The sequence below is a fragment of the Pelodiscus sinensis genome, unplaced genomic scaffold (assembly GCF_049634645.1).
Source record: "Pelodiscus sinensis isolate JC-2024 unplaced genomic scaffold, ASM4963464v1 ctg89, whole genome shotgun sequence".
Taxonomy (NCBI): domain Eukaryota; kingdom Metazoa; phylum Chordata; order Testudines; family Trionychidae; genus Pelodiscus; species Pelodiscus sinensis.
In genome coordinates, this window is record NW_027465862.1 from 223 (window position 1) to 278,607 (window position 278,385).

Consider the following 278,385-nt stretch of genomic DNA (forward strand, 5'->3'; position numbering starts at 1 on the left):
CTGCAGGGCTCTGTTCAATATCTGCATCAGTGATTTAGATGATGGCAGAGAGAGGACGATTATTAGGTTTGCAGATGATCCCAAGCTGGGAGGGGTTGCAAGTGCTTTGGAGGAGAGGGTCAGAATTCAAAATGATCTGGACAAAGTGGAGAAATGGGCTGAGTAAACAGGATGAAATTCAATAAGGACAAAAGCAAAGTGCTCCCCTTAGGGAGAAACAATCCATTACACACATAACATGGGAAGCGACTGCCTAGGAAGGAGGACTGCAGCAAGGGACCTGGGGGGGTCAGAGTGGACCACAAGCTAAATGTGAGTCAACAGTGTGACACTGCTGCAAAAAACCCAAAACCAAAGCCTGACTCTGGGCTGCATGAAGAGGAGCGCTGAGAGCCAGACACGAGGAGTCGTTCTCCCGCTCTACTCTGCGCTGGTCAGGCCTCAGCTGGAGTCTTGCATCCAGCTCTGGGCGCCACATTTCAGGACAGATGTGGAGAAATTGGAGAGGGGCCAGAGATGAGCAACACAAACGATGAAAGGTCGCGAGAACATGAGCCATGAGGAAGGCTGAAGGAACTGGGCTTGTTTAGTCTGGAAAGGAGAAGACTTGAGAGGGGACAAGAGAGCGGTTTCAAGTATCTAAAAGGGTGTCACAAGGAGGAGGGGAGAAAATTGTTCCCCATGGCCCCTGAGGACAGGACAAGCAGCAATGGGCTTAAATCGCAGCAAGGGAGGTTCAGGTTGGACGTTAGGAAAATTCCTACCTGTCAGGGCGGTGAAACACTGGGATAAGTTGCCTGGGGAGGTTGTGGAATCCCCATCCCTGGGGATATTTCAGAGCAGGTTGGACAGACCTGTCGGGTTAGACGGTGCTTGGTCCTGCCGTGAGGGCAGGGGACTGACTTGACCTCTCGAGGTTCTTTCCAGTTCTAGGGATCACAGAATCATAAGAACCCAGGGCTGGCAGAGCCTCAGGAGTTGAGTCCAGCCCCCTGCCCAAGGCAGGACCAATCCCAACTCAATCAACCCAGCCAGGGCTTGGTCAAGCTGGGACTTAAAACCCTCTAGGGATGGAGACTCCACCAGCTCCCCAGGGAACCCAGCCCAGCGCTTCCCCACCCTCCTAGGGAAATCGTCTTTCCTAATCTCCAACCTAGACCTCCGCACTGTAACTTGAGCCCATTGCTCCTTGTTCTGCCACCTGCCCCGCTGAGAACAGCCTCTCTGGACCCCCTGCCGGGAGCTGAAGTTCAGGGGGGTCTGGGAGTCTATTTGGCAATGCCGTTGTGCCAGGGCTGTGGAGAGCAGTGCGCTCCCACGTGCTGCCATGAGTCACTTCTGTGGAGATGCCTCCACTTACCTCTCTGCATTCTGAACATGGCCTGGTTCTTGCTGCCCTTTGGCTCCTGCTTCTCGTCAGCTCCTGACTCAGGATAGACCCTTCTCTCCTGGCCCTCTGGCGAGAGGCCTTTCCTAAGCACACCCTGCTGGCTGACCACCCAGCATTTCACAGCCTCCCCTTCCGGCCCCAGCGAGCACAGAGACCTCACAGCCTCCAGCTCTCTCCCCCGCTGCTGGGCACAGCTCTAGCCTCCAGGGCGTCCAGACCTAGCTGCTGTGTAAAGTTGTTTCCATGCGTCAGCAGTCCGTAGCCACCACAGGCGTCCTGCGCCCGCCCAGCTCTGTGCTGCGAGCATGCCTGAAAAGCAAAGGAGCGCCCCGAACTGGCAGGTGGGAGATGGGCTGCAACCAGCACTTCTGCTCCCGGCCCCTTTAGCTGGAGGCGGGGCAGGAAGTCAGGATGCACAGCCCTGGCAGGTGTCCCATGGCTCCTGACTCTCCATGTCCCCTACGTCCACCTTAGGGCCAGCCTGAATTCAGCTCGCTTCAGCTGCCCGCCCTGGGATCCCATCTGCCCTCTTGCTGCCAGCCTGAGGAGCCCAGGCTTGTTTCCCAGGGAGGTGCTCGCAGGCTGCCTGACCCGAGCTACCTGGCTGTGTGGACACGGGGAAGGCAGTGGATGTGATCTACCTTGACTTTAGCACAATATTCCTGCCAGCCAGTTAAGGGAGTGTGGATTGGATAAATGGACTGGAAGGTGGGCAGAAAGCTGGCTAGACAGTTGGTATTAAGTAGCGTGTCCCAAGGGTCGGTTCCAGGGCCGGTTTTGTTCAATATCTTTATTAATGACCTGGCTGAGGGGATGGATTGCACCTCAGCAAGTTTGCAGATGACACTAAGCTGGGGGGAGAGGTAGATACGCTGGAGGGCAGGGATGGTCCAGAGGGACCTAGACAGATTGGAGGATTGGGCCACAAGAAATCTGATGAGGTTTCACAAGCAGAGTCCTGCCCTTGGGACAGAAGAATCCCAAGCATTGCTACAGGCTGGGACCGACTGGCTAAGCAGCAGTCAAGGACCTGGGGTTCCAGTGGATGAGAAGTTGGAGATGAGTCACCAGGGCGCCCTTGTAGCCAAGAAGGCTAAGGGCATATTGGGGTGCATTAGGAGAAGCCCTGCCAGATCCGGAGAAGAACAAGTTACTCATCTTGTACAGTAAGGGTGGTTCTTTGAGATGTGTGTCCTTGTGGGTGCTTCACTCTAGGTGTTGGTGTGTCCTCCAGCAGGGCCTGACTGTGCCGCGCATGCCTCTTGCCACTGCGTCCTTTAGCTGCATGCATGGGGTGCCCTCAATTCCTCTCTACTGAAGAATTGTAGATGCAGACTCCAAAGCAGAGGGGAGGAGGGTGGATAGCGGAGCGCCCGCTGGGACTTGCATCTCACAGAACTGCCCGTACTGCACAAGGTAACTCAGTCTCCGAGTGGTGTCCCTGTGGGGGCTCCACCCCAGTGAAGGTAAAGCAGTGGCCGCTGCAGGCAGCATTAGGCTTTGGAGTCCAGTCTGAGATGTAGGGAGGACAGCTAGGCCCACTGGTCCATGTTGTAAGATGTATGCCGGGAGGGCCAAGCTGCTTCTAGACAAATGTCCATGAGGGGAATTATTAAGAAAGGCTGTTGAGGTGGCCATCACGAGTGGAGTGGGCTGTACTCCTTGTGGGAGGTGCTGGGAGTTGAGGTCATAGCAAGAACGGATGCGCTGAGAGGAGACTGCCACTCCCCTTGAGTGGTCGGCAATGGAGACAATGCCCATTGGTAGTACAGAAAGGCTTTGTCCGGTCCAGAGCGGTGCCCGCTGGACAGCTAACGTGTGACGTGATGCTTCTCTGAGCAAGATGTGCAGTTTAGAGAAAAAGGTAGGTAAAAGAACGGTTACTTACCTGGAACTGTTGTTCTTCGAGATGTGTTGCTCATGTCCATGCGAATTAGGTGTGTGCACCATGTGCACCGCGTCTTCCGGAGCGTTTTCCCTAGCGGTACCCGTAGTGCCGGCAGGGCGCCCCCTGGAGTGGTGCCGCCATGGCGGGGGCATAAGTACCCCTGCCGGCGCTGCCCCACCCTCAGTTCCTTCTTGCCGGATGCTCCGATGAAGGGGAGGTAGGGGTGGGAGTCGAAAGGACATGAGCAACACATCTCGAAAAACCAAAAGTTACAGGTAAGTAACCGTTCTTTTCTTCTTCGAGTGGTTGCTCATGTCCATTCGAAGTAGGTGACTTCCAAGCCAACCCCACGTACGAAGGAGGGGTCGGAGCAGTCAGACCACAAGAGTCATGGGAACGGTGAACAAACCCAACAACTTTATTCAAACAAGTAAACACAGAGAGGCAAGTGCCAAGAACAGTGATAACCCAACATAGTTACACTACAGTATTGAGGGCTGCAGAGCCCACCCCTGCGTCCTCCCTGGCCTCTTGTGCTAGCGCATAGTGCGCCATAAATGTATGGAGCGACGACCATGTGGCCTCCCTGCAAATCTCTGTAATAGGTATCTGAGCCCCGAATGCTACCGAGGACGCCTGCGCCCTGGTAGAGTGTGCTGTAACCCCAGGTGGAGTCTTACCAGCCAGTACATAACATTCCCTGATACATTCTGCGACCCAGTTTGACAAGCTCTGTGTCGAAATAGGTAACCCTTTCACCCTGTCCCCAAAAGCAATGAACAACTGCTGGATTTGCGAAAGGGTTTGGTCCTATCAATGTAGAACGCCAGTGCCCACTTAGCGTCCAGGGAATGGAGCACCCGCTCCTTGGAGGAGGCGTGGGGCTTCGGGAAGAAGACCGGGAGATAAATTTCCTGAGACAAATGGAACGGTGACACCACCTTAGGGAGCAAAGCTGGGTGAGGGCAGAGCCTCACATTACTATTTGAAAATACAAGGTAGGGCAGATCTATAGCCAACTGTTATGAGCCAACAGTTATGAGCCAACAGTGTGATGCAGTGTGATGCTGTTGCAAAAAAAGCAAATATTATTCTAGGTTGTATCAACAGGTGGTGTGTAAGCAAAACTCATGAAGTCATTCTGCCGCTCTACTCTGCACTAGTTAGGCCTCAGCTGGAGTACTGTGTCCAGTTCTGGGCGCCACATTTCAAGAAAGATGTGGAGAAATTGGAAAGGGTACAGAGAAGAGCGACAAGAATGATTAAAGGTTTAGAGAACAGGACCTATGAAGCCAGGCTTCATGAACTGGGCTTGTTTAGTTTGGAAAAAAGAAGATTAAGGGGGGACATGATAGCGGTTTTCAAATATCTAAAAGGGTGTCACAAGGAGGAAGGAGAAAATTTGTTCCTCTTGGTTTCTGAGGACAGGACAAGGAGTAATAGGGCTTAAAGTGCAGCAGGGGAGGTTTAGATTGGACATTAGGAAAAAATTCCTAACTGTCAGGGTGGTCAAATATTGGAATAAATTGCCAAGGGAGGTGGTGGAATCTCCCTCTCTGGAGATATTTAAGAACAGGTTAGATAGACATCTGTCAGGGATGGTGTAGACGGAGCTTGATCCTGCCTTGAGGGCGGGGGGCTGGACTCGATGACCCTCTCGAGGTCCTTCCAGTCCTATTATTCTATGATTCTATAGTCAACGCCCTCAGTTCGGAGACCCTGCGAGCCGACGGGATGGCCACGATGAAAGCAACCTTCCACGAGAGGTGCTTCAGGAACACGTAGCCAACGGCTCAAAAGGGGACGACATAAGCCTGCATTGAGGTCCCAGGCAGGAAGCGGGGCCCTCACTGAGGGGTAGAGTTTTTCCAAACCGGTCAGGAATCTTTTAACCACTGGGTCAGAGAAGAAAGAAACTCCTGCCGCACCACATGGAAGGCGGAGAGAGATGCCACATGGACTTTAATAGAAGAAAGAGAGAGACCACTAGACCAAAGATCAAAAAGATAGTCCAAAAATAGTCGGGACCGGGGCAGAGGACGGGTGCACTCCTCTTCGGGATGCCCAAGACGAGAAGTGCCGCAACTTGGCAGTGTACGACCGTCTGGTAGAGGGCTTCCTACTACTGAGGAGTACCATCTGAACCTCTTGGGAACATTCCACTTTCCGGTGGTTCAGCCATGGATAAACCAGGCCGTTAAGTGGAGAGACCTGAGATTTGGGTGAACCATGGTCCCCCCCCCGTCTCAGGGTTGAGTTAGAAGGTCCCGGACTGGAGGGAGTGCTATAGGGTCCTCGGTGAGCATGTCCACCATGATGGGAAACCAGAACTGTCTGGGCCACCTGAGGGCTATAAGGATGATTGTGGACCGAAAGGCCCTTGCCCTGGTCAACACCCTGGAAATTAGAGGGAATGGGGGAAAGGCATAAAGAATGCCCTCTGGCCACATGGCCCTTAGGGCATCCCCCGAGGAGTATTTCCCCAGGGCCAGCAGGGATCAGTAGTTCCGACACTTCGTATTGTGTGCCGAGGCAAACAGGTCTAGGAGGGGATAACCCACACCTGCGGAAAACCTGAGGCAGGACAGAGTCCTTGAGCGACCACTCGTGGGCTCCGAAGGATCTGCTCAGAGTGTCTGCTAGCAGATTCTTGGCACCCCGGAGGTACTGCACCTGCGGCGTAATGTTGTGTTTCAAACACAGGTGCCAAAGGAGCAGAGCCTCTCGGCAGAGGGGAGGTGACCGAGCTCCCCCCTGCTTGTTGAGGTAGAAAACAGCCGCTGTATTGTCTAAAAAGAACCAGGATCGAGCGGTGAGAAAGCCTTCGCAGAAAAGCTTCGCAGGCTCCTTCTCACCACTCGCAGTTCCGGACGTTTATGTGGAGGGTCCGTTCTGCAGAGGACCTGAGACCTGTGTTGCCCCAGGTGTGCTCCCCAACCCAGGTCGGAGGCATCTGTGACCAGTGTAAGGGAGGGGGGAGGGGCGTTGAAAGGAACCCCACTGCACACCACAGCTTCCTGGGTCCACCACTGCAGGGAGGTTAGGACCTCTGGGGGCACTGTCAGGATCGAGTCCCAAAGACCCCGGGACTGACTGAAGGCCTTCGCCAACCAAGCCTGCAGAGGTCTCATCCTCATTCTGGCATGGCGTACCGTGTATGTGCACGCAGCCATGTGACCCAGGAGCCTCGAGCAGACCCGAGGGGTCGTGACAGGGGACCGGGTTAACCCAGAAATCAGCTCCACTATGGAGAGGGACCTGCTCCTGAGGAGGAAAGCTTTTGCTACCCTTGCATGAAGGAGGGCACCCACGAATTCGAGATTCTGAGAGGGGGTCAGGGACGACTTTCCTCGTTCAGCATGAGCCCGAGCTTTAGGAAGAGGGCCTTTGTGAGTGACACATGAGCCTTCACCTGCTCGTAGGAGCGGTCTCAGATTAGCCAATCGGCGAGGTACGGGAAGACGTGCACCCCCTTGTTTGCGGAGAAATGCCGCAACGACTGCCATGCACTTGGTGAACACTCTGGGTGCCACTGACAGGCCAAAAGGGAGCACCGGAAACTGAAAATGGTGCTGGCCAACAGGAAACCTGAGAAACCTCCTGTGGCTAGTGCTGATCGCCACGTGGAAGTACGCGTCCTTGAGATCGAGAGTTGCGTACCAGTCTCCTAACTAGCACTGGAATGACCCATTCTGAATTTGTGTTTTATGACCGCCTTGTTCAGATCTCTGAGGTCCAAGATGGGACGGACTCCTCCTTTTGGTTTGGGGACAACAACCTATCGGAATAGAATCCGCGTCCCACAGGTGTGGGGGAACCTCCTCTATTGCTACCCTTTGCGAGGAGCACGTGTTCGAGAGGGGTGTCCCTGAAGTGGGATGGGGAAGGGGGTTGGAAGTGCGGCCGGCCCAAGAAAGGGGTGGTATAGCCCTCCATTTACTATTGTTAATACCCAGGCGTCTGTTGTGATTAGTGCCCAAGCACGGGTCAAAGTGGGATAGCCTGGCCCCAAACGGGGGCCAGGGTAGGAGACTGGTGCGCAACCCTCTAACAGCGCGTCAAAAATTGAGGCTTGGCCTGATGGGAAGGGCCGTGGGGGCCTCCCCGCTGGCTGTCCTGCCCTGGGGCGACGACGGCGACTCCTAGCGCCCTGAGGGTGCACAACCGCCCCCGGAACCTCCACCGGCGGCCCAGGAGCGGCGCCTCCAGTAATCCCCACGGGGGACCTGGGGCTGTGCCCTCCCGTTGCCTATAGCGCAGCTGGCGACGCTGAGGGGCAGGCCTGGTACCGGACACGGCGCCGGGGAAGCCGCTGCACAACTCAAGCTCGGTGCCTGCGTGGCCCGGTGTTGCATCTGTCGACTGAGGCACCGGCAAGGTCCACGTGGTCGGTGCCGGTGCTTGCGACAGTGCGGAGACGGACGCCGGTCCCAGGGGGCTAGGTGCCTGGGAAGACAGCAGTGCTGCCGTGGACACCACATGGCTGTAAGAATACGGTACCGGTGCCACCAAACGAGGAGGTGGGAGGGAACTCAGCGCCACCAAGGGTCGGGCATGGCCCGAAGTTGAGCGAGATTGGCGATCCGGCGCCTGAAAGTTGCGACACTGCCGAAGCAATCGGTACTGGACCCAACATGGGCCGGTCCCGACGCACAGAGTGCCCGAGCATGCTGACCATGGTCATGCGGAGACGAAGCCATAGCCAACTCGGCCTCTGGCGAGGGCGACCTCGACCCTTCCGGCTCAACTGACGACGGAGGGGAGGGTGGTGAGGCTAATAAGGTCCCTGTGCTGCCTCAAACGTGTTCCGGCGTGGACGGGCGGTGCGGGGGGCAGGTTCCCCGGGCTATCGAGATCTCCGTGCCGACTGTGGCTCGCCGCAGCCGATGTGCGCACCGGTGAACCGTCCCCGCGGTACCCCGACCAACGTGGTCTTTTTCGAGGGGGATCTTCCACGGACTTCTTCACCCTCTTGGACGCCGGGGAATGAGACCGGTGCCGGGATCTCGACGCGGACACCCGGTGCCGACGAGGAATATCGTGTGTAGATGCCGGCGCGCTGCGCACCGTAGGATGATCCGGTGGCACCGGCTGTAGCACCGTCTCCATGAGGGAAGATTTAGGCAGGAAACTCTCTCCCTTCCCGTGCACGGCTTAAAAGACTTGCAGCTCTTACAGGCAAACTGCGAGATGGCCCTCACCCAGACACTTCAGACAACTGTCGTGAGGGTCGCCTCTGGCATGAATTTCCCGCAGGCAGCGCACGCCTTAAAGCCTTGAGGCCCTGGCATTCCTCACCCCCGAGAGGGGAGAGAAAACAAAAAACCGAACTATCTAACTAAGAGAGACAGAGATGCTCAACGACCGTCACGGGCGGCAAGAAGGAACTGAGGTCGGGCAGCGCCGGCAGGGGTACTTATGCCCTGCCATGGCGGCACCACTCCAGGGGGCGCCCTGCCGGCGCTACGGGTACCGCTAGGGAAAACGCTCCGGAAGACGCGGTGCGCTCACCTACTTCGAATGGACATGAGCAACCACTCAGAGAAGAAAGGAGCCAACTGCACAGCAAAGGGAGAGTGGCAGCAGCCAACCTGCCTGCTCCAGCCTCTGAACACGCGGGTGAGGGACTGAGGGGGCAGCGCAGGCGGCATGGAAGCCCAGCAGGGCCGCTGAGCGACACCCTCTGTCTCCGGTGCCCTGGGCACGCTCCCTACGTGCAACTCCAGGCCAGCTCAAGTAACCTTTCGGAGGGCCCCTTCACCCAGCAGCCGTCCCACTACCGCACTCTGCTTCTTCATGGCCACCAGCTGGGGTCCCACCACTCTGGCCACCTCCACCACTCCGGGGCGGGGCCCAAGAACTTAATGGCCAGCTCAGCAGCCTGCAGGAGAAAAGGCAGCAGTGGTGGAAGTGGGGGGGGGGCTGTCTGGGAGCTCTGATATGGGAAGAAGGGCCCCTCTGAGATGGGGGGCAGGAGCCAGTCCCAAGACTGGGGGGAGGGACACGTCCAGGCCCAAGGCTGGGGTCCAGGCCCTGCCAGGGAGAGAGCTGGGCCCCCGGCCTTGGACTGGGGGGCCTGTCAGAGCCCAACCCAGGCCTGGCCCCAGAGGGTGGTGCCTGCAGCTCATCTCTCCGGGCTCGGTCACCCTGAGGCCCTAGAGACACTTGGGGCTTGGGCAGCGCCTCTCTGCGGTGGGGGAGCCCCTGGGGAGCAGAAGGGGGGGCCAGGCCTTACCTTCAGCCAGCTCTTCTCCACCAGCAGGCTGTTACTGGGATCCTGGACCTTCAGGTAAGCAGTCCACAGCCCTGGCGTATTCCCCAGCCTGCTCCCAGTGCCGGGCCTTGCTCCAGCACGCCCTCCACGCCCCTGCAGGCCCAAGGCAGCGCGAGTCAGTGCTGAGCCGGCCCGGCTGGGAGACAGACGCTTCCCTGCAACGGGCCCATCTGGTGGGTCGCCTGCCCCCAGCCCAGGGAAAGGGGGCAGGGGACTCGGCCAAGTGGCTCTGGATGTCCCTGCAACAGCTCAGCTGAACAGTCTGGGCCCACCTGGTCCCTTTCTTGGCAGCCTCCCTGTCGAACTCCTCCTGCAGGGCCTCCAGGCGGCCGGGGACGTACTCCTTGCAGGTCCGCAGGGCGTCGCTCCACATGCCAGCCTCCTGCACCGCACACAGAACACAGCAGGCAGGGCTTGGCGCCGCCCCCTGGACTTCCAGGCTCTGGCGGGCCGATCCAGGCACCCCCAAGAGCTCCCGATCCATCCCCCACAGCACACACCTGGGGGGGCACCCGCAGCCCCCCGTCCAACCCCCTCCCCCGGCAGCCACACCTGGGGGGGGCACCCGCAGCCCCCGTCCCACCCCCTCCACCGGCAGCCACACCTGGGGGGGCACCCGCAGCCCCCCGTCCTACCCCCCACCCCCGGCAGCCACACCTGGGGGGGCACCCGCAGCCCCCGTCCTACCCCCATCCCCGGCAGCCACACCTGGGGGGCACCCCGCAGCCCCCGTCCTACCCCCCCATCCCCGGCAGCCACACCTCGGGGGGCACCCGCAGCCCCCGTCCAACCCCCACCCTCTGCAGCCACACCTGGGGGGGCACCCGCAGCCCCCGTCCAACCCCCACCCCCGGCCAGCCACACCTGGGGGGGCACCCGCAGCCCCCGTCCTACCCCCTCCACCGGCAGCCACACCTGGGGGGGCACCCGCAGCCCCCGTCCAACCCCCTCCACCGGCAGCCACACCTGGGGGGGCACCCGCAGCCCCCGTCCTACCCCCACCCCCGGCAGCCACACCTGGGGGGGGCACCCGCAGCCCCCGTCCAACCCCCCATCCCCGGCAGCCACACCTGGGGGGGCACCCGCAGCCCCCGTCCAACCCCCATCCCCGGCAGCCACACCTGGGGGGGCACCCGCAGCCCCCGTCCAACCCCCTCCAACCGGCAGCCACACCTGGGGGGGCACCCGCAGCCCCCGTCCAACCCCCTCCACCGGCTAGCCCACACCTGGGGGGGCACCCGCAGCCCCCAGTCAACCCCCACCCCCGGCAGTCACACCTGGGGGGGGCACCCGCAGCCCCCGTCCAACCCCCTCCACCGGCAGCCACACCTGGGGGGGCACCCGCAGCCCCCGTCCAACCCCCTCCACCCGGCAGCCACACCTGGGGGGGCACCCGCAGCCCCCGTCCCTACCCCCACCCTCTGCAGCCACACCTGGGGGGGCACCCGCAGCCCCCGTCCTACCCCCACCCCCGGCAAGCCACACCTGCGGGGGCACCCGCAGCCCCCGTCCAACCCCCACCCCGGCAGCCACACCTGGGGGGGCACCCGCAGCCCCCGTCCTACCCCCACCCCCGGCAGTCACACCTGCGGGGGCACCCGCAGCCCCCGTCCTACCCCCACCCCAGGCAGCGCACACCTGGGGGGGCACCCGCAGCCCCCGTCCTACCCCCATACCCTGCAGCCACACCTGGTGGGGCACCCGCAGCCCCCGTCCTACCCCCACCCCCGGCAGCCACACCTGGGGGGGCACCCGCAGCCCCCGTCCTACCCCCACCCACCCGGCAGCCACACCTGGGGGGGCACCCGCAGCCCCCGTCCTACCCCCACCCCCGGCAGCCACACCTGGGGGGGCACCCGCAGCCCCCGTCCTACCCCCACCCTCTGCAGCCACACCTGGGGGGGCACCCGCAGCCCCCGTCCTACCCCCACCCCCGGCAGCCACACCTGGGGGGGCACCCGCAGCCCCCCGTCCTACCCCCTCCACCGGCAGCCACACCTGGGGGGGCACCCGCAGCCCCCCGTCCTACCCCCACCACCGGCAGCCACCCTGGGGGGGCACCCCGCAGCCCCCGTCCTACCCCCACCCCCCGGCAGCCAACACCTGGGGGGGGCACCCGCAGCCCCCGTCCAACCCCCTCCACCGGCAGCCACACCTGGGGGGGCACCCGCAGCCCCCGTCCTACCCCCACCCACGGCAGCCACACCTGGGGGGGGCACCCGCAGCCCCCCGTCCAACCCCCACCCCTCTGCAGCCACACCTGGGGGGGCACCCGCAGCCCCCGTCCAACCCCCACCCCCCTCGGCAGCTACACCTGGGGGGGCACCCGCAGCCCCCATCCTACCCCCACCCCCGGCAGCCACACCTGGGGGGGCACCCGCAGCCCCCCGTCCAACCCCCCGACCCCCGGCAGTCACACCTGGGGGGGCACCCGCAGCCCCCGTCCTACCCCCCTCCACCGGCAGCCAGACCTGGGGGGGTACCCGCAGCCCCCGTCCAACCCCCACCCTCTGCAGCCACACCTGGGGGGGCACCCGCAGCCCCCGTCCTACCCCCACCCCCGGCAGCCAGACCTGGGGGGTACCCCGCAGCCCCCGTCCAACCCCCACCCTCTGCAGCCACACCTGGGGGGGCACCCGCAGCCCCCGTCCTACCCCCACCCCCGCAGCCACACCTCGGGGGGCACCCGCAGCCCCCGTCCAACCCCCTCCACCGGCAGCCACACCTGGGGGGGCACCCGCAGCCCCCGTCCAACCCCCACCCCCGGCAGCCACACCTTGGGGGGGGCACCCGCAGCCCCCGTCCTACCCCCTTCCACCGGCAGCCACACCTGGGGGGGCACCCGCAGCCCCCGTCCTACCCCCCACCCCCGGCAGTCACACCTGGGGGGGCACCCGCAGCCCCCGTCCTACCCCCATCCCCGGCAGCCACACCTGGGGGGGCACCCCGCAGCCCCCGTCCTACCCCCATCCCCGGCAGTCACACCTGGGGGGGCACCCGCAGCCCCCGTCCTACCCCCATCCCCGGCAGCAACACCTGGGGGGGCACCCGCAGCCCCCGTCCTACCCCCATCCCCGGCAGCCACACCTGGGGGGGCACCCGCAGCCCCCGTCCAACCCCCTCCACCGGCAGCCACACCTGGGGGGGGCACCGCCAGCCCCCCGTCCTACCCCATCCCCGGCAGCCACACCTGGGGGGGCACCGCAGCCCCCGTCCTACCCCCCACCCTCTGCAGCCCACACCTGGGGGGGCACCCGCAGCCCCCGTCCTACCCTCTTCACCGGCAGCCACACCCGGGGGGGCACCCGCAGCCCCCGTCCTACCCCCACCCCCCGGCAGCCACACCTGGGGGGCACCCGCAGCCCCGTCCTACCCCCACCCCCAGCAGCCACACCTGGGGGGGCACCCGCAGCCCCCCGTCCTACCCCCCTCCACCGGCAGCCACACCTGGGGGGGCACCCAGCAGCTCCCATCCAACCCTCACCCCCGGCAGCTACACCTGGGGGGGCACCCGCAGCCCCCGTCCTACCCCCCACCCCCGGCAGTCACACCTGGGGGGGCACCCGCAGCCCCCGTCCTACCCCCACCCCCAGCAGCCACACCTGGGGGGGCACCCGCAGCCCCCGTCCTACCCCCTCCACCGGCAGCCACACCTGGGGGGGCACCCGCAGCTCCCATCCAACCCTCACCCCCGGCAGCTACACCTGGGGGGGCACCCGCAGCCCCCGTCCTACCCCCCATCCCCGGCAGTCATACCTGGGGGGGGCACCCGCAGCCCCCATCCTACCCCCACCCCCGGCAGTCACACCTGGGGGGGGACCCGCAGCCCCCGTCCTACCCCCACCCCCGGCAGCCACACCTGGGGGGGGCACCCGCAGCCCCCGTCCTACCCCCATCCCCGGCAGCCACACCTGGGGGGGCACCCGCAGCCCCCGTCCTACCCCCCACCCCCGGCAGTCACACCTGGGGGGGCACCGCAGTCCCCGTCCAACCCCCACCCCCGGCAGCCACACCTGGGGGGGGCACCCGCAGCCCCGTCCAACCCCCACCCTCTGCAGCCACACCTGGGGGGGCACCCGCAGCGCCCGTCCTACCCCCACCCCCGGCAGTCACACCTGGGGGGGCACCCGCAGCCCCCGTCCTACCCCCACCCCCGGCAGCCACACCTGGGGGGGCACCCGCAGCGCCCGTCCTACCCCCACCCCCGGCAGCCACACCTGGGGGGGCACCCGCAGCCCCCGTCCTACCCCCACCCCCCGGCAGCCACACCTGGGGGGGCACCCGCAGTCCCCGTCCAACCCCCCACCCCCGGCAGCCACACCTGGGGGGGCACCCGCAGCCCCCGTCCAACCCCCACCCCCGGCAGCCACACCTGGGGGGGCACCCGCAGCCCCCGTCCTACCCCCATCCCCGGCAGTCACACCTGGGGGGGGCACCCGCAGCCCCCGTCCTACCCCTCCACCGGCAGCCACACCTGGGGGGCACCCGCAGCCCCCGTCCTACCCCCACCCCCGGCAGCCACACCCGGGGGGGCACCCGCAGCCCCCGTCCAACCCCCACCCTCCGCAGCCACACCTGGGGGGGCACCCGCAGCCCCCGTCCTACCCCCTCCACCGGCAGCCACACCTGGGGGGGCACTCGCAGCCCCCGTCCTACCCCCACCCTCTGCAGCCACACCTGGGGGGGCACCCGCAGCCCCCGTCCTACCCCCCATCCCCGGCAGCCACACCTGGGGGAGCACCCGCAGCCCCCGTCCAACCCCCACCCCTGGCAGCCACACCTGGGGGGGCACCCGCAGCCCCCGTCCAACCCCCACCACCGGCAGCCACACCTGGGGGGGGCACCCGCAGCCCCCGTCCTACCCCCACCCCCGGCAGTCACACCTGGGGGGGCACCCGCAGCCCCCGTCCTACCCCCCACCCCCGGCAGCCACACCTGGGGGGGCACCCGCAGCCCCCGTCCTACCCCCACCCTCTGCAGCCACACCTGGGGGGGCACCCGCAGCCCCCGTCCTACCCCCACCCCCGGCAGTCACACCTGGGGGGGCACCCGCAGCCCCCGTCCTACCCCCACCCTCTGCAGCCACACCTGGGGGGGCACCCGCAGCCCCCGTCCTACCCCCATCCCCGGCAGCCACACCTGGGGGGGCACCCGCAGCCCCCGTCCTACCCCCTCCACCGGCAGCCCCACACCTGGGGGGGCACCCGCAGCCCCCGTCCAACCCCCACCCCCGGCAGCCACACCTGGGGGGGCACCCGCAGCCCCCGTCCTACCCCCCTCCACCGGCAGCCACACCTGGGGGGGCACCCGCAGCCCCCCGTCCTACCCCCATCCCCGGCAGCCACACCTGGGGGGGCACCCGCAGCCCCCGTCCAACCCCCCACCCCCGGCAGCCACACCTGGGGGGGCACCCGCAGCCCCCGTCCTACCCCCATCCCCGGCAGCCACACCTGGGGGGGCACCCGCAGCCCCCGTCCAACCCCCACCCCCGGCAGCCACACCTGGGGGGGCACCCGCAGCCCCCGTCCTACCCCCACCCCCGGCAGTCACACCTGGGGGGGCACCCGCAGCCCCCGTCCTACCCCCTCCACCGGCAGCCACACCTGGGGGGGCACCCGCAGCCCCCGTCCAACCCCCACCCCCGGCAGCCACACCTGGGGGGGCACCCGCAGCCCCCGTCCAACCCCCACCCCCGGCAGCCACACCTGGGGGGGCACCCGCAGCCCCCGTCCTACCCCCTCCACCGGCAGCCACACCTGGGGGGGCACCCGCAGCCCCCGTCCTACCCCCATCCCCGGCAGCCACACCTGGGGGGGCACCCGCAGTCCCCGTCCTACCCCCACCCCCGGCAGCCACACCTGGGGGGGGCACCCGCAGCCCCCGTCCTACCCCCACCCCCGGCAGCCACATCTGGCGGGGCACCCGCAGCCCCCGTCCTAACCCCCATCCCCGGCAGCCACACCTGGGGGGGCACCCGCAGCCCCCGTCCTACCCCCACCCCCGGCAGTCACACCTGGGGGGGCACCCGCAGTCCCCGTCCAACCCCCACCCCCGGCAGCCACACCTGGGGGGGGCACCCGCAGCCCCCGTCCAACCCCCTCCACCGGCAGTCACACCTGGGGGGGCACCCGCAGCCCCCGTCCTACCCCCATCCCCGGCAGCCACACCTGGGGGGGCACCCGCAGCTCCCATCCAACCCCCACCCCCGGCAGCCACACCTGGGGGGGCACCCGCAGCCCCCGTCCTACCCCCATCCCCGGCAGCCACACCTGGGGGGGCACCCGCAGCTCCCATCCAACCCCCACCCCCGGCAGCCACACCTGGGGGGGCACCCGCAGTCCCCGTCCTACCCCCACCCCCGGCAGCCACACCTGGGGGGGCACCCGCAGCCCCCGTCCTACCCCCACCCCCGGCAGCCACACCTGGGGGGGCACCCGCAGTCCCCGTCCAACCCCCACTCCCGGCAGCCACACCTGGGGGGGCACCCGCAGCCCCCGTCCAACCCCCACCCCCGGCAGTCACACCTGGGGGGGCACCCGCAGCCCCCGTCCAACCCCCACCCCCAGCAGCCACACCTGGGGGGGCACCCGCAGCCCCCGTCCTACCCCCACCCCCGGCAGTCACACCTGGGGGGGCACCCGCAGCCCCCGTCCAACCCCCACTCCCGGCAGCCACACCTGGGGGGGCACCCGCAGCCCCCGTCCAACCCCCACCCCCGGCAGCCACACCTGGGGGGGCACCCGCAGCCCCCGTCCTACCCCCACCCCCGGCAGTCACACCTGGGGGGGCACCCGCAGCCCCCGTCCAACCCCCACCCCCGGCAGCCACACCTGGGGGGGCACCCGCAGCCCCCGTCCTACCCCCACCCCCGGCAGCTACACCTGGGGGGGCACCCGCAGCCCCCGTCCAACCCCCACCCTCTGCAGCCACACCTGGGGGGGCACCCGCAGCCCCCGTCCTACCCCCACCCCCGGCAGCCACACCTGGGGGGGCACCCGCAGCCCCCGTCCAACCCCCACCCCCGGCAGTCACACCTGGGGGGGCACCCGCAGCCCCCGTCCTACCCCCACCCCCGGCAGTCACACCTGGGGGGGCACCCGCAGCCCCCGTCCTACCCCCTCCACCGGCAGCCACACCTGGGGGGGGCACCCGCAGCCCCCGTCCTACCCCCACCCCCCGGCAGTCACACCTGGGGGGGGCACCCGCAGCCCCCGTCCTACCCCCACCCCCGGCAGCCAGACCTGGGGGGGCACCCGCAGCCCCCGTCCTACCCCCACCCCCGGCAGCCACACCTGGGGGGGCACCCGCAGTCCCCGTCCAACCCTCCCCAGTACCCCACAGCCACGCCCGGGTTCTGGGTATCAGGCTCAGACACTGAGCTCTTGAGGGGACAAGGGGGTCTCAGCCCATGGAGGGGTCTCTCCCCAGACAACGAGCTCCGTGGGAGGGAACCGGACACTGAGCTATGGCGGGCGACGGCCACCGGCTGCACCCACCTTGTAATATTTCACGGCCAGCTCTGGCCGCTGGGCCCGCAGGAGAAAGGCCTCGGCTTTCTGGAATTCTTTCTGCTCGAAGGCAAAGCGAGCCTGCCCCACGAGCACGTCGGCCACGCTGTCCGGGTCGTGGGCCTCGGCCACGCGCTGGGCAGCATCCCAGTTCTGGTTGTGGACAAACCTGGGGAGCCAATGCCACATGCAAGCCTGGGCCAGCGGATGGGGGGCGGGGGAGAGGCGGGGGCCAGGCAGGGGAGCACGGCCCTGGGATTGCCCCTGCTGCGGGCACTCACATTAGCACTGCTTCCTTGGGCTTCCCAGCTTTAACGAACTCCGCTTCCGCCTCTTCAAACTTGCCCTAGGACAGAGAGCGGGCTGCTTAGGCACCGCTGTGGGCCCGGGCTTCCCCCGAGCTGCCCCAGGGGCTCCGGCTGCGGCCTGGCGCAGCCCCAGCGGCCACAGGGCCCCGGCCATACCTCGTCCTCCAGGAACATGGCGTACTTGAGGTGGATCTCGGGCGTCTTCTGCTTCAGCGACAGCCGGGCCAGTTCAAAGGCAAAGTCGAAGACGCTGTGACCAGAGGAAAGGGACAGGTCCTGGCCGTGTCCCCGCGTGGAGCAGAGCCCGGCCGTGTCCCCGCGTGGAGCAGAGCCCGGCCGTGTCCCCGCGTGGAGCGGAGCCCGGCCTTGTCCCCCGTGTGGAGCAAAGCCCGGCCGTGTCCCCGCGTGGAGCGGAGCCCGGCCACGTCCCCGCGTGGAGCAGAGCCCCGCCGTGTCCCCGCGTGGAGCGGAGCCCGGCCACGTCCCCGCGTGGAGCAAAGCCCGGCCGTGTCCCCGCGTGGAGCGGAGCCCGGCCACGTCCCCGCGTGGAGCAGAGCCCGGCCACGTCCCCGTGTGGAGCAGAGCCCGGCCACGTCCCCGCGTGGAGCAGAGCCCGGCCATGTCCCCGCGTGGAGCAGAGCCCGGCCGCGCGCCCCCCCCGCGTGGAGCAGAGCCCGGCCACGTCCCCGCGTGGAGCAGAGCCCGGCCACGTCCCCGCGTGGAGCAGAGCCCGGCCACGTCCCCGCGTGGAGCAGAGCCCGGCCCTGTCCCCGCGTGGAGCAGAGCCCGGCCCTGTCCCCGCGTGGAGCAGAGCCCGGCCACGTCCCCGCGTGGAGCAGAGCCCGGCCCTGTCCCCGCGTGGAGCAGAGCCCGGCCCTGTCCCCGCGTGGAGCAGAGCCCGGCCACGTCCCCGCGTGGAGCAGAGCCCGGCCATTTCCCCGCGTGGAGCAGAGCCCGGCCGCGCGCCCCCCCGCGTGGAGCAGAGCCCGGCCACGTCCCCGTGTGGAGCAGAGCCTGGCCACGTCCCCGCGTGGAGCAGAGCCCGGCCACGTCCCCGCGTGGAGCAGAGCCCGGCCCTGTCCCCGCGTGGAGCAGAGCCCGGCCGTGTCCCCGCGTGGAGCAGAGCCCGGCCGTGTCCCCGCGTGGAGCAGAGCCCGGCCACGTCCCCGCGTGGAGCAGAGCCCGGCCACGTCCCCGCGTGGAGCAGAGCCCGGCCGTGTCCCCGCGTGGAGCAGAGCCCGGCCCTGTCCCCGCGTGGAGCAGAGCCCGGCCCTGTCCCCGCGTGGAGCAGAGCCCGGCCGTGTCCCCGCGTGGAGCAGAGCCCGGCCCTGTCCCCGCGTGGAGCAGAGCCCGGCCCTGTCCCCGCGTGGAGCAGAGCCCCGCCGTGTCCCACGGGAGGAAAGGGGAGGGCAGGGCAGGGACTGGCCCGCAGAACCCGGCAGCGTATGGGGAGCACTCAGCAAGGGGGTGGCCATGGCGAGAGGGCAGGTGCTGCGGTTGCAACAGGAGATGGCCCCAGCGGGTGTCAGCCTGTGGTGCTGCAGGTGACTTGGCCCATGATCCCCCCCTTGGAGGGGGACGCTCTGCACAGCCGGACAGGCCAGGAAAAGCTCCTTGCCAGCCCCCCGGGCATGGGCAGCGCTGCACTTGATCGCCGTGGGACGCAGAGGGAGCCGCCGGCTGGGCACGAGGGGCGCTCCGCAGCCTGGCGTTGCTCCTCGCCCAGCTCACTCACCCGCTGTCTGCCGCTTGGTCAATGGCCATTTCCAGGAGCCCAAACTTGTTGAGGAGTTTCACGGCCGCTTCCCCTCCCAGGCTCTTTGCCCACAGATAGGCCACATGCTTGTAGGAATTGGCCCCCCCGTGGGCCTTGGCTACCTGTCCAAAGCAAACAGAGCTGAAGGAGCAGCCGAATCCTCCCGGGGCTCCTTGGCTCCGCAACGCAGCCTGCTGCGGAGTCCCCTCGCCACGTAGAGCCTCCTCGTGGGGGGAGGGCGGGGCCTCCTCAGCGCCGCTCAGCCCAGAGGGCGGAGACGTGAACCCCGTCGTGCAGTGCTGCACCCTGGCCCACGCGCCTCCTTCACCCCACACTGGGCGTACGCAGGCTCGGAGCAGTGCATGCTGGGACTAGCAGCGCCGTGAGTCCTGGGACCCACCGATCCATGGCCTGCGCTCACTGCCCCAGAGCTAGTTACCCTGTACGCTTCCTCCCACATGCCATTCACTCTGTACATGTTCACGGTGGCCTTCCAGTCCTTGGCCTCCAGGTAGTGGTACTCAGCCTCCTGCCAGCGGCGCTCTGTCTCCAGCTCCTGAAACGGGAGGTCGTGGTAAGAACGAGCCAGGAGCCCTGCCCCGGGCGGCCGAGCTGCGCCCATTGACAAAGCTTTTACCTTGCCCAGGTGCAGGTGTGTGTCACTCAGCAGGTCCCTGTGGTATTTTGCTACCAGGCGAATCATCTCATCGTACATCTTACACTTCTTGTACATGGTGATGGCCAGGTCAGGCTCCTCCACGGTGACATAGAGCCTGAGAACACAAGCATGGAAACGCTGCGACCATCCCTGGGCCAGGCCTAGACACGGGCGCAGCCTGTACCACGGGTGGGCCAGCCCTAGACACACGTGCAGCCTGTACCACCGGTGGGTCAGCCCTAGACACAGGCGCAGCCTGTACCACCGGTGGGCCAGTCCTAGACACGGGCACAGCCTGTACCACCGGTGGGCCAGTCCTAGACACGGGCACAGCCTGTACCACCGGTGGGCCAGCCCTAGACACGGGCACAGCCTGTACCACGGGTAGGCCAGCCCTAGACACAGGCGCAGCCTGCACCACCGGTGGGCCAGCCCTAGACACAGGCGCAGCCTGTACCACCGGTGGGCCAGCCCTAGACACGGGCACAGCCTGTACCACGGGTAGGCCAGTCCTAGACACGGGCGCAGCCTGTACCACCGGTGGGCCAGGCCTAGACACGGGCACAGCCTGTACCACCGGTGGGCCAGCCCTAGACACGGGCACAGCCTGTACCACCGGTGGGCCAGGCCTAGACACGGGCGCAGCCTGTACCACCGGTGGGCCAGGCCTAGACACGGGCACAGCCTGTACCACCGGCGGGCCAGTCCTAGACACGGGCGCAGCCTGTACCACCGGTGGGCCAGGCCTAGACACGGGCACAGCCTGTACCACCGGTGGGCCAGGCCTAGACACGGGGGCAGCCTCTACCACCGGTGGGCCAGGCCTAGACACGGGCGCAGCCTGTACCACCGGTGGGCCAGGCCCAGGACACGGGCGCAGCCTGTACCACCGGTGGGCCAGGCCTAGACACGGGCGCAGCCTGTACCACCGGTGGGCCAGGCCTAGACACGGGCGCAGCCTGTACCACCGGTGGGCCAGTCCTAGACACGGGCGCAGCCCTGTACCACCGGTGGGCCAGTCCTAGACACGGGCGCAGCCTGTACCACCGGTGGGCCAGGCCCAGGACACAGGCGCAGCATGTACCACCGCTAGGCCAGACCCAGGACACAGGCGCAGCCTGTACCACCCAGCGGGCCAGGCCCAGGACACAGTTGGCCAGGGCTAGAGAGATATGTGAGACGGCCCAAGGGCCCTCCATTCTGGATGCAGTGACATGTGACTTCCAGGTGTTTCTCAGGGGCGGCCCTAGACTAGCTGCCGGTAATTGGCGCCCCGGTGAAGCATGCAATCGGCGCCCCACCTCCAAACCCCTCAACGATATTGCGCCACCGTTCGGCGCCCCATTTAACGTGGCGCCCTGGGCGACCGCCTAGTTCGCCTGTATGGATGGGCCGCCCCGGTGTGTCTAGTCCCCTCCCTCAGTCCCAGAAAGAGCTTCTGTCCTCCTGCCCTCTCCCCATTCCCCAGCAAGACCCCTTGGCAGTTGTGCTGGGAACCGGGCTCTGGAGAGGCTGCGCTTTCTCCACACCCCCCGGGGCTGTAAGCGAGGCCTAGCCCCCAGCCCTGGCGTCCAGCAGACACTCACCTCTCTGCTTCTTTGTATTTGCCCTGCTTTTCCAGCTCCTGAGCCTGGCTGGTGTAGAGCACGGACACCTCTTCCTGCCTCATGCACTGGGTCGCCAGCTGCAGGGAGGCACAGGCGGAAGGGGGGTTGGGGAGATCCCAGCCCCCCCGCGCCGGGTGTGTGGCGGGTTCAGCTCTGAAGCCCTAGGCACCCACTTGGCAGTCTGACACGGCCAGTCTCCATTTGGACGGCTTGGGAGCAGAGCCCGGGGCCCACTGCATACCCTGGGTGCTTGGCTACCCAGCTCACAAGCGCCCTGCGGGGAAGGGCCGCTCTCCAGGCCAGAGGCGGACAGAGCAGTGACCTGGCCTGGTTTGGCCCCCTTCAATGACCCCTGGGAACGGCACCAGGGCCTCCTGGGATGGAGGCGAGGAGCAGGGCCCGGGAGACCCGGCTGCTGGGGTGCGCACGGTTAGCGAAGGGGTCTTGGCCCAGGCTGATGGACAGCCTTGCCGGGACTCCTAGCCCCTCCCCGCGTGCTATGGGGAAAGGCGCACGCGGCTGTACCCAAGCGGTAACTGTGTGGCAGCCAGGCCGGAGCCCTCGTGAGTGGCCGAGTCACGGAGCCGTCTAGGCCCACCAGCGAGTGCCTGGGCAAGTCACAATGCTCCCCGGCAGCGTTCTGTGCCATGCCGCCCATTAACCCTTCGTCTGCCACGGGAAACACGGTGCCGTACCCGGCACTCGCCAGCGGGTCTACGAGTGACAAGTCACAAAGCCATTTCGGGATCTCGCCTTCGCGTGCAACTCACAAAGGGCTGAGCCAAGACCTGACCTGGAGGCCGCTGCATCCCCCCGGCCGCTCGAGCAGCCTCCACTGGGACAAGATTCCCCTTTTTCTCTGCCCGTTAAGAGAGAAGGGAGCGAATCGGCCCTGGGTCGCCTGTCCCTCGCCAGCACCCACCTTGTGTGCCTGCTCCCAGAGCCCGGCCTGCGTGTACATGTCAATGGCGTCCTTGGCCCGCTCCCCTTTCAAGTACAGCCCCTCTGCAATCTGTGGGCGAGAGAGAGCTGTGAGGGGGCCGGGCCACGTGGGGCTGGGAGCGGGGGGACCTGGCGCCTCACCTGGTACTCCTGCAGGGCTGCGTAGTGCTGGGCGATCCTGGGGTAGAACTTAGCTGCTGTCCTTTGGTCTTGGGAATCCAGGATGTAAATGGCCTTCTTCCACTGCCGGGCCCCGAGCGCTGCCTCAACGGCCTTGACGGAGCACCTGGGGCAGAGGGGCAGCGCCTCAGCAGCCCGCCCTGGGGACACGCGGACGAGGCCCTGCAGAGCGCGCCGCCTCAGAGAGCACAGCTAGCAGGGGGGAGATGAGCAGAGAAACCCCTCCCGCCCACAAACGCTCAGCACCAAATAACCGTGTCAGGCTCAAAGGCGCCACAGGACGGCTCCTTGTTCTTGCTGAGACAGACTCACACGGCTCCCCAGCGCAGACACCGCTCGCTGCAGCACAAGAGGGCACAAAGCGCCCCAGGCAGGGACTGCCGAGGGCTCTGGGCACCGGTCAGCCGGGGGGAGGGAAGGGAGCCGGGATTCTCAAGGGCTCTGGGCACCCGCCGAGCCGGGGGGAGGGAAGGGAGCCGGGATTCCCAAGGGATCTGGGCACCCGCCGAGCCGGGGGGAGGGAAGGGAGCCGGGATTCCCAAGGGCTCTGGGCATCGGCCGAGCCGGGGGGAGGAAAGGGAGCCAGGATTCCCAAGGGCTCTGGGCATCGGCCGAGCTGGGAGGGAGGGAAGGGAGCCGGGATTCCCAAGGGCTCTGGGCATCGGCTGAGCTGGGAGGGAGGGAAGGGAGCCGGGATTCCCAAGGGCTCTGGGCACCGGCCGAGCCGGGGGGAGGAAAGGGAGCCGGAGTTCCCGAGGGCTCTGGGCACCGGCCGAGCCGGGGGGAGGGAAGGGAGCCGGAGTTCCCGAGGGCTCTGGGCACCGGCCGAGCCGGGGGGAGGGAAGGGAGCCGGGGTTCCCGAGGGCTCTGGGCACCGGCCGAGCCGGGGGGAGGGAAGGGAGCCGGGGTTCCCGAGGGCTCTGGGCACCGGCCGAGCCGGGGGGAGGGAAGGGAGCCGGGGCCGGAGTTCCCGAGGGCTCTGGGCACCGGCCGAGCCGGGAGGGAGGGAAGGGAGCTGGGGCCGGGGTTCCCGAGGGCTCTGGGCACCGGCCGAGCCGGGAGGGAGGGAAGGGAGCCGGGGCTGGAGTTCCCGAGGGCTCTGGGCATCGGCCGAGCCGGGGGGAGGGAAGGGAGCCGGAGTTCCCGAGGGCTCTGGGCACCGGCCGAGCCGGGGGGAGGGAAGGGAGCCGGGGTTCCCGAGGGCTCTGGGCACCGGCCGAGCCGGGGGGAGGGAAGGGAGCCGGGGTTCCCGAGGGCTCTGGGCACCGGCCGAGCCGGGGGGAGGGAAGGGAGCCGGGGCCGGAGTTCCCGAGGGCTCTGGGCACCGGCCGAGCCGGGAGGGAGGGAAGGGAGCTGGGGCCGGGGTTCCCGAGGGCTCTGGGCACCGGCCGAGCCGGGAGGGAGGAAAGGGAGCCGGGGCCGGGGTTCCCGAGGGCTCTGGGCATCGGCCGAGCCGGGGGGAAGGAAAGGGAGCCGGGATTCCCAAGGGCTCTGGGCACCGGCCGAGCCGGGGGGAGGAAAGGGAGCCGGGATTCCCAAGGGCTCTGGGCACCGGCCGAGCCGGGGGGAGGGAAGGGAGCCGGAGTTCCCGAGGGCTCTGGGCATCGGCCGAGCCGGGGGGAGGGAAGGGAGCCGGGATTCCCAAGGGCTCTGGGCACCGGCCGAGCCGGGGGGGAGGGAAGGGAGCCGGGGTTCCCGAGGGCTCTGGGCATCGGCCGAGCCGGGGGGAGGGAAGGGAGCCGGGATTCCCAAGGGCTCTGGGCACCGGCCGAGCCGGGGGGGAGGGAAGGGAGCCGGGGTTCCCGAGGGCTCTGGGCATCGGCCGAGCCGGGGGGAGGGAAGGGAGCCGGAGTTCCCGAGGGCTCTGGGCACCGGCCGAGCCGGGGGGAGGGAAGGGAGCCGGGGCCGGAGTTCCCGAGGGCTCTGGGCATCGGCCGAGCCGGGGGGAGGGAAGGGAGCCGGAGTTCCCGAGGGCTCTGGGCACCGGCCGAGCCGGGGGGAGGGAAGGGAGCCGGGGTTCCCGAGGGCTCTGGGCACCGGCCGAGCCGGGGGGAGGGAAGGGAGCCGGGGTTCCCGAGGGCTCTGGGCACCGGCCGAGCCGGGGGGAGGGAAGGGAGCCGGGGCCGGAGTTCCCGAGGGCTCTGGGCACCGGCCGAGCCGGGAGGGAGGGAAGGGAGCTGGGGCCGGGGTTCCCGAGGGCTCTGGGCACCGGCCGAGCCGGGAGGGAGGAAAGGGAGCCGGGGCCGGGGTTCCCGAGGGCTCTGGGCATCGGCCGAGCCGGGGGGAAGGAAAGGGAGCCGGGATTCCCAAGGGCTCTGGGCACCGGCCGAGCCGGGGGGAGGAAAGGGAGCCGGGATTCCCAAGGGCTCTGGGCACCGGCCGAGCCGGGGGGAGGGAAGGGAGCCGGAGTTCCCGAGGGCTCTGGGCATCGGCCGAGCCGGGGGGAGGGAAGGGAGCCGGGATTCCCAAGGGCTCTGGGCACCGGCCGAGCCGGGGGGGAGGGAAGGGAGCCGGGGTTCCCGAGGGCTCTGGGCATCGGCCGAGCCGGGGGGAGGGAAGGGAGCCGGGATTCCCAAGGGCTCTGGGCACCGGCCGAGCCGGGGGGGAGGGAAGGGAGCCGGGGTTCCCGAGGGCTCTGGGCATCGGCCGAGCCGGGGGGAGGGAAGGGAGCCGGGGCCGGAGTTCCCGAGGGCTCTGGGCACCGGCCGAGCCGGGGGGAGGGAAGGGAGCCGGGGCCGGAGTTCCCGAGAGCTCTGGGCATCGGCCGAGCCGGGAGGGAGGGAAGGGAGCCGGGGCCGGGGTTCCCGAGGGCTCTGGGCACCGGCCGAGCCGGGAGGGAGGGAAGGGAGCTGGGGCCGGAGTTCCCGAGGGCTCTGGGCACCGGCAGAGCCGGGAGGGAGGGAAGGGAGCCGGGGCCGGGGTTCCCGAGGGCTCTGGGCACCGGTCGAGCCGGAAGGGAGCCGGGGCCGGGGTTCCCGAGGGCTCTGGGCACCGGTCGAGCCGGGAGGGAGGGAAGGGAGCCGGAGTTCCCGAGGGCTCTGGGCATCGGCCGAGCCGGGGGGAGGGAAGGGAGCTGGGGCCGGAGTTCCCGAGGGCTCTGGGCACCGGCTGAGCCGGGGGGAGGGAAGGGAGCCGGGGCCGGGGTTCCCGAGGGCTCTGGGCACCGGCCGAGCCGGGGGGAGGGAAGGGAGCCGGGGCCGGAGTTCCCGAGGGCTCTGGGCATCGGCCGAGCCGGGAGGGAGGGAAGGGAGCCGGGGCCGGGGTTCCCGAGGGCTCTGCGCACCCGCCGAGCCGGGAGGGAGGGAAGGGAGCCGGGGCCGGGGTTCCCGAGGGCTCTGGGCATCGGCCGAGCCGGGAGGGAGGGAAGGGAGCCGGGGCCGGGGTTCCCGAGGGCTCTGCGCACCGGCCGAGCCGGGAGGGAGGGAAGGGAGCCGGGGCCGGGGTTCCCAAGGGCTCTGGGCACCGGCCGAGCCGGGAGGGAGGGAAGGGAGCCGGAGTTCCCGAGGGCTCTGGGCATCGGCCGAGCCGGGGGGAGGGAAGGGAGCCGGAGTTCCCGAGGGCTCTGGGCACCGGCCGAGCCGGGGGGAGGGAAGGGAGCCGGGGTTCCCGAGGGCTCTGGGCATCGGCCAAGCCGGGAGGGAGGGAAGGGAGCCGGGGCCGGGGTTCCCGAGGGCTCTGGGCACCGGCCGAGCCGGGGGGAGGGAAGGGAGCCGGGGCCGGGGTTCCCGAGGGCTCTGGGCACCGGCCGAGCCGGGGGGAGGGAAGGGAGCCGGGGCCGGGGTTCCCGAGGGCTCTGGGCACCGGCCGAGCCGGGAGGGAGGGAAGGGAGCCGGAGTTCCCGAGGGCTCTGGGCACCGGCCGAGCCGGGAGGGAGGGAAGGGAGCCGGGGTTCCCGAGGGCTCTGGGTATCGGCCGAGCCGGGAGGGAGGGAAGGGAGCCGGGGCCGGGGTTCCCGAGGGCTCTGGGCACCGGCCGAGCCGGGGGGAGGGAAGGGAGCCGGGGCCGGGGTTCCCGAGGGCTCTGGGCACCGGCCGAGCCGGGGGGAGGGAAGGGAGCCGGGGTTCCCGAGGGCTCTGGGCACCGGCCGAGCCGGGGGGAGGGAAGGGAGCCGGGGTTCCCGAGGGCTCTGGGCACCGGCCGAGCCGGGGGGAGGGAAGGGAGCCGGAGTTCCCGAGGGCTCTGGGCATCGGCCGAGCCGGGGGGAGGGAAGGGAGCTGGGGCCCCCGAGGGCTCTGGCCACCGGCTGAGCCGGGAGGGAGGGAAGGGAGCCGGGGCCGGGGTTCCCGAGGGCTCTGGGCACCGGCCGAGCCGGGAGGGAGGGAAGGGAGCCGGGGCCGGGGTTCCCGAGGGCTCTGGGCACCGGCCGAGCCGGGAGGGAGGGAAGGGAGCCGGGGCCGGAGTTCCCGAGGGGTTCCCGAGGGCTCTGGGCATCGGCCGAGCCGGGGGGAGGGAAGGGAGCCGGGGCCGGGGTTCCCGAGGGCTCTGGGCACCGGCCGAGCCGGGGGGAGGGAAGGGAGCCGGGGCCGGGGTTCCCGAGGGCTCTGGGCACCGGCCGAGCCGGGGGGAGGGAAGGGAGCCGGGGCCGGGGTTCCCGAGGGCTCTGGGCACCGGCCGAGCCGGGGGGAGGGAAGGGAGCCGGGGCCGGGGTTCCCGAGGGCTCTGGGCATCGGCCGAGCCGGGAGGGAGGGAAGGGAGCCGGGGCCGGGGTTCCCGAGGGCTCTGGGCACCGGCCGAGCCGGGAGGGAGGGAAGGGAGCCGGGGCCGGGGTTCCCGAGGGCTCTGGGCACCGGCCGAGCCGGGAGGGAGGGAAGGGAGCCGTGGCCGGGGTTCCCGAGGGCTCTGGGCACCGGCCGAGCCGGGAGGGAGGGAAGGGAGCCGGGGCCGGGGTTTCCCGAGGGCTCTGCGCACCGGCCGAGCCGGAGGGAGGGAAGGGAGCCGTGGCCGGGGTTCCCGAGGGGCTCTGGGCACCGGCCGAGCCGGGAGGGAGGGAAGGGAGCCGTGGCCGGGGTTCCCGAGGGCTCTGGGCACCGGCCGAGCCGGGAGGGAGGGAAGGGAGCCGGGGCGGGGTTCCCGAGGGCTCTGCGCACCGGCCGAGCCGGGAGGGAGGGAAGGGAGCCGGGGCCGGGGTTCCCGAGGGCTCTGCGCACCGGCCGAGCCGGGAGGGAGGGAAGGGAGCCGGGGCCGGGGTTCCCGAGGGCTCTGGGCACCGGCCGAGCCGGGAGGGAGGGAAGGGAGCCGGGGCTGGAGTTCCCGAGGGCTCTGGGCACCGGCCGAGCCGGGGGGAGGGAAGGGAGCCGGGGCCGGGGTTCCCGAGGGCTCTGGGCATCGGCCGAGCCGGGAGAGAGGAAAGGGAGCCGGGGCCGGGGTTCCCGAGGGCTCTGGGCACCGGCCGAGCCGGGAGGGAGGGAAGGGAGCCGGGACCGGGGTTCCCGAGGGCTCTGGGCATCGGCCGAGCCGGGAGGGAGGGAAGGGAGCCAGGGCCGGGGTTCCCGAGGGCTCTGGGCATCGGCCGAGCCGGGAGGGAGGGAAGGGAGCCGGGGCCGGGGTTCCCGAGGGCTCTGGGCACTGGCAGGGCAGGAGCCCAGGCTGGAACAGCGGGGGCCGGGACAGCGGGCCTGTGGGGTCCCAGCAAAGCTGGAGAGGGGAGGGCTCCTTGGCTCTAGGGCGGGCAGCCCCCCAGTGCAGCGCATGAACTCCCTGAGCTGTGCGAATTCTCCAGCCTGGCCTTACCGGGCTTCAATGTAGTGGTTAATGGCGGCATCCAGCTGCTTCTGCTGCACCAGGTGATCGCCCCAGGCCTCCTCCAGGTTGAGCACCTCCGCCGGGAAGGCCACGCGAGCCAGCTCCACCGCTGCGAAGGGACAGGCTCACATGGCACCCGGCCCGGCTGATCCAAGGCCTGGCTCACGAGACGGGAAGGGGTGGCCTGGGTCAGTGTCCAGCGCCCACTTTGCAAGCAGCCCCCCAGTAGCCCCGGTCTCCACGCCCCCGGGGCGCTGCGGAGGGCTGGAGGATGGGCGCAGACACGCAGCCAGAGGCCTGTCGGGCACCCTGGCGCCGGGGGCTCCCCCCCAGGACGGGCGCGGGGACCACCGTACCTTTCAGGAAGGCGCAGCCCTTGCGGTAACACTCCAGAGCCTTCTGGGGGTTCCGGATCGACTCAAACAGCTCTCCAGCCTACGGCAGGAGCACAGGCAGTCAGAGCACTGCAGCATCCCTGCCCCACAGCCCGGCCCACCAGCTGCCAGTCCCCCGCCACGCTCGGCACCCCCCAGGCTGGCTGATTACATCCTGGGCAGATGTCGGAAAGTACCATGCTCAGAAGAAAACCAGCAATTCCAGGGACAAGCCCCCCATCCCTAGTGCACGGAGAGCTCTGGGCAGCGGCCGAGCTGGGGGGGGGAGGGAAGCAGGGCTGGGGCTGCCGAGGGCTCCGGGCACTGGCCGAGCTGGGGGGGGGGGAAGCAGGGCTGGGGCTGCCGAGGGCTCTGGGCAGCGGCCGAGCTGGGGGGGGGGGGGGAAGCAGGGCTGGGGCTGCCGAGGGCTCTGGGCAGCGGCCGAGCTGGGGGGGGGAGGGAAGCAGGGCTGGGACTGCCGAGGGCTCCGGGCACTGGCCGAGCTGGGGGGGGGGGGGAGGAAGCAGGGCTGGGACTGCCGAGGGCTCCGGGCACTGGCCGAGCTGGGGGGGGGAAGCAGGGCTGGGGCTGCCGAGGGCTCCGGGCACTGGCCGAGCTGGGGGGGGGGGGGGGGGGGGAAGCAGGGCTGGGACTGCCGAGGGCTCCGGGCACTGGCCGAGCTGGGGGGGGGGCGGGAAGCAGGGCTGGGACTGCCGAGGGCTCCGGGCACTGGCCGAGCTGGGGGGGGGGGGGGGGGAAGCAGGGCTGGGGACTGCCGAGGGCTCCGGGCACTGGCCGAGCTGGGGGGGGGGAAGCAGGGCTGGGGCTGCCGAGGGGCTCCGGGCACTGGCCGAGCTGGGGGGGGGGGGGGGGGAAGCAGGGCTGGGGCTGCCGAGGGCTCCGGGCACTGGCCGAGCTGGGGGGGGGAAGCAGGGCTGGGGCTGCCGAGGGCTCCGGGCAGCGGCCGAGCTGGGGGGGGGGGGGGGGGGGGAAGCAGGGCTGGGGCTGCCGAGGGCTCCGGGCAGCGGCCCGAGCTGGGGGGGGGAAGCAGGGCTGGGGCTGCCGAGGGCTCCGGGCACTGGCCGAGCTGGGGGGGGGGGGGGGAAGCAGGGCTGGGGCTGCCGAGGGCTCTGGGCACTGGCCGAGCTGGGGGGGGGAAGCAGGGCTGGGGCTGCCGAGGGCTCCGGGCAGCGGCCGAGCTGGGGGGGGGAAGCAGGGCTGGGGCTCCCGAGGGCTCTGGGCAGCGGGCCGAGCTGGGGGGGGGGAAGCAGGGCTGGGGCTCCCGAGGGCTCTGGGCACTGGCCGAGCTGGGGGGGGGGGAAGCAGGGCTGGGGCTGCCGAGGGCTCTGGGCACTGGCCGAGCTGGGGGGGGGGGAAGCAGGGCTGGGGCTCCCGAGGGCTCTGGGCACTGGCCGAGCTGGGGGGGGGGGGGGGAAGCAGGGCTGGGGCTGCCGAGGGCTCCGGGCACTGGCCGAGCTGGGGGGGGGGAAGCAGGGCTGGGGCTGCCGAGGGCTCCGGGCAGCGGCCGAGCTGGGGGGGGAAGCAGGGCTGGGGCTCCCGAGGGCTCTGGGCAGCGGCCGAGCTGGGGGGGGGGAAGCAGGGCTGGGGCTCCCGAGGGCTCTGGGCACTGGCCGAGCTGGGGGGGGGGGAAGCAGGGCTGGGGCTGCCGAGGGCTCTGGGCACTGGCCGAGCTGGGGGGGGGGAAGCAGGGCTGGGGCTCCCGAGGGCTCTGGGCACTGGCCGAGCTGGGGGGGGGGAAGCAGGGCTGGGGCTGCCGAGGGCTCCGGGCACTGGCCGAGCTGGGGGGGGGGAAGCAGGGCTGGGGCTGCCGAGGGCTCTGGGCACTGGCCGAGCTGGGGGGGGAAGCAGGGCTGGGGCTCCCGAGGGCTCCGGGCACTGGCCGAGCTGGGGGGGGGAAGCAGGGCTGGGGCTCCCGAGGGCTCTGGGCACTGGCCGAGCTGGGGGGGGGAAAGCAGGGCTGGGGCTGCCGAGGGGCTCCGGGCACTGGCCGAGCTGGGGGGGGGGGGGAAGCAGGGCTGGGGCTGCCGAGGGCTCCGGGCACTGGCCGAGCTGGGGGGGGGGAAGCAGGGCTGGGGCTGCCGAGGGTTCCGGGCACTGGCCGAGCTGGGGGGGGGAAGCAGGGCTGGGGCTGCCGAGGGCTCCGGGCACTGGCCGAGCTGGGGGGGGGGGGGGGAAGCAGGGCTGGGGCTGCCGAGGGCTCCGGGCACTGGCCGAGCTGGGGGGGGGGGGAAGCAGGGCTGGGGCTGCCGAGGGCTCCGGGCAGCGGCCGAGCTGGGGGGGGGGGGGGAAGCAGGGCTGGGGCTGCCGAGGGCTCCGGGCACTGGCCGAGCTGGGGGGGGGAAGCAGGGCTGGGGCTGCCGAGGGCTCCGGGCACTGGCCGAGCTGGGGGGGGGAAGCAGGGCTGGGGCTGCCGAGGGCTCCGGGCACTGGCCGAGCTCGGGGGGGGAAGCAGGGCTGGGGCTGCCGAGCTGGGGGGGGCGGCGTATCTGCAGGTCTGTGCAGGTGAGGCTGGAAGCCGCTTGGGGGCATGCTGGCGCTGTGAGGGTAAGCTGCTGCGTGACAGTGGGGCCATGTGTTTGTGGTGATGGGGGCGGGGGCTCCGAGCCCTGGGGGCGGGGCTCCGAGCCCTGGGGGCGGGGTCTCACCTGCTCGTACAGCTCCCCTTTGATCAGTGCGGCTGTGATTCTGTTGGTGACGTCCCCGTTGGCCAGCAGCTGGTCCTGGGCCATGGCCAGCCGAGCGGCTCGGGCTGGCAGCCCGGCTCTCAGGTACAGGCCCACGGCAGCCAGGTGCTCCCCTTGGCCCTCCTGCACCTCCCCGGCCCTTCTCCTCCTGCTGCGTATCCAGCAGCCACTGGTAATAGCCCCGGCGGAGCCTCTCCAGCCCTGGGTGCCCCTGGGATGGACGGGGGGGGGGGGGGATGTCAGCACAGGCAGCCCCGGCGGAGCCTCTCCAGCCCTGGGTGCCCCTGGGATGGACGGGGGGGGGGGGGGGGATGTCAGCACAGGCAGCCCCGTCCCTCCCGCGGGCGTCGCCCTGCAGCACGCCCCAGCTCCCCACCCCTCTCCGCCCAGCATGGTCCCCGAGCTCCCTCCCCCTCCGCCCCGCCCCAGGGCGGACCCGAGCTCCCCTCCCCCTCTGCTCCGCCCCACTCAGTCCTCAAGCTCCCTCCCCCTCTGCCCAGCCCTCGAGCTTCCGTCCCGCTGTGCCCAGCATGGTCCCCGAGCTCCCCGCCCCCTCCCAGCACCCCACCCAGTCCCTAAGCTCCCCTCCCCCTCACCCCTTGCAGCACCCTACCCTGGCCCCGAGCTGCCAAGCTCCACTTCCCCACCCCATAGCATCCCTGAGCCTCCCCTCCCCCTCTACCCCACAGCGCCCCCAAGCTCCCCTCTCCTTCTGCAGCGCCCTGCGGTGACCTTGAGCCCCCCGCTGTGCCCCGAATTCCTCCCTCTCTGTGCCAAACCAACGCCCCTCCCCTCTCTTCCTGTCTCCCCAGGACCCACAGGAGCACTGCCTTCCCTCCCCTGCCAAAGACACAGCCCGAGGGCCCGCCCCTTCCCCAGAGCCCCCCCCCCGTACCTTGGCCTCCGCCACCACAAGGCACTCGTCCCACATGTGCAGCTCCTGGTACATGTCCATGGCCTCCTCCACCGCGTTCTGGGCACAGACAGCAGAGCGTTACCGTGGGGCCGGCTCCCGCTCTGCGGCCGTGGCACCGGAGCCAGGAGGCAGCCTGCGCACGCGAGCCATGCAGTCTGCAATACCGGGCAGCAAGGGGGGCCTCCCCGACCCCCCCGGGAGACGCAAGGGGAGCCTCCCCGACCCCCCCGGGAGACGCAAGGGGGCCTCCCCGACCCCCCCGGGAGACGCAAGGGGGGCCTCCCCGACCCCCCCAGGAGACGCAAGGGGAGCCTCCCCGACCCCCCTCCCCGAGAGACGCAAGGGGAGCCTCCCCGACCCCCCCGGGAGACGCAAGGGGAGCCTCCCCGACCCCCCTCCCCGAGAGACGCAAGAGGGGCCTCCCCGACCCCCCCGGGAGACGCAAGGGGAGCCTCCCCGACCCCCCTCCCCGAGAGACGCAAGGGGGCCTCCCCGACCCCCCCGGGAGACGCAAGGGGGGCCTCCCCGACCCCCCCGGGAGACGCAAGGGGGGCCTCCCCGACCCCCCCTCCCCGAGAGAGGCAAGGGGGCCTCCCCGACCCCCCCCTCCCCGAGAGACGCAAGGGGGGCCTCCCCGACCCCCCCAGGAGACGCAAGGGGGCCTTCCCGACCCCCCCTCCCCGAGAGACGCAAGGGGGCCTTCCCGACCCCCCTCCCCAAGAGACACAAGGGGGCCTCCCCGACCCCAACCCCGAGAGACGCAAGGGGGGCCTCCCCGACCCCCCCAGGAGACGCAAGGGGGCCTTCCCGACCCCCCCTCCCCGAGAGACGCAAGGGGGCCTTCCCGACCCCCCTCCCCGAGAGACACAAGGGGGCCTCCCCGACCCCAACCCCGAGAGACGCAAGGGGAGCCTCCCCGACCCCCCCGGGAGACGCAAGGGGGGCCTCCCCGACCCCCCCCTCCCCGAGAGAGGCAAGGGGGCCTCCCCGACCCCCCCGGGAGACGCAAGGGGGGCCTCCCCGACCCCCCCTCCCCGAGAGAGGCAAGGGGGCCTCCCCGACCCCCCCGGGAGACGTAAGGGGGGCCTTCCCGACCCCCCCTCCCCGAGAGACGCAAGGGGGCCTCCCCGACCCCCCCCTCCCCGAGAGAGGCAAGGGGGGCCTCCCCGACCCCCCCGGGAGACGCAAGGGGGGCCTCCCCGACCCACCCTCCCCGAGAGAGGCAAGGGGGCCTCCCCGACCCCCCCTACCCGAGAGAGGCAAGGGGGCATCCCCGACCCCCCCCGGGAGACGTAAGGGGGGCCTCCCCGACCCCCCCTCCCCGGGAGACGCAAGGGGGGCCTCCCCGACCCCCTCTCCCTGAGAGAGGCAAGGGGGGCCTCCCCGACCCCCCCCTCCCCGAGAGACGCAAGGGGGCCTCCCCGACCCCCCCTCCCCGAGAGACGCAAGGGGGGCCTCCCCGACCCCCCCTCCCCGAGAGTCGCAAGGGGGGGCCTGCCCGACCCCCCCTCCCCGAGAGAGGCAAGGGGGCCTCCCCGACCCTCCCTCCCCGAGAGACGCAAGGGGGGCCTCCCCGACTCCCCCTCCCCGAGAGACGCAAGGGGAGCCTCCCCGACCCCCCCCCGGGAGACGCAAGGGGGGGCCTCCCCGACCCCCCCCTCCCCGAGAGACGCAAGGGGAACCTCCCCGACCCCCCCTCCCCGAGAGACGCAAGGGGGCCTCCCCGACCCCCCCTCCCCGAGAGACGCAAGGGGGACCTCCCCGACCCCCCCTCCCCGAGAGACGCAAGGGGAACCTCCCCGACCCCCCCCCCCCGAGAGACGCAAGGGGAACCTCCCTGATCCCCCTCCCAAGAAATGCAGAGGGAACCTCCCTGACTCCATCCTAGAGATGCAAGGGGAACCTCCCCGACCCCCCCCCCCCGAGAGACGCAAGGGGAACCTCCCTGATCCCCCCCCGAGAGACGCAAAGGGAACCTCCCTGACCCCCCCCCCGAGAGACGCAAGGGGAACCTCCCTGATCCCCCTCCCAAGAAATGCAGAGGGAACCTCCCTGACTCCATCCTAGAGATGCAAGGGGAACCTCCCTGACCCCCCCCCCCCGAGAGACGCAAGGGGAACCTCCCTGATCCCCCCCCGAGAGACGCAAAGGGAACCTCCCTGACCCCCCCCCCGAGAGACGCAAGGGGAACCTCCCTGACCCCCCCCCCCGAGAGACGCAAGGGGAACCTCCCTGACCCCCCCCCCCCCGAGAGACGCAAGGGGAACCTCCCTGATCCCCCCCCGAGAGACGCAAGGGGAACCTCCCTGATCCCCCTCCCAAGAAATGCAGAGGGAACCTCCCTGACTCCATCCTAGATATGCAAGGGGAACCTCCCTGACCCCCCGCGCCCTCGAGATCACGAGAAGGTAGATTTCAGGATCCTGACCAAAGGAAGAAGGGAGAGTAGTAAAATACACACCCTGGACTTCAGAAAAGCAGATTTTGACTCCCTCAGAACTGATGGGCAGATCCCCTGGGATGTAACATGAAGGGGACAGGAGTCCAGGAGAGCTGGCAGGATTTTACAGAGCCCTTACTGAAGGCACAGAATGAAACCATCCCGACGCGCAGCAAGAGAGGCAAACGTGGGAGGAGACCGGACTGGCTCACCGGGGAAATCCTGGGTGAACTTAAGCACAAAAAGGAAGCTCACAGAGTGGGAACTTGGACAGGTGACCAGGGAGGGGTTTAAATGTCTAGCTGGAGAACGCCGGGGGATTGTCAGGAAGGCGAAAGCACAAATGGAATTGCGACTGGCTAAGGGTGTGAACGGTAACAAGAAAGGTTTCTACAGGCATGTTAACAAGAAGCTGGCTATGGGGGGGCCCCGCCCCCGGGCATGCGGCTGGGGGGGCTGCCCCCGGGCGGGCAAGTGTCCCCGCCCCCTGGCGCCCGACAACCTGAAAAGGCTGGGGACCACTGACTTAGGGTGTGTCTACACTCCAGTGCTATTTCAAACTGACTTAATTGGAAATAGTTCATTCAAATGAAGCTAATTCCAAATAACGCATCTAGACACAAAAACTATTTCGAAATAGCGAGTCCACACTGAGTGGACCCTGAACCGCGGTTAAGGCTGCCAGAACCAGTGCCGGCAGGGCATCAGGTTAGGACTTAGTGTGTGGGGCTGCTGCCTGAGGCTAACTGAGCTCCGTGCTTAAAGGAACCCTACGCCCTCCCCAGACAGACAGTTCTCCGGGTTTCCCGCTTGCTTGTCTACCTCGACGAGGGACAGCAAAGCAGTCCTGGCTTGGAGTGCCCTGAGTGCCCGCACCACAGCCCTCGGCCACATGGAGCCAGAGCTGCCCCTGGGCATGCCGGTGCGTCTCATGGGGTTGTTGCTATCAGCCCGGCTGCACTTGCTGCAGGCTGCCATCCGGGGGGGTCCATCGGGGGGCTATGAGGATCCAGGAGGCCCTGCGGGAGAGCGTCCACCCCAGGAGCCCTCAGAGCCTCCCTGGTCCTCCCCTCCAGGGGTTCATGCCTCATTCCTCCCTCACGTCCTTCCGCTTACCCCTCCCTAGCCCCCCTTCCTGATGTCAAACAAAAGACACGTATGTTCAAAAATAGAAACTGGGTTTCTTGAACAAAACTGGGGAGGGGGAATGAGCCTCTGGGGAGACTGGGAAAAGGAGGGGGGAGAGAGGAACAGAGACAGTGGGAGAGGGGAGGGGAAAACCTGGGAGGAGGGAGCTGGAAGGGGGAAGCAAGGGGAAGAAGGGGGAGGAGAAGCTCAGGGCTCAGGTTTGGGGGTCTCACCGGACCAACCTGCCTTTCATGCAAACCTGCTCCTGGATTCACGAGGCCTTTGGTGGCCAGGCTGGCAGCTATCCTGCCATAGACGGTCATGTTCCTCGGTCTCGGGCTGAGATCATGGAAGTTGGGGGCAAACCCCCCAAACCTGAATAAGGTCCATGATCTCTACCTTGGACCAGGGAGGCACCCATCTTCTCCAGCCCCTGGAAGGCTCCTGGGAGCTGGCAGACTGCTCCTGGAGAGTGGTGGAGGGCTGGCTGCCAGTGGCTTGCTGGCTCATGTTTTGGGGCCACTGGATAAGGGGCCCCAGTGGCCCCTGCTGGCTCTGGGCTGGCAGGCTTGGAGCTAGCACAAGCACTGTGGCCAGGGTCTACCCCTTTACTGGCTCCGGGTCTGGGGGAGAGGAGAGTAAGTTTTCCTGGTTGTGCCCAGAGTGTCTACACAGCACTTAATTCGAAATAGCTATTTCGAATTTGGTGTTACTTTTCGCAGAATGAGGTTTACCTAATTCGAAATAAGGGCTGAAAGAAATTCGAAATAGCGGTTTCTATGTGTAGACAGCTATTAAAGTTAATTTGAAATAACTGCTGTTATTTCGAATTAACTCTGTCGTGTAGACATACCCCTAGTGACAGATGACATGGGAAAGCTGAAGTACTCAATGATTTCTTTGCCTCTGTATTCACGGACAAGGTCGGCTCCCGGACTAATGCACTAAGCGACGCAAGATGGGATGAAGATGGACAGCCCTTGGTGGGTAAAGAACAGGTTAGGAACTATTTAGAAAAGCTAAACGTACACAAACCCATGGGTCCGGACTTAGTGCATCCGAGGGTACTGAGGGAGTTGGCAAATGTCATTGCGGAGCCTTTGGCCATTATCTTTGAAAAGTCGTGGAGATCGGGAGAGATCCCGGATGATTGGAAAAGGGCAAATGTAGTGCCCAGCTTCAAAAAGGGGAAGAAGGACGATCCAGAAGGAAAAATCCTGGAAGGGATCCTTAAGGAATCCATATTGAGGCACTTGGATGAGAGGAAAGTGATTAGGAATAGTCAGCATGGATTCACAAAGGGCAAGTCGTGCCTGACCAATCTGATTGCCTCCCACAACAGGGAGGCAAGATCAAGTCAGTATCTTAGATGCCTATATACAAATGCGAGAAGTATGGGTACTAAGCAGGAAGAACTGGAATTGCTAACCAATAAATACAACTTTGATATCATTGGTATTACAGAAACCTGGTGGGATGGGACGCATGATTGGAATGTTGGTATGGAAGGGTACGGCTTGCTCAGGAAGGACAGACAGGGAAAAAAGGGAAGAGGGGTTGCCTTGTATATTAAAAATGTACACACTTGGACTGAAGGGGAGATGAACGTAGGAGATAGCTGTGTAGAGAGTCTCTGGGTTGAGCAAAAAGGGGTAAAAAATGAGGGTGATATCATGCTAGGAGTCTACTACAGGCTACCTACCCAGGTGGAAGAGGTGGATGAGGCCTTTTTTAAACAATTAACAAAACTATCCAAAGCCCAAGATTTGGTGGTGATGGGGGACTTCAACTATCCAGACATATGTTGGGAAACTAACACAGCGAGGCACAGGCTATCCAATAAGTTTCTGGACTGCATTGGAGGCAACTTTCTGTTTCAGAAGGTTGAAAAAGCTACCAGAGGAGAAGCTGTTCTGGATTTGGTTTTAACAAATAGGGAGGAACTAGTTGAGAACTTGAAAGTGGAAGACAGTATAGGGGACAGTGATCATGAAATAATAGAGTTCATGATCTTAAGGAAAGGTAGAAGGGAGACCAGCACAATTGAGGTTATGGATTTCAGGAAGGCAGATTTTGATAAGCTCAGAGAACTTGTAGGTAAGGTCCCATGGGAAGCAAGATTGAAGGGAAAAACAACTGAGGAGAGTTGGAAGTATTTCAAAGGGACGTTGTTAAGGGCCCAAAAGCAAACAATTCCGCTGTGTAGGAAAGAGAGAAAATATGGCAAAGACCAGTTTGGCTTAACAAGGAGATCTTGTATGATCTCAAAATAAAAAAGGAGTCATATAAAAAATGGAAACTAGGACAACTAACAAAGGATGAATATAGGCAAGCAACACGGGAATGCAGGGGCAAGATTAGAAAGTGTTACCCACCACCTCTGTGATTCTTGGGGAACCAGAACATGGTCGCCTGTCAGCCTTGTGCTCTTGGGGAGTCAGGGAGTGACATTCATGGAAAACCATCCCCCTCCCTCAGGCCTCTGCTAGAATCAAAGACAAAGCAATGAAAAGGCCAGGGAAGACACACCTAAACTGCTTCAGACAAGGGTGATACAATTAAGGAAACACCCCAGCCTCATTTGCATTAAAGATGGAACAGAGGGACATCTCATTAGCATACAGAATGGAGAGCAGCTCTTCCAAGGCAGGAATCGCACTGAACTATGGGACACCGAAAGCAGAGAAGCACTGCCTGATGGGAAATCCCTGCTCCAGATGCTAATGAACCTAGGCCTGCTCACACCCAAATTAGTCATTATCAGACCAATTCTAGTAACGATCCTATTGACATCTAAAATACTGAAACTGCCTAGTTGCATTGTGAGCTCGTTCAAGGAACATCACCCATAACCAGGGGTGATCAGTCTCTATTGTCTCTCCTCTTTCTCTTTGAACTATCCCTATAAAAACTCCTGTCCTTGTCCCAAGAAAACTGTTCTGATACCTGGACTTAAACTGCATCAGTTCCATTGAGACTTCTTCATCTCCTGTCTGATCGTGCTGGGGGCTCTGTCCTGCTTTTCTCCTGCCCTCTGGACCCCCGGCTACCATCATCATCTGGGAACCCCGATCAGTGCAAGCTCCGTGGAGTGGTGAGGTCTCTCTCTCTCTCTCTCTCAACTATCTCTCTAAGCATGGCCTCCTGACCCTGCCCTGTGTAAACTGTTATATGGTTACCTAACATGTGTAATCAGCTTCAATTGTTAGATTTAATATTGTAATTGTTAGATTAACTGTTTGATATCTATTCACTACTCAGAAATAAATCACTTTCATTGTTAAACTGGTTGCTTCTCTCTCTTTCTTTCTCTTTTGCTCACTCTTCCTTAAGGGGTGTTGTTTTGGCTTCCCCATTCGCTCTGCAACAACGCTTCTTGTACCCAAGCAAAAGATCCCTGTAGTGCCCAAAATCCTGTGGGGTTTGCTCATCGTGTGGTTTACCTGTGAATGACTGTGGTGTGAAAGTGGGGATAAGGGGTGCTGAACCTGGGGGCTTATGAGGATGGCAGCTTAAAGTGCTGTTTAATCCAGCCCACGGAGTCCAAAGGCACATGAGGGTGCAGTGTGGCATTGCTGTGAAACCCAGCCAGCTGAGTCCAGGGACATATGAGGGGGTCAGCTTGTGAGTGCTGAGTACCCAGTCCTCTCAGACGTGCTCTGTTAGTGGGTGTGAGTGTCTGTGTGTGTTGCTAAGGTGGGAAGAACCCCATCCTGAGGAACCTAGTTCCTGCAGGAGAGCTCCAGTGGGAGGGGGAATTGGCAGCAGGGAGAATTCAGCTCCATATGAGAGCCCAAGTAAGCACCAACAGCACACTGATAGAACTGTTAACCTTCCCCCAGTCCCATAAGGGTAACCCTGATAAATGAGCATACCCCAGAGTTTTGGGCAAATCTGGTAACAAAAGGCAAAGGCACAAAATGAGATCAAACTAGCTACAGGCATAAAGGGAAACAAGAAGACCTTTTATAAATACATTAAAAGCAAGAGGAAGACCAAGGACAGGGTAGGCCCACTGCTTAGTGAGGAGGGAGAAGCAGTAACAGGAAACTTGGAAATGGCGGAGATGCTCAATGACTTCTTTGTTTCGGTCTTCACCGAGAAGTCTGGAGGTGTGCCTAACGTAGTGAATACAAGCAGAGAGAGGGTAAGTTTAGAAGATAGGATACACAAAGAACAAGTTAAAAATCACTTAGGAAAGTTAGATGTCAGCAAGTCACCAGGTCCTGATGAAATGCATCCCAGGATACTCAAGGAGCTGATAGAGGAGGTATCTGAGCCTTTAGCTATGATCTTTGAAAAATCATGGCAGACAGGGGAGATTCCAGAAGACTGGAAAAGGGCAAATATTGTGCCCATCTATAAAAAGGGGAATAAGAACAACCCAGGAAACTACAGACCGGTCAGTTTAACGTCTGTCCCAGGGAAGATAATGGAGCAGGTAATTAAGGAAATCATATGCAAACACTTGGAAGGTAATAAAGTGATAGGGAATAGCCAGCATGGGTTTGTGAAGAACAAGTCATGCCAAACTAATCTGATAGCTTTCTTTGATAGGATAACGAGCCTTGTGGATAAGGGAGAAGCGGTGGATATCATATACCTAGACTTGAGTAAGGCATTTGATACGGTCTCGCATGATATTCTTATTGATAAACTAGGCAAATATAACTTAGATAGGGCCACGATAAGGTGGGTGCATAATTGGCTGGATAACCGTAGTCAGAGAGTTGTTGTTAATGGTTCTAAATCCTGCTGGAAAGGGATAACAAGTGGAGTTCCTCAAGGGTCTGTTTTGGGACCCGTACTGTTCAATATCTTCATCAATGATGTAGATATTGGGATAGAGAGTACGCTTATTAAGTTTGCAGATGATACCAAACTGGGTGGGGTTGCAACTTCTTTGGAGGATAGGGACATAATTCAAAATGACCTTAGCAAGTTAGAGAAATGGTCAGAGGCAAACAGGATGAGGTTTAATAAAGAGAAATGCAAAGTGCTCCACTTAGGAAGGAACAATCAGTTCCATACATACAAGATGGGAAGCGACTGTCTAGGAAGGAGCATGGCGGAAAGGGATCTAGGGGTCATAGTGGACCACAAGTTGAATGTGAGCCAACAGTGTGATGCTGTTGCAAAAAAAGCAAATATGATTCTAGGTTGTATCAACAGGTGTGTTGTAAGCAAAACTCGTGAAGTCATTCTGCCGCTCTACTCTGCACTAGTTAGGCCTCAGCTGGAGTACTGTGTCCAGTTCTGGGCGCCACATTTCAAGAAAGATGTGGAGAAATTGGAAAGGGTCCAGAGAAGAGCGACAAGAATGATTAAAGGTTTAGAGAACATGACCTATGAAGCCAGGCTTCATGAACTGGGCTTGTTTAGTTTGGAAAAAAGAAGATTAAGGGGGGACATGATAGCGGTTTTCAAATATCTAAAAGGGTGTCACAAGGAGGAAGGCGAAAATTTGTTCCTCTTGGTTTCTGAGGACAGGACAAGGAGTAATGGGCTGAAAGTGCAGCAGGGGAGGTTTAGATTGGACATTAGGAAAAAATTCCTAACTGTCAGGGTGGTCAAATATTGGAATAAATTGCCAAGGGAGGTGGTGGAATCTCCCTCTCTGGAGATATTTAAGAACAGGTTAGATAGACATCTGTCAGGGATGGTGTAGACGGAGCTTGATCCTGCCTTGAGGGCGGGGGGCTGGACTCGATGACCTCTCGAGGTCCCTTCCAGTCCTATTATTCTATGATTCTATGATTAGCTTCTATGATGAGGTAACTGGCTCGGTGGACATGGGAAAGTCAGTGGATGTTATATACCTTGACTTTAAGCAAGGCTTTTGATATGGTCTCCCACAATATTCTTGCCAGAAAGTTAAGGGACTGTGGATTGGATAAATGGACGGTAATATGGATAGAAACCTGGCTAGAAGGCCGGGCCCAGCAGGTAGTTATCAATGGCTCGATGTCAGGATGGCGGTCGGTTTCTAGCGGAGTGCGCCAAGGGTCGGTTCTAGGACCGGTTTTGTTCAATATCTTTATGACTGACCTGGATGAGGGGATGGATTGCACCCTCAGCAAGTTTGCGGACGACACTAAGCTGGGGGGAGAAGTAGAAATGGTTGAGGGCAGGGATAGGGTACAGAGTGACTTAGACAAATGGGAGGATTGGGCCACAAGAAATCTGATGAGGTTCAACAAGTGCAGAGTCCTGCCCTTGGGACGGAAGAATCCCAAGCATTGGTACAGGCTCTTTGGAAGCTCCCTTCAGGAAGTTGAAGGCTGCTCTCAAATCCCCCCTCACTCTTCGCTTCTGCAGACTAAACAAACCCAAATCCCTCAGCCTCTCCTCGTAGGTCATGTGCTCCAGGCGCCTCATCATTTTAGTTGCCCTCCGCTGGACCCTCTCCAATGTGTCCACGTCCTTTTTGTAGTGGGGGGCCCAGAACTGGACACAGTACTCCAGATGCAGCCTCACCAAAGCTGAATAAAGGGGCATGATGACATCTCTGGATCTGCTGGCAATGCTCCTCCTAATGCAACCTAATATGCCATTAGCCTTCTTGGCTACAAGGGCGCCCTGGTGACTCTCATCCAGCTTCCCATCCACTGCAGTCCCCAGGTCCTTTTCTGCAGAACTGCTACTTAGCCAGTCGGTCCCCAGCCTGTACCAATGCTTGGGATTCTTCCGTCCCAAGGGCAGGACTCTGAACTTGTCCTTGTTGAAGGATGCAGAGCTCCTGGCCATGGGATCTTGGGAGGCCCAGGCTCGCAGCCAGGTGGGGTGGGTGCACAGCTCCTGGTCGCCAGGGGCACCAGACAGGAACAGGATGCGTTACAATGGGGGGCTTTGCAACTTCCTGCCCAAGGAGCGAGATGCTGCCTAAAGCCTGGGACTCTGTGTTTCCCTTTCCCACCCAGGGAGTCAGCAGCAGAAGCCCCTTGTCTGGGGGAAGAGGAGGGCCCACACGGCAGAGCGGGAGGGGGCGGGACCAGTGGCCAGGCAGGAAGCAGAGCTGCACTAGCGGCTGCGGGAAGGAGGCAGAGCCCAAGGCCCACATGGCCCATGATGCTGGAGGAGAGCCGGGGAGGTCTGGCTGGAGCTGTAGGCTGAGCCATCCCAGCTGGCTTGTGCCTGAGGATTTGCCACGCACGGTGCTGCCCGGGGGCCCTGCCCCTCCTGGCCGAAGAAAAGCAAGAACACGCCAGAGCCGGGCCCAGGTGGGACCGTCGGTAACATGAACGATGCACGTGGCAGCGGCTCAGGCCTAAGGACCGCTCCCTCTTGGGGATGAAGGGCAGAGCAGGGACATGAGAGCCTGTGTCAGGCATCCTGGCTCTGACAGGGGCTGGGGGTGCGGAAAGGGATGGTGGTTGACAACAGCCTGTATCAATGGAGGACCAAGAAAGAGACCCAAAGACCCAACAGCTGACACCTCTCCACGGGAAGCCTCCCGCCCTGCTCCTGCCAGGTGATCTGAACTTTGCTTTGGGAAGAATTAGAGGCCCCACTGGAGTCTGGCTACATGCTGGCTGTTGCATCCAGGGATGAAAGTGCCAGTGTTGGTCGTTGTTTCCATGGCCAGAGGAGCAATGGCACAGCCACATCTGGAATACTGTGCACAGATGTGGTCACCTCAGCTCAGAAAAGATCTCTTGGCATTGGAAAGGGCTCAGAAAAGGGCAAGAAAAATGATGAGGGGTTTGGAACAGGTCCCATGTGAAGAGAGGTTTAAAAGCCTGGGACCTTTCAGCTTAGAAAAGAGAAGACAAAGGGGGGATACGATCGAGGTCTATACAATCACGACTAGTGTGGAAACAGTGAATAAGGAAAAGTTATTTACTTGTTCCCACAATAGAAGAACTAGGGGTCACCAAATGAAATGAATAGGCAGCAGGTTTAGAACAAAAGGAAGTTTTTCTCCACTCAGTGCATAGTCAACCTGTGGAACTCCTTGCCAGAGGATGAGGTGAAGACCGGGACTGTAACAGGCTTCAAAAAAGAGCTAGATAGATTCACGGAGGTTAGGTCTGTCGGTGGCTATGAGCCAGGGTGGGTAGGAATGGTGTCCCTGGCCTCTGTTAGAGGCTGGGAATGGGTGATGGGAGGGATCACATGATTCCCTGCTGTGTTCACTCCCCCTGGGGCACCTGGCACTGGCCTCTTTTGGCAGACAGGATGGACCTTTGGTCTGACCCAGTATGGCCATTGTTATGTTCTTCTATAGGCTGCTCCTAAGCTTTCAACGCCTCTCCTTGGTGCTTGGGACTGGCCCAGGACGGGACATGGGAGGGGCAGCTGGGTGCAAGGACTCCCCCACCGAAAGGGGGCACTGAGTAGGCAGTAAGGAGAGTCTAGAGGCTGTGGGGGACCCCAGAGGTTCCAACATGACCACTGATACAGGCCTGGCCCCCCATGACCTCTGGGCCACATTTCCATGGAGAAGGCAGCTCTGCGAGGGGACCAGTGTCTGAGCCCAGCACTGAGGATTCCCCCTCCTCTGGTCTAGTGGTGCCATGGCTTCTGGCTCCCCGCAGATGACCCCAATGGGCTCACTGTCCAGAGGCCGTACCATATGCAGCACTGCTGGGCAGAGCCAGGGGGCTGAGGGATCTGAGTCCTTCGTAGCCAGTGTCTCACGGAGGTAGAGCAAATTCCTCGCTACTGTGTGCCCTCCAGCGGGTGTGCCACCACGGTGCTGCGGCTACAGTGCAGCTGACGCCGGGGGCGATGCTTCTGGCACCAGACTGAACTGGGCCCTCTCCGACATGGCCCTCTGACCAGCCAGGCCGGGCGGAGATCTGAACATTACAAAGGCCGTAGAGCAGTTTTTAATCTAAGAGATGGGGGAAGCCGACTGGTGCGGAGATGCACATAAATCGGAGGGAGACTTCTCTTAGAGGAGAATCCATTGATAGAGATTCTCTAGCCTGTAGTGAGAAAGAGAGGAGGGGAGAGGGCAAACAAGGGGCCAGAGCAGACAAACAATCACATAGAAAGGAATCCAATGCATCAGGGAAGGGCAGACAAAGCAGCAGTGGCAAATGTTTAAAGTGCTTGTACACAAATGCTGGGAGTCTGACTAATAAGATGGGTGAACTAGAGCAACTCGTATTAAATGAGGAGATTGACATAATAGGCATCACTGAAACCTGGTGGAATGAGGAAAATCTGTGGGACACAATCATACCGGGATATAAAATATATCGGAAGGATAGAGCAGGCCGGGTGGGTGGCGGAGTGGCACGGTATGTGAAAGATAGTGTAGAATCAAATGAAATAAAAATCTTAAATGAATCAACATGTTCCATAGAATCGCTATGGATAGTAATTCCATGCTCCAATAAGAAGAATATAGCAGTAGGGATATATTACCGACCACCTGACCAGGACAGCAATACTGACATTGAAATGCTGAGGGAGATTAGAGAGGCTACCAAAATAAAAAACTCTATAATAATAGGGGATTTCAATTATCCCCATATTGACTGGATACATGTCACCTCAGAAAGAGATGTAGAAATAAAATTTCTCAATGGCTTAAATGACTGCTTCTTGGAGCAGCTGGTACAGGAACCCACAAGGGGAGAGGCAATTCTCGATTTAGTCCTGAGTGAAGCACAGGATCAGGTCCAGAAAGTAACTATTACAGGACCGCTTGGGAATAGTGACCATAATGTAGTAACATTTAACATTCCTGTGGTGGGAAGAACACCTCAGCAGTCCAGCACCCTGGCATTTAATTTCAAAAAGGGGAATTACACAAAAATGAGGAGGTTTGTTAAACAGAAATTAAAAGGCACAGTGACGAGAGCCAAATCCCTGAAAGCTGCATGGAAACTTTTTAAAGACACCATAATAGAGGCCCAACTTAAATGTATACCCCAAATTAAAAAACATAGTAAGAGACCTAAAAAAGAGTCACCGTGACTTAACCACCGTGTAAAAGAAGCAGTGAGGGACAAAAAGGCATCTTTTAAGAAGTGGAAGTCCAATCCCAGTGAGATAAATAGAAAGGAACATAAACACTGTCAAATCAAGTGTAAAACTGTAATAAGCAAAAAAAGATTTTGAGGAACAGCTAGCCAAAAAACTCAAAAAACAATAGCAACATTTTTTTTTAAGTACATTAGGAGCAGGAAGCCTGCTAAAAAGCCAGTGGGTCCCCTAGACCATCGAGATACAAAAGGAGCAATCAAGGACGATAAAGCCATTGTGGAGAAGCTAAATGATTTCTTTGCATCAGTCTTCACAGCTGAGGACGTTGGGGAGATTCCCAAACCTGCACCGTCCTTTGTGGGAGATGAATCTGAGGAACTGTCCTGGATTGAAGTGTCATTAGAGCAGGTTTTGGAACAAATAGAAAAACTTAATGTTAACAAATCTCCGGGACCGGATGGCATTCATCCAAGGGTTCTAAAAGAACTCAAATGGGAAATTGCAGAACTGTTAACTGTGGTTTGTAACCTATCCTTTAAATCGGCTTCCACACCTACTGACTGGTGAAGGATAAAATTAATTTGTTGTCAGTATGACCTCTGTGTGACCTGGATGTTAAGTCTGGTCTTTGTAAAGAGGTACGTGTTTGGACACAGGTATACAACCAGGAAGGGACAGGTGAAACTGGTTTGAACCTGTAGTAAGGCCTGAAAAGGGACTGTGAGGAGGCAGGTAATGAGTGGAGGGAATTTGATGCAAAGGGGCATGACCTGTGTATGCATGCAACTGTAAGTGGTCAGTGGGAAAGGGTGATTATCATGTAAGATAGTACAAAAGACCTTGCCTTTTGTTTGGGCAATTGCGAAAACTTTTCCTGAGAGTATCCTGGAGATTTTTGCCCTGGAATGCAGTCCTGAATAAAGCTGGTTGCTTAAGAAGGGTGTCTGGAATTGATTTGGTAGGGGTTTTGGGCCCCCATCCGAACCCTCGGATTAAAATTCTCCGTCACTGGAAGATAGCTAATGTGACACCAACATAAAAAGAGCTCTAGAGGTGATCCTGGCAATTACAGACTGGTAAGTCTAACGTCGGTACCGGGGAAATTAGTTGAAACAATAGTTAAGAATATAATTATTAGGCACGTAGAAGAACATAATTTGTTGGGCAAAAGTCAACATGGTTTCTGTAAAGGGAAATCCTGTCTTACTAATCTGTTAGAGTTCTTTGAAGGGGTTAACAAACATGCAGACAAGGGGGATCCAGTAGACATAGTATACTTGGATTTTCAGAAAGCCTTTGACAAGGTCCCTCACCAAAGGCTCTTGTGTAAATTACATGGCCATGGGATAAGAGGGAAGGTCCTTTCATGGATTGAGAACTGGTTAAAAGACAGGAAACAAAGGGTAGGAATAAATGGTAAATTTTCAGATTGGAGAGGGGTAACTGGTGGTGTTCCCCAAGGATCGGTCCTAGGACCAATCCTTTTCAACTTATTCATAAACGATCTAGAGAAAGGGGCAATCAGTGAGGTAGTAAAGTTTGCAGATGATACTAAACTGTTTAAGATAGAAAAGACAGAAGAAGACTGTGAAGAACTTCAAAAAGATCTCACCAAACTAATAAAAGAAAGTTCTTCACACAGCGTGTAGTCAACCTGTGGAACTCCTTGCCAGAGGAGGCTGTGAAGGCTAGGACTATAATAGAGTTTAAAGAGAAGCTAGATAATTTCCTGGAGGTTAGGTCCATAAAAGGCTATTAGCCAGGGGATAAAATGGTGTCCCTGGCCTCTGTCTGTCAGAGGCTGGAGATGGATGGCACGAGACAAATGGCTTGATCATTGTCTTTGGTCCACCCCCTCCAGGGCACCTGGTGCTGGCCACTGTCGGTAGACAGGCTATTGGGCTAGAAGGACCTTTGGTCTGACCCAGTACGGCCGTTCTTATGTTCCCCCAGGGGCCTCTTGTATCTCTTCCCCCCACATCCCCTCAGCAGAAACAGCCTGGCCGGACGGTAGCAGCCCTTCCGAGACAGGAGCTGGAAAACACAGCTCAGGACTCCTGCCGAGCAACCGAAAGGGAGGTGGGCTGCGGGCAGGGATCACGGGACAGTTCCCTGTTCTGTCCATCCCCACTGGCCGCAGTCGGCTGACAGGACCCAGAGCCGCAGGGGCCTTTGGCCGGAGCCAGCAGGACTGCTATGTTTGTGTGAGACACAGGAGTGAACGTTCCGTGGGTGCTGAGCACGCGTGTGTAAATCCTTCAGCTCTCAATGCAAGATGTGATCGTACTGTACGCAAGGGGAGCTGTGCAGCGGTTACATGCTCCTGTCCTCCACAAGAACACGCAGGCACAGGCAGCGCAATGAAGGCAGGGAGGAAGACCCTGGTAGAGTTCTCTGGATGTCATGTAGGACTCTTCCTCCTACACCACTGAACCTCAGGGGAACCCTGACAGCCAAGGAATCAGATCCCCACCCCAGGGGAAACCCCACAGCCTGCGAAGGAGCCCTTGTCCCCCGGGGCAAGCCCCACGGCCCCCCTACGAGCCCTCGTCCCCCGGGGCAAGCCCCTCGGCCCCCCGACGAGCCCTCGTCCCCCGGGGCAAGCCCCACGGCCCCCCCGATGACCCCTCGTCCCCCGGGGCAAGCCCCACGGCCCCCCCGACGAGCCCTCGTCCCCCGGGGCAAACCCCACGGCCCCCCCGACGAGCCCTCGTCCCCCGGGGCAAGCCCCACGGCCCCCCCGATGACCCCTCGTCCCCCGGGGCAAGCCCCACGGCCCCCCCGACGAGCCCTCGTCCCCCGGGGCAAGCCCCACGGCCCCCCGACGAGCCCTCGTCCCCCGGGGCAAGCCCCACGGCCCCCCGACGAGCCCTCGTCCCCCGGGGCAAGCCCCACAGCCCCCCGACGAGCCCTCGTCCCCCGGGGCAAACCCCACGGCCCCCCGACGAGCCCTCGTCCCCCACAGCCCCCCGACGAGCCCTTGTCCCCCGGGGTGAACCCCATGGTCCCCCAACGAGCCCTCGTCGCCCCGGGCGAACCCCGCGGCCCCCCGATGAGCCCTCGTCGCCCCGGGCGAACCCCACGGCCCAGCAACAAGCCCTCATCCCCTGGGGCAAACCCCACGGCCCCCCGACGAGCCCTCATCCCCCAGGGTACACCCCCTATTCAACACCTGGGCCCGCCAGTGCCAGCAAAAGACACCCCCCACTCTCTTCCCTCACCTGCTCCAGGAAGATCATCTCTGCCAGCTTGTAATTCTTCTCCAGCATGGCCAGACGGGCCCGCACCTGGTAATACTCTGTGCCGTCCCCTCCCTGGAGACAAGCATCTCACATGAGCTGTGGGACGTGGCACTGGGCATGGGGCAAAGGAAGTGGCCAGGGGCTCACCTGGTACCCGTGTGGGGGGACACTGTGCGGCCCCCACGAGGCAGCCAGTGGGAGGCAGAGTTCTGGGCATCCTGGGAGGGAGGCAGTGGGGGGGGGGGCCTGGGCACACTGTGAGGGAGGGAGCAAGGGGAGCACTGTGGGTGCCCGGTGAGGGCGGTGGCAGGGCGGGGAGGCGACTGTCGGGGGAGGGGCGGGTGCCCGGTGAGGGCGGCGGCAGGGCGGGGAGGCGGCTGTCGGGGGAGGGGCGGGTGCCCGGTGAGGGCGGCGGCAGGGCGGGGAGGCGGCTGTCGGGGGAGGAGGTGGTGTCGGGTGAGGACGGCGGCAGGGCGGGGAGGCGGCTGTCGGGGGAGGAGGAGGTGTCGGGTGAGGACGGCGGCAGGGCGGGGAGGCGGCTGTCGGGGGAGGGGTAGGTGTTGGGTGAGGGGGCGGCAGGGCGGGGAGGCGGCTGTCAGGGGAGGGGTAGGTGTTGGGTGAGGGGGCGGCAGGGCGGGGAGGCGGCTGTCGGGGGAGGAGGTGGTGTCGGGTGACGGGGGCGGCAGGGTGGGGAGGCAGCTGTCGGGGGAGGAGGAGGTGTCGGGTGAGGACGGCGGCAGGGCGGGGAGGCGGCTGTCAGGGGAGGAGGAGGTGTCGGGTGAGGGCGGCGGCAGGGCGGGGAGGCGGCTGTCAGGGGAGGAGGAGGTGTCGGGTGAGGACGGCGGCAGGGCGGGGAGGCGGCTGTCAGGGGAGGAGGAGGTGTCGGGTGAGGACGGTGGCAGGGCGGGGAGGCGGCTGTCGGGGGAGGAGGAGGTGTCGGGTGAGGGCGGCGGCAGGGCGGGGAGGCGGCTGTCAGGGGAGGGGTAGGTGTCGGGTGAGGGGGGCGGCAGGGCGGGGAGGCGGCTGTCAGGGGAGGGGTAGGTGTCGGGTGAGGGGGGCGGCAGGGCGGGGAGGCGGCTGTCAGGGGAGGGGTAGGTGTCGGGTGAGGGGGGCGGCAGGGCGGGGAGGCGGCTGTCGGGGGAGGAGGAGGTGTCGGGTGAGGGGGGCGGCAGGGCGGGGAGGCGGCTGTCAGGGGAGGAGGAGGTGTCGGGTGAGGGGGGCGGCAGGGCGGGGAGGCGGCTGTCGGGGGAGGAGTAGGTGTCGGGTGAGGGGGGCGGCAGGGCGGGGAGGCGGCTGTCAGGGGAGGGGTAGGTGTCGGGTGAGGGGGGCGGCAGGGCGGGGAGGCGGCTGTCGGGGGAGGAGGAGGTGTCGGGTGAGGGCGGCGGCAGGGCGGGGAGGCGGCTGTCGGGGGAGGAGGAGGTGTCGGGTGAGGACGGCGGCAGGGCGGGGAGGCGGCTGTCGGGGGAGGGGTAGGTGTTGGGTGAGGGGGCGGCAGGGCGGGGAGGCGGCTGTCAGGGGAGGGGTAGGTGTTGGGTGAGGGGGCGGCAGGGCGGGGAGGCGGCTGTCGGGGGAGGAGGAGGTGTCGGGTGACGGGGGCGGCAGGGTGGGGAGGCGGCTGTCGGGGGAGGGGTAGGTGTCGGGTGAGGACGGCGGCAGGGTGGGGAGGCCGCTGTCGGGGGAGGAGGAGGTGTCGGGTGAGGACGGCGGCAGGGCGGGGAGGCGGCTGTCGGGGGAGGGGTAGGTGTTGGGTGAGGACGGCGGCAGGGCGGGGAGGCGGCTGTCGGGGGAGGGGTAGGTGTCGGGTGAGGACGGCGGCAGGGTGGGGAGGCGGCTGTCAGGGGAGGAGGAGGTGTCGGGTGAGGACGGTGGCAGGGCGGGGAGGCGGCTGTCGGGGGAGGAGGAGGTGTCGGGTGAGGGCGGCGGCAGGGCGGGGAGGCGGCTGTCGGGGGAGGAGTAGGTGTAGGGTGAGGGGGTGGCAGGGCGGGGAGGCGGCTGTCGGGGGAGGGGTAGGTGTCGGGTGAGGACGGCGGCAGGGCGGGGAGGCAGCTGTCGGGGGAGGAGGAGGTGTAGGGTGAGGGGGCGGCAGGGCGGGGAGGCGGCTGTCGGGGGAGGAGGAGGTGTCGGGTGAGGGCGGCGGCAGGGCGGGGAGGCGGCTGTCGGGGGAGGGGTAGGTGTCGGGTGAGGGCGGCGGCAGGGCGGGGAGGCGGCTGTCGGGGGAGGAGGAGGTGTCGGGTGAGGACGGCGGCAGGGCGGGGAGGCAGCTGTCGGGGGAGGGGTAGGTGTCGGGTGAGGACGGTGGCAGGGCGGGGAGGCGGCTGTCGGGGGAGGAGGAGGTGTAGGGTGAGGGGGCGGCAGGGCGGGGAGGCGGCTGTCGGGGGAGGAGGAGGTGTCGGGTGAGGGCGGCGGCAGGGCGGGGAGGCGGCTGTCGGGGGAGGAGGAGGTGTCGGGTGAGGGCGGCGGCAGGGCGGGGAGGCGGCTGTCGGGGGAGGAGGAGGTGTCGGGTGAGGGCGGCGGCAGGGCGGGGAGGCGGCTGTCGGGGGAGGAGTAGGTGTAGGGTGAGGGGGCGGCAGGGCGGGGAGGCGGCTGTCGGGGGAGGGGTAGGTGTCGGGTGAGGGCGGCGGCAGGGCGGGGAGGCGGCTGTCGGGGGAGGAGTAGGTGTAGGGTGAGGGGGCGGCAGGGCGGGGAGGCGGCTGTCAGGGGAGGAGGAGGTGTCGGGTGAGGACGGCGGCAGGGTGGGGAGGCGGCTGTCAGGGGAGGAGGAGGTGTCGGGTGAGGACGGCGGCAGGGCGGGGAGGCGGCTGTCGGGGGAGGAGGAGGTGTCGGGTGAGGGCGGCGGCAGGGCGGGGAGGCGGCTGTCGGGGGAGGAGGAGGTGTCGGGTGAGGGCGGCGGCAGGGCGGGGAGGCGGCTGTCGGGGGAGGAGGAGGTGTCGGGTGAGGGCGGCGGCAGGGCGGGGAGGCGGCTGTCGGGGGAGGAGTAGGTGTAGGGTGAGGGGGCGGCAGGGCGGGGAGGCGGCTGTCGGGGGAGGGGTAGGTGTCGGGTGAGGGCGGCGGCAGGGCGGGGAGGCGGCTGTCGGGGGAGGAGTAGGTGTAGGGTGAGGGGGCGGCAGGGCGGGGAGGCGGCTGTCAGGGGAGGAGGAGGTGTCGGGTGAGGACGGCGGCAGGGTGGGGAGGCGGCTGTCAGGGGAGGAGGAGGTGTCGGGTGAGGACGGCGGCAGGGCGGGGAGGCGGCTGTCGGGGGAGGAGGAGGTGTCGGGTGAGGGCGGCGGCAGGGCGGGGAGGCGGCTGTCGGGGGAGGAGGAGGTGTCGGGTGAGGGCGGCGGCAGGGCGGGGAGGCGGCTGTCGGGGGAGGAGTAGGTGTAGGGTGAGGGGGCGGCAGGGCGGGGAGGCGGCTGTCGGGGGAGGGGTAGGTGTCGGGTGAGGGCGGCGGCAGGGCGGGGAGGCGGCTGTCGGGGGAGGAGTAGGTGTAGGGTGAGGGGGCGGCAGGGCGGGGAGGCGGCTGTCGGGGGAGGAGGAGGTGTCGGGTTAGGGCGGCGGCAGGGCGGGGAGGCGGCTGTCGGGGGAGGAGTAGGTGTAGGGTGAGGGGGCGGCAGGGCGGGGAGGCGGCTGTCGGGGGAGGGGTAGGTGTTGGGTGAGGACGGCGGCAGGGCGGGGAGGCGGCTGTCGGGGGAGGGGTAGGTGTCGGGTGAGGACGGCGGCAGGGTGGGGAGGCGGCTGTCAGGGGAGGAGGAGGTGTCGGGTGAGGACGGCGGCAGGGCGGGGAGGCGGCTGTCGGGGGAGGAGGAGGTGTCGGGTGAGGACGGCGGCAGGGCGGGGAGGCGGCTGTCGGGGGAGGAGGAGGTGTCGGGTGGAGGCGGCGTGGAGCGGTAGGGGGCGGCGTGGAGCGGCACGGGGCAGGGGGCGGCGTGGAGCGGCACGGGGCAGCGTGGAGCGGCACGGGGCAGCGTGGAGCGGCAAGGGACAGGGGGCGGCGTGGAGCGGCAGGGGGCGGCGTGGGGCGGCAGGGGGCAGCGTGGGGCGGCAGGGGGCAGCATGGAGCGGCGTGGGGCGGCAGGGGGCAGCGTGGAGCAGCAGGGGGCAGCGTGGGGCGGCAAGGGACAGGGGGCGGCGTGGGGCGGCAGGGGTCAGCGTGGAGCGGCAGGGGGCGGCGTGGAGCAGCAGGGGGCAGCGTGGGGCGGCAGGGGGCAGCGTGGAGCGGCAGGGGGCAGCGTGGAGCAGCAGGGGGCAGCGTGGGGCGGCAAGGGACAGGGGGCGGCGTGGGGCGGCAGGGGTCAGCGTGGAGCGGCAGGGGGCGGCGTGGGGCGGCAAGGGGCAGGAGGCGGCGTGGGGCGGCGTGGGGCAGGGGGCAGCGTGGAGCGGCAGGGGGCAGCGTGGGGCGGCAAGAGACAGGGGGCGGCGTGGGGCGGCAGGGGGCGGCATGGGGCGACAGGGGGCAGCGTGGGGCGGCAGGGGGCAGCGTGGGGCGGCAAGGGACAGGGGGCGGCGTGGGGCGGCAGGGGGCGGCGCGGCACATCCCGGGCCGGCGCAGCTCGGCGTGGCGCACACGCACACACAGACGTTTGCAGGGAATCAGCGTCCGGCACAAGCGAAGCTCAACTCACGTATTCCTTGGCCACCTGCTCGGCGATCTCATTGGTTTCCCGGAGGAATCGCGCCTTCGAGACGTGGCCCAGTGCGGAGAAGCATCTGGGGAGAGTGCGGAGGGCAACGTCACCAGCAGCGGCTGCTCCGCGCTCAGAACCAGCAGGTACACCCATGGCTCAGCACATTGGGCCAAGTTGTCCCAGTGAAGCCTGCCCAAGCCATAGCAGAGCCTGACTCTGCAGGCGGCAGCTGGAGCCCCGCACTCTGCCTGTTTGCCACCCTCGCAGGGCCAGGAGCTCTGTCCACGTGAGCGACTGTAGCTGGGCTCTGCCCAAGGACAGGCGGTAGAGCATGGAGAACACCCCACGGCAGTGCTCTGGCTCAGCAGGAGCACAGAAACACACCCGTTCCTAGCCCGCTGGGCTGGGGCGCTGGGGAGCGAGGACCCCCGCAGGAAAGGTGCCGGGCGTGCTTTGCTCCTCTGTACCTCTCAGCGATGTGCAGCTGCTTGGCCTCCAAGGCCAGTCTGCTGAGGGTCTTCCACATGGCTTCGGTCTCTGGGGACATTTCCAGCGTCTCCAAGAAGGCAGCTGCCCTGGGGGGAGAAGAGGGCGAGTTACCATGTAACCCTGTAGCTGGGGTGGGGGCAGGTCACTGTGAGGCCCTGGGGATGAGCAGCCCTTCAGCGGGCGCTGCGCTAAGAGTGTGGGACCCTCTCTGGGAAGCCCTGATGGATTTTGGTACACATCCAGCTGCCCTCCCTCTGGCGGGCGCTCTAGTACCTGTTCAGTCCCTGCCCAGGCATGTCTCCCCAGAGGCCTGGGCGCCATGCAGCCCTGACGCGCTCTCTGGCTGGGTCTGAAACCAGCTGCCTCCTGCAGGAACAGGCTGTGGGAAGACCCGGGACCCCATCAGGTGGGCCTCTCGGCCGGGCTCCGTTCAACAGCACCGGCTCCGTGGGGAAGTGACGGAGAAGCAGGAGGCCAGCACGCCCGGCCTAGCCAGTTCTCATTGCCTGGAACAGTCCCAGGGCACTCTGCTGCAAGAGCAGGAACGCCCACTGACTTCGCTGGGGCCAGCGTCTCGCCCAGCGAGCCGAGGCCTAGGCTGGCTCTCTTCCAGTCACCTGGTCAGTTTCACCTCAGCAGCGGATGGGCTGAGGTGCAGTTCCAGCCCCACACGCCCGCTGAGCCCCAAGACAGCATCTGTATCCGCGCACGGGCTCGTGGGGGCTGCAGGAGCTCCGCATCTGAGGAGACCTGGCTTGCGCCCTCACTCACTGTTCAGAACCCGCATCCGTCCCTTTGCAGAGTAAGAACGCAAGAGCGGCCAGGCTGGGTCTGACCAGGGTCCCGTCTGCCCTCAGCAGCCCATGCCAGGTGCCCCAGAGCGAGGGAACAGATCAGGGAATCACCGTGTGATCCCTCCCTGTCACCCATTCCCTGCCCCTGGCAGAGCCTGGGGACACCAGCCCATCCCGTCCTGGGTAACACCCACTGATGGACTTAGTCTCCATGAACTTCTCCAGTTCTTTGTAACCCTGTTTTAGTCTTGGCCTTCACAACATCCCCTGGCAAGGAGTTCCACAGGGGGCTATGCCCTATGTGAAGAAACACTTCCTTTGGTTGGTTTGAAACTTGTTGCCTGTTAATTTCCTTGGGAGACCCTGGGTCCCGTGTTAGAAGAAGCAATAAAGAACACGTCCTTCGTCACTGACTCCACATCAGTGGTGATCTCCTAGCACACACGCACGCCCTGGCTCTGCTCCCACGCTGCACACGCACCCTGGGACACCACACCAGGCTACCGTCTCCCTTCTGCTACCTACCCTGGGCTCAGGGGAGTCTGGTCAGAGTCACGCTGTGAACTGCTGCCCCCCACAGCTCCTGGCTATGCCCCCCAGGGTGCTGAGGGTTTTCTCTCCCTGAGCCAGCCAAGTGGAAGGGCTGATAATCCCGCAGGAGGCTCTTCTCCCACTTAACCAAGCTTCCTCTGGCCTAGCCACTGTGTGCAGTGCCGAATGCCCCATCCCCCACAAACAGCACCATCCGGGCTGCACTGCTCCCCAGCCCTGCTCTTTGTCACAACACTTCCCGCACTTCCACCCCCGCCCCCATGCCCCGGCTGCTGGCTACCAGCACTCACCTGCCGTAGTCCCCGTCATCGATGGCTGTTCCAAACTCAATGAGTCCCTCGTCCAGGGTATAGGACACGGTGTTCACCCCCTCGGTCACTAGCACCTCAGTCTTCCCACTGCTCCGCTCCAGAGCCACCACATCCCCCTGAAAGAGCCGCCCAGAGCTCAGCACCTCCGCTCCGCCGGCGAGGCGCACGGGCACTGCTCTGCCTTGCCCTCCACAGGCACACGCAGAACGCAGGTAAGGTCATGTCGCCCAGAGAGCGCCCCACTTCGCCCGCCCACCCCTTTTCTGCCGCTCTGCCCAGCGCCCTCCCGGAGCATCCCGGGGAACGTTACCTTCAGCGGGAACATGGTCACTCGCTCTGGGGCATCGATGTTGTACCAAATGCAGAGGCTGTTTCTGTTCTGAGCCACCACCACGTCGCTGCCTGGGACCCACTGCACATAGGAGCAGTAGTTCAGGGTCGTGGTCTTGGTGCCGCTCTCGATGTCATAAAGCTGCAACTAGATGGGGAAAGACCGAATCAACAGGGCCTGTGGCTGGGCCACTACCCACGGCTGGCAAGGACACTGGCACCCTGCCCCAGGCCCTGCTATGATGCTGCCGGGGGTCAGGTCTGCTCAGCACCTCGGGGGAGACGTTCCAGGCCCCGACAGTGAGGGAGTAGCTCAGGGAGGTGGCAGGCCCCTGGTATATGGTGCTAGGGTACACTGTGGGGCCACTCCCAGACAGCCTACTGGGATGATCTGGGGAACCCGTCTGTGACGGCGCATCAGGCACTCCCGACCCTGCACCCCCGTCCTCAGCCAGATGTGACTCTGCCAGCCAGTAGACCAGGAGGGTTTATTGCTTCTCAGAGATACAGCCCAGCCCGGGTTCCATGTGGACATCGGAGTGAGGGGCAGGCAGCTTCAGACCCCTTGGGGTGGGGTCCACAGGCCTCCATTTAGTCTGTTCTCTTCGTCATTGCCCAGGCAAAAACTGCCCCTTCTCACCCCCCCCCGACACACCTCCCCCGAGGTAGCCACACCCCTTCGCTTAACCCTCTTCCCTGGCCAGGTGACAAACCGTGGCTGGTCATTGTCCAAGCCATGGAACCCTTCTCAGCTTTTCAGAACGTCAAGGAACCCTTGGGTTTGTCAAGCAAAAACAAACACAAAGAAAGGGGGGGTCCCACCAATGCATGAAAATCACATTCCTTCCCTAAGACCCAACCCCTTTGAGGCCCCATCCTCTCTGTTCCCCGCTTCTCCATCACTTGCTATCCCCAGCCTGGAGCCCCCTCCCCGAGCCAGCACCCCCTTCTCCTGCATCCAAATTCCCTTCCGGAGCTTGCACTTCTCACCCCTTCGCACCCCCAAATCCCTCATTCCCGCCCCAGAGCCCGCACCTCCTGTCTCAACCCAGTGAGGGTCTGTCTACACTACCCCGCTAGTTCCAACTAGGGTGGTAATGTAGGCAACCGGAGTTGCAAATGAAGCCCGGGATTTGAATTGCCCGGGCTTCATTTGCATAAAGCCGGGCGCCGCCATTTTTAAATGTCCGCTAGTGCGGACTCCGTGCCGCGCGGCTACACGCGGCACGAACTAGGTAGTTCGGACTAGGTAGTTACCGTTACTCGTGAAACGAGGAGTAACGGTAGTTCGGAATAGGAAGCCTAGTCCGAACTACCTAGTTCGTGCCGCGTGTAGCCGCGCGGCACGGAGTCCGCACTAGCGGACATTTAAAAATGGCGGCGCCCGGCTTTATGCACATGAAGCCCAGGCAATTCAAATCCCGGGCTTCATTTGCAACTCCGGTTGCCTACATTACCACCCTAGTTGGAACTAGCGGGGTAGTGTAGACAGACCCTCACTGGGTTGAGACAGGAGGTGCGGGCTCTGGGGTGGGAATTAGGGATTTGGGGGTGCGAAGGGGTGAGAAGTGCAAGCTCCGGGAGGGAATTTGGATGCAGGAGAAGGGGGTGCTGGCTCGGGGAGGGGGCTCCAGGCTGGGGAGTGTTGGGCTCAGGTGGAAGGTTGGGGTGCTGAGCAAGCCACAGGCGTGTGGATGTGAGGGTGCAGGAGTTTGGGTTGGCTATGTGAGGGGCTCAGGTCAAGGAGGCTGTGAGTATGATGGGCTCAGGACACAGTTTTGCCATGTGTGGATGGTGGAGGAATGTTATGGCAGAAGCCTGAGGATGTGGGGATGCAGGAGTTTGGGGATGTGAGAGGCTCAGGACGGGGTTCCAATGCATGACAGGCTCAGATTTGGGGTCAGGTGGTGCAGGAGTGTTATGATGCTGCAGTGAAATGGGGGTTTGGCCCCAATTGGGGGCATGTTGGCCAGGCTTCATTTTGAAATAAAATAGTATGTCAGACTCACTGTCTTTATTTAGGAGAGGGGCGGGGAACCTGTTTTGAGTCAAGGGTAACTGACCCACAGAAAAGTCAGTTGGGGCCACACAAGTGAGACGCAAAAAAACCCTCCAAGCTTCACTAATGTGGTCCCTACTGTGCTGGTGGGGGCAGGGGACAGAATGCTAGTGGGTGCTGAGGCCAGGGAGAGGGTGCTGCTGGGTGGCAGGATCTGGCACAGGTGGCAGGGTGCTGGGGTAGGATGCTGGGGCAGGTGGCAGGGTGCTGAGGTCAGGGACATGGTCCTGCTGGGCACTGGGGTGGATGGCAGGGTGCTGGGGCCAGGGCCAGGGTAGTGCTGATCCCCAAGAACCCCCAGACCTTTTCCAGCAGTTCCACCATATAGCCAGTTAGTCCCCATTTTGCAGATGTGCTTTTGATTTGTCCTTCCTAAGTGAAGTACTTTGTGCTTTTAAACATTTCATCTTGTTATTTCAGACCAATTCTCCAATTTGTCAAGGTCATTTTGAATTCTAATCCTGTCTACCAAAGAGCTTGCAATCCCTCCCAGGATGGTGTCATCTGCAAATTTTATAAGCACACTTTCCACTCCATTATCCAAGTTGTTAATGACAATATTGATAGTACCAGGCACAGGGCTGACCCCTGCCACAACACCACATGGGGAACAGTAATGGTTTGTCAATCTCACAAAGTACAACATGACCCAAGTGCTGGAAGTGGAAGCCAGACAAGTTCAGACTGTAAATAGGGCATGTTTCTAACAGTGGCAGTATTTCACCACTGGAGCAATCTACCCAGAGTCAAGATGCATGCTCCATCAGTGGATACTTTAAAATCCAGATTAACAGTCTTCCCAAAAGATCGCCTCCAGGAAAAATTCTGGAGAAGCGAGAGGCGAGGTGTGTGTGTGTCAGACTGGGTGATCATTCACCTGAAGAAGCGGGCTGTGATCCCAGCTACTTGTTTTGTTAGTCTCTAAGGTGCTGCAGGACTATTGGTTATTTTGGGGTGATTGGTATCCATGAATCTGTGGCACTCGGCTGTCTCTGCAGGGAAAGGGAAGCGGCAGTGTATAGCACTGTGTTCAGGATGTGTGTTCCCACAAGAGCTGTGTATTTCCTGTGTGATTAAACAGCAAGTGGTACAATCCTTGTGTTCCACGTGTAACAGCTCTCACCTGCCCCCGCCAAACTGTGGGCCCCGAATGCCGCAGGCTGGAGCTGGGGGACAGTCCAAGGGGTCAGTACTGATTCCAGGGGCTGGGCAGCATGGGAGCAGCTCTCAGGAGAGGGTGCTGGGCAGAGGGGCTGGGCCTTGAGAATGTGCCTAGCGGCACGAAGGTAGCAGCAAGCTTAGATGCTGGGCAGTGGCCAGAGGCTTCAACCCCCGGGATTGAGCGCTGGATCCCCTCATGGCCTGGGGGGGACACTGGATTAATGCTGAGGCACCCACTTTCCCTGCTCTTGGGATGCCCAGCTCACTCCCCCCTTCCCTTGGGCCTCACCTGCATCTTCTTGTCCCTGAAGAGAAGCTTGTGCCCCGTCTCATTCAGCTCCAGCCAGTCAATCTTGCTGTCGTGGCTGATGGTGCCAATGTTGTAGCCACCAACAAGATCCACTAGGAAAGACAAGGCAGGTGAATGGTGAAGGATAAAGTTAATTTGTTGTCAGTATGACCTCTGCTGTGACCTGGATGTTAAGTCTGGTCTTTGTAAAGAGGTACGTGCTTGAACACAGGTACACAAAAGGAGGGGACAGGTGAAACTGGTTTGAACCTGTTGTAAGGCCTGCAAAGGGACTGCGAGGGGACAAATGATGATTGGAGGGAATTTGGTGCGAAGGGGCATGACCTGTATATGCATGCAACTGTAAGTGGTCAGTGAAAGGGGGTAATTACCATGTAAGATAGTACAAAAGACCTTGCCTTTTGTTTGGGCAGTTGCAGAAACTTTTTCCTGAGTACCCTGGAGGATTTTGCCCTGGAATGCATTCCTGAATAAAGCTGGCTGCTTAAGAAGGGTGTCTGGAATTGATTTGGTCGGGTTTGGGCCCCCATCCGAACCCTCGGATTAAATTCTCCGTCAAAGGCAGAGCAGAGCGGCCAGAGGCCTTGCTGCTAAGGGAGATTCAGTCTGGGTGGGGAAGGCTGGGAAGGGGTTAGTTGTGGGGGGATACAAGGCAGACACAGCTCAGAGCAAGGCAAGGACAGTGACAAAAGGACACGTAAGCTGCGTAAGCCTCCTGGCAACGAGCTGTGTCAGGCAGGAACTCCGCTCCCAACGAGGGAAGCCCACCCATCTCCTGAGAGGGTTAAACTAGTACCAGGCAGAACACGAGTAGAGAGCATCGTTCACCAGGGAGAGCGGCTCCAAACTCTTCTCTGTGATCAGCGTGTGCTAGAAAATCCCCATTTCCTCCTCCCTGAGCCACACCCACATCCAGGTAAAATGGGAAGTCACTGACCTGAGAGTAACCGACGAGCTTTGAGGGGCTGTCCACTGACAGGTACCGAGCACCCTGAGATATATGACATTTTCCTCTCACCAGCAGTCTCCACATGCTCACACAACCCATCACGCCAGGCACAAAGGGCAGGTGGCTCAACTGCCACTCAGGTCCTTCACTGGCCAAAACCTTTCAAGGCCTTCAGACAGTGGGGCGGATGGTGGGTCATGGAAACATGCAGACACTGCAGGTTGTAGAACATCAGCTACTCAAAGTAACCCCCCTCACTTCCACAACCGAGTGGTTTGCTACAAGCCTTCCCACTCACGGAGACGGGGTAACAAAGATAGGACGAAGATTCCATCTTCTCTAGGTGACTGTCCGAGTGCCTGACATTTCATCAGCGCACCAACAGACACCAACGTGACTCCTGAGGCCAAGATGTTATTAAAAGAAGCTATGGAATCAGCTTAGGCTCTTGTAGAATGGACCCTAATTACTGTCCAAGCTGTTCTTGTTATCCCGTGTGACTGCCACGGCACCCTGAGCAGTTGTTTTCAAAGAACTATCCACTGAGGACTCTCAAATCTATTTTTTGAGCTCTTTTAGACCCCCTCATTTTGTGCGCCTGGTTGTGCAGCAGGTTCTAGTAGGGCCCCCTTGGATCCTGCCTCTGTTAGGTCCAAGAAGTCACTCCGAGACCCTGGTGCATGTTTTCCCAGGGTTAGCCCTACCCCCATTTCACCAGGTACAAGTAGCCCTTCACAATCAGACAAGCGCTACCCTCAATTCCACTGCCTTTTCCCTTGCTTCCTGCTACCTCTGGCTGCATTTCCCTATGGCAGAGGTGGGCAACCTTTTTTAGGTCAGGAGTCACAGAAAAATCAGTTGAGTGCTGCATACAAAACCCCTCACTGACGTGGCCCCCAACTGAGAAGGAGAAAAACACTCCCCACATTCCCCTCATATACCAGAGCCTTGGAGGGGGGCAGGAGGGAGGACAGCCTAGCAGACTTTGTGTGCCCCAGCATTGTGGGAGGTCATGGGGGGGTCTGGAGTACCAGCACAAGCTCCCAATGCGGCGGGGAGGGGGGAGAACCCCTGGAGCCTCGGGGGCCAGATCCAGGCAAGCTGGGGGCCGCATTTGGCCCCCAGGCCTGAGGTTCCACACCATGCCCACACCCAGCACTGTCCACGGGGCCATCAGGCGGGCATCATGAAAAATCCTATAGGGCAGTATTTCACGTTACCTCATTACCAGCCTATCAGGCCCGGCCAGGGAACTGACCCTAATAAGGTACCGGATATCAGGTTATCATAGAATCATAGAATAATAGGACTGGAAGGGACCTCGAGAGGTCATCGAGTCCAGCCCCCCGCCCTCAAGGCAGGACCAAGCTCCACCTACACCATCCCTGACAGATGTCTATCTAACCTGTTCTTAAATATCTCCAGAGAGGGAGATTCCACCACCTCCCTTGGCAATTTATTCCAATATTTGACCACCCTGACAGTTAGGAATTTTTTCCTAATGTCCAATCTAAACCTCCCTTGCTGCACTTTAAGCCCATTACTCCTTGTCCTGTCCTCAGAAACCAAGAGGAACAAATTTTCTCCTTCCTCCTTGTGACACCCTTTTAGATATTTGAAAACCGCTATCATGTCCCCCCTTAATTTTCTTTTTTCCAAACTAAACAAGCCCAGTTCATGAAGCCTGGCTTCATAGGTCATGTTCTCTAGACCTTTAATCATTCTTGTCGCTCTTCTCTGGACCCTTTCCAGTTTCTCCACATCTTTCTTGAAATGTGGCGCCCAGAACTGGACACAGTACTCCAGCTGAGGCCTAACTAGTGCAGAGTAGAGCGGCAGAATGACTTCACGAGTTTTGCTTACAACACACCTGTTGATACAACCTAGAATCATATTTGCTTTTTTTGCAACAGCATCACACCGTTGACTCATATTCAACTTGTGGTCCACTATGACCCCTAGATCCCTTTCTGCCACGCTCCTTCCTAGACAGTCGCTTCCCATCTTGTATGTATGGAACTGATTGTTCCTTCCTAAGTGGAGCACTTTGCATTTCTCTTTATTAAACCTCATCCTGTTTACCTCTGACCATTTCTCTAACTTGCTAAGGTCATTTTGAATTATGTCCCTATCCTCCAAAGAAGTTGCAACCCCACCCAGTTTGGTATCATCTGCAAACTTAATAAGCGTACTCTCTATCCCAATATCTACATCATTGATGAAGATATTGAATAGTACGGGTCCCAAAACAGACCCTTGAGGAACTCCACTTGTTATCCCTTTCCAGCAGGATTTAGCACCGTTAACAACAACTCTCTGACTACGGTTATCCAGCCAATTATGCACCCACCTTATCATGGCCCTATATAAGTTATATTTGCCTAGTTTATCAATAAGAATATCATGCGAGACCGTATCAAATGCCTTACTCAAGTCTAGGTATATGACATCCACCGCTTCTCCCTTATCCACAAGGCTCGTTATCCTATCAAAGAAAGCTATCAGATTAGTTTGGCATGACTTGTTCTTCACAAACCCATGCTGGCTATTCCCTATCACTTTATTACCTTCCAAGTGTTTGCATATGATTTCCTTAATTACCTGCTCCATTATCTTCCCTGGGACAGACGTTAAACTGACCGGTCTGTAGTTTCCTGGGTTGTTCTTATTCCCCTTTTTATAGATGGGCACAATATTTGCCCTTTTCCAGTCTTCTGGAATCTCCCCTGTCTGCCATGATTTTTCAAAGATCATAGCTAAAGGCTCAGATACCTCCTCTATCAGCTCCTTGAGTATCCTGGGATGCATTTCATCAGGACCTGGTGACTTGCTGACATCTAACTTTCCTAAGTGATTTTTAACTTGTTCTTTGTGTATCCTATCTTCTAAACTTACCCTCTCTCTGCTTGTATTCACTACGTTAGGCACACCTCCAGACTTCTCGGTGAAGACCGAAACAAAGAAGTCATTGAGCATCTCTGCCATTTCCAAGTTTCCTGTTACTGCTTCTCCCTCCTCACTAAGCAGTGGGCCTACCCTGTCCTTGGTCTTCCTCTTGCTTCTAATGTATTTATAAAAGGTCTTCTTGTTTTACTTTATGCCTGTAGCTATAAAAGACCCTCAACCCCTTTGTTCGATGGAGGTGTTCCGTGTATTGAGGGCACGTGGTTTTTTTGCCCAGCTGAAGGATTGATCACCCTGAGGCTGCCTTCCCCACCCTTCGAGTCAAAGATAGGGGTGCGCGAGTCCTGAGCTTGCTCCGAGTTTTTGTGTGTCTTCATGTTGTTATCATTGCTGGATTTGTAAGTATTACTTAAAGGTATCAATTGTTAGCTTAGTCAGTAGTTAAGTTGTATTAATCATATCTTGTAATCTTGTGAGGTATAAGCAAGTTGCATTGTATAGTTAGTGTAATTTTGTGTTGTGTGATAGTGTTATGTTTTAGTCTAGGTACAATTGTTAGAAGAAAAATCCAGGAGTTGTTAACCTGTAACAGCAAAAATCAATGACTAACTCCGCCTGCTGTCCTAAAGTAACATTGGAAGGATGAGCTGTAGGTAGCCTTTTTTATTGTTATTATTTTAGCTTTGTTTTTTGTATTTTTCGTTTGTATGCTGCGCTGCGTTAAGCGAATTAGGAATAGTGATTTAATATAAGTAAATTGTAATCTAGGAATTGTAATCAGTTAGGTATAGTCGTGTTCAAGTTTTCTACCCTGTAAAAGCATTGGGCAATTGTTAGTTAAAAAGACCATTTTCTAATTGTTAGTTTTGATAAAAGAATCATTCCACTTAATAAAGATCATTTGTTTTACACCATCATCCAGTAGTTTTCACTAGGTAACCGGCTTTAACCCTTGAGGCTTCCACCACATCACCGAACCAAGGTGTAACAGTAGGGATAACATTAATGTATTAAAAATGATTCCCCCAAGTGAAAGTGATTCCCCATAATTTGTTCCCCACAACTTAAAGTGTTTAGATTTATTATTATTATTATTACTTGTTAAGATTGTTAAATGTTTAGATTTATAATTATTGCCCCTCTAGAATATAATGTTAGGAATATAATATTAGGATTATGTAGCCAGAAACAGCTCCCCTCTCTGTGTCCCAGGGAGCCAAGCCCTGTAATTGATTAAGGGCATTGTTACATAATTGACGCCCATTCTCTTCAAAGCAACTGTAACTAACTCAGCACTCAGACAGAGACTGTTTCAAGAAATGCCACCCAGAAACTTGTGACTTTTTTGTAACTACAACTCTTGAATATGTAAAGTTGTTATTATACAAAATACTGTCTGGGAAACATTAATTAGGGAATGTACGTAAGAGAGAGAGTGCTTGGACGATGAATGAATGGTTCTGAGAGGTGCCAGCCTGAGAATGCAGCAACAAAGGGCTGAAGAAGGCGTCAGGTGCCAGTGCAACCAAAAGGTGTTAAGTGGAGAAAACCAAGTACTGGAGATCCACCCGATGAGATCACTGACGAGCACCTGGCAGCCACCCTGGACATCAGCATGATGCAGCAATTCCCATAGACTGGCATAGGAAGAAATTCCTATAAGAACTGGACTAAAAAACTATGGAATCAGAGTCCAAGGTTCTGCTGCCAGCCCACCAGGAGCTTCAGATGCGCATCTGATCAGGACTTCGCTCCCCACTCCCATCACTTGTGTACAGACTACCTGGCCAGTATTCTGTCACAAGCAACTTCCAGGCTGGTAACTATAACAAATACTAAGTAGTTAAACAACGTTGTTTGCTTCTATCTTTTCTTTATTATTATCTTTACAACAAATGTGGCTTTTTGCCTTATCCCCCTCATGAGATCCTGCTTGCTTTTATTGGTGTAACAACCAGGCGCAGAGGGTATGGAAATATCAAAGGGAAAAGCAGGAAGGCAGAGCTTGTGCAGAGATTTCATTCCCTGATACAGCTCCTGTACAGCCCTTGCAAGCTTTGCTCTGGGCTCCCGAGTGGGGATGGACACCTAAGTGGGGGGACTGAGCAGCCAGTGGGCACAGCTCATGACCACTGAGCCCAGTCACAGGGTGTCTCCCTGCCTTGGTTTTTGCCCCAGGACCTGGCCCCAATACACCCTCTATGGGGTGTGGGCCCCCAAACAGCTGATTTCCAAGAGAAGGACACAGAGGAAAAAAGGCTCAGGCCCAGACACGCTGGTACGCGACAGATGAACTGTAAAACTGGCGGGGGGGGGGGGGGGCACATGGTGAGAGGTGTACAGGCAGTCCCCAGGTTATGTCAATCTGACTTACGTCGGATCCCTAGTTACGAACGGGAGGGGGGGGGGCGCAGCTAGTGCGGGGTGCCTCCCCCACTGTCGCCGCCTACGGCGGCGCGTGGGGCACTTCCCCCCAGCAGACCAGGGAGACGCGGAGCTAGTGCCCCCCCCCAGTAGACCAGGGAGACGCGGAGCTAGCGCCCCCCCCCCCCCAGTAGACCAGGGAGACGCGGAGCGGCTTTTCTCACCGCCAAGACGCGCCGCGGTCCCGCCACCCGCGTCCTATGCAGCGAGAAAAGCCTGGTCTGCTGGGGGGGGGGGGCGCACTAGCTGTGCCCCCCCCCCCAGTAGACCAGGGAGACGCGGAGCTAGCGCCCCCCCCCCAGTAGACCAGGGAGATGTGGAGCTAGCGCCCCCCCCCCAGTAGACCAGGGAGACGCGGAGCGGCTTTTCTCACCGCCAAGACGCGCCGCGGTCCCGCCACCCGCGTCCTATGCAGCGAGAAAAGCCTGGTCTGCTGGGGGGGGGGGGGGCGCACTAGCTGTGCCCCCCCCCCAGTAGACCAGGGAGACACGGAGCTAGCGCCCCCCCCCCCAGCAGACCAGGGAGACGCGGAGCGGCTTTTCTCAGCAGACACCTCAGCTTGAGAAAAAAGGCCTGAGGGAAGTGAGGTGTGGGAGAATAAAACTGAGCTCTGGAGAAATGTTTGGCTAGAGTTTCCCCTACAATATGTACCAGTTCCGACTTACATACAAATTCAACTTAAGAACAAACCTACAGTCCCTATCTTGTACGTAACCCGGGGACTGCCTGTAATAGGGAATTCAGATCCCTGTGAGCTTTTGGAGTGTCATTTTGGGAAATGAAGCAAATGGTTTAAGGAAAAAGTGAGTGAGAGTTAACTCTGCAGAGTCTGGGGGGGCTGAGCAGTTGAGCTGTTGTGAAAATGCCATAGAGGGGCAATGTTATAGGAAGAGACTTCTTGGTTTCTCTGCAGCTACTCTGATGGAAAATGGGCCCTTTTCTGAAGAAATGGCTGTGAATAGTCTAGGCAAAGAGACGATGTGGTGTGTGTGCGTGTGCGCACGGGTGTGCGGTGTGTGTTTTTTCCTCGACAACTTTGTTCCCTGTTTTTTTTTTTTTGCTCAATCAATTTTTTCCTGCCGTGTTCGGTATTTTTTGTCAAACTATCTAGCAACCCTACTCTAGCCCTGATGTTGCTGCCTCTCTCCTGAGTAGGAGGCCTGCCCACTAGGACTATGAACTTTCAGCTGCACATGTTGCCTGCAGACTGGTGGTGGGCCACCCGGAAGGGCTGAGCCAAAGGGGTTATATGCTTGATCTGATGTTTTGGACTAAGGGTGATAGAGTTCTTGTACAAGGGATGTGGCTGCACTCCCTTTGTCATGGCCTGATCACTATCTGCTGACAGAGCTGGAGGGACCAATTAAGATGATCCACCCTCAGAGGCTGATGGATCCGGAGGGCTCCCTGAGGGATTGTTCAGCCGTTATGGTAAATGGTCCTGTCGATGCCCTAGTCGATATATGTCAAGTATCAGAGGGGTAGCCGTGTTAGTCTGTTTTTTTAAAATGGAGTTGTTAAAGGTCCAGTTTCTAAATAAATAGGGGATGGCAGGGGGAGAAGGAAAAAAAAGAAAAAACGGGGAAAGAAATAGTCAATTAGTGTCCATGATACATGAAGCTGATAGAGAAGGTGCTAATTGTTCTTAAGTACCCATTAGGGTTTTTTTAACAGTGCCACAGGACTCCTCGTCGCTTTAGTCGATATATGGAACACCAACATAGCCCAGGCAGCTGATGTGATTGCTCCTAAGCACCCTCTTTGTGCTAGTCTAGCCAAGTTTGCTCCCTGGTTTTCTGGGGAGCTGATGGTGGCAAAACGGTCTGTGCGCCAGCTAGAATGCCGCTGGAGGAGAACTAGAGCTGAATCCAATCCACTGCAGGTTTGAGCTGAATCGTGAGCTTACTCTGAGGCGGTGCTGACAGCCAAGAAAAGCTACTTTTCCACCAGTATCGCATCCGCACAATGCCGTCCAGCAGAACCGTTTCGAGTGGTGCGGGGCCTGTTACAGTCTGGCACTCATGACAAAGTGGAGGAGCTCTGGGATCCCTGCTGTGATCTGTTTGCGAAGCACTTTGTAAATAAGATGGCTTGCATCCGGTCTGATTTGGACTCTGGCTGCTATGTAAGTTGGGCACAGAATGTGTTGAACGGACCACCCAGTCATTTCTCTTAGGAACAGTCTCAGCTACTGCAGACTGAGGGTGTGGTGCTTGGAGGAGTGCGACTGACCATGTGCTCACTTGACCCCTGTCCTTCATGGCTTATTAAATCTAGCTGGAAGGGATCACTGTCTGAGTCCAGGGGATTATTAATGTGTTTTAGCTCTGGTATGGTTCCTGCCACCTTGGAAGAGGCAGTGATAAAACTCCAGAAGCCTTCCCTGAACCCACACGATTTGAATAACTATCACCCAGTTGCTAATATTCCCTTCTTGGGCAAGGTACTCAAGTGGCGGTGGTGTTGCAACTCCAAGCTTTTTTGGAAGAAACAGATTATTTAGATCCATTTCAGTCTGGCTTTAGGCCGGGTTTTGGAACTGAAACTGCCTTGGTCACCCTGGTAGACGGGGGGGGAGGGAGGGGTGCATCCCTGTTGATTCTCTTGGACCTCTCAGCAGCTTTTGAAACCATAGACCATGGTATCCTTCTGGAGCGCCTGGCGGAGTTGGGTATTGGAGGGACTGTTCTGCAGTGGTTCCGGTCTTACCTATTGGGACGCTTTCAGAAGGTGGAGCTAGAGGGCCGCTATTCGATCCCGTGGCGATTGTGCTATGGGGTCCCGCAAGGTTTCATCTTGTCCCCTATGCTGTTTAATATCTACATGAAGCCAATGGGAGAGGTCATAAGGAGTTTTGGAGGACGGTGCCTTCAATATGCAGATGACACCCAGCTCTATTTCCCTGTGACATCAGAACCAGGTGTGGTGGTGACTGATCTAAACTGGTGTCTGGAGGCAGTGATGGTTTGGATGAAATCAAACAAGCTGAAGTTGAATTCAGATAAGACTGAGGTCCTGTGGATCAGGAGGCCATCTGTTTGGGAATGTGCCATGGCACCTGTTCTCGACAGGGTTACTCTCCCCCTGAAAGAACAGATATGCAGCTTGGGAGTCCTCCTGGACCCTTTTTTAACATTTGAAAACCAGATTCCTTCAGTGGCCAGGAGTGCCTTTGGGCAACTTTGTCTGATCCACCAGCTGCGACTCTTCCTGAACAAGCATGACTTGGCCACAGTGACCCACGCTCTTGTTACATCCCGACTGGATTACTGTAATGCACTTTATGTGGGGCTGCCTCTAAAGAGCCTTCGGAAACTTCAGCTGGTCCAGAAAGCGGCTGATCAAGTTTTGACTAATACCTTGTTATACGGAGCACATTATGCCAGTGCTCCGGCAGCTGCACTGGCTTCCGGTATGTTTCCGGGCACAATTTGAGGTTTTGGTTAGGACCTTTAAAGCCCTAAACGGGCTGGGTCCGGGGTATCTGAAGGACCGTCTTCTCCCATATGAACCTGCCCGGGACTAAGGTCAGCTAGAGAGGCTCTGCTCAGTGTTCCCCCACTTGCAGAGATAAGATTAACATCACCGTGGAACAGGGCCTTCTCAGCCTTTGCTCCCAGGCTGTGGAATTCTCTTCCTCGGGATATTCACATGGCGCCAACACTAGCATTGTTTCGGCGTCAGGCTAAAGCCACCCTTTTTACTCGTGCTTTTATTGGTGTTTGAGTCTGTATGTGTGTGTTCCTCTTCTCGATATTTTTAGAGGGTTTTATGTCCCTCTGGGGTCTCATATTTTAAATTTTTATATATATTTGTATTATGTTTAAAAATTTTTGTAAACTGCCTCGAATATTTTAAATAGGGGAGCGGGATAAAAATATTTAAATAAAATAAACAAAAAAACTTGGGGTGCATTTTGCCTGTGACATATGCAATGTATATTGCAGCAGGAGTAAATGAAACAAATCTGTTGCTTAACAATTTTTTTGCTTGCATCTGACGAAGTGGGTCTTTGCCCACAAAAGCTTATGCTCCAATACATCTTTTAGTCTATAAGGTGCCACAGGACTCCTTGTGGCTTAATTATTTTAACTATATTTACAGGAACCAACATTGCAGAAGGGGCATCAGATGGGAATTCCCCCCCCCCCCCGTATGGATTCCCCTGAATTCTACAGACATGGTACCCCCCTTTTTATTGGGAATGTCATGCCACTCCCTTTTGGAATAAAGGGAAATGGGATTTTAATTAAACCTCTTCCTCTCCCTACCCCTCTACCTCAGGCCAAATTGTTAGTTATCTATCTCCCTGGTGGTCCACCCTCACTCAAAGGCCTGTGGTCCTTAATACATCCCAGTTTGCCACTTTATGGTATCTTAAAACCACCTTTGCTAATTGTTTCCCGTTCACCACAGCAGGGGAAAGATGCTGCTGAGGGCCATGAAGAATTCGGTGGACAGAAGTACCCGGAGGTGGTGAGATCTTGCCAACTCTGCTCATCCTCCACTGGGATCCAATGCCTGGCGCATGCTCTGGGCATACATACTGAATACGGGGACGGCTGCAGGGACCAGCCCTTAGCACCACTGATCATCTGTCAGACTGGCATTTTAACACTGGGACACCTCACCGAATCCCTATTGCTACCCCGTAACTAGCACCAAGGCTATTCCTCGGGGGTGTCAGGGGCACGACTCACCTCGTGGCCTCTCCTATCAGTTGTACTGGGAACTAGCTCATCAGCAGGTCTCCTCCCGCTGGCTGGTGTCTCCCCCATTACTCCGCTCTGCCCACAGATGGACTCTGAACTTGCGTCACTCCCGGACTGCGGTGTCCTCTTCAGGGCACTGTCCTCCAGTAATGGGGGAGGGAGGCCCAGGCAGTGCATCGCTCCTGCCTTCCCCTGGCCGGCCGGCCCATGCTTCCTTGGGGACCATGGCTGGGTACGTTAGTACCCTTGTGGTCCACGTTTACAAATTCCTGTGGGTGGCCCTGCCAGCGCTCCTGCTGCACAGTGGTCTGGCCAGAAGGTACACTTGGGTGGGCCCTGACCTCAGCTGGGTGGGCAATGATGAGAGGTGGTGGGGAGCAGGAGAGATTGGGCCATCTCCCACCAAGAAGCCTGGGAGAGCTGGGATGGGATAGGAGGGAGTCCTTGGAGCGGGGTTGGGGCGCTTGCCCTTCTGTGCCCACCCAGTGCTTCTGCCGTGGAGCAGGGTCTGGCAGCAGAGGCTCGGCCCGTGCCACATGCTCAGCGCTCTGGCTGGGGAGCAGGACTGGGGACTTCTAAGCCCCTTGCACCAAGGGCACTCTCCAGCAAGCACATCGGGTGGGAGGAGCAGGACGAGTCCCTGACTGGGCTCCATGGCTGGAGCACCGGGAGGGAAGAACAGGGCAGGCAGTACCAATCTGGATTGCACCCCAAAATATCACCAGCACTGCACAAAAGGGTCCCAAACATGACCTGGGGCCTGCAACGAATGCCTCACAGGAAGAGAATGGAGAAACAAACGGAGCTTTCGACTCACTGCACACATTGCAAACCATTCCTGCCCTACTCTGCCGTTTTCTGCACTCCGGTCAACCTGAAGATCCAGAACTCAAGCCCTGCAATCCCGGATGAGGGGGCCCGGTGGAAAATGCACCATGACATCACATGCCTAAGGCACTGGGGCAGAGCACACTGATACGTCCCAATCCTGGGAGCGTCACCCAGCAGCATTAATACCCCTCTCATCAGCGCGAGGAGCGTGCTCTGACGGCAGCTGTAGCAATACCATTACAATGACCGGCAGGCGCACCCACAGACAGGAGACGTGGCCCTGCCTCAGAGACCACCGTCCACAGCAGATGTGGAGCGCTCACGCAAGCAGCAGGCCACGTGACTAATGACTTGCCTCCTGGAAAAAAAGTGAATGCAGACAGTGGCAGGGAAGAAAGGGGAGGGGCTCCATTCACCTGCTGCGATAGTCTTGATGTCGATGAGATATGCTAGTCTCTTGTTCTCCTCCATCCCTCGTTGCCTTCTCTCATTGATGCGAACGCTGCAACGGAGGGTGAAGAATGACTAGCAATGCTGCGCACTTGCCAAACCACTTGGAGCATCTCCCACCCTCTCCCCAGAATCATCCATAGTGATCCCCTCCATTCATGGAACCGCCACTCCCCAGCTCCACAACCATCCGCTCTACCCATCAGATCCCATGGGGGACTGTACACCTCCGAGTCCCTGCAGGTTCGTGGCTCTCTGGCAGAGAACTCTGGTCCCTGAAATTCTGCCTCGGACACCCTGCGCATCAGCCCCCAGGAAAAGCTTACACACCCGTGTCAACGTTCTTTAGGAGGAACCCCAGTGTGCCAGTCTGCCGAGGCGCCTCGCTCCTCCTCTAGGACAGGCCACACCACCTCACGGCCTCCAAGGCTGAGCTCAGGGCTCCAGAATTCCTGCTTCCCACTGGGGGCTCGGCACAGGGACTCCCAGTGAGAGACCTGCTTGCTCTTCAGCAAGCCGTGCTCCCCAGCCAATGTCTGCAATGACACCAGGCCAGCCCTTCCAAACTATAGGCACCTAGAGCACAGCACTGGGAGTCCCGAGGTTATTAGCATTCGGAGATAACGGTTAAAGCATCGTCCATTCTGCTCAAGCCAGAGCAGCCCACCAGCCAAGCCACGGTGGACTCCATCTCAGGCTAGGTCCCTCTCTGACTCCTCAGGGCAGGGCAGGGCAGGGCAGGGCAGCCAGCCTGCTTCAGAAGCCCACTCTTTATCCTCTGCCCTCCTTGCTGTGTGTCAGTGTTCTGGTCACTGGCACTTTCTACGGTGCCTTTGGAGCCTCCACGCAGCAGATCCCAGCCTCATTCACTGTGGCCCAGACAGCAGGGCAAGACCCTCACAGAAGCCTTCACCCTTTTCTCTCCCTGGAGCAAGAATGCAAAGTACAAGGGGAACCAGAGGCCCACACAGACATTGAACTCAGCACAAATTCCATTTCATCACATTGTATGTGCAGGGTTCTCTGTCCTTTAGCACAGGCTCGGCAACCCGCGAGGGCAGTGGCAGCAAGCGGCGTGGACCCTGGGGACACCACTAGACCCTTCTCGCCATTTCTTACTGCCCTTCGTTCCCTCTCTTTGATCCAGTCACAACCACGAGAGGACTTCATGGCAGCTCACTTGGCATTCGAGGCATTGCTGAGGTAACCTGTCGAAGGCTTTCTGGAAATCTGAGTACGCTCTAGCCTCTGGCTCCCCCTTGTCCACATGCTTGCTGACCCCTCAAAGAGCTCTCAGACCAGTGAGGCAGGACTGCCCTTTGACTTCCCCCAACAAATGATGCCCATCTCTGTATCTGACAATTTTGTTCTTTACTCTTGTTTCGACCAGTTTGCCCCGTACTGAAGTCAGGCTCACTGGCCTGTAATTGCCAGAATCCCCTCTGGAGCCCTCGTCAAAAATTGGCATCACATTAGTCATTCTCCAGTCATTTGGTACAGAAGCTGATTTAAAGGATGGGTGACAAACATAAGAACGGCCGTACTGGGTCAGACCAAAGGTCCATCTAGCCCAGTATCCTGTCTGCCGACAGTGGCCAGCACCAGGTGCCCCAGAGAGGGTGGACCAAAGACAATGATCAAGCGATTTGTCTCCTGCCATCCCTCTCCAGCCTCTGACAAACAGAGGCCAAGGACACCATTTTATCCCCTGGCTAATAGCCTTTTATGGACCTAACCTCAGGAAATTATCTAGCTTCTCTTTAAACTCTATTATAGTCCTAGCCTTCACAACCTCCTCTGGCAAGGCGTTCCACAGGTTGACTACACGCTGTGTGAAGAAGAACTTTCTTTTATTAGTTTTAAACCTGCTACCCATTAATTTCATTTGGTGTCCTCTAGTTCTTCTATTTAGGGAACTAATAAATAACTTTTCTTTATCGGCCCTCTCCACACCACTCATGATTTTATATACCTCTATCATATCCCCCCTCAGTCTCCTCTTTTCTAAACTGAAAAGTCCCAGTTGCTTTAACCTCTCCTCATATGGGACCCATTTGATAGAGGTCTATAAAATCATGAGTGGTGTGGAGACGGTGAATAAAGAAAAGTTATTTACTTGTTCCCATAATATAAGAACTAGAGGACACAAAATGAAATTAACGGTTAGCAGGGTTAAAACTAATAAAAGAAAGTTCTTCTTCACACAGCGCACAGTCAACCTGTGGAACTCCTTGCCAGAGGAGGCTGTGAAGGCTAGAACTATAACAGAGTTTAAAAGAGCTAGATACATTCATGGAGGTTAGGTCCATAACAGGATATTAGCCAGGAGGTAAGGAATGGTGCCCCTGGCCTCTGTTTGTCAAAAGCTGGAGAAGGATGGCAGGAGACAAATCGCTTGATCATTGTCTTCAGTCCACCCCCTCTGGGGCACCTCGTGCTGGCCACAGTCGGCAGACAGGCTACTGGGCTAGATGGACCTTTGGTCTGACCCAGTACGGCCGTTCTTATATACCCTACACTGATGGAAGGGAGTTTTAGCTAGGTGTGGAAATATCACCTCCCCAAACAATGGTTGACAAGTCGACAGAAGCATTTTTCTTTGGACACAGGCACCTGCACTGCACATACCCGGGGGCTTAAGTCAGCACTAGGTCAGTCAGAGGTGTAAGATTTCTCACAGCTGACCAATGCAGCCATCTCAACCTAACTTCTAAGTGCAGGCTGAGTCTTGCACATCAGTCAGCAACAACATGGGTCTCACACTCAGGGCCAGGCCCCAGGCAACGGGGAGGAATCGGGACGCGACGGCCCCTGGCCAGTCCCAGAGCCAGGCAACGGGGAGGAATCGGGACGCGACGGCCCCTGGCCAGTCCCAGAGCCAGGCAACGGGGAGGAATCGGGACGCGACGGCCCCTGGCCAGTCCCAGAGCCAGGCAACGGGGAGGAATCGGGACGCGACGGCCCCTGAAGAGTCCCAGAGCCAGGCAACGGGGAGGAATCGGGACGCGACGGCCCCTGGCCAGTCCCAGAGCCAGGCAACGGGGAGGAATCGGGACGCGACGGCCCCTGGCCAGTCCCAGAGCCAGGCAACGGGGAGGAATCGGGACGCGACGGCCCCTGGCCAGTCCCAGAGCCAGGCAACGGGGAGGAATCGGGACGCGACGGCCCCTGGCCAGTCCCAGAGCCAGGCAACGGGGAGGAATCGGGACGCGACGGCCCCTGGCCAGTCCCAGAGCCAGGCAACGGGGAGGAATCGGGACGCGACGGCCCCTGGCCAGTCCCAGAGCCAGGCAACGGGGAGGAATCGGGACGCGACGGCCCCTGAAGAGTCCCAGGCCGTTTCACAGTAGTGCCTGTGGTGGGGATCAAGAGGGGGTGCCATTTACCTGATGAGATGAGGGTTCATAAACTCTGTGCGGACAGATCCCAGAATTTCATTGTTTCCATATTCCACTAACGTCAGTTCTCCGGCATTGAAGATCATGCAGACCTGTAGGGAGGCAGGACTCCTCCAGCAAGCAGTGTGAAGGGAAGGGCTGAGTGGATGGGCAGAGGGACTCACTGGGTTTGTGGAAGGGATGCCCTGCACCCCAATCTGAATTCACCCCATTGGACGGGAAGGAGAGCTTAGTCTCTGGAGCTCATTCCATCCTTGATCTCACTGGTGTGGCTGCCACCAATCTGTGCCAACGGGCCGAGGGTTTGTGTCCTGTGGGAGCCAGGCTACCACTCCATTGGCTGTGCGTTGGTGAGCCCCCTTTCCGAGCCTCTCAGCCCTCCCAGGTGGAGGATCCCCCCAGATGGGTCCCATCAGGCCTGTGGCACTTGAGAGTAGCACACATTTGTGTTAGTCTCTTGGGGTACGTCTAGGCTACCAGACATAGTAAAATGAAGCAGCGATTTAAATAATCGCCGCTTCATTTAAATTTACATGGCTGCCGCGCTGAGCCGACACACAGCTGATCAGTTGTTTGTCGGCTCAGCGCGATAGTCTGGACGCGCGGGTGTCGGCATCAAAGGTATTTGTCGACCACCCAGGTAAACCTCATCCCAGGAGGCATGTAGTCTAGACGTACCCTAAGGTGCCACAGGACTACTTATTTTTCAAGTTACAGACGAACACAGCTCCCCTCTGAGACTTAGGTCTGTTCTCTGTATTTCTAACTTCTTCCCAGGCTCTTCCTCCTCTGCCTTGCCCCTCCGCACTCTCCTTCTCCACCCTTCGCTGGGGAAACCCTGCCCATGCAGCTCCCACATTAAAGGGTTGTTCTGCTCCCTGAAACGTGGGCAGGGCAGGGAGCAGGCCACAGGAGCTGGGTGGAGAGCATGAGACATGGCAGGACGTGGGCAGACAGACTTCGTGGTTGCAGCACATGCATAGGCAAGAGTTTCATCCAGTCCAACTCACGTTCTCATTGTCGAAGAAAAACTTCTCGTTCCCTCCGGATCCTTGCCAGGCCACCTGCAACGTAAGGCATGGTGTGAACGATCCCTTTGCTGAAGGATGCAGGTACCATGGGATCTGGGGGCAGCTAGCGATCAAAGCAGCAAAGGCATTTCAGCTTGCGTTTCCTCAGACTGCTACGCTTTGCCTGGCTCTAAGCTCACTGCTATCTGGCTCTCCTCCCACACTCTGCAGCAGCACAGACTGGCCTGGTGCCTTCCAGGCAAATCTCCTGAATCAGCACAGCGAGACCCTCTGCTAGCTCGCACTTTGCACAGCCAGTCCTCCTACTTTCCCAGGGTGTAAGACCTGCCACTCCCCAATCACTGAATCCCTACTGAGCTGGCCTCACATTCGAGCGCCTTGCCTTTGCTCCCTGGGCTCCAGCCTGCACCTTGGACCTAGGCTCCTTTCACCAATGACATTGCCTGCATCCATTCATCTTTTCTCGGGCATCTCCCCCAGGCTCGGACACTCTCCCCAAGTTCCCTCCTGGCCTCAGTAAAGCTCCTCCGTAGGACTCGGGGGGCTGAAGTCCAGGAGACCGAAGGGGAAGGCGGAGAACCTCTGCTGCCCCAATAACCTGTGCTGTCTTGCCACTTCGCTGTGCGTCATGCTGGCTCCCGTCCGTGCCAGAAGGTGCCTGTCACCAGGCTCTCTGGCCATTTCCACACTACACGTCAGAGCTGTAATTCCCAACTCAGGCAGACGCATTCCTGAGCTAGCTGGGCGGCCACCCGAGCCCCTGTGGGCGTACCGCTGCCGTTAGCCTGCAGGGTGACACGAGCAGTGCAGAGATACCCTGGGAGGTGCCCGGCTCACCTTTGGCAATTACAAAAATTAACAGGATAGCTGTAGTAATGCCAAAGGCCAAGCAAAGCTCCCTGTTTTCACCCAACCAGCTGAGAAAGCAGCTGCAGGTGGCTCTACCTTCCTCAAGCAGGGGCTTTCAGTTATAGCTTCAAGGGGCACAGGCAAGATACATGGGGGAATAACTGACCATGCCAAGCTCGGATTCCTTGCTGGAACAAGTGGGGGGGGAGGGGGGGACACGAGAGAAAGATGGTGCAAGGGGCTGAGCAGAGGAGAGATAACCTGGGAGATTAGGGATGTCAATGTGTAGTCGACTGCATGATTAACCAACGAGCCTGGGCTTATCTTGTCGACTACACACCCTGCCCCCTCTTTGCTGCCTCTGTATCAGCAAGCAAGCTGGGGGAGAGAGTGGGAGCTGGTGCCGGTGAGGAGCTGGCTTTAAGCAGGCTCCCCATGAGCACTGGATCCACCTGTCCTCACAGCACCAGCTCCGCAGTGCCACCTACCCCTCCCCCCAGCACTGCTGCCTCTATGAGAGGGGAGTGGGGGGGAGGCTGCTACAAAACAGACTCTGTCTGTAGTGGCCCAGGCTTGCTGCAGACAGAGGCAGGTCTGCGACAGCAGCCCCTGTCCACGGGGAGCTCGGACTGCCCACAAATAGGGGCTGCTGTCACCCTGTGCTGCTGCTTCATCACAGGCAGCAGCACAGGAAAGCAGGCAGCCGGTCTGTGTGGGGAGCTGGTTTTTAAGCTGGCTCCCGCCTGGCACCCTGCGCAGCTGCCTCTAATACAGAGATAGCAGCAGGGGTGGCAGGTGGCTCCCCAGGAGTGGGGCTTGCCCCGGGGACTATCAAATAGTCATGTAACCACTAACATTCCCTGTGGTTACATGACTAGTCAATTACACGCTGTCTAACATCCCTGCTGGAGAGCGATCTCCAGTGATCAGGTAGCCATATACACAGGCTCACGTTGTCGAACACGTGCTATTATTCCCAGCCAGGTTAGCAGAGTAGCTGGGAACCATATATACAACATCCCCTCCCCTGAGGATGCTACTCAAGCTAAGAAACTGATGTCAGTAGGGCTGGGAGGGAAGAGGGGGGCGGCTCCATGTGACACCGCAGGCACGGGGACCTCGTAGGAGTTGGGGTTGGGTGGGTCCGGGGACCATGGGGGGTAGGAGACAAGAGGTTTAGACTTGGCTGCTGAGCACAAAACTCTAGAGTGGATAGCCCCTTGGGGCATTTCCCCAGGCCTCTGTAACGCACCGGCTTCTGATCTAATCCAAGACGTGGACTGAAGAGAGATGCCATAACTGTGAGCAAAGCATCTCTAGACCTTGCACTGCTGTGACACCCTTAGTCTGCCATCCCTGCCGGACTATGTCTCCTTCCAATTATCTACTATGGGCAAGGGGGCCTGCCAAGTCTGACCCCCACCAAGTGCAGACGAATCGCTGATCAGTGGGAACGGTGGCATTTGGAGAGCCTGCCCCTCCCGCCATGCACTCACACGAGCTGTGGGGCTCTCCCTGCCAGTCTGGCAGGGCCTGTACACGAAGAGACTGAACTAATGGCTGGAGCCCAGAGTAGTGTCAGGCCAGAGTCACAGCCGGAGTCAGTAACAGGAGTCCGGGCAAGGGAGCAGAACATGGCCTCAAGCGAGGTAACAAGAACAAGGAGCAGAAGCAGGCGAGAAGGCAAGTAGGGATGTGGGCAGCAGTGGGCTTAGACTATGGGTGTGGAAGGAACAAGACCAATCAGGACTCTGCTGAGTCAGTTGTGTGACCTCACCAGCGCGTGTGCCCAGATCAGACTAACATACAAACTGAGCACATTAACAGAGGGGTCATAAATCCTGCCCTTGGGGTCCGGCTTCTTACTAGATTGGAATCAAGGCCCCCAAAAAGGGAAAGGCCTGTAGGGCAAACTGGGCCTACACTGTCAGCTCAACTGGGAAAAATAAGACGTTACGATAACCTAGAACAAACATCAAGGGACAAGAGGAAAGGGAGACACATTACCCATCACTCCCTTTCTGGGTCCTTAAAAGAAAACAACGTATTGGGGAAAGCATGGAAAAAACAAAGAGTGACTTGCAAGAACGGACAGAGGCTACTGGAGTGAGTTTCACCATCATGGCTGTCACATCCACCATTTCCTGGGACCCCAGGCCTTCTTCCTCCCGATCCTGTGAGGTGTCCTGACCAGAACAAGCCAGAGAGGGGCACCAAGATGACCTCACCCCCAACTGGATCCCAGACAGCACCTGGGATGACCATTATTGCCATCATTCTTACCAGCTAAGACAGTATTTCCCAATTTTATTTGGCCACAGAACCCTTTAAAAAAAAAAAAAAAGACCGCCAGGGGAAACTGGTCAACCAAAAAAAAGACCGTGGTGGCTGGTGGCTCCTTGAAAATGGCAGTCCTGGGCAACCGCCTGGCTCGCCCGCCCCTAAAAACTGCCTCCAGCTACAGGACAAGTGACCAAGGGATGCTGTTAACAAGAAAGCCTTATTTCATACCTTACATTTCAAATGCTTTAACTGTTTTTCCTCCTTTTCTGGATCTTCAGTAAAAGCCTAAAAGGATGTTTGATGGTGTGTTTGCCATGGTGCTAGGCAGACAGAGGTCTCTGTGGACCAAAGCCTACACCCTCTTTAACACTGTTTAATGTTGGATGGGACTGAGTTATATTCAAACTTCCAGCCCATTTATTCCATCTAACCTAATACAAGGCCCAGATCCCACTACCAATTTTCTGAGCTATCCAGTCCTCTCCATCTTCTTTGTTTTTAACCAACACACTATTGAGACGCCAGGAGCCTGCCTGGGAATCCAGACACCAGGTCAACCAGTCCTGCAGGGATTTCCAGTACCTCACTGAGTTTGTTGGAGTTCAGATCCCCCAGCAGCAGTGTGTCCGAGGTATGGGCCACAAGGTACCTCTCTTTCCCCAAAATCTTCACTTCGTCAATCTCATAGCCATAGTGGGATTTCAGCACCACTCGTGTTCCTGTGGAGAGGTTCTTCACAATGACCTGGAGAGAGCAGGGCAAGAGGTATGGAAGCGGGCTGGCCCCTCCCGAAAGAAGGAGCACGGCAGAAGGGCCCTTGCCCAAAGGAAGGTATATGCATTAAAGCTTGTCTGCCTGTCCTGGTAGTTCTATCCCCCAGCGTCTCACAAACACGGCACCCCTGCAGGAAAGGGAGTACCCCACTGCACGCCATCGGACCGGACCCATGGGGAGCTATGGCAAAAGGAGACTGAAAACATCTTCGATGACACTCAATGAGTCTGTGACAGACAGGAACTGATGCCAGCTCTGTCATCCCAGCGGCCCTGCACTCTTCACCCACACTGAATCTCGTTCCTAAAACATGCAAAATCATACACACTTCCCAGCACGCTGGGCGAGCAATAGGAGTTTACTCTCGCCTGCACTGACTATGGTGTACTGTATATTTTCCAAATGTTAAGGGCCAAAGTTTGGCTTAGGGTAAGAGGGCCAGGGGAGAGGCCGGATTCCATTTCCAGGCGGTTTAATGCCGGAGTCTTTTAGAAGGCACAGGGCTTTGGGAATTGTTTGGGTACTTCCCTGCACACCATCAAAATGCACTGGAACGGAATTTTTGGAATCAACCCAATGTTTTCGTGGGGCGGGATCTAAGCAGACACTTCACTGTGAGTGCGTAGGAGTCCTGCCACGGCAGCTGTGGGGAGTTACAGGAGGTGCCTGGGACACAGAGGGAGCCTTGGGCGAGATACAAGGTGGCAGACAATCCAGGCGTGCCAGGGGTCACAGCTCCACCCACAGAGCCCCTCTTCACAGAGGAGTCATTCCTTACCTGGCTCGGCCCCACGTAGGTCATTTCAAACTTATTCTTGTAAATGCGCCTGCGAAGGCAGCAGTCAAACTGCTCCACGCCTCCACAAAGGGTGCCCTGGGGAGCAAGCACAAGGTAGGTAGGTACTACAATCAAGTCCCTCTTCAGTCTCCTTTTCAATATGCTAAAGAGATGAAGCTCTTTCATTGTAAGACATTTGCTCCAACCCTTGAACAATGTTTGTGGCTATTTTGTGCACCCTCTCCAGTATTTCAACCTTCTTCTAACTGGAGGAGTATTCCAGCCCTGGTCTCAACTTCTCAGTTCCTGCTCCCCTGTTCATCTATCCATGGACCACATTAGCTCTTTTCACTAGTGCACTGCTCTGAGTGCTCATGTTGAACTGTCTGTCCACTCTGATCCCTAGGTCCCTTCCAGAGTTGCTACTTTCCAGGATACAGGGCCTGCTTCCTCTACTTTCCTAGATGCAGGGCCTTCCATCTGGCTGCATGAAAACCATAGATTGTGTGCATTGGCCCAGATTGGCTCCTATCGGGATGACTCTGGAGGACTGCCATGGCCTCATAGTTATTCCACTCCTCTTTGTGTCCTTTATCACTGAAGAGATGCAGAATAGCATCAGGCCTGGTACGATCTCTTGGGAATCCCACCAGAGAGACTGCCATTTAATGATGGATCCCCCTTTGACAACTACTTTCTGAAGTCTGTCAGCCAGTTCTTAATCAGAATGCCACGTGTTACTAGGCCACTGTCTTTCCACAGTCTCGGCAGAGTATATCAATCCAGCTACCCGTAACAACCAAACTTGTAACCTTGCCACAGAATGGAAGTCAGATTTCTCTGGCATGTTAAGGAAGAGCAAGGAACAGCCTTGTGGGCCCATCTGTTGCCCACAGACTTTCAGCCTGAGCTAATGTTGAGCAGAATCCCCAAAGCAGAGAAAGGGGGACTCTCTGGTACCTAGAATTCATGGGTTAATGCCAGCTTAGCTGCTCTCCCCCAAACCGGTGCTATGAGGAGCAGAGGGCAGACTGCATTCGGGAAAGCCAGGCCAACCCCCAATGTTATTTTCCCTGGAAGAAGGGATCTTGCTTCCGCTGATCATACCTTGTGCCATTTCCCAGCCTCATACCACTCTCATAACATACCAAGCTGCATTAACTTCTTTCCCATCCTAAATTCCAGGCCACCACTCCTCCTGGTGTTTCTAAACCCCACCCCTCTCCCACTCGGTTCTCTGCTTGACCCTCCCAGAGCCAAGTCTCCCTGATTAGCAGGACACGGGTCAGGGCCTGCCATGCAGCAGGCAGGCCCGTGACTCTGGAGGACGGTGCGAAGCGACCATTCGAGGGTACAAACCGCACAGAGGCGCGAGCCATCCCTCTTCCACGCTAAGGCTGTGATAGTATAAAGGTGTGCGATTTCTTTGGGTCTGGCTTCCTCCCAGGCACTCCTGCGGGGACTCCAGTTCAGCACCCTCAGTCTGCGGGAGAGATGAGAAAGCAGTGACCTTGAAGGAGGAGGAGGTTTCAAAAGAAAGGGCCCAGTCTTTAGGCACCGTACCTGTCGTAGCTGCCTATGACGACAGACTGGCCCCCGGGGCTAGTGGCTGCTGTGGTGAATTCCTTCTCCGTGGGGTCCCGGCTATAATCAAAGGTTTGAATGATGTGGCCTTCTTTTCCATAAGCTACAATCTTCTTGTCGCAGCCTGCAGCTATGATGCTGTTGGAAGCCCAGGTGAGTGCATAGGGAGGGCAGGGATGTGTCACCAATTTACCCTACAATAAAAAGCCACAAAGTCCTGAAAAGAGCAGCAGGACTGGCAGCAGACTGGCCAGTGCAGAACAGGTACAAAGCTCCCAGCGAGCCATCAGCTGCTTGTTTCAAAAGTAGGTTTCTAGGGCATTTCTAGGGCTGACTGCCTGAACTGGCGCACACAACCTGAAACCAGAGCTCCGAGAAGGAGGAGCTGCCCCATCAGCTCCATGAGAGTTAACTCGGAAGTCTACAGTGGATGCTGTAAATGCTGACACTGCTAACCAGGAGGCCCGCACAAGTTGACTTCACTTTGCTCAGGTAAACATTTCACTGCTGATCACTGCAGCAAAAACATCCAGATTGCAGGACACAGGGCTGGGTGCTACGGGGCACAAAGGGGAGCCTGGTTGCTCTTCTCCTGTTGCTGGGATCAGGAATTATTACCACCAAAACCAAACGTCACAGGAGTTCAAGTGCCCTACAACTTCTGTCACATGGACTGGTGGCCTACACTGTAGCCTTCTTGCGGAAAAGCTTATGCAAATGAAGCTTGGCGTGGAATATTGCCATGCTTTATTTGCATAATTAATGAGCAGCCATTTTGTGCAAGATGCTTTTGCGCAAAAAAGAGCTGTGTAGATGGCTCCTTTTTGCGCAAAAACCTCCTCTTGCGCAAGAGCCGTTCTTCCTGAAAACATGAGGAAGAACAGCTCTTGCACAAGAGGGTTTTTTTGCGCAAAAGCGTCATGCACAAAAATGGCTGCTCATTAATTATGCAAATGAAGCATGGCAATATTCCACGCCAAGCTTCATTTGCATAAGCTTTTCCGCAAGAAGGCTACAGTGTAGACGTACCCCAGATGTCAAACCCCACCATTATTTATAACTGTATTTTTCTAGAAACACAGGAACTGCCCGTCTGGATCAGACCCAGGCCTCATCTAGCGCAGGACAGGAGTAAGCACCATGCAACAGCAGATGGGGGACAATCGACCTTCCACATTGGCTCTTTCTTGGTACATCTATACTGCAGTTGGGAGTGTAATTTTCAGCATTAGCTTTAACTGGTCACCAATGGCTACGAAGGTGGTGGCATGGGCTAGATCAGAGCTACTCAACTTTGGAAGTCCCGGGGGCCACAATGATACTCACAGCACATGCCGAGGGCCGCAACTTAAATGTGGTTGCAAATATATGCAACTAGCTTCTTTCACACTGACAGGCATGAATACAAAGATTAAGGCACGCCTACACAACATGCAGGCCCCATTTAAGTCAGTTCTGGTGATATTAATAAAATGCAATATTTACCCATTTCCACCCCTATGCCAGCACTTTTAATGAGCAATGGCAGTCCAGGAATGTAACTACTAAAACACATATCAACAGAAGACCATTCTATTAACTCGCCATTGTGGAGCATGTTCCCGTGGACGCCATATTCAGAGGATCCCACCTGTGGGCCGCGTGTTGAGCCCTGCGTAAACCCAAACCACACCACGGGCTGCAAACAAATGGGCTGCGTGTTGAGTAGCCCTGGGCTAGACACTCAGGTATATACCCAAGGATTTGGACAGAATTGTAGTCATGCAGGTAGCCTAACCCCTCACACATTTATCTGTGGCTACACTGCTTAGCTACCTACTTAGCATGCTAGCTTGATCAGCATGAGCAAGCATATGGCTACCAGAGCCAAAAATTAGACCACAGGCTGCAGTGTAGTGGAAGAAAATTGGCGTAAAGTGTCGAATTTAAGCATGAATGACAGTTGAGAGGGCTCACAAAACAGATATTCATGGAGGGAGTGAACACAACAAAATCATCATGTGATCCCTCCCCGGTCATCCATTTCCAGAAAGAGGCGAGGGACACCTACCCATCCTGGCTTGTAGACATAGATGGACCTAACCTCCATGAATCTGTCTAGCTCTTTTTTGAACTCTGTTAAGTCCTTGTCTTCACAACCTGCTCTGTCTTTGAAAAGTGTCCATGCAGCTTGCAGGGATTTTACTTTTGACCCTGGACCTTTTAATTTCCGTTTAACTAACCTCCTCATTTTTGTGTAGTTCCCCTTTGTGAAATTAAATGCCACTGTGTTGGGCTGCTGAGGTGTTTTTCCCACCACAGGGATGATACATTTTATTACTTTATGGTCACTATTTCAAGTGGTCCAGTTACATTTACCTCTTGGTCCAGACCCTGCGCTCCACTAAAGACTAAATCAAGAATTGCCTCTCCGCTTGTGGTTTCCAGAACCAGCTGCTCCAAGAAGCAGTCATTTAAGGTATCAAGAAATTTTCTCTCTGCATCCCGTCCTGAGATGACGTGGACCCAGTCAATATGGGGATAGCTGAAATCTCCCACTATTATCGAGTTTTTTAATTTGATAGCCTCTCTAATCCCCCATTAGCATTTCATTGTCACAATCACTGTTCTGGTCAGGTGGTTGATAAGAATATAGCTGTAGGGATATATTATTATTGGAGCATGGAATTACTATCCATAGAGATTATGTGGAACATTTGGGCTCATTTAAGAGTTTTACTTCATTTTAGTCTACATTTTCTTTCACGTATAGTGCCACTCCCCTACCAGTAGGACCTGTTCATAGAATCATAGAATCCTAGGACTGGAAGGGACCTCGAGAGGTCATCGAGTCCAGTCCCCTGCCCTCATGGCAGGACCCTGTACTGTCTAGACCATCCCTGATAGACATTTATCTAACCTACTCTTAAATATCCCCAGAGATGGGGATTCTACAACCTCCCTGGGCAATTTATTCCAGTGTTTGACCACCCTGCCAGTTAGGAACTTTTTCCTAATGTCCAACCTAAACCTCCCTTGCTGCAGTTTAAGCCCATTGCTTCTTGTTCTAGCCTGAGGGGCCAAGGTGAACAAGTTTAGGCCTCAAGCTTTCCCGGGGAAACCCCAGGTGATCATTCAAAAGGACACTCTCCAGTTCAAACTTCTTGGTGTAACTATGGGGCAATGGAAAGAAGGCAATACACAACCCCACTGCTCTGACAACTTGAGTGTTGCTCTCTTGGGCAGCACGATGTACTCTGAGTCCCACTGAGCCTTAGGTGTCAGAGACACTGGAGAAATGTAAACTGAGTTGGGGTTGGTCCTGCTTTAGGCAGCAGGCTGGACTGGAGGACTCCTGAGGCTCTGCCAGCCCTGGGAGTCTATGAATCCCCTCCCCCCACAGACTCTGAAACGGTTACATCTAGACCCTCTTCCACAGTTTACTCAGTGCTCCATTAGCCATGCATTTGTGACAGCCATTGCTCCTGTTCTCCTCCACAGTCCCAGTGACTGAGGCGGAAGGGAGTGTACAAGAGCCATTCATTACCTGTGATTCACCAGAGCCTTCATCGTCAAAGAAGTAGCGCACAATGGTTCCATCTGCATGGCCAGACAGGACCCCCTTCCCCGACACGCTGTCGAGAGACACCAGGACAGGTCGTCACAGAGGCACAGCAGCACTTACGGTTCCAGTTGCCTCTCCAGCCCCAGCTGTGCTGATTCTCATGGGGCAGCAGCAGCCAATGGTAGGCTCCGCTTTCCCCTTAGTGATTATTTCTTGAGAGTGCCCACAATGTGCCCAATGGCACACAAATACCGAGGAGGCCTGGAGCCTGTCCTAGAGAGCTCTCAGCAGACAGACGGATGGGGGGAGCGGGACCGGTATAGTGACTGCGCGGGATGCAATGTTCCAATGTTACTGGTAAAACACAGAAGCCAGGGAGCCCAAGGGAGGGGAGTGCTGTGCTTGTTTAGCTTTCCAGCGGAGCCTATGAAGCTCACCATCAGCACTAAGGCGGCCTTCAGGCCAAGTGCTGGGTCAGGACACTGAGCTCGGCAGGGGAGCCTGTGGCAGCACCATACTCACTTGGAGGTTAATGAGACCACAAAAGAATCTGTCCCGTAAATGGTGGAGGACTTGTTGGTCTTTGTATTTGCTAACCGAACCTGAGGAAGAGAAGGACATGGGTCAGTGCAGTGCAGAAACAGATCGTCACCCCAGTGCAGCTGAAGATGGCTTTTAAGCAGAATGAAGGAGAGGTTCTCATCTGTGCTGGGCTGGCGCCTTCAGGTCAAGCAGCAAGATGAGAACTCACATGCACCTCGGTGGGCTCCAGTGGGCTCTGGGGGAGCAGTGGAAACTGGCATGGATGACCACGTCATTCTCACGCCATGCCGCTCAGCCTCCCGAGAGACTCACAGGGAGCAGGTGCAGGAGAGCAAGTCACCAGTGCGGTCCCGTCCCTGCTGAGCAGTGCCCGGAGCCTGTAACTTGGGGACAGCACTAGGCTTCTCTACCTTCCCCTCAGCGAGTCCGAAGACGATGATGTTCTCTGCCGGCCACAGCAAACAGGTGACTGCACTCTGCCGGGAAAGGCACAAAGAGGTTAGGGCTCTCAGCCAGGCACTCCACTCACCACAGGGCAGCCAAAGCAGACAGTAATGGGACTGCACCCAGAATCCCCACTGAGGAGCCTAGACTGGCTCATTTGTGACACTGTCTGCAGCACTGGGCGACACCCAGGTTCTAGCTGTGGCCCACATGCAGGGTTGCCAGATTTTACTGGTTTTGTCTGCACGGCTATTAGTAAAGCAACACACAAGTAAAGCAAGGGCACGTGCAGTGAGGTGCGTCTGACAGCACACAACACTGCCTGGGAGAGCCTTGGGCTCCCTCTGCACCCAGTCACAGTGCTGCTACAGTTCAGCGGCCCAGCCCGCAAATTCTAGGAGCAGGAGCAGTTAGCAAAACCAGCCTAGCCTGGAGACAGTCTTGGTTACAAGAATCTTGCGGCCCAGTGGGGTAAAGGAGGGCCACTCTTTCAGCCCACTCACTAGCCTAGGCTGCCCCACTGCTGTATGGAATACAGGTGACTCTGTTCTGGAGCTCAAGATTGCAAAGTTCCAGAGAGTCATACAAATCACGGCAGGTAAGGGATCAGTGCGGAAACAGTGATTTGCCTAGGATGATAACCTTGTTGATATGTATGTATCATCTTTGTGCCATGAATTATAAATAGATCTTGAACTTGTCCTGTGCGTCTGGGTGACACCCGCAGACAGACTGGCATCAGTAATCTCTATGGCTCATCAAGGCGAACAGATATATAGTGAATCCACTGAGAGACGGCTGGGGCTAAGTCACCGCATCAGCAGGGCATGAAGGGACATGCCTGTGGCCAAAGGGCTCCAAGAAGCACTCCATACCCATGTTCAACATCTTCATTAATGGCCTGGAGGAGGGGATGGATTGCACCCTCAGCAAGTCTGCACATGACACTAAGCTAGGGGGAGAGGTAGATACGCTGGAGGGCAGGGATAGGGTCCAGAGTGACCTGGACAGATTAGAGGCTTGGGCCAAAAGAAATCTGATGAGGTTCAACAAGGACAAGTGCAGAGTCCTGCCCTTGGGACGGAAGAATCCCAAGAATTGGTACAGGCTGGGGACAGAATAGCTAAGTAGCAGTTCTGCAGAAAAGGACCTGGGGATTGCAGTGGATGAGAACCTGGATATGAGTCAAATGTGTGCCCCTGTAGCCAAGAAGGCTAATGGCATATTGGGGTGCATTAGGAGGAGCATTGCCAGCAGATCCAGAGAGGTCATCATTCCCCTTTATTCGGCTTTGGTGAGGCCACATCTAGAATACTGTGTCCAGTTCTGGGCCCCCCACTATAGAAAGGATGTGCACACATTGGAGAGGGTCCAGCGGAGGGCGACCCAAATGATTAGGGGGCTGGAGCACATGACTTTTGAGGAGAGGCTGAGGGATTTGGTTTGTTTAGTCTGCAGAAAAGAAGAGTGAGGGGGGATTTGAGAGCAGCCTTCATCTTCCTGAAGGGAGGCTCCAAAGAGGATGGTGAGAGGCTGTTCTCAGTGGTGATGGATGGCAGAACAAGGAGCAATGGGCTCACATTACAGTGGGAGAGGTTTATGTTGGACAGTAGGAAAAACTCTTTCCCTAGGAGGGTGGGGAAGCACTGGGCTGGGTTCCCTAGGGCGATGGTGGAGTCTCCATCCCTAGAGGTGTTTAAGTCTCGGCTTGACAAAGCCCTGGCCGGGTTGATTGAGTTGGGATTGCACTTGACCTCCTGAGGTGTCTTCCAGCTCTAGGATTCTGAGTGTGAGTTTGGAACAAAGGAGAAGCCACGTAGCAAAGGCTTTATTTTCCATTTTGTCTTCAACCTTGCTTCTCACCTCTGGATAGGGACGCCTACTTCCTAATATCAGAAAACTGAACATCCTTGCCCCGCCCCCTTCCCTAAGACCCTGCCCCCTGCTCACTACATGCCCCATCCCCTCCCACACTCACTCTTCCCCATATTTGCTTAGTTGCTCATTCTCACTGGGCTGAGGATGGAGCTTGGGAGCTGAGGGCTGTAGGCTCCGTGTGGGGCTGGCAACAAGGGGTTTGGGATACAGGAAGGGGCTCTGGCCTGGCGTGTGGGATCAAGGGGTTTGGAGTGTGGTAGGGGGCTCCAGGCTGAGGCAGGGGACAGGTATATGGAAGGGTTTATGGGCTCTGAGCTGGGGTGGGACTAGAAATGAAGGGTTAGAGTGCAAGAGGGGGCTCCTGGTTGGGGCAGTAGGTTACAGTGTGGGGGGGCCAAGGGCTCAGGAGGGGGCTCCTGGTTGGGGCAGTAGGTTGCAGTGTGGGGGGGGGGCATGGGCTCAGGGTGCAGGAGGGGGCTCCTGGTTGGGGCAGTAGGTTACAGTGTGGGGGGGCCAAGGGCTCAGGAGGGGGCTCCTGGTTGGGGCAGTAGGTTGCAGTGGGGGGGGGGGGGGCATGGGTTCAGGGTGCAGGAGGGGGCTCCTGGCTGGGGTAGTGGGTTGCAGTGGGGGGGGGGGCATGGGCTCAGGGTGCAGGAGGGGGCTCCTGGCTGGGGTAGTGGGTTGCAGTGGGAGGGGGCATGGGCTCAGGGTGCAGGAGGGGGCTCCTGGCTGGGGAAGTGGGTTGCAGTGGGGGGGGGGGGCATGGGCTCTGGGTGCAGGAGGGGGCTCCTGGCTGGGGTAGTGGGTTGCAGTGGGAGGGGGCATGGGCTCAGGGTGCAGGAGGGGGCTCCTGGCTGGGGTAGTGGGTTGCAGTGGGGGAGGGGGGGCATGGGCTCTGGGTGCAGGAGGGGGCTCCTGGCTGGGGTAGTGGGTTGCAGTGGGGGAGGGGGGGCATGGGCTCAGGGTGCAGGAGGGGGTTCCTGGCTGGGGTAGTGGGTTGCAGTGGGAGGGGGGCATGGGCTCAGGGTGCAGGAGGGGGCTCCTGGCTGGGGAAGTGGGTTGCAGTGGGGGAGGGGGGCATGGGCTCTGGGTGCAGGAGGGGGCTCCTGGCTGGGGAAGTGGGTTGCAGTGGGAGGGGGCATGGGCTCAGGGTGCAGGAGGGGGCTCCTGGCTGGGGAAGTGGGTTGCAGCGTGGGGGAGGGGGGCATAGGCTCTGGGCTTACGGTGCAGGAGGGGGCTGCTGGTTGGGGCAGTAGGTTGCAGTGTGGGGGGGGGGCATGGGCTCAGGGTGCAGGAGGGGGCTCCTGGTTGGGGCAGTAGGTTACAGTGTGGGGGGGCCAAGGGCTCAGGAGGGGGCTCCTGGTTGGGGCAGTAGGTTGCAGTGTGGGGGGGGGCATGGGCTCAGGGTGCAGGAGGGGGCTCCTGGTTGGGGCAGTAGGTTACAGTGTGGGGGGGCCAAGGGCTCAGGAGGGGGCTCCTGGTTGGGGCAGTAGGTTGCAGTGTGGGGGGGGGGCATGGGTTCAGGGTGCAGGAGGGGGCTCCTGGCTGGGGAAGTGGGTTGCAGTGGGGGGGGGGGGGCATGGGCTCTGGGTGCAGGAGGGGGCTCCTGGCTGGGGTAGTGGGTTGCAGTGGGAGGGGGCATGGGCTCAGGGTGCAGGAGGGGGCTCCTGGCTGGGGAAGTGGGTTGCAGTGGGGGGGGGGGGGCATGGGCTCTGGGTGCAGGAGGGGGCTCCTGGCTGGGGTAGTGGGTTGCAGTGGGAGGGGGCATGGGCTCTGGGTGCAGGAGGGGGCTCCTGGCTGGGGAAGTGGGTTGCAGTGGGGGGGGGGGCGTGGGCTCAGGGTGCAGGAGGGGGCTCCTGGCTGGGGAAGTGGGTTGCAGTGGGGGGGGGGGCATGGGCTCTGGGTGCAGGAGGGGGCTCCTGGCTGGGGTAGTGGGTTGCAGTGGGAGGGGGCATGGGCTCAGGGTGCAGGAGGGGGCTCCTGGCTGGGGTAGTGGGTTGCAGTGGGGGAGGGGGGGCATGGGCTCTGGGTGCAGGAGGGGGCTCCTGGCTGGGGTAGTGGGTTGCAGTGGGGGAGGGGGGGCATGGGCTCAGGGTGCAGGAGGGGGTTCCTGGCTGGGGTAGTGGGTTGCAGTGGGAGGGGGGCATGGGCTCAGGGTGCAGGAGGGGGCTCCTGGCTGGGGAAGTGGGTTGCAGTGGGGGAGGGGGGCATGGGCTCTGGGTGCAGGAGGGGGCTCCTGGCTGGGGAAGTGGGTTGCAGTGGGGGAGGGGGGGCATGGGCTCTGGGTGCAGGAGGGGGCTCCTGGCTGGGGAAGTGGGTTGCAGTGGGGGAGGGGGGGCATGGGCTCTGGGTGCAGGAGGGGGCTCCTGGCTGGGGAAGTGGGTTGCAGTGGGGGAGGGGGGGCATGGGCTCTGGGTGCAGGAGGGGGCTCCTGGCTGGGGTAGTGGGTTGCACTGGGGGGGGGGGGGCATGGGCTCTGGGTGCAGGAGGGGGCTCCTGGCTGGGGAAGTGGGTTGCAGTGGGGGGGGCATGGGCTCTGGGTGCAGGAAGGGGCTCCTGGCTGGGGAAGTGGGTTGCAGTGGGGGAGGGGGGGCATGGGCTCAGGGTGCAGGAGGGGGCTCCTGGCTGGGGAAGTGGGTTGCAGTGGGAGGGGGCATGGGCTCTGGGTGCAGGAGGGGGCTCCTGGCTGGGGTAGTGGGTTGCAGTGGGGGGGGGGGGGCGTGGGCTCAGGGTGCAGGAGGGGGCTCCTGGCTGGGGTAGTGGGTTGCAGTGGGAGGGGGCATGGGCTCTGGGTGCAGGAGGGGGCTCCTGGCTGGGGTAGTGGGTTGCAGTGGGGGGGGGGGGCGTGGGCTCAGGGTGCAGGAGGGGGCTCCTGGCTGGGGTAGTGGGTTGCAGTGGGAGGGGGCATGGGCTCTGGGTGCAGGAGGGGGCTCCTGGCTGGGGTAGTGGGTTGCAGTGGGAGGGGGCATGGGCTCTGGGTGCAGGAGGGGGCTCCTGGCTGGGGTAGTGGGTTGCAGTGGGGGGGGGGCATGGGCTCTGGGTGCAGGAGGGGGTTCCTGGCTGGGGTAGTGGGTTGCAGTGGGAGGGGGCATGGGCTCTGGGTGCAGGAGGGGGCTCCTGGCTGGGGTAGTGGGTTGCAGTGGGGGGGGGGGCGTGGGCTCTGGGTGCAGGAGGGGGTTCCTGGCTGGGGTAGTGGGTTGCAGTGGGGGGGGGCATGGGCTCTGGGTGCAGGAGGGGGCTCCTGGCTGGGGAAGTGGGTTGCAGTGGGGGAGGGGGGGCATGGGCTCTGGGTGCAGGAGGGGGCTCCTGGCTGGGGCAGGGGGTTGCAGTGGGAGGGGGCATGGGCTCAGGGTGCAGGAGGGGGCTCCTGGCTGGGGTAGTGGGTTGCAGTGGGAGGGGGCATGGGCTCAGGGTGCAGGGGGGGGCTCCTGGCTGGGGAAGTGGGTTGCAGTGGGAGGGGGCTCCTGGCTGGGGCAGTGGGGGGGCATGGGCTCTGGGCTTAGGTCAAGGAGTTTGGAGGGTGGGAGGGGGCTCAGGACTGGGGCAGGAGTTGGGGTATGGGAGAGGGGGGTCATAAATAGGTGTCACATGCAGAGGCCCAGTCATAGGACACCGTGCACTGCCAGGGTTCCCAGCCAACAGGTGCTGCCTGAAGGTGGGGGCAGAGTGCGGCACCCCCGTGGTTGACCGTATGCCTAGGAGCTGGAGGGACGTGCTGGCAGCTTTCCAGAAGCATCATGTAGCTGAGCAGGGAGCCTATTTGTGCCACTCACCAGACTTAACGGGCCAGTCAGTGATGCTGAGCAAAGCTGCCAGGGTCTCTTCAACTGCGTGTTCCAGTCGAAAAGCGACCATCTGGGAACCTGTCTCTGGAGTCACTTCTCTACAATGGCAGCTTCGACCAAAGGCCTGACAGATCCACCTCCTCTGGAAGCGTTCCAGAGGGACGTTACAAGCCAGCAGTCACCAGTGCTGCTCGGAACCTGATATTGGAGTCTGAACTCTTGTGTACGTATCCGACTGCTTTGTCCATTTAACACTTTTCCCTTTCCTTCCTTTTATCTTACTATATCTTTTAGAAACGTGCGTCTCTCTGTGAGTCTGTCTGTTCAACAACTCCTCCTAAATGGCAAGAATTAGGCCCAAATTTGGGATGCAGCCTCCTCTTATTGTAACAAAGCAAATCCAGGGTTTGGTTGTGCCAGGATAATAGGATGTGCCTGGAATGCGACTGTTTTGTAGCAAATGGAAAGGGAGGGATGTGAACCCAGGGACAGTTATACTTATGCATGACCACGGGGGGTCAGTTATACTCATGAATGATCACAAGGGGGCAGCAAGAGCCCCAGTGAGCAATCACTGGCCGGCAGCATGGCCTGGTCCTGGGAGCAGCTGCCCACCGCCCCAAGGTGTGGATGGGGTGTGGAACTCCTCCCCCATTCTGGCCCAGAGGAGGAGGAGCCAGCACGCCCTCCCTAGCCCCAGGGAGATAGCAGCAGATGAGGTGCACAAGGTCTTTGTGCATTCCTTCTCACACATTATTTCCGCCTGGGGGAAAGAACTTATTTCGGGTGCCAATATATTAAACTACTAGAACAGTGCAAAGAAGGAGGGAGTGTACCCACCGCCAACAGCCGCTCCCCCTGCTCGTGTGGCCACTTTTGCTGGCGGCAGTGCTGGAGTTGAGGTGGTGGTAGGAGGAGGCGGAGCAGGAGGCTCCTCCCTCTCTTCTGCCTCCTCGGTAATGGCGGTCGGCTGGGGCTCTGCATTCCCACCCCACCGATGGGGATGCCAGATGCGCTTGGAGAGGGAGAGGGCACAAAGGAGGAGGGCCACGCTCCTTAGAGGGGGCATCCTCACTCTGGGGAGTGCAGGGGTGGGGTGAGGGCAAAGAGCAAAGGGATGTGGGTGTGGTGGGGTCACAGGACAAGAAGGTGTTGGCATGGGCTGTAGGGATGAGAGTCCATGTGTGCTGGGCACTGGGGGAACAAGGAGCTGGGTTGGGGCTAGGCAGAGGGTAATATTTTATTTGCATAATGAATATGCAAATAAATGTTACTGGTCCATCAAAAGTTTGTGAATGAGTTTGCTAGTCTGCAGCATAAAAAGGCTTATGAACCACTGTACTAGAAGATATACCCAGTGTTACCCAGGTGCTTCAGGGCAAAGTCTTGAGGATGTGGGGGGGCAAAGCAGGAGGCTGCAGGTGTGGGAGGGTGCACGAGTGAGGGCTGGGGGCCCAGGAGGGCCTTAGGACAGGGGTCCAATCTGACAGGGCCTTCTCTATCCTCCTAGTCTGCCCACCCTGGCTGGAAGGAAAGGGTTTGGGCTAGAGGGGCTACTTACCCGGTCAGGTGGCAGGCATGATGGCAACCCCAGGCCCAGCTGGCCACTCTCCTGGTGGTGCAGCTTTCCCCCAATGGCGACTCTGCAGTACAGCTCTCCCTTGTGCTCACTGAGAGCAGTGGTCACTACAGTATCGTGTCCCGTCTCTGTGCCCCTCCCATTCCATGTCATGGAAATCCGGTCCATTCCAGGAACTTCCTGGAACAACCAAACCCTGACCTTGCTTTAAGGTACGACAAAAGGAAGCAGGAGGAGCCATGCCAAGGGACTGCGTGTAACCATAAAGGTTAACCAATGAGCCAAGACTAACCAGTTAACCATTCAGACGTTACATTAGCACATCCCTAATACAGATTACATTTGGAGGCCCTAGCTCTTACCATGAACAGGAAAAGTTCATGAACAGACGGACTCGCAGACACACAGACAGACACACTCTAATACAAGAACATATGAACAGCCATACTGGGTCAGACCAAAGGTCCATCTAGCCCAGTAGCCTGTCTGCCGACAGTGGCCAGCACCAGGTGTCCCAGAGGGGGTGGACCGAAGACAATGATAAAGCACTTTGTCTCGTGCCATCCCTCTCCAGCCTCTGACAAACAAACAGAGGCCAGGGGACACCATTTCTATCCCCTGGCTAATAGCTTTTTATGTACCTAACCTCCACGAAATTATCTAGCTTCTCTTTAAACTCTATTATAGTCCTAGCCTTCACAGCTTCCTCTGGCAAGGAGTTCCACAGGTTGGCTATGCGCTGTGTGAAGAAGAACTTTCGCTTAATAGTCTGAAACTTGCTACCCATTAATTTCATTTGGTGTCCTCTAGTTCTTATATTATGGGAACTAATAAATAACTTTTCTTTATCGGCCCTCTCCACACCTCTCATGATTTTATAGACCTCTATCATATCCCCCCCTCAGTCTCCTCTTTTCTAAACTGATAAGTCCCAGTCGCTTTAACCTCTCCTCATATGGGACCCGTTCCAAACCCCTAATCATTTTAGTTGCCCTTTTCTGAACCCTTTCCAAGGTCAAAATATCTTTTTTGAGGTGAGAAGACCACATCTGTACGCAGTATTCAAGATGTGGGCATACCATAGTTTTATACAGGGGCAGTAAGATATTCTGTTTTATTTTCTATCCTTTTCTTAATAATTCCTAACATCCTATTTGCCTTTTTGACCGCCGCTGCACACTGTGTGGAAGTTTTCAGAAAACTATCCACGATAACTCCAAGATCTCTTTCCTGATTTGTCATAGCCAAATTAGCCCCCATCATAGTGTACGTATAGTTGGGGTTATTTTTTCCAACGTGCATTACTTTACACTTATCCACATTAAACTTCTTTTGCCATTTTGTTGCCCAATCACTCAGTTTGGTGAGATCTTTTTGAAGTTCTTCACAGTCTGCTTCTGTCTTGACTATCCTAAACAGTTTAGTATTATCCACAAACTTTACCACCTCACTACTTACCCCTTTCTCTAGATCATTTATGAATAAGTTGAAAAGGATTGTTCCCAGGACTGACCCTTGGGGGACACCACTAGTTACCCCTCTCCATTCTGAAAATTTACCATTTATTCCTACCCTTTGTTTCCTGTCTTTTAACCAGTTCTCAATCCAAGAAAGGACCTTCCCTCTTATCCCATGACAATGTAATTTACACAAGAGCCTTTGGTGAGGGACCTTGTCAAAGGCTTTCTGAAAATCTAAGCATACTAGATCACCCTTGTCCGCATGTTTGTTAACCCTTTCAAAGAACTCTAAGGGTATGTCTACACTACAGTGTTAAGTGGAGTTAACAATTCGAAATAGTTAATTCAAATTAAGCTAATTCAAATTAACGCATCTACACACAAAACCTATTTTGAAATTGCTATTTCAAAATAGCGCGTCCACACTGAGTGGACCCTGAACCAAAGTTAAGGCTTGCCGGAACCAGTGCCGGCAGGGCATCAGGTTAGGACTTAGTGTGTGGGGCTACTGCCTGAGGCTAACTGAGCTCCGTGCTTAAAGGAACCCTACGCCCTCCCCAGACAGACAGTTCTCCGGGTTTCCCGCTTGCTTGTCTACCTTGATGAGGGACAGCAAAGCAATCTTGTTTTGGAGTGCCCTGAGTGCCCGCACTCGGGACACCACAGCACTTAGCCACATGGAGCCAGAGCTGCCCCTGGGCATGCCGGTGCATCTCATGGGGTCATTGCTATCAGCCCGGCTGCACTTGCTGCAGGCTGCCATCCGGGGGGGTCCATTGGGACGCTGTCAGGATCCAGGAGGCCCTGCGGGAGAGCGTCCACCCCAGGAGCCCTCAGAGGCACCTCTGTCCTCCCCTCCAGGGGTTCATGCCCCATTCCTCCCTCACGTCCTTCCACTTACCCCTCTCTAGCCCCACTTCCTGATATTAAACAAAAGACACGTATGTTCAAAAATAGAAACTGGGTTTATTGAACAAAACTGGGGGAGGAGATGAACCTCTGGGGAGACTGGGAAAAGGAAGTGGGAGAGGGGAAAAGAGAGGGGGGAGGGGGAAACCTGGGAGGAGGGAGCTGGAAGGGGGAAGCAAGGGGAAGAAGCGTGAGGGAAAGCTCAGGGCCCAGGGTTGGGGGTCTCGCCGGACCAACTTGATTTTCATGCAAACCTGCTCCTGGGTTCGCATGTGGTCTTTGGTGGCCAGGCTGGCAGCTATCCTGCCATAGACGGACGCATTCCTCCGTTTAGTGTGGAGATCATGGACATTGGGGGCATACGCCCCAAACTTGTATAAGGTCCATGATCTCCACCCTGGACCAGGAAGGCGCCTGCCTTCTCCAGCCCGTCAGGCTCCTGGGAGGGCTGGCTGCCAGTAGCTTGCTGGCTCATGTTTTGGGGGCACTGGATCAGGGGCCCCGGTGGCCACTGCTGGCTCTGGGCTGGCAGGCTTGGCGCTGGCACAGGCACTGTGGCCAGGGTCTACCCCTTTAATGGCTCCGGGGCTGGGGGAGAGGAGAGTAAGTTTTCCTGGTTGTGCCCAGAGTGGCCGCCAGGGCTCCCTGGGAAGGGCAGGGGGGCCCCCTATTCTGAATTAAGCATCTACACAGCACTTAATTCGAAATAGCTATTTTGAATTTGGCGTTACTTCTCGTAGAATGAGGTTTACCAAATTCGAATTAAGCGCTCCGCTATTTTGAATTAATGTCAAAATAGCAGTTTGCCTGTATAAACGCTATTAAAGTTAATTGGAAATAACAGTCGTTATTTCAAATTCACTTTACAGTGTAGACATACCCCAACAGATAAGACACGATTTCCCTTTACAGAAACCATGTTGACTTTTGTCCAACAAATTATGTCCAACAAATGACTCCAAGATCTTTCTCTTGAGTAGTTGTAGCTAAATTAGTCCCCATTATATTGTGTGTATAGTTCATCCATGTGTCTGACATTTTTATTCTTTATTATAGTTTCAACTAATTTGCTCGGTACTGACATTAGACTTACAGGTTTGGGAATCTGTCCAATATCCCCAGCTGAAGCAAATTATTACCTTTTAAGTTTCTGACTAGCTGCTCTTCAAACTCCTTTTTGGCTTTTATTATGCTAGCCAATTAGCCCATCATAAGACGGGATTTTCAGGTCTCTCTCCCCCTTCTTCACCCCCCCTCCTCTCTCGCTCAGCTCTCCTCCATCTCCTGCCTCTCTCTCTCTTTCTCTTCTCCTCCCCCTCCTGTCTCTCACTCGGGGGAGTGCAGAGCCCATTTGGGCCCCACCTTCCCTGTGCTGCATGGGGAGCGCGGAGCCCAAACAGTCGCTTGTGCCACTTGCTCCCACGTGGCAGCCCAGTTGAGCGGCGCAGAAGTCAGCCGAGCGCCACTGTGGGAAATGAAAGGGGGTGGGGCAGTGACATTCACGGCCAGGGGGCGGAGCCTAGAGCTGCTGTCATGCTGCACGTCACTTCCCCGCCCCCTCCTTCGCCTCCCGCTGTGGCGCTCAGCTGACTTCTGCACCACTCAGCCAGGCCGCCGCGGGGGAGCAAGTGGAGCAAACGGCCGTTTGGGCTCCCTCACAGTGGCCCAGCTGAGTGGCGCAAAAGTCAGCTGAGCGCCACAACGGGAGGCGAAGGGTGGTGCAAAGGGGGGTGGGGTGGTGACGTACATGGCCAGGCCACGCCCCCTGGCTGTGTACATCACCGCCCCGCCCCCCCCTTCCTCTCCCTCCATGGTGCTCAGCTAACTTCTGTGCCGCTCAGCCGGGCCGCCGCACAGGAGCAAGCGGCGCAAGCGGCCATTTGGGCCCCATGCACCCTGCGCAGCAGCCCAGCTGAGCGGCGCAAAAGTCAGCCGAGCGCCACAGCGGGAGGCAACAGCGCCACCGAGAGGGGACAGCCAGCATTTCACAGTTACAGAGTCACAGACACTGGGCTACTATAGATATGATTTTTACACTTAATTTGAAAAAGTTCATGCTCCTATTTTCCTCACAGGATTTGACTTCCACTTTTTAAAGCATCTCTTTTTATCTCTCGCTGCTTCTTTTACTTCGTTGTTAAGCAATGGTGGCACTTTTTTGGTTCTCTTATTGCATTTTTTTAAATTTGGGGTATACATTTAATTGAAGAGGACATCAGTACAAGAATACAAAAGGCGCAACAAGCCTTTGCCATACTATGACCAATCTGGGGTGCAAGAGCCATTTCAACAAGAACCAAACTATGTATTTTCACTTCCAATGTGAAATAAGTGCTGCTGTATGGCTCGGAGGCGTGGCGCGTTGTCCAGAGCAACACTCAGAGAATTCAGAGGTTTGTCAATAAATGCCTTAGACACATTCTCCAGCTAAAGTGGTACGACAGAATGCCAAATGAAACCTTGTGGACCAAAACAAATCAGAAACCAATGGAAGTTCAAATTAAGAAGAGAAAATGGCGAAGGGCAGGCCACATCCTGCGTAAGGACCGTGAGGAATGTATCATGAGACAAGTGTTAGAATGGAATCCAAAAGGAAAAAGGAAAAGGGGACGTCCCAAACAAACACGGTGACGAAGCTTCCTGGACAAAGTAAAAGCAGCTGGCTTAACGTGGGATCATGTCAAGACTATCGCTAAGGATCGCAAGAAATGCAGAATGACTATGGAGGCCTTATGCTCCATTAGGAGCCCAAAGGACTAATAGATTAATAGATTTAACTTGGGCCTCTATTATCGTGTTTTTGAAAAGTGTCCATGCAGCTTGCAGGGATTTTACTTTTGTCCCTGTACCTTTTAATTTCTATTTAATCTCATTTAAATAGAAATTAGACACTTTATGAAATTAAATGCCACAGTGTAGGGCTGTTGAGGTGTTTTTCCCACCACAAGGATTATATTTATGGTCACTATTTGCAAGTGGTCCAGTTATATTTATCTCTTGGACCAGATTCTGTGCCCCACTTATGACTAAATCAAGAATTGCCTCTCCGCTTGTGGTTTCCAGAACCAGCTGCTCCAAGAAGCAGTCATTAAAGGTATCAAGAAATTTTATCTCTGCATCCCGCCCTGAGGTGACGTATACCCAGTCAATATGGGGTAAATATTGAAATTCCCTACTACAGGGGTGGCCGAGTCATAACAGATGAAGAGCCAAAAAGGGAAAAAAGTTGTTGACCCTCCCCCCCAAAAAAAGGGGAGGAGGTGAGGGCCTAGCCAGTGCCCTTTAAAAAGTGGAGCAGGCATTGCCCTTTTAAGGCAGCCATTTTGAAATCTGCACAGGACGCCATGACTCGGGCTCTGTCAGACAGAAACATGCTGACCCTTTCAGAGCCTCGAGCTGCGGGTGCGGGAGCCGCAATTTTTTATTTGAAGAGCTGCATGCAGCTTGCAAGCCACAGGTTGACCGCCTATGCCCTACTATTATTGAGTTTTTTATTTTGATAGCCTCTCTAATCTCCCTCAGCATTTCATAGTCACTATCGCTGACCTGATCAGGTGGTCGATAATAGAGCCCTACAGCTATATTATATTTTAAGAGTTTGTTTGGGTAATTTGCTTGTGCAAAATAAAGTCATACTCTGCAATTACCTACAGACACTAAATTTTTCACAAACAATCTTGCCTCTTAAATTAGCTGAATGCACTATTTTACAGAGGAATATGCTGGGTGAAAGGTTTAAATCACTGTTTCTCAAATGACAAACCACAGCCAATGGGAGATGTGAGGCTCCATGGCTGCAGAGCCAGTAAAGAAACAAACCAGAGCAGCTCTGCCCTTCACTCTCAGCTCCCAACACAACACACACGGGGGGGGGGGGGGGGGGGGCAGTTGCTACTTCTTTTACTGCTTGCAAAGTGGGTTATTTTTGGTTTGTGACTGGTCTGTGCATTTTGAAATTTTCATTTCTCTCTTACTCATAAATTTAATTCTCTGCAGAGTGAGTTCTAAATGCCTAACCTGGCGTGGCTGGAGTCATTATCCCTGTGGTAATTGCTGCTCCTGGAAGTGGCTGGCATGTCCTTGCAGCCCCTGAGAAAGGCAGAGCAGGGAGTCTCCACATGCTGTTCTTGCCTGGAGACACCACTCCTGCGGTCAGCAGTGGGGAACAGTGAACCAGTAGAAGCTGTGGGCTCAGTGCCTGTAGTTGAAGGGCAGCACATGGCACCATGGAGCCATTGCTGCACATGCCAGCTGCTTTCAGGAGTGGTGCAGGGCCAGGGCTGGAGTAAGCCTGCCTTAACCCCACTGCTCCACCACCTGGAAGCCATCTCAGTTAAATGGCACCCAGCCAGAGCCTGCTTCCTGAACCCCTGTGCCAGCCCTCCGACATCCAACCTCCTGCCCCAGACATGAGTCCCCCTGCACCCAAACTCCTTCCCAGAGCTTGCACCCTGAAACACATACTAGACCCCAATCCCCCTCCCTGGGCTAAGCCCTGAGCCCCTCCCACACTCCAAAGCCCTTCGTCCAAGACCAGAGCCTCCACCCCAACTCCCTACCCCAGCCTGGTAAAAGTGAGTGAGGATGGGAGAGGAAGGGGAATGGGGTGAGCAGAGTGAGGCCTCAGAGAAGTAGTGGAGCAGGGGCAGGGTCTCAAAGAAGGGACGGGAAGGAAGAAGGACAAGGATATTTGGGATTGAGGTAGATCTTACATTAAAAAAGTGATCTTGTGGTTAAAAAGCTGGAGACCACTGGATTACAGGAACACAGCGGTCTCTTCAGGCCTTAAAATCTATGAATCAATAGTTTAGTCTCATAGGAAGTGAGCAGAGCCCCCAGAGCCAGGACCTTAAACACAAAGGTATTTATGTGCATATGGATGCAGATAGGTGCCTATGGTGGTTTTGGAAGTCCCTCTGGGTACTTATCTGCAGCCTTCGACAATCTGGCTCACAGTGCCTGAGAGCTAAAGGAAAGATCTTTAGTAGGCCTTGCCCTTATGTAGCAGCATTAAAGAAGCTGAAAGAGGGGCTGGGGCTTACCGTCTGAATGAACTTGTTGCAGATCACCTTCTTATCACCCCTGCAGCAAGAGAAATACAAAATATAATTACACCTGGGGTTGGTAATACTTCCTGTTAGTAATGTTGGCTGATACTTCCCACTTCCATTATAATACCCTTAAATGAGTTCGGCTGAAATTTTTCCCGTTGGGTGTCTGATTTCAGCCAGCACAGGTTAGCTGTTTCCAAGAGCGAGGCTAGGGAAAAGTATACTGCTTTGGTTCTATTAAATTCTGGCGACCTTTTCTCTGAACAGCTCCATATGGGATTTTGAACCCCATCTTCCCTCTGCTCCAGCCTTGCTCCCCACAGCCCCATGATGCCCCCAGCCTGATCCCCTGTATCACCCCACCCCCTAGTGCAACCCCTGCCCCCACATCCCTGTGCCCCCAGCATGCACACTGGAAGGGAAGCAGCACTGATACTCGCAGCCCACCATGAGCAGTGCTGGGGCAAGGAGAAGAATCACTTTGCTGCCTGGCCCAGCCCTTGCTGGGGCCCGCCCCTCACCTGCAGGCTGCTGTTCATGATTGGATCCAGCCTAGCCAGGCACAGCGGGGCACTAGGGAAGGGGCTCTTTGCCTCTACCCCCCCCCCCACACACACACACCCCGCAGGGAGCAGCGTGGCACAGCCTGGGCCCCAGCACCCCATGGAGGCAGCAGCAACTTGTGACTGGTCTCTGTGACGGGGCAGAACCGCCCCGCCACTCGCTAGCGGTAGCTGGGGCCGCCGGAGAGAGGGGCGCGGACGCCCCAGCGCCGGAGGACGGGAGGAACGGGGACGGGGAGGCCGTGACGCATCATCACGGCGTGCCCGAGAGCGCGGCGGGTGACATCGCGGGCGCGACAACGGAGGGGGAGGGGGGAACCCGGAAGTGCGGGGGAGCAGAAAGGGGCCGGGGCGAGAGTGACAAGGGGGGAAGCAAGGAGGAGGAGAGGCGGGCCACGGGCAGAGGAGCGGTCCCGGACGGGAAGGCGGAGGACGGAGCGACCGGGTAAGCGGAGCAGCGGCCGGCGGAGTGGAGTAGGACCCAGGGCGGGTCGTGTATCCCGGGAGCAGGTGCGTTTGGGGTGCTAGCCCCGCTGCTACCACCGAGAGGTACGCTCTCGGTGTTAGGGCCCTGGGTCGGGGTCCGGAGTGAGGGCGGGCCCGGACCCCCCACTCGGCCGAGGAGGTACAAAAGCGAGCGGTGCATTCTGCACAACTGGATTACTAATAGACCGGGGGTGGCGGACTGTGCTGCGCCCCGCGACAGTCTCCCAGCTCCGGATCTGCAGAGCACTACCAGCCGTGCCCCACCCTGGAGCAGGGTGCAGAGACTGTAGCGGGGTGGGGGAGATGTTAACACCTTAGCTGCTGGGAGCTGCATGCCCAGGCTGGGCAGCGTCAGCCCCAGGGACGAGGAGCCCAGTGCGGTGTCATGCTGCCTGCTCCACTTGTCGGGCCGCCCCAGTCCCTCTGCACCTGCGCGTCCCCTGCCCTCCTCCACCGCTTGCCCTTCCAGAAGGAAGCTGTAGCTGATTCTCCAGTCTGCAGCTGCGTGGCGACCTCAAGGCTGCTGGGGGCTGAACTCCCACCGCACGTGCGACTCAAAATCGGCTTGCGCACCACTTAAGGAACAAGAGCCGTAGTTTGCCGACATCTGAACTAGATCATCAGAATGGCCCCTTTCTGTTTGAAAATCTAATTCTATCTTTCTCTGCTATATAAAAAGCCATCTAGTATCAGAAATCTCTTCCCATGTGGGTACTCACAAACAGCTGTCCCCCGTGAGACATCTTAACTGTCTCTTGGATAAACAAACTATATTTAGCATCACTACAGGGAAGATTTTCCAGTCCTCAAATCCTTCCTAAAACTCTTTTTGAAGTCTTTCCAATTTGACAACAAACTTTTGGCAGTGTGGACAACAGACCCAGACCCAGAATCAGAATATAAGAATGGCCATACTGTGTCAGACCAAAGGTTCATCTAGCCCAGTGTCCTGTCTGCTGACAGTGGCCAATACGAGATGCCCCAGAGGGAGGGATCACAACAGGTAATCCTCAGGTGATCTCTCTCCTGTCATCCATTTCCAGACAAACAGAGGCCAGGGACACTGTTCCTACTCATCCTGGCCAATAGCCATTGATGGACTTAACCTCCATGAATCTATCTAGCTCTTTTTTGAACCCTTTAAAGTCCTGGTCTTCACCACCTCCTCTGGAAAGGAGTTCCACGGATTGACTATGCACTGCATAAAGAAAAACTTCCTTTGGTTTGTTTTAAACCTGTTACCTATTTTTATTTGAAGACCCCCAGTTCTTATATTGTGGGAATAAGTAAATAGCTGTTCCTTATTCTCTTTATCCACACCAGTCAGGATTTTAGCGACCTAAAATGAAAAGTCCAACTCTTTTTAATCTCTCTTCATATGGGATGCATTCCAATCCCCTAGTCATTTTTGTTGCCCTTTTCTGAATATTTTGCATTGCCAATCTATCTTTTTTGAGATGAGATGACCACATCTGTAGGCAGAATTCAAGATGTGGGCATGCCATGGTTTAATACTGAGGCAATAAGATATTCTCTGTCTTAATCTATTTCCCTTTTTAAATGATTCCTAACATTCTATTTGCTTTTTGACTGCCACTTCACACTGAGTGGATGTTTTCAGAGAACTGTACAAAATGACTCCAAGATCTCTCTCGAGTAGTTGTAGCTAAATTAGTCCCCATCATATCTTTTCCATGTCTATTACTTCACGTTTATCAACATTAAATTTCATTTGCCATTTGGTTGTCCAATCATGTAGTTTGGTGAGATCTTTTTGAAGCTCCTCACTGCTCCTTGAGCAGTTTAGTATCATCTACAAGTTTTGCGACCTCACTGTTTATCCGTTTTTTCCAGATCATTTATAAATAAGTTGAATAGGATTGACCCCAGGACAAGCCTTTGGGAGACCCCACTAGTTAACGCTTTTCACTTGGAAAACTTACCATTTATTCCTACTCTTTGTTTCCTGTCTTAACCAGTTATCAATCCATGAAAGGACCTTTCCTCTTATCCCAGGACAACTTACTTTACTTAAGAGCCTTTGATGAGGGACAAATTATGTTCTAGGGATGTTAAATTGCGAGCAACTGACTAAGTGAATAGTCGATGCATTTTGCATCAACTATGCCACTAACGGCTAGGACGTCTCTGCCTTTGAAGCGCAGAAACAGCTCTAGAGCTGCTACACTTTAAAGGACCCCACTAACCCCAGACTCCAGGTGGCAAAGCCGCTTTGAAACAAGTAGATTACACCCCGGAAGAGCTGGCGCAGAGTGATCTGCGTAGAGCGCAGAACCGCACGGCTGGCGAGCGGGATTCGCCGGCCGCTCGACAAGCCCTGCACATGACACTAAGGTAGGGTGAAGAGGTAGACATGTTGGAGGGCAGGGATAAGGTCCCGAGTGACCTAGACAAATTTAGAGGATTTGGCCAAAAGAAATCCAATGAGGTTCAACAAGGACAAGTGAAGAGTCCTGCACTTGGGATGGAAGAATCCCAAGCATTGTTACAGGCTGAGGACCGACTGGCTAAGTAGCAGTTTGGCAGAAAAGGACCTGGGGATTACAGTGTGAGGAAACCATTTCACAACCATTTAGCTAGAAGCCATTCTGTATAACAAAAGCCATTTCAGTTTCTTGTGTCTGCACGTATACTAGAGGGAGTGAACTGACCTTCAGCGATGTAAGAAAAGGCCAGAAGGATGGGCTGTTGGAATGTGTTAATGAACTATTTTAAGCTGAAGCCCTTATTCCCTAAAACCTGTTTCTTTCCTTGCTGATAATAATTCCTCTTTGAAGTTCGCTATGATTTCTTGCCCTGACGTCAGACTTGTTTGGTTAAGGATATAAAATACTAGGATTGATTGTGCTGAACAGCCTTACCGGACCCGGCTCTGCTGGGGTCACGTTTGGCTCACTTTGCCTTATTAGAACATAAGAACGGCCGTACTGGCTCAGACCAAAGGTCCATCTAGCCCAGTATCCTGTCTACCGACAGTGGCCAGCACCAGGTGCCCCAGAGAGGGTGGACCGAAGACAATTATCAAGCGATTGGTCTCCTGCCATCCCTCTCCAGCCTCTGACAAACAGAGGCCAAGGACACCATTTTATCCCCTGGCTAATAGCCTTTTATGGACCTAACCTCCATGAATTTATCTAGCTTCTCTTTAAACTCTATTATAGTCCTAGCCTTCACAGCCTCCTCTGGCAACGAGTTCCACAGGTTGACTAAACGCTGTGTGAAGAAGAACTTTCTTTTATTAGTTTTAAACCTGCTACCCATTAATTTCATTTGGTGACCTCTAGTTCTTCTATTTAGGGAACTAAAAAATAACTTTTCTTTATCGGCCCTCTCCACACCACTCATGATTTTATAGACCTCTATCATATCCCCCCTCAGTCTCCTCTTTTCTAAACTGAAAAGTCCCAGTCGCTTTAACCTCTCCTCATATGGGACCCTTTCCAAACCCCTAATCATTTTAGTTGCCCTTTTCTGAACCCTTTCCAAGGCCAAAATATCTTTTTTGAGGTGAGGAGACCACATCTGTACACAGTATTCAAGATGTGGGCGTACCATAGTTTTATACAGGAGCAGTAAGATATTCTGGGTCTTATTTTCTATCCCTTTCCTAATAATTCCTAGCATCCTATTTGCCTTTTTGACCGCCGCTACACACTGCGTGGAAGTTTTCAGAGAACTGTCCACGATAACTCCAAGATCCCTTTCCTGATTTGTCGTAGCCAAATTAGCCCCCATCACACTGTACGTATAGTTGGGGTTATTTTTCCCAATGTGCATTACTTTACACTTATCCACATTAAATTTCATTTGCCATTTTGCTGCCCAATCACTGAGTTTGGTGAGATCATCTTGGAATCCCTCACAGTCTGCTTCTGTCTTGACTATCCTAAACAGTTTTGTATCATCTGCAAACTTTACTACCTCACTGCTTACCCCTTTCTCCAGATCATTTATGAATAAGTTGAAAAGGATTGGTCCCAGGACTGACCCTTGAGGGACACCACTAGTTACCCCTCTCCAATCTGAAAATTTACCATTTATTCCTACCCTTTGTTTCCTGTCTTTTAACCAGTTCTCAATCCAAGAAAGGACCTTCCCTCTTATCCCATGGCTATGTAATTTACACAAGAGCCTTTGGTGCGGGACCTTGTCAAAGGCTTTCTGAAAATCCAAGTATACTATATCTACTGGATCCCTTATCCGCATGCTTGTTAACCCCTTCAAAGAACTCTAACAGATTAGTAAGACAGGATTCCCCTTTACAGAAACCATGTTGACTTTTGTCCAACAAATTATGTTCTTCTACATGCTTCACAATTTTATTCTTTTCTATTGTTTCGACTAATTTGCCCGGTACTGAAGTTACTTAACGGTCTGTAATTGCCAGGATCGCCTCTAGAGCCCTTTTTGAATATTGGTGTCACGTTGGCTACCTTCCAGTCATTAGGTACGGAAGCCGATTTAAAGGATAGGTTACAAACTACAGATAATAGCTCAGCAATTTCCCATTTGAGTTCTTTTAGAACCCTTGGATGAATGCCATCTGGTCCCGGAGATTTGTTAACATTAAGTTTTTCTATTTGTTCCAAAACCTCCTCTAATGACACTTCAATCCGGGACAGTTCCTCAGATTCACCACCCACAAAGGACAGTGCAGATTTGGGAATCTCCCCAACGTCCTCAGCCGTGAAGATTGAAGCAAAGAAATCATTTAGTTTCTCTGCAATGGCTTTATCGGCCTTGATTGCTCCTTTTATAGCTTGATCATCTAGGGGACGCACAGGTTTTTTAGCAGGCTTCCTGCTTATAATGTACTTAAAAAACATTTTGTTATTTCTTTTTGAGTTTTTGGCTAGCTGTTCCTCAAAATCTTTTTTTACTTTTCTTATTACATTTTTACACTTGATTTGACAGTGTTTATGTTCCTTTCTATTTATCTCACTAGGATTGGACTTCCACTTCTTAAAAGATACATTTTTGTCCCTCACTGCTTCTTTTACATGGTGGTTAAGCCACGGTGACACTGTTTTAGGTCTCTTGCTATGTTTTTTAACTTGGGGTATACATTTAAGTTGGGCCTCTATTATGGTGTCTTTAAAAAGTTTCCATGCAGCTTTCAGGGATTTGGCTCTAGTCACTGTGCCTTTTAATTTCTGTTTAACTAACCTCCTCATTTTTGTGTAATTCCCCTTTTTGAAATTAAATGCCAGGGTGCTGGACTGCTGAGGTGTTCTTCCCACCAGAGGAATGTTGAATGTTATTATTTTATGGTCACTATTCCCAAGCGGTCCTGTAACGGTTATTTCCTGGACCTGATCCTGCACTCCACTCAGGACTAAATCGAGAATTGCCTTTCCCCTTGTGGGTTCCTGCACCAGCTGCTCCAAGAAGCAGTCATTTAAGCCATTGAGAAATTTTCTCTCTGCTTCTCTTCCTGAGGTGACGTGTATCCAGTCAATATGGGGGTAATTAAAATCCCCCATTATTATAGAGTTCTCTATTTTGGTAGCCTCTCTAATCTCCCTCAGCATTTCAATGTCAGTATCACTGTCCTGGTCAGCCTTTGCTTCAACAAGTGGATGAGAAGCTGGATATAAGTCAACAGTGTGCCCTTGTAGCCAAGAAGGCTAATGGCATATTGGGGTGCATTAAGAGGAGCATTGCCAGCAGACCTAGAAAAGTGATTATTCCCCTTTATTCAGCTCTGGTGAGGCCACATCTGGAGTACTGAGTCCAGTTCTGGGTCCCCCACCACAGAAAGGACGTGGACGCATTGGAGAGGGTCCAGTGGAGGGCGACCAAAATGACTAGGGGGCTGGAGCACATGACCTATGAGGAGAGGCTGAGGGATTTGGGCTTATTTAGTATGCAGGAGAGAAGAGTGAGGGGGGATTTGATAGCAGCCTTCAACTTACTGAAGGAGGTTCCAAAGAGGATGGAGAAAGGCTGTTCACAGTAGTGACGGGTGGCAGAACAAGGAGCAATGATCTCAAGACCTTGGGGGGAGAGGGGGCGGGTCTAGGTTGGATATTAGGAAAAACTATGTTATTAGGAAGGTGTTGAAGTTGGAGGTCCTGCTTTGGTCAGAGGACTGGACTCAATAATCTCTTCCAGCCCTGGGATTCTAGGAGTCTATGACTGGAAAACCTGCCACACAGTGACAGACTCATGGAGCTCAATCTATTTAGCTTAACAAAAGGAAGATTAAGAAGTCACTTGATTAGAGTCTATAAGTACCTCAACAGTGAACAAGCATTTGATAATGGGATCTTCAGAGAAAGCTCTAACCAGATGCAGGTGTTGGAAGACTTATTTGTTAATAGTGAGAGTAATTAACCATCGAGAAAATTACCAAATGTCATGGTGGATTATTATCGCAGGCAAGCTGTCCATCAAGCCTGGATGCTTTTCTAAAATATCTGTTCTAGGAATTATTTGGGGGCAGGTCCCTGGCATGTGTTATACAGGAAGTCAGACTAGATGACCACAGAGGTCTCTTCTGGCCTTGGACTCTATGAATTTATTTAAAAAATGGCTAATTTATAGTTATTACCATTGAAAGCAGCCTTGCGACTTAGGCTGTTGTTTGGGTCTCTCCCCTGCTACATGGTCTCATGGCAGTGAGTCTGGACACTAAGCAGGCACAGAATTCTCTTACTCTCTGTAGGAGCTTTCATGAGGCAACAGGAACATCTCCCTGCAGAGAGAGAAAGTGGTGCCCAAACAGCTCCCTAGAACCACAGGCAGGAGAGCAGACCCTCAAGGAAAGGGAAGAAGCAGGTCTTTAAACCAAAATGCAGGACAATGTAGCACTTTAAACCAGTTACTTGCCAGAACAACTGTAGTTCTCATAAGCAACAGACTCCAGAGATCCATAGGAGGGGACGTATGTGTCCTGCATGCATCAGCACATCTCTCAAACAGCAACATCCATTGGGGCTGTGCACGTGCCCATTTCCTTACCTCAGCATACGCAGGAGAACGTGGCTGATCTACATATGATTTGCAGGAGTCACAGCTTGAGAGAGGAGGGATGTGACTTCTGCCACATTACTACTAGGGATGTGAATAAGTAACAGATTACCCAGTGAGCATCACCCTTACTGCTTGCTGCTTATCGGGTAACAGTTAACCAGTTCCCTGGTGGCAGTCCCCCCTCGGTGGCCTGCTGCAGGTGGAAAGAAGCTCCAGCCCTACCAGGTCCCCATACACATCTGCGAAGCGGACAGGGGACTGCAGACAGGGGAGTTGAAGAGGGAGAGCAAAGCGACCCCACCGCCGAAGAGGCTACCCGGTGAGAGTACAAGCTGTGGTGTGAGTGTGTGTGTGTGTGCCTGACTGTTTGAATTTTACAGTTTGAAGTGTGAATTGAGTCTGATTCCAGGTGAGTGCTAGCAGTTTCAGTTTCAGCTTCTGTGGCAGTTGGGACTGAGAGCCTGCCATTGTTCCCTTGATTGCCTCTGATTAGCCTCAGGCTCAGCCTTCCCCTGTGTGACTCAGAAGGGGGCAGGCCTGACCTAGGCAAGCAGGCTTTAAAAAGCTAGAGCAGTGCGACCAGGGAAGCGAAGTGGACAGGGGACTGCAGACAGGGGAGTTGAAGAGGGAGTTGAGCAGAGGGAGTGACTGATGGTGATGAAGACCCGTAGCGCTTGTGCCAGTACTTCTCCTGTCTCCTCCACCTGTGCCTGTATCCAGACAGAGAACCTGAGCATGGATGCCTCTACCCAGGTCCTGGTGTGGTCTTGCTGTATTTGTGGCTTGCAATTCCCACTGAGTGATCTCCAGGCTGGGGGAGACAACCATTGTGAAAGGTGCCTGCTGGTGGAATCTCTCAGGCAGCAGGTGGGAGAGCTACAGGAGGAGGTGGCCAGGCTGAGGAGCATTCGAAGCCATGAGGAATTCCTGGATAGTATTCCTGTGGAGTCCACGGAGGTCACTGTCGTAGGATGTGGGACTATTGACCAGCCACGTATGGAGGAGGCGGTGGTGCAGGGTGAGCACTGGCAGCTGGTTACTTCCGGCAGCAGGCAGTGTTCCACTCCTGCTCCTAACCCTCCCACTGTGTTACATAACCGTTACACTTTACTTTCAGCAGGAGACAAGGAGTCACCCCCCACAGTGGAGGAGACCAGGCCTTGCACCACCAAGGTTGAGCAGTCTCCTGCCACCACTGCGAGGAGGAAACGTAGGGTAGTGGTGGTTGGAGACTCTCTTCTGAGGGGAACGGAGGCACCCATCTGTCGCCCTGACAGCTCATCTCGAGAGGTATGCTGTCTGCCAGGGGCCCGTATCCGAGATGTTACGGAGGCATTGTCGAGGATTATCCGGCCCTCTGACTACTACCCCATGCTACTCATCCACGTGGGCACAAATGATACTGCCAGGTGTGACACTGAGCGGATCAAGTGTGACTACAGGGCTTTGGGAGTACTGGTGAAGGAGTTTGGAGCGCAGGTGGTATTCTCTTCTATCCTTCCTGTCAAAGGTAGGGGCCCGGGCAGAGAGAGGTGCACTCTGGAGGTGAATGCCTGGCTGCGACGATGGTGTCACCAGGAGGGATTCGGCTTCCTTGATCACGGGGTGCTCTTCCAGGAAGGACTGCTTGGCGGAGATGGAGTTCACCTTTCCAGGAGCGGGAAGGCCTTGTTTGGACACAGACTGGCTAACCTTGTGAGGAGGGCTTTAAACTAGGTTTGTCGGGGGCAGGTGAGCAAAGCCCACAGGTAAGTGCTGAATGTGCGGGACTGGGAGATGGGTTGGAAATGGGGGGGACTACGGCCTATAATGGCAAGGAGAAAGGAGGGTCAGGGCACAACAGGGAGGCAAGATCAAATCAGTATCTTAGATGCCTATATACAAATGCGAGAAGTATGGGTAATAAGCAGGAAGAACTGGAATTGCTAACCAATAAATACAACTATGATATCATTGGTATTACAGAAACCTGGTGGGATGGGACGCATGATTGGAATGTTGGTATGGAAGGGTATGGCTTGCTCAGGAAGGACAGACAGGGAAAAAAGGGAGGAGGGGTTGCCTTGTATATTAAAAATGTACACACTTGGACTGAAGTGGAGATGAATGTAGGAGATAGCTGTGTAGAGAGTCTCTGGATTAAGCTAAAAGGGGTAAAAAACAAGGGTGATATCATGCTAGGAGTCTACTACAGGCCACCTAGCCAGGTGGAAGAGGTGGATGAGGCCTTTTTTAAACAATTAACAAAACTATCCAAAGCCCAAGATTTGGTGGTGATGGGGGACTTCAACTATCCAGACATATGTTGGGAAACTAACACAGCGAGGCACAGGCTATCCAATAAGTTTCTGGACTGCATTGGAGACAACTTTCTGTTTCAGAAGGTTGAAAAAGCTACCAGAGGAGAAGCTGTTCTGGATTTGGTTTTAACAAATAGGGAGGAACTAGTTGAGAACTTGAAAGTGGAAGACAGTATAGGGGACAGTGATCACGAAATAATAGAGTTCATGATCTTAAGGAAAGGTAGAAGGGAGACCAGCACAATTGAGGTTATGGATTTCAGGAAGGCAGATTTTGATAAGCTCAGAGAACTTGTAGGTAAGGTCCCATGGGAAGCAAGACTGAAGGGAAAAACAACTGAGGAGAGTTGGAAGTATTTCAAAGGGACGTTGTTAAGGGCCCAAAAGCAAACAATTCCGCTGTGTAGGAAAGATAGAAAATATGGCAAAAGACCAGCTTGGCTTAACAAGGAGATCTTGCACAATCTCAAAATAAAAAAGGAGTCTCATAAAAAATGGAAACTAGGACAAATAACAAAGGATGAATATAGGCAAGCAACACGGGAATGCAGGGGCAAGATTAGAAAGGCAAAGGCACAAAATGAGATCAAATTAGCTACAGGCATAAAGGGAAACAAGAAGACCTTTTATAAATACATTAAAAGCAAGAGGAAGACCAAGGACAGGGTAGGCCCACTGCTTAGTGAGGAGGGAGAAGCAGTAACAGGAAACTTGGAAATGGCGGAGATGCTCAATGACTTCTTTGTTTCGGTCTTCACCGAGAAGTCTGGAGGTGTGCCTAACGTAGTGAATACTAGCAGAGAGAGGGTAAGTTTAGAAGATAGGATACACAAAGAACAAGTTAAAAATCACTTAGGAAAGTTAGATGTCAGCAAGTCACCAGGTCCTGATGAAATGCATCCCAGGATACTCAAGGAGCTGATAGAGGAGGTATCTGAGCCTTTAGCTATGATCTTTGAAAAATCATGGCAGACAGGGGAGATTCCAGAAGACTGGAAAAGGGCAAATATTGTGCCCATCTATAAAAAGGGGAATAAGAACAACCCAGGAAACTATAGACCGGTCAGTTTAACGTCTGTCCCAGGGAAGATAATGGAGCAGGTAATTAAGGAAATCATATGCAAACACTTGGAAGGTAATAAAGTGATACGAAATAGCCAGCATGGGTTTGTGAAGAACAAGTCATGCCAAACTAATCTGATAGCTTTCTTTGATAAGATAACGAGCCTTGTGGATAAGGGACAAGCGGTGGATGTCATATACCTAGACTTTTAGTAAGGCATTTGATACGGTCTCGCATGATATTCTTATTGATAAACTAGACAAATATAACTTAGATAGGGCCACGATAAGGTGGGTGCACAATTGGCTGGATAACCGTAGTCAGAGAGTGGTTGTTAACGGTTCTAAATCCTGCTGGAAAGGGATAACAAGTGGAGTTCCTCAAGGGTCTGTTTTGGGACCCATACTGTTCAATATCTTCATCAATGATGTAGATATTGGGATAGAGAGTACGCTTATTAAGTTTGCAGATGATACCAAACTGGGTGGGGTTGCGACTTCTTTGGAGGATAGGGACATAATTCAGAATGACCTTAGCAAGTTAGAGAAATGGTCGGAGGTAAACAGGATGAGGTTTAATAAAGAGAAATGCAAAGTGCTCCACTTAGGAAGGAACAATCAGTTCCATACATACAAGATGGGAAGCGACTGTCTAGGAAGGAGCGTGGCAGAAAGGGATCTAGGGGTCATAGTGGACCACAAGTTGAATATGAGTCAACAGTGTGATGCTGTTGCAAAAAAAGCAAATATGATTCTAGGTTGTATTAACAGGTGTGTTGTAAGCAAAACTCGTGAAGTCATTCTGCCGCTCTACTCTGCACTAGTTAGGCCTCAGCTGGAGTACTGTGTCCAGTTCTGGGCGCCACATTTCAAGAAAGATGTGGAGAAATTGGAAAGGGTACAGAGAAGAGCGACAAGAATGATTAAAGGTTTAGAGAACATGACCTATGAAGCCAGGCTTCATGAACTGGGCTTGTTTAGTTTGGAAAAAAGAAGATTAAGGGGGGACATGATAGCGGCTTTCAAATATCTAAAAGGGTGTCACAAGGAGGAAGGAGAAAATTTGTTCCTCTTGGTTTCTGAGGACAGGACAAGGAGTAATGGGCTTAAAGTGCAGCAGGGGAGGTTTAGATTGGACATTAGGAAAAAATTCCTAACTGTCAGGGTGGTCAAATATTGGAATAAATTGCCAAGGGAGGTGGTGGAATCTCCCTCTCTGGAGATATTTAAGAACAGGTTAGATAGACATCTGTCAGGGATGGTGTAGACGGGGAGGGCGGGGTGCTGGACTCGATGACCTCTCGAGGTCCCTTCCAGTCCTATGATTCTATGATTCTATGATTGATCTGCCAACCGGCAGCCTGCCCCATGCACCTTGGCCAGGAGCTGGCTTGGAGCCCTGTGCGCTGGGGACTGTTCCAGCTGGGCTGGGGGGTGTCCCATCCAGGATCCCACTTATTCAGTTAACCAGTTAAATGTTACAGCCTGCAGTGGAGCAGGAAAGGCACAAGCCATGAGACAAAACAATATGCCTGAGGGGGCTGAAGATCCCTGTCATTCGTATAGCACTGAGAAATGCCAAACTTCTGCAAAAGGGAGCTGAATTCTGATTGCTCCCAACTGTCCCTCCAAATGAGGAGCAGACGTGTCTGCTCTCCTTATAAGGCCCCTGCAAGAGTCAGAGGGCACAGAGAAGTAGAAAGGGTGCACACGAGCCCTATGATCTACTCCTCCAGACTTCCAGCTGGCATACACGCAGCAAGGATCTGGCAGGTTGCACTTGAAGAACTTTTATGCTCTTGGACAGAACCACTCAGTGTAACCAGGGAAAAACTGGGGACTACAGTTCAGCGTTGAGTACGACATGATTTGAAGGGGAGGTGAGAGCAAGTGAGTGAGAGATCTGGCTAAACACTAGGGCAAAAACCCTGAGTGTGAAGAACACACTGTACATTTCCAAACAGCCTGCGGCACTGGCAGAAAGGGGGCACCACACACACAGGGACAATACATCAAGGAGCTCACCAATCCTCTCCGATCTTATAGACGTAAATGATGTTGTCTGTTTGTCCAATGGCAATTTTGGTGGAGTCAGGAGAGAACGCCATGCCTTTCACCACGTAACTCTTCCTGCCATACTGGGGAGAGCAGAAGGAAGGAAACATGAACTGAGGATGAAGTTAATAAAACATGTCCCAGAAAAACCTCAAGACAGACTCAGAGTAAGGGTCACAGGTCAGCCCCGTCAGTGATGTAAAGGCCCATACAGGATACAAGCCAAACCCATTCCTATCCACCTTCATGGTGTGAGCTTCCTGCAGTTATGGACTACACTGATCTAGTGCTTCCAGGCACGTGGCTGTGGGTCATTGCTCCTACATTCAACATCTAGCAGGGTGGTTAATGAGAGTAACTAACCACTGGAACTTCCCAAGAGTCATGGTGTAGTCTCTGTCACTGACAATTTTCCAATCAAGACTGGATGTGTTTCTAAAGCTCTGTCCTAGGAATCAGTCTAGGGACGTTCTCTGGCATGTGGTCTACAGGCCAGACTACATGACCACAGTGGTTCTTGCTGGCCTTAGGATCTATGGAATGAGGGTGGGCCAATGTGAGCAAGATGACCCAGGCCAGCAATGTTATTACTTTATGGTCACTATTTCCAAGCAGTCCAGTTATATTTACCTCTTGAACCAGACCCTGTGCTCCACTCAGGACTAAATCAAGAATAGCCTCTCCCCTTGTGGGTTCCAGAACCAGCTGCTCCAAGAAGCAATCATTTAAGGTATCAAGAAATTTTATCTCTGCATCCCGTCCTGAGATGACGTGTACCCAGTCAATATGGGGATAGCTGAAATCCCCTGCTATTATCGAGTTTTTTAATTTGATAGCCCCTCTAATATCCCTTAGCACTTCATAGTCACTATCTCGGTCTTGAGCAGGTGGTCAATATATCCATACAGCTATATTCTTATTATTGGAGCATGGAACTACTACCCAAAGAGATTCTATGGAACATTTTGGTTCATTTAAGATTTTTACTTCATTTTCTTTCATATATGGTGCCACTTCCACACCAGCATGACCTGTTCTGTCCTTCTGATAGATTTTGTACCCTGGTATGATTGTGTCCCATTGGTGGTCCTCATTCCACCAAGCTTCTGTGATGCCTAGTATATCAATATCCTCCTTTAAAACTAGGCACTTCAGTTCACCCATTTTGCTATTTAGATTTCTAGCATTTGTGTATAACCAGAAGTAATTATACAGAACATTTCTTGAACATTCCCTCCCCAATTCTCTTTACAGTGGCATAGGGGCCATATATTTGTACACAACAGTTGGGGCTGTGCTTTAGGACTAAGCAGAATACGGCATAACATTTCAAGCTGCTAGGAGCCCTCTGAGAAGTATGGAACAACTTCCGAGTTGCTCTGCTACTGCAAAAATCCACCCTGCAGTGTCTCTCAGCCCTAGCGCACACAGTGTGCCTGGTCACATGGAAAGAAACAGTCTCCTTACCTTGGCATCAGCAGGCTTGGTAGAGAATTTGTCTCTTCTTTCTCCATGCTCATCATACAGAAGCACGACCCTGTCCACGGTGCAGACAGCGAACTTGGCGTTGTTGTATGACCAAGCCATGCAGGTGACCTTGGCAGCACCATCCTGGGAGAAACCTGTCACTAGTCTTGAGCAGCCCCAAGAGGGCCCAGTGCCAGCTGCCTCTGGGGGTGGGTGGCGCCCAGGCAGGTCCCTCAGTTGCCTCAGGGGGCGAGGCCGGTCTCCAGGGGGGGCCCAGGCAGGTTCTCCAGCTACCTCGGGGGGGGGGGGTCTCAGAGGGGGGGGCCCAGGCAGGTTCTCCAGCTACCTCGGGGGGGGGGGCGGTCTCAGAGGGGGGGCCCAGGCGGGTTCTACAGCTACCTCAGGGGGCGGGGCCGGTCTCGGGGGGGGGGGGGGCGGTCCCTCAGCTGCCTCAGGGGGCGGGGATGTTCTCGGGGGGGGGGGGCAGGCGGGTTCTCCAGCTACGTCAGGGGGCGGGGCAGGTCTCCGGGGGGGGGGGGGCCCCAGGCGGGTTCTCCAGCTACCTCGGGGGGGGGGGGGGGGGCCGGTCTCGGTGGATGGGGCCCAGGCGGGCTCTCCAGCTGCCTCGGGGGGCGGGGCCGGTCTCCGGGGGGACCCGGGCGGGCTCTCCAGCTGCCTCGGGGGGCGGGGCCGGTCTCCGGGGGGACCCAGGCGGGCTCTCCAGCTGCCTCGGAGGGCGGGGCCGGTCTCCGGGGGGACCCAGGCGGGCTCTCCAGCTGCCTCGGGGGGCGGGGCCGGTCTCCGGGGGGACCCAGGCGGGCTCTCCAGCTGCCTCGGGGGGCGGGGCCGGTCTCCGGGGGGACCCAGGCGGGCTCTCCAGCTGCCTCGGGGGGCGGGGCCGGTCTCCGGGGGGACCCAGGCGGGCTCTCCAGCTGCCTCGGGGGGCGGGGCCGGTCTCCGGGGGGACCCAGGCGGGCTCTCCAGCTGCCTCGGGGGGCGGGGCCGGTCTCCGGGGGGACCCAGGCGGGCTCTCCAGCTGCCTCGGGGGGCGGGGCCGGTCTCCGGGGGGACCCAGGCGGGCTCTCCAGCTGCCTCGGGGGGCGGGGCCGGTCTCCGGGGGGACCCAGGCGGGCTCTCCAGCTGCCTCGGGGGGCGGGGCCGGTCTCCGGGGGGGCCCAGGCGGGCTCTCCAGCTGCCTCGGGGGGCGGGGCCGGTCTCCGGGGGGGCCCAGCCGGGCTCTCCAGCTGCCTCGGGGGGCGGGGCCGGTCTCCGGGGGGACCCAGGCGGGCTCTCCAGCTGCCTCGGGAGGCGGGGCCGGTCTCCGGGGGGACCCAGGCGGGCTCTCCAGCTGCCTCGGGGGGGGGGGCCGGTCTCCGGGGGGGCCCAGGCGGGCTCTCCAGCTGCCTCGGGGGGGGGGGGGCCGGTCTCCGGGGGGGCCCGGGCGGGCTCTCCGCTGCCTCGGGGGGCGGGGCCGGTCTCCGGGGGGGCCCGGGCGGGCTCTCCAGCTGCCTCGGGGGGCGGGGCCGGTCTCCGGGGGGACCCGGGCGGGCTCTCCAGCTGCCTCGGGGGGCGGGGCCGGTCTCCGGGGGGACCCGGGCGGGCTCTCCAGCTGCCTCGGGGGGCGGGGCCGGTCTCCGGGGGGGCCCGGGAGGGCTCTCCAGCTGCCTCGGGGGGCGGGGCCGGTCTCCGGGGGGACCCGGGCGGGCTCTCCAGCTGCCTCGGGAGGCGGGGCCGGTCTCCGGGGGGACCCGGGCGGGCTCTCCAGCTGCCTCGGGAGGCGGGGCCGGTCTCCGGGGGGGACCCAGGCGGGCTCTCCAGCTGCCTCGGGGGGGGGGGGCCGGTCTCCGGGGGGGCCCAGGCGGGCTCTCCAGCTGCCTCGGGGGGCGGGGCCGGTCTCCGGGGGGACCCAGGCGGGCTCTCCAGCTGCCTCGGGGGGCGGGGCCGGTCTCCGGGGGGGGCCCAGGCGGGCTCTCCAGCTGCCTCGGGGGGCGGGGCCGGTCTCCGGGGGGACCCAGGCGGGCTCTCCAGCTGCCTCGGGGGGCGGGGCCGGTCTCCGGGGGGACCCAGGCGGGCTCTCCAGCTGCCTCGGGGGGCGGGGCTGGTCTCCGGGGGGACCCAGGCGGGCTCTCCAGCTGCCTCGGGGGGCGGGGGCCGGTCTCCGGGGGGGCCCAGCCGGGCTCTCCAGCTGCCTCGGGGGGCGGGGCCGGTCTCCGGGGGGGCCCAGCCGGGCTCTCCAGCTGCCTCGGGGGGCGGGGCCGGTCTCCGGGGGGACCCAGGCGGGCTCTCCAGCTGCCTCGGGAGGCGGGGCCGGTCTCCGGGGGGACCCAGGCGGGCTCTCCAGCTGCCTCGGGGGGGGGGGCCGGTCTCCGGGGGGGCCCAGGCGGGCTCTCCAGCTGCCTCGGGGGGGGGGGGCCGGTCTCCGGGGGGGCCCGGGCGGGCTCTCCGCTGCCTCGGGGGGCGGGGCCGGTCTCCGGGGGGGCCCGGGCGGGCTCTCCAGCTGCCTCGGGGGGCGGGGCCGGTCTCCGGGGGGACCCGGGCGGGCTCTCCAGCTGCCTCGGGGGGCGGGGCCGGTCTCCGGGGGGACCCGGGCGGGCTCTCCAGCTGCCTCGGGGGGCGGGGCCGGTCTCCGGGGGGGCCCGGGAGGGCTCTCCAGCTGCCTCGGGGGGCGGGGCCGGTCTCCGGGGGGACCCGGGCGGGCTCTCCAGCTGCCTCGGGAGGCGGGGCCGGTCTCCGGGGGGACCCGGGCGGGCTCTCCAGCTGCCTCGGGAGGCGGGGCCGGTCTCCGGGGGGGACCCGGGCGGGCTCTCCAGCTGCCTCGGGGGGGGGGCCGGTCTCCGGGGGGGCCCAGGCGGGCTCTCCAGCTGCCTCGGGGGGCGGGGCCGGTCTCCGGGGGGACCCAGGCGGGCTCTCCAGCTGCCTCGGGGGGCGGGGCCGGTCTCCGGGGGGGGGCCCAGGCGGGCTCTCCAGCTGCCTCGGGGGGCGGGGCCGGTCTCCGGGGGGGGCCCAGGCGGGCTCTCCAGCTGCCTCGGGGGGGGGGGCCGGTCTCCGGGGGGGCCCAGGCGGGCTCTCCAGCTGCCTCGGGGGGCGGGGCCGGTCTCCGGGGGGGGGCCAGGCGGGCTCTCCAGCTGCCTCGGGGGGCGGGGCCGGTCTCCGGGGGGGCCCAGGCGGGCTCTCCAGCTGCCTCGGGGGGGGGGGAGCGGTCTCCGGGGGGACCCAGGCGGGCTCTCCAGCTGCCTCGGGGGGCGGGGCCGGTCTCCGGGGGGACCCGGGCGGGCTCTCCAGCTGCCTCGGGGGGCGGGGCCGGTCTCCGGGGGGACCCGGGCGGGCTCTCCAGCTGCCTCGGGAGGCGGGGCCGGTCTCCGGGGGGGACCCGGGCGGGCTCTCCAGCTGCCTCGGGGGGGGGGCCGGTCTCCGGGGGGGCCCAGGCGGGCTCTCCAGCTGCCTCGGGGGGCGGGGCCGGTCTCCGGGGGGGGCCCAGGCGGGCTCTCCAGCTGCCTCGGGGGGGGGGGCCGGTCTCCGGGGGGGCCCAGGCGGGCTCTCCAGCTGCCTCGGGGGGCGGGGCCGGTCTCCGGGGGGACCCAGGCGGGCTCTCCAGCTGCCTCGGGGGGCGGGGCCGGTCTCCGGGGGGGCCCAGGCGGGCTCTCCAGCTGCCTCGGGGGGCGGGGCCGGTCTCCGGGGGGACCCAGGCGGGCTCTCCAGCTGCCTCGGGGGGCGGGGCCGGTCTCCGGGGGGGGGCCCAGGCGGGCTCTCCAGCTGCCTCGGGGGGCGGGGCCGGTCTCCGGGGGGGGCCCAGGCGGGCTCTCCAGCTGCCTCGGGGGGGGGGCCGGTCTCCGGGGGGGCCCAGGCGGGCTCTCCAGCTGCCTCGGGGGGCGGGGCCGGTCTCCGGGGGGGGGCCAGGCGGGCTCTCCAGCTGCCTCGGGGGGCGGGGCCGGTCTCCGGGGGGGCCCAGGCGGGCTCTCCAGCTGCCTCGGGGGGGGGGGGAGCGGTCTCCGGGGGGACCCAGGCGGGCTCTCCAGCTGCCTCGGGGGGCGGGGCCGGTCTCCGGGGGGACCCGGGCGGGCTCTCCAGCTGCCTCGGGGGGCGGGGCCGGTCTCCGGGGGGGCCCAGGCGGGCTCTCCAGCTGCCTCGGGGGGCGGGGCCGGTCTCCGGGGGGACCCAGGCGGGCTCTCCAGCTGCCTCGGGGGGCGGGGCCGGTCTCCGGGGGGGCCCAGGCGGGCTCTCCAGCTGCCTCGGGGGGCGGGGCCGGTCTCCGGGGGGGCCCAGGCGGGCTCTCCAGCTGCCTCGGGGGGCGGGGCCGGTCTCCGGGGGGACCCAGGCGGGCTCTCCAGCTGCCTCGGGGGGCGGGGCCGGTCTCCGGGGGGGACCCAGGCGGGCTCTCCAGCTGCCTCGGGCCTTACCCCGTCCCGCGGCAGGGAGTTCCACAGGCCCCTAAGCGACCATATTCCGCAGGGCCAGGTCTTAGCCCCGCCCCCACCCTTAGGGCCGCGGACTCCCGGGTCCGCCCGCAGCTGCCCGGGGGGCTCACCTGGGGGGTGAGCAGCGTCCGCACGTGCCGCAGCTGCATCCCAGGGCAGCCCGCGCGCTAGGCCCGGGCCCGGTCCGGCTCCGCGTCTCCCGCCTCTGCTCGTTGCCCCGGTAACAGCCCGCCGCCCTCAAGCAACAGACGACACGCGCACACCTAGCGCACAAACTACGTCACAGGGCCCGACCTGCATCGCGCATGCGCCGAACCGGGCGACGCCTCAGGGCGGCGGAGGGATTATGACTAGACTCCGCCCTCCCGCTGCTTAGCCACACCCACAAGGCCCGCCTCTCTCTGACGCGAAGTCCCGCCCTCCGACGCAAGCCCCGCCCATGGCCAGGCTCTCTGGCAGCAGGCCCCGCCCTCGCAGCCAGTTGCGCGCGGGATCGCCCGCCCCCAGCGTGTTCCGGGGCCCTGTGGGGGAGCGCGCGCTGCCTGCGGCCCCGCCCGAGCCGCGGGGATGGAGGCGCTGCGGGCGGCGGGCCGGGCCGTGCTGCGGAGCCCGCGTCTCGCCCGTCACGGCCTGGGGCTCTGCTGGCACCGCAGTGAGTGAGGGAGGGACAAGGCGGGGTGCTGAGGTGAAGGTGGAGGTGGGGGGGGTGGGGGTGCTGAGGTGAGGGCGGGGTGCTGAGGTGAAGGTGGGGCGGGGTGGGGGTGGGGGTACTGAGGTGAGGGCAGGGTGGGGTGGGGGTACTGAGGTGAAGGTGGGGCGGGGTGGGGTGGGGGTACTGAGGTGAGGGCGGGGTGGGGTGGGGGTACTGAGGTGAAGGTGGGGCGGGGTGGGGTGGGGGTACTGAGGTGAAGGTGGGGCGGGGTGGGGTGGGGGTACTGAGGTGAGGGCGGGGCGGAGGTACTGAGGTGAAGGTGAAGGTGGGGCGGGGTGGGGGTACTGAGGTGAAGGTGGGGCGGGGTGGGGTGGGGGTACTGAGGTGAGGGCAGGGTGGGGCGGGGGTACTGAGGTGAGGGCGGGGCGGAGGTACTGAGGTGAAGGTGAAGGTGGGGCGGGGTGGGGGTACTGAGGTGAAGGTGGGGCGGGGTGGGGTGGGGGTACTGAGGTGAGGGCAGGGTGGGGCGGGGGTACTGAGGTGAGGGCGGGGTGGGGGTACTGAGGTGAAGGTGGGGCGGGGCGGGGGTACTGAGGTGAAGGTGGGGCGGGGTGGGGTGGGGGTGCTGAGGTGAGGGCGGGGTGGGGTGGGGTACTGAGGTGAAGGTGGGGCGGGGCGGGGTGGGTGTACTGAGGTCGGGGTGGGGTGGGGTACTGAGGTGAAGGTGGGGCGGGGTGGGGTGGGGGTACTGAGGTGAGGGCGGGGCGGGGGTACTGAGGTGAAGGTGGGGCGGGGTGGGGTGGGGGTACTGAGGTGAGGGCGGGGTGGGGTGCTGAGGTGAAGGTGGGTTGGGGTGGGGGTACTGAGGTGAGGGCGGGGTGGAGTGGGGTGCTGAGGTGAAGGTGGGGTGGGGGTACTGAGGTGAGGGCGGGGTGGGGGTACTGAGGTGAAGGTGGGGCGGGGCGGGGCGGGGGTACTGAGGTGAGGGCGGGGCGGGGGTACTGAGGTGAAGGTGGGGCGGGGTGGGGTGGGGGTACTGAGGTGAGGGCGGGGTGGGGTGCTGAGGTGAAGGTGGGTTGGGGTGGGGGTACTGAGGTGGGGGCGGGGTGGGGGTACTGAGGTGAGGGCGGGGTGGAGTGGGGTGCTGAGGTGAAGGTGGGGTGGGGGTACTGAGGTGAGGGCGGGGTGGAGTGGGGTGCTGAGGTGAGGGCGGGGTGGGGGTACTGAGGAGAAGGTGGGGGTGCTGAGGTGAGGGCGGGGTGGGGTGGGTGTGCTGAGGGTGGGAGGCAGTGAGAGTACAGACTTGGACTTGCAGGTTGAATCATGCTAGTGCAGCTCCTTTTTCTTTCACTCAGGTGAGGCTGGTAAGGGTGGAGCTGGGGTGGGACATCGAGGAGATGAAAGCAGCAGGCAGGGTTGTGGGGCCCAGTAGAGTCTTGATATATGGGTCCTTCCTTCTCCTCCAGCTCAGGTGGGGGCAGTGAGTGCCAGGTGCCCTAGGAGCAGGGGGTAGCCATGGCAGTGCTGGGGAATGAGTGACTGTGGCCCATATCCCTAGCTCGCAGGGGCTAGGGTCTAAGCATGGCTGCCAGGCTGCAGATACACTATGAGTCTGGGCCCCAATCTCATAAAGTAGGAGTGTCTGTAGCACTGACACTTGGATCCTGAAATACTAGTTTGGGATCCCTGCTTCTCTCTGCAGTCAGAGATGACCCTGCACTCAGATTATTGGGCAGTGAGTAAAAGGGGCAGTGGGCATCTCTCCAAATGCTGCTGTCTCCTCACTCAAAGACCACAATGACCTGTGGCTTGAGGTGAATGAGGTCTTGACAGCAGGTCTCCCTCGAGGTGTGTGAGATGTTCAGGGATGCACAGCAAAGCGGGGGGAGGGGGGAAGCTGCTGCTGGATTGGTAACTGTACCAATGAGGAACCAACATGTGTTTCCAGTCTAGGGCTGCTTGTTGGCTGGTCAAGAGGAAGAGGGAGATGTTGACTGTGCAAGGGGCCTTGAGTAGGGAGAGCTGAGTGGAGCAATGGGGGTGGTAAAAGGGGAGGGGGCTGTGATGGAGAAGGGGCATTGAAGAACAGAGCTGGGGAGTTGAATGATGAAGCTACTCTTTCCTTGCTCTTAGTGGCTTGGCCTGTGTCTCTTGAGAAGGGGGCTTTATGCTCTCAGATGGGGGTGGGCAGGCCTGGCTGTTTTCAGGAGGAGACTGTGTGGAGCCTGAATGCTGTGATGAAAGTACCTTGTACTCCAGGCTCTGCTCTGCCTCTGTAGAGTGCTTTTTTTCCAGACCCCTAGCTCCCCAGAGTGCAGATGAAAGTGGAACTCTTGGTGGTAGCAGGCACATGTTGCTAAGATACAGGAAGCTGTGCAAGCTCAGCAGCCTCCTCTCTCCTGAGAGCTGCAAAGAATGAGAAGAGCTAAAGTAACCTAGCAGGTGGCCTGAGCCAGCATGAGACCAAGCCCACAGTAATGGGTAGCGACCTCACACAGATGCACCCTGACACTCCAACAGAGATGAGCTACCGCTGATCCATAATCATGCAGGTAGGGAGCACACAGAGCTGGAAGAGTCATGATGTGGGCCATAGTCACGGAGCCAGCCTGACCTGGGGGATGACTGCCCAGCAATATGAGAGAGTCTGGGGGAAAGAGAGTTGCTAGCCTGGCCCCATATATTTAGTTTTCACTTACAGATAAATCCTCTCTCTTCTAACTAGCAGTTTCTTGCCCTACTTTTTGAATCAAGGTCACTTCAGCTCGGGAAAGAAACTGCAGGAAGCAAGTGACTATGTGGGTTTCCCAGGAAGGCTGATTCTGTCCAGATGGTTCTGTTCTCTGCACAAGGCTGTTCTCCCATTGAGTCATGCCTGCCATGCACTTCAAGCATTCTCCTTGTTAAGTGCCTTCTGCCTCTTGTACCTGCTTAGAAACAGGAACCTGGATCCTTGGGTTGTGGGCCATGAGGGCTCAGTTCAGATCCTATCCAATCAATGCCATATGAAGCTATTACCCTGGACCCCAGCTCAGTTTCTGCTCATATGCCCCTCTTCCCATGCTCAGATGTTTGCAGATATGCAGCATTTCTGTGGGAAAAGTGTAGTTTGAGCTTTGCCTAGAAGGGAAAGGCCCTGGAAAGTTTTAGCAGAATTGCAGGGGAGTGAAAAGTGCATGAACAGTGAAAAGTAGGGCAAGAAACAAGTGTGTTCCTTTTGCTTTAATCACACTTTTATCCATGGTAAGCTGCCTTGGGATCGTGACTAGTAATTCCTTCATTTGGTCTCCAAGTTATACATCCAGCACATGCGGCTCGCTCTCTCATCCCCACTTATGTTCCATATTCACCATTGTGTCATGTTCCTGTTTAGCTAGTACAGGCAGTCCCCGACTTACGTGGATCCGACTTACGTCAGATCCCTAGATACGAACGGGGTGAGGCAACTCCCGCACATGCGCAGCAGCATTCCCGGGGCTCGCTCACCTGGGTCCTAGGATCCTCCTCCTCCTCGGGCCGGCTCCGACTGGGGTCCCACAGAGCTGCCGGGCAGAGGAAAAGTGCCTCCCCACGCCCGCTGCCTCCCCCCACCCCCCTGCCAGCAACAGGCTGCCCCCTCCCCTGAGCAACAGGCTGCCGAACAGACAAAAGCAGCCTCTCTGCCCCTCCTCCCCTCTATACATGCCGGGCTCCCGGAGCGCAGTAGCATCCCCGGGGCTCGCTCACCTGGGTCCTAGAATCCACCTCCTCCTCCTCTTTGGCCGGCTCCAACTGGCCTCTGCCTGCAGTAGCTGGCCACATGGACAGGGATCCCGCAGAGCTGCCCGGCAGAGGAAAAGTGCCTCCCCACGCCCGCTGCCCCCCGCCCCCCCCCCCCCCGCGGCCTCGCATCCTGCACGCCTCCTCCCTCCCCCCCTGCCAGCAACAGGCTGCCCCCTCCCCTGAGCAACAGGCTGCCGAACAGCAGACAAAAGCAGCCTCTCCGCCCCTCCTCCCCCTATACATGCTGGGCTCCCTGGGCAAACAAAGACTCCACCAAAACAAACAAAGTGCTGGCCTCATTGTGTTAGCAAAAAAAGGACCCTCCTCCTAGAACCCTGGGTGGTGTGTGGAAATAAAGCTATTAGCTCAAAGCATGGTGCAGAGCTGTTTGGTATTTGATGAGTTACTCCTTTAGTCCTGAGTTTGTCACAGGGACAGAAATAGATGTGAAATCTTCTGAACAGGGGAACAGACAGCAAAACAAACACTAGAGGGGAGTTAACCTTTCCCTATGCTATCCAAAACTAAAAAAAATGTTTGGCTAGAGTTTCCCCTACAATATGTACCAGTTCCGACTTACATACAAATTCAACTTAAGAACAAACCTACAGTCCCTATCTTGTACGTAACCCGGGGACTGCCTGTACCTTCACCAATGTTTACAATCTTCTGCTTATACAGTGCTCAGGGCTGCTGAGTGTTATTGTGATACAAAATATCATTTCCAAGGTGATAGCTGAAAATCTGATTTGTAAGACTGTTATTAAAGCAATTGGTGCATATTTTGGTAGATTTAGATCTTCACAAGTTTCCTGACCATGTGCTCACTGGGCACATGTATCAGAGACATCAGTGGGGGAGTAGGGGCAGTCAGGATACCAGAGCAGCCCTTGTCCACGGCTGGCTTGAGCTCGCCCTAGACAGAGGCTACTCCGTGGACAGGGGCAGAAAGTGGGAGCCGGTCTCTGCAGGTGCATTAGGAGGAGCACTGCCAGCAGATCTAGAGAAGTGATTATTCCCCTTTATTTGGCTTCAACTTCCTGAAGGGAGGTTCCAAAGAGGATGGTGAGAGTCTGTTCGCAGTAGTGACAGGTGGCAGAACAAGGAGCAGTGGGCTCAAGTTACAGTGGGAGAGGTCTAGATTGGATATTAGGAAAAACTATTTCACTCGGAGGGTGGTGAAGCACTGGAATGGATTACTTAGGGCGATGGTGGAATCTCCATCCCTAGAGGCTTTTAAGTTTCAGCTTGACAAAGCCCTGGCTGGGTTGATTTAGTTGGGATTGGTCCTGCCTTGGGCAGGGGGCTGGATTTGATGACCTCCTGAGGTCTCTTCCAGCTCTAGGATTCTATGAACTGCAGAAAATGGAAGTGCCCCAGTGCCATTAGTTCTGCTGCAGAGCACCAGCTGCAAATAGTAACAGCGCTGGAGAGAAGCAAGCTAGGACAGTGCATCAGGTACCACATGGCATCTGTTCATGCATTTAATCATTCACTGTAACCACACAAAGGCCTATGCCTTTGCAGAGCTCCCAGAAAACTGGGCCGACATGCAGGAACCCTTGCTGGAGGGGATGGGCTTTACACTCAAGTACCTGGGCATGACGCTGGTGGAGAAACCAAAGGAGAAGACATGGCAGCCAATGCCATCCGTCGGATAATCGCTATGGTAAGAGATTCCCTCTCTCTGGACTTCAGTGTCTGCCTGCCTGCCTGACTAGTGAGGGGGGTTGAAGAAAGTCAGCATTTGGAGACTTTGCTTATGGAAGTAGTGGGGCTGGGCTAAGTAATTGTTTCCTTGCCTCTATGCCCCTGAGCTTCTGTTTCCAACATAGTCTCACAGCCTGTGTGTCCTGCGGCCTGAGCCACACTGACGGGATGCAGTCACAGATGACCCCTCGGGGGGGGGGCTCCCAGAGTGCTGACATAGCTATTGCCACTCGCCTTCCCACTCTCTGGGGCTCCCCACTGCCCAGTGCTGCTGGGCCAGCTCTCTGGTCTCCCTCAGCCAAAGCCACTCCCTACCAACCACTGCTCAGACTTAAGGACCAAAGCTCCACTACATGTATCTGACGAAGTGGGTCTTTGCCCACAAAAGCTCATGCTCCAATAAATCTGTTAGTCTCTAAGGTGCCACAGGACTTCTCATTGTTCTTGCAGATTCAGACTAACACGGCTCCCCCTCGGATACTTGTTTAACAGTTGAGGGTAACACCCTCCATGTGTCTCACTCACACATTTGAAACCCACATCTTATTTCCCACTCCATTTGTCTAATTTCACACACACAAATGATACATACATTAGAGTAAGATAAACAAAACCAGTGGATCATGACATGAAGATTGATGGGTTTACACAAAATAATTCACTCAGAGCACCTCTGAGTAATGTATATTCATGTCCATAAGTCCATTTCATAAAGCATGGGAGGGTATCTGTCACACATGCCTCCAAGTGTCAAGTGGCAGCTGGCCCTGTCCAGGCAGAGAAGGGGGGCCAGGAGAGGCCCTACTGTCTGGGGAGGAAAACTCATTTCTTGTGTGCCTGGGTGTGGGAGAGGCCCCCTCTTTGCCTGCCTCTCGTCCCTTCTCTGAGGATCTCAGAGCTCTTTCCAGTGGGAAGCTTAATGAGTGACTTAAACCCTGTTGCATAAACAGGGAGCTAGCAGTGCAGGGAAGGGAAGGGAAGGGATCTGCCCATGATTATGCAGCATGGCAGAGTGTGAACAGAACCCAGGAGTCCTGGCTGCAAAGGCAGTGCCTGAACCCAAGCCCAGCCTTTCCCACTTCCTATGGCTCAAATCCTAGTAGCGGGGATGCTGTGAGAGTCTGGGCTGATGATGGAGAGTAACAGGAGCCAGAATCCCTCCTGGCTTCAGGTGAGTGACTAATGTGCCACCGGTCATTTCTCCTCTCCCTGTCTCCAGGCTCGCATGGGAGCCAAGAAATTCCAGAAGGTGATTCTGACAGTCTCGCCGAGGGGCATCTCGCTGCAGGATGCTGAGACCAAGGAGATGATCGAGTGTGTCTCCATTTACAGGGTGTGTAGGGGCTGTGGACTAGAAAAGTTACAGACTCTCAGCTACTAGGACTAGGGGGCAAAAGGGTTTTGGAAGCCAGGAGGTAGTACCCTGTGCCCTTTGTCAGTGGAAGTGTTGTCTCTTCGCCTTCCTGGTTCACCAGTGGCCCTTCCTGGAGATATTTAAGAGCATCTATTGGTGGTGATCTAGACACTGCTTGGTCCTGCCGTGAGATCAGGGGCCTGGACTCGATGATCTCTTGAGGTCCCTTCCAGTTCTAGGATACTATGGCAGCGATGCTGTCACAGGGCTTCAGTGATTAAATTCAATCTTGTAGCTAGGGCTTAACTAGTACTTGCTCTGAAGATTAGGATGCAGGCCTTAAGCTGGCCTCAGAACCTGACAGGGAGCCTTCAGTGGGAGGAGTAATGGCTAGTGACCGGATAAGTCTTAAGACAGATTTACTACATTTATGAACTGGTAGCAGGGGACTCAGTGATCCTGGAGATCCATTCCAGTCCTGTCATTTGTTCCTGTGGGAGACAGTGCAGAGATCTGAGCACATGCCTGCTGTGCTCCCAGAGTATGTCTGCACAACCTGCAGCAGCAAGCATCCGCTAGGCTGACATGCTTGGGCTTGGGCTTGGGCTTGTGCTCCAAAAGTAGTGTGAATTACTCCTGCTTAGGCTTTGGAGGCTGATCTGCAGCGTCGGATCGATGTCTACACAGCTGTTCTCAGAGCATTGACACAAGCCTTGAGACATAAGCCAAGTCTGTCAGCCCAGGTCAAAAGGTGCTGCCGTGGGCTGGTTAGACAGACGTACCCGCAGGGGCTTGGGCCCTGGAGAAGCCTGCCAGCCATATGCCCACTGGAGCATCAGCTTCCGAGTGAATGGCCATGATCCAGCCTGGAGGTGACCAGTGCATGGATTGCTGTGGCCAGGCCCTCTTCTGGCAGAAGGATGAGGTTGCATAGCCAGCTGGAGGTGCAAGGAGGTTACTTGGTTGCCCAGCTCAGGGCAGAGTCCAGCAGGACCCTGAACCTGTACACAGCTCAGAATAGGGACTGTGCACACAATGTCTTGCACAGCTTTTCACAGTCTTCCCTGTTCTAGCCATCATCACTTCAGTCTCTCATGGGTACTTCAGTCAATATCCTGCTCTGATGCAGTCTGAGTTCAGGCCAGGATACTGGATGGAAGCGGAAAGATGGAGGACCGATCCCGTGCAAGACAAAGGTGATCCTGGTGTCCGAAGAAGGCATTAAAGGAGTGCACAGCCCCCTGCAGTCTCCTCCTCCTGCAAGGGGAACCATGGCAATCAGTGGCCTGGCCCACGCTACTTCCGGCAGCTCCCCTTGGCTGCAAATGGCAACCAGAGCCAACGAGAGCCAAAAGGCTCTGTGGCTGCGGAGCCAGTAAATAAACTAGCTGGAGTGGCCAGTTGGCAGGTTTCTCGGGGTGGAACTGTGGACCCCTTTGAGAAACACTGGTCTAGAAAACTCCTGGATTCTTCACTAATGCAGAGCTCTTGCTCAGCAGCAGCTGCCAGTGCGGCTGTCTCCCAGCTCCATGGCTTGGAGCCCTGCTCCACCATGGCAGTGACCTACCTCGGTTATACATGCTCCATCCCCTGCCGTCAGCATTACAGAATATAGTACCCCTAAGCACAGAGCCTTCAGCACTTAGGGGACTCCACCTTGCTCAGCCTCAGCAACATGGGCTCCTGCAGGCATGTCCCACCTGTCCACCACTCTCTACGCTGGCTCCCATGGAATAGCAGGTCAAGTTCAAGGTTTTGGTCCTTCTCTCCAAGGTGCTCCAGGGCCTGGGCTTATATTAATGGTGTGGAGGGGGTGCGCCAGGAACTGGCAGGCAGTGGACAGTTATAGTCCTCCAGGATCTCAGGCAGCCTTTATGCCCCTTGCCGCTAGGCCAGGCTGTCTGGTCAGTAGGGGCAGGAAACTTGGTGGGGCCAGCACCAACCTACAGTCCCCGAGTGCCTTGTCCCTCCCACTTGCACCCAGGGAACAGCATGGGGCTGTTTAAAAGGGAGTAACATATCCCTTCTCTGCTTGTCATGTGTGTTGCATGCTGTTAACCCTCCTGACTCGTTTGCCATACGCATCCCCTGTGTAAGACTCTTCAGCAGCATATCCTAGCTTCCCACACTACATACCCAGCCAGCTCAATGCTGCCCAGACACCCCTAGCGCCCAGACACCCCTAGCTCCCAGAACCAGAGTGAACCCTGGGCCACTGGTGGCTGCCAAACCTGCCCAGTCACTTGGAGCTAATGCTGCCCCTCTGAATGGCTGTCCCTTCTTGCAGGATTTCCTACTGCACTACGGACAAGTTGCAGAACAAGGTGTTTGCCTACGTGGTGCAAAGCCAGCAGAGTGGAGCACTGGAGTGCCATGCCTTCCTCTCACCCAAGAAGAAGATTGTAAGCACCTGCCCTTAGCAAGAAGAGGTCCAGGATGGGTCCAGCCAGTCCCTCTGGTCCAGGGAGCGAAGGTCCCTGCTTCCCCAGCACCTCCAGGCTCCAACGATCTCTGCATGCCATGTTTCAGGGGCTGCCTGCTATGCTGCATGATGCCCCACTCCCAGCAAGGGCAGCATTCTTCCCACCACCTGTCACAGATCCACAAGATTTGAGCTGTGCCACAGCTTTTCAAGAGGCTCTTGGAGGACCCCCTTCAATGTGGCACACCTTCAAGGGGTGCCACTAGTCCTTCGGGGTTGATCCTGGATCCTCACTGACAGGTTCCCCCTGGGCTGCCACTGGAACTGGGGTGCCAACAAGCCCTTTGGCCCACTAGTCTAGGCTCCTTCTCCCTCTGCTGCTGTGACAAGCAGCAGGCCTGTTCTCAGGCCTTCACTTCTACACAGCGTTCACACAGGTAGGGACACACCTTGCTACAGTTACATGCAGGCTCTCTGCCTAACCCAGCAATGGGAGGGACACAGCCAAGGCAACTCCCAGCTCCGCAAGCACACACATCCCGAACCCCCGGAGTATAAACTCAAAATGATGCAATCTTGCACTGCACAGAAGGCTGTACAGTGTAAGCTCATAGTTCGCCTTCTCCTTCAATATGGAGAGGAATATGCAACAGCCTTTCCCCTTGGACTAGGGTTCCTATACACTTCACTCCAGTTAACTGGTTTGCTACAGAGTATATTTTTACGTTATAAGTACTGGCAAACAGATCAAAGCAGATTACCTAGTAAATAAACAAAAATGCAAAGTAAGCTTAATATACCGGCTAGATTGGGTATAAATTCTCAGATTCTCAACCTGAGAGATGATGCAAGGCGGCTGCAGATTGTTAAAGAGCAAGCTGCTCTTGTTATACAGCTTGGAAGCCCCAAGTCTTTTGTACGCAGGTTAGAAATCCCTTTAGCCTATGTCTGCCACTTCCTTCAGTTCAGTCTTTGTTCCTCAGGTGTTTCCAGGAGTCCTCTTGTGTGGGAGTGAGGGACGGATGATGTCACACTCTGTCTTCTATAGCTTTTGCAAATGGCAGGAACCCTTTGTTTCAAAACTTGGTTCCTAGACTGGTTTGTGGAAAGTACTGAGGTCTCAAGATGTGGTCTGGTCCCATGTCCTTGCAGAGGCAAAGCAGCCACTACTCACAGGCTGTATATAGCAGTGTTTCTCAGCCTTTTTTATAAAGCACTCCCTTTAAAAAAAAAAAAAAAAAAGTATAAGTACCCCTGGTACTGGCAGTTTTCTGACACATGTTTCTTTCTACAATTGGAACACATTTGTTTAAACAACTTAATTGTAGCCAGGAGGATGATGAAATTTTTGGGTGTTAAAAGTACAAAAATAATAAAGTAATGTAAAAGTTGAAACAAAAATTCAGTTTTCTCCAAATTTCAGTTGTACTGACGTGCCCCTAGACTTCTCTTGAGGACTCCTGAGGGCACTCATACCACTGGGTGAGAAACACTGCTCTATAGCGGTCTCAGGAAGACTCAGCAGTTGGGTGAGAAGCGTCTCTTGCTGTTTTTCCTAATGGCACGGAATAGGCCCTTCCCTGTGCTCCCTGTGGCATGATGAGCTTGGGGATCTGCTCATCTCCTCCTCTCCTCCCCCATCCCCTGCTCCTCTCTAGCCAACCATCCTGCTCCCTTACAGGCCCCTGGGACTTCCTGCCCCTCTCCAGCCTGCTCCTGACCAAGCTTACCTGGTCAGCTGTGCCGCCCAGAGCATTAGGGCTGGTAGCATGGCAAGCATGTCGCCCAGGCACTGGAGGAGCTAAGGCTGTGGGGAAGGAGGGACAAAAAGGGCAGGGGGCCAGGCACTAGCCTTCCAAGATGGGAGCTCGGGGACTGGGCAGAAGGGTCCAGTAGGCTGGATGTGGTTTGTCTCCCTGTAGTCTGTACAGAGGGGAGCACTTAACCTGTACACCTTCTCTTTGTTCTTGAGCTTGGCTTCCCTGCTGTGATTTGGAAGTGGGAAATCTCTTTCGACTGCTAGATAGCAGTGTTCTGAGCTGTGGGGTGTCCCATTGTCGTGTTTGGATTCTTCATTGATATAGGGAGTTTCAGCAGGTTCCAGCCAGTTTCTTACTGACCCATTCATTGCATTGTGGACAGTAAGGTGATCGTCACTTCTCTGGGAGCTCTCCAGACAAGTGAGGTGTTGTCAATGTTGGGTGCTTCGCAGTGCTTTGCTGTTGTAGCTCACAACCAGAGCCACTCACAAATAGCCTGTGGGCTTGCAACTCACCCTGGGTGGCCCTTGCCTCTGTTTGTCAGATGCTGAGAATGGGCGACATGAGAGGGATCACGTGATGATTATCTGTTCTGTTCACTCCCTTTGGGATACCTGGCACAGGCAACTGTCAGAGGACAGGATGCTGAGCTAGAGGGACCTTTGGGCTGACCCGGTCTGGCTGTTCTCATGTTTGAGTATAGTGGCACTCCTGATCCTGCCACTCTGACCCCAGAAGCCCGTCGGTAACACTCCAATCATACTCTTGCTTTCAGAGGTCATGGTTAATATTTTCAGGGTGACCTCAAAACACTCCCAGTCCTGGACTTTCCCAAAAAAGCATGTTCTGTACTGTCCAGCTCTCTCCTGGCAGTGCAGCTATTGAAGGCCCATTGCCCCTGTAAAGATCAGTATTCAAGTTTGCTGCTGTAACTGGAATTGTCACACAGTTCAGTTTAAATGCCACAGCAGATGGGTTTTATTTTCAATCTAAACTAAAGTTATTCGACTGCAATGAGAGAAATTTTAAGTGAGCACAAAGTCTGAAATGGTTACAAGACAAATAAAATGTTTTCTAGTAGCCAAAATTTAACAAGCTAGATGTGGGTCAATATAAAATCTTTACCACGTGTTCCCAACAGAACTGACCATATTCACTGGTCAGGACCCTCCTCCCAAAGTTAAAGGGCTGCTTCCTTGTCATCTGGGGGCTGGGAGGGAGAAAGAAAAAACAAAAACGAAGCTTGGGGGGGTTTACCCCTCACTTTGATAGTCCAAGCAAAATACAGGACTATGTAGCACTTTAAAGACTAACAAGATGGTTTATTAGATGATGAGCTTTCGTGGGCCAGACCCACTTCCTCAGATCATGTCCAGTTACTCTTTGAAATGCATGTTCCTGAGGAAAAAACAACAAATAGTCTAGCAGCACTTTAAAGACTGACAAAACATGTAGCTGGGATCATGAACTGTTGTGGGCACAGCCCACTTCTTCAGATGAATGGAGTTTTTAAAGGTCCAGTTTCAAAATAAATAGGGGATGAGGGGAGAGAAGAAAAAAGGGGAAGAAATAGTCCATTAGAATCTGCAGGCTACATGAAGCTGATAGAGTCCTGGAACCAATCCTATTCAACTTATTTATAAAAGATCTAGAGAAAGGGGTAAACAGCAAGGTGGCAAAATTTGCAGATGATGCCAAACTGCTCAAGATAGTTAAAGCAGACTGTGAAGAGCTTCAAAAAGATCTCACCAAACTAAGTGATTGGGCAACAAAATGGCAAATGAAATTGAATGTTGATAAATGTAAAGTAATGCAAATTGGAAAAAATAATCTCAACTATTCATACAATATGATGGGGACTAATTTGGTTACAACTACTCAAGAGAGAGATCTTGGACTCGTGGATAGTTCTCTGAAACCATCCACTCAGTTTGCAGCGAAAGTCAAAAAAGTAAATAGTATGTTAGGAATCATTAAAAGAAGGTTAGAGAATAAGTCAGAGAATATCTTATTCCAGGGGTGGGAAATAATTTTTGAAGTAGCCCTGCCGGAAGGGGCGGGGCCTAAATGGGAAGGGGTGGGGCTACCCCACCCCCAGACCATGATTGGTCTGGGGGTGGGGGAACTCCTTTGCCCCCCATTCCCACTAGGCACCCATGCCCTGGAAGAGGCTTGGTACGCTCTTGGCACGCGCCCCCACCCTGATTGGCCTGGGGGCGGGGGAATGTGCAAAGCCTCCTCTGCTCGCTCTCTCTCTCTCTCTCCCCCCCCCCCCACCCGTCCTGTGAGCAGCACATGGTGTTTCAAAGCGCCACGTGCTCCTGGCAGGGTGGGAGGAGGCTCCACCCTGGGGGTGGAGGAGTGCTCAGAGCCTTCTCTGCTCTGCCCGTGGGCTGCTCATAGGGCGGGGGCAGAACGGAGAAGGCTTCGGGTGCTCCCCTTCCCCCAGGCCCTAATTGGTCTGGGGGCAGGGGAGCACAGGGCCTCTGTGGGCTGAATCCACTTGCTTGTTGGTCCAGATCCAGCCCGCGGAGGCCTTTTTGCCCACCCCTGTCTTATTGCCTCTATATAAAACCACAGTACACCCACAGCTTGAATACTGTACAGATGTGGTCACCTCATCTCAAAAAAGATATATTGGCATTGGAAAAGGTTCAGAAAAGTCAACAAAAATGATTAGGGGTTTGGAACGGGTCCTAGATGAAGAGAGATTAAAAAGACTGGGACTTTTCAGCTTAGAAAAGAGAAGACCATGGAGAGCTATGATAAAGGTGTATAAAATCACTTAGGAAAGTTAGATGTCAGCAAGTCACCAGGTCCTGATGAAATGCATCCCAGGATACTCAAGGAGCTGATAGAGGAGGTATCTGAGCCTTTAGCTATGATCTTTGAAAAATCATGGAAGACAGGAGATTCCAGAAGACTGGAAAAGGGAAAATATTGTGCCCATCTATAAAAAGGGGAATAAGAACAACCCAGGAAACTACAGACCGGTCAGTTTAACATCTGTCCCAGGGAAGATAATGGAGCAGGTAATTAAGGAAATCATATGCAACCACTTGGAAGGTAATAAAGTGATAGGGAATAGCCAGCATGGGTTTGTGAAGAACAAGTCATGCCAAACTAATCTGATAGCTTTCTTTGATAGGATTACAAGCCTTGTGGATAAGGGAGAAGCGGTGGATGTGGTATACCTAGACTTGAGTAAGGCATTTGATACGGTCTCGCATGATATTCTTATTGTTAAACTAGGCAAATATAACTTAGATAGGGCCACGATAAGGTGAGTGCATAATTGGCTGGATAACCGTAGTCAGAGAGTTGTTGTTAACGGTTCTAAATCCTGCTGGAAAGGGATAACAAGTGGAGTTCTGCAAGGGTCTGTTTTGGGAACCGTACTGTTCTTCTTCGAGTGATGTCCCCGTGGGTGCTCCACTACAGGTGTCGGGCTCGTCCCGGCGCCGCAAACCGGAAAGTTTTGGTAGCAGTAGCCCCCTCCAGAGGACCGCGCATGTGCAGAGCGTCCCGCGGCGTTCGCGCCTTTTCTGCGTCGCGCGGTCCGACCCACCAGTTCCTCCTAACCGTCCACGGCTGCAGACGGATTTGGAACACGCTCCTCTCCTGAGGAGAAATCGCATTGATATATTTAGATATTCTTTCCCAGTTGGCCCCTTCCTACTTAGTGTTGATCAGTTATTCCTTAGATTAGTTAGTTAGTAGTTGATAGTTTAAAATATAAATATATATATATATATATATATATATATATATATATATTTATATTTTAAACTATTTCCTCTCCCGTTATAAACTCTGAGGCACGCTCCGGTGAGCCCCTCAAGTTGATCTTTCCCCGGAGACCTCCTCAGCAGACATGCCCGGCTCTCCGGGATTTAAGAAATGTGCTTCGTGTGGAGAGGCCATGCCCGTCTCGGATGGCCACTCCTGTTGCATTCGCTGCCTAGGAGAGGGCCACATCCCCCAAAAATGTGGTCACTGTGCCAAGTTAACTGCACGCACAAGGCGCGACAGAGAAATGCGCCTGAAAATGCTGCTTTTCAATAAGGCCCTGCAGCCCCCGTCAGCAACAGAACGAGAGGATCCGGGTGCGCATAAGTCTAAGGACGGGAGAGGCTCCGCTCCGTCCAAGAGCCTAAGTGCAACAGACACACGAGGCTCGTCGGGCCACCCTCCCGCACAGGGAGCGGTCAAATTATCGAAAGCCTGCAGCACATCAGCGCCGAGTCCCGCGCTCTCAGTGATATCGGTCCCGCCAGGCCGCCCAGAATCAGCACCATCATCGGCGGCACCGAGTCTCCGAACGGCACCGCAGCCAGATACGGCACGGTCCTCGGCACCGAGGCACTCGGCACCGTTGCCTCATGATCGCTCCCAGGCTAAGCTGGCACCGGGAGTCGACCCGGCACCGAAGACTAAGCCACGGCCACCTAAGGCATCGGATACGGCACCGAGGAAACACTCGGCACCTAGGTCATCCCATTCAAGACCTAGTGATGCAGCTATCCCACACACTCAGGGCAAGTCGGCACCAACCCGCACCAACCAACCATCGTGCGCGGCTGAGCCGGCTCCGTGTGTGGTTTCGGCACCGGCCCTACAACCCCATGTCTCTGAGAGTGACACGGCTCCACCATCCCCATCTTCGGCGCCTCGGTCACCACACCTTCCGGGAGAAGTCTCAGAAGTTGCCTCAGTTGCCTCCATTCCGGGTAGCCCGGTCCCCCAGACTCTACCATCCACAGCGGTGCCGACTAAGGCGTGTCGAAGCAAACGCCTCACTCAGTTTACGCGGCTAAACAGACAGTTTTATTGGCCAATAAAGCAAAGTGAGCCAAACGTGGTCCCAGCAAAGTCGGGCCCAGTAAGGCTGGCTAATACAATCAATCCTAGTATTTTATACCCTTAACCAAACAAGTCTGACGTCAGGGCAAGAAATCAAAGCGAACTTCAAAGAGGAATTATTATCAGCATAGAAAGAAACAGGTTAAAAGGGAGTTCGAGCTTCAGCTCAAAATAGTTCATTAACACATTCCAACAGCGCATCCCTCTGGTCTCTCCCCACCTCGGTGAAGGCCAGTTCACTCCCTCGTGCAGACACAAGAAACTGAAATGGCTTTTTGTTATACAGAATGGCTTCTAGATAAATATGAAATAGCTTCTACAATCTCCCCCCTTTTAGCCTTTTAAAGGCTAACCATTAAACCGTTTTACATTTCCATTTTCATCAAAGCCTTTATATACATTTCTTGTTCTTTTCTTGTTCATCATATTTTAACATAATTACTTCTACATTCCCTTTAGTAAGGGTCTGTCCCTTGTTTTCTAGAATACAAGAAATACAGCATTTGATTAGCAAGAAACAAAAATAAGCACAAAAGAATATAGCCAATACTAAAACTACACCTTGCAAAATCCAAGTTCCCACATGTCCAAACCAGCCTCCCAACTAAGCCCAGAGGGTTCAGTCTTCCCCTTGCTTTAGGCGTTCCACAGTTCTTTCAATCTCTGAGGCATCTTCCTCTACTTCTTTGCTGGTGTCAGAAATATACTCACAGCATTCTCTTCTTACTAAGGCACAAACCCCGCCCTTACTAGCTAGGACATAGTCTAGGGCTATTTGGTTTTGGCTTTTTCTTACCCTGGCTCTTGAACCATTACATGTCCAGCAGTACTCTCCAATTGGGGTCAAGGCTAGGCAGATATACCCTGGGTTAGTAAACTTTTTATCCTGCTAAGTATCATTTGGCTTTGTTCACTAAACAGTGTGCCATTTGAGTGTTGTTTAGTGGGACTGGAATCATTGGGATACCTCTTTCTGAATGTACAGGACTGTGAGCACATATCCAGCAACCTGTGGAATTAAATTCTTGGGAAACTTGGTTCATTAAAAGCATAAATACATTTGAACCATATAGGTGTTAACGGCTAGGTATTAAAAACAAGATTAAGCATAAGCTTAACATGAATTGTTTGTCCAGCCTCATGCTGGCTGTTCTTCAGGACTTCGTAGATTTCTTCACCTATCGCTGGCAGGTCTTTCTGGGCCGCAGCTGGTACCTTGGCCTCGGTCTTTCAGGATCGTCTGCTTCAGGGCTTGGATTGCCGGTACCAAGCCTGCGCTGATCCTCGTCTACTTCTGGACCTGGATTTCTGGTACCAGGTCTGCGGTGATCCCCGTCTGCTTCTGGACCTGGGTCTCCGGTACCAGGTCTGCGGTGCTCTTTGTTGGGGCCAACTTCTGGGTTCCAGGGCAGTCTTCCACTGGTGAACTTTCACGCAAACCCAGTCTCCTGGTTGTAGTTTATGGCACGGCTCAGTCGGGGCCTCCTGGAAGGCGTCCTTAACCTCAGAGATGCTAGCCCTCTCCAACAGTGGCATGCCTCAGTTTTCCTCTTGTACTGCAGACCAGGCTTTTTCTTTACTGCTACAGAAACTCTTAGAACAAGGTGCTTGCTAGTTACTATTCCAGCAAGCAAAAAGGTTTTTCTTTCCTGAAAAGAATCACATGCAATGTTACAGACTTACTTATGGGGGACAGTGCTCCCCCCCTTCTAGAACAGACAGGCAGTTTGCAGACACACACAACCTTGGATCTGAAAGCAAGCCAAAGGTGCTATCAGCTCAGCTTTGAACAGAAACACTGTGAAGTTTCTGGGCTTGGATTTTTTTTTAAACAATAATTAGGTTCCTTGGAAGACACATTTAACCTTTAGGGTGCAGGTTTTACAAACTTACAATGTATAGATTCTATTCTTTTATGCGGTTAACCAATTAAGCTTCAGTAGAATTCTTTATTTTCTCTTTAATAGATTTAACAAAGTGTCTGTAGCCAAATGTTTAACTTGACTGTTTCATTGCTAAGATGATTAAAAGAGACGACAAGAAACAAGGAGTCATTTCTTAAAGCAGGTTTCCCTTCATATATAACAACAATCGCTTAATTCCGTCCACTCTCCTATGCAGTCACTTCTCACCTTCACATACTCTTTAATCACTTGCTTCGTCCTTCTAAAGAAAAACATTCTTCATTCCTAGTAACTTTCTAATGTCTGTATTTCTACTTTCTTTATTCCTTCTTATGGTTTGTCTTTGCTGAGCTTTACTTTCATCTCTCAGGACTTTAATTTTTCCTCTTTTTCAATCTGTTAAATGCTTACAGGTCCTTGGACCATTATGCACGTACATGTAGTACACAGGGGTGCTTTTCGGCAGTGTGGGGGGATGTTTAGACTAACCCCCACCTAAACTAACTTTACACACTCCAAAGAAAGAGTCTGCCGGGTCTAGAGTGTCAGACCTTAGCAGCTTATGAAATAAGGGGAGTCATCACTCCCTCACATATTCATTGAGTCTTGAGGTTCAGCTGACCCCCGCTTGCGTTCAGAGCTCCCTCATGGGAGAGCCCTGGTGCAGCTGGGATCAGCTCAAGTCTCAGACCTATACAGCGGCATTCATTCTTCACTCATTACATTCATACTCATTTTCCACACACAATTTTTTTTCTCCTTTTTCACATTTTTCCTACAGTTTCCACATTTAGATGCATCTTTATTTATTGTCCAGTTCCCATGGGTTTCTATTAAGTGACGCTGCCCTAAGACACCCGGCACTTAATATCAGACTTCATTAGGATCCTATACCAGAAGGCACTTATCATAAAGGCACTGGAATTCCTGTAGACTGACCTACCCCCATTTCCTGCGCGCGCTTAATTCTGTAAGGCACCGAACCAAAGTCCGCCTGCTTACACCATATTCTGCAAGTCACCGAATCAGGATCCGCCTGCTCGCTCTGCGAGTCACCGAATCAGGATCCGCCTGCTCGCTCTGCGAGTCACCGAAACAGGATTCGCCTGCTTGCTCTGCGAGTCACTGAATCAAGATCCGCCTGCTCGCTCTGCGAGTCACCGAATCAAGAATTCACCTGCTCGCACTGGTCCCCCCCCTTTTTGTTGCGAAGCACTGGACTCAAGGTCCACCTGCCTCGCAGGGGTTTCCGGCACCTGCTCCAGCCCGGCAGAACACCACGTCCTGGCGCCTGGAGACAGCCTGGCGGAATGGGGCACTATGGCCTGGGGTTAGCCTCAGAGGTCAGTACTACGCCCACAAATAACAGAGAGAGACAACAAAGCTTCCCCACAGTTCCGTGTGCCGAGAGAGAGTAATGGCACCACACCAGCTTTTAGCGTCCGAACACAGAGGGTCCAGCGCATGGCTGCCTCACTAGAGACACCGGTGTGCCCTTTTGGAACTGTGACACATAAGACAGGCCTAATAGACAAAGACAGACACAGACAGACAAAAATGTTAGCCGCTCCACAAAATTGAATTCCGTAGCTCCCCTTACCCCGATGGCCGGCCGTCACTCCAAATCCTAAGCCCTCACTAGGAGATTTCGTAACAGGTATCTCCTTACCTTCTATTGAGCGCTCTGAGAGGTTTGGAAGTGGAGTGCCGGTCCGTCCATATGGGCAAGTGGCGCGTTAGGAATCTCGGTGGAACCTCCAAATTGTCGAAGCAAACGCCTCACTCAGTTTACGCGGCTAAACAGACAGTTTTATTGGCCAATAAAGCAAAGTGAGCCAAACGTGGGCCCAGCAAAGTCGGGCCCAGTAAGGCTGGCTAATACAATCAATCCTAGTATTTTATACCCTTAACCAAACAAGTCTGACGTCAGGGCAAGAAATCAAAGCGAACTTCAAAGAGGAATTATTATCAGCATAGAAAGAAACAGGTTAAAAGGGAGTTCGAGCTTCAGCTCAAAATAGTTCATTAACACATTCCAACAGCGCATCCCTCTGGTCTCTCCCCACCTCGGTGAAGGCCAGTTCACTCCCTCGTGCAGACACAAGAAACTGAAATGGCTTTTTGTTATACAGAATGGCTTCTAGATAAATATGAAATAGCTTCTACAGGCGCAAAGGAAGATCCACCATCCTCGCACACCTTCTCCAGGTTCAGATAGGGCAACCTTCTCTCCTGGGCCGTCGCTCTCACCACCTCAAAGACGGCGGGACCATTATTACGATTATTCCCCTACGCATCGCTATTACCGATCCCCAAGATGATCCATTACACCGCCTCACTATCACCGCACATACTACTCGAGATCCCCGTATCGTTATTCATACCGCTCACGATCCCCGCGATCTCCTCCTCGCTCCCATTACTATCGCCACAGGAGCGCCGCTTCTTACTCTCCGCAGTATTCACACCGTGGTTCTCGCCATCGTATGCACACCTCGCCTCATTCTGATCGTTCACGTTCGGTCACAAGGCACTCACCCTTGTCCCCAGACCGGCAACAATTATATTCGCCACGGCCGACTACCCAGGACTCTATTCCGCCGGCTCAACGCCCACCAACACCTACCGTGGATGCGTCAACAACTTCCGCCCCGCATGACGATACCACTCAGTCGCCGGTGGCAGAGCGCCAGCCCGTGGCCTCTCCGACAGATGCCGCTTCTTCTTCCCCAGACGACGCGGTTTTTAACGACGAACCTCCTCTTGCGGACGACTACAAGGAATTTCATGAACTTTTCAAAAGGGTAGCGCATTCACAAAACTTACGCACCTCTGGGGCACCACCAAAACACCATGCCCTCCTTAGAAACTTGCAGCAGTCCAGCAAATCAAAACTAGCTCTCCCTTTTGATGCCACTATCCTGGAAGTAGCTAATGACATCTGGCAAACCCCGGCATCTATGCCGCCTACCAATAAACTCACAGACAGAAAATACTTTATTGATGCCAAAGACGCAGAATTTCTTTTCACTCACCCCGTACCAAATTCCATCGTTGTCGACTCAGCTCAACAAAAGGCAAGATCCGCACAAGCGAGAAATTCCACCGCGGACAAAGAAGCCAAGCGTCTGGACTTGCTCGGCAGGAAGGTATATTCGTCGGCAACAGCCACATTAAGGATGGCAAACTACTCCGCCCATCTTGCTAACCATGACTTCGATAACTACTCGAAGTTGGTGCCGTTGATACAACATCTTCCTCATTCCAAGAGAGACGTACTGAAATCCATTGTGCAGGAGGGTTACACAGTGGCCCATAATGCACTCCAGATATCTCTGGATATTGCCGACTCAGCTTCCCGCACTACGGCGACATCGATTGTCATGCGACGGGACTCTTGGCTCCACCTGGCTTCTGTGCCAAAAGATCTACAGCCTAAGGTGGAAGACCTTCCGTTCGACCGAGCGTCCTTGTTTGCCCAAAACACGGATCAAGTGTTTCACTCTGGAAAGGACTCCCGAACTACGTTAAGAACTCTCGGGATGTACACTCCACCTTTCAGGCGCAGGAGAGCTTGGCCGTATAACAGACAAAGGCCTCCTCCTTCTTTTTATTCCAACCAACGCTTTAGACCTTACGACCAACATAGACAAAGGCAGCGCCCCCAACGCCGCCGCCAGCAGCCTAACAAAAACCACAACCAGCAGCAACCGCGGCAGCAGGTTTGACGGACTTGTCAAGGGTCTGCGCACCATCCCCCTACTGGAATCCCCAACACGAGTAACCAAGCTCTTCCACCACCGTCTGAACCCTTACTCCCTTCGTTGGTTCGCCATCACCACGGACCGTTGGGTCAGGGAGATCGTAACCTCTGGACTCACCATTCCGTTCTCCACTTTACCTCCCACCAACCCCCCATCCCTGTCCCTTTTCAGGGACCCCTCTCACGAATCCCTGTTACGTCAGGAGGTCATGCATCTGCTTACCGTAGGTGCGGTGGAAATAGTTCCTCCCGAGTTCCGAGGCAGAGGTTTCTATTCCTGGTACTTTCTCACCGAGAAGAAGTCGGGGGGATGGAGACCGATCCTAGATCTTCGCGGCCTCAACCGCCACCTGCGAAGACACAGATTCAAGATGGTTACTCTGGGTTCCATTATCCCAGCACTACACAAAGGGGATTGGTTCGCGTCCCTCGATTTACAGGACGCATACTTCCATATTGCCATCCATCCAGCTCACAGGAGATTTCTACACTTTACCGTGGGAGACGATCATTACCAATACACGGTGCTCCCCTTTGGCCTATCCGCAGCCCCAAGAGTGTTTTCAAAGACCATGGCAGTCGTAGCTGCGTACCTCCGTCGAGCCGGCATCACCATCTTTCCTTATCTCGACGACTACCTCCTCACGGCCCCTTCGAGACAAGAGGCCGAGACTGCAGTTACCACTACAAAAGGTATCTTCGAGACTCTTGGACTAATTATCAATCTTCCAAAATCTACTATGATTCCCGCCCAGTCCATCATTTTCATTGGAGCCAAACTAGACTCTACCACCGCTATGGCGTACCTACCTACAGACAGAGCCGACGCCATACGGGACCTGTCGAGCGTCTTCCTTACGGCCCTGACAGTCTCATACCTTACCTGCCTGAAGCTGTTAGGCCACATGGCCTCCACCACGTATGTCATAACCTACGCTCGCCTCCGCATGCGACGTCTACAACATTGGCTCCTTGTAGCCTACAAACCGGGCATTACCAATATCAACGGTCTCACACCTGTCCCTGCCCGTGTCAAGGAATCGCTCACATGGTGGCTCCAACCGGCCAATACTCTGGCGGGTGTTCCCTTCCGGATCCAATCCCCATCAATCCAACTTACCACGGATGCGTTCCTTGTAGGCTGGGGGGCACATATGCTGCACTATCGGGTCCAAGGATTATGGTCCCACCAAGAATCCCTACTTCACATAAACTTCCTGGAACTCAGGGCAGTTTTCAACGTTTGTCGCCACTTCATCCACCGAATACAGGGAACCACTCTACAGGTCCTTACGGACAACATATGCACTGTATATTACATCAATCGACAGGGCGGGGCCAGGGCCAGGACCCTGTGTGCGGAGTCAGTGCGCCTTTGGAACTGGGCAATTCGTCACAATGTCACACTCACAGCCTCCTACCTCCCCGGCAAAACCAATACAATTGCGGATGCACTCAGCAGATCCTTCCATTCCCAACACGAATGGGAACTCCTTCACTCCGTAGCCCGCAATCTGTTCCAGCTATGGGGCTACCCAGAGATCGACCTCTTTGCCACTCGCGACAACAAGAAATGTCGCGCTTACTGCTCAAGAGCGGGCATAGGCACCCAATCGATGGGGGATGCCTTCCTGCTCAGGTGGGGAACATACCATCTCTTATATGCCTTTCCCCCAATTCCACTGATACCCCGGGTAATAGAGAAGATACTATCCGACTCAGCGACAGTAATCCTGGTGGCCCCGTTCTGGCCCCGCCAGACATGGATCACGCAACTCATGCAGATGTCGGTATCCAGACCTCAACGACTTCCACGGATCAGCAACCTGATCTCGCAGCAGAACGGCAATCTTCTCCATCCGGACATCGACCGTTTACACCTGACAGCTTGGCTCCTAACTGGCTCCAAGGCCTAGAGCTAACCTGCTCCCAAGCAGTCAGGGACGTACTAGTACAGAGCAGACGCCACAGCACTCAAAGATCTTACCTCTACAAGTGGCGTCGCTTCTTCGCTTGGTGTCAATCACAGACCATCGATCCCCTCAAAGCACATATTCAGTGCATCCTAGACTATGTACTTCATTTGCATTCGCAAGGCTTGGCTGCTGCTTCCCTAAGAGTACACTTGGCAGCAATTTCGGCCTTCCACGCTCCAATAGAGGGTTGTTCCGTCTTCTCTCATCCACTTACGAAGAAGTTCCTCAAGGGTATTTCGAATCTCTACCCACCGCATAGGCCTATCTCGCAACCATGGGATCTTACCCTCGTCCTGGACACTCTTACCTACCCACCATTTGAACCACTTGCAACTTGTGAATTACAGACCCTCACAATTAAAGTTACCTTTCTCCTTGCGATCGCCTCGGCTCGACGAGTCTCCGAGCTCGCGGCGCACTCTGCCGATCCTCCCTACACAATATTCACTCAGCAGGGAGTCTCACTTAGATGTCATCCAGCTTTCCTGCCAAAGGTTAATTCATCATTCCACGTCAATGAGCCTACAGTCTTTCCTACCTTCTACCCCAAGCCACATGCTACACCTGAGGAAGCCTGCTGGCACACATTAGACGTCAGAAGGGCGTTGGCATTCTATTTAGACAGAACGCGTCCCTTCCGGAAGTCCCCACGATTACTATTGTCATTGGCGAATCGCTCTAAAGGTCATCAACTGTCGTCACAACGTATTTCGGCACATATCGTTAACTGCATCACTCGTTGCTACACCCTCAGGGGCAGGTCTCTACCCTGTCCACCAACTGCACATTCAACCAGGAGTATGGCCGCCTCCACGGCTTTCCTGAAGAACGTACCGCTACGGGACATATGCCGTGCGGCTACATGGTTGTCTTCATCCACGTTTGCTCGACGTTATGCCCTTGACCGTCTCAAAGCGACAGACATAGCAGTCGCTCATACAGTTCTTTCTTCTGTACACAAGTAATTCCGAAGCACGACCAACGGTTTGATGACTGCTTCATACTCACCTGTAGTGGAGCACCCACGGGGACATCACTCGAAGAAGAAGAAATTGTTACTCACCTTGTGCAGTAACATCTGTTCTTCGAGATGTGTGTCCCCGTGGGTGCTCCACGACCCGCCCTCCTCCCTGCTTCGGAGCTCTCTTTTGTCTCTTTCAGATGTTCCGGCTAGGAGGAACTGGCGGGTTGGACCGCACGACGCAGAAAAGGCGCGAACGCCGCGGGACGCTCTGCACATACACGGTCCTCCGGAGGGGGCTACTGCTACCAAAACTTTCCGGTTTGCGGCGCCGGGACGAGCCCAACACCTGTAGTGGAGCACCCACGGGGACACACATCTCGAAGAACAGATGTTACTGCACAAGGTGAGTAACAATTTCTTCAATATCTTCATCAATGATGTAGATATTGGGATAGAGAGTACGCTTATTAAGTTTGCAGATACCACCAAACTGGGTGGGGTTGCAATTTCTTTGGAGGATAGGGACATAATTCAAAATGACCTTCGCAAGTTAGAGAAATGGTCAGAGGTAAACAGGATGAAGTTTAATAAAGAGAAATGCAAAGTGCTCCAATTAGGAAGGAACAATCAGTTCCATACATACAAGATGGGAAGCGACTGTCTAGGAAGGAGCATGGCGGAAAGGGATCTAGGGGTCATAGTGGACCACAAGTTGAATATGAGTCAACAGTGTGATGCTGCTGCAAAAAAAGCAAATATGATTCTAGGTTGTATCAACAGGTATGTTGTAAGCAAAACTCGTGAAGTCATTCTGCCTCTCTACTCTGCACTAGTTAGGCCTCAGCTGGAGTACTGTGTCCAGTTCTGGGCGCCACATTTCAAGAAAGATGTGGAGAAATTGGAAAGGGTACAGAGAAGAGCAACAAGAATGATTAAAGGTCTAGAGAACATGACCTATGAAGCCAGGCTTCATGAACTGGGCTTGTTTAGTTTGGAAAAAAAGAAGATTAAGGGGGGACATGATAGCGGGTTTTCAAATATCTAAAAGGGTGTCACAAGGAGGAAGGAGAAAATTTGTTCCTCTTGGTTTCTGAGGACAGGACAAGGAGTAATGGGCTTAAAGTGCAGCAGGGGAGGTTTAGATTGGACATTAGGAAAAAATTCCTAACTGTCAGGGTCGTCAAATATTGGAATAAATTGCCAAGGGAGGTGGTGGAATCTCCCTCTCTGGAGATATTTAAGAACAGGTTAGATAGACATCTGTCAGGGATGGTGTAGACGGAGCTTGGTCCTGCCTTGAGGGCAGGGGGCTGGACTCAAGGTCCCTTCCAGTCGTATGATTCTATAAAAATTATGACTGGTGTGGAAAAAGTAAATAAGGAAAAGCTATTTACTTATTCCCACAATATAAGAACCAGGGGTCACCAAATGAGATGAATAGGCAACATGTTTAAAACAAACAAAAGGAAGTTTTTCTTCACTCTGTCAAACTGTGGAACTTCTTATCAGAAGATGTGGTGAAATCTAGGTCTTTAACAGGGTTCAAAAAGAGCTAGATAGATTCATGAAGGTTGGGTCCATCAATGGCTATTAGCCAGGATGGGTAGGAATGGTGTCCCTAGCCTCTGTTTGTCTGGAAATGAGTGACAGGGGAGGGATCATGTGAGGATTACCTGTTGTGTTTCCTCCCCCTGGGGCCTCTGGCATTGGTCACTGTCAATCTGCCCAAGATACTGAGCTAGATGGATTTTTGGTCTGCCTCAGTATGGCAGTTCTTATGTTTAGAGAATTTACAAATTGCTCTTAAGTACCCATTGTTTGGTTTTTTATGTCATTAGGATGTGGAATGTAGCAGCTCATCCAGCCAATGTCTTTATTCATACCTTTGTGATAGGAATCAAACCTGTAAATGAATTTAAGTTCCCAGGCTTCCCTGTGTATTAGGCTTGTGGAATTGGCCTGAGACAGTACAGTGACTTTGAGATTTATTCATGATACCGGCTACATGTTCTGTTAATCTTTAAGGTGCTACAGAACTATTTGTTGTTTAAGTTTCTCCAGTTACAGACTAACTTGGCTCCCCCTCTGAAGCTTTTGAATATTCCTGAGTGTTATCCCTACAAAGTGATAGAAATGTAGCCGTGTTAGCCTGGGGTAGCTGAAGCAAAATGCAGGACAATGTAGCACTTTAAAGACTAACAAGATGGTTTATTAGATGATGAGCTTTCGTGGGCCAGACCCACTTCCTCAGATCAAATAGTGGAAGAAAATAGTCACAACCATATATACCAAAGGATACAATTAAAAAAATGAACACATATGAAAAGGACAAATCACATTGCAGAACAGGAGGGGGATGCGGGGGGGGGGGGGGAGAGGAAGGAAGGTAAGTGTCTGTGAATTGATGATATTAGAGGTGGGGAGAGTGGGATGTTTGTGAGTTAATGGTATTAGAGGTGATAATTGGGGAAGCTATCTTGGTAATGAGTGAGATAGTTCAAGTGTTTGTTCATTCCTTTTTGGAGAGTGTCAATTTTAACATGAATGACAGTTCAGAGGATTCCCTTTCAAGTGCAGATGTAAAAGGTCTTTGTAGCAGAATGCAGGTGGTTAAGTCATTGAGAGAGTGTCCTTTCTGGTTAAAATGGCAAGAAACTGTTTTTTCTTTGTGATCTTGTCTGATATCTGTTTTGTGGGCATTAATCCTTTGGCGAAGTGTCTGAGACGTTTGTCCAATGTACATAGCAGACGGACACTTTCGGCACATGATAGCATAGATTATATTTCTGGATGCGCAGGAATATGTGTTCTTGATCTTATAACTCACTTGGTTAGGTCCAATAATGGTATCAGCAGAATGAATATGTGGACAAAGCTGGCAACGGGGTTTGTTGCAAGGGAAGGTACCAACACTACTGACTTCCTAAGGAAACTACAAAACATCGATAACCTCCCCAATAACACCATTCTTGCCACCATGGATGTAGAAGCTCTATATACCAACATCCCACATGAAGACGGATTACAAGCAATTAGAAACACTATCCCAGAGGACACTACTGCCAACCTGATAGCAGACCTATGTAACTTTATTCTCACCCACAATTATTTCCAGTTTGAGAACAACTTATACCTCCAGATCAGCGGCACAGCCATGGGTACACGCATGGCCCCACAAGCAAAATGCAGGACAAGGCCCCACAGTATGCTAACATCTTTATGGCTGACCTAGAACAACGTTTCCTCAATTCCCGTCCCCTTTCACCCCTTCTCTACCTACGGTACTTCGATGACATCTTTATGATCTGGACGCATGGCCAAGAAACACTGAAGATATTCCACAGAGATTTCAACAACCTACACCCCACCATCAACCTCAGCCTGGACCATTCTACATGAGAGATCCACTTCCTGGACACCACAGTACAAATCAACAATGGAAAATTAGACACCACTCTCTACAGAAAACCCACCGACTCATACAGTTACCTACATGCTTCCAGCTCCCATCCAGAACACACCACACGATCCATCGTCTATAGCCAAGCCCTTCGATACAACCGCATCTGCTCTAATCCCACTGACAGAGACCAGAAGCTTCAGGATCTCTACCAAGCATTTATAAACCTCAACTACCCACCCAGAGAAATAAAAAAGCAAATTGAAAGAGCCAGACGAATACCTAGAAACCATCTACTTCAAGACAGACCCAAGAAAACCAACACTAGAACACCACTTGTCATCATCTACAACCCCCAACTTAAACCTGTCCAACACATTATCAATAAACTACAACCTATACTGGAACAGGATACCATACTCCAATAGGCTCTGGGAGACAGACCCATAGTCTCCTATAGACAACCACCTAACCTCAAGATGATTCTTACCAACAACCACAGGACATACCACACTAATACCAACCCTGGTACCTTCCCTTGCAACAAACCCCGTTGCCAGCTTTGTCCACATATTCATTCTGCTGAAACCATTATTGGACCTAACCAAGTGAGTTATAAGATCAAGAACACATATTCCTGCGCATCCAGAAATATAATCTATGCTATCATGTGCCGAAAGTGTCCGTCTGCTATGTACATTGGACAAACGTCTCAGACACTTCGCCAAAGGATTAATGCCCACAAAACAGATATCAGACAAGATCACAAAGAAAAAACAGTTTCTTGCCATTTTAACCAGAAAGGACACTCTCTCAATGACTTAACCACCTGCATTCTGCTACAAAGACCTTTTACATCTGCACTTGAAAGGGAATCCTCTGAACTGTCATTCATGTTAAAATTCGACACTCTCTAAAAAGGAATGAACAAACACTTGAACTATCTCACCCATTACCAAGATAGCTTCCCCAATTATCACCTCTAATACCATTAACTCACAAACATCCCACTCTCCCCACCTCTAATATCATCAATTCACAGACACTTACCTTCCTTCCTCCCCCCCCCCCCCCCGCCCTGCATTCCCCTCCTGTTCTGAAATGTGATTTGTCCTTTTCATATGTGTTCATTTTTTTAATTGTATCCTTTGGTATATATGGTTGTGACTATTTTCTTCCACTATTTGATCTGAGGAAGTGGGTCTGGCCCACAAAAGCTCATCATCTAATAAACCATCTTGTTAGTCTTTAAAGTGCTACATTGTCCTGCATTTTGCTATCCCTACAAAGCTCATTCTAGCTGTGAGGACAGAAACATGGAGTCTTGAGATGAAAGAAGTCATGTGTTGTTGTTTGCTAAAATCAGCGTGATCTGTTTTTACCCCCATTTCCTTGCCAAAGAATGGCCACTTGACAAGTGATTGCCGTCAGCTTTGATTGTACACTTCTCCTTTATCTTTGAGAAACTGTTTTATCCCTGCCCAGCTGTGTCTGGTAAACACACTGTAGTTGGGATTTCAGCTCATGTTCAGAATAGGGATGTAAAGGACTGGATAGTCAATAGGATAGTCCACTAGTCACTCCCTCCTTCACCCCCTTTCTGCCTCTGTCAGCGAGAGGCAGCAAGGGGGCAGGGAGAAGAGGGAGGTAGTTACAAGTGGCAGAGTCCAGGGTCAGGGGCTCCATGCAGCACTGCTACTTTGAAAGCCGCGGGAAGCCCAGCAACAGACTCCTTGCAGCATTTCAAAGCAGCAGCATCGTGTGGAGCCCAGGATCAGCTGGAGTCCCCCCGGGCTCCACGCAGCATTCTGACTTTGAAATGCACAAGAGTCCCCGCTGGGGCTCATGTACATTTCAAAGGCAGAATGTGGAAGTGCCTGTTGACTAGTGGATGGAAATTCCATTGACTACTTGACTAGCAAATTAATCGCTACTTAACATCCCTAGTTCAGAACTCTTAATACACATTTTGTACATAAACTCCGTGAGAATATTGATGGTTATGTGATATCTCACAAGATGTATTTTGCACAAATGTTATTACTGTCCTGTCCCTAAGCACATTACATAGCGGAACTGTGGTACATGTAGGCTCCATAAAACTATTACAGAAAATTCCCACTTCATCACCACCCCCCAGCCTTTTCTCTTCCCACTTAAAGTGTCTGCTACCCTCAGCTGACTTGCTCCTCCTACTGGCTAGGCCTTCAATCGCCAGCCTCTGTGACTCATGTAGAGTGAGCTCTCCAGCCCCTGGTGCTTCTCAGCTGGAGACAGAGCAGGCAAAAGAGACATGTTTGGAGGAAGGAAGGTAGGATGTGGGACTGGTTTCCCCCATGGGCCCACCAATTACAGCACCCTCTACCGCTGCCCCCGCCCCAGGAAAGAGGTCCAGAGTCCTGTGAATGTATGAAAACAATGAATGTAATCTTACCCTGACCCCGTCCCCACAGGCTAGTGAGTCCACGGCTCTGTTCTGTTCATGGCGCTTCACTCTCTGTGTCTCTCCTCGTTGGCCCTGCAGCTCTGCCACTGGTTTCGGGGAAACAGGCCCTCCTTGAGTTCTGACCTCCCTCACACATTTGCTCGCTCTGCTTCCTTTCTGTCTCTCCCCTTTAAACACCAAGGGTGCAAGAGGTGGTTGGGGGTAGGGGTGCTGAAGGAAAAGGTGATGGGCCTGTGGCCAAGAGGTATGGGGGAGATGGAGGCTGGGATGCTGGGGCTTTGATAGGCAAGGCACCCTCGCAGGTTGAGGAGTACTGGCCCTGGGGTACATGCGGGCATTTGTAAAGGGTCTGGGGGAGGGAGTGCTGGTACAAGAGTGGGGGGCAGCCTGCCTCATTATTGACCCCTTGTGTCTCTTGCCTACAGGCCCAGGCTGTGACTCTGACAGTGGCTCAGGCCTTCCAGGTGGCACTAGATCACTGGAAAGCAGCACAGGCAGGTAGGAGACACCTGTCCCTGGCCCTGTCCTTTGACCAACTCGGGATCCCCCTTGGGACCAAGCAGGGCTGCTCCCTGCACTTGCTGAGGAAATGTTCCACATCAGGAAAAGCAGCCTTCTCTGAGCCAGCGCTGCTGGGCCTCTTGCGACATCCACCCACCGACCCTGGGTCTCTGGCAGTTCCCAGCATGGCAGTCGTCATTTAATGCTTCCCCCTCAGCTGACTTTAGATGCAGCTTAAAGCCCTGGAGACCCCTGGGAGCCCACATGAAACCTGCCCGCAGGCGGGGGATTCCCAGCCACCTCCTGCCCCGAGTAGGTTCAAGCTATCTGCTGCTCCTGCCCCCAGGATTCCCAGGCTCTGTCTGTGCATCTTTCACCCTGTTTCCAGGCTCTGAACAGGAACAGTTCTACCCAGAGTGTACCCTGGAGAACAACAGGCCAAGCAGCACAAGTGAGCCAGCCCCGGGCCACGCAGGGAACACCCCATTCCCACACCACTTTGAGGTACAGTATATCCAGGTCATTTCCCCTACAGGGTGCAGACTCAGTTTTCCTGTGGCAGCCAAGAGTCTGGCTTGCCCACCCCTACTACAGTAGAGAGCAGTGCACTGGCCCTGGCTCATCCTCTATGTCTGGGACTGGGATTCTGGTTGCTGGGCATCAGGGAAGGTCAGAATGCTAGGGGAAAGCAATTCCTTCCGTGCTGTCTGCCCCCGGAGGAGATCGCCCACCCCCTAGTTTGTGCTGCTGACTCCAAGGCCCTTTCATGCTGGACAGAGCCAGCAGCAGGGCAGGCTCTGTCAGGAGGAGGGTGAGCTCCATGCTGAGTCCCCTTCACTGACGTTCAGGGATGGTACAGGGCAGGGATTTTGTTGAGTGGTGCCTGCTGTGGAAGCTGTTCTGTGAGACTCAGTAGTCCAGGATTGCAGTGGAGCTGGAAGGGCATATTGAATAGGGTCCCCAGGGACCAGTTCTGGGTCCAGGGCTGTTCAATATCTTCATCAACCATTTAGGTGATGGCATAGAGAGTGCTTAGAACGTTTGCCGATGATCCCAAGCTGGGAGGGGTTGCCAGTGCTTTGGAAGAGAAGGTCAGAATTCAAAATGATCTGGACACACTGGAGAAATGGTCTGAGGTAAACAAGATGAAATTCAATAAGGACAAATGCAAAGTGCTTCACTTAAAAGGGTTAGCGAATAAGACAGAGAATATCTTACTGCCTCTATAAATTCACGGCATTCCCACAGCTTGAATACTGCGTATAGATATGGTCGCCTCATCTCAGAAAAGATCCATTGGCATTGGGAAAGGTTCAGAGAAGGGCAACAAAAATGATGAGGGGTTCGGAATGGGTGCCATATGAAGAGAGATTAAAAAGACTGGGACTTTTCAGCTTAGAAAAGAAGAGACTAAGGAGGGATATAGAGGTCTATAAAATCATGACCAATATGGAGAAAGTGAATAAGGAAAAGTTATTTACTTCTTCCCATAACATAAGAACTAGGGGTCACCAAATGAAATTAGTAGGTAGTAGGTTTAAAACAAACAAAAGGAAGTCAACCTTTGGAACTTCTTGCCGGGGGATGTTGTGAAGACCAGGACTTTAACAGCATTCAGAAAAGAACTAAATATATCAATGGAGGTTAGGTCCATCCATGGCTATTGGCCAGGATGGGTAGGAATGGTGTCCCTAGCTTGCGAATAGGTGAGTGCTAACAGGGAGTTTCGAGAGGGAGTTCTCCAGGTGAAGGAGAAGCAGATACAGGACTCTTGAGGGAAGTGTGTTTTGTTACTGGGGCTTTCTTACTGTGTGCTGAGCTTGTGTGTGTTTGGTGTGTGGTGGTGGTGGTGTTTTTTGTTGTTTTTTTTTTTCCTTTCCCTGTTTGAGTGAGGCTTTAGAGAGGGAGTTCTCCAGGTAGAGGAGAAGCAGATACAGGAGTCTTGGGGGAAGTGGGTGTTGAGTTTGGGGCTTTCTTACTGTGTGCTGAGCTTGTGTTTCTGAGTGAGGGTTGGTGTGTGTTCTTTTTTGTTTTTTGTTTGTTTATTTATTTATTTTCCCCTGTGTTTGAGAGTGAGGGTTTTTTTTTCCCCCCACCTCCCCTCTGCCCTCCCCCTCCCCTTGATGGAGTTTGTGCTGTGATTGGCAGGTGGAAACTGTTGGCTGCTAATTAAAGTTTGAATTCTAGAAGCCTCTGCTGATTGGCTGAGCCTTGGTAGGGGGAGGGGCTTTATAAGGCAGTGGGCAAGCGACCAAGGAGCTTGCGAACAGGTGAGTGCTAACAGGGAGTTTTGAGAGGGAGTTGGGAAGGGCGGGAGGTTCTCTTGCCTTTCTTTTTAAATCCCTTTTCCAGGACAGCAGCGATGGTTGGTGATGGGTCTGCTGTTGTTACCTGCACAGCGTGTGCCATGTTTGTCTTCCTCCCGGAAGAAAGAACGGATTTCATCTGCACCAAGTGCAAGCTGGTCGACATTTTGGAAGAAAAAATTAGAGAACTGGAGGCCCAAGTGTCGACCCTACGCTTGATCAGAGAGGATGAAGACTTCCTCGATAGAAGACAGCATTTAATCCTTCAAGCACGGCAGGCAGAAGAGCCAGAGAGGGCAGTACGTGACCAAGAGGAGAACTGGCAGCATGTAACTTCTAGAAGGGGAAAAAGGCCAGCACGGGAATCCCCTGATGCTATAGAGGTAAGCAATCGCTTTCAAGCTCTCTCCACAGGCTCTGCAGTGCTGAAAGCTCTGGAAGGGACCTCACAAGGAAGAAACCAGAAGGGAACACCATCTACTGGAAGGCATGGGATGCGTAGTCCTACGGATGGGGGTTCCACGGCCACCACCCCCAAAAGGAAACGACAGGTGGTGGTGGTCGGGGACTCCCTCCTAAGAGGGACTGAGCCATCCGGACCTGGAATCTCGAGAGGTGTGCTGCTTACCGGGAGCTCGCATTCAGGATGTCACTGAGAGGCTTACCAAGCTGATCAAACCTTCAGATCGCTACCCCTTCCTGCTTCTCCACGTGGGAACTAATGATACAGCCAAGAATGATCTTGAGCGTGTTACTGCGGATTATGTAGCACTAGGAAGAAGGATCCAAGAATTTGGAGCGCAGGTGGTATTCTCCTCCATCCTCCCTGTTGAAGGGAAAGGACTGGGCAAGGATCGTCGAATTGAGGACGTAAATGCGTGGTTGCGCAGATGGTGTCGCAGGGAGGGCTTTGGTTTCTTTGACCATGGGACTCTGTTCCGGGCACAAGGATTGTTAGGAAGAGATGGGATCCACCTAACGAAGAGAGGAAGGAGCATCTTCGCGGGTAGGCTTGCAAACCTAGTGAGGAGGGCTTTAAACTAGGTTCGTCGGGAGACGGTGACCAAAACCCTGAGGGGAGTGGGAAAGTCGGATACCGGGAAGAAATGCAGAGAGGAAGGGGCAAGAAAGGAGGACCCATGTTTCGAATGGAGAAGATAGGACGATCAACTGGTTACCTGAAGTGTTTGTACACTAATGCGAGAAGCCTGGGCAACAAACAGAAAGAACTGGAGGCCCTGGCCCAGACCAAGAAATATGATTTAATTGGGATAACAGAGACTTGGTGGGATGACTCGCATGACTGGAGCGCTGTCATGGAAGGGTATAGACTGTTCAGGAACAACAGGCAGGGGAGAAAAAGAGGAGGAGTTGCACTATATGTAAGAGAGCACTACGATTGCTCTGAACTCCACTATAAAGAGGGAGAAAAACCTGTTGAGAGTCTATGGGTTAAGTTTAAAGGAGCAAACAACAGCATTGATGTTGTGGTTGGTGTTTGCTACAGGCCACCGAATCAGATGGATGAGGTAGATGAGGCTTTCTTTGGACAACTGAGCGAAGCTTCCAGATCGCAGGCCCTGGTTCTCATGGGGGACTTTAATCACCCTGACATCTGCTGGGAAACCTATACAGCAGTACACAGGCAATCCAGGAAGTTTTTGGAGAATGTTGGGGATAACTTCTTGACACAGGTGCTGAAGGATCCAACATGGGGCCGTGCGCAGCTTGACCTTCTGCTCACAAACAGGGAGGGACTAATAGGGGAAGTGGAGGTGGGTGACAACCTGGGAAGCAGTGATCGTGAGATGGTAGATTTCAGGATCCTGACCAAAGGAAGAAAAGAGAGTGGTAAAATACACACCTTGGACTTCAAAAAAGCAGATTTTGACTCCCTCAGAGATCTGATGGGCAGAATCCCCTGGGATGTTAACATGAAGTGGAAAGGAGTCCAGGACAGCTGGCAGTATTTTAAAGAAGCCTTATTGAAGGCACAGAATGAAACCATCCCGACACGTAGCAAGAGAGGCAAACATGGTAGGAGACTGGACTGGCTTACAGGGGAAATCCTTGGTGAACTTAAGCACAAAAAGGAAGCTTACAAAGAGTGGAAACTTGGACAAATGACCAGGGAGGAGTTTAAATGTCTAGCTGGAGAATGCCGGGGGGTTATCAGGAAGGTGAAAGCGCAAATGGAATTGCGACTGGCTAAGGAGGTGAAGGATAACAAGAAAGGTTTGTACAGGCATGTTAAGAAGAAGGTGATCAGAGAGGGTGTGCGGCCCCTAATGGATGAAGGAGGTAACCTAGTGACAGATGATGTGGGGAAAGCTGAAGTACTCAATGCTTTCTTTGCCTCTGTATTCACGGACAAGGTCGGCTCCTGGACTTCTGCGCCAAGTGATGCAAGATGGGATGAAGATGGACAGCCCGTGGTGGGTAAAGAACAGGTTAGGAACTATTTAGAAAAGCTAAACGTACATAAACGCATGGGTCCGGATTTAGTGCATCCGAGGGTACTGAGGGAGTTGGCAAATGTCATTGTGGAGCCTTTGGCTATTATCTTTGAAAAGTCGTGGAGATTGGGAGAAATCCCGGATGACTGGAAAAAGGCAAATGTGGTGCCCATCTTCAAAAAAGGGAAGAAGGATGATCCAGGGAACTATAGGCTGGTCAGTCTTACCTCGGTTCCTGGAAAAATCATGGAAGGGATCCTTAAGGAATCCATATTGAGGCACTTGGATGAGAGGAAAGTGATTAGGAATAGTCAGCATGGATTCACAAAGGGCAAGTCGTGCCTGACCAATCTGATTAGCTTCTATGATGAGGTAACTGGCTTGGTGGACATGGGGAAGTCAGTGAATGTTATATACCTTGACTTTAGCAAGGCTTTTGATACGGTCTCCCACAATATTCTTGCCAGCAAGTTAAGGGATTGTGGATTGGATAAATGGACGGTAAGATGGATAGAAAGATGACTAGAAGGCCGGGCCCAGTGGGTAGTGATCAATGGCTCAATGTCAGGATGGTGGTCGGTTTCTAGCGGAGTGCCCCAAGGTTCGGTTCTAGGACCGGTTTTGTTCAATATCTTTATTAATGATCTGGATGAGGGGATGGATTGCACCCTCAGCAAGTTTGCGGATGACACTAAGCTGGGGGGAGAGGTAGATACGCTTAAGGGCAGAGATAGGGTACAGAATGACTTAGACAAATGGGAGGATTGGGCCACAAGAAGTCTGATGAGGTTCAACAAGGACAAGTGTAGAGTCCTGCACTTGGGACGGAAGAATCCCAAGCATTGTTACAAGCTGGGGACCAACCAGTTAAGTAGTAGTTCTGCAGAAAAGGACCTGGGGGTTACAGTGGATGAGAAGCTGGAGATGAGTCAACAGTGTGCCCTTGTAGCCAAGAAGGCTAATGGTATATTAGGTTGCATTAAGAGGAGCATTGCCAGTAGATCCAGAGATGTCATCATTCCCCTTTATTCGGCTTTGGTGAGGCCGCATCTGGAGTATTGTGTCCAGTTCTGGGCCCCCCACTACAAAAAGGATGTGGACGCATTGGAGAGGGTCCAGCAGAGGGCAACCAAAATGATTAGGGGGCTGGAGCATATGACTTATGAGGAGAGGCTGAGGGACTTGGGTCTGTTTAGTCTGCAGAAGCGAAGAGTGAGGGGGGATTTGATAGCAGCCTTCAACTTCCTGAAGGGAGGTTCCAAAGAGGATGGAGAGAGGCTGTTCTCAGTAGTGACAGATGGCAGAACAAGGAGCAATGGTCTCAAGTTGTGGTGGGAGAGGTCCAGGTTGGATATTAGGAAAAACTATTTCGCTAGGAGGGTGGTGAAGCACTGGAATGGGTTACCTAGGGAAGTAGTGGAGTCTCCATCCCTAGAGGTGTTTAAGTCTCGGCTTGACAAAGCCCTGGCCGGGTTGATTTAGTTGGAATTGGTCCTGCCTAGAGCAGGGGGCTGGACTTGATGACCTTCTGAGGTCTCTTCCAGTTCTATGATTCTAGCCTCTGTTTGTCAGGGGCTGAAAATGGATGACAGGGGGGGATCACTTGAGGATTACGTGTTTCTGTTCATGCCCTCTCGGGCGTCTGGTATTGGCCATTGCCAGCAGACAGGACACTGGGCTAGATGGACCTTTGGTCTCACCCAGTCTGGCTGCTCTTATGAGGGGACAATCTGTTTCAAGCCTACAAAATGGGAAAGGACTGTTAGGAAGGAGTACTGTAGAAGGGGATTGGGGTCATCATGGCTCACAAGCTAAATATGAGAGAACAGCGGGACACCTTTATGAAATAGTAAGCATTCTGAGGTGTATTAGCAGCAATACCTGTGTTGGGTCCAGTGCAAAGCTGCTTGGGGGCATCGGGGCCAGATGTGGTATGTGTAGCCAGGCAGCAGGCCTGCACTGGGAGCTTGCTGGGGCCATGCTGCTCAGTGGGCACAGTACCCCAAGCAGAGTCATCTCTTGGGGTTTATACTTTCCTCTTTCTTGGTTTGCAGGAGGAGGAGGAGGAAGACGACGATCTCAATGAGGCCTTTTCTAGGTAGGTGACCGTTGAAGAGTAGAGCCTACCTTAGCCTAGTGCTAGCCTGGAGTCTGAGAAGGTAGGGCGGTTTCCTGCCTTTCGCTGAGGTGAGCACTCGAATTTCTCCCCCTAGGAAGGTGCCAGCTCTGCGCCCTGCTCCAGGCTGTTGCTGTGGGCGGCCTTGGCTTTAGAGCCGTAGTGAGATGCCAAAGGGGAAGTGCATTGAAACAAACTATGTGGGGAAGAGGGATTGTCTCTTTGATTTTGTCTTCCTGAGGGCGGTCCCCAGCCCCTCAGATGCACTCATCAGGAAAGGACAGCCGAATTCCCTGCAGTGTAACTACTGAGGAAGCGAAAGGGGAATGAAGCTGGTGGTCTCAGCGGGCCACGTTGGTTTGACTGTCTAGATTATTAAGTTTGCAGATGATACCAAGCTGGGAGGGGTTGCGACTACTCTGGAGGATAGGGTCATAATTCAAAATGATCTGGACAAATTGGAGAAATGGTCTGAGGTAAACAGGATGAAGTTTAATAAAGACAAATGCAAAGTGCTCCACTTAGGAAGGAACAATCAGTTTCACACATACAGAATGGGAAGTGACTGTCTAGGAAGGAGAATGGCAGAAAGGGATCTAGGGGTTATAGTGGACCACAAGCTGAATATGAGTCAGCAGTGTGATGCTATTGCAAAGAAAGCAAACATGATTCTGGGATGCATTAACAGGCGTGTTATGAGCAAGACACGAGATGTCATTCTTCTGCTCTACTCTACTCTGGTTAGGCCTCTGTTGGAGTATTGTGTCCAGTTTTGGGTACCGCATTTCAAGAAATATGTGGAGAAATTGGAGAAGGTCCAGAGAAGAGCAACAAAGAATGATTAAAGGTCTAGAGAACACGACCTATGAAGGAAGGCTGAAAAAATTGGATTTGTTTAGTTTAGAAAAGAGAGGATTGAGGAGGGACATGATAGCAATTTTCAGGTACAGTGAACCCTCGTTTATCGCGGTAGATAGGTTCCAAACCCGACCGCGATAGTTGAAAATCCGCGAAGTAGGGACACCATATTTAACATGTATACAGCGAGCCCTCGCTACTTCGCGGTTCGACCATCGCGGATTCACGTATATACATAATGTAATGAAAAAAGTCCGCGAAGTCGTGAATCCGCAATGGTCGAACCGCGAAGTAGCGAGGGCTCACTGTATCTAAAAGGGTGTCATAAGGAGGAGGGAGAAAACTTGTTCATCTTGGCCTCTGGGGATAGAACAAGAAACAATGGGCTTAAACTGCAGCAAGGGAGGTTTAGGTTGGACATTAGGAAAAAGTTCCTAACTGTCAGGGTGGTCAAACACTGGAATAAATTGCCCAGAGAGGTTGTGGAATCTCCATCTTTGGAGATATTTAAGAGTAGGTTAGATAAATGTCTATCAGGGATGGTCTAGACAGTATTTGGTCCTGCCATGAGGGCAGGGGACTGGACTCGATGACCTCTCGAGGTCCCTTCCAGTCCTAGTATTCTATGATTCTATGATTACTGACAGAACGTGCAACACAGTGGAGGAGCCATGATGGGGTACAGGGAAATTCTTGCAAATAAGGGGCACCCCAAAGGGGGGAAGAGGGCGCTCCTTGGAGCCTGGGGATGCCTTTGATACTGTATATCCCAAACTTGTCTTGTCCAGAAACGTGGCTCAGTCGGTGTCCTGAGCCCAGAGTGAAGTATCATGAACCCAACAGAGTCTGTGCACTTGATGGTGAGGGCTTCATTAAAGCTCTGCAAGGGATGGGGGCAAGATCCCATGAATGATACTAGATGGGGAAGAGCTGTGAGGCAGACACAGCCTGCCTAGACACACCAGTGACCGGTATGCAGTGAGACCTTGCAGCCCACATCTGCTATGGTCCATGGATCCCAAGACTAGAAGGAAGCGTTGTGATTATGTGGTCTGATCTCCAGTATAGCGCAGGCCAGAGACCTGCCCCCAATAATTCCTTGATTTGGAAAGATGGAGAATCTAATTCATTGTTGGAGAATCTTTCATGAGCCTTGATAAATTGTAACCATGAGGCAGCACAGTGGCACCTGTGAGCCCCCTCTTTCTGGAGGAGAATTAAAAAATGGGACTTAGGTTGGAAAAGAGATGGCTGTGGTGGGATATAATAGAGGCGTGTCAAATCATGACGGGTGTGGAAAAAGTGAATCAGGATATGTTACTTACATAGTCACATAACACAATAATCAGGGGCCATGTAATTAAATTAATAGGCATCATGTTGAAAACAAACACGGGGAAGTGTTTCTTCACTCAGTGCACAGTCAGCCTCTGAAACTCCTTGCCAGGGGATGTTGTGAGACCCGGACTCTAACGGGATCCAAATAGATAAGCTCATGGAGGATAGGCTATTAGTGTTTATTAGTCAAGATGGTCAGGGATGCAGCACCATGGACTGGGTGTGTCCCTACTCTTTGATTGCCAGAAACTGTGACTGGATGACAAGTGATGGATCACTCAATGTCTGTCTGTTCTGTTCATTCCCTCTGGCCACTGTTGGAAGAAGGATACTGGGCTAGATGGCTCTCGGGTCTGACCCAGAGAGGTGGTTCTTGTGGATGGGGCTCTCAGCTGCTGTTGGTGGGATCCGATGGGGTCACAGCACAGCCAGAATCAGCCGCAGTTAACAAGCTGCCTTTTCGACTTATCTGCCTGGGCGCGTGGGTGGGTCTCCCTGCGTGTTCCTGGGACTGTGTGGGGGTATGCGGCCCTGTGTATTAGTTGTGGCCTGTGGCATTGGTGGCCAGATCCCACCCCGTCCTTTGTCACAAATGGGTATAATGTGCGCTGCTTTCTTTGTTCCAAGCTGCACAGAGGAGGGCGCTCCGGACCCAGCAGGTAAAGGGTGTTCTATTGTATTTCTTCCTCTCTCTGCCCCCACCCAAGTATTCCCTGTGGTGACGTGCTCCAGAGCACAGCATGTGTTAGGATTGAAAGGGGGAATTCAGAGGGTAGGGGGAATTCAGAGTGTGGGTGAAATTCCTATCCAACACCCCTTCTATATATTGGTTCCTGTAAATATAGCTAAAATGCTTATTAACCCTTTTCTGTCTAATGCAGTATTCTCCCTTTCCAAACACAACTATTAACAATGCTAGCAATGAGACAGACATCACAAGACGACATAAAAACACAAAACACAATTTTTGTCGTGACAATAAATCCATATTATTTTAGTTGCTCTTCAGCTGCTCTTTAGCTACTTTTCAGCTGATACCAGCTTTTCTGATGTTCTGAAAGACAAAGAAAACATTTTCTACCCCCATGGGGGTGGCACATTCTATCTTAAAATGCTTTTCTCTATTACAAGTATTCTTGCTGATTTCTTTATCAGCCTGCTGTTTTCTTTATCAGCCTGGTGCCACAGGACTCCTCCTCGCTTTATCAGCCTGCTGTTACCCAATAATTACTTATGCTTTTGTTTTGTAAACCAGCCAAGCCTCAGTAATGTCCACTCTCTGTAGGTTCCAGGTAATCATTCCACTGCTCATTTATTAAATTAACGGGGTAACATGCCTCAGTCTCCCTCCTATACAGCGGACCAGGTTGGCCTTTAATAGTTTGTCTGTGATGAAGCTCCAAATTTATTTATGGGTAATGACTGAGAAGCTTTACTGTTACACTGATTTTCCTTTGCTTAGCACTAAGTATTTGCCAATTGCCATTTCAGCAAACCAAAAAGTTTTCTTGTTTAATTTCCCATTTTCCTGCTTCACTTGTTCAAGCAAATCCTATGCCTGGACAGCCTGTTACTCTGCCTGCAGAGCAGCTTTCCAGTGCTTGACTGTCTGTGTTGTTTCCTCTATTTTTCTATTTATTTCATTTAGGAAGCTAGTATTGTGGAATGCTGTTTAAACCACCTTTATATTAATTGCAAAATTCTAGCTCTTTTACTTTTATTCCTTTTTAAATCTCCTCTGGATTTCTTGTTGGCAAGACGAACCCAAAGGTCCATAGCAAAGCAGCACCCTGCTTTTTATAATCCATTTCTCTGTTGAAATCAATGTATTCCACTGTGTGACTGGAACGTTATCTGTTTGATGTCAGCGTTCCCAAAACATCTTTCCAAGGCTCATCCTGTAATCACTCATCCTTTCGGGGTGCTTGCTCCGCTTTCAGTTCGTCAGCCTGCCAATTATCCAATCTTCTTGTGAGTAGGGGGTATACATTGATGGTTATAGATGGCTCCCGAATCTGCACCGTCCTTTGTGGGTGATGAATCTGAGGAGCTGTCCCGGATTGAAGTGTCATTAGAGGAGGTTTTGGAACAAATAGAAAAACTTAATGTTAACAAATCTCCGGGACCAGATGGCATTCATCCAAGGGTTCTAAAAGAACTCAAATGGGAAATTGCTGAGCTATTATCTGTGGTTTGTAACCTATCCTTTAAATCGGCTTCCGTACCTAATGACTGGAAGGTAGCCAACGTGACACCAATATTTAAAAAGGGCTCTAAAGGCCATCCTGACAATTACAGACCGGTAAGTCTAACTTCAGTACCGGGCAAATTTGTCGAAACAATAGTAAAGAATAAAATTGTGAAGCATGTAGAAGAACATAATTTGTTGGACAAAAGTCAACATGGTTTCTGTAAAGGGAAATCCTGTCTTACTAATCTATTAGAGTTCTTTGAAGGGGTTAACAAACATGCAGACAAGGGGGATCCAGTAGATATAGTATACTTAGATTTTCAGAAAGCCTTTGACAAGGTCCCTCACCAAAGGCTCTTGTGTAAATTACATGGCCATGGGATAAGAGGGAAGGTCCTTTCTTGGACTGAGAACTGGTTAAAAGACATGAAACAAAGGGTAGGAATAAATGGTAAATTTTCAGATTGGAGAGGGGTAACTAGTGGTGTACCCCAAGGGTCAGTCCTGGGACCAATCCTTTTCAACTTATTCATAAATGATCTGGAGAAAGGGGTAAGCAGTGAGGTAGTAAAGTTTGCAGATGATACAAAACTGTTTAGGATAGTCAAGACAGAAGCAGACCGTGAGGGACTCCAAGAAGATCTCACCAAACTGAGTGATTGGGCAACAAAATGGCAAACGAAATTTAGTGAGGATAAGTGTAAAGTAATGCACATAGGGAAAAATAACCCCAACTATACGTACAGTATGATGGGGGCTAATTTGTCTACGACAAATCAGGAAAGAGATCTTGGAGTTATCGTGGACAGTTCTCTGAAAACTTCCACGCAGTGTGTAGCGGCGGTCAAAAAGGCAAGTAGGATGCTAGGAATTATTAAGAAAGGGATAGAAAATAAGACCCAGAATATCTTACTGCCCCTGTATAAAACTATGGTACGCCCACATCTTGAATACTGTGTACAGATGTGGTCTCCTCACCTCAAAAAAGATATTTTGGCCTTGGAAAGGGTTCAGAAAAGGGCAACTAAAATGATTAGGGGTTTGGAACGGGTCCCATATGAGGAGAGGTTAAAGCGACTGGGACTTTTCAGTTTAGAAAAGAGGAGACTGAGGGGGGATATGATAGAGGTCTATAAAATCATGAGTGGTGTGGAGAGGGCCGATTAAAAAAAAGTTATTTATTAGTTCCCTAAATAGAAGAACTAGAGGACACCAAATGAAATTAATGGGTAGCAGGTTTAAAACTAATAAAAGAAAGTTCTTCTTCACACAGCGTGTAGTCAACCTGTGGAACTCCTTGCCAGAGGAGGCTGTGAAGGCTAGGACTATAACAGAGTTTAAAGAGAAGCTAGATAATTTCATGGAGGTTAGGTCCATAAAAGGCTATTAGCCAGGGGATAAAATGGTGTCCCTGGCCTCTGTCTGTCAGAGGCTGGAGAGAGATGGCAGGAGACAAATCGCTTGATCATTGTCTTCAGTCCACCCTCTCTGGGGCACCTGCTACTGGTCACTGTCAGCAGACAGGATACTGGGTTAGATGGACCTTTGATCTGACCCAGTATGGTCATTCTTATGTTCTCCTCTGCAGTCAGGTTGTCTCGTCCTCTGGCCTTCGCACACACTCGCTTAACCCCCTTCTTTGGCCATCTGGTTCTAAGCCATATAACTTTGCATCTTATCTCGACACATTCACACTCCTTTCACACACATGAGCAACGTTACAAGAACTCTCCAGGTAACGGATATGCAATTGTAAATCAAGCAATTAAGGCTTTTGCCTTGCACATTAGCAGAGTTCCTCTAATCTTATTAACACAGCCACAATACCCAGAACTGTTTTTCTACTTTAGGACATATACTAAACTTCATCTAAAATAGACCTTCAACTGAAAGGACATAAGTTGTGAAATATTAAATGTATGTTAATATATATGCCTTATATTGCTATATTATTGCTACATTACCACTATACTAGCCAATAGCCCATCATAAGACGGGATTTTCGGGTCTCTCCTCCACATCCTATTCCCTTTCTATCTCGCTCTTCTCTCCTGAGCCTCCGGTCTCTCATTCCTTCTCTCTCTCCTTCTCCTACTGCCTCCCCCTCTCTCTCTCTCAGCTCTCCTCTGCCTCCCGCCTCCTCCGTTCTCGTCTCCTCTGCTCTCTGTCTCTGTCGGGGATGCATGCTCGTCCAGGCCTCACCCCCTGGCCGTGTATGTCACCACTTCACCCCCCTTCACTTCCCACCGTGGCGCTCGGCTGACTTGTGCACCGCTCAGCATGGGCCGCCGCGTGGGAGCAAGCAACGCAAGCAGCCGTTTGGGCTCCGCAGTCCCCATGCGGCACTCCCGTGCTGCATGGGGACCGTGGAGCCCAAACGGCCAGTTGCACCACTTGCTCCTGTGCGGTGGCTCCTGCTGACCGGTGCAGAAGTCAGCTGAGTGCTACAACAGGAGGCAAAGAACATTACAGAGGCCACAGCACTGCCCAGAGGCAACACCAAACACTACACCATTACAGAGTCACAGACATTGGGCTACTATATATATGACCAGCCAATTAGCCCATCATAAGACGGGATTTTCAGGTCTTCTCTCCTGAGCTCGCTCGCTCTCCTCCACCTCCTGCCTCTCTCCGTCTTTCTTTCTCTTCTCCCCCTCCTGCCTCTCATTCTCCCTTTCTCTTCTCCTCCTCATCTTGCCTCTCACTCTCTCCCTGCTCCGTCTCTCTTTCTCTTCTTCCCCTCCTGCCTCTCACTTTCTCTCCGCTCTCCCTGGAGATGCATGAGCGGAGCGGGCAGCACCCTGGGATCTGCAGGCACCCGGGTGAGTCCGGCTCCCCGCCAGCCAATGCCCTTTCCCCGCCAGCCAATTCCTCCTCCTGATTTCCCACGGCTAGCCTCACTGCCCCTGACTCCCACCCATGACCAGCTTTGCTTCCCACTGGCCGCCCTTCCCCTGTTCTCTCCTAGCCAGCTACTGCTGCCTCTGACTGCCCCAGTTCTGCTTCCTCCGCCAGCCAGCCCCGCTCTTCTCCTGGCCGGTCCCTCCCGCCCCCGATCAAGGGTGTCCTGGTTTTTTTTACAGCCTATCCCAGTGACGTACACGGCCAGGGGGTGGGGCCATGTACGTCACTGCCCCGCCCCGCTTCCTCTCCCACTGTGGCGCTCGGCTGAGTGCTGCGCCACTCAGCTGGGTTGTGGCGGGGGAGCAAGCAGTGCAAGCGGCCTTTTAGGCTCCCCCGCAGCGGCCCGGCTGAGCGCACAGCACTTGGCCGAGTGCCACGGCAGGAGGGAAAGGGGGGCAGGGTGGTGACGTACACGGCCCCGCCCACTGGCTGTGTACGTCACCGCCCCGCCCCCCTTCCACTCTCGCTGTGGTGCTCGGCTGAGTGCTGCACCGCTCACTGGGCCGCAGCGGGGGAGCAAGTGGCGGCAAGCGGCTGTTTGGGGTCCGCGCTCCCCATGCAGCGGTGCAGCTCCCCATGGAGCACGTACCCCAAACAGCCGCTTGCCGCCCCTTGCTCCCCCGCTGCGGCCCAGCCGAGCGGTGCAGCACTCAGCCGAGTGCCACTGCGAGAGGCAAGTGCGCCCCCCCAGAGGCGAGTCTGTAATGTTACAGCGTTACAGCCCTCAGACAATGGGCTACTATATATATGAGTACTAGATGATATATATTGCCTTGCATTACTAAATCTAAGATAAGAAATATAAAAAGAATAAAACTTTCAACCCTAACACATATCTGGTGCCAGCAAGGGGTACTCACAGGCCCAACCCAGAAGGCTCCTGCTCTCCCTTGGGCCCGTGCCCCAGCCACCCTCTTATAGCTCTTGGGATCATGCCCTTTTGTGTTTCAGACTTTGGGTCTCCCACACCAGAAGGCAACTCGTCCATCACACACTTACCGAGGAGTTGGACCCCACCCAGCCTGCCCCCAGCACAGCAGGATGAAGTGGGATTGGGGCACTGGAGACCAAACACCCACCTGCCACAAGGGACCCTCCGCTAAAGCTTCTGTGGGCCAACGAGGCTCGATCATCAGTCTTCCGGTACTGATGTATCCCCGTAATGGACTGACCAGTCAGAGCCCTCTGTGCCTGCGGCTCAGAGCGGTCAGCACCAAGAGCATCTCTTCCCCACACTGTGCCTGAGGCATCTCCTCGCTCTCTGTGCCTTTGGGGTCCCTGCTCTGCCCCGGGGGCTTGGTTCCCTGACTTTTTGGTGGGTTCGATTGTGCTAGTGCCAGGGAAGCTGCCATGCCAGCAACTTCCTGAAGCCAGCCCTGAGCTCCCTTCACGACCTCTGTCCTTCCTGCCTCCCTCCTGCTGTGTAGGGAGTCAGAGACTCCAGAGGGCTGCCCACTGCTTCAGGCCGAAGAATGGGGTTAGACTTTTCTTCTGGGTAGGTAACACCCCCTTTGCTGTGGCTCTAGGGCACCCATTGCATTAATCAAGCGAGCACAAAGCTGCAGGCCCTGCTTGCTCCCTTTGTGACTGTGAGGTGGAGTCCCTGCCCCCTTCGCTACAGACTCTGTCATGTGGTGAAACCTTTGATTTTTAAAGGAGACTATCACCTTTGTAAAATGTGATAAAAGGAGTTTTTTACATTGTAAGCTTGACTCTGTCCTTGTGACCTCTGGCACAAATTTCCCAGCTCTTGAGGGTGCTGGGTTACGGAGGAAGCAGGCAGTGGTTCTTCGTGCCCCTCGCTGCCAGCTCAGTTTGGGTTTTGAACCTTTGGCCCTGGCTCTTGTCAGAAAGCTGCATCCCCTGCTGCCTGAGTGAGGCTGATACCTTCAGTTGATGATGGCTCGGCACCCTGGGACAAAGATAAGCAAGGAGGCCGCAGGAGAAGATCCCTGCCCTCAGCCATACCCCTAGGCACTGACTCTCTGAGGTGAGACTAAGAGATGGCAGGTCCCCTTACCTCTTCTTCTGCTTCAGGGGGGAGCCGAGTTAGGCTGTGACTGGAAAAACTGAAACAACAAATAGTCTGGCAGCACCGTAAAGACCAACACAATGTGTAGGGGGATCGTGAGCTTTCGTGGCCACAGCCCACTTCTTCAGATGCCCGGAGTTAATAAAGGTCCAGTTCCGAAACGGCAGGGCTGTGGAAGCAGAGGCCACCACCTGCCCAGTTCGAGAGCAAGCGAGCAGGTGAATGCTGCAGCAGATGCCTCAGGGCAGGGGGAGGTCCAGGAGCCCCCCCCCCCCCCCCCACACACACACACACACTTGTTAAGTGAGGTCCCTTCCGGGACACAGGCTAATGCCCGGCCCTGCACTTTCACTTGGCATAAGCTGCTGTGCCTGGTGTCCCAGCAGGAGCCTGTCAGCCCTTCCATCCCCTCTGCCCACACAGAGGGGCCAGCCTTGCTCCTGACCCATGTGGAGAGCAGCCCACACGGGTTTCTCTGGGCCTGGATCCTACAGCTTAGACCTCGCTGCCATTTTCTGACTCCATCTGGGGTGCGAACGAGGCCTTTGCTGTTCCCTTTTCCGCTTCCAGCTCCACTTCCCTGTTCTGCCACGTGCCTGTGGTCTGGCAGCCTGGCCAGGGCCATGGAGCTGCAAAGACAGAGGCTGGTTCTCCCACTACTAGGCCCTGTAGTGCAGTGGAACCCATGGGGGAGAGGACCTGGCACAGACCCAGCCGCAGCTTCCAGTAGGGGCCCAGCCTGGACTGCCGATGTGCAAGTTCCTGGGGAGGGGATAGGTTGGGACAGCAAGTGCTGGGCTAGCTAGGAGATACCAGCACCCTTTGTCCTACCAAAGGGGAGAACAGCCGCAGGTGGAGTGCCAGCTTCTTGTGGGCCTGACAGGTGGCGTGTCACCCGACAGTGCTTGGGGACAGGGGGGAGAGAGACCGTCTATCTAGAGACTCCTCCAGGAACAGCATGGTCTCTGGGCTCCAGCAGCAGGTCTGGGCGCCGCCGTGAGAGAAGCAGAGCAGGCGTTCAGAGTCTGGTCCCCTTGTCCCTGGCAGTGGCTCTGGGCTGAAGGAGGCAGCTGGGGCATGAGGCTCCTTGGTGGCGGGGAAGAGGAGCCTTCTTAGTTTCAGGAACCCGCTGTGGGGAGTGGATGGCCAGTGGGACTGCCATCTGTCTGCTTGCTGTCCCCCATTCTGCCATTGTCCCTGCCTCTCATAAAACTCTCCAGGGCTCTCCCTGTCGCCTCTGTTCCCCCGCCCAGGCCTCCAGCACCCTCCCGTCCTGTGCTAATGGGTCTGTCCCCCCACCCGGGCAGCTGGCCCGCAGGCACTGAGCGTGTATCATGGCACACCCGAGGCACTCTTCTGCCTTTGAGCCAGACTTTTATTGAAAAGACCCTGCTCCACAAAGACGCTTGCCCTGGAGCTGGAGCTGAGCAGCCCCTGGAGCAGAGTCCTGAAAGTGCTTTGCTTGCAGATTCAGTTCCTGGAAGACGCTGGATCCTGTGAGTCTCTTCCATCCTGGGGCTGCACAGGCAGCATCCCGGCCCCTGAGGGAGCAGGACCCAGGCTACAGACCGGTCATTCCTCCAGCAGAGGCTGCTAGCACTGATCTCTTCTGAGGGCGGAAGGTCGATGCGGGGGAGAGGCACTGGGGTTGGTTTGGCGTCTGCCTCTGACTAGGAGCGATGCTGGTTCCGAATGACGGAATTCGCTCCACAGTGACGCCACATGGACCCTGGGGCTTGGGCGTAACAGGAGAGTTTGGCTTTAACCGCCCGGGGTGGCTCTGCCCTGAACGCTTGCGTGGCTGATGGGCAGCAAGCAGCAGACACCTGGGCAGACTGGCCTGGCTGTACAGCACAGAGACTTGGTAGCTGCGAATTGCTAGGGTCAGCTCCTTCCCAGCAGACACTCCCTCTCCCGTGGAGCCGGGGCCAGGGACTCTGCCTGCTCTGGGGGGAGAAGGACCAACTGCTGCAGCCACACAAGAGCAGCAGGGAGCAAGGCCGTAACCCTGTTGGGCTAAGTAGGGTTGCCAGATGGTTTAACAAAAAATACCAACCCCCCCCCCCCCCAAAAAAAAGGGAGAATTCTGTTGAGCAAAAAAAAGGGGAGGGGAAGACCAAAGTTGTTGAGCCAAAAAAAAAAAGGTGGGGGGTGCTGCACCTTCAGATGGCCCCATGCTCCTCACTCCCCCACCCCCCACCAAATGTGGCAGGGGAAAATTGTCCCCACTGGGCTTCTGTCCGAGGGAAACAGGAAATAGCAGACATTCCATGTGCCTGGTACTTCCTTTTTTTACCAGACGGGCCCCCGAATAATGGACAGTCTGGGTGAAAACCGAACATCTGGCAACCCTAGGGCTGAGGTCCCTGCCCCCCCCCCCCCACTGGGGGAGAGCTGGACCACAGGCTGAGCTGGGCTCTGTGAGCACGTGGGGGCGGGTTGTGATGTGTCTACTGCACCTCACCCTGCCCGGCACTATGTCGCTCAGGCCCTGCTGGCAGAGCTAGAGGGTCCCCAGAGGCCTGCCAGCGCCCCAGGCAGTTGGCCACTGGAAACGGTGGGTTGTGGAGCGCCTGAGGCTGCAGAGGTGGTGCAGAGGCTGTAGGGCAGGAGGGAGAGCTCTGGCAGGTGGGCTGAGGGGCACATTTCCTTGTGTGTGAGGGAGGGGGAAGGCTCCAGCAGCCTGGTGCCGTTGCCTCCTACAGAGCAGGCAGAGCCTGGGGCAGCATCTCCCCGCGGCTGGAGATAAACCCCCTCTAGGCCAGGCATTGGTGTGTAAAGAAACTACCCTGGCACGCTCCATGGGCCAGCATTAACCCCTGCAATCAGGGCAAGACTGCTGTGTCCCCGTCGAGGCCAGGGTTAGAAATGCTAGGGGAGGCCTTGGCAGAGTGGGGGGACTGGGCCAGGCCCTATGGGGAAGGCTTTGTCCTGGAGGGGGCAGAGTGGGGGGACTGGGGCAGGCCCTATGGGGAAGGCTTTGTCCTGGAAGGGGCAGAGTGGGGGGACTGGGGCAGGCCCTATGGGGAAGGCTTTGCCCTGGAGGGGGCAGAGTGGGGGGACTGGGGCAGGCCCTATGGGGAAGGCTTTGTCCTGGAGGGGGCAGAGTGGGGGGATGGGCAGGCCCTATGGGGAAGGCTTTGTCCTGGAGGGGGCAGAGTGGGGGGATGGGCAGGCCCTATGGGGAAGGCTTTGTCCTGGAGGGGGCAGGGTGGGGGGATGGGCAGGCCCTATGGGGAAGGCTTTGTCCTGGAGGGGGCAGAGTGGGGGGATGGGCAGGCCCTATGGGGAAGGCTTTGCCCTGGAGGGGGCAGAGTGGGGGGACTGGGGCAGGCCCTATGGGGAAGGCTTTGTCCTGGAGGGGGCAGAGTGGGGGGATGGGCAGGCCCTATGGGGAAGGCTTTGTCCTGGAGGGGGCAGAGTGGGGGGATGGGCAGGCCCTATGGGGAAGGCTTTGTCCTGGAGGGGGCAGAGTGGGGGGATGGGCAGGCCCTATGGGGAAGGCTTTGTCCTGGAGGGGGCAGGGTGGGGGGATGGGCAGGCCCTATGGGGAAGGCTTTGTCCTGGAGGGGGCAGAGTGGGGGGATGGGCAGGCCCTATGGGGAAGGCTTTGTCCTGGAGGGGGCAGGGTGGGGGGATGGGCAGGCCCTATGGGGAAGGCTTTGCCCTGGAGGGGGCAGAGTGGGGGGATGGGCAGGCCCTATGGGGAAGGCTTTGTCCTGGAGGGGGCAGGGTGGGGGGATGGGCAGGCCCTATGGGGAAGGCTTTGTCCTGGAGGGGGCTGGGGCAGAGTCCTGCACTGAACCCTTTGCCTGGTGGAGCAGAGGGGCCGGAGGCATTTGCGTTGGGGCTTGTGCCCTTCGGGGGTGTGGGGAGTCAGCCTGATGCTCTCTCTCCGACACATTTCTCTGGGGCCGGGGGATGTTTCCAGTGCCCAGACTCCGGCTCCATGTGGCCTCACTGGGGCTGCTGGGCCAGAGCTTCTGCATGCTGGAGCCAGTGGGCTAGATTTCCCTCCCGCCCCCAGCGCTGAGCAATGCTGCTAGCAGGGGTATGTTTCTAGGAGCACTGGGTGTGCCCCGCTGCCCTAGTGGGTGGCTGGCGTGAGACCTCTGCCCACCTCGTACCCAGGGTGGTGGCAGTGACACTAAGGAAAGGGATGGCAGCCCAGGGACCCAGCCAGCCTCCTGGGCCCCAGCTGCAAGGGCATGGGGCCACCCTGCCAGTCACACTCCTTACAGGGAGAGCTGAGGAGCCTCCCCGGCTCGATCAGGTCTCTTCCCACGCTAGCACCTGCTTCACCTCGTGGGCCCCAGGGCAGGGCTTGCAGGGTTAGGGGGCTGGAACATGGGCACTTCTGTGGGGCCAGAAACAAACAGAAAATCCCTCTGAGGTCCCAGGCACGCTGGGTGAGAGCGTGGCCCCTCCTCAGGTTCCTGGTGCAGTCTGTGCTCTTGCTCAGATCCACCCTGCCATTTACCTAACAGGGACACAAGGTGCCACTTCTCAGCACCAGCGGGACGATTCCTCACCCTGAAATCCGGCTGCGCTGTTTGTTCCGTGGGCCGGCGCTGTGCCCCGCTCCCCAGTGACTCCCAAACGGCCCTGGGAGGCTGGTTACACGCAGGGGGTGAGGCTGTTCTGCATGCAGCATCCCAGTGGTCTCCATGCAGATCCCCTTGGGGGCAAGGCCGTGGAAAAAGCAGTTTCTGATAAACAATTCTTGGCATGCGGAGGGCCCCCGGCAGCGGGGGGTGGCCCTTGTACCCCACGGTCTTTCCAGGGCCCTCGAGTCTCACACCTCAATGATATTGACAGAGAGAGACTTTTTCTGCAAGAGAAAAACCAACATTAGTGGCCTGATTCCCCAGGGGTTCGGTGCACTCTGCGCCCCAGGGAGCTGCTGGGCTGGGCATGGTCCCAGTTGGGGGTACTGAGCCCTTCAGAGAATGCCACTCGTGGCCTGGGAGGGGGAGCATGAGCCCCCCTCCCATGGGCCAAGTGACAGCTTCCCCCACTCCCGGGACTGTGCTCTGGCTTTAGTCTCTCCTTAAGGTCTCTCTCAACCTTGAGACTCAGCAGAGACTAGCACTTCCTGGTGAACTCCCTGCAAGAAATGCAGATAACCAACATCCCCCCTCCCAGCGTGCTGTAACTACTTCCTTTGGCCCTGCCTACCACTGCCCCCCACCAGCTCAGCCATCCCCACACCTCTTGAAACCTGCTGGCCAAGACCGAGATCCCTCCCAGATGGAGATCTCCCCGGAGCGAGAGAGAGCTGCCACCCCCTGCCAGGAGGGGCCGGGACCATTGGGAGTTTCAGGCGGAAGCCTGAGACAGCCGGATAACATGGGACGGGAGTTTCTTCCAGGCCACTAGCAGGAGGCTAGCCCCCGCGACCAGGGATAAGCAGGTGGCGAGAACCATAACCCAAGTACAGAGAGGTGTGGCTGACAAGCTCTCTGGCTGCTGCCCACTGGAGAGCTGCCAAGTGGCAGGCAGAGGCCGGGGCCGTGCCAACCTTCAGAAGGGCGAGCAGGCGCCACGGGTAACTCTAGGCCAGTTAGCCGGATGCCAGTCCTGAGTGGGTCTGGGGCCAGAGGGAGGTCAGGCCAGCTGGTCCCTGGCACTCAGAGGAGGAGCGGATGTGAGCGTGCTTGTGGCCGGAGACGAAGCTCGCCATCCCTCTGCTTACAGAGCTGTGCGCCTTCCACGCTCGCTGAAATTCATTAAGCTACGGAACTGTCAGCCCCCAAGGGCCTCATTGCCCCATGCCTAGAACGGGGGGAGTCCAAAGTCCCAGGAGGCTGAGGTACTGCCCATGACTGTACAAAGAGACAATCCCTGTTCCTTGTCCTACAATCACAGACTCCCAGGGCCAGCAGAAACCTCAGGAGCCACCGAGTCCAGCCCCCTGCCCACAGCAGGACCAGCCCCAACTCAATCGTCCCAGCCAGGGCTTGGTCAAGCCGGGACTTGGGATGGAGACTCCACCATCGCCCTAGGGAACCCAGCCCAGCGCTTCCCCACCCTCCTAGGGAAATAGTCTTTCCTAATCTCCAACCTAGACCTCCGCACTGTAACTTGAGCCCATTGCTCCTTGTTCTGCCACCTGCCCCGCTGAGAACAGCCTCTCTGGAACCCCCTGCCAGGAGCTGAAGGCTGCTCTCAAATACCTCCTCACTCTACTCCTCTGCAGACTGAACAAACCCCAAGGAGTCTGAGTCTCCACCACAGGGCCCCTCGGGGAACAAGCAAATGGCATTTTTGGTACTTGCTGGAGCTTTGGGGACAAGGCAGCCAACCTGTTTCCTGATCTCTGGGCCTGGGCTTGCTGAGCCAGCGCCGTCTGTGTCACACTCGAGTCAGGAGCCCCGGCAGGGTGCAGGGACAGAGCCCTGCCCTTGGGCCTGGCAGCCTCACTGACAACAAGCCCCATATGGTGCCCCTGTGCAGTGTTGTGTGAGTCCCAGAGGGGCCTGCCCATCCCTTCACTCCCTGCTGAGCCTGAGGCCCCCCCAACTCCTCCGGCTCACGAGACCCCTCAGAGTGCGGGGTACTGCTGACACCACAGGTGCCATGCAAGCGTGGCTGGGCCATGTGCCCAGAGACCTAGCTCTGCTGCCTGCTCCTGCCCTCTGCTGCTGGAGGATGCTGAGGCCAGCGGACAGGGCATGCAGCATAGGGAAGTTCTCCATAATATTGTGAGGATGTGTGCCTCAGTTTACCTTGGAGTACCCTACTGTCTATGCACACCCCCCATTCCTCAGTGCCTTGCACACTCAGACCCATCCCCCAGTGCCTCGCACAGTCACCCCCCCAGTAATCGGCCCCAGTTACCTTGGTGCGTAGTAGCCCCCCTGTGGGTCGCTCTGGGGTGCTGTGCTCTGAGGACGGCTTGGTCTTTTCCTTGTTGTTGTTGGAGTCGTTGTCCTTGATAATGTCGTACTGTCTGCAGAAGAGCGCAATCACTGCTGCAGGGCAAACAGATCTAATGTGAGGGGGTGTCCCCAGTGCCATAAGAACGGCCGTACTGAGTCAGACCAAATCCCTATGTTGCTCGTGGAATGAGGTGTACAGCTAGTTTGGATTAGGAAGCCTAATCGGAACTAGCTAGTCCGTGCCGCGTGTAGCCGTAGGAAGCCTAATCTGAACTAGCTAGTCCGTGCCGCGTGTAGCCGTGGGAAGCCTAATCCGAACTAGCTAGTCCGTGCCGCGTGTAGCCGTAGGAAGCCTAATCGGAACTAGCTAGTCCGTGCCGCGTGTAGCCGTGGGAAGCCTAATCTGAACTAGCTAGTCCGTGCCGCATGTAGCCGTAGGAAGCCTAATCTGAACTAGCTAGTCCGTGCCGCGTGTAGCCGTAGGAAGCCTAATCTGAACTAGCTAGTCCGTGCCGCATGTAGCCGTAGGAAGCCTAATCGGAACTAGCTAGTCCGTGCCGCGTGTAGCCGTGGGAAGCCTAATCCGAACTAGCTAGTCCGTGCCGCGTGTAGCCGTAGGAAGCCTAATCGGAACTAGCTAGTCCGTGCCGCGTGTAGCCGTGGGAAGCCTAATCGGAACTAGCTAGTCCGTGCCGCGTGTAGCCGTAGGAAGCCTAATCGGAACTAGCTAGTCCGTGCCGCGTGTAGCCGTAGGAAGCCTAATCGGAACTAGCTAGTCCGTGCCGCGTGTAGCCGTAGGAAGCCTAATCGGAACTAGCTAGTCCGTGCCGCGTGTAGCCGTAGGAAGCCTAATCCGAACTAGCTAGTCCGTGCCGCGTGTAGCCGTGGGAAGCCTAATCCGAACTAGCTAGTCCGTGCCGCGTGTAGCCGTGGGAAGCCTAATCCGAACTAGCTAGTCCGTGCCGCATGTAGCCGTAGGAAGCCTAATCTGAACTAGCTAGTCCGTGCCGCGTGTAGCCGTAGGAAGCCTAATCTGAACTAGCTAGTCCGTGCCGCGTGTAGCCGTGGGAAGCCTAATCGGAACTAGCTAGTCCGTGCCGCGTGTAGCCGTAAGAAGCCTAATCGGAACTAGCTAGTCCGTGCCGCGTGTAGCCGTAGGAAGCCTAATCGGAACTAGCTAGTCCGTGCCGCGTGTAGCCGTAGGAAGCCTAATCGGAACTAGCTAGTCCGTGCCGCGTGTAGCCGTGGGAAGCCTAATCGGAACTAGCTAGTCCGTACCGCGTGTAGCCGTAGGAAGCCTAATCGGAACTAGCTAGTCCGTGCCGCATGTAGCCGTGGGAAGCCTAATCGGAACTAGCTAGTCCGTGCCGCGTGTAGCCGTAGGAAGCCTAATCCGAACTAGCTAGTCCGTGCCGCGTGTAGCCGTAGGAAGCCTAATCCGAACTAGCTAGTCCGTGCCGCGTGTAGCCGTGGGAAGCCTAATCTGAACTAGCTAGTCCGTGCCGCATGTAGCCGTAGGAAGCCTAATCTGAACTAGCTAGTCCGTGCCGCGTGTAGCCGTGGGAAGCCTAATCGGAACTAGCTAGTCCGTGCCGCGTGTAGCCGTAGGAAGCCTAATCGGAACTAGCTAGTCCGTGCCGCGTGTAGCCGTAGGAAGCCTAATCGGAACTAGCTAGTCCGTGCCGCGTGTAGCCGTAGGAAGCCTAATCGGAACTAGCTAGTCCGTGCCGCGTGTAGCCGTGGGAAGCCTAATCGGAACTAGCTAGTCCGTGCCGCATGTAGCCGTGGGAAGCCTAATCGGAACTAGCTAGTCCGTACCGCGTGTAGCCGTAGGAAGCCTAATCGGAACTAGCTAGTCCGTGCCGCATGTAGCCGTGGGAAGCCTAATCGGAACTAGCTAGTCCGTGCCGCGTGTAGCCGTAGGAAGCCTAATCCGAACTAGCTAGTCCGTGCCGCGTGTAGCCGTAGGAAGCCTAATCCGAACTAGCTAGTCCGTGCCGCGTGTAGCCGTAGGAAGCCTAATCGGAACTAGCTAGTCCGTACCGCGTGTAGCCGTAGGAAGCCTAATCGGAACTAGCTAGTCCGTGCCGCGTGTAGCCGTAGGAAGCCTAATCGGAACTAGCTAGTCCGTGCCGCGTGTAGCCGTAGGAAGCCTAATCGGAACTAGCTAGTCCGTGCCGCGTGTAGCCGTAGGAAGCCTAATCCGAACTAGCTAGTCCGTGCCGCGTGTAGCCGTAGGAAGCCTAATCCGAACTAGCTAGTCCGTGCCGCGTGTAGCCGTAGGAAGCCTAATCGGAACTAGCTAGTCCGTGCCGCGTGTAGCCGTAGGAAGCCTAATCGGAACTAGCTAGTCCGTGCCGCGTGTAGCCGTAGGAAGCCTAATCGGAACTAGCTAGTCCGTGCCGCGTGTAGCCGTAGGAAGCCTAATCCGAACTAGCTAGTCCGTGCCGCGTGTAGCCGTAGGAAGCCTAATCCGAACTAGCTAGTCCGTGCCGCGTGTAGCCGTAGGAAGCCTAATCGGAACTAGCTAGTCCGTGCCGCGTGTAGCCGTAGGAAGCCTAATCGGAACTAGCTAGTCCGTGCCGCGTGTAGCCGTAGGAAGCCTAATCCGAACTAGCTAGTCCGTGCCGCGTGTAGCCGTGGGAAGCCTAATCGGAACTAGCTAGTCCGTGCCGCGTGTAGCCGTAGGAAGCCTAATCGGAACTAGCTAGTCCGTGCCGCGTGTAGCCGTAGGAAGCCTAATCGGAACTAGCTAGTCCGTGCCACGTGTAGCCGTAGGAAGCCTAATCGGAACTAGCTAGTCCGTGCCGCGTGTAGCCGTAGGAAGCCTAATCCGAACTAGCTAGTCCGTGCCGCGTGTAGCCGTAGGAAGCCTAATCCGAACTAGCTAGTCCGTGCCGCGTGTAGCCGTAGGAAGCCTAATCCGAACTAGCTAGTCCGTGCCGCGTGTAGCCGTAGGAAGCCTAATCCGAACTAGCTAGTCCGTGCCGCGTGTAGCCGTAGGAAGCCTAATCGGAACTAGCTAGTCCGTGCCGCGTGTAGCCGTAGGAAGCCTAATCGGAACTAGCTAGTCCGTGCCGCGTGTAGCCGTAGGAAGCCTAATCGGAACTAGCTAGTCCGTGCCGCGTGTAGCCGTAGGAAGCCTAATCCGAACTAGCTAGTCCGTGCCGCGTGTAGCCGTAGGAAGCCTAATCCGAACTAGCTAGTCCGTGCCGCGTGTAGCCGTAGGAAGCCTAATCCGAACTAGCTAGTCCGTACCGCGTGTAGCCGTAGGAAGCCTAATCGGAACTAGCTAGTCCGTGCCGCGTGTAGCCGTAGGAAGCCTAATCCGAACTAGCTAGTCCGTGCCGCGTGTAGCCGTAGGAAGCCTAATCGGAACTAGCTAGTCCGTACCGCGTGTAGCCGTAGGAAGCCTAATCCGAACTAGCTAGTCCGTGCCGCGTGTAGCCGTGGGAAGCCTAATCGGAACTAGCTAGTCCGTGCCGCGTGTAGCCGTAGGAAGCCTAATCGGAACTAGCTAGTCCGTGCCGCGTGTAGCCGTAGGAAGCCTAATCGGAACTAGCTAGTCCGTACCGCGTGTAGCCGTAGGAAGCCTAATCGGAACTAGCTAGTCCGTGCCGCGTGTAGCCGTGGGAAGCCTAATCCGAACTAGCTAGTCCGTGCCGCGTGTAGCCGTAGGAAGCCTAATCGGAACTAGCTAGTCCGTGCCGCGTGTAGCCGTAGGAAGCCTAATCCGAACTAGCTAGTCCGTGCCGCGTGTAGCCGTAGGAAGCCTAATCGGAACTAGCTAGTCCGTGCCGCGTGTAGCCGTAGGAAGCCTAATCGGAACTAGCTAGTCCGTGCCGCGTGTAGCCGTGGGAAGCCTAATCCGAACTAGCTAGTCCGTGCCGCGTGTAGCCGTAGGAAGCCTAATCGGAACTAGCTAGTCCGTGCCGCGTGTAGCCGTGGGAAGCCTAATCCGAACTAGCTAGTCCGTGCCGCGTGTAGCCGTAGGAAGCCTAATCGGAACTAGCTAGTCCGTGCCGCGTGTAGCCGTAGGAAGCCTAATCGGAACTAGCTAGTCCGTACCGCGTGTAGCCGTAGGAAGCCTAATCGGAACTAGCTAGTCCGTACCGCGTGTAGCCGTAGGAAGCCTAATCCGAACTAGCTAGTCCGTGCCGCGTGTAGCCGTAGGAAGCCTAATCGGAACTAGCTAGTCCGTGCCGCGTGTAGCCGTAGGAAGCCTAATCGGAACTAGCTAGTCCGTGCCGCGTGTAGCTGCGCGGCACGGGGTCCGAACTAGCCGGCATTTAATAATGGCGCCAGCCGGCTTTATGCAAATGAAGCCTGGGAAATTCAAATCCCGGGCTTCATTTGCAAGTTCGGTATGCATACATTACCCCCCCAGTTCGAACTAGGGGGGTAGTGTAGACATACCCTTAGGAGCGAGCCCTGGTCCTCCTGACCCCTGGTTAAGGCTGATGGGAGCTTAGAATTTATGGCTCAAAGCCTCGTTAAGCAGCTCTCGGCCTTGCCTAGCAGGCCACTGGGCCCAGCACAGAGCCCCCCAAGCAAGCACCCCATGAACATACCCCCGCCCCTCGCTGAACCCCTGCCAGCTAGTGCCTGCGTAGGCCTCCTAAGGGGCCCTCCCCTCTCAGCTTCTCTTTGGGAACCTGAGTGGGGTGGGCTTCACTCACAGGCTGTTCCAGGCCTCCAGCAGGGTGTCCGCACTGCAGCTGGGCAGAGCTAAAAACAGCCGCGTGGCCGCTGCCGTGCAGGGGCACTGGAATCCCAAACCCTGGGTCTGCGCTCCGTGTCCAGCCAGGCGCTCCACCATGCTATTGCGAGTGCAGCTGCTCCAGCCCCGCAAGCATGCGGCTGTGTTCTCGGCACGGAGCCTGTGCACGGACCCACACTGGCCACGTCACTTTCTTCTGAACCCGCTCACCAGCCCATTGGCAGTGGACACATGACGAGGAAATAACACCTCGTCACCCTTGCCTATGGGCCCCGCCTCACCAGCTCTCTGAGCTAGGCAAACAGCCGCCTCTCCGCCCCGTTCCACAGGTCGCTAACGAAACCGCTGCCTAGTGCTAGACCCAGGACTGACCCTGGGGGGCGAACCAGGGACAATGATTCTGGCAGCCTGTCCTGCACCTGCTTCCCACCCACAGTTCCCTACTTTGTTTATGAGAATGTGGCTGAGGACGGTGTCGGAACTTTACCAACGTCAAGATATTTTACATCTGCCCCGCGTCCACCACCCCTTTTCCCCAGCCCACTGCGTCTCCTGGCACCTCCAGCCCAGCCCCCGCCTGGGATCCAGAGGGGCTGGAAGGCTGTGGCCAGCCCCTCCCCGCTCCTCACCTGCCCACATGAGCAGCACAGTCACAATGATGACAATCTCCCCGGTCTGCAGCTGTCGCTCCTTGTCCAGCCCTTCCACAGTGATATCACCTGCAAGACACGCGGACAAGCCCTGTGTGCTGTGGCCAGCTCGGGGCCCCTGGCTGGGCACGGGAGGCTCCTCTGCTGCCTCTGGAGCTGGCGGGGTCCTGCTCTGTACCCGGACAGGCCAGCTGTGGGGAGAGGAGCCAGGGCTACGACAGTAGCAAGGGCACAGGCACAGGGCCCGTCCAGCCAGGCACCTACTAGCTGAGACCGTGGCTGGGAGGGAGGGCTGAACCCTTGAGCGCCTGCCTGGCCAAGCGGCAGCTGATGGGAGTGCTGGCGGCACAGAGAGGGAAGAGTGCACGGTCACCCCCAGCGTCAGGAGACACGGGCGGGCATCCCAGCCCCTCACTGTCCCCAGCCAGCCTCCCACACCTGGCCTGAGCCCCGACAGACCCCATCACAAGGTCCCCATTGGCCCGGGGCAGCCCGGGGAGCAGCAGCAGCCTGGGCTGGCGAGGCCACAGGACAGGCAGTGCTTGGTGCCTCCAGCTCGCCTCATGGAGGGGAGTTGGCAGAGGAGCCGTGTGGTGCCCACCTGTGGCAGGAGGCCCCTGCTGCTCTGAGGTGTGGGCTGTGTGCCTCCTCCTGTGCCTTGTGTCCCCTGGCTCCTGGGGGGCTTGGAGGGCAGGGACTTGCCAGCTCCGGCTGTGTGGCTGTCACACCAGGGGCCAAGCCACCCCGGGGCACCGCCCGAGTACCCAAACCCTTGTGACCCAAGCCCTGTGCCCCGCTGCCCGGACCAAGGCGCCCAGAGCGTGCAGCAGGGACCCAAAGGCTTCTGCCGAGGAGCCCCACACCCCGCCCTGCTGCCCCCAGAGGCAGCCAGGGTCGGATGCAAAGCAGCAGAGAGCCCGCAGTGTCCCCATGGGGCAGTCCTGCCTCCTGCATCCCCAGGCTGCAGGGTCCTGAAGGGAACTTAGCACAGGGCTGCACGTGGCCCCTCCCGCCAGGGCTTGGCCGTACCTTGGTTGGAGCTGTTGGAGGGGAGGCGATCGGTCGCCTTCAGGGTCCGGAAATGGACCCGCTTGCTGGCCTGGCTCTCTCCATGCAGGCCGATGCTCTGCACCTGGATGATGTAGTCGGCATCCTCCGCCAGGTCCCACAGCACGCAGGCCCGGTTGGTGGTGTTCACCTCCCGGATGAAGCGCTGCATTTGCCCGTCCTGCCGCTGCCAGCGTGGGAGAGACAGTTAGGCCCAGGAGCTGCCCAGCCCTCGCAGCGGGGTTAGTGAGGGCAAGAGGCAGCTCAGTGCATGGGGGAGCGGCACCGTGAGCTCCTCGGAGACTCCTCTGAGCTGGGCAGGGGAGGGCAGCATTTTTGGGGCACCCCATGGCGCTGCCCAAGGGGATGGGCTCAGCACAGGCAGCAGCCTGAAGCACAGACATTTTGTAGGGAGATTTCAAGGTGGGCTGGAGGCCTGCTGGCCCTAGACAGCCCGTGCTGGTGCCCCAGCAGTAGGATGGCCAATGAAGGAAGAAGGACCCTCATCATCCCTGGGGTGGGGCAGTGCTGGGGAAGGCAGGGGGCGCAGGGCCCTGGGGGCAGAGCCTGGCATACCTGCTGCGAGATGGCATAGCCAATGACGACATCTCCCTCCGGGACATCCCAGGAGACAGTGGCCGAGTTCGCCTTCAGCTGAGTGACAGTCACGTTGACAGGGGACGGCGGCCGAGCTGTGGGGCAAACAGCCAGTGTGCAGGAGGGCGTGGCAAGACCCAGATCTGTGCTTCTGGGTCCCACTCGCAGCCAGCCCCTGCGGGCGCCGCGAGCCAGAGCCTGGTGCCCTGCCTCGTGGGGCGCTGCAGAGCCAGCAGCTGGCCCAGGCTCCAGAGGCAGTGTGGCGACGGAGTGTGTCCAGCTCTAAGGGACAGTGGCTTTGAAATGTAAGCGGCTTCTCCGGCTGCGTCGTGTCGCCCAGGGCACAGACCTGCTGCCGAGCTCTGGCGGCCTCTGGCCAGGCCCAACCGCAGCTCCTCTCGGAGTCCACCCGTCACCAGGGACTCGGGTGGTGCTGGGCCTGCCAGCCCCCTCCAGCCCAGACAAGACGAGCCTCCAGCTCATTATGGTCTGGGGTCCCCTCCGGCTCAGTGCACGTGGGGCAGGACTCCGCGCCCTCTGCCCCCCCCCCCCCCCCCCGCTATTTAATGTGCCACGGACTGAGCCGGGACAGAGCCAGCAACCGGGGGAGCGGCCGGTGGAGATGGCTTGGGACACTGGTGCGAGCGGGCTGTGTGCTTCAATACAGCTCAGTGGGGACAGCCGCCCACTGCACCCCCCAGCAACACCGCAGGCCCAGTGCCTGCCCCACAGCCCCCACTGCACCCCCCAGCAACACCGCAGGCCCAGTGCCTGCCCCACAGCCCCCACTGCACCCCCCCAGCAACACCGCAGGCCCAGTGCCTGCGCCACAGCCCCCACTGCACACCCCCAGCAACACCGCAGGCCCAGTGCCTGCCCCACGGCCCCCACTGCACCCCCCAGCAACACCGCAGGCCCAGTGCCTGCCCCACGGCCCCCACTGCACCCCCCCCCAGCAACACCGCAGGCCCAGTGCCTGCCCCACAGCCCCCACTGCACCCCCCAGCAACACCGCAGGCCCAGTGCCTGCCCCACAGCCCCCACTGCACCCCCCAGCAACACCGCAGGCCCAGTGCCTGCCCCACAGCCCCCACTGCACCCCCCAGCAACACCGCAGGCCCAGTGCCTGCCCCACTGCCCCCACTGCACCCCCCCAACAACACCGCAGGCCCAGTGCCTGCCCCACCGCCCCCACTGCACCCCCCAGCAACACCGCAGGCCCAGTGCCTGCCCCACCGCCCCCACTGCACCCCCCAGCAACACCGCAGGCCCAGTGCCTGCCCCACAGCCCCCACTGCACCCCCCAGCAACACCGCAGGCCCAGTGCCTGCCCCACAGCCCCCACTGCACCCCCCAACAACACCGCAGGCCCAGTGCCTGCCCCACGGCGCCCACTGCACCCCCCAGCAACACCGCAGGCCCAGTGCCTGCCCCACAGCCCCCACTGCACCCCCCAGCAACACCGCAGGCCCAGTGCCTGCCCCACAGCCCCCACTGCACCCCCCAGCAACACCGCAGGCCCAGTGCCTGCCCCACTGCCCCCACTGCACCCCCCCAACAACACCGCAGGCCCAGTGCCTGCCCCACCGCCCCCACTGCACCCCCCAGCAACACCGCAGGCCCAGTGCCTGCCCCACAGCCCCCACTGCACCCCCCAGCAACACCGCAGGCCCAGTGCCTGCCCCACAGCCCCCACTGCACCCCCCAGCAACACCGCAGGCCCAGTGCCTGCCCCACAGCCCCCACTGCACCCCCCAACAACACCGCAGGCCCAGTGCCTGCCCCACGGCGCCCACTGCACCCCCCCCAACAACACCGCAGGCCCAGTGCCTGCCCCACGGCCCCCACTGCACCCCCCCCAGCAACACCGCAGGCCCAGTGCCTGCCCCACAGCCCCCACTGCACCCCCCCAGCAACACCGCAGGCCCAGTGCCTGCCCCACAGCCCCCACTGCACCCCCCCAACAACACCACAGGCCCAGTGCCTGCCCCACAGCCCCCACTGCACCCCCCAGCAACACCGCAGGCCCAGTGCCTGCCCCACAGCCCCCACTGCACCCCCCAACAACACCGCAGGCCCAGTGCCTGCCCCACGGCCCCCACTGCACCCCCCCAGCAACACCGCAGGCCCAGTGCCTGCCCCACTGCACCCCCCCAACAACACCGCAGGCCCAGTGCCTGCCCCACTGCCCCCACTGCACCCCCCCAACAACACCGCAGGCCCAGTGCCTGCCCCACAGCCCCCACTGCACCCCCCAGCAACACCGCAGGCCCAGTGCCTGCCCCACAGCCCCCACTGCACCCCCCAGCAACACCGCAGGCCCAGTGCCTGCCCCACAGCCCCCACTGCACCCCCCCAACAACACCGCAGGCCCAGTGCCTGCCGCACAGCCCCCACTGCACCCCCCAGCAACACCGCAGGCCCAGTGCCTGCCCCACAGCCCCCACTGCACCCCCCCAGCAACACCACAGGCCCAGTGCCTGCCCCACAGCCCCCACTGCACCCCCCCAGCAACACCGCAGGCCCAGTGCCTGCCCCACAGCCCCCACTGCAGCCCCCCCAGCAACACCGCAGGCCCAGTGCCTGCCCCATTGCCCCCTGTGTATCTCCTTACACAACACTGCAGGAAATTTTTTTGTAACCCGAGAACTAAGGATTCCCTGGAACTCACTGCCACAGGATGTCCCTGAAGCCACGGAGCATCCCAAAGGGCCTGGAGGCTCCTGGATAACAAGAATACCCAGAGTTCTCATCATTCCCTATAACCACAGTCCTGGCAGGAAGCGTTACTCCCCTGCCTTGGGCAGGCCACGGAGCTGGAATTCCTGGAGAGCCGCTGAGGCCCCGCAGGCAGATTGGCCAGTCGTGGCTGGGGGTTCTCTCCAGCCTCTGCAGCATGGTCCCAGCGCAGTGTGTGGGGCCAGAGGGGCCTGGGCTCCATGGGCCTGCCTTGCCCCCGCTCAGCAGCACAGCCGACCCCGAGCGAATTTCTGCTGCCTGCAGGAGAGTAACCTGCACTCCCGGGGGCTTGCCGGGGCAGTGGCCCTTGGGCCTGCAGGAGCCCCCTGCCTGGTACCAAGGAGGAGGCGGTGCAGCTCGGCCCTGTTTGTGGGGGGCTGTGAGAGGCCGGGGCTGCGGGGGCCTCTAGGAGCGGCTCCAGCCCCAGCTGCCAGTGTATGTGCTGGCTGGTAACCCCCCAGGACCAGTCCAATGAGGTAACCCCTCCCCCAGACCAGGCCCAGGCTAATGAGGTTACCCCCCCCCCAGGACCAGTCCAATGAGGTTACCCCCCCCAGGACCAGTCCAATGAGGTAACCCCTCCCCCAGACCAGGCCCAGGCTAATGAGGTTACCCCCCCCCCCCCAGGACTAGTCCAATGAGGTAACCCCTCCCCAAGACCAGGCCCAGGCTAATGAGGTTACCCCCCCCCCCCAGGACTAGTCCAATGAGGTAACCCCTCCCCAAGACCAGGCCCAGGCTAATGAGGTTACCCCCCCCCCAGACCAGGGCCAGGCCAATGAGGTAACCCCTCCCCAAGACCAGGCCCAGGCTAATGAGGTTACCCCCCCCCCCAGGACTAGTCCAATGAGGTAACCCCTCCCCAAGACCAGGCCCAGGCTAATGAGGTTACCCCCCCCCCCCCGGACTAGTCCAATGAGGTAACCCCTCCCCAAGACCAGGCCCAGGCTAATGAGGTTACCCCCCCCCCAGGACCAGTCCAATGAGGTTACCCCCCCCAGGACCAGTCCAATGAGGTAACCCCTCCCCAAGACCAGGCCCAGGCTAATGAGGTTACCCCCCCCCCAGGACCAGTCCAATGAGGTAACCCCTCCCCCAGACCAGGCCCAGGCTAATGAGGTTACCCCCCCCCCCAGGACTAGTCCAATGAGGTAACCCCTCCCCAAGACCAGGCCCAGGCTAATGAGGTTACCCCCCCCCCCCCCCAGGACTAGTCCAATGAGGTAACCCCTCCCCAAGACCAGGCCCAGGCTAATGAGGTTACCCCCCCCCCCCAGGACCAGTCCAATGAGGTAACCCCTCCCCAAGACCAGGCCCAGGCTAATGAGGTTACCCCCCCCCCCCAGGCCCAGGCCAATGAGGTTACCCCCCCCCCAGACCAGGCCCAGGCTAGTGAGGTTACCCCCCCCCCAGGACTAGTCCAATGAGGTAACCCCTCCCCAAGACCAGGCCCAGGCCAATGAGGTTACCCCCCCCCCCCAGACCAGGCCAATGAGGTTACCCCCCCCCCCCCCAGACCAGGCCAATGAGGTTACCCCCGCCCCCGAGTCTGGGCCGGCGGGGCTGTCAGCCTGTGCCCGGCAGACCTGGTTGTTCTGCGGGCGGGCAGCTCCGCCAGGGCTCCCGGCTCAGGAGGCTGCGGAGCCTGATCCCCGGGGCTGCCGGCGCCGGGTCCCTGCGCAGCCTCCCTCCGCCGCGTGAACCGCTCGCCGCAGCCTGCGCCCCGGCCTCCGCCTGCTGCCCGCTCCGGCCCCCCCGCCCCGGCCCCGCGCCCCCTGCCCGCCCCGCCCCGGCCCGCGCCCCCTGCCCGCCCCGCCCCGGCCTCCGCCTGCTGCCCTCTCCGGCCCCCCCGCCCCGGCCCCGCGCCCCCCCGCCCCCTGCCCGCCCCGGCCCCCCCGCTCCGGCCCCGCGCCCCCTGCCCCCCCGCCCCCGCGCCCCCTGCCCACTCCGGCCCCCCCGCTCCGGCCCCGCGCCCCCTGCCCGCTCCGGCCCCCCCGCCCCGGCCCCGCGCCCCCTGCCCCCCCCGCCCCGGCCCCGCGCCCCCTGCCCGCCCCGGCCCCCCCGCTCCGGCCCCGCGCCCCCTGCCCGCCCCCCTGCCCGCCCCGCCCCGGCCTCCGCCTGCTGCCCTCTCCGGCCCCCCCGCCCCGGCCCCGCGCCCCCCCGCCCCCTGCCCGCCCCGGCCCCCCCGCTCCGGCCCCGCGCCCCCTGCCCCCCCGCCCCCGCGCCCCCTGCCCACTCCGGCCCCCCCGCTCCGGCCCCGCGCCCCCTGCCCGCTCCGGCCCCCCCGCCCCGGCCCCGCGCCCCCTGCCCCCCCCGCCCCGGCCCCGCGCCCCCTGCCCGCCCCGGCCCCCCCGCTCCGGCCCCGCGCCCCCTGCCCGCCCCCCTGCCCGCCCCGCTCCGGCCCCGCGCCCCCTGCCCGCTCCGGCCCCCCCGCTCCGGCCCCGCGCCCCCTGCCCGCCCCGCCCCGGCCCGCGCCCCCTGCCCGCCCCGGCCCCGCGCCCCCTGCCCGCTCCGGCCCCCCCGCTCCGGCCCCGCGCCCCCTGCCCGCCCCGCCCCGGCCCGCGCCCCCTGCCCGCCCCGGCCCCCCCGCTCCGGCCCCGCGCCCCCTGCCCGCTCCGGCCCCCCCGCTCCGGCCCCGCGCCCCCCCCCCGCTCCGGCCCCCCCGTGCCCCCCCCTCACTCACTCGCTCGCACCAGGCAGAGGTCGCAGCTGAAAAGCACCAGCACGGCCGGGTTGAGGCGGGCGGGGAGGGGCCCCATGGCCCCGGGCAGGGGCAGGAGCCCCGAGACCGGCTCAGCCGTGGCGGGCGCGGGCCCCTGCCCCGGGGCATCGGCTCACAGCGGGGCCCCCCCCCGCCTCCCGCACGGGCGCCGAGGGCAGCGAGCCGGGGACAGCCGCGCCCCCCCCCCCCAGCCAGGCCGCGCCGCGGGGCGCCGAGGGCAGCGGGGCCGGGCCGGACCCAGCGCAGCGCGCAGGCTGGAGACTGGCGGGAGCCTGCGGGGCAGCACCGCTGACAGCTCCGCCTAGAGCCACCCCCCCCCCCCCGCCGCTCCGCCCATCCCCCCGCCTGGCTCTTCCCCCCTAGCTCCCCCCCCGGCTCCGCCCATCCCCCCGCCTGGCTCTTCCCCCCTAGCTCCCCCCCACCCGGCTTCGCCCATCCCCCCGCCTGGCTCCTCTCCCCCAGCTCCCCCCCTCCGCTCCTTCCATCCCCCCCCGCCTGGCTCTTCTCCCCTAGCTCTCCCCCCCGCCTGGCTCCTCTCCCCCAGCTCCCCCCCCTCCACTCCTTCCATCCCCCCCGCCTGGCTCTTCTCTCCTAGTTCCCCCCCCGGCTCCGCCCATCCCCCCCCCGCCTGGCTCTTCTCCCCTAGCTCCCCCCCCGGCTCCGCCCATCCCCCCGCCTGGCTCTTCTCTCCTAGCTCCCCCCCCTCCCGGCTCCGCCCATCCCCCCGCCTGGCTCTTCTCCCCTAGCTCCCCCCCTCCCGGCTCCGCCCATCCCCCCCGCCTGGCTCTTCCCCCCTAGCTCCCCCCACTCCCGGCTTTGCCCATCCCCCCCGCCTGGCTCTTCTCCCCTAGCTCCCCCCACTCCCGGCTTCGCCCATCCCCCCGCCTGGCTCTTCTCCCCTAGCTCCACCCTCCCGGCTTCGCCCATCCCCCCGCCTGGCTCTTCCCCCCTAGCTCCCCCCCCTCCCGGCTTCTCCCATCCCCCCGCCTGGCTCTTCCCCCCTAGCTCCCCCGCCTGGCTCTTCTCCCCTAGCTCCCCCCCCCCAGCTCCGCCCATCCCCCCGCCTGGCTCTTCTCTCCTAGCTCCCCCCCTCCCGGCTTCACCCATCCCCCCGCCTGGCTCCTCTCCCCCAGCTCCCCCCCGCCTGGCTCTTCTCCCCTAGCTCTCCCCCCCGCCTGGCTCCTCTCCCCCAGCTCCCCCCCCCTCCGCTCAGCCCATCCCCCCCGCCTGGCTCCTCTCCCCCAACTCTCCCCCCCCCCGCTCCTCCCCTCCTCCGCCTGGCTCCTCTCCCCCAGCTCCTCCCTCCCAGCTCCGCCCATCCCTTCCCTCCCCCTCCTCCGCCCGGCTCCTCTCCCTCAGGTCCCCTCCCACCCCACCGGGCTCAGTCCCAGCTCCTCCCCGGCTCCGCCCATCCCCCCTCCCCAGCCTGGCTCCGCCTCTCCCCCTCCTCCCCACGTGTGGAATGGGAGGCTGAATGCTCCGAGAGAAGATCTGGCTGGCTTTTGGGGAGCAGTTCTAGAGCATCACCCCGATGACTGTGACAGACGAGGGGATCCTGCACTTACAGGCTGGTGAACCCACCCTGAGTACCCCGCAGACTGGCTGAAATCATGGCACAGAGCAGCATTGTCAGACACAGAGACCAGCATCATGTGTTGGGGGAAGTCAGCATGGGTTCTGGAAAGGGAAATCCTGCCTCACCCATCTACTAGTTCTCTGAGGGGTCAACAAGCATGTGGACAAGGGGGATCCAGTGGCTAGAGTGTCCTTAGATTTCCAGAAAGCCTTGGACAAGCTCCCTCACCAAAGGCTCCTAAGTCAAGTAAGTTGCCATGGGTAAGAGGGAAGGGCCTCTCCTGGACTGAGAACTGGTTAAAAGACAGGAAACAAAGGGCAGGAATCAATGGTCAGTTTCCAGAGCGGAGAGAGGTAACGAGTGGGGTCCCCCAGGGTCTGTCCTGGGACCATCCCATTCAAACTATTTACAAAGGATCCGGAGAAAGGGCTAAACAGGGAGGTGGCAACATTTGCAGATGATACAAAACTGCTCAAGACAGTTAAGAGCAAAGTGGGCTGAGAAGAGCTTCACAAAGCTCTCACCAAACTCAGTGATTGGGCAACAAAATGGCAAATGAAATGGAATGTTGATAAATGTAAAGTCATGCCCATTGGAAAACAATCCCAGCTATACGGACAGTATGGTGGGGGCTAATTTGGCTACAACTACTCAAGAGAGATCTTGGGGTCATTGTGGATAGTTCTCTGAAACCAGCCACTCAGAGCGCAGCGCAGGCAAAAAGCAAATCGAATGTTAGGAATGATTTAAAAAGGGATAGACAATAAGACAGAGACTATCTTGTTGCCTTCCTGGGATGCCCACATCTGGAATACTGCGCACAGATGTGGTCGCCTCATCTCTAAACAGGTCTCTTGACATTGGAAAAGATTCAGAAAGGGCAACAAAAAAGAGGAGGGGATTGGACCCAGTCCCATATGAAGAGAAGTTAAAGCGACGAGGACTTTTGAGCTTAGCAAAGGGGGGGGGCTGCCTGGGGGGTGAGTGACCGGAGGCTGGGAGAAGGGACGGGGGTGGGGGGTTGCCTGGGGGTGAGTGACCGGACCCTGGGAGATGGGGCGGGGGGGCTGCCTGGGGGGTGAGTGACCGGAGGCTGGGAGAAGGGGCGGGGGGGCTGCCTGGGGGTGAGTGACCGGAGGCTGGGAGAAGGGACGGGGGGGGGGCTGCCTGGGGGGTGAGTGACCGGAGGCTGGGAGAAGGGGCGGGCGGGGGGGCTGCCTGGGGGGTGAGTGACCGGAGGCTGGGAGAAGGGACGGGGGGGGGGGCTGCCTGGGGGGTGAGTGACCGGAGGCTGGGAGAAGGGGCGGGGGGGCTGCCTGGGGGGTGAGTGACCGGAGGCTGGGAGAAGGGACGGGCGGGGGGGCTGCCTGGGGGGTGAGTGACCGGAGGCTGGGAGAAGGGACGGGGGGGGGGGCTGCCTGGGGGGTGAGTGACCGGAGGCTGGGAGAAGGGGCGGGGGGGCTGCCTGGGGGGTGAGTGACCGGAGGCTGGGAGAAGGGACGGGGGGGGGGCTGCCTGGGGGGTGAGTGACCGGAGGCTGGGAGAAGGGACGGGGGTGGGGGGTTGCCTGGGGGTGAGTGACCGGACCCTGGGAGATGGGGCGGGGGGGCTGCCTGGGGGGTGAGTGACCGGAGGCTGGGAGAAGGGGCGGGGGGGCTGCCTGGGGGTGAGTGACCGGAGGCTGGGAGAAGGGACGGGGGGGGCTGCCTGGGGGGTGAGTGACCGGAGGCTGGGAGAAGGGGCGGGGGGGCTGCCTGGGGGGTGAGTGACCGGAGGCTGGGAGAAGGGACGGGGGGGGGGCTGCCTGGGGGGTGAGTGACCGGAGGCTGGGAGAAGGGACGGGGGGCTGCCTGGGGGGTGAGTGACCGGAGGCTGGGAGAAGGGATGGGGGGCTGCCTGGGGGGGGAGTGACCGGAGGCTGGGAGAAGGGACGGGGGGGCTGCCTGGGGGGTGAGTGACCGGCGGCTGGGAGAAGGGGCGGGGGGCCGCCTGGGGGGGGAGTGACCGGAGGCTGGGAGAAGGGATGGGGGGGCTGCCTGGGGGGTGAGTGACCGGCGGCTGGGAGAAGGGACGGGGGCCGCCTGGGGGGTGAGTGACCGGAGGCTGGGAGAAGGGACGGGGGGGCTGCCTGGCAGGTGAGTGACCGGAGGCTGGGAGAAGGGACGGGGGGCTGCCTGGCGGGTGAGTGACCGGAGGCTGGGAGAAGGGACGGGGGGGCTGCCTGGGGGTGAGTGACCGGAGGCTGGGAGAAGGGATGGGGGGGGCTGCCTAGGGGGTGAGTGACCGGAGGCTGGGAGAAGGGACGGGGGGGCTGCCTGGGGGTGAGTGACCGGAGGCTGGGAGAAGGGACGGGGGGGCTGCCTGGGGGTGATTGACCGGAGGCTGGGAGAAGGGACGGGGGGCTGCCTGGGGGGTGAGTGACCGGAGGCTGGCAGAAGGGACGGGGGGGCTGCCTGGGGGGGTGAGTGACCGGCGGCTGGGAGAAGGGGCGGGAGGGGCTGCCTGGGGGGTGAGTGACCGCATGTGCGGGACTGGGAGATGGGTTGGAAATGGGGGGGACTACGGCCTATAATGGCAAGGAGAAAGGAGGGTCAGGGCACAACAGGGAGGCAAGGTCAAATCAGTATCTTAGATGCCTATATACAAATGCGAGAAGTATGGGTACTAAGCAGGAAGAACTGGAATTGCTAACCAATAAATACAACTATGATATCATTGGTATTACAGAAACCTGGTGGGATGGGACGCATGATTGGAATGTTGGTATGGAAGGGTACGGCTTGCTCAGGAAGGACAGACAGGGAAAAAAGGGAGGAGGGGTTGCCTTGTATATTAAAAATGTACACACTTGGACTGAAGTGGAGACGAACGTAGGAGATAGCTGTGTAGAGAGTCTCTGGGTTAGGCTAAAAGGGGTAAAAGTAAGGGTGATGTCATACTAGGAGTCTACTACAGGCCACCTAGCCAGGTGGAAGAGGTGGATGAGGCCTTTTTTAAACAATTAACAAAACTATCCAAAGCCCAAGATTTGGTGGTGATGGGGGACTTCAACTATCCAGACATATGTTGGGAAACGAACACAGCGAGGCACAGGCTATCCAATAAGTTTCTGGACTGCATTGGAGACAACTTTCTGTTTCAGAAGGTTGAAAAAGCTACCAGAGGAGAAGCTGTTCTGGATTTGGTTTTAACAAATAGGGAGGAACTAGTTGAGAACTTGAAAGTGGAAGACAGTATAGGGGACAGTGATCACGAAATAATAGAGTTCATGATCTTAAGGAAAGGTAGGAGGGAGACCAGCACAATTGAGGTAATGGATTTCAGGAAGGCAGATTTTGATAAGCTCAGAGAACTTGTAGGTAAGGTCCCATGGGAAGCAAGACTGAAGGGAAAAACAACTGAGGAGAGTTGGAAGTATTTCAAAGGGACGTTGTTAAGGGCCCAAAAGCAAACAATTCCGCTGTGTAGGAAAGACAGAAAATATGGCAAAAGACCAGCTTGGCTTAACAAGGAGATCTTGCACGATCTCAAAATAAAAAAGGAGTCATATAAAAAATGGAAACTAGGACAACTAACAAAGGATGAATATAGGCAAGCAACACGGGAATGCAGGGGCAAGATTAGAAAGGCAAAGGCACAAAATGAGATCAAACTAGCTACAGGCATAAAGGGAAACAAGAAGACTTTTTATAAATACATTAAAAGCAAGAGGAAGACCAAGGACAGGGTAGGCCCACTGCTTAGTGAGGAGGGAGAAGCAGTAACAGGAAACTTGGAAATGGCGGAGATGCTCAATGACTTCTTTGTTTCGGTCTTCACCGAGAAGTCTGGAGGTGTGCCTAACGTGGTGAATACAAGCAGAGAGAGGGTAAGTTTAGAAGATAGGATACACAAAGAACAAGTTAAAAGTCACTTAGGAAAGTTAGATGTCAGCAAGTCACCAGGTCCTGATGAAATGCATCCCAGGATACTCAAGGAGCTGATAGAGGAGGTATCTGAGCCTTTAGCTATGATCTTTGAAAAATCATGGCAGACAGGGGAGATTCCAGAAGACTGGAAAAGGGCAAATATTGTGCCCATCTATAAAAAGGGGAATAAGAACAACCCAGGAAACTACAGACCGGTCAGTTTAACGTCTGTCCCAGGGAAGATAATGGAGCAGGTAATTAAGGAAATCATATGCAAACACTTGGAAGGTAATAAAGTGATAGGGAATAGCCAGCATGGGTTTGTGAAGAACAAGTCATGCCAAACTAATCTGATAGCTTTCTTTGATAGGATAACGAGCCTTGTGGATAAGGGAGAAGCGGTGGATGTCATATACCTAGACTTGAGTAAGGCATTTGATACGGTCTCGCATGATATTCTTATTGATAAACTAGGCAAATATAACTTAGATAGGGCCACGATAAGGTGGGTGCATAATTGGCTGGATAACCGTAGTCAGAGAGTTGTTGTTAACGGTGCTAAATCCTGCTGGAAAGGGATAACAAGTGGAGTTCCTCAAGGGTCTGTTTTGGGACCCGTACTGTTCAATATCTTCATCAATGATGTAGATATTGGGATAGAGAGTACGCTTATTAAGTTTGCAGATGATACCAAACTGGGTGGGGTTGAAACTTCTTTGGAGGATAGGGACATAATTCAAAATGACCTTAGCAAGTTAGAGAAATGGTCAGAGGTAAACAGGATGAGGTTTAATAAAGAGAAATGCAAAGTGCTGCACTTAGGAAGGAACAATCAGTTCCATACATACAAGATGGGAAGCGACTGTCTAGGAAGGAGCATGGCGGAAAGGGATCTAGGGGTCATAGTGGACCACAAGTTGAATATGAGTCAACAGTGTGATGCTGTTGCAAAAAAAGCAAATATGATTCTAGGTTGTATCAACAGGTGTGTTGTAAGCAAAACTCGTGAAGTCATTCTGCCGCTCTACTCTGCACTAGTTAGGCCTCAGCTGGAGAACTGTGTCCAGTTCTGGGCACCACATTTCAAGAAAGATGTGGAGAAATTGGAAAGGGTACAGAGAAGAGCGACAAGAATGATTAAAGGTCTAGAGAACATGACCTATGAAGCCAGGCTTCATGAACTGGGCTTGTTTAGTTTGGAAAAAAGAAGATTAAGGGGGGACATGATAGGGGTTTTCAAATATCTAAAAGGGTGTCACAAGGAGGAAGGAGAAAATTTGTTCCTCTTGGTTTCTGAGGACAGGACAAGGAGTAATGGGCTTAAAGTGCAGCAGGGGAGGTTTAGATTGGACATTAGGAAAAAATTCCTAACTGTCAGGGTGGTCAAATATTGGAATAAATTGCCAAGGGAGGTGGTGGAATCTCCCTCTCTGGAGATATTTAAGAACAGGTTAGATAGACATCTGTCAGGGATGGTGTAGACGGAGCTTGATCCTGCCTTGAGGGCGGGGGGCTGGACTCGATGACCTCTCGAGGTCCCTTCCAGTCCTATTATTCTATGATTCTATGACCGGAGGCTGGGAGAAGGGACGGGGGGGGGGGCTGCCTGGGGGGTGAGTGACCGGAGGCTGGGAGAAGGGACGGGGGGGGGCTGCCTGGGGGTGAGTGACCGGAGGCTGGGAGAAGGGACGGGGGGGCTGCCTGGGGGGTGAGTGACCGGAGGCTGGGAGAAGGGACGGGAGGGGGGACTGCCTGGGGGTGAGTGACCGGACGCTGGGAGAAGGGACGGGGGGGGGCTGCCTGGGGGGTGAGTGACCGGAGGCTGGGAGAAGGGACGGGGGGGGGGCTGCCTGGGGGGTGAGTGACCAGAAGCTGGGAGAAGGGACGGGGGGGGGCTGCCTGGGGGTGAGTGACCGGCGGCTGGGAGAAGGGATGGGGGGGGCTGCCTGGGGGTGAGTGACCGGAGGCTGGGAGAAGGGATGGGGGGGGGCTGCCTGGGGGGTGAGTGACCGGCGGCTGGGAGAAGGGATGGGGGGCTGCCTGGGGGTGAGTGACCGGAGGCTGGGAGAAGGGACGGGGGGGGGGCTGCCTGGGGGTGAGTGACCGGAGGCTGGGAGAAGGGACGTGGGGGGCTGCCTGGGGGTGAGTGACCGGCGGCTGGGAGATGGGGCGGGGGGCTGCCTGGGGGGTGAGTGACCGGAGGCTGGGAGAAGGGGCGGGAGGGGGCTGCCTGGAGGGTGAGTGACTGGCGGCTGGGAGAAGGGACGGGGGGGGGGGGCTGCCTGGGGGGTGAGTGACCGGAGGCTGGGAGAAGGGACGGGGGGGGGGCTGCCTGGGGGGTGAGTGACCGGAGGCTGGGAGAAGGGACGGGGGGGGGGGGGCTGCCTGGGGGGTGAGTGACCGGAGGCTGGGAGATGGGGCGGGGGGCTGCCTGGGGGGTGAGTGACCGGAGGCTGGGAGAAGGGACGGGGGGGGCTGCCTGGGGGGTGAGTGACCGGAGGCTGGGAGAAGGGACGGGGGGCTGCCTGGGGGGTGAGTGACCGGAGGCTGGGAGAAGGGACGGGGGGGGCTGCCTGGGGGGTGAGTGACCGGCGGCTGGGAGATGGGGCGGGGGGCTGCCTGGGGGGTGAGTGACCGGCGGCTGGGAGAAGGGACGGGGGGCTGCCTGGGGGGTGAGTGACCGGCGGCTGGGAGATGGGGCGGTCTGGGGGACGAAGATGAGCAGGGCAGACTAAAGCCAGGACAGGGGGTTCCGGGGCCCTTGACCCCCCCAGGAGGGCTAAGGCTGTCCGCTCTCAGTGCACCCTGCTACCTTGTCCCGTGTCCCCGAGAACCGTAACCCTCCCCTCTGCTGGCCGGCCGAGAGTCCCCCTGGCTGCGGACAGGGGTGCAGGGTCGGGGCTCCTCGACGCACCGTCACAGGGTCACCACAACGGGTGCCTGGGAGAAGGCCACATATGGATCCCGGTTCCCAGCCCCTCCTCCACCCCATTCAAAGCCCCTTTAGCGTGGGTGATGGGCGCCAGGAGCCTACGGGAGCAAAGGCAGGAGGCCAGGACGAGGCCATGGAGAAGAACCCAAGGGAGACGCCTGCTGCCCAGAGGGCCAGGTCAGAGCCCGCGCGGGGGCCTCCTCTGGCTGCCGGAGGGACGCTCCTCCCACCAGCCCCGCGGGGCTCAGCCTGCGTAGTCCCTGAGGGTGTCTACACTACCCCGCTAGTTCGAACTAGGAGGGTAGTGTAGACATACCCTGAGGCAGGGCTGCTCCTGCCTCTGCGGCCCAGGCCTTTCTGAGCCGGGCAGAGCGGCCAGGAGCGCTAGTGGGCGCACGTGGCTGGAACCTTGAGCAGCTTCTGGTCTGAGTCTCTTTCCCCAGGCCCCAATGCCATGTCTGAGCACAACGCGGGAAGCCAGAGGGCTCCGTGCCGTTCTCACTCGTACGGGCTGCTCACGACAGGGCTCGGGGCCTTTCTCACTCGTACGGGCTGCTCACGACAGGGCTCGGGGCCTTTCTCACTCGTACGGGCTGCTCACGACAGGGCTTGGGGCCTTTCTCACTCGTACGGGCTGCTCACGACAGGGCTCGGGGCCTTTCTCACTCGTACGGGCTGCTCACGACAGGGCTCCGTGCCGTTCTCACTCGTACGGGCTGCTCACGACAGGGCTCGGGGCCGTTCTCACTCGTACGGGCTGCTCACGACAGGGCTCGGGGCCTTTCTCACTCGTACGGGCTGCTCACGACAGGTCTCGGGGCCGTTCTCACTCGTACAGGCTGCTCACGACAGGGCTCGGGGCCTTTCTCACTCGTACGGGCTGCTCACGACAGGGCTCGGGGCCTTTCTCACTCGTACGGGCTGCTCACGACAGGGCTCGGGGCCTTTCTCACTCGTACGGGCTGCTCACGACAGGGCTCGGGGCCTTTCTCACTCGTACGGGCTGCTCACGACAGGGCTCGGGGCCTTTCTCACTCGTACGGGCTGCTCACGACAGGGCTCGGGGCCTTTCTCACTCGTACGGGCTGCTCACGACAGGGCTCGGGGCCTTTCTCACTCGTACGGGCTGCTCACGACAGGGCTCGGGGCCATTCTCACTCGTACGGGCTGCTCACGACAGGGCTCGGGGCCTTTCTCACTCGTACGGGCTGCTCACGACAGGGCTCGGGGCCATTCTCACTCGTACGGGCTGCTCACGACAGGGCTTGGGGCCTTTCTCACTCGTACGGGCTGCTCACGACAGGGCTCGGGGCCTTTCTCACTCGTACGGGCTGCTCACGACAGGGCTCGGGGCCTTTCTCACTCGTACGGGCTGCTCACGACAGGGCTCGGGGCCTTTCTCACTCGTACGGGCTGCTCACGACAGGGCTCGGGGCCTTTCTCACTCGTACGGGCTGCTCACGACAGGGCTCGGAGCCGTTCTCACTCGTACGGGCTGCTCACGACAGGGCTCGGGGCCTTTCTCACTCGTACGGGCTGCTCACGACAGGGCTCGGGGCCTTTCTCACTCGTACGGGCTGCTCACGACAGGGCTCGGGGCCGTTCTCACTCGTACGGGCTGCTCACGACAGGGCTCGGGGCCTTTCTCACTCGTACGGGCTGTTCACGACAGGGCTCGGGGCCTTTCTCACTCGTACGGGCTGCTCACGACAGGGCTCGGGGCCTTTCTCACTCGTACGGGCTGCTCACGACAGGGCTCGGGGCCTTTCTCACTCGTACGGGCTGCTCACGACAGGTCTCGGGGCCTTTCTCACTCGTACGGGCTGCTCACGACAGGGCTCGGGGCCGTTCTCACTCGTACGGGCTGCTCACGACAGGGCTCGGGGCCTTTCTCACTCGTACGGGCTGCTCACGACAGGGCTCGGGGCCGTTCTCACTCGTACGGGCTGCTCACGACAGGGCTCGGGGCCTTTCTCACTCGTACGGGCTGCTCACGACAGGGCTCGGGGCCTTTCTCACTCGTACGGGCTGCTCACGACAGGGCTCGGGGCCTTTCTCACTCGTACGGGCTGCTCACGACAGGGCTTGGGGCCTTTCTCACTCGTACGGGCTGCTCACGACAGGGCTCAGGGCCTTTCTCACTCGTACGGGCTGCTCACGACAGGTCTCGGGGCCTTTCTCACTCGTACGGGCTGCTCACGACAGGGCTCGGGGCCGTTCTCACTCGTACGGGCTGCTCACGACAGGGCTCGGGGCCTTTCTCACTCGTACGGGCTGCTCACGACAGGGCTCGGGGCCTTTCTCACTCGTACGGGCTGCTCACGACAGGGCTCGGGGCCTTTCTCACTCGTACGGGCTGCTCACGACAGGGCTCGGGGCCTTTCTCACTCGTACGGGCTGCTCATGGCAGGGCTTGGGGCCGTTCTCATTTGCACGGGCTGCTCACGACAGGGCTCGGGGCCTTTCTCACTCGTACGGGCTGCTCACGACAGGGCTCGGGGCCTTTCTCACTCGTACGGGCTGCTCACGACAGGGCTCGGGGCCTTTCTCACTCGTACGGGCTGCTCACGACAGGGCTCGGGGCCGTTCTCACTCGTACGGGCTGCTCACGACAGGGCTCGGGGCCTTTCTCACTCGTACGGGCTGCTCACGACAGGGCTCGGGGCCTTTCTCACTCGTACGGGCTGCTCACGACAGGGCTCGGGGCCGTTCTCACTCGTACGGGCTGCTCACGACAGGGCTCGGGGCCTTTCTCACTCGTACGGGCTGCTCACGACAGGGCTCGGGGCCTTTCTCACTCGTACGGGCTGCTCACGACAGGGCTCGGGGCCTTTCTCACTCGTACGGGCTGCTCACGACAGGGCTCGGGGCCGTTCTCACTCGTACGGGCTGCTCACGACAGGGCTCGGGGCCTTTCTCACTCGTACGGGCTGCTCACGGCAGGGCTCGGAGCCGTTCTCATTCGCACGGGCTGCTCATGGCAGGGCTCGGGGCCTTTCTCACTCGTACGGGCTGCTCACGACAGGGCTCGGGGCCTTTCTCACTCGTACGGGCTGCTCACGACAGGGCTCGGGGCCTTTCTCACTCGTACGGGCTGCTCATGGCAGGGCTCGGGGCCTTTCTCACTCGTACGGGCTGCTCACGACAGGGCTCGGGGCCGTTCTCATTCGCACGGGCTGCTCATGGCAGGGCTCGGGGCCTTTCTCACTCGTACGGGCTGCTCACGACAGGGCTCGGGGCCGTTCTCATTCGCACGGGCTGCTCACGACAGGGCTCGGGGCCGTTCTCATTAGCACGGGCTGCTCATGGCAGGGCTTGGGGCCGTTCTCATTTGCACGGGCTGCTCATGGCAGAGCTCCATGCCATTCTCATTCGCATGGGCTTCTCAGGGCAGGGCTCGGAGCCGTTCTCATTCGCACGGGCTGCTCACGACAGGGCTCGGGGCCGTTCTCATTCGCACGGGCTGCTCACGGCAGAGCTCCGGGCCATTCTCATTCGCACGGGCTGCTCACGACAGAGCTCGGGGCTGTTCTCATTTGCATGGGCTGCTCACGGCAGAGTTCTGGGCCATTCTCATTCGCACGGGCTGCTCACGGCAGAGCTCCGGGCCATTCTCATTCGCACGGGCTGCTCACGGCAGAGTTCCGGGCCATTCTCATTCGCACGGGCTGCTCACGGCAGAGTTCTGGGCCATTCTCATTCGCACGGGATGCTCACGGCAGAGCTCCGTGCCGTTCTCATTCGCACGGGCTGCTCACGGCAGAGCTTGGGGCTGTTCTCATTCGCACAGGCTGCTCACGATATGGCTCGGGGCCATTCTCATTCACACGGGCTGCTCACAGCAGAGCTCCGGGCCGTTCTCATTTGCACGGACTGTTCACGACAGGGCTCGGGGCCGTTTTCATTCGCACGGGCTGCTCACGACAGGGCTCGGGGCCATTCTCATTCGCACGGGCTGCTCACGACAGGGCTCGGGGCCGTTCTCACTCGTACTGGCTGCTCACGACAGGGCTTGGGGCCTTTCTCATTCGCACAGGCTGCTCACGATATGGCTTGGGGCCATTCTCATTCACACGGGCTGCTCATGGCAGAGCTCGGGGCCGTTCTCATTCGCACGGGCTGGTCACGGCAGAGCTCCGGGCCGTTCTCATTCGCACGGGCTGCTCACGGCAGAGCTCCGGGCCGTTCTCATTCGCACGGGCTGCTCACGGCAGAGCTCCGGGCCGTTCTCATTCGCATGGGCTGCTCACGGCAGGGCTCGGAGCCGTTCTCATTCGCACGGGCTGCTCACGACAGGTCTCGGGGCCGTTCTCACTCGTACGGGCTGCTCACGACAGGGCTCCGGGCCGTTCTCATTCGCATGGGCTGCTCACGACAGGGCTCGGGGCCGTTCTCATTCGCACGGGCTGCTCACGGCAGAGTTCCGGGCCATTCTCATTCGCACGGGCTGCTCACGGCAGAGTTCGGGGCCGTTCTCATTCGCACGGGCTGCTCACAGCAGAGCTCCGGGCCGTTCTCATTCGCACGGGCTGCTCACGGCAGAGTTCCGGGCCATTCTCATTCGCACGGGCTGCTCACGGCAGAGCTTGGGGCCGTTCTCATTCGCACGGGCTGCTCACGGCAGAGTTCCGGGCCATTCTCATTCGCACGGGCTGCTCACGGCAGAGCTTGGGGCCGTTCTCATACGCACGGGCTGCTCACGGCAGAGCTCCGGGCCGTTCTCATTCGCACGGGCTGCTCACGGCAGAGCTCCGGGCCATTCTCATTCACACGGGCTGCTCATGGCAGAGCTCCATGCCATTCTCATTCGCACAAGCTGCTCAGGGCAGGGCTCGGGGCCATTCTCATTCACACGGGCTGCTCATGGCAGAGCTCCATGCCATTCTCATTCACACAGGCTGCTCAGGGCAGGGCTCGGAGCCGTTCTCATTCGCACGGGCTGCTCACGACAGGGCTCGGGGCCGTTCTCATTCGCACGGGCTGCTCACGGCAGGGCTCGGAGCCGTTCTCATTTGCACGGGCTGCTCACAGCAGGGCTTGGGGCCGTTCTCATTCACACGGGCTGCTCACGGCAGAGCTTGGGGCCGTTCTCATTAGCACGGGCTGCTCACGGCAGGGCATGGGGCCGTTCTCATTCGCATGGGCTGCTCACGGCAGAGCTTGGGGCCATTCTCATTAGCACGGGCTGCTCACGGCAGGGCATGGGGCTGTTCTTATTCACACGGGCTGCTCACGGCAGGGCACGGGGCCGTTCTCATTCACACGGGCTGCTCATGGCAGGGCGTCGGGCCATTCTCATTCGCACGGGCTGCTCACGGCAGGGCATGGGGCTGTTCTTATTCACACGGGCTGCTCACGGCAGGGCACGGGGCCGTTCTCATTCACACGGGCTGCTCATGGCAGGGCGTCGGGCCATTCTCATTAGCACGGGCTGCTCACGGCAGGGCATGGGGCTGTTCTCATTCACACGGGCTGCTCACGGCAGGGCACGGGGCCGTTCTCATTCACACGGGCTGCTCATGGCAGGGCGTCGGGCCATTCTCATTCGCACGGGCTGCTCACGGCAAGGCGCTGCCTGTGTCTTTGCCCTCTCCCAGCCTGCGCAGCCCCGACTGCATCTGATCCAACGTGACCAGCCTCCGGAGTCTGACCCGCTGGCTGAGCTCAATCCCTGGAGGGCAGCTGCAGTCAACAGGGTTCTGAAACTGCCCCAAGGCACCGTCTGGTGCCAGCCAGGGAGTTTGTGTCCCACAACAGGGCGTTTCATTCCGAGGCAGGGGGCTCGCGCCTGAGCGAGCCCTGATCTCTCGGAGAGGAGACGGCTGGAAGCAGCGACCGTCACTTGGGTACGTCAGAGCCTCCGGGGGAAGGAATCCAGCTCTGCTGCAGTACGCTGGACCGTGGGGCTCTCCCTCTGCCCAGAGGTTTCTGCCTGGTCTCCCGTGTCGCGAGCACCTCGCTGAGGAGGTGGGGGCGTGGCTCGGGGAAGAAAGGCTGGCCGTGCGCCTGGCATTTCCCATCAGTGTCACTGGCCAAACCCGGCTTTTGTGTGACGAGCGGGGGGATAACATGACCTAATTCACGCTCCCTGCACCAGGGGTCTCCAACTCACAGGCCACGGGCCACGGGCCACGCGCCACCTACGGCCAGGCACTTTCACAGTCTGGCCTGGGAGCCCCCACAGCCTGGGGGTGTCCATCCCTGTCCCCCAGAGCCTGCTCCTGCCCTCTCCCCATTGTACCCCTCCCCCAAGGTCCCCCGAGAGTCGTGGCCTTGGGGGTAACCTAGTTCCCCTTTTGGAACGTAAATGCTGCCGGGGCGGTTTCTTCAGCACCCCCGACTGTTAAAAGCTGGGCCCGGGGGAGGCGGCTGCAGCTCATCAGGAATCGCAGGGGCCCTCGCGGCTCTCGCTAGCCGGCGGCTTAGGCAAGCCGGGCTGCAGTGAAACGGGCTCCGTGCCGAGGTCGGTCGTGGGGACGGAATTTGTCTTGCACAAGTGTAAGCCTGGGTGGCTTGTGAGCCGCCACCCCGAGCTAGTGCCCCTACCCAGAAGCATTGGCAGGGCGGATGTGCCCGAGCAGGAAGCAGGGGCGGCCTGGGGGCAGCGCATGGGCACGGCCGAGCTGGCTGTGTGGGCCTCTGAGCCCTGCCCCCGTGAGTATCCATCGGCATGGAACCGTCACGGCCAGTGGGAGAGATTCCAGAAGGCTGGAAAAGGGCAGATCTAGGGACACGAGAACAACCCAGGCAAGTCAGCTCCCCTGCGCCCACACCGATGGAGCCAGTGCGTAGGCGAGCGGTTTGCAAACATCCATTCCCGTGGGAGCACGGAGAGAAGTAGCAGCCAGCATGGGTGTGTCAAGAGCAGGTTGCACCAAGCCAACCGGAGAGCTCGCTCATGGCTCGGGAAACACGACCCAGATGGAACTGATAGAAGGTGGGTGCATAACTGAAGTCTGCGGAGGATCCCAAGCCGGGAGGGGTGGCGAGTGCTTTGGAGGGAGGGTCAGAATTCAAACTGATCTGGACAAACTGGAGAAATGGTCTGAGGTCAATAGGATGAAGCTGAATAAGGAGAAATGCAAAGTGCCCCACTTAGGAAGGAACAATCCGTGTCGCGCACACAGAACGGGCAGCGACTGTCTAGGGAGGAGTACGGCAGAACGAGGTCTGGGGGTCTGAAAAGGGCAACAAAAATGACTAGGGGTTTGAAACAGGTCCCATATGAAGAGAGATTAAAAAGCCGGGGACTTTTCACCTTAGCAAAGAGGAGACCAAGGGGGGATATGCTCGAGTCTATAAAATCATCACTGGTGTGGAAACAGTGAATAAGGAAAAGTTATTTACTTCGTCCCATCACCTAGGAACTAGGGGTCACCAAATGAAATTAGTAGGTAGCAGGTTTAAAGAGCACAGTCAACCTGTGGAACTCCTTGCCTGAGGATGTGGTGAAGACCGGGACTGTAACAGGGTTCAAAAAAGAGTGAGAGAGATTCGTGGACGTTAGGTCCATCAATGGCTATTGGCCAGGATGAGTATTCTCCTGGGTGCCTGAGGACAGGGCAAGAAGCAACGGGCTTAAACTGCAGCAAGGGAGGTTGAGGTTGGACATTAGGGAAAGTTCCTGCCTGTCCGGGTGGTCAGACCCTGGAAGAAGTTGCCCAGGGAGGCTGAGGAATCCCCGTCTCTGGGGATATTTCAGAGCAGGTTGGACAGACCCGTCAGGGATGCTCTAGATGGTGCCTGGTCCTGCCGTGAGGGCAGGGCCTGGACACGTGACCTGGGGTCCCCTCCAATCCTTTGACTCTGATTCTATGACAAGGGCGAGTTTTGGAAGCTGCCCGGGTGAATGGAGCCCCGCTGAGGTTAGATCTCTGTGTGGGTCCAGCTGTCCCGCTTTCGGCTCCCAAGGCTGCACTCGACCAGCCTTCCTGTCCCTCCCCGCTCCATCCAGGAGTGGGCCGGCTGTGCAGGGCCTGCACCGTGTGGGCTTCAGCCTGGCCTGCTGCTAGGCAGCAAGCACCCCGGCTCGTGGGGAGGAGTCAGGCTCAGGCTGGCAGTGAAGGGTTAATGCCACACGAGGAAGCGGAGACCTACAAGCGGCCTGTGGAGCCAGCCCCTCAGCAGGGCGCACAAAGGAGCCGGCGGCTTCGGTGGCCCGCAGGCCAGCCCGGGCGGTCCTGGTGGCCGAGAGCAGGCTTTGGAGTGGGGAGAAGACCTGCCGCCTCTGGGCTCAAGCTGCTCCCTTGGGGTCTGTCTACACTACAAAGTTAATTCCCACTAACGGACGTTCGTTCGAATTAACTCTCATAGGCGCTACACTAGCGCTCCGCTAGCTCAGACTTAATTGGAACTAGCAGAGCGCTTAGTTCGAACTAGGAAAACCTCATTCCACGAGGACTAAGCCTAGTTCGAACTTACTAGTTCGAATTAAAGGGTGTGCAGCCCCTTAATTCGAACTAGTGGGAGGCTAGCCCTTCCCAGCTTTCCCTGGTGGCCACTCTGGCCAACACCAGGGAAACTCGTCTGCCCCCCTCCCGGCCCCGGACCCCTTAAAGGGTCATGGGCTGGCTACGGTGCCCATGCCAGGTGCAAGCCTGCCAGCACCCAGCCAGCAGACCCTGCACCTGGCACGGATCGAGCCACCCACCCGATGCCCCCCAGCCCTCCACCTCTTCCCGGGACCAGGCTGGCGGCTCCCGGGAGCTTGCCCAGGACCGCAAGAGGCGGGCACCCGCCTGGGCTAGTGCGGACATCGTGGACCTCGTCCATGACCTCCACACTAGGCACAGGAAAGTGGCCGTCTAGGGCAGGAGAGCTGCCAGCCTGGCCACCCAGGAGCAGGTGTGCAAGAGAATCAAGGGGGTCCAATGAGACCCCCGACCCTGAGCCCTGAGCTTACAATGGCCGTCCTGGGTTAGACCAAAGGTCCATCTAGCCCAGTAGCCTGTCTGCCGACAGCGGCCAACCCTAGAGACCCTGGAGGGGATGGACCGAAGACAGTGACCAAGCCATTTGTCTCGTGCCATCCCTCTCCAGCCTTCCACAAACTTTGGGCAGGGACACCACGCCTACCCCCTGGCTAATACCACTCCATGGACCCAGCCTCCATGACTTGATCTCACTTCCCTTCAAACTCTGTTCTAGTTCTAGCCTTCACAGCCTCCTGCAGCAAGGAGTTCCACAGGTTGACTCTTTGCTTTGTGAAGAACAACTTTCTGTTACTAGTTTGAAGCCTGCTACCCATTCCTTTCCTTTGGTGTCCTCTAGTCCTTCTATTATGGGAACTAATGGAGAACTTTTCTGTATGCACCCTCTCCACCCCACTCATGCTTTTATAAACCTCTATCCTGTCCCCCTTCCGTTTCCTCTTTTCTAAGCTGAAAAGTCCCAGTCTCTTTAGCCTCTCTTTAGCCCAGTCTCTTTAGCCTCTCAGTCCCTCTGTGGCAGTTGGGACTGAGAGCCTGCCATTGTTCCCTTGATTGCCTCTGATTAGCCTCAGGCTCAGCCTTCCCCTGTGTGACTCAGAAGGGGGCAGGCCTGACCTAGGCAAGCAGGCTTTAAAAAGCCAGAGCAGTGCGACCAGGGGAGTTGAAGAGGGAGTTGAGCAGAGGGAGTGACTGATGGTGATGAAGACCCGAAGCGCTTGTGCCAGTACTTCTCCTGTCTCCTCCACCTGTGCCTGTATCCAGACAGAGAACCTGAGCATGGATGCCTCTACCCAGGTCCTGGTGTGGTCTTGCTGTATTTGTGGCTTGCAATTCCCACTGAGTGATCTCCAGGCTGGGGGAGACAACTGTTGTGAAAGGTGCCTGCTGGTGGAATCTCTCAGGCAGCAGGTGGGAGAGCTACAGGAGGAGGTGGCCAGGCTGAGGAGCATTCGAGGCCATGAGGAATTCCTGGACAGTATTCCTGTGGAGTCCACGGAGGTCACTGTCCTAGGATGTGGGACTGTTGACCAGCCACGTATGGAGGAGGCAGTGGTGCAGGGTGAGCACTGGCAGCTGGTTACTTCCGGCAGCGGGCAGTGTTCCACCCCTGCTCCTAACCCTCCCACTGTGTTGTTACATGACCGTTACACTTTACTTTCTGCAGGAGACAAGGAGTCACCCCCCACAGTGGAGGAGACCAGGCCTTGCACCACCAAGGTTGAGCAGTCTCCTGCCACCACTGCGAGGAGGAAGCGTAGGGTAGTGGTGGTTGGAGACTCTCTTCTGAGGGGAACGGAGGCACCCATCTGTCGCCCTGACAGCTCATCTCGAGAGGTATGCTGTCTGCCAGGGGCCCGTATCCAAGATGTTACGGAGGCATTGTCGAGGATTATCCGGCCCTCTGACTACTACCCCATGCTACTCATCCACGTGGGCACAAATGATACTGCCAGGTGTGACACTGAGTGGATCAAGCGTGACTACAGGGCTTTGGGAGTACGGGTGAAGGAGTTCGGGGTGCAGGTGGTATTCTCTTCTATCCTTCCTGTCAAAGGTAGGGGCCCGGGCACAGAGAGGTGCATCCTGGAGGTGAATGCCTGGCTGCGAGGAAGGTGTCGCCAGGAGGGCTTCGGCTTCCTTGATCACGGGGTGCTCTTCCAGGAAGGACTGCTTGGCGGAGATGGAGTTCACCTTTCCAGGAGCAGGAAGGCCTTGTTTGGACACAGACTGGCTAACCTTGTGAGGAGGGTTTTAAACTAGGTTCGACGGGGGCAGGTGAGCAAAGCCCACAGGTAAGTGCTGAATGTGCGGGACTGGGAGATGGGTTGGAAATGGGGGGGACTACGGCCTATAATGGCAAGGAGAAAGGAGGGTCAGGGCACAACAGGGAGGCAAGGTCAAATCAGTATCTTAGATGCCTATATACAAATGCGAGAAGTATGGGTAATAAGCAGGAAGAACTGGAATTGCTAACCAATAAATACAACTATGATATCATTGGTATTACAGAAACCTGGTGGGATGGGACGCATGATTGGAATGTTGGTATGGAAGGGTACGGCTTGCTCAGGAAGGACAGACAGGGAAAAAAGGGAGGAGGGGTTGCCTTGTATATTAAAAATGTACACACTTGGACTGAAGTGGAGACGAACGTAGGAGATAGCTGTGTAGAGAGTCTCTGGGTTAGGCTAAAAGGGGTAAAAGTAAGGGTGATGTCATACTAGGAGTCTACTACAGGCCACCTAGCCAGGTGGAAGAGGTGGATGAGGCCTTTTTTAAACAATTAACAAAACTATCCAAAGCCCAAGATTTGGTGGTGATGGGGGACTTCAACTATCCAGATATATGTTGGGAAACTAACACAGCGAGGCACAGGCTATCCAATAAGTTTCTGGACTACATTGGAGACAACTTTCTGTTTCAGAAGGTTGAAAAAGCTACCAGAGGAGAAGCTGTTCTGGATTTGATTTTAACAAATAGGGAGGAACTAGCTGAGAACTTGAAAGTGGAAGACAGTATAGGGGACAGTGATCACGAAATAATAGAGTTCATGATCTTAAGGAAAGGTAGAAGGGAGACCAGCACAATTGAGGTAATGGATTTCAGGAAGGCAGATTTTGATAAGCTCAGAGAACTTGTAGGTAAGGTCCCATGGGAAGCAAGACTGAAGGGAAAAACAACTGAGGAGAGTTGGAAGTATTTCAAAGGGACGTTGTTAAGGGCCCAAAAGCAAACAATTCCGCTGTGTAGGAAAGACAGAAAATATGGCAAAAGACCAGCTTGGCTTAACAAGGAGATCTTGCACGATCTCAAAATAAAAAAGGAGTCATATAAAAAATGGAAACTAGGACAACTAACAAAGGATGAATATAGGCAAGCAACACGGGAATGCAGGGGCAAGATTAGAAAGGCAAAGGCACAAAATGAGATCAAACTAGCTACAGGCATAAAGGGAAACAAGAAGACTTTTTATAAATACATTAGAAGCAAGAGGAAGACCAAGGACAGGGTAGGCCCACTGCTTAGTGAGGAGGGAGAAGCAGTAACAGGAAACTTGGAAATGGCGGAGATGCTCAATGACTTCTTTGTTTCGGTCTTCACCGAGAAGTCTGGAGGTGTGCCTAACGTGGTGAATACAAGCAGAGAGAGGGTAAGTTTAGAAGATAGGATACACAAAGAACAAGTTAAAAATCACTTAGGAAAGTTAGATGTCAGCAAGTCACCAGGTCCTGATGAAATGCATCCCAGGATACTCAAGGAGCTGATAGAGGAGGTATCTGAGCCTTTAGCTATGATCTTTGAAAAATCATGGCAGACAGGGGAGATTCCAGAAGACTGGAAAAGGGCAAATATTGTGCCCATCTATAAAAAGGGGAATAAGAACAACCCAGGAAACTACAGACCGGTCAGTTTAACGTCTGTCCCAGGGAAGATAATGGAGCAGGTAATTAAGGAAATCCTATGCAAACACTTGGAAGGTAATAAAGTGATAGGGAATAGCCAGCATGGGTTTGTGAAGAACAAGTCATGCCAAACTAATCTGATAGCTTTCTTTGATAGGATAACGAGCCTTGTGGATAAGGGAGAAGCGGTGGATGTCATATACCTAGACTTTAGTAAGGCATTTGATACGGTCTCGCATGATATTCTTATTGATAAACTAGGCAAATATAACTTAGATAGGGCCACGATAAGGTGGGTGCATAATTGGCTGGATAACCGTAGTCAGAGAGTTGTTGTTAACGGTTCTAAATCCTGCTGGAAAGGGATAGCAAGTGGAGTTCCTCAAGGGTCTGTTTTGGGACCCGTACTGTTCAATATCTTCATCAATGATGTAGATATTGGGATAGAGAGTACGCTTATTAAGTTTGCGGATGATACCAAACTGGGTGGGGTTGCGACTTCTTTGGAGGATAGGGACATAATTCAAAATGACCTTAGCAAGTTAGAGAAATGGTCAGAGGTAAACAGGATGAGGTTTAATAAAGAGAAATGCAAAGTGCTCCACTGAGGAAGGAACAATCAGTTCCATACATACAAGATGGGAGGCGACTGTCTAGGAAGGAGCATGGCAGAAAGGGATCTAGGGGTCATAGTGGACCACAAGTTGAATATGAGTCAACAGTGTGATGCTGTTGCCAAAAAAGCAAATATGATTCTAGGTTGTATCAACAGGTGTGTTGTAAGCAAAACTCGTGAAGTCATTCTGCCGCTCTACTCTGCACTAGTTAGGCCTCAGCTGGAGAACTGTGTCCAGTTCTGGGCGCCACATTTCAAGAAAGATGTGGAGAAATTGGAAAGGGTACAGAGAAGAGCGACAAGAATGATTAAAGGTCTAGAGAACATGACCTATGAAGCCAGGCTTCATGAACTGGGCTTGTTTAGTTTGGAAAAAAGAAGATTAAGGGGGACATGATAGCGGTTTTCAAATATCTAAAAGGGTGTCACAAGGAGGAAGGAGAAAATTTGTTCCTCTTGGTTTCTGAGGACAGGACAAGGAGTAATGGGCTTAAAGTGCAGCAGGGGAGGTTTAGATTGGACATTAGGAAAAAATTCCTAACTGTCAGGGTGGTCAAATATTGGAATAAATTGCCAAGGGAGGTGGTGGAATCTCCCTCTCTGGAGATATTTAAGAACAGGTTAGATAGACATCTGTCAGGGATGGTGTAGGTGGAGCTTGGTCCTGCCTTGAGGGCGGGGGGCTGGACTCGATGGCCTCTTGAGGTCCCTTCCAGTCCTATTATTCTATGATTCTATGATTCTATATGGGACCTGTTCCAAACCCCTCATCATTGTAGTTGCCCTCCCCTCTCCCAGCCTCTCTCTTCCCCTCTCCCACCTCCTTTTCCCAGTCTCCCCCAGTTTTGTTCAATAAAGAGAGATTCTATTTTTGAACACAACTGTCCTTTATTTTGTACATCAGGAAGGGGGGCTAGGGAGGGGTAAGTGAAAAGAGGTGAGGGAGGAATGGGGTACGAGCTCCCAATGGGGAGGTCTGGGCTGGCTCTGCAGGCTTCTGGGGGTGGAAGCTCTCCTGCAGCCCCCCAATTGCCCCCTCTCCCCAGATGGCAGCCTGCGGCAAGTGCAGCCGGGCTGATGGCCGAGTGCTGTGATGTGTCCAGTGTGGGTACTCCGGGCACTCCAAGCCAGGACTGCTTTGCAAGCGGGGCACCCCTGAGAACTGTCTGTCCGGGGTGGGGGTCGGGTCCCTTTAAGCACAGCCCTCGGCTAGCCTGAGACAGCATCTCCACGCTCTAAGTCAGGCATGTCCAAAGTCCGGCCCGCGGGCCAATTGCGGCCCGTGTTCCGGTTTAATACGGCCCCCCAGGTAATCTGGCAATATCTATCTTTTATGGCCCCCAACAAATCCATATGTATTGAGATGAATACATTGTAAAATCTCAGTTAATGTCAGTTGGTCTAAATCAGTTATAAATATATTTGGACACAACATGTATACTTGGTGTTATGTTCCTGTTCATATTTTTAGAACTTAAAAGTTGACAGACAACCTTTATTACCAATAATATGTAATGTACTTTACAATGTTCCTGACATATATTTCAGCTTCCTGGATTTTTTTTTTTCATCTGGCCTTCAGATATGAAAGGCAGAGTGATTTAACACCTGTTTAGATTTGTCATCCGTGTGACGAAATGAAAAGTATGCCGTTTGCAATAAACTTTGCATAAAATAGTTAATTTGCATTTAATTTTAATGGTTCAAAGAATGTCAGGCAAAATGGTCGGCCCTCACGCATGTTCACTTCATCAAATCTGGCCCTCTTTGAAAAAAGTTTGGACACCCCTGCTCTAAGTCCTCCTCTGATGCCCTGCCAGCTCCGCTTCCGGCCATCCTTAACCCCGATTCAGGGTCCACTCTGTGTGGACAAGCTAGTTTTTTAGTCTGGATCCGTTAGTTCGAATTAGCTTAGTTCGAATTAGCGCTGCAGTGTAGACGTACCCTTGGCTATTAGCCACCAGGCTGTGCCTTCCTGGAGGTGGGAGGGTGGCTTATCGGTGCTGAGAGACGTTCTCCTCCAAGCTCTCCGGGCCTGGCCCCGGGCGCAATGGACGTTGAGGGATCCGGGCAGGCAAGGTCTCTGCTCCCGAGGGCCGCGTTGGCGCCTTCCCCTGGGCCGCGGGAGGGGTGGGGGCCGAGGCGCTGGGGTTTGGTTCTGCTGGGACTAGACTCGGCTGGGGCTGGCCAAGTTCCGGCTGGCTTGGTGCTTTTCCATGGCGCTGCCGGGCAGGGCAACGCCTCCTCTGCACCAGCCACTGGACTCCCTGGCTGCTCTGCCGGGCGCTGACTCAGCATCTGTCCCGCTGCCGAGCGCGGGAGCCAGGCCGGGTCTGCGCCCACAGGAGGAAACAAAGTGTCCTTGCCAGGCCTGCGGCTCGGCCCTGCGCTTGGCAGGGAAGCCAGGGGCTTGTGCTGGGGGGGGTCACTGGGCGGAGGGGGTGCACAGCCCAGCGGAGAACCAGCAGTTCCTGACGGGCTGTGTGTGTCCCGGGGGGGTGTGTGTGTGTGTCTCTCGGGTGTGTGCGTGTGCGTGTGTCTGTGTGTGTGTGTGTCGCTTGGGGGGGGTGCACAGGCCAGCGGAGAAGCAGCAGTTCCCGAGGGGCTGGGTGTGTCCCGGGGGTGTATGTGTCTGTGTCACTGAGGTGTGTGTGTGTGTGTCACTGGAGGGGTGTCACTGGGGGGTGTCCCGGGTGTGTGTGTGTGTGTCACTGGAGGGGTGTCACTGGGGAGGGTGTCCCGGGTGTGTGTGTGTGTGTGTGTGTGTGTGTGTGTGTCTGTCACTGGGAGGGTGTCACTGGAGGGGGTGTCCCGGGTGTGTGTGTGTGTCACTGGAGGGGTGTCACTGGGGGGGTGTCCCGGGTGTGTGTGTGTGTATCTCACTGGAGGGGTGTCACTGGGGGGGTGTCCTGTGTGTGTGTGTGTCACTGGGGAGGTGTCACTGGGGGGTGTACCGGGGGCGTGTGTCTGTGTCACTGGAGGGGTGTCACTGGGGGGTGTCCCGGGTGTGTGTGTGTGTGTCACTGGAGGGGTGTCACTGGGGGGGGTGTCCCTGGTGTGTGTGTGTGTGTGTGTGTGTGTGTGTGTGTCACTGGAGGGGTGTCACTCGGGGGGGTGTCCCGGGTGTGTGTGTGTGTGTGTGTGTCACTGGAGAGGTGTCACTGGGAGGGGTGTCCTGTGTGTGTGTGTGTGTGTGTGTGTCACTGGAGGAGTGTCACTGGGGGGGGTGTCCCGGAGGTGTGTGTGTGTGTCATTGGGAGGGTGTCACTGGAGGGGGTGTCCCGTGTGTGTGTGTCACTGGGGGGGTGTCCCGGGGGTGTGTGTGTGTCACTGGAGGGGTGTCCCGGGTGTGTGTGTGTGTCACTGGGGCGGTGTTCGGGGGGGGTCCCGGGGTTTGTGTGTGTGTGTGTGTGACTGGAGGGGTGTCCCGGGGGGGGTGTGTGTGTGTGTGACTGGAGGGGTGTCCCGGGGGTGTGTGTGTGTCACTGGAGGGGTGTCACTGGGGTGTGTGGGTGTGTGTGTGTCACTGGAGGGGTGTCACTGGGGTGTGTGGGTGTGTGTGTCACTGGGGGGGTGTCCCGGGGGTGTGTGTGTGTGTGTGTCACTGGGGGGGTGTCACTGGGGTGTGTGGGTGTGTGTGTCACTGGAGGGGTGTCCCGGGGTGTGTGTGTCCCGGGGGGGTGTCCCGGGGGGGTGTCCCTGGGGGGTGTCCCGGGGGGGGTGTCCCGGGGGGGTGTCCCGGGGGTGCCCCTGCACGGGCTGCCCCCCCTCGCCCGGTGCCGCTGCGCCCCCTGGCGGCCGGGCTCGGCCCTGAGGGTGGAAATGGCTCCCGGCTCCATCTGACTCTGGCCGCGGGACCAGGAGCTGCCCCCCCCCCCCCGGCGGGTCCGCGCGCTCCTTGGCCCCTCCCTTCCAGAGCCCGGGGGGGTGTGTGTGTGTGTGTGTCACTGGGGGGGTGTCACTGGGGTGTGTGGGGTGTGTGTGTCACTGGGGGGGTGTCACTGGGGTGTGTGGGTGTGTGTGTGTCACTGGAGGGGTGTCACTGGGGTGTGTGGGTGTGTGTGTGTCACTGGAGGGGTGTCACTGGGGTGTGTGGGTGTGTGTGTCACTGGGGGGGTGTCCCGGGGGTGTGTGTGTGTGTGTGTGTGTGACTGGAGGGGTGTCACTGGGGTGTGTGTGTGTGTGTGTCACTGGAGGGGTGTCACTGGGGTGTGTGTGTGTGTGTGTCACTGGGGGGGTGTCACTGGGGTGTGTGGGTGTGTGTGTGTCACTGGAGGGGTGTCACTGGAGTGTGTGGGTGTGTGTGTGTCACTGGAGGGGTGTCACTGGGGTGTGTGGGTGTGTGTGTCACTGGGGGGGTGTCCCGGGGGTGTGTGTGTGTGTGTGTGTGTGACTGGAGGGGTGTCACTGGGGTGTGTGTGTGTGTGTGTCACTGGGGGGGTGTCACTGGGGTGTGTGGGTGTGTGTGTGTCACTGGAGGGGTGTCACTGGAGTGTGTGGGTGTGTGTGTGTCACTGGAGGGGTGTCACTGGGGTGTGTGGGTGTGTGTGTCACTGGGGGGGTGTCCCGGGTGTGTGTGTGTGTGTGTGTGTGAGACTGGAGGGGTGTCACTGGGGTGTGTGTGTGTGTGTGTCACTGGGGGGGTGTCACTGGGGTGTGTGGGTGTGTGTGTCACTGGAGGGGTGTCCCGGGGTGTGTGTGTCCCGGGGGGGGTGTCACTGGGGGGGTGTCCCTGGGGGGGGTGTCCCGGGGGGGTGTCACTGTGGGGGTGTCACTGTGGGGTGTCCCTGGGGGGTGTCCCGGGGGGAGTGTCACTGGGGGGGTGTCCCGGGGGGGGTGTCCCGGGGGTGCCCCTGCACGGGCTGCCCCCCCTCTCCCGGTGCCGCTGCGCCCCCTGGCGGCCGGGCTCGGCCCTGAGGGTGGAAATGGCTCCCGGCTCCATCTGACTCTGGCCGCGGGACCAGGAGCTGCCCCCCCCCCCCCCGGCGGGTCCGCGCGCTCCTTGGCCCCTCCCTTCCAGAGCCCGGGGGGGGGGTTAATGGGGACAGGAGGCGGGAGGGGCTGGGGAGCGGCCAGAGCAAAGCGAACAAACTCGTGTGGGCTCAGCCCCCCCCCCCGTCTCCTCACCTGCTCAGCGCTGCTCTGCGCGCCCCCCCCCCGTGCCGCCCCCCCGGCCCAGCCCGTACAGCCCCCACCCCCTCCCGTGTAGCCCCCCCGCCCGTGAACCCCCCTTCTGTGCAGCCCCCGCCCCCTCCCGTGTAGCCCCCCCCGCCCGTGAACCCCCCTTCTGTGCAGCCCCCGCCCCCTCCCGTGTAGCCCCCCCGCCCGTGAACCCCCCTTCTGTGCAGCCCCCACCCCCTCCCGTGTAGCCCCCCCGCCCGTGAACCCCCCTTCTGTGCAGCCCCCGCCCCCTCCCGTGTAGCCCCCCCGCCCGTGAACCCCCCTTCTGTGCAGCCCCCACCCCCTCCCGTGTAGCCCCCCCACACCCGCAGCTCCCCGCCCGTGCAGTTCCCCGCCCCCCTCCCGTGTAGCCCCCCCACCTCCGCAGCTCCCCGCCCGTGCAGTTCCCCGCCCCCCTCCCGTGTAGCCCCCCCACCTCCGCAGCTCCCCGCCCGTGCAGTTCCCCGCCCCCCCTCCCGTGTAGCCCCCCCACCTCCGCAGCTCCCCGCCCGTGCAGTTCCCCGCCCCCTCCCGTGTAGCCCCCCACCCCCGCAGCTCCCCGCCCGTGCAGCTCCCCGCCCCCCTCCCGTGTAGCCCCCCCACCTCCGCAGCTCCCCGCCCGTGCAGTTCCCCGCCCCCCTCCCGTGTAGCCCCCCCAGCCCCGCAGCTCCCCGCCCCCTCCCGTGTAACCCCCCCGCCGCTCCCTGCCCCCCTCCCGTGTAGCCCCCCACCCCCGCAGCTCCCCGCCCGTGCAGTTCCCCGCCCCCTCCCGTGTAACCCCCCCTCACTGCCCCCCTCCCGTGTAGCCGCCCCCGCCCCCACCCGTGAACTCCCCCCCTTCCGTGCAGCCCCCGCCCCCGCCCGTGCAGCTCCCCGCCCCCCTCCCGTGTAGCCCCACCCGGCCCAGCCCGTGCAGCCCCCCCCCTCCCGTGAAGCTCCCGCCCCCCCGGCCCGGCCCGTACAGCCCCTCTGCCCTTTGCGTCCCTCCGCCCCTCCCATGTATCCTCCCGGCCCCTTCTCGCCCTTCGCCAGTGCAGCCCCCCTGCCCACTGGCCACCATGCAGGAGGCTGGAGCTGGAGGGGTCACATTGGGGGGTGCAGGCAGACAGCCCGGCATCAGCTCTGATCAAGCTATTGTGTGGGTGGCCCGGGCCCCGGGGATGCTGGGGGGGAGCAGACGGGCCCCGGGGACGCTGGGGGGGGGCTGACGGGCCCCGGGGCACTGGGGGGGAAGCAGACGGGCCCCGGGGATGCTGGGGGGGAGCAGACGGGCCCCGGGGACGCTGGGGGGGAGCAGATGGGCCCCGGGGACGCTGGGGGGGGAGCAGACGGGCCTCGGGGACGCTGGGGGGGAGCAGACGGGCCCCGGGGACGCTGGGGGGGGGAGCAGACGGGCCTCGGGGACGCTGGGGGGGGCTGATGGGCCCCGGGGCACTGGGGGGGAAGCAGACGGGCCTCGGGGATGCTGGGGGGGAGCAGACAGGCCCCGGGGATGCTGAGGGGAGGAGCAGACGGGCCCCGGGGATGCTGGGGGGGGAGCAGACAGGCCTCGGGGATGCTGGGGGGGAGCAGACGGGCCCCGGGGATGCTGGGGGGGGGAGCAGACGGGCCTCGGGGATGCTGGGGGGGAGCAGACGGGCCCCGGGGATGCTGGAGGGGGAGCAGACGGGCCTCGGGGACGCTGGGAGGGGAGGAGACGGGCCCCGGGGATGCTGGAGGGGGAGCAGACGGGCCTCGGGGATGCTGGGGGGGAGCAGACGGGCCCCGGGGATGCTGGGGGGGGAGCAGACGGGCCTCGGGGACACTGGGGGGGGAGCAGACGGGCCTCGGGGACGCTGGGGGGGGAGCAGACGGGCCTCGGGGATGCTGGGGGGGAGCAGACGGGCCTCGGGGACGCTGGGGGGGAGCAGACGGGCCTCGGGGACGCTGGGGGGGGGAGCAGACGGGCCTCGGGGACGCTGGGGGGGGAGGAGACGGGCCCCGGGGACGCTGGAGGGGGAGGAGACGGGCCCCGGGGATGCTGGAGGGGGAGCAGACGGGCCTCGGGGATGCTGGGGGGGGAGGAGACGGGCCTCGGGGATGCTGGAGGGGGAGCAGACGGGCCTCGGGGACGCTGGGGGGGGAGCAGACGGGCCTTGGGGATGCTGGGGGGGAGCAGACGGGCCTCGGGGATGCTGGGGGGGAGCAGACGGGCCTCAGGGACACTGGGGGGGGAGCAGACGGGCCCAGGGACGCTGGGGGGGATTGCCGGGCCTCGGGGACGCTGGGGGGGGGGAGCAGACGGGCCTCGGGGATGCTGGGGGGGAGCAGACGGGCCTCGGGGATGCTGGGGGGGAGCAGACGGGCCCCGGGGATGCTGGAGGGGGAGCAGACGGGCCTCGGGGACGCTGGGGGGGGGAGCAGACGGGCCTCGGGGACGCTGGGGGGGGGAGCAGACGGGCCTCGGGGATGCTGGGGGGGAGCAGACGGGCCTCTGGGACACTGGGGGGGGAGCAGATGGGCCCCGGGGACGCTGGGGGGGGAGCAGACGGGCCTCGGGGACGCTGGGGGGGGAGCAGACGGGCCTCGGGGGACGCTGGGGGGGGAGCAGACGGGCCCCGGGGACGCTGGGGGGGGAGCAGACGGGCCTCGGGGACACTGGGGGGGGAGCAGACGGGCCTCGGGGACGCTGGGGGGGAGCAGACGGGCCCCGGGGACGCTGGGGGGGGAGCAGACGGGCCCTGGGGACGCTGGGGGGGGAGCAGACGGGCCCCGGGGACGCTGGGGGGGAGCAGACGGGCCCCGGGGACGCTGGGGGGGGAGCAGACGGGCCTCGGGGGACGCTGGGGGGGGGGAGCAGACGGGCCCGGGGATGCTGGGGGGGATAGCTGGGCCTCGGGGACGCTGGGGGGGGGGAGCAGACGGGCCTCGGGGACGCTGGGGGGGAGCAGACGGGCCTCGGGGACACTGGGGGGGAGCAGACGGGCCCCGGGGATGCTGGAGGGGGAGCAGACGGGCCCCGGGTATGCTGAGGGGAGGAGCAGACGGGCCCCGGGGACGCTGGGGGGGGAGCCGACGGGCCCCGGGGATGCTGGAGGGGGAGCAGACGGGCCTCGGGGACGCTGGGGGGGAGCAGACGGGCCTCGGGGACGCTGGGGGGGAGCAGACGGGCCTCGGGGACGCTGGGGGGGATAGCCGGGCCCGGGGACGCTGGGGGGGATAGCCGGGCCTCGGGGATGCTGGGGGGGAGCAGACGGGCCTCGGGGACGCTGGGGGGGGATAGCCGGGCCCGGGGACGCTGGGGGGGATAGCCGGGCCTCGGGGATGCTGGGGGGGGGGAGCAGATGAGCCCGGGGATGCTGGGGGGGATAGCTGGGCCTCGGGGACGCTGGGGGGGGGAGCAGACGGGCCTCGGGGATGCTGGGGGGGGAGCAGACGGGCCCGGGGACGCTGGGGGGGATAGCCGGGCCCGGGGACGCTGGGGGGGATAGCCGGGCCTCGGGGATGCTGGGGGGGGGGAGCAGATGAGCCCGGGGATGCTGGGGGGGATAGCTGGGCCCCATGGATGCTGAGGCAGACACAGAGTGGCAGGGAAGGTGGTGCGGGGGGGCGGCCCAGGATCCCGGTCTCCCTGAGTCCTGGGGAGGGGCACAGGCTGTCGCTAGCTGCCCAGCTTGTCCCTGGGCCCCGCACGAGGGCCCTGGCCAGTGGCCCACACGCTCCACTCATGCCCTGCGACTGCTGAGCAGCGCCTGGCCTTGGCAGGAGCAGCGCAGGGTCTCTGCCCGGCGCAAGGACGGGCTGGGGCACCGGGCCAGCGGCTCCGATTAATCATTGCCGGCTGGGGCCGATAAGGCCCGGAGCGAGGGGCGGGGCGCCACACGGCCTTTGTCTCCTGGGGCTGGAGCAGCAGCTGGTGCCGGGCTGCACTCGGGGCCGGACCATGCGCAGGACACAGAGGTACAGGCATGTCATCGAGACGCCCGCGCACGGCAAGTGGGAGGTGAGGCCCGCAGGGTCTGGCCCCGGCCTGGGGGCGAGCTAGGACAGGGCCTGGCCTGGGGCTGCCCAGCAGGGACAGGGACCGAGGTTTCTTCAGCACCTGTGCCGCTCCCCGACTGCGCCGGCCCTGGGCTCTGGGCGCCCCGTGGCCCGGCGGTGCCAGCGTGTCTGTGGGGGCTCGGGCTGTGGTGCACAGAACTCAGCTCGGCACCGGCCAGACGGAGCCCACAAGGGACCACGGTGCCCATTTAGTCAGGGGTCCCCTGGCTTCACAGGCTCGCACACGCTTGTGTCACCCGCTTGTGGCTTTCCAGGCTCTCACCCCTTATGGCTTTACAGGCTCGCACCCGCTTGTGACTTCCCAGGCTCGGACCTGCGTGTGTCACCCGCTTGTGACTTCACAGGCTCGTACCTGCTTGTGACTTCACAGGCTAGCACTCGCTTGTGGCACCAGCTTGTGACTTCATAGGCTCGCACCTGCTTGTGGCACCCCCTTGTGACTTCACAGGCTCGGACCTGCTTGTGTCACCCGCTTGTGACTTCACAGGCTCGCACACGCTTGTGTCACCCGCTTGTGGCTTTCCAGGCTCTCACCCCTTATGGCTTTACAGGCTCGCACCCGCTTGTGACTTCCCAGGCTCGGACCTGCGTCTGTCACCCGCTTGTGACTTCACAGGCTAGCACTCGCTTGTGGCACCAGCTTGTGACTTCACAGGCTCGGACCTGCTTGTGTCACCCGCTTGTGACTTCACAGGCTAGCACTCGCTTGTGACACCAGCTTGTGACTTCATAGGCTCGCACCTGCTTGTGTCACCCACTTGTGACTTCACAGGCTAGCACTCGCTTGTGTCACCCTCTTATGGCTTCACAGGTTCACACCTGCTTGTGGCTTCACAGGCTTGCACCCGCTTGTGGCACCCACTTGTGGCTTTCCAGACTCTCACCCCCTTATGGCTTTATAGACTCGCACCCGCTTGTGACTTCACTGGCTCACACTCGCTTGTGTCACCCGCTTGTGACTTCACAGGCTTGCACCCACTTGTTACACCCCCCTCATGGCTTCACAGGCTCGCACCTGCTTGTGTCACCTGCTTGTGGCTTCACAGGCTCGCACCCGCTTGTGACTTCCCAGGCTCGGACCTGCGTGTGTCACCCGCTTGTGACTTCACAGGCTCGTACCCGCTTGTGACTTCACAGGCTAGCACTCGCTTGTGGCACCCGCTTGTGACTTCATAGGCTCGCACCTGCTTGTGGCACCCGCTTGTGACTTCACAGGCTCGCACCCGCTTGTGTCACCCTCTTATGGCTTCACAGGCTCACACCTGCTTGTGGCTTCACAGGCTTGCACCCGCTTGTGGCACCCACTTGTGGCTTTCCAGACTCTCACCCCCTTATGGCTTTATAGACTCGCACCCGCTTGTGACTTCACCGGCTCACACTCGCTTGTGTCACCCGCTTGTGACTTCACAGGCTTGCACCCACTTGTCACACCCCCTCATGGCTTCACAGGCTCGCACCTGCTTGTGTCACCTGCTTGTGGCTTCACAGGCTTGCACCCGCTTGTGTCCATGCCTCTGTGGCAGGGTGAGGGTTGGGCTTTGTCTCCCAGAGTGGGGGAGGCTGCAGGAGGGGGCTGCAGCTGGGGGTGGACACAGGGCTGGTGTTGGGGCTGTGGAGCCGTGGCTGGGCTGCGGAGCAGAGCTGGGAGGGGAGTGGGGCTCAGACTAGGTGGAGTTCACTGGGCCCCAGCCCCATGCAACCTGAGCATACCCCTAGGCCCCCAGGGGGCAGGCCCCACAGGCTGGGGGCAGCTGCACCCTGGCAGAACCCATACCAGAGACCCCCAAGTAATTCCTGCTCCTGCTCCACTAGGCAATTCAGCTAAGGTCCCCGCAATGGCCCATGCAGCCCAATGGCAGGTCTCTGCCAGGGACCAGTGCCAGCTACTCCAGAGCCGGAGCAGAGCGGGGCAATTGTCCCTGGTGTCCACTCCCAGGGTATGTCTACACTAGAAAGTTAGTTCGAACTAACGGAGCGCTTAGTTCGAACTAGGTAAACCTCATTTTACGAGGACTAACGCCTAGTTCGAACTAGCTAGTTCGAACTAAGGGCTGTGTAGCCCTTTAGTTCGAACTAGTGGGAGGCTAAGGCTTCCCAGGTTTCCCTGGTGGCCACTCTGGCCAACACCAGGGAAACTCTATTGCCCCCCTCCCGGCCCCGGAGCCCTTAAAGGGCCACGGGCTGGCTACTCACTTTGTGCCAGTTGCAAGGCTGCAAGCACCCGTGCCTGCACAGCCTGCACCTGCCACACCATGAGCCAGCCATCCGAGGGCTCCCAGCCCTCCACTGCTCCCCACGACCAGCCTGACGGCTCCCAGGAGCCTGCCCGGGGGCGCAAAAGGCGGGCGCCCGCCTGGTCAAGTGCGGAGATCGTGGACCTCATCGAGGTTTGGGGGGAAGCCTCAAATGTCCACGATCTCCGCACTAGCCACCGGAACGCGGCCGTCTATGGCCGCATGGCTGCCAGCCTGGCCGCCAGGGGCCACCAGCGCAGCCGGGAGCAGGTGCGCTGCAAGATTAAAGACTTGCGGCAGTCCTACTCCCGGGCCTGCCTGCCAGGGGCTGACCCGGAGGCCTGCCCCCACTTCCATGCCCTGGACCGCATCCTGGGGCCTCATGCCGTCCCTGCCCCCCGGGACGTGATTGACCCCGGGGCAGAGGGACCGCTCCTGGACACCGAGGAGGAGGAAGAGGGCTCTGAGAGCCAGGAGCCTGCCGCCAGCCTTCCCAGGACCCGGGACCCCCGAGGCACCCCACAGAGCCGCTCGCCTGCATCATCAGAGGCCGGGGAGGCGTCCACCTGTGAGTACCCTCGTGTTCCCCTTATGTGTACGGGGGGCTGGGGCGAGAGGGAGCCCCGGGACCGTGCGCCTGGGCCTTGCCCACCACGGAGCAGCAGCTGGGGATCCTGCAGGGGCCCTGGCCTTGCAGAGGGGAGCTGGGTTTCACACATCTGGGCCCCTGGGGTAATTGACCGCTGGTCTTCTTGCACCACAGCTGCAGCACCGGGGCCTGCAGGGCGCACCACCCCGCCTGCAGCAGCCGCCCGCGCCCGGGCAAGCAGGACAGCCAGGAACCAGGAGGACTACCAGAGGCGGCATCTCCGGTTCCTGGACCGACAGCTCCGTCTCCAGGACCACTGGGTCCAGGAGGACCTCAGGCTGCGCCAGAGGAGTCTGGAGGCCCTGGAGGAGCAGGGACGTGCCCTGCGAGGCCACCTCCAGAGCCTGCTGGACCGCTTTCCATTTCCTCCTCCCCCTGATCCCCCTCTTGCTCCCCCTCTTGCTCCCCCTGCTCCCCCTCTTGCTCCCCCTCTTGCTCCCCCTCTTGCTCCCCCTGCTCCCCCTCTTGCTCCCCCTCTTGCTCCCCCTCTTGCTCCCCCTGCTCCTCCTGCTCCTCCTGCTTCCGCTCCTGCTTCCGCTCCTGCTTCCTCCACACCCCCTGTCCTCTCTGCCCCCCCCTCCACAACCATTCCCCACCGACGCCCCCGGACCCGCAGTGTGGCGAGACGGGAGAGGCACCCAGACTCCCACCCCTGAGCTTTCCTTTCCCTTCCTCCCTTCCCTCCCCTCCCCTTCCAGCTCCCTCGTCCCAGGTTTCCCCCTCCCTTCTCCCACCTTCATTCCTCCCTCCCCCACCCCAGTTCTCTGAAATAAACAGACGTTTTTGTTTGAAAAACAGGTGTCTTTATTGTACAGTAGATAGGGAGGGGAAAGGGGAAGGGGGGGGGTAGGGTGGAAGAAGGCCCCGGTGGGGCATGCAGGGAGAGGTCAGTCCTCCTCCTCCACCTGGAAGCTCTCCCGCAGGGCTTCCCGGATCCGGATGGCCCCCCGCTGGGCTTCCCGGACGGCGGCGGTGCGGGGCTGACCGTAGTGTCCAGCCATGCGGTCAGCCTCAGCCATCCAGGCTGGCAGGAAAGCCTCCCCCTTCCGCTCACACAAATTGTGGAGCACACAACATGCCGCCACCACGGGAGGGATGTTGTGCTCGGCCAGGTCCAGACGGGTGAGGAGGCATCGAAAGCGGGCTTTCAGTCGCCCGAAGGCCCCCTCCACCACGATGCGGGCCCTGCTCAGCCTGTTATTGAAGGCCTGGCGGGAGGGATTGAGGTGCCCCGTGTAGGGCTTCATGAGCCAGGGCTGCAGTGGGTAGGCGGCATCCCCCACCAGGCAGACGGGCATGTCCACGTCCCCGACCCTGATGTGGCGGTCGGGGAAGAAGGTCCCGTCCTGCAGCCGCTGGCACACGGAGGAGTTCCGGTACACCCGTGCGTCGTGTGCTTTGCCGGACCAGCCCACATTTATGTCCGTGAACTGTCCCCGGTGGTCACACACGGCCTGCAGGATGACGGAGAAGTACCCCTTGCGGTTCACGTACCGGGACGCCTGGTGTTCCGGGGCACGGATGGGGATGTGCGTCCCGTCGATGGCCCCCCCGCAGTTGGGGAAGCCGAGGGCGCCGAATCCCCGGATGACGGCGTCCGGGTCGGCGAGGCGGACCACCCTGCGGAGCAGCACCCGGTTGATGGCCTTGACCACCTGCGGAGAGAGACACAGCAAAGCGTCAATCAGTGGGGCGCCCGGGTGGCTGGGAGCATTCATGCCCTGGCAGTGCCCCGCGCCCCACTCCCGGAAGCAACCCCCCTGGCGGCGTGTAGTACGGCCGGGACAGCCCGACCCCTCCGGTGCGGGGCGCCTTCGCCTCCTCCCGCCCCCCCCCTTTGTCCCTGGGGCGGCCCATCCCCTCCTCGCAGCCCCCTCCCCTCCGGCTCGGTGGCTGACGAGTGCCGTACCTGCATGAGCACTGCTCCGACAGTGGATCTCCCCACGCCGAACTGGTTCCCGACGGATCGGTAGCTGTCCGGCGTGGAGAGCTTCCAGAGGGCGATGGCCACCCGCTTCTGGAGGGGGATGGCGGGCCTCATGCGAGTGTCCCTTCTTTGCAGGGCAGGGGCGAGCCACTCGCAGAGCTCCAGGAAGGTGTCCCTCCTCATCCTAAAGTTCTGGGTCCACTGTCGGTCGTCCCAGTGCTCCAGGACGATGCGGTCCCACCAGTCGCTGCTGGTGTCCAGACGCCAGATGCGGCGGGGCACGCCGGTGCCGGGGCGCCGCCGCGGCTCCTCCACGGCCCCCAGGGCAGCCAGGCGGAGAGGCAGGGGGCTGACGTTCCCCAGGTGGTGCCAGGCAGCCTCGAGCCATTGCTGGCAGGCTTGCAGCAGCAAGTCCAGAACGTGCACCAGAAGGTGCAGGGCGAGCCGTGGCTCCATGTTGCCACCTGCGGCGGCCCCCCCGAAGGGAAGCACCGACACAGACGGGCACAGAGACTGACGCTTTGCTGTCCCTCGGCGAGGTTGGCAAGCAAGCAGGAAAAGCTGAGAACCGGCTGTCCAGGGGGGGTCCCTTTAAGCACGAGTCTCAGATAGCCTCAGACAGCAGCCACACAAAGCAACTGCTGACCTGATGCCCTGCCAGAACCGGTTTCAGCTGCCCTTAAATGCCCCCCTGCGTCCAATCAGTGTGGACGCGCTAGTTCGAACTAGCAAAACGCTAGTTCGAACTAGTTTTTAGTTCTAGATGCGCTAGTTCGAACTAGCTTAGTTCGAATTAACTAATTCGAACTAAGTTAGTTCGAACTAGCGCTGTAGTGTAGACGTACCCCCAGGCTCTACCAGGCAGAGGGTTAGGGACACCCCGAGCATGGAGCTGTCTGATAGCCACAGAGGGACCCATCCTCCCTGAAATGTACCTTGACTTTTCTCACAACATCCCCTGGCAAGGAGTTCCACAGGTTGTGCTCTGTGTGAAGCAATCCCGGCTGCTTGTTAACTGCAGATTCTTGTGCCGTGCGAATGGGTAAATGACGCTTCCTTGCTGGCTTTTCTCTGTCCCGGGCCTGGTTTTCCTGCCCTCAGTCTAAGCTGAGCAGACCCAGTCTTTTACATCTCTCCTCAGCTGGAAGCTGCTCCGTGCCTCTCACCACCAGTGTTGGATGTCTCTGTGCTTTTTCCAACTGGAGCTGGGGCAAGCAGAGCTGCAGGCGGGTTCCCGGGGGGGTTGTGCAGGGGCAGGCTGCTATTTTCTGCCTCCTTCTTAGGCCCCACCACATTCCCGGCCCCGTTTGCTCATGCTGTGGCCTGAGGCTTCACAAAGGCGTCCACGTGCATCAGACACTGGGTCATTTCAGCTATTTAGATCCAACTGGCAACAGCTGCCGTCTTGCTGCCTTTCCTCCCATGCGGCGGCGGCCTCCAGAGCTGGGCACCTGGCCAGCAGGTGCCCCTCTGCCTCCACCTGGCAGGAGGACAGCCATACCACGACCCCTTAAAACCCTGCAGCCCCCGAGCTCCCTCGGGGTCAGGACTCTCAGCTGCTTGCCCCTGTGAGTACAGGGCAGACGTCATGCGCCGGCGTTTGGCGTGGCCGTGAATTCGGTGGGACCTAGCTGCTGAGCTGCCTGTTTTGAAGGGCTCTGCCAGTCTGCCTGCTGGTGAGCGCTGCGGCGCAGCAAGGGGGTGTTCTCAGGGCCCGACCTGGCGCGGCACCAAACCGAGGGCAGCATCTCACTTACATGCACTTTGATCGCGCAGCTGGAGTCTTTGTTCCAATGTGCCTTGGACTGGCACCTGCCCAGCTGGTCTGGGGAGCTCCCTCGGCAGCGCTGCACGGAGTTTGCAGCTCGCGCTCACGCAGCCTGGTGCCGGCTGAGAACTTTGCCGCCCCTGTTCCCCCTTCCCCACCGGGTGAATAGGACTGGCCCGGGGGCTCCACTGGTTACCCCCCTCTGCACTGAGCACTGACCACTAGCCCTGCCCTGTGCTTCCATCTGTTAGCCAGTTGCAGAGCCAGGAGGGGGCTTCCGCTTATCCCAGGGCCGCTGCCCTTCCCCAGCACAGCCTGTCTGGCCTGGCCATGCCTAGTCACCCAGCTGGCAACTGCTGGGGCCTTTTCGGACTCGGCGTCCCCTGCGCGCTCCTGCCATGGGGCCAGGGGCTGGGCAGGAGGCTGCAGAGCGCTGGGGGTGGGTCTGCGGGCTCCTGCAGCGCCCTAGGTACGCCCATCGGGTCCACATGCCCATAGCTGTTTAATTCATCAGCGGTTCCCACGTGCTCTCCACTGGGACGGCTCCCCAGGGCTGCCAGCTAACAGCCTGGCCCAGGTGTGGGCATCAGCCTCACATCCACTGCGCCGAAGCCCAGCGCAGCGGCCCCGGTTGTTGCATAAATTGCTAGTTTCGTCCCCTGGAGGCTAGTTCAATTTGCCTCAAGAAGGGTCTGTCTGCACTACAATGTTAGTTCGAACTAACATTCATAGCCGCTACACTAGACGCCTTAGTTCGAATTAGCTTCGTTCGAATTAACTAATTCGAACTAAGTTAGTTCGAATTAGCGCTGTAGTGTAGATGTACCCCACGAGAATCCCACTTTCCGGCTGGGTCCAACTCTATTTATTGTTTGCAAACAAGTTTGGCCGAGGAGCTCAGTGCTCCAAGCAGGGTCGACCTTGAGCATTGCCTGAGCTGAAACTTTTCTAGATTTCACATTCCTTCTGGCCAGCATGTCGCAATGGGCTGGGTCACTGCCAGTTTACTCGGTTCCCTGGCAGAAAGTATAGCAGCTTCTAAGACATGCGCATCTCCTCTTTTCTAAGCTGAAAAGTCCCAGTCTCTTTAGCCTCTCTTCATATGGGACCCGTTACAAACCCCTGATCATTGTAGTTGCCCTCCCCTCTCCCACCCTCTCTCTTCCCCTCTCCCACCTGGGAGAGCACTGGGGCACAGACAGACAGCCCCCCAGGGCTCTCCCCTGTGTAAGGGAAAGTTCGGGGGCACAGGGAGCACTGGGGTGTCCAAGGGGAGGTGGGGGATGTGTTAGAACCTCTCCCCTGTGTGAGGGGGGCTGGGGGGTACAGGGAGCACTGGGGTGTCTGAGGGAAGGTGGGGGATGTGTTAGACCCTCTCCCCTGTGTGAGGGGGGCTGGGGGGCACAGGGAGCACTGGGGTGTCTGAGAGGAGGTGGGGGGATGGGTTACAACCTCTCCCCTGTGTAAGGGGGGTTGGGGGGGCACAGGGAGCACTGGGGTGTGTGAGGGGAGGTGGGGGATGGGTTATAACCTCTCCCCTGTGTGAGGGGGGCTGGGGGGCACAGGGAGCACTGGGGTGTCTGAGGGAAGGTGGGGGATGTGTTAGACCCTCTCCCCTGTGTGAGGGGGGCTGGGGGGCACAGGGAGCACTGGGGTGTCTGAGGGGAGGTGGGGGATGGGTTATAACCTCTCCCCTGTGTGAGGGGGGCTGGGGGGCACAGGGAGCACTGGGGTGTGTGAGGGGAGGTGGGGGATGGGTTATAACCTCTCCCCTGTGTAAGGGGGGCTGGGGGGCACAGGGAGCACTGGGGTGTCTGAGGGGAGGTGGGGGATGGGTTGGCTGACGTGCTGGGTGTGGCCGGTTTGGCACGTTCCTAGGGCAGGACCCCGGGTTTTGAGCCGCTGGCCCTGACGGGACGCTCAGCGGAGGCCAGGTGGACCTGGTGCCTCCCTCCTAGCCCGCCCCGAGGGATTTGTCACAGGCACCAGGTCGCCCCACAGCTCCAGACGGTCACTACCCTCAAGCCCAGCAGCCGCCGGTGCAGCGGGGCCTGTCCATGGCGACAGCGCCCCCCCCTCCCCCGTGACGTGTCGGGGACCCGGCCCTGTGGGAGACGTGTTTATCGATATGGGCTCCCACAAAGTTCCTGCCAGCAAGTTAAGGGAGTCTGGGCTGGATAAATGGAGGGTAAGATGGGTAGGAAGCTGGCTAGACTGTCCGGCCCAATGGGTAGTGCTCAACGGCTCGCTGTCCGGTTGGTGGTCGGTCGGTGTCTAGCGGAGTGCCCCAAGGATCGGTTCCAGGGCTGGTTTTGGTCAACATCTTCATTAATGGAGGGGATGGATTGCACCCTCAGCGAGTTTGCACATGACACTAAGCTGGGGGGAGAGCTAGATACGCTGGAGGGCAGGGACAGGGTCCAGAGGGACCTAGACAAATTGGAGGATTGGGCCACAAGAAATCTGATGAGGTTCAACAAGGACAAGTGCAGAGTCCTGCCCTTGGGACGGAAGAATCCCAAGCATTGGTACAGGCTGGGACCGACTGGCTAAGCAGCAGTTCTGCAGAAAAGGACCTGGGGGTTCCAGTGGATGAGAAGTTGGAGATGAGTCACCAGGGCGCCCCATTAGATGGCTAATGGCATATTAGGTTGCATTAGGAGGAGCATTGCCAGCAGATCCAGAGATGTCATCATTCCCCTTTATTCGGCTTTGGTGAGGCCACATCTGGAATAGTGTGTCCAGTTCTGGGCCCCCCACCACAGAAAGGATGTGGACGCATTGGAGATGGTCCAGTGGAGGGCAACTAAAATGATTCAGGGGCTGGAGCACATGGCCTATAAGGAGAGGCTGAGGGATTTGGGTCTGTTTAGTCTGCAGAAGCGAAGAGTGAGGGGGGATTTGAGAGCAGCCTTCGACTTCCTGCAGGGAGGTTGCAAAGAGGCTGGCGAGAGGCTGTTCGCAGTGGTGACGGGTGGCAGAACGAGGAGCAATGGGCTCGATTTGCAGGGCACGAGATCTAGGGACATTAGGACAAATGATTCCCTGGGAGGGTGGGGACGCGCTGGGCTGGGTTCCGGGGGGGGGGTCTCCATCCCTAGGGGTGTTTAAATCCCGGCTTTACAAAGCCCTGGCCAGGATGATCAAGTTGGGCTGGTCCTGCTTTGGGCAGGGGCTGGACTTGCTGGCTCCTGAGGTCTCTGCCAGCCCTGGGATTCTACCCTTGAGAGCCAGTGTCCCTGCGGCACCGCTATCAGCACAGCTGGTCACTGGCCAGCCCCTCCCATAGCGGGCGTGGTCCAGCGCTTCCTCCCAGACAGACTATGTCACTGCAAGCCCAGAGCCCGTGTCACCCACACACGCACCAGCCACACTGGCTGACACCGAGCCCCGGCTCAGCACAGGCCACGCTGCACAGAGCGGAGCAAACCCACTAGTGCAGTGTTGGTGCATCGTGTTGCTCACGGCGCTGGCTGGGGGCTGTGGGGCTGATTCTCAGGAGCAGGAACACTCCTGGAGCCCAAGGAAGCATGAACGGCAGCAGGTCGGACCCCCAGGGCGAGTGGCTGCTGAGCTCTTGCGGGTGCTCTTTCATCCCCCTCCCCCCGTAGGGTCACTCTGCTCTGTGCTCTGGGGGGCCTGGCTGGCACCGGGACACGCGATCCATGGGCAGGAAATGTGCCCACAGCACAACACCCGGGTGTCCCGTCGCGGGTCAGGTCCCGAGCGCAGCCAGACCCGACGTGCCAGTGGAGGTTGGAGGGCGGCAGTGACGGGCTCTCTGCCCCAGGCAACAGGCTCACGGCTGGACTAGTGTCCCAGGCGGGCCCCTCTGAGCCATGCCGGCCCTGGGCCCGTCAGCCCGTGTGCCTTGCTTTGCAGCTGGCAGGGTATGAGGCCACGCTGCCCATCAGCGAGAAGTCAAACCCCATCACCAGGGAGCTGGACAAGGCCGACCCGGCGCAGATCGTGCAGCTGCTGAAGGAGTGTGATGCGGAGATATTCCAGGAGGAGGAGGAGGCTCTGCCCCACTACAAGGTGAGCTCTGCCGAGGGCCTGCCTGGCAGCCCACCCACAGCCCCAGGCTACCACGCTGCAGGGGAGCCCCAGCAGGGCTGCGATTCGCCTCCAAGGGCGTGGCTGGCACCGGAGAGGCTCCGCCCCCCCACGGCACGCAGAGCTTGCTGGCGGCGGGGGACGCGATGGCACCAGGGAGACCCTAGCTCAGTCCATGCCAAGCCCCACAGAGCTGGCAGGGCCTCTCCAGTGAGTGCCGCTCCTTTGGGAGCACTCGCCGTTTCCCCCGGCACAGCCGCCAGCTGGCCCTGGGAGCACGCGCGCTGCGCTGGATGGAAGCCCACGCGGGGCACATGGCAGTCAAAGGGGCCGTGGCCACATTTCGGTGCCGACAGCTTTTTGGTTTTTTGCTTGACACATTTTTTTTAACCACCTGGCAACCCTAGTACTGGCACTTTTTTTTAAAATTCAAAAAGCACTGGTGGCAGGTACATACGCGTATGGGGGGGAGTAAACCCACCGAGCCCTGAGCTCGGGAGAGAGGAGTTCCCCCACCCGCCACAGCGCTAGTTCATATGGGGAGTAACCCAGCAGCACCCCGATGCTCCCCCCAGCCCTGATTGCTGGGCACGGCTGGCGCTAATGTCACTGAGCTGCTCCTTTCTCTCTTCCCAGCGGCTCTACAGTGAGTCGGTGCTGCAGACCATGGTCCACATTATCCGTGAGGTGCAGGAAGTCCTGAAGGTACATTCTGGTGCGGTGCAGTGTGGGGCAGTGGGTGGGATGTGCTCTGTCATGGCACCGTGCGTATGGCAGGGTGTGCTGTGCTGTGCTGCAGTCTGGTATGAAGTGTGCAGGTTAGCATGAAGTCATGTGGGAAGGTGACGTGCAGTGTTGTGTGGCATGGTCTGGTGAAGTGTAATTGGATCCTATGAGGTGAGGTTCAGTACAGTGGGACGAGGTGCTGTGTGATAAAATGAGATGAGATGCAGTGCAGTGGGTACGGTGCAGTGGGACATCAGTGCAGTATAGTCAAATGAAGTGAGATGCAGTGGGATGAGGCACAGTGGAGTGGGAAGAGGTGGAGTGGGACGAGGGGTAGTGCAGTGGGACAAGGTGCAGTGCAGTGTGGTGAAATGAGGTGAGGTGCATTGCAATGGAGTGGGACAAGGTGCAGTGCAGTGGGACGAGGTGCAGTGAAGTGTGGTGAAATGAGGTGAGGTGCATTGCAATGGAGTGGGACGAGGGGTAGTGCAGTGGGATGAGGTGCAGTGAAGTGTGGTGAAATGAGGTGAGGTGCATTGCAATGGAGTGGGACAAGGTGCAGTGCAGTGGGACGAGGTGCAGTGAAGTGTGGTGAAATGAGGTGAGGTGCAGTGCAGTGGGATGAGGCACAGTGGAGTGGAACGAGGTGCAGTGCAGTGGGACAAGGTGCAGTGTAGTGTGGTGAAATGAGGTGAGGTACAGTGCAGTGGGATGAGGCACAGTGGAGTGGGACAAGGTGCAGTGCAGTGGGACGAGGTGCAGTGCAGTGTGGTGAAATGAGGTGAGGTACAGTGCAGTGGGATGAGGCACAGTGGAGTGGGACAAGGTGCAGTGCAGTGGGACGAGGTGCAGTGCAGTGTGGTGAAATGAGGTGAGGTATAGTGCAGTGGGATGAGGCACAGTGAAGTGGAGCAAGGTGCAGTGCAGTGGGACAAGGTGCAGTGCAGTGTGGTGAAATGAGGTGAGGTGCAGTGTGCTGGGGAGCAGCCTGGTGCAGCAAGCTGAGCTATTGCACAGTTCTACAGTACACTGCGATCAGGACACTCATGTTTTATGTGCATGTGCAGAATGACGTTTGTCGTGTGCACCAATGTGGAGGTGACACATAACACATCACATCTGCATTGGTGCACATAACAAAGTTAATTCTGCACATAGATGGCATGTGGCAGGGCCCGGGGGCAGCGGGATGAGGTGCAGCAGTTTGGGGCCAGGTCAGAGGCCCCTTTCTATGGCTGCAGCAGCTCCAGCAGGATTGGGCCAAGAGAAAGGCGCCACTCCCTGGCTGTGGTGTGCAGTGCGATGCAGTGTGGTATGGAGCAGCACGATACAGTGAGGTGAAGTGTGCAGTGCGATGCAGTGTGGTATGGAGCAGCACGATACGGTGAGGTGAGGTGTGCAGTGCGGTGCAGTGTGGTATGGAGCAGCACGATACAGTGAGGTGAGGTGTGCAGTGCGATGCAGTGTGGTATGGAGCAGCACGATACGGTGAGGTGAGGTGTGCAGTGCGATGCAGTGTGGTATGGAGCAGCACGATGCAGTGAGGTGAGGTGTGCAGTGCGATGCAGTGTGGTATGGAGCAGCACGATACAGTGAGGTGAGGTGTGAAGTGCGGTGCAGTGTGGTATGGAGCAGCACGATGCAGTGAGGTGAGGTGTGAAGTGCGGTGCAGTGTGGTATGGAGCAGCACGATACAGTGACGTGAGGTGAGGTGTGCAGTGATATGCAGTGCAGCATAGAATCAAAGAATCATAGAGCACTAGGACTGGAAGGGACCTCCAGAGGTCATCAAGTCCAGTCCCCTGCCCTCATGGCAGGACCAAGCACCATCTAGATCAGTGGTCCCCAACCTTTTGGGGCTGCTGGGCACTCGGGGGCGGGGCCACCCATACGCCACGTGCCTGTTGCCAGCGCCACCCATGCACCGCTCTCCCGGGGCCAGTGCTGCTCCTGTGCTGCGCGCCCAGGGGTGGGGCCGCCCATATGCCGTGCACCCAGGAGCCGGCAGTGCACATACGCTGCACGCCCGGTGCCAGCACAGACCATGCACCACGCGCCCAAGGGCTGCCCATGTGCTGCACACCCGGGGCTGGTGCTGCCCCTGTGCCACGTGCATGGGGCCGGCATCACCCAAACACCGCACGCCCAGGAGCCGGCACCGCCCATGTGCCACACGCCCGGGGGCAGGGCCAGCCCCGATCACTCGGTGGGTGCACAGAAATGGCCCGGCAGGCGCCATGGTGCCCATAGGCACCACATTGGGGACCACTGGTGTAGATCATCCCTGACCGGGGTCTGTCCAACCTGCTCTTACATATCTCCAGGGATGGAGATTCCACAACCTCCCTGGGCAATTTATTCCAGTGTTTAACCACCCTGACAGGCAGGAAGTTTTTCCTAATGTCCAACCTAAACCTCCCTTGCTGCAGGTTAAGCCCATTGCTTCTTGTCCTGTAATCACAGGCCAAGGAGAACAATTTCCCCACCTCCTCCTTGTAACACCCTTTTAGATACTTGAAAACTGCTAGCATATTACAGTGAGGTGTGTGCAGTGAGATGCAGTGTGGTGTGGAGCAGCAAGGTGCAGTGAGGTTTGATGCAGTGTGGTGTGGAGCAGCATGGTGCAGTGAGGTGTGATGCAATGAGGTGAAGTACAGTAAGGTGTGATGAAGTGTGGTAGTGAGCAGCATGGTGCAAGGAGGTTTGGTGCAGCGTGGTGTGGAGCAGCATGGTGCAAGGAGGTTTGATGCAGTGTGGTGTGGAGCAGCATGGTGCAGTGAGGTGTGATGCAGTGAGGTGAAGTACAGTAAGGTGTGATGAAGTATGGTAGTGAGCAGCATGGTGCAAGGAGGTTTGGTGCAGTGTGGTGTGGAGCAGCATGGTGCAGTGAGGTGACATGCAAGGAGGTTTGATGCAGTGTGGAATGGAGCAGCATGGTGCAGTGAGGTGACATGCAAGGAGGTTTGGTGCAGTGTGGAATGGAGCAGTGAGGTGATGTGCAGCATGGTGCAGGGAGGTTTGGTGCAGTGTGGTGTGGAGCAGCATGGTGCAGTGAGGTGACGTGCAGTGAGGTGACATGCAGCATGGTGCAGTGAGGTGATGTGCAGCATGGTGCAGAGAGGTGAGGTACAAGGAGGTTTGGTGCAGTGAGGTGATGTGCAGCATGGTGCAGTGAGGTGATGTGCAGCATGGTGCAGAGAGGTGAGGTGCAAGGAGGTTTGGTGCAGTGTGGAATGGAGCAGCATGGTGCAGTGAGGTGATGTGCAGCATGGTGCAGTGAGGTGACGTGCAGTGAGGTGCAAGGAGGTTTGGTGCAGTGTGGAATGGAGCAGCATGGTGCAGTGAGGTGAGGTGCAAGGAGGTTTGGTGCAGTGTGGAATGGAGCAGCATGGTGCAGTGAGGTTTGATGCAGTGTGGTGTGGAGCAGCATGGTGCAGTGAGGTGTGATGCAGTGAGGTGAAGTACAGTGAGGTGTGATGAAGTGTGGTAGTGAGCAGCATGGTGCAAGGAGGTTTGGTGCAGTGTGGTGTGGAGCAGCATGGTGCAGTGAGGTGTGATGCAGTGAGGTGAAGTACAGTGAGGTGTGATGAAGTGTGGTAGTGAGCAGCATGGTGCAGGGAGGTTTGGTGCAGTGTGGTGTGGAGCAGCATGGTGCAGTGAGGTGATGTGCAGCATGGTGCAGGGAGGTTTGATGCAGTGTGGAATGGAGCAGCATGGTGCAGTGAGGTGAGGTGCAAGGAGGTTTGGTGCAGTGTGGAATGGAGCAGCATGGTGCAGTGAGGTGAGGTGCAAGGAGGTTTGGTGCAGCGTGGAATGGAGCAGCATGGTGCAGTGAGGTGACATGCAGCATGGTGCAGTGAGGTGACATGCAGCATGGTGCAGTGAGGTGATGTGCAGCATGGTGCAGTGAGGTTTGATGCAGTGTGGAATGGAGCAGCATGGTGCAGTGAGGTGAGGTGCAAGGAGGTTTGATGCAGTGTGGAATGGAGCAGCATGGTGCAGTGAGGTTTGATGCAGTGTGGAATGGAGCAACATGGTGCAGTGAGGTGAGGTGCAAGGAGGTTTGGTGCAGTGTGGAATGGAGCAGCATGGTGCAGTGAGGTGTGGTGAAATTTGCAGATGATACCAAACTGCTCAAGACACTTTAGACCAAAGCAGACTGTGAAGAGCTTCACAAAGATCTCACCAAACTAAGTGATTGGGCGACAAGGTGGAAAATGTAATGGAATGTTGATAAATGTAAAGTAATGTACATTGGGAAAAATAATCCCAACTATACACACAATATGATGGGGACTAATTTGGCTACAACTACTCATGAGAGATCTTGGAGTCACTGTGGAGAGTTCTCTGAAAACACCCACTCAGGGTATGTCTACACTACAGAGTTTTGTTTGAAAATCGGCTGTTTTTCCAACAAAACTTGAGGAACGCCCACACTGCAATCACGTTCTTCCGCAAGAAAGTGGAAAGAACAGAGGGGTTTTCTGGCATTGGCAATCCTCATTCTATGAGGAAGAAGCCTTTTTCCGAAAGCTCCTTCACAAAAAGGAGCATGTGGATGCGGAAAAGGGATTTCTTTCGGAAGAAGGGGAAAGGGGAAAAAGCACAGGTGCCCTGGTGGCCACTCCACCCATAGCAATGAGAGAGAGCGCCCGTTCAGTCCGGATGCTCTTTCGAAAAAACAGATCGCTTTTTTGATGCACTTTTGCAGTGTGGACGCTCCCTTTCGGAAGAAGATCTCTTCCAAAAAAAGCTTCTTCCAAAAGAAGCCTGCAGTCTAGATGTAGCCTCAGTGTGCAGCGGCAGTCAAAAACGCACATAGATTGTTAGGAATCATTTAAAAAGGGATAGAGAAGAAGACAGAGAATATCTTATTGCTGCTCTATAAATCCACAGTACGCCCACAGCTTGAATACTGTACAGATGTGGTCGCCTCATCTCAAAAAAGATAGATTGGCATAGAAAAAGGTTCAGAAAAGGGCAAAAAAAATGATGAGTGGTTTGGAAGAGGCCCTATATGAAGAGAGATTAAAAAGACTAGGACTTCTCAGCTTAGAAAAGAGGATATGAAAAGGGGGGATATGATAGAGGTGATTGGTGATAAAATCATGACGGGTGGAAAAAGCGAATAAGGAAAAGTTATTTACTTGTTCCCATAATATAAGAACTAGAGGTCACCAAATGAAATGAACAGGCAGCAGGTTTAGAACAAACCAAAGGAAGTTTTTCTTCACGCAGCGCACAGTCAACCTGTGGAACTCCTCGCCAGAGGATGTGGTAAAATCTAGGATTTCAACAGGGTTCAAAAGAGAGCTAGATAGATTCCTGGAGGTTCAGTCCATCAATGGCTGTTGGCCAGGCTGGGCAGGGATGGTGTCCCTAGCCTTTGTTTGTCTGGAAATGAATGACAGGAGAGGGATCACCTGCCTCTGGGGCATCTGGCATTGGCTGCTGTTGGCAGACAGGACACTGGGCTAGATGGACTGATGATATGACCTAGTATGGCCGTTCTTACGTGGTGCAGTGAGGTGAAGTGCAGCATGGTGCAGTGAGGTATGGTGCATTATGGTATGCAGGGCTGGCTCGAGCCATTCCTGCACCCCAGGCAGCGGGTGCGCAATGCATGTGTGGCTCCGCCCCGGGCACGTGACGCATGTCCAGCTCCGCCCCCAGGCTCATGGCGCATACGTGGCCCCGCCCCCCAGCGTGCTGTGCACCTTACAGCTGCAATCAGGCACGCGGCGCCTGATGGCAGCTCTAAGGGGCGCTGTACAGCCAGGCGCGTGGCACCCCTTACAGCTGCCATCAGGTGCCCCCCATAGGTTGGCGCCCCAGGCAGCTGCCCGACTAGCCCCCCCCCCCCCCTTAATTTGGCCCTGATGGTATGGAGCAGCATGGTGCAGTGAGTTTTGGTGCAGTAAGGTGAAGAACATCATGGTGCACTAAGATATTGTGCAGTGAGGTGTAGTGCAGTGTGGTATAGAGCACCTTGGTGCAGTGAGGTGAAGTGAGGAATGGTGCAGTGAGCTTTGGTGCAGAATAGTGTAGCGCAGCATGGTGCCATGTGGTGTGGTGAGGTGAAGTGCAGCATGGTGAGGTGAGGTGAGGTGAGGTGAGGTGAGGTGCAATGAGGTATGATGCAGTGAGGGGAGGTGTAGGATGGTGCAGTGTGGTGTGGTGCAGTGAGGTGAAGTGCAGCATGGTGAGGTGAGGTGCAGCAAGGTATGATGCAGTGAGGGGAGGTGCAGGATGGTGCAGTGAAGTGTGGTGCGGTGAGGTGAAGTGCAGCATGGTGAGGGAGGTGAGGTGAGGTGCGGCGAGTTATGATGCAGTGAGGGGAAATGCAGCATGGTACAGTGAGGTGTGGTGTAGTGAGGTGAGGTGCAACACGGTGCTATGAGGTGAGGTGAGGTGAGGTTCAGCATGGTGCAGTGCAGTGTGGTGTGGTGCGGTGAGGTGAAGTGCAGCATGGTGCGGTGAGGTGAGGTGCAGCGAGGTATGATGCAATGAGGGGAGGTGTAGGATGGTGCAGTGTGGTGTGGTGCAGTGCAGTGTGGTCCAGCATGGTGCAGTGAGGTGTGGTGCGGTGAGGTGAAGTGCAGCATGGTGAGGGAGGTGAGGTGAGGTGCGGCGAGGTATGATGCAGTGAGGGGAGGTGCAGCACAGTGCAGTGAGATGTGGTGCAGTGAGGTGAAGTGCAGCATGGTGAGGTGAGGTGAGGTGCAGTGAGGTATGATGCAGTGAGGGGAGCTGTAGGATGGTGCAGTGTGGTGTGGTGCAGTGCAGTGTGGTCCATCATGGTGCAGTGAGGTGTGGTGCGGTGAGGTGAAGTGCAGCATGGTGAGGGAGGTGAGGTGAGGTGCGGCGAGGTATGATGCAGTGAGGGGAGGTGCAGCACAGTGCAGTGAGATGTGGTGCAGTGAGGTGAAGTGCAGCATGGTGAGGTGAGGTGAGGTGCAGTGAGGTATGATGCAATGAGGGGAGGTGTAGGATGGTGCAGTGTGGTGTGGTGCAGTGAAGTGTGGTGCAGTGAGGTGAAGTGCAGCATGGTGAGGTGAGGTGAGGTGCAGTGAGGTATGATGCAGTGAGGGGAGCTGTAGGATGGTGCAGTGTGGTGTGGTGCAGTGCAGTGTGGTCCAGCATGGTGCAGTGAAGTGTGGTGCAGTGAGGTGAAGTGCAGCATGGTGAGGTGAGGTGAGGTGCAGTGAGGTATGATGCAGTGAGGGGAGCTGTAGGATGGTGCAGTGTGGTGTGGTGCAGTGAAGTGTGGTCCAGCATGGTGAGGTGAGGTGAGGTGCAGTGAGGTATGATGCAGTGAGGGGAGCTGTAGGATGGTGCAGTGTAGTGTGGTGCAGTGCAGTGTGGTCCAGCATGGTGCAGTGAGGTGTGGTGCGGTGAGGTGAAGTGCAGCATGGTGAGGGAGGTGAGGTGAGGTGTGGCGAGGTATGATGCAGTGAGGGGAGCTGTAGGATGGTGCAGTGTGGTGTGGTGCAGTGCAGTGTGGTCCAGCATGGTGCAGTGAGGTGTGGTGCGGTGAGGTGAAGTGCAGCATGGTGAGGTGAGGTGCAGTGAGGTATGATGCAGTGAGTGGAGCTGTAGGATGGTGCAGTGTGGTGTGGTGCAGTGCAGTGTGGTCCAGCATGGTGCAGTGAAGTGTGGTGCAGTGAGGTGAAGTGCAGCATGGTGAGGTGAGGTGAGGTGCAGCGAGGTATGATGCAGTGAGGGGAGGTGCAGGATGGTGCAGTGAGATGTGGTGCAGTGAGGTGAAGTGCAGCATGGTGAGGTGAGGTGAGGTGCAGCGAGGTATGATGCAGTGAGGGGAGCTGTAGGATGGTGCAGTGTGGTGTGGTGCAGTGCAGTGTGGTCCAGCATGGTGCAGTGAGGTGTGGTGCAGTGAGGTGAAGTGCAGCATGGTGAGGTGAGGTGAGGTGCAGCGAGGTATGATGCAGTGAGGGGAGGTGCAGGATGGTGCAGTGAGATGTGGTGCAGTGAGGTGAAGTGCAGCATGGTGAGGTGAGGTGAGGTGAGGTGCAGCGAGGTATGATGCAGTGAGGGGAGCTGTAGGATGGTGCAGTGTGGTGTGGTGCAGTGCAGTGTGGTCCAGCATGGTGCAGTGAGGTGTGGTGCAGTGAGGTGAAGTGCAGCATGGTGAGGTGAGGTGAGGTGCAGCGAGGTATGATGCAGTGAGGGGAGGTGCAGGATGGTGCAGTGAGATGTGGTGCAGAGCCGGGGAGCAGGGGACGGCCCCGGGCATAATGAAGGAAGAGGTGTCTTGGCACAGGGAACGTGCTGCTGTCCCAAAGCCGGAGTGCAGCAGGTCGGGAGCTCTTCCTCTGGGCTCCCCACAGCAGCCAGCGGGTGCACGCGCTGGGGTGCCGGGGGGCTGGGAGGCCTGAGGTGAAAGGAAAGGCGGTCTCAACGCTGCTCTCAAAGGCCGCCGCAGCCCTCCGGGAGCCCACTGTGGCCTCCGGCCGCTCTGAGGAGCCGGGACCCTGCCCCATCACCTGTCGCCCTCGGCTCCGCAGGACCCCGACAACACCCTCATCGTGCTGAGCGGCGGGGGCACCTCGGGCCGGCTGGCCTTCCTCATCGCCGTGAGTAGCGCCCGATCCTCGCGGCACCGGGAGTTCCTGGTCCGGGGCAGCTCCAGCCGCTCTGCCTGGGGGCCTCCGGCTGCCTCGGGCTGGTCCCCCCCTCGCAGGCGGGCCGGCTCTGTGGCCTGCCGCTAGCGCCCTCCTCTCTCTCCCCTCAGGGGTCCTTCAACAAGCTGCTGAAGGGGCTTGGCCAGCAGCCCCGCTACACGTACATCATCGCGGGGGGCGACAGGTAAGGGACGGGCCCGGGACGCAGCCTCGCTGCTGGCCCCGCGACACCAGAGCCCTGCTCCTGCGCCCCTCGGAGACCACAGCTGGGCTCGCCGGCTGGCACAGGGCAATGGGGGCTGAGAACCTGGGCGGGGGTTCGACTGGGACCCCTGGAACGAGGACAGGGCAGGGAGCAGGTTCTCCTGCTCTCCCCACGCGTGGCCTGGGCCCAGCCGGCTGCATCGGGTCTGGGGGGGTTCTCCTGCTCTCCCCACGCGTGGCCTGGGCCCGGCCGGCTGCCAGTCGGGGCTGGGGGGGGTCCTCCTGCTCTCCCCACACGTGGCCTGGGCCCGGCCGGCTGCCAGTCGGGGCTGGGAGGTTCTCCTGCTCTCCCCACGCGTGGCCTGGGCCCGGCCGGCTGCCAGTCGGGGCTGGGGGGTTCTCCTGCTCTCCCCACGCGTGGCCTGGGCCCGGCCAGCTGCCAGTCGGGGCTGGGGGGTTCTCCTGCTCTCCCCACGCGTGGCCTGGGCCCGGCCGGCTGCCAGTCGGGGTTGGGGGGGGTCCTCCTGCTCTCCCCACGCGTGGCCTGGGCCCGGCCGGCTGCCAGTCGGGGCTGGGGGGGGTCCTCCTGCTCTCCCCACGCGTGGCCTGGGCCCGGCCAGCTGCGTCGGGTCTGGGGGGGGGTTCTCCTGCTCTCCCCACGCGTGGCCTGGGCCCGGCCAGCTGCCAGTCGGGGCTGGGGGGTTCTCCTGCTCTCCCCACGCGTGGCCTGGGCCCGGCCGGCTGCCAGTCGGGGTTGGGGGGGGTCCTCCTGCTCTCCCCACGCGTGGCCTGGGCCCGGCCGGCTGCGTCGGGTCTGGGGGGGGGTTCTCCTGCTCTCCCCACGCGTGGCCTGGGCCCGGCCGGCTGCCAGTCGGAGTTGGGGGGGTTCTCCTGCTCTCCCCACGCGTGGCCTGGGCCCGGCCAGCTGCGTCGGGTCTGGGGGGGGGTTCTCCTGCTCTCCCCACGCGTGGCCTGGGCCTGGCCGGCTGCCAGTCGGAGTTGGGGGGGTTCTCCTGCTCTCCCCACGCGTGGCCTGGGCCCGGCCAGCTGCGTCGGGTCTGGGGGGGGGTTCTCCTGCTCTCCCCACGCGTGGCCTGGGCCCGGCCGGCTGCCAGTCGGGGCTGGGGGGGGTCCTCCTGCTCTCCCCACACGTGGCCTGGGCCCGGCCGGCTGCCAGTCGGGGCTGGGAGGTTCTCCTGCTCTCCCCACGCGTGGCCTGGGCCCGGCCAGCTGCGTCGGGTCTGGGGGGGGGTTCTCCTGCTCTCCCCACGCGTGGCCTGGGCCCGGCCGGCTGCCAGTCGGAGTTGGGGGGGTTCTCCTGCTCTCCCCACGCGTGGCCTGGGCCCGGCCAGCTGCGTCGGGTCTGGGGGGGGGTTCTCCTGCTCTCCCCACGCGTGGCCTGGGCCTGGCCGGCTGCCAGTCGGAGTTGGGGGGGTTCTCCTGCTCTCCCCACGCGTGGCCTGGGCCCGGCCAGCTGCGTCGGGTCTGGGGGGGGGTTCTCCTGCTCTCCCCACGCGTGGCCTGGGCCTGGCCGGCTGCCAGTCGGGGCTGGGGGGGTTCTCCTGCTCTCCCCACGCGTGGCCTAGGCCCAGCCGGCTGCCAGTCGGGGCTGGGGGGGGTTCTCCTGCTCTCCCCACGCGTGGCCTGGGCCCGGCCGGCTGCCAGTCGGGGCTGGGGGGGGTCCTCCTGCTCTCCCCACACGTGGCCTGGGCCCGGCCGGCTGCCAGTCGGGGCTGGAGGGAGTTCTCCTGCTCTCCCCACGCGTGGCCTGGGCCCGGCCGGCTGCCAGTCAGGGATGGGGGGGGGTTCTCCTGTTCTCCCCACGCGTGGCCTGGGCCCAGCCGGCTGCGTCGGGACTGGGGGGGGTTCTCCTGCTCTCCCTAGACGTGGCCTGGGCCCGGCCGGCTGCCAGTCGGGGCTGTGGGGGGGGGGTTCTCCTGCTCTCCCCACACGTGGCCTGGGCCCAGCCGGCTGCCAGTCAGGGCTGAGGGGGGGGGTTCTCCTGTTCTCCCCACGCGTGGCCTGGGCCCAGCCGGCTGCCAGTCAGGGCTGGGGGGTTCTCCTGCTCTCCCCACGCGTGGCCTGGGCCCGGCCAGCTGCCAGTCGGGGCTGGGGGGTTCTCCTGCTCTCCCCACGCGTGGCCTGGGCCCGGCCAGCTGCCAGTCGGGACTGGGGGGGGTTCTCCTGCTCTCCCCACGCGTGGCCTGGGCCCGGCCGGCTGCCAGTCAGGGCTGGGGGGTTCTCCTGCTCTCCCCACGCGTGGCCTGGGCCCGGCCAGCTGCCAGTCGGGGCTGGGGGGTTCTCCTGCTCTCCCCACGCGTGGCCTGGGCCCGGCCGGCTGCCAGGTGGGGCTGGGGGGGTCCTCCTGCTCTCCCCACGCGTGGCCTGGGCCCGGCCGGCTGCCAGTCAGGGATGGGGGGGGTCCTCCTGCTCTCCCCACGCGTGGCCTGGGCCCGGCCGGCTGCCAGTCGGAGTTGGGGGGGTTCTCCTGCTCTCCCCACGCGTGGCCTAGGCCCGGCCAGCTGCGTCGGGTCTGGGGGGGGGGTTCTCCTGCTCTCCCCACGCGTGGCCTAGGCCCGGCTGGCTGCCAGTCGGGGCTGGGGGGGGTTCTCCTGCTCTCCCCACGCGTGGCCTGGGCCCGGCCGGCTGCCAGTCGGGGCTGGGGGGGGTCCTCCTGCTCTCCCCACGCGTGGCCTGGGCCCGGCCAGCTGCGTCGGGTCTGGGGGGGGGTTCTCCTGCTCTCCCCACGCGTGGCCTAAGCCCGGCCAGCTGCGTCGGGGCTGGGGGGGGGTCCTCCTGCTCTCCCCACACGTGGCCTGGGCCCGGCCGGCTGCCAGTCGGGGCTGGAGGGAGTTCTCCTGTTCTCCCCACGCGTGGCCTGGGCCTGGCCGGCTGCCAGTCAGGGATGGGGGGGGGTTCTCCTGTTCTCCCCACGCGTGGCCTGGGCCCAGCCGGCTGCGTCGGGACTGGGGGGGGGTTCTCCTGCTCTCCCTAGACGTGGCCTGGGCCCGGCTGGCTGCCAGTCGGGGCTGGGGGGGGGTTCTCCTGCTCTCCCCACACGTGGCCTGGGCCCAGCCGGCTGCCAGTCAGGGCTGGGGGGGGGGGGTTCTCCTGTTCTCCCCACGCGTGGCCTGGGCCCGGCCGGCTGCGTCGGGACTGGGGGGGGGTTCTCCTGCTCTCCCTAGACGTGGCCTGGGCCCGGCCGGCTGCTAGTCGGGGCTGGGGGGTTCTACTGCTCTCCCCACGCGTGGCCTGGGCCCAGCCGGCTGCCAGTCGGGACTGGGGGGGGTTCTCCTGCTCTCCCCACGCTTGGCCTGGGCCCGGCCGGCTGCCAGTCGGGCCTGGGGGGGGTCCTCCTGCTCTCCCCACACGTGGCCTGGGCCCGGCCGGCTGCCAGTCGGGGCTGGAGGGAGTTCTCCTGTTCTCCCCACGCGTGGCCTGGGCCTGGCCGGCTGCCAGTCAGGGATGGGGGGGGGTTCTCCTGTTCTCCCCACGCGTGGCCTGGGCCCAGCCGGCTGCGTCGGGACTGGGGGGGGGTTCTCCTGCTCTCCCTAGACGTGGCCTGGGCCCGGCTGGCTGCCAGTCGGGGCTGGGGGGGGGTTCTCCTGCTCTCCCCACACGTGGCCTGGGCCCAGCCGGCTGCCAGTCAGGGCTGGGGGGGGGGGTTCTCCTGTTCTCCCCACGCGTGGCCTGGGCCCAGCCGGCTGCGTCGGGACTGGGGGGGGGTTCTCCTGCTCTCCCTAGACGTGGCCTGGGCCCGGCCGGCTGCTAGTCGGGGCTGGGGGGTTCTCCTGCTCTCCCCACGCGTGGCCTGGGCCCGGCCGGCTGCCAGTCGGGGTTGGGGGGGGTTCTCCTGCTCTCCCCACGCGTGGCCTGGGCCCAGCCGGCTGCCAGTCGGGGTTGGGGGGGGTTCTCCTGCTCTCCCCACACGTGGTCTGGGCCCGGCCGGCTGCCAGTCGGGGCTGGGTGGTTCTCCTGCTCTCCCCACGCGTGGCCTGGGCCCGGCCGGCTGCCAGTCGGGGCTGGGGGACTCTCCTGCTCTCCCCACATGTGGCCTGGGAAGGCGCGTGGGCCCGGCTGGCTGCCAGTCAGGGCTGGGGGGGGGTTCTCCTGCTCTCCCCACGCGTGGCCTGGGCCCGGCTGGCTGCCAGTCAGGGCTGGGGGGGGGGTTCTCCTGCTCTCCCCACACGTGGCCTGGGCCCGGCCGGCTGCCAGTCGGGGTTGGGGGGTTTTCCTGCTCTCCCCACACGTGGCCTGGGAAGGCGCGTGGGCCCGGCCGGCTCTGTGTGGACGGGGACGGGTAAGGGAGCTGGCTGGGCGTGGCTGGGCGTGGCCGAACCCGGGTGTTTCTCGTGCAGGTCCCTGGTGATGTCCCAGGAGGCGCTGGAGGACCGTGCCCTGCTGGGTGTCCAGGAGCTGCGCAAGGTGAGGTCGGCCTGGGAAGGAGAGACGCCGGCCGCTCTCGGGCCTGGCAAGCGGCCCCCTTGTGGGTCTCCGGCTCGGCGTCTCAGGGAGCGGCTTCCCGGGGGGGCTCATGGTGGTTTTCCAGGAGATGGGCCTGAGCCAGGTGGCAGAAGGAGCCAGCGAACGGGGGCAGGGCTCCCCCTTGGGACAGCCACATGCCAGGGAGGGATTGGTGTCACTGGGGACAATTGGGGCAGTGGCCGGGACACGGCGCAGAACCCACCAGCTCCACAGGCGCCTGCCAGGCCGGCACAGCGAGGGGCCGGAACGGCTCCAGCGTCTTCCCGCTGCCCCGGCACGGTGCTGAGCTCCCCCTCCCGCCCCCAGGTCTGCGAGGGGAAGAGGAAAGTCGTTTTCCTTGGCATCTCTTGTGGGTTATCGGTAAGCACCAGCCCATTATGGCAGCTTCACAGTGGCGCCTGGGACACATGGGGAGGTGCAGAACGGGGCCTGCCAAGGTCAGGGGGTGCAGAGGGGGGCACCTGGCATGGTTGGAGGGTGCAGAGGGGGCTTACCAGGATTAAGAGTATGGGGAGGGCCTGCCAGGATGGGTGGTGCAGAGGGGGCACCTGGCAGGGCCAGAGGGTGCAGAGGGGGTGCCCAGCGGAGCCAGGGGGTGCAGAGGGGGCACCTGGCAGGGCCAGAGGGTGCAGAGGGGGTACTCAGCAGGGTTGGGGAGTACAGAGGGGGTGCCCAGCGGAGCCAGAGGGTGCAGAGGGGGTGCCCAGCGGAGCCAGGGGGTGCAGAGGGGATACTCAGCAGGGTTGGGGGGTGCAGAGGGGGTGCCCAGCGGAGGCAGGGGGTGCAGAGGGGATACTCAGCAGGGTTGGGGGGTGCAGAGGGGGTGCCCAGCGGAGGCAGGGGGTGCAGAGGGGATACTCAGCAGGGTTGGGGGGTGCAGAGGGGGTGCCCAGCGGAGCCAGGGGGTGCAGAGGGGATACTCAGCAGGGTTGGGGGGTGCAGAGGGGGTGCCCAGCGGAGCCAGGGGGTGCAGAGGGGATACTCAGCAGGGTTGGGGGGTGCAGAGGGGTGCCCAGCGGAGCCAGGGGGTGCAGAGGGGATACTCAGCAGGGTTGGGGGGTGCAGAGGGGGTGCCCAGCGGAGCCAGGAGGTGCAGAGGGGATATTCAGCAGGGTTGGGGGGTGCAGAGGGGGTGCCCAGCGGAGCCAGGGGGTGCAGAGGGGATATTCAGCAGGGTTGGGGGGTGCAGAGGGGGTGCCCAGCGGAGCCAGGAGGTGCAGAGGGGATATTCAGCAGGGTTGGGGGGTGCAGAGGGGGTGCCCAGCGGAGCCAGGGAGTGCAGAGGGGATATTCAGCAGGGTTGGGGGGTGCAGAGGGGGTGCCCAGCGGAGGCAGGGGGTGCAGAGGGGATACTCAGCAGGGTTGGGGGGGTGCCGAGGGGGTGCCCAGCGGAGCCAGGGGGTGCAGAGGGGATACTCAGCAGGGTTGGGGGGTGCAGAGGGGGTGCCCAGCGGAGCCAGGGGGTGCAGAGGGGATACTCAGCAGGGTTGGGGGGTGCAGAGGGGGTGCCCAGCGGAGCCAGGGGGTGCAGAGGGGGTACTCAGCAGGGTTGGGGGGTGCAGAGGGGTGCCCAGTGGAGCCAGGGGGTGCAGAGGGGGTACTCAGCAGGGTTGGGGGGTGCAGAGGGGGTGCCCAGCGGAGCCAGAGGGTGCAGAGGGGGTGCCCAGCGGAGCCAGAGGGTGCAGAGGGGATACTCAGCAGGGTTGGGGGGGTGCCGAGGGGGTGCCCAGCGGAGCCAGGGGGTGCAGAGGGGATACTCAGCAGTGTTGGGGGGTGCAGAGGGGGTGCCCAGTGGAGCCAGGGGGTGCAGAGGGGATACTCAGCAGGGTTGGGGGGTGCAGAGGGGGTACTCAGCAGGGTTGGGGGGTGCAGAGGGGGTGCCCAGCGGAGCCAGAGGGTGCAGAGGGGGTGCCTGCCAGGATCAGGGGTGCAGGGGGAGCCTGTCAGGGCCAGTGGGTGCAGATGGGATGCCCAGCAGGGCCAGGGAGGGCAGAAGGGGGACCCGTCAGGGGCAGTGGGTGCAAGGGGGGCCCGGCAGGGGAGGTGGGACCCTGATGTGCTCACAGAAGGGGCGACCGGAGCGGGTGCCAGCCGCAGTCCAGGCACGGGAGGGGAGCTCAGCAGGGACCTGCCGTGGGCACTTGCCAGGTGCTCAGCGTGGGGGTGTGGCAGCCTGTGTCCCGTTGGGCGGCAGGCAGGGAGACTCGGCTCCTTGGGGTGAGTGGGGGAGGGTCTCACGGGCTCCATCTGCTGCAGGCCCCCTTTGTGGCAGGGCAGCTGGACTTCTGCATGAACAACCTGGAAGTCTTCCTGCCTGTCCTGGTGGGATTCAACCCCGTCAGCATGGCCAGGTAACAGCCAGCGCGGGAGCCGGGACGCGAGACGCGCTGCTCCGCCCCCAGTGCTGCCCCACACCCACCGCCCTGGGCGGCCAGACCTCTCCCTGCTGCTGCAGCGCCAGGCTGGTGCAGAGCGTCCGGTCAGCCCGCAGGGTGAGGCGTGGCTCTCGCGGAAGGGCCGCTGGGGCTCCTGTGGCCGCCAATGCCCTCCTGCCTCCAGGCGTGGCCAGGAGCGCGACCGTGGGCACCGAGCAAGGCTTCCGGGCCCGGCCCTGGCACCGCGGCGGCTACTGCCAGAGGCAGCGCCAGGAAGTGGCGGCTGCTGATGCCAAGTCTTCGAGTGTAAAAAATGAGCCCACCGGTGCTCCCCGACCCCGCTGCGCCTATGTCAGGCACCAAGCCAGGAAAAGAAAATACCAGCCGGTCCGAATCACAACGCCGCGACCCCTGGAAGATAGCCGCGACCCCCCCCGGAAAATAGGCGCGACACCCCCACCCCCACCCCGGGAAGATAGCCGCGACCCCCCCCGGAAAATAGGCACGACACCCCCACCCCCACCCCGGGAAGATAGCCGCGACCCCCCCCGGAAAATAGGCGCGACACCCCCACCCCCACCCCTGGAAGATAGCCGCGACCCCCCCCGGAAAATAGGCGCGACACCCCCACCCCCACCCCCGGAAGATAGCCGCGACCCCCCCCGGAAAATAGGCGCGACACCCCCACCCCCACCCCGGGAAGATAGCCACGACCCCCCCCGGAAAATAGGCGCGACACCCCCACCCCCACCCCGGGAAGATAGCCGCGACCCCCCCCGGAAAATAGGCGCGACACCCCCACCCCCACCCCGGGAAGATAGCTGCGACCCCCCCCGGAAAATAGGCGCGACACCCCCACCCCCACCCCCGGAAGATAGCCGCGACCCCCCCCGGAAAATAGGCGCGACACCCCCACCCCCACCCCGGGAAGATAGCCGCGACCCCCCCGGGAAAATAGGCGCGACACCCCCACCCCCACCCCGGGAAGATAGCCACGACCCCCCCCGGAAAATAGGCGCGACACCCCCACCCCCACCCCCGGAAGATAGCCGCGACCCCCCCCGGAAAATAGGCGCAACACCCCCACCCCCACCCCGGAAGATAGCCGTGACCCCCCCCGGAAAATAGGCGCGACACCCCCACCCCCACCCCGGGAAGATAGCCGCGACCCCCCCCGGAAAATAGGCGCGACACCCCCACCCCCACCCCGGAAGATAGCCGTGACCCCCCCCGGAAAATAGGCGCGACACCCCCACCCCCACCCCCGGAAGATAGCCGCGCCCCCCCCCCCGGAAAATAGGCGCAACACCCCCACCCCCACCCCGGAAGATAGCCGTGACCCCCCCCGGAAAATAGGCGCAACACCCCCACCCCCACCCCCGGAAGATAGCCGCGCCCCCCCCCGGAAAATAGGCGCGACACCCCCACCCCCACCCCCGGAAGATAGCCGCGACCCCCCCCCCGAAAAATAGGTGCAACACCCCCACCCCCACCCCGGAAGATAGCCGCGACCCCCCCCCCGAAAAATAGGTGCAACACCCCCACCCCCACCCCTGGAAGATAGCCGCGACCCCCCCCGGAAAATAGGCGCAACACCCCCACCCCGGAAGAGAGCCGCGACCCCCCCCCCGGAAAATAGGCGCGACACCCCCACCCCCACCCCTGGAAGATAGCCGCGACCCCCCCCGGAAAATAGGCACGACACCCCCTTCCCCCACCCTGGAAGATAGCCGCGACCCCCCCCGGAAAATAGGCACGACACCCCCTCCCCCACCCTGGAAGATAGCCGCGACCCCCCCCGGAAAATAGGCGCGACACCCCCACCCCCACCCCCACCCCTGGAAGATAGCCGCGACCCCCCCCGGAAAATAGGCGCGACACCCCCACCCCCACCCCCACCCCTGGAAGATAGCCGCGACCCCCCCCCCCGGAAAATAGGCGCGACACCCCACCCCCACCCCCACCCCTGGAAGATAGCCGCGACCCCCCCCAGAAAATAGGCGCGACACCCCCACCCCCACCCCGGAAGATAGCCGCGACCCCCCCCCGGAAAATAGGCGCGACACCCCCACCCCCACCCCCGGAAGATAGCCACGACCCCCCCTGGAAAATAGGCGCGACACCCCCACCCCCACCCCCGGAAGGTAGCCGCGACCCCCCCCCCGAAAAATAGGTGCAACACCCCCACCCCCACCCCGGAAGATAGCCACGACCGCCCCCGGAAAATAGGCGCGACACCCCCACCCCCACCCCTGGAAGATAGCCGCGACCCCCCCCCCGGAAAATAGGCGCGACACCCCCCACCCCCACCCCGGGAAGATAGCCGCGACCCCCCCCCCCGGAAAATAGGCGCGACACCCCCACCCCCACCCCTGGAAGATAGCCGCGACCCCCCCCCGGAAAATAGGCGCGACACCCCCACCCCCACCCCCGGAAGATAGCCACGACCCCCCCTGGAAAATAGGCGCGACACCCCCACCCCCACCCCCGGAAGATAGCCGCGACCCCCCCCCCCGAAAAATAGGTGCAACACCCCCACCCCCACCCCGGAAGATAGCCACGACCGCCCCCGGAAAATAGGCGCGACACCCCCACCCCCACCCCTGGAAGATAGCCGCGACCCCCCCCCCCGGAAAATAGGCGCGACACCCCCACCCCCACCCCGGGAAGATAGCCGCGACCCCCCCCGCCGGAAAATAGGCGCGACACCCCCACCCCCACCCCTGGAAGATAGCCGCGACCCCCCCCGGAAAATAGGCGCGACACCCCCACCCCCACCCCTGGAAGATAGCCGCGACCCCCCCCGGAAAATAGGCGCGACACCCCCACCCCCACCCCTGGAAGATAGCCGCGACCCCCCCCGGAAAATAGGCGCGACACCCCCACCCCCACCCCTGGAAGATAGCCGCGACCCCCCCCCGGAAAATAGGCGCGACACCCCCACCCCCACCCCTGGAAGATAGCCGCGACCCCCCCCGGAAAATAGGCGCAACACCCCCACCCCCACCCCGGAAGATAGCCGCGACCCCCCCCCGGAAAATAGGCGCGACACCCCCCCCCCCCCTGGAAGATAGCCGCGACCCCCCCCGGAAAATAGGCGCGACACCCCCACCCCCCCTGGAAGATAGCCGCGACCCCCCCCAGAAAATAGGCGCGCCACCCCCCCCTGGAAGATAGCCGCGACCCCCCCCAGAAAATAGGCGCGACACCCGCACCCCCACCCCGGAAGATAGCCACGACCCCCCCCCCGGAAAATAGGCACGACACCCCACCCCCACCCCGGAAGATAGCCACGACCCCCCCCCCGGAAAATAGGCCGCGACACCCCCCCCGGAAGATAGCCGCGACCCCCCCCCCCGGAAGATAGCCGCGACCCCCCCCAGAAAATAGGCGCAACACCCCCACCCCCCCCCGGAAGATAGGCGCGACCCCCCCCCGGAAGATAGCCGCGACCCCCCGCAGGTTGCACACTGCTGATCTAAGATACTGAGTTGATTTTGCCCCCCAGTTCTGCCTTGTCCCTCCGTTTTCTCTGCCATTCTAGCCCACGCTCCCCCCACATTTCCGGCCCATCTCCCAGTGTCCAGGTTCCTCACTTACCTGTGGGCTTTGGTCGCCTGCCCCGTCCAGCCTAGTTTAAAGCCTCCTCACTAGGTTAGCCAGTCTGCGTCCAAACACGGTCGGTCGCCCCCTTCCTCGACAGGTGAACCCATCCTGCCTAGCAGCCCTTCTCGGAGCAGCCAAAGCCCTCCTGGCAACCCCATCTTGCAGCCAGGCATTCCCCTCCAGGATGTCCCCGTGTCTGCCTGGCCCCCGACCTCTGACAGGAGGACCGAGAACGCCACCTGTGCCCTCCCCCGCACCCCCAGAGCCACTCTGGCTCCGCTCAGTGCCACCCCCTGCGGTATCGTGAGCGCCCACGTGCGGAGTAGCAAGGGGCAGTAGTCAGAGGGCCGGACAATCCTCACCAATGCCTCCGGAACGTCCCGGACACGGGCCCCCGGCAGGCAGCACCTCCCGAGATGACATGTCAGGGCGACAGACGGGCGCCTCCATCCCCCTCAGAAGAGAGTCTCCGACCACCACGCCCCTACGTTTCCTCCTCACCGGGGTGGCTGCAGACCTCCCGGCCTTGGGGCACGAGGCTCCTCCCCTGCTGTAGGGGGTGAGTCCTTCTCTCCCGTATCCAGAACGGCATAACGGTTCCCCAGTACCACGGCGGGAGGCTGGGAGCGGGGTGGAGCAGGGCCTGCTGCCAGAAGTGACCAGCTGCCAGTGTCCCCCTGAGCCGTCTCCACCCGCGGTGTGTCCGCAGTCCTGTGTTCTGGGACAGCTCCCTCGGCTGTCTCCACATGGACACTGTCCAGGAACTGCTCCTGGGTTCGGATGCTCCCCAGCCCAGCCAGCTCCTCCTGTCGCTCTCCCACCTGCTGCCTGAGAGCTGCCCCCAGCAGGCACCTTTCACACTGGATGCCCCCCAGCCTGGATTTCCAAAAGTGGGAATTGCAAGCCACATTGCCTGCAACACCTCGCCAGGTCTGGGCAGAGGCACCTCTGGTCTGTCTGGTACAGGCGCAGGTGGCGGAGGCAGACGCGGGGCTGGCACAGGTGTTGCGGGTCTTCCTGACCATCGTAGGCCTCCCTCTGTCCAACTCCTTTACCTGCAGCCCCGGTCGCTCTGCCTCTGGCTTTTAAAGCCTGCTGGCCCGGTCAGGCCTGCCCCTCGCTAGCCACACGGGGGAGGCTGATCAAAGGCAATCAAGGGATCAAAGGCTCAACCACTCCCACGCACACGATCCCAACTGGAGTCACCTGGAATCAGAATCAAAATGCAAGCAGTCGGGCAAGCTCACTCCCCCGCAAGCGGGTACCCTCCCCCGGGGCTGTCAGGCCAGGTGGGGTGGGCAGGCCCGTCGGCCGGGTACCCTCCCCCGGGGCTGTCAGGCCAGGTGGGGTGGGCAGGCCCGTCGGCCGGGTACCCTCCCCCGGGGCTGTCAGGCCGGGTGGGGTGGGCAGGCCCGTCGGCCGGGTACCCTCCCCCGGGGCTGTCAGGCCGGGTGGGGTGGGCAGGCCCGTCGGCCGGGTACCCTCCCCCGGGGCTGTCAGGCCAGGTGGGGTGGGCAGGCCTGTCGGCCGGGTACCCTCCCCCGGGGCTGTCAGGCCAGGTGGGGTGGGCAGGCCTGTCGGCCGGGTACCCTCCCCCGGGGCTGTCAGGCCAGGTGGGGTGGGCAGGCCCGTCGGCCGGGTACCCTCCCCCGGGGCTGTCAGGCCAGGTGGGGTGGGCAGGCCCGTCGGCCGGGTACCCTCCCCCGGGGCTGTCAGGCCGGGTGGGGTGGGCAGGCCCGTCGGCCGGGTACCCTCCCCCGGGGCTGTCAGCCCAGGTGGGGTGGGCAGGCCCGTCGGCCGGGTACCCTCCCCGGGGCTGTCAGGCCCGTCGGCCGGGTACCCTCCCCGGGGCTGTCAGGCCGGGTGGGGTGGGCAGGCCTGTCGGCCGGGTACCCTCCCCCGGGGCTGGCAGGCCAGGTGGGGTGGGCAGGGCCCGTCGCCGGGTACCCTCCCCCGGGGCTGTCAGCCCAGGTGGGGTGGGCAGGCCTGTCGGCCGGGTACCCTCCCCCGGGGCTGGCAGGCCCGTCGGCCGGGTACCCTCCCCCGGGGCTGGCAGGCCAGGTGGGGTGGGCAGGCCCGTCGGCCGGGTACCCTCCCCCGGGGCTGTCAGGCCAGGTGGGGTGGGCAGGCCCGTCGGCCGGGTACCCTCCCCCGGGGCTGTCAGGCCGGGTGGGGTGGGCAGGCCCGTCGGCCGGGTACCCTCCCCCGGGGCTGTCAGGCCGGGTGGGGTGGGCAGGCCCGTCGGCCGGTACCCTCCCCCGGGGCTGTCAGGCCAGGTGGGGTGGGCAGGCCCGTCGGCCGGTACCCTCCCCCGGGGCTGTCAGGCCAGGTGGGGTGGGCAGGCCTGTCGGCCGGGTACCCTCCCCCGGGGCTGGCAGGCCCGTCGGCCGGGTACCCTCCCCCGGGGCTGGCAGGCCCGTCGGCCGGGTACCCTCCCCCGGGGCTGGCAGGCCCGTCGGCCGGGTACCCTCCCCCGGGGCTGGCAGGCCCGTCGGCCGGGTACCCTCCCCCGGGGCTGGCAGGCCCGTCGGCCGGGTACCCTCCCCCGGGGCTGTCAGGCCAGGTGGGGTGGGCAGGCCCGTCGGTCGGGTACCCTCCCCCGGGGCTGTCAGGCCGGGTGGGGTGGGCAGGCCCGTCGGCCGGTACCCTCCCCCGGGGCTGGCAGGCCCGTCGGCCGGGTACCCTCCCCCGGGGCTGTCAGGCCAGGTGGGGTGGGCAGGCCCGTCGGTCGGGTACCCTCCCCCGGGGCTGTCAGGCCGGGTGGGGTGGGCAGGCCCGTCGGCCGGTACCCTCCCCCGGGGCTGGCAGGCCCGTCGGCCGGGTACCCTCCCCCGGGGCTGTCAGGCCAGGTGGGGTGGGCAGGCCTGTCGGCCGGTACCCTCCCCCGGGGCTGTCAGGCCGGGTGGGGTGGGCAGGCCCGTCGGTCGGGTACCCTCCCCCGGGGCTGGCAGGCCAGGTGGGGTGGGCAGGCCCGTCGGTCGGGTACCCTCCCCCGGGGCTGTCAGGCCGGGTGGGGTGGGCAGGCCCGTCGGTCGGGTACCCTCCCCCGGGGCTGTCAGGCCGGGTGGGGTGGGCAGGCCCGTCGGCCGGTACCCTCCCCCGGGGCTGTCAGGCCCGTCGGCCGGTACCCTCCCCCGGGGCTGTCAGGCCCGTCGGCCGGGTACCCTCCCCCGGGGCTGGCAGGCCCGTCGGCCGGGTACCCTCCCCCGGGGCTGGCAGGCCCATCGGCCGGTACCCTCCCCCGGGGCTGGCAGGCCCGTCGGCCGGGTACCCTCCCCCGGGGCTGTCAGGCCAGGTGGGGTGGGCAGGCCCGTCGGCCGGGTACCCTCCCCCGGGGCTGGCAGGCCCGTCGGCCGGGTACCCTCCCCCGGGGCTGGCAGGCCCGTCGGCCGGGTACCCTCCCCCGGGGCTGGCAGGCCCGTCGGCCGGGTACCCTCCCCCGGGGCTGGCAGGCCCGTCGGCCGGGTACCCTCCCCCGGGGCTGGCAGGCCCGTCGGCCGGGTACCCTCCCCCGGGGCTGGCAGGCCCGTCGGCCGGTACCCTCCCCCGGGGCTGGCAGGCCCGTCGGCCGGTACCCTCCCCCGGGGCTGGCAGGCCCGTCGGCCGCGCTCCCACGTGCTCAGGGCTCTCTTGCAGGAGCGACGCGATCGAGGGCTGGCACTCCACCTTCCGGCAGGTGGCTGAGCGAATGCAGACACTGCAGGAGTCGCACAAAGCCTTCGTCCTCAACCCTGCTGTGGGGGTAAGTGACCATCCCGCCGGCTCTGGGTCTGCTCCAGCCTGCCTCCCGGAGCCCCGCAGGCTGCGCTGCTGCTCTGTGAAGGGCCCTGTTCTGGAGGAGAGTGGGGACCCCGGGCCAGCGGGACGAGGGCCGGCGGAGCGGGGGAGGGCCCGGCAGCCGAGCCGCTGTTCTCCGCATGGGGCAGGACTTCCCCACAGCCAGGCAGAGGGAGGTGGGGCCGTCGGGAGACTCTCTAGCGGCAGCTGTGGGTCAGCTCTGGGGCACGTCCCGGGGCACTTTGGACCCCCACCCGTGGAAGTTTCCAGCGCAGGGCAGACCGATGCCGGCAGGGACACTCTAGGTGGCGCTCTTGCTCCTGCCTGAAGCCTTGACCAACATCCCTCTTCAGCTTTCCCATCCATGTGCAGAATAATGTTTTACGCGCGACTGTGCACCACCAGTGCAAACCCGAAGCCAGCTGTGGGCGCTCTGCTCCTCAGCGGGGTGGGCCAGAAAGTGGCCTGGGCAGTGGCACAAGCGCCCCGCTTGCAGGGACACAGGTCTGGACTTGCTGAGCCTGTGGCCATGCCCAGCCGTGCGTTGCGCTGCGTCTGTGGAGCACCTGCCCAGGATGGGCTGCCTGGCGGGTCGGGCCCAGGCCCCAGCAAGGGAGGGGGTAATGCCCCCGGACACACTGGCCAGAGGCGAGGGGTCAGGCTGGAAGCCCCGTGCCCGTGTCATTCATTCTCTCCCCCTCCCCCAGCCAGAAGCCATCACCGGCTCCTCGCGGCTGAAGGGAGGGAGCGCCGCCAAGGTCCTGCTGGAGACACTGCTGCTGGCAGTGCACAGGGTGGGCCCCCAGGACACGGAGCCCTCCCACAAGTAAGTCTCCAGGGGCCGAGCGAGCTGGCTCCATGCCCCAGGCTGGACGCCCCATGAGACCAGCCACCCAGCTGGGCCACTGCGGCGCCGGACCCCACGAGCCTCCTTCACCTCCTGCCTCCAGGCGCCTCCTGGAGACCCTGCGCACGTACGAGCGGGCGCACCAAGTCACCTACGCCCAGAGCAAGAAGATCGCAGCCCTGGTGCAGCAAGCGGGCACCAGGTGAGGGGCGGGCGCCTCTGTCTGCTGGGGCTGGGGGCTGGGGAGAGCGGAGGTGGGGAGGGGGCAGAGGTGGGCACTGGGCCTCGGGGAAACAGCCAGTGAACACCTCCTGAACTGCATTCCGCCCCCCCGAGCCCCCTAACCCCGTGCCGGGCTCTGCCCCGCCCCCCAGCGACCCCCGTGCCAGGCTCTGCCCCTCCCCCCAGCGACCCCCGTAACCCCCGTGCCGGGCTCTGCCCCGCCCCCCAGCGACCCCCGTGCCAGGCTCTGCCCCTCCCCCCAGCGACCCCCGTAACCCCCGTGCCGGGCTCTGCCCCGCCCCCCAGCGACCCCCGTGCCAGGCTCTGCCCCTCCCCCCAGCGACCCCCATGCCGGTCTCTGCCCCTCCCCCCAGCGACCCCCGTAACCCCCGTGCCGGGCTCTGCCCCTCCCCCCAGCGACCCCCGTGCCGGGCTCTGCCCCTCCCCCCAGCGACCCCCGTGCCGGTCTCTGCTCCTCCCCCCAGCGACCCCCGTAACCCCCGTGCCAGGCTCTGCCCCTCCCCCCAGCGACCCCCCTAACTCCATGCCGGGCTCTGCCCCTCCCCCCAGCGACCCCCATAACCCCCGTGCCGGGCTCTGCCCCGCCCCCCAGCGACCCCCGTGCCAGGCTCTGCCCCTCCCCCCAGCGACCCCCGTAACCCCTGTGCCGGGCTCTGCCCCTCCCCCCAATGACCCCCGTAACCCCCGTGCCGGGCTCTGTCCCTCCCCCCCAGCGACCCCCATAACCCCGTGCCGGGCTTTGCCCCTCCCCCCAGCGAGCCCCGTAACCCCCGTGCCGGGCTCTGCCCCTCCCCCCAGCAACCCCCATAACCCCCGTGCCGGGCTTTGCCCCTCCCCCCAGCGAGCCCCGTAACCCCCGTGCCGGGCTCTGCCCCTCCCCCCAGTGACCCCCGTAACCTCCGTGCCGGGCTCTGCCCCTCCCCCCAGCGACCCCCGTAACCCCCGTGCCGGGCTCTGCCCCTCCCCTCAGCGACCCCCGTAACCCCCGTGCCGGGCTCTGCCCCTCCCCCCAGCAACCCCCGTAACCCCCGTGCCGGGCTCTGCCCCTCCCCCCAGTGACCCCCGTAACCCCCGTGCCGGGCTCTGCCCCTCCCCCCAGCGACCCCTGTAACCCCCGTGCCGGGCTCTGCCCCTCCCCTCAGCGACCCCCGTAACCCCCGTGCCGGGCTCTGCCCCTCCCCCCAGCGACCCCCGTAACCCCCGTGCCGGGCTCTGCCCCTCCCCCCAGCGACCCCCGTAACCCCCGTGCCGGGCTCTGCCCCTCCCCCCAGCGACCCCTGTAACCCCCGTGCCGGGCTCTGCCCCTCCCCTCAGCGACCCCTGTAACCCCCGTTCCGGGCTTTGCCCCTCCCCCCAGCGAGCCCCGTAACCCCCGTGCCGGGCTCTGTCCCTCCCCCCAGTGACCCCCGTAACCCCCGTGCCGGGCTCTGCCCCTCCCCCCAGCGACCCCCGTGCTGGGCTCTGTCCCTCCCCCCAGTGACCCCCGTAACCCCCGTGCCGGGCTTTGCCCCTCCCCCCAGCGACCCCCGTAACCTCCGTGCCGGGCTCTGCCCCTCCCCCCAGCGACCCCCGTAACCCCCGTGCCGGGCTCTGCCCCTCCCCCTCCCCCCAGTGACCCCCGTAACCCCCGTGCTGCTCTCCCCTGGGCACGTCCCAGGCCGGGCTCTGCCCCATGCTCTAACCCCTGTGCTGTGCTCCCCAGCTTGCAGAAGAAGGCCTGTGTGTACATGGTGGGCTGGCACACGCTGGGCATCCTTGCTGTCATGGACGGGGCCGAGTGCATCCCCACCTTCGGGGCAGGTAAGGGGCCTGGCCGCGCTGCACTGACGCTCTTGCCCAGGGCGATCCGGTCTCAGCGCCGCCCTGGCACCCGTGTGGAGAAAGAGCCACTAGCTTGGCCACTCGGCGGCTCGTGGAATCGCAGCAGCAAGTCGCCAGGATCCCTCAGGGCTCACGTTCCAACCTGTCATGGCTGCTCCCCAGGCCGCCACAACCAATGCAGAAGTGGGGCCCACAAGAGCACCCCAAAACCTTGCCCCTCTACAGGCTCTGGCACAAAAACTTCCCCCCAGATTCCGAACACCCGGATTTGGGGGAATCCGCTGCCACCACCCAAGTAATTCCAAGAAAAAAGCAGGGAAGAGCTCACTTGGCAAATCCCCTCCCTCAGGTAGAACTCCCCCGCGTTTGGCCTGGAGTTGGGAAGCACAGCGCTCGACACTGCCCTGGGAACTAGGCGCTGAGTCCTGAGGCCACAGCAGCCAACCAATCCCGGGTCCTTAGTAGCAACACCCAACTCCAGATGCAAGCACGGTAAAGGGGCTGAATGGAAAGCGCTACCGTGTGATAGAGACTGGCGGAGAATTTAATCCGAGGGTTCGGCTGGGGGCCCAAACCCGACCAAATCAATTCCAGACACCCTTCTTAAGCAGCCAGCTTTACTCAGGACTGCATTCCAGGGCAAAATCCTCCAGGGTACGCGGGAAAAAGTTTCTGCAAAGTTTCTGCAACTGCCCAAACACAAGGCAAGGTCTTTTGTACTATCTTACATGGTAATTACCCCCTTTCACTGACCACTTACAGTTGCATGCATACACAGGTCATGCCCCTTCGCACCAAATTCCCTCCAATCATCATTTGTCCCCTCACAGTCCCTTTGCAGGCCTTACAACAGGTTCAAACCAGTTTCACCTGTCCCCTCCTTTTGTGTACCTGTGTTCAAGCACGTACCTCTTTACAAAGACCAGACTTAACATCCAGGTCACAGCAGAGGTCATACTGACAACAGTTAAGTTTATCCTTCATTCCCCCTTTGATCCACTTGTGGATCACAATTAATCTTAAGCATCCCTTCCCATTCATCCTCAAACGTGCAAGTGTCTTTGTAGCCTTTCTTGGGAGGGTTCTGTATGTTTAGCAGAAGCATCTGTTGTACCTTGCTTTCTGCTACATTTTCTATCTTTTGTAAGCACCTTTTAATCCAGCATAAGGCTAGCTGGATCATTATGTATATAGAGCATATTAAGACAAGGAACATCAATATTCCTCCCACCAGTTTCTTCATGAGTTCGCTTAACTCTGTTCCCAACCAATTCAAAGGATTCCAGTCTTGCAACTGCTCTCTAAATGTTTTTGTCTGGACAGACAATGTTTGGATTTCCTTTATCCTTGTGGTTAGGTTTGAACTCACATCAGAAACTTTAACACAACACTCTGGGCCTATTAATCCACATACCCCTCCTTGAGCTGCTAGTAGACAGTCAAGAGCCAGTCTGTTTTGCTGGGTAAAGATTCGCAATTCATTTAAATTTTCCTGTACCACACCTAATGCCCCCTCTGTGGTATTCATGAATTTCTGCATAAGCAGGGACATTGTTTTCAATCATGATTGGTCTTTGCCTGCCCTACCCATGGAATGGTAGTTTCAGCTACTGCAAGGGCAGTTTGTTCTATCCAGTCCATGCTTTCTCCCAAGACCCATCCCGCTTGTTCCTGATATGCCCTGGTGGCAAAGTGTCAACAATCCTCATAGCTGGTGTCACGAGACCGAGGTAACAAAACCCTGAGGCATTCTGCGGAAGCCTTTTATAGGCAAATGTACCGCATATCCACCAATAATTATACACGTTCCACGAGTCAGACTGATATATCATCATGGCTCGGTTCGCAAAGAGGTGTTACCTTCCTTGCAAAGGTCTGTACTAGTGGTCCCTCCCCATATGGTTATTTCTGGTTTGAATAGGGTGCACCAAAGGTTTGCGGTAGACATAGTGGAACCGTTATGCCATACATGTGTCCCATCCACCTTTGTTATAATGTGTGTGCAGCTTGATTTCCCGACAAAGGTGGTACCTGTAAGGTTCCTACCTAGGGGGCTTGTACCACTGAATGAGAATTGGATGCACCCAGTCTGGTTGAACCACACAGTTTGGTCATTTTGTTCCAGTAGTGCATCACTTCCTAGTCCAGTTCTGTTTAACGGAAGGGCACCTATTGGGTATCCACTATGTGCGCTTTGTGGTGCCCAGGCACACACCCAACAGTTAGTTTTGTTTGCGGCTCGTGCCATACCTTCTGCCAGCTGCAGAAAGGTGTTAGTCCCAATACCATCCCCCTTGGAGCCACATAAGGCCTATACAAAGGAGGGACAAGAGTTGAGCCATTGTGCAGGGATTGTAATCCTTTCAGCACTTGCGCGGACGGAGGTTATAAGTAAATCTAGAGGAAGGAAAACAGCTTTCAGAAAACCCACCGTCCTCTGACAAAGTGCCGGTAGGGTCAATGGCAAGGTCGGGTGCAGATTCTTGTGGAATGTGAACGTGACTAGTAGGACCAGCAGGGATCTGGCCTGTAGTGAGAGCGTAGTGAACAAGGTCCCGGTCTCTGATTTCCGTTGATGTATATCCCTCGTTCAGGAGAAGTGATTCAATTTCTTTCTCAGAAAGCGGTAGAAAGTCGTTCTCTTCTGGCTCTGGGCTGACAGGTTCAGTAGGAGGCGATATGTCGGGAGAGGCAAATTCACACAACTTATGAGGGTCAACGGTCCGGCGCACGTAGCTTGCGTGTGTTCAAGAATCTCGCTCGGCTACCTTCACAGCCGTGTTGGTAGTCAGCAGGACCTGGAAGGGACCGTTCCACCTTGGAGATAGGCAGTCTTTCCTCCGGAATTATTTTATCAGGACCCAGTTTCCTGGTTGCACATCATGGCAAGGCACATCAGTTGGGACAGGTAAGGCTTGTGCAACCTGAGAGGAGAGACTGAAAGCAATTTTAGACAGATGTATACAGTATTGAAGTAGTTCGTCATAACATTCAGACAAGTGGGAAGGATTAATTTTTCCAGGAGGCTCAAATCCAAGTAAAATCGGCCTCCCAAATAGGATTTCACGAGGGGTGAGACCATGTTTGCGGTTCGGGGTATTTCGGATATGCATGAGGGAAGAGGCAATGCCTGCGGCCACTTGAGTCCAGTATCAGAGATAATCTTGCTTAACTTCCGTTTGATATCGAGGTTTTTCCTTTCAACATGCCCTGAACTTTGGGGATGATATGGGGGATGGGATCGTTGTTCTATGTGGAGGGCTCTACACAGATCTTGCAGGAATTTGGCCGTGAAATGGGTTCCCTTATCCGAGTCAATTTTTAAAGGGATTCCAGATCTGGGAACCACCTCAGTAGCTAATTTCTTCACCCAGTAGTGGCGTCCGCTCGGTGGCAAGGGAAAGCTTCCACCCAACCACTGAACACACATACAATAACCAGACAATACTTGAACCCCCAGGAAAGGGTTAACTCTATACAATCAATCTGCAAATATTGGAAGGGTCCCTAGGCCCAAGTGTGAGCACTCAGAGTCGTCTTTTCTCCACCCTGGGTAGAGAACTTTTGGCAAGTAGTGCAATTGCTGGTGATTTTAGCAGCAGCTTGGTGAATCCCGGGCGCATACCAATGCTTCAGAATCTGGTCTGCTACCTCCCTTTTGTTCATATGTCCTATTCCATGGGTAATGGTAGCCAAGTGGGACACCAATGTAGAAGGAGCCACAGGTCGTCCATCTGGTGAAAGCCAAATGTTAGTATCTTGAATACGACACCCAGCTTTGTACCAATTGTGTTGTTCCTTCTCAGGTGCCCTAGCTTGCAACAGGGATAAATCATTTAGAGTCAGGGGAACAGAAACAGCAACCAGGATTTGAAATGGAGCTGGAGGTCCACAGGCAGCTGCATTCTTGGCTGCAAAATCTGCCCGTCTGTTTCCTACTGATACAGTATCAGTGTTATCAGTATGAGCACTGCAATGCATAATAGAAATAGCAAAAGGTAATTGACTAGCAAGCAAGAGGTCATTAACAAGGGATCCATTAGAAATAGCACTTCCCGAGGATGTTAAGAATCCTCGATGTTTCCAGATCTGACCTACAGAATGACAGATATTAAAAGCATACATTGAGTCAGTATAAATGTTAACAGATTGATCAGTAGCTAAAATACAGGCATGAGTGAGAGCAATTAGTTCAGCAGCTTGTGCACTTTTTATCCCTGGAAGAGAATGAGCTTCAATTATTGCATGATCAGAAACAACAGCATACCCGCTTAGAAGGTTTCCCCTTTCATCCCTTTTACATGACCCATCAGTGTAATACACTAAATCAGGATTGGACAAAGGAACGTCCCTTAGATCAGATCGCGGGGTACAAGTGAGGTCCACCAATGCCAAACAATCGTGGGGTTCCATCTCATGGGGCTCTCCATCGGTAGGGTTAGGGAAAAGGGTGGCAGGATTTAAAGTAGAACAGCGTACTAGAGAGACATTCTGGGCTCCTAAAAGGGCTCTCATAGGGTCTGTCTACACTACCCCACTAGTTCGAACTAGCGGGGTAATGTAGGCAAACTGCACTTGCAAATGAAGCCCGGGATTTGAATTTCCCGGGCTTCATTTGCATGAAGCCGGCCGGCACCATTTTTAAATCCCGGCTGGTTCGGACCCCGTGCTGTGCGGCTAAACTTCAAAAATCTGGCGCAACTCTCTTTGCAAGCCCACAGGATCCTCTCTTATTTTTGGGAGAGTAAGTCTAAAATTCATGATGTCATTAGGTGTCCAGGGGACGGGGATAAGTGCTGGGGCGCCCCCTGCTGGATTAGGAAATTGTCTGAGTGGGAAAAGATTAATATTCTCTTTAAACAGTCCAGGGAAACTTGTAGGTCCAACTTCAATAATCACGTCCTTATTTACTTCATTACTTATAGTCTCTGAGGTATTTTCGGGATCTATTTTAGTTATAACAAACCCCAGGTCCTTTAAGTCTTTTGCCAATGTCCGCCGCAGCATTTTTGAGGAGACTTCTGACTGCTTCAGAATGACTGGACTCTGAGTATGCTCACAATCCGAAGTTTTATTGGCCAGGTTGACATTCCCCACTGCCCCTGCAGAGGTGTGAGTATGTGCGGGGGATTCAAATTGGGCTGGTGCAGCTGAATGATCGGTAAGCAATATTTGCTGATGCTGGGGCAGGTCAGTGGGAAGGGGAGCCAGGAAATTGGGGACCCACAGATCCAATAGATCTTCAGGTGGGTCTGGCAGCGGAGCTGGTGGTTTCGAGATGGATGGGTAGATTCCGCTGGGCGTGCTTGGTGTAGGAACGCATGGAGGTGGACAAACTTTAGAGGAGTCAGATTTCTCCTTTATTTCTGCCAATTGTTTTTTCAGTTTTTCATTTGAGTCCTTTAGGCTAGCCATTATGGATTTATCTCTTAATTTAGAGGCCTGATCATCCCAGAGGTGCCAATAATTCATCTGGGAGGGGTGACTGGACTCTAAGACACCCTTTAAATAATTTAATTTCTCTAATTGAAAGGTACCTTGAACTGGGAATTGTAATTCTGATTCTACATAAGTATATTCATTCCACGCGTGTGTGAGCTTTGCCAGCCTCCTGAGCTTAAGACCTGCTGCAATTTCCCTGGCTGACTATAAATCTGCAGCATTTTACCCAATGGGGTTTTTGGATCTATCGTAGGGTATGTCTGCACTACCCCCCTAGTTCGAACTAGCGGGGTAATGTAGGCATACCGCACTTGCAAATGAAGCCCGGGATTTGAATTTCCCGGGCTTCATTTGCATAAGCGGGGAGCCGCCATTTTTAAATCCCCACTGGTTCGAACCCCGTGCTGGGCGGCTACACGGGGCTCGAACTAGGTAGTTCGGACTAGGATCCTATTCCCAACTACCGGTACTCCTCCTTCCACGAGGCAGCGTTCAATCCCGCAGACGTAGTCACACGCCCTCGCCTGGCCCCAGGAGAGCCCGAGAGCCATCCCCCGCGCTTTAGCCCTATCTCTGCCCTTAAGCGTATCTACCTCTCCCCTCAGCTTAGTGTCATCTGCAAACTTGCTGAGGGTGCAATCCATCCCCTCATCCAGGTCACTAATAAAGATATTGAACAAAACCAGTCCTAGAACCGAACCTTGGGGCACTCCGCTAGAAACCGACCACCATCCTGACATCGAGCCATTGATCACGACCTGCTGGGCCCGGCCTTCTAGCCATCTTTCTATCCATCTTACCGTCCATTTATCCAATCCACAATCCCTTAACTTGCTGGCAAGAATATTGTGGGAGACCGTATCAAAAGCCTTGCTAAAGTCAAGGTATATAACATCCACTGACTTTCCCATGTCCACCGAGCCAGTTACCTCATCATAGAAGCTAATCAGATTGGTCAGGCATGACTTGCCCTTTGTGAATCCATGCTGACTATTCCTAATCACTTTCCTCTCATCCAAGTGCCTCAATATGGATTCCTTAAGGATCCCTTCCATGATTTTTCCAGGAACCGAGGTAAGACTGACCGGCCTATAGTTCCCTGGATCGTCCTTCTTCCCTTTTTTGAAGATGGGCACTACATTTGCCTTTTTCCAGTCATCCGGGATTTCTCCCGATCTCCACGACTTTTCAAAGATAATGGCCAAAGGCTCCACAATGACATTTGCCAACTCCCTCAGTACCCTCGGATGCACTAAATCCGGACCCATGCGTTTATGTACGTTTAGCTTTTCTAAATAGTTCCTAACCTGTTCTTTACCCACCAAGGGCTGTCCATCTTCATCCCATCTTGCGTCGCTTAGTGCATTAGTCCGGGAGCCGACCTTGTCCGTGAATACAGAGGCAAAGAAAGCATTGAGTACTTCAGCTTTCCCCACATCATCTGTCACTAGGTTACCTCCTTCATCCAGTAGGGGCCGCACACCCTCTCTGATCACCTTCTTCTTGTTGACATGCCTGTAGAAACCTTTTATTGTTATCCTTCACCTCCTTAGCCAGTCGCAATTCCATTTGCGCTTTCGCCTTCCTGATAACCCCCCGGCATTCTCCAGCTAGACCTTTAAACTCCTGCTCCTTTTCTCCCCCGCCTGTTCTTCCTGAACAGTCTATACCCTTCCATGACAGTGCTCCAGTCATGCGAGTCATCCCACCAAGTCTCCGTTATTCCAGTCAAATCATAGTTCTTTGATTGAGCTTCTAATTCTTCCTGTTTGTCTCCCAGGCGTCTCACATTTGTGTACAAACACCTTTGATAACCAGTTGATCGCTCTGCCTTCTCCATCTGAATCAGGGGTCCTCCTCTGTTGCTTGTTCCTTCTTGTGATTCTTCCCTGTGTCCGACTTCCTCACTTACCTCAGGGCTTTGGTCACTGTCCCCCAACGAACCTAGTTTAAAGCCTCCTCCCTAGGTTTGCAAGCCTGCCCGCGAAGATGCTCCTTCCTCTCTTGGTCAGGTGGATCCCATCTCTTCCTAACAATCCTTGTGTCCGGAACAGAGTCCCATGGTGGAAGAAACCAAAGCCCTCTCTGCGACACCACCTGTGCAACCACGCATTGACTTCCTCAGTTCGACCATCCCTGCCCGGACCTTTTCCTTCAACTGGAAGGATGGACGGGAACACCACGGCTGTGTCTACACTGGCATGAATTTCCGGAACTGCTTAAAACGGAATACTATTCCCTTTTCAGTTTTTCCGGAAAAGGAGTGTCTACACTGGCAGGCTGCTTTTCCAGAAAAGCCCTTTTTCCGGAAAAGCGTCTGTGGCCAATGTAGGCGGGCTTTTCCGGAAAAGACTACTGGGTGTCTACACTGGCCCTTTTCCGGAACAGTGTTCCGGAATAAGGACTTATGCCCGAGCGGGAGCAGAATAGTTTTTCCGGAATAGCGGCTGATTTTGTACAGTAGAGCATCGTTGCTTTTCCAGAAATTCAAGGGCCAGTGTAGACAGCTCGCAGCTTATTCCAGAAAAGCGGCTGATTTTTCCGGAATAAGTGGCCCAGTGTAGACACAGCCCACTTGCGCTTCAAATTCCTTGATCCTTCTTCCCAGCGCAACATAATCTGCAGTGACCCGCTCAAGGCCATTCTTGACCTTATCATTAGTTCCCACATGGAGAAGCAGGAAGGGTAGCGATCCGAAGGTTTGATCAGTTTTGGAAGACTCTCATAGTATGTCTACACTACCCCGCTAGTTCGAACTAGGGTGGTAATGTAGGCAACTGGAGTTGCAAATGAAACCCGGGATTTGAATTTCCCGGGCTTCATTAGCATAAAGCCGGGCGCCGCCATTTTTAAATGTCCGCTAGTTCGGACTCCGTGCCACGCGGCTACACGCGGCAGGGACTAGGTAGTTCGGACTAGGCTTCCTATTCCAAACTACCGTTACTCCTCGTTTCACTCCCCCGCAGTGCCTGTGCAGAGAGCCTGGCAGCGGTTACTTACCTCTACAGGGATGGGGGAGACCTGTCTGAGTCTCCCCTGCAGCCAGCTGAGTCCTGCCTGCTCTGCTTTCAATCCCCTAAAAACCAGCCCCCGTCTCCCAGCAGAGCCTCCAATACCCCCAGCAACAGCCCCTCCCCCGGCCAGTGTCTCTTTCCAGGTAACTGGGTCGCTGGCCCCTCCTCCCCTCCGTCCAATGTTCTCCCCTTGCTGGGACCCGCTGGGTCTCCCCTCTACAGCCCCTTGTCTGTCGTCTGGCTGGACCCAGCCATGTCTTCCGCGTGGGGTCTGCCGGTCGCCAGGGCACCAGTTCTGAGCTGTTCCCTGATAAGACTAACTTCCCCTCCTCCCCCGTCACATTAAACCAGTAACATCCGGGCACTGAGCCCCCTGCATGCAGCCCCCCTGAACTCCCAAAACTCCCCCGCTCCTCTCACCCTCCGTGGGGCTGGAGCAGCCTGGGCCCTAGGCTCTGGTGTGCACAAGGAATGTGGGAGGGTCCGTCTCCTTCTCAGTCGGGGGCCACGGCAGGGAGGGCTTGGGGGTTATTTTGCTTCTTGCTTGGGTGCAGCCCCCGACTGATTTTTCTCTGGGTCAGTGGCCCCCAGCCCTGCTCTAGCTGGTGGGGATACTCTTCTCCCACGGCTCATTGGGGCCATTGCTGGGTGCAGGCCATGCTCCGCGTGCTAGTTAGACAGGATGGACACTGCCTTGTGGGCGTTGACAGGTGCACCCCCTTGCAAAGACAGATTCAGAGTCACTAGTCGGAACTGACGGTGCACAAACGGCCCTGCACGCCAGCACGTCTCCAGGCACGAGATCCGTTGCCATTGGTAACTGACCTACAAGGTGACACACCCTCAGGCCGCTTGGATCAGGGAGAGTAGCCCTGTTGGAGAGCAGGAGAAGGTGGGAATCAGAGGGCCCCCAGCCTACAGAGAGGATCTACCGAGTCCAGGGCATCAGATCTTTACAGGGCACAAATAACAATAGAAGTGGGGCAGGAGTGAAGGCCAAAGGGCTAAAGCAAGGGATCCGGATGCATGAGCAGAGAGAAGAACAGAAATAGGCCCCGCAGTTGCTGACCCCTCCCTCAGCCAAGCTCTGCTCCCAGGTAAGGGAGAGTAGTGGAAGGCAGAGGTACCGGCGAACGTCCAACTCCCGGGGTCTCGTTCCCGGAGTTACCAGCGAACGTCCAACACCCGGGGTCTCGTTCCCGGAGTTACCAGCGAACGTCCAACACCCGAGGTCTCGTTCCCGGAGTTACCGGCGAACGTCCAACTCCCGGGGTCTCGTTCCTGGAGTTACCGGCGAACGTCCAACACCCGAGGTCTTGTTCCCGGAGTTACCGGCGAACGTCCAACTCCCGGGGTCTCGTTCCCGGAGTTACCGGCGAACGTCCAACACCCGAGGTCTTGTTCCCGGAGTTACCGGCGAACGTCCAACTCCCGGGGTCTCGTTCCCGGAGTTACCGGCGAACGTCCAACATCCAGGGTCTCGTTCCCGGAGCTACCGGCGAACGTCCAACACCCGAGGTCTTGTTCCCGGAGTTACCGGCGAACGTCCAACACCCGAGGTCTTCTTCCCGGAGTTACCGGCGAACGTCCAACTCCCGGGGTCTCGTTCCCGGAGTTACCGGTGAACGTCCAACACCCGAGGTCTTGTTCCCGGAGTTACCGGCAAACATCCAACTCCCGGGGTCTCGTTCCCGGAGTTACCGGCGAACGTCCAACACCCAGGGTCTCGTTCCCGGAGTTACTGGCGAACGTCCAACATCCAGGGTCTCGTTCCCGGAGCTACCGGCGAACGGCCAACACCCGGGGTCTCGTTCCCGGAGCTACCGGCGAATGGCCAACACCCGGGGTCTCGTTCCCAGAGTTACCGGCAAACAGCCAATATGCGAGATCTCAGTTCCAAAGTTACCAGTGAACATCCAGCACGCGGGGTCTCATTCCCAGAGTTAGCAGCAAACGTCCAACATGTGGGGCCTTGTTCCCAGAGTTACTGGCGAACGTCCAACACGTGGGGTCTCATTCCCAGAGTAATTAAAACAAAGGCTACTCCAGGCTAATTGAGACCCCAAAAGTCCCAGAGTCAGCTAAGAGCATTAGGCTAATTCAGGCACCTGGTGTGAGATATTGCACGCACGCATGCACGGTTAGGCGAGCCTAGAGGAGCAGAAGGGCTACCAAAGGCCTGGGAAGTGCAAATGTCCAGAGGCTACCAGGTGGGGAGGGTGAAGGAGGGTTACAAGCAAGGGGCCCCAGGGACGTGACCTCCCAATCGACACTGCATCTCAGTTAGAAGAGACCGACTGTTCTATTCTCTCCATTGGTTTCCCGAACAGAAAGCTCAAATCCTGGACTGTCCAGTTCAGACCCAGACACCAGGCAACCCCCTGGCTCGCAGCTCTGGGTTTCCTGCTCCAAGGGCCCTGGCCCGCAGCTCCGGGTTTCCTGCTCCAAGGGCCCTGGCCCGCAGCTCCGGGTCTCCTGTTCCAAGGGCCCTGGCCCACAGCTCTGGGTTTCCTGCTCCAAGGGCCCTGGCCCGCAGCTCCGGGTTTCCTGCTCCAAGGGCCCTGACCCGCAGCTCCGGGTTTCCTGCTCCAAGGGCCCTGGCCCGCAGCTCCGGGTTTCCTGTTCCAAGGGCCCTGGCCCGCAGCTCCGGGTCTCCTGTTCCAAGGGCCCTGGCCCGCAGCTCCGGGTTTCCTGTCCAAGGGCCCTGGCCCGCAGCTCCGGGTTTCCTGCTCCAAGGGCCCTGGCCCGCAGCTCCAGGTTTCCTGCTCCAAGACCCTTGGCTCACAGCCCCGGCCCCCTGCGTCTGTGGCACTAACTTGCTGTCCTGTTTGCGGCACAGGCTCCAGCGACGTGCGCGGCATCCTGCTAGGTGACCCCAGTGAGATGCTGAAGAAGGAGGCCGAGCAGGTGCAAGTGCAGGTGAGGACCAAGGCCTGGGTCGGGCTGCATGGGGAGAGCCGGGTTTGTGGGCGGGGGCTCTGGGAACTGAGACTCGCCCTGTCTGGCAGGACGGGCTTGGGAGGTCTAGCTGAAGGTGAGACCTCCTCCTGGGTAAGTCCTGGGGTAGCTCTGGCCCCGAGTCGGGGCTTGTGTGAGGTGGACCCGTAGCCTGGTGGGCGGTGGGGGACGGCCTGGGACATGTGCTGCGGAATGGGGTGGGCGCTGAGCGGGTGCTGTGTGCCTAGGTCCCTGGTTCCCAGGGCCCCCCCGGGCGATGGGCAGAGCCCCCCGCGCTCTGGTGTGGGGGAGCAGAGGGGAGTCAGCAGGTCCCAGCCTCAGGGATGGGGTGGAGCCCGATGCCAGGCAGGATGAGGGTCTGGTCTCAAGGTGTGTGTGTGGGGGGGTCTCTGGATCAGGACCTGGTGTTAGTGGGGTTCTGGGGGTTCTGGGCTCTGGCGTCAGGCGGGGAGCAGAGTGCGGGGAGGGGGATTCCCGATGGCGTCCAATGGAGGAGGGGATTAACCCCAGTGCCTGGGGGAGCGGGAGGGCAGCGGAGCCCACGTGGCGTGACGCACAACTGGCTCCTTGCTCGGGCAGGGCCCGCAGTTTGCTTTCTCCCAGGAGGAGTTTGGGAAGCTGATTCTCCCATCGCTGACAGAGCTCGACACCGTTCTCTTCCTCTTCACGCTGGATGGTGAGAGGGGCTGGGCGCTGAGGGACGGCGTAGGCGCTCGCCGGGCGCTATGGGAAGGCGTAGGCACTCGCCGGGTGCTGGGGGAAGGCGTCGGCACTCGCCGGGTGCTGGGGGAAGGCGTCGGCACTCGCCGGGCGCTGAGGGAAGGCGTCGGCGCTCGCCGAGTGCTGAGGGAAGGCGTCGGCACTCGCCGGGCGCTGAGGGAAGGCGTCGGCGCTCGCCGAGTGCTGGGGGAAGGCGTCGGCACTCGCCGGGCACTGAGGGAAGGCGTCGGCGCTCGCCGGGTGCTGGGGGAAGGCGTCGGCACTTGCCGGGTGCTGGGGGAAGGCGTCGGCACTCGCCGGGCGCTGAGGGAAGGCGTAGGCGCTCGCCGAGTGCTGAGGGAAGGCGTAGGCGCTCGCCGGGCGCTGAGGGAAGGCATTGGCGCTCACCGGGCGTTGAGGGAAGGCGTCGGCGCTCGCCGGGTGCTGAGGGAAGGCATCGGCGCTCGCCGGGCGCTGAGGGAAGGCATAGGCACTCGCTGGGCACTATGGGAAGGCATAGGTGCTCGCTGGGTGCTATGGGAAGGCGTAGGCGCTCGCCGGGCGCTGAGGGAAGGCGTAGGCACTCGCTGGGCACTATGGGAAGGCATAGGCGCTCGCTGGGTGCTATGGGAAAGCGTAGGCGCTCACCGGGCACCATGGGAAGGCGTCGGCGCTCGCCGGGCGCTGAGGGAAGGCGTAGGCGCTCGCCGGGCGCTGAGGGAAGGCGTCGGCGCTCGCCGGGTGCTATGGGAAGGCGTAGGCGCTCGCCAGGCGCTGAGGGAAGGCGTAGGCGCTCGCCGGGCGCTGAGGGAAGGTGTCGGCGCTCGCCGGGTGCTATGGGAAGGCGTCAGCGCTCGCCGGGCGCTGAGGGAAGGCGTCAGCGCTCGCCGGGCGCTGAGGGAAGGCGTAGGCGCTTGCCGGGCGCTGAGGGAAGGCGTAGGCGCTCGCCGGGCGCTGAGGGAAGGCGTAGGCGCTTGCCGGGCGCTGAGGGAAGGCGTAGGCGCTCGCCGGGCGCTGAGGGAAGGCGTCGGCGCTCGCCGAGTGCTGAGGGAAGGCGTCGGCACTCGCCGGGCGCTGAGGGAAGGCATCGGCGCTCGCCGAGTGCTGGGGGAAGGCGTCGGCACTCGCCGGGCGCTGAGGGAAGGCGTCGGCGCTCGCCGGGTGCTGGGGGAAGGCGTCGGCACTTGCCGGGTGCTGGGGGAAGGCGTTGGCACTCGCCGGGCGCTGAGGGAAGGCGTAGGCGCTCGCCGAGTGCTGAGGGAAGGCGTAGGCGCTCGCTGGGCGGTGAGGGAAGGCGTTGGCGCTCGCCGGGCGCTGAGGGAAGGCATTGGCGCTCACCGGGCGTTGAGGGAAGGCGTCGGCGCTCGCCGGGTGCTGAGGGAAGGCATCGGCGCTCGCCGGGCGCTGAGGGAAGGCATAGGCACTCGCTGGGCACTATGGGAAGGCATAGGTGCTCGCTGGGTGCTATGGGAAGGCGTAGGCGCTCGCCGGGCGCTGAGGGAAGGCGTAGGCACTCGCTGGGCACTATGGGAAGGCATAGGCGCTCGTTGGGTGCTATGGGAAAGCGTAGGCGCTCACCGGGCACCATGGGAAGGCGTCGGCGCTCGCCGGGCGCTGAGGGAAGGCGTAGGCGCTCGCCGGGCGCTGAGGGAAGGCGTCGGCGCTCGCCGGGTGCTATGGGAAGGCGTAGGCGCTCGCCAGGCGCTGAGGGAAGGCGTAGGCGCTCGCCGGGCGCTGAGGGAAGGTGTCGGCGCTCGCCGGGTGCTATGGGAAGGCGTCAGCGCTCGCCGGGCGCTGAGGGAAGGCGTCAGCGCTCGCCGGGCGCTGAGGGAAGGCGTAGGCGCTTGCCGGGCGCTGAGGGAAGGCGTAGGCGCTCGCCGGGCGCTGAGGGAAGGCGTAGGCGCTTGCCGGGCGCTGAGGGAAGGCGTAGGCGCTCGCCGGGCGCTGAGGGAAGGCGTAGGCGCTCGCCGGGCGCTGAGGGAAGGCGTAGGCGCTCGCCGGGCGCTGAGGGAAGGCGTAGGCGCTCGCCGGGCGCTGAGGGAAGGCGTAGGCGCTCGCCGGGCGCTGAGGGAAGGCGTAGGCGCTCGCCGGGTGCTATGGGATGGCGTAGGCGCTTGCTGGGCAGTGAGGGAAGGCGTAGGCGCTCGCCGGGTGCTATGGGATGGCGTAGGCGCTCGCCGGGCGCTGAGGAAAGGCGTAGGCGCTCGCCGGGCGGTGAGGGAAGGCGTAGGCGCTCGCCGGGCGCTGAGGGAAGGCGTAGGCGCTCGCCGGGCGCTGAGGGAAGGCGTAGGCGCTCGCCGGGCGCTGAGGGAAGGCGTAGGCGCTCGCCGGGTGCTATGGGATGGCGTAGGCGCTCGCCGGGCGCTGAGGGAAGGCGTAGGCGCTCGCCGGGCGCTGAGGGAAGGCGTAGGCGCTCGCCGGGCGCTGAGGGAAGGCGTAGGCGCTCGCCGGGCGCTGAGGGAAGGCGTAGGCGCTCGCCGGGCGCTGAGGGAAGGCGTAGGCGCTCGCCGGGCGGTGAGGGAAGGCGTAGGCGCTCGCCGGGTGCTATGGGAAGGCGTCGGCGCTCGCCGGGCGGTGAGGGAAGGCGTCGGCGCTCGCCGGGTGCTGAGGGAAGGCGTAGGCGCTCGCCGGGCGGTGAGGGAAGGCGTCGGCGCTCGCCGGGCGCTGAGGGAAGGCGTAGGCGCTCGCCGGGCGCTGAGGGAAGGCGTAGGCGCTCGCCGGGCGGTGAGGGAAGGCGTAGGCGCTCGCCGGGTGGTGAGGGAAGGCGTAGGCGCTCGCCGGGCGGTGAGGGAAGGCGTAGGCACTCGCCGGGTGCTATGGGATGGCGTAGGCGCTTGCTGGGCAGTGAGGGAAGGCGTAGGCGCTCGCCGGGTGCTATGGGATGGCGTAGGCGCTCGCCGGGCGCTGAGGGAAGGCGTAGGCGCTCGCCGGGCGGTGAGGGAAGGCGTAGGCGCTCGCCGGGCGGTGAGGGAAGGCGTAGGCACTCGCCGGGTGCTATGGGATGGCGTAGGCGCTTGCTGGGCAGTGAGGGAAGGCGTAGGCGCTCGCCGGGTGCTATGGGATGGCGTAGGCGCTTGCTGGGCAGTGAGGGAAGGCGTAGGCGCTCGCCGGGTGCTATGGGATGGCGTAGGCGCTTGCTGGGCAGTGAGGGAAGGCGTCGGCGCTCGCCGGGTATGGTACGCCCACATCTTGAATACTGCGTACAGATGTGGTCTCCTCACCTCAAAAAAGATATTTTGGCCTTGGAAAGGGTTCAGAAAAGGGCAACTAAAATGATTAGGGGTTTGGAACGGGTCCTATATGAGGAGAGGTTAAAGCGACTGGGACTCTTCAGTTTAGAAAAGAGGAGACTGAGGGGGGATATGATAGAGGTCTATAAAATCATGAGTGGTGTGGAGAGGGCCGATAAAGAAAAGTTATTTATTAGTTCCCTAAATAGAAGAACTAGAGGTCACCAAATGAAATTAATGGGGAGCAGGTTTAAAACTAATAAAAGAAAGTTCTTCTTCACACAGCGTGTTGTCAACCTGTGGAACTCCTTGCCAGAGGAGGCTGTGAAGGCTAGGACTATAATAGAGTTTAAAGAGAAGCTAGATAATTTCATGGAGGTTAGGTCCATAAAAGGCTATTAGCCAGGGGATAAAATGGTGTCCTTGGCCTCTGTTTGTCAGAGGCTGGAGAGGGATGGCAGGAGACAAATCGCTTGATCACTGTCTTCGGTCCACCCTCTCTGGGGCACCTGGTGCTGGCCACTGTCGGCAGACAGGATACTGGGCTAGATGGACCTTCGGTCTGACCCAAAGGGAAGGCGTTGGCACTCGCTGGGAGTGGGAGGAAGGCATCGGTGCTCGCCGGGAGGGGGAGGAAGGTGTCAGCGCTCGCCAGGCACTGAGGGAAGGCGTCAGCACTCGCCGGGAGGGGGAGGAAGGCGTCGGTGCTCGCCGGGAGGGGGAGGAAGGCGTCGGTGCTCGCCGGGAGGGGGAGGAAGGCGTCGGTGCTCGCCGGGAGGGGGAGGAAGGCGTTGGTGCTCGCCGGAAGGGGGAGGAAGGCGTTGGTGCTCGCCGGGAGGGGGAGGAAGGCGTTGGTGCTCGCCGGGAGGGGGAGGAAGGCGTTGGTGCTCGCCGGGAGGGGGAGGAAGGCCTTGGTGCTCGCCGGGAGGGGGAGGAAGGCCTTGGTGCTCGCCGGGAGGGGGAGGAAGGCCTTGGTGCTCGCCGGGAGGGGGAGGAAGGCGTCGGTGCTCGCCGGGAGGGGGAGGAAGGCGTTGGTGCTCGCCGGGAGGGGGAGGAAGGCGTCGGTGCTCGCCGGGAGGGGGAGGAAGGCGTCGGTGCTCGCCGGGAGGGGGAGGAAGGCGTCGGTGCTCGCCGGGAGGGGGAGGAAGGCGTTGGTGCTCGCCGGGAGGGGGAGGAAGGCGTCGGTGCTCGCTGGGAGGGGGAGGAAGGCGTTGGTGCTCGCCGGGAGGGGGAGGAAGGCGTCGGTGCTCGCCGGGAGGGGGAGGAAGGCCTTGGTGCTCGCTGGAAGGGGGAGGAAGGCGTCGGTGCTCGCCGGGAGGGGGAGGAAGGCGTCGGTGCTCGCCGGGAGGGGGAGGAAGGCGTCGGTGCTCGCCGGGAGGGGGAGGAAGGCGTCGGTGCTCGCCGGGAGGGGGAGGAAGGCGTCGGTGCTCGCCGGGAGGGGGAGGAAGGCGTCGGTGCTCGCCGGGAGGGGGAGGAAGGCGTCGGTGCTCGCCGGGAGGGGGAGGAAGGCGTCGGTGCTCGCCGGGAGGGGGAGGAAGGCGTTGGTGCTCGCCGGGAGGGGGAGGAAGGCGTAGGAGCTCGCCGGGAGGGGGAGGAAGGCGTAGGAGCTCGCCGGAAGGGGGAGGAAGGCGTCGGTGCTCGCCGGGAGGGGGAGGAAGGCGTAGGAGCTCGCCGGGAGGGGGAGGAAGGCGTTGGTGCTCGCCGGGAGGGGGAGGAAGGCGTAGGAGCTCGCCGGGAGGGGGAGAAAGGCGTTGGTGCTCGCCGGGAGGGGGAGGAAGGCGTAGGAGCTCGCCGGGAGGGGGAGGAAGGCGTAGGAGCTCGCCGGGAGGGGGAGGAAGGCGTAGGAGCTCGCCGGGAGGGGGAGGAAGGCGTTGGTGCTCGCCGGGAGGGGGAGGAAGGCGTAGGAGCTCGCCGGGAGGGGGAGAAAGGCGTAGGAGCTCGCCGGGAGGGGGAGGAAGGCGTAGGAGCTCGCCGGGAGGGGGAGGAAGGCGTAGGAGCTCGCCGGGAGGGGGAGGAAGGCGTAGGAGCTCGCCGGGAGGGGGAGAAAGGCGTTGGTGCTCGCCGGGAGGGGGAGGAAGGCGTAGGAGCTCGCCGGGAGGGGGAGGAAGGCGTAGGAGCTCGCCGGGAGGGGGAGGAAGGCGTTGGTGCTCGCCGGGAGGGGGAGGAAGGCGTAGGAGCTCGCCGGGAGGGGGAGAAAGGCGTAGGAGCTCGCCGGGAGGGGGAGGAAGGCGTAGGAGCTCGCCGGGAGGGGGAGGAAGGCGTAGGAGCTCGCTGGAAGGGGGAGGAAGGCGTAGGAGCTCGCCGGGAGGGGGAGGAAGGCGTAGGAGCTCACTGGAAGGGGGAGGAAGGTGTCAGCGATCGCCAGGCACTGAGGGAAGGCGTCAGCGCTCGCCGGGAGGGGGAGGAAGGAGCTTTTGTTCCCCTGCTGAGCGATCGATCCCCTTGGCCTCTTGCTGTGGGTCTCTGCCTCTGTTTGCTGAACGGGTGGTTACCTGGGAAGGGTGAGGAACGGGACAGGACAGGCAGGTTTCCCTTCCTTGATCCGAGGGGCCCTTGTCTGCACCGGGCCCGGTGGGAATCCATCTTTGTTCCACACGGGAGCCCAGAAGTCTCGCCAATGGCACTAGCATGTCCCTGTCCTTACCGGACACGGTTTGTCTGTAGCTGTGCGGTGCATCCCAGCCGTGCACTAGCCGTTAGTAAGCCATAGCACACTGGCGGCTTGTGGCACCCTGCCATCAGCCAGTACGCCCGCATCTCTCTCCTGCTCCATCCCATCCCCTGGACGCCTTCCCAGCAACCAGGGTGGGGTGCGTCCCAAGGAGCATGGCCGTGCACTCGGCACTGCTCGGTTTCATCCTAGGGCTGTTGCTCTGATTTCCAAGGCCATCTGGGTGGCCTGTACGACGTTCCCCCCCCACACACTAGCAACACCCTTTCACTGCCATGCTGTCCCCTTGTGCTCAGGAGGCAGGCTAGGGAACGGCTGCACTCTGCCCATTCGCGGCCCTGGCGCCCAGGGCGCGACAGACGGCAGGCGGGCGGGCCAAGCTCTGGGTTTCTGTGGCCTCTGCAGCAGGCCGATGGCAAATTGCCCATGGCTCTGCATTGCCGAGAGACTTGCCTGTCTCATGCTCCCTCCGGCCTTCAGACGACCTGACGGAGGTGGAGAAGCTGGTGGTGCAGGTGAAGGAGAAGACGCCGCACGTCCAAGCGCTCTCTCACGCCACGGTGGGGCAGTACCTGCCGGTGAGTGCGGGGCTCTGGCTGTGGGAACCAGACAGTGTGCCACTGGGCTCAGGCTGCATCCTGGCATGGCCAGAGGGGCCAGGCTGGGGAGCCCTCAGCCTTAGCTAGCGCGTGGCAAGGGAGGGCCCGGCCCGGCAGTGGCACTGGGCATTCCTGGGCCACTCTCATTGCCACGAGGCTGGACCACCCCAACCAGCACTGACCACCCTCGGCCCAGCCGCCAAGCCTGCAGCCTGCCCGTATCCCCACCCCTCAGCCCAGCCACCAAGCCCGCAGCCTGCCCGTATCCCCACCCCTCGGCCCAGCCGCCGAGCCCGCAGCCTGCCCGTATCCCCACCCCTCGGCCCGGCCGCCGAGCCCGCAGCCTGCCCGTATCCCCACCCCTCGGCCCGGCCGCCGAGCCCGCAGCCTGCCCGTATCCCCACCCCTCAGCCCAGCCACCGAGCCCGCAGCCTGCCCGTATCCCCACCCCTCAGCCCAGCCACCAAGCCCGCAGCCTGCCCGTATCCCCCACCCGTCAGCCCAGCCGCCAAGCCCGCAGCCTGCCCGTATCCCCCACCCCTCGGCCCGGCCGCCGAGCCCGCAGCCTGCCCGTATCCCCACCCCTCGGCCCGGCCGCCGAGCCCGCAGCCTGCCCGTATCCCCCACCCGTCAGCCCAGCCGCCAAGCCCGCAGCCTGCCCGTATCCCCCACCCCTCGGCCCGGCCGCCAAGCCCGCAGCCTGCCCGTATCCCCCACCCCTCGGCCCGGCCGCCAAGCCCGCAGCCTGCCCGTATCCCCACCCCTCGGCCCGGCCGCCGAGCCCGCAGCCTGCCCGTATCCCCACCCCTCGGCCCGGCCGCCGAGCCCGCAGCCTGCCCGTATCCCCACCCCTCGGCCCAGCCGCCAAGCCTGCAGCCTGCCCGTATCCCCACCCCTCGGCCCGGCCGCCAAGCCCGCAGCCTGCCCGTATCCCCACCCCTCGGCCCGGCCGCCAAGCCCGCAGCCTGCCCGTATCCCCACCCCTCGGCCCGGCCGCCGAGCCCGCAGCCTGCCCGTATCCCCACCCCTCAGCCCAGCCACCAAGCCCGCAGCCTGCCCGCATCCCCACCCCTCGGCCCGGCCGCCAAGCCCGCAGCCTGCCCGTATCCCCACCCCTCGGCCCAGCTGACAAGCCCGCAGCCTGCCCGTATCCCCCACCCCTCCGCCCAGCCGCCAAGCCCGCAGCCTGCCCGTATCCCCCACCCCTCGGCCCGGCCGCCAAGCCCGCAGCCTGCCCGTATCCCCCACCCCTCAGCCCAGCCGCCAAGCCCGCAGCCTGCCCGTATCCCCCACCCCTCGGCCCAGCCGCCAAGCCCGCAGCCTGCCCGTATCCCCCACCCCTCAGCCCGGCCGCCAAGCCCGCAGCCTGCCCGTATCCCCACCCCTCGGCCCGGCCGCCAAGCCCGCAGCCTGCCCGCATCCCCCACCCCTCGGCCCAGCCGCCAAGCCCGCAGCCTGCCCGTATCCCCCACCCCTCGGCCCAGGCGCCAAGCCCGCAGCCTGCCCGTATCCCCCACCCCTCGGCCCAGGCGCCAAGACCGCAGCCTGCCCGTATCCCCCACCCCTCGGCCCAGGCGCCAAGCCCGCAGCCTGCCCGTATCCCCCACCCCTCGGCCCAGGCGCCAAGCCCGCAGCCTGCCCGTATCCCCACCCCTCGGCCCGGCCGCCAAGCCCGCAGCCTGCCCGTATCCCCCACCCCTCGGCCCGGCCGCCAAGCCCGCAGCCTGCCCGTATCCCCCACCCCTCAGCCCGGCCGCTAAGCCCGCAGCCTGCCCGTATCCCCCACCCCTCGGCCCGGCCACCAAGCCCGCAGCCTGCCCGTATCCCCCACCCCTCGGCCCGGCCGACAAGCCCGCAGCCTGCCCGTATCCCCACCCCTCGGCCCGGCCGCCAAGCCCGCAGCCTGCCCGTATCCCCCACCCCTCAGCCCAGCCACCAAGCCCGCAGCCTGCCCGTATCCCCACCCCTCGGCCCAGCTGACAAGCCCGCAGCCTGCCCGTATCCCCCACCCCTCCGCCCAGCCGCCAAGCCCGCAGCCTGCCCGTATCCCCCACCCCTCGGCCCGGCCGCCAAGCCCGCAGCCTGCCCGTATCCCCCACCCCTCAGCCCAGCCGCCAAGCCCGCAGCCTGCCCGTATCCCCCACCCCTCGGCCCAGCCGCCAAGCCCGCAGCCTGCCCGTATCCCCCACCCCTCAGCCCGGCCGCCAAGCCCGCAGCCTGCCCGTATCCCCACCCCTCGGCCCGGCCGCCGAGCCCGCAGCCAGCCCGTATCCCCACCCCTCGGCCCGGCCGCCAAGCCCGCAGCCTGCCCGTATCCCCACCCCTCGGCCCGGCCGCCAAGCCCGCAGCCTGCCCGCATCCCCCACCCCTCGGCCCAGCCGCCAAGCCCGCAGCCTGCCCGTATCCCCCACCCCTCGGCCCAGGCGCCAAGCCCGCAGCCTGCCCGTATCCCCCACCCCTCGGCCCAGGCGCCAAGACCGCAGCCTGCCCGTATCCCCACCCCTCGGCCCGGCCGACAAGCCCGCAGCCTGCCCGTATCCCCCACCCCTCGGCCCAGGCGCCAAGCCCACAGCCTGCCCGTATCCCCACCCCTCGGCCCGGCCGCCAAGCCCGCAGCCTGCCCGTATCCCCCACCCCTCGGCCCAGGCGCCAAGCCCGCAGCCTGCCCGTATCCCCCACCCCTCAGCCCGGCCGCCGAGCCCGCAGCCTGCCCGTATCCCCACCCCTCGGCCCAGCCGCCAAGCCCGCAGCCTGCCCGTATCCCCCACCCCTCAGCCCGGCCGCCGAGCCCGCAGCCTGCCCGTATCCCCCACCCCTCGGCCCGGCCGCCAAGCCCGCAGCCTGCCCGTATCCCCCACCCCTCAGCCCGGCCGCCAAGCCCGCAGCCTGCCCGTATCCCCACCCCTCGGCCCGGCCGCCAAGCCCGCAGCCTGCCCGTATCCCCCACCCCTCAGCCCGGCCGCCGAGCCCGCAGCCTGCCCGTATCCCCCACCCCTCGGCCCGGCCGCCAAGCCCGCAGCCTGCCCGTATCCCCCACCCCTCAGCCCGGCCGCCAAGCCCGCAGCCTGCCCGTATCCCCACCCCTCGGCCCAGCCGCCAAGCCCGCAGCTTGCCCGTATCCCCCACCCCTCGGCCCAGGCGCCAAGCCCGCAGCCTGCCCGTATCCCCCACCCCTCGGCCCAGCCGCCAAGCCCGCAGCCTGCCCGTATCCCCCACCCGTCAGCCCGGCCGCCAAGCCCGCAGCCTGCCCGTATCCCCACCCCTCGGCCCAGCTGACAAGCCCGCAGCCTGCCCGTATCCCCACCCCTCGGCCCGGCCGCCAAACCCGCAGCCTGCCCGTATCCCCATCCCTCGGCCCAGCTGACAAGCCCGCAGCCTGCCCGTATCCCCACCCCTCGGCCCAGCCGCCAAGCCCGCAGCCTGCCCGTATCCCCCACCCCTCAGCCCGGCCGCCGAGCCCGCAGCCTGCCCGTATCCCCACCCCTCAGCCCGGCCGCCAAGCCCGCAGCCTGCCCGTATCCCCCACCCCTCGGCCTGGCCGCCGAGCCCGCAGCCTGCCCGTATCCCCACCCCTCGGCCCGGCCGCCAAGCCCGCAGCCTGCCCGCATCCCCACCCCTCGGCCCGGCCGCCAAGCCCGCAGCCTGCCCGTATCCCCACCCCTCGGCCCGGCCGCCAAGCCCGCAGCCTGCCCGTATC

At 59.2% G+C, this 278,385-nt stretch overlaps 5 protein-coding genes across 8 annotated transcripts in view; 3 read left to right on the plus strand and 2 right to left on the minus strand.

The window, feature by feature from the left end:
• Positions 1-8,750: 8,750 nt before the first annotated feature.
• On the minus strand, positions 8,751-121,401 carry LOC102459190 (intraflagellar transport protein 172 homolog). Its single transcript, XM_075915731.1, is given in 40 exon segments — positions 8,751-9,115; positions 9,118-9,159; positions 9,514-9,570; positions 9,572-9,619; positions 9,621-9,645; positions 9,825-9,934; positions 17,049-17,229; positions 17,342-17,406; positions 17,525-17,618; positions 19,104-19,246; positions 19,564-19,680; positions 19,762-19,897; positions 21,369-21,466; positions 22,312-22,401; positions 22,473-22,617; positions 28,242-28,362; positions 28,610-28,688; positions 31,294-31,473; positions 31,475-31,543; positions 32,228-32,305; positions 48,977-49,069; positions 53,596-53,680; positions 54,066-54,173; positions 55,724-55,860; positions 56,055-56,222; positions 59,584-59,696; positions 71,841-71,926; positions 75,261-75,364; positions 76,283-76,336; positions 80,018-80,179; positions 80,988-81,083; positions 82,347-82,470; positions 82,551-82,765; positions 86,098-86,185; positions 86,638-86,717; positions 87,069-87,134; positions 101,756-101,795; positions 115,197-115,309; positions 116,694-116,837; positions 121,219-121,401. Coding segments are annotated over 40 exon segments (4,098 nt in total). The 5' UTR covers positions 121,258-121,401; the 3' UTR covers positions 8,751-9,010.
• A 136-nt stretch (positions 121,402-121,537) lies between these two features.
• On the plus strand, positions 121,538-168,000 carry LOC102451466 (low density lipoprotein receptor adapter protein 1-like). The gene is given in 10 exon segments (XM_075915732.1): positions 121,538-121,760; positions 127,050-127,142; positions 127,145-127,191; positions 128,452-128,561; positions 130,871-130,988; positions 152,510-152,582; positions 152,974-153,089; positions 159,402-159,445; positions 162,287-162,318; positions 167,709-168,000. Coding segments are annotated over 10 exon segments (870 nt in total). The 5' UTR covers positions 121,538-121,675; the 3' UTR covers positions 167,861-168,000.
• A 1,743-nt stretch (positions 168,001-169,743) lies between these two features.
• Positions 169,744-188,445, minus strand: FNDC4 (fibronectin type III domain containing 4). Of its 3 annotated transcripts, none has more exons than XM_075915734.1 (6): positions 188,107-188,445; positions 182,664-182,779; positions 182,070-182,274; positions 181,020-181,109; positions 175,630-175,763; positions 169,744-173,620 (listed from the first exon to the last, which is right to left on the minus strand). In XM_075915734.1, the coding sequence occupies exons 1-6, from the start codon at positions 188,180-188,182 to the stop codon at positions 173,585-173,587; spliced, it is 657 nt and encodes a 218-aa protein (XP_075771849.1). In that variant the 5' UTR covers positions 188,183-188,445; the 3' UTR covers positions 169,744-173,584. The 3 variants fall into 3 exon arrangements, with proteins under 3 accessions (XP_075771849.1, XP_075771850.1, XP_075771848.1); XM_075915735.1 differs by lacking the exon at positions 188,107-188,445 and adding an exon at positions 187,010-187,167; XM_075915733.1 differs by lacking the exon at positions 188,107-188,445 and adding an exon at positions 185,356-185,869.
• Positions 188,446-218,498: 30,053 nt separating this feature from the next.
• GCKR (glucokinase regulator) overlaps positions 218,499-278,385 on the plus strand; it is a 67,407-nt gene continuing 7,520 nt past the window's right edge. Inside the window, exons 1-15 of one of the 2 annotated variants that reach the window (XM_075915729.1) lie at positions 218,499-218,653; positions 229,173-229,328; positions 229,983-230,051; positions 238,601-238,669; positions 238,828-238,901; positions 243,280-243,346; positions 243,713-243,766; positions 245,663-245,757; positions 253,024-253,129; positions 253,872-253,990; positions 254,115-254,213; positions 255,957-256,054; positions 267,371-267,450; positions 268,069-268,165; positions 274,495-274,667. In XM_075915729.1, the coding sequence (XP_075771844.1) occupies positions 218,594-218,653; positions 229,173-229,328; positions 229,983-230,051; positions 238,601-238,669; positions 238,828-238,901; positions 243,280-243,346; positions 243,713-243,766; positions 245,663-245,757; positions 253,024-253,129; positions 253,872-253,990; positions 254,115-254,213; positions 255,957-256,054; positions 267,371-267,450; positions 268,069-268,165; positions 274,495-274,667 (1,416 nt within the window). In that variant the 5' untranslated portion in view covers positions 218,499-218,593. The remainder of the gene's footprint in view (positions 218,654-229,172; positions 229,329-229,982; positions 230,052-238,600; positions 238,670-238,827; positions 238,902-243,279; positions 243,347-243,712; positions 243,767-245,662; positions 245,758-253,023; positions 253,130-253,871; positions 253,991-254,114; positions 254,214-255,956; positions 256,055-267,370; positions 267,451-268,068; positions 268,166-274,494; positions 274,668-278,385) is intronic. The other variant, XM_075915730.1, reaches the window with a different exon arrangement.
• Positions 221,061-222,382, plus strand: LOC142824002 (uncharacterized). Its single transcript, XM_075915743.1, has 2 exons — positions 221,061-221,514; positions 221,710-222,382. Exons 1-2 carry the CDS (start codon positions 221,169-221,171, stop codon positions 222,249-222,251), a joined length of 888 nt encoding a protein of 295 aa, XP_075771858.1. The 5' UTR covers positions 221,061-221,168; the 3' UTR covers positions 222,252-222,382.

Coding starts and splice junctions, on each gene's coding strand:
- FNDC4 (XM_075915733.1), bottom strand. CDS start 185,440: ATGATGAGAACTCTGGGTATTCTTGTTATCCAGGAGCCTCCAGGCCCT. Junction 181,110..182,069: donor CTCCAACAGCTCCAACCAAG/GTACGGCCAAGC, acceptor CGTGTCTTGCAG/GTGATATCACTGTGGAAGGG. Junction 175,764..181,019: donor TGTGCTGCTCATGTGGGCAG/GTGAGGAGCGGG, acceptor TTTGCCCTGCAG/CAGTGATTGCGCTCTTCTGC.
- LOC142824002 (XM_075915743.1), top strand. CDS start 221,169: ATGGCTGCCAGCCTGGCCGCCAGGGGCCACCAGCGCAGCCGGGAGCAG. Junction 221,515..221,709: donor GGCCGGGGAGGCGTCCACCT/GTGAGTACCCTC, acceptor CTTGCACCACAG/CTGCAGCACCGGGGCCTGCA.